This window comes from Xyrauchen texanus, chromosome 1, assembly GCF_025860055.1.
Source record: "Xyrauchen texanus isolate HMW12.3.18 chromosome 1, RBS_HiC_50CHRs, whole genome shotgun sequence".
In the NCBI taxonomy this organism is placed as follows: Eukaryota; Metazoa; Chordata; class Actinopteri; order Cypriniformes; family Catostomidae; genus Xyrauchen; species Xyrauchen texanus.
Window position 1 is genome coordinate 50,301,213 of NC_068276.1, and position 288,006 is coordinate 50,589,218.

Sequence of the window (288,006 nt, forward strand, 5' to 3'; positions counted from 1 at the left end):
CAACCTGTGAAGAGAAAAAACTGAATCTTCCCAATAAGACCCATTTATGAAAATAATAATAATACAATTTTCCATTAATAAAAAATTTATTTGATGTTACTTTTGTTTTTAAAGATACCAAGTATTCCTCGCTGCAGACTGTAGTACGATGACGTAGTGGATTTAATCCTCTGCTTGGTGGATTTTAGTTACGAAGTGGATACTTTAATGCGTAGTCACATTTAAATCTTTTGTGCCATTACTGTATCGTACTTAACTGTCATATATATAAATATATATATATATATATATATATATATATATATATATATATATATATATATATATATATATATATATATATATATACATACACACACACACACGCACACACATACAGGGTTGACATGTAACAGATTACGTATTTAAAATACAAAATATAAGTAACTGTATTAAACTACAGTTAAAATTTAAATCATTGTTAATTAGAATTCAGTTACATTCAAAAAGTATTTTGATAATTTAAGAGATTACTTTGCATTTTGTTGTCATTTGTTTAATTTAATATTTAGTCCTTTGGAGTTTGGAGCAGAAGAAATAGAAATAAACCTTGTGTTAATTGTCAGCTTTATGCTAAGCTAAAATGCTATTTCTAGCCATTTTACATGCACATGTTACCAGGCAGGATCATATTTTTTTATCAAGAAAATTCACATTGGATCATAATATATATATTTTTTTTTGTAGTAAGATCTTTGATATTAGGGCAAAAATCTTATTCTTGATAATAATTTTTGTATTGTTTTCCAGTAAAAATATCTAAAAATCCTTGAAACAAGATCAATTTGATTGATATTGTTTTAGAAACAGCACTGCATAAGATATTTAGGTTTTTCAGAGAATGTATTTTTAACATGTGTATTCACTTTAATCTCACTTTTGCGTACTTCCAAACATGTCTGGCTGCTATATGTTAATATACAAATACAAACAATACACCCCTTGCATGTGTATTTATGTATAGCTGAGAAAATGTTAAAATGAGAAGCACTTTATAGTGAGTAGTACGAATTCATATCTTGCTTAATTTATATAGTGTTTTATGTTGGTGAAGAGGGAAAACTATGTCAAGTAACGTGTCATTGTAATACTTTAATACTAAGTTTAAATCTACTCAGTGTAACGTATAAATCCCAAAACATCCACTACATCATAAAAAAATCACCAAGCAGAGGATTAATTCCACTACGTCATCGCGCTACAGTCTGCAGCGAGGATCTTCTGAAGGAGAGGGGTGACATCCTGTGAAGAAAACACTTTAATTTCAAGACCACAAGGTGGCAGCAGTTATTCATTTTAAACGGATTTCAAAAATGCTGCATGAACAGCATGTAGCCGAAAGCTATGTAGATGGTGGAAAACAAAGGAGTTTCAGAATACAGCTCATAAAACTTAATTTGAACATTCGTTTAATGTAGATTGCAACAGATGAGGAGCCTTGGTCTCAATGATCTGTCAATATATTCTGAACTGGGCTATTTTTCAGATGATTTCATTTGAACTCCTTTTTACTTCTGTTTGTTCTAATTTTAATTTCTCTCTTTGTCTTTTCTTTAGGATGCTCCAGCGTTTGGGAGAGGCCAAGAGGATCCTGGTCATCAGGAGAGTGGGTCTATTCTGTCGTTCTGCCCACTTGTCTCCACAAAGTCTGGAGTACCGACCAATCAAAAAGGTCATGGTGGCAAACAGAGGTAAGACTTGTAATCCTGAGATTAGTAGTTTTTCCAATCCGTGAAAAGACTGTAGATTGAGAGTCTGATCCTTGGATTAGTCTCTGAAAGTCTAAATACACATAGGCCCAGGGGTGAACCTATCATCACATTACAAATTAAATTAAATCATTCAGCATCCACTTAGTACAGCTGATGTCAACCTTTCAATATTTCCTCTCTCGTCCTTCAGGTGAAATTGCCACCCGGGTGTTTCGGGCATGCACAGAGCTGGGAATCCGAACAGTGGCTGTATATTCAGAGCAAGACACAGGACAGATGCACCGGCAGAAAGCAGACGAAGCATACTTGATTGGCAAAGGCCTGTCTCCTGTTGCAGCCTACCTCCATATCCCTGACATTATCAAAGTGGCTAAGGTTAGATGTCTATATGCCTATCAGTCAGACTGATTGTCCCATTATGTGTCACTCTCTGAATGATTATCTGTCTGCATTGTGCAATAAATGCACCTCTTCCAGTGCTTAGTATTCAAAACAGCACTTCACCGTGTGGTTCTCAAATAGATCCATTCCTGCTTTTTGGACTGGTGTCAGAGATGCCAGCCAGACAGGCAGCTCATCTCTCAAACCAGCAGCTTAGCCACAACAATACACTACACACACACACACACACACACCACACCATCACGAAACTGAACAAGCATGCCAGCATCATCGGCTCTAACCTCAGCAGACGGCCTCAGAATAATTAGTCTTTCTCCAATGCAATTACCATGTTGCATACAGTCAGCCAACAGAGAGAGAGGGCTTTCAAATTCTCTCTGATTAGGATTTTAATGAAATTAGTATTTTCCAGCATCAGACTAATTATGGCTGACTGCTGTGCAGTATACACATCCCTGACTAAATGTTTCATTCTTCTCTCATTTCTTTCTCTCTGTTTCTGTCTATCTCTCCCTCTCTGTATTTATATCTATTCCTTTGCTACTCTTTCTCCCTCTCTCAGGAAAATAATGTGGATGCAATCCACCCTGGTTATGGGTTTTTATCAGAGCGTGCAGACTTTGCCCAAGCCTGTGCCGATGCAGGGGTGAGATTCATTGGTCCTTCCCCAGAGGTTGTGCGCAAGATGGGGGATAAAGTGGAAGCCCGTGCCCTGGCCGTACAAGCAGGTGCCTATCTGCACAGTAGTAAACTGTTAAAGGGACAGTTCACCCAAAGAAGAACATTCTGTTATTTCCTCACCCTCATGTTGTTCCAAACCTGTATGAATTTCTCTCTTCCATAGAATACACCAGGAGATGTTAGGAAGAATGTTAGCTTCAGTCACCATTTACTTTCTTTGCATCTTTTTTTTTTCCATACAATGAAAGTGAATGGTGGCTGAGGTTTTTAAAGCGGAAGTATGTAACTTTTTTGTAAAAATACTTCATTAAAATAGCCAATACATTTTCTCAAAAACTGTAAGCACTTAGTCTCTGTGGCACTATTAAAATCCTCTGTTTGTTTTGAACAACCCGTCTATACTAACAGTGAAATTGACTCGACCAATGGTGTGAGTTGGGGGCGGGACTACCTCTTTGTCTGTCCAATGGCAAATGGGTAGTGTTGTCAGAAAGCTGTTTTAAAAAAAAATGGCAATTCCATTTGGTGGCGCTAGTGGCGCAGAAATTACATACTTAAACTTATTTTTTTTCTCCCTTTTTTCTCCCTGTTTGGAATGCCCAATTCCCAATGTGCTCTAAGTCCTCGCGGTGGCGTAGTGGACGGCAGAGTGGCAGAGGACGAATCTCAGTTGCCTCTGCATCTGAGAACGTCAATCTGCGCATTTTATCACGTGGCATGTTGTGCGCGTTAACATGGAGACATTGCAGACATGGAGGCTTCATGCTATTTTTCGTGGCATCCACGTACGACTCACCATGTGCCTCAACAAAAACTAACCAATTTATAACAACCACGAGGAGGTTACCCCATATGCCAATTTGGTTGCTTAGGAGGCTGGAGTCACTCCGCATGCCCTGGATTCAAACTCGCAACTCCAGGGTTGGTAGTCAGCTTCTTTCTCACTGAGCTACCCAGGTCCCATATTTCAACTTTAACATTCTGCTTAATATCTCCTTTTCTGTTATGCGGAGAAAAGAAAGTCATGTGGGTTTGGAACCCCATAAGGGTAAATGAATGATACATTTTCATTATTAGCTAAACGATCCCTCTTGGATTTCATGTTTTCATATGAATTTGGGTGTCTATTTCCTAACTAGAGTGACTTGCATACTGTACCAAACATTGTGCAAATCAATTAATGCATGTGTGTCTGGGTTTGTGTGAAGGTGTCCCAGTGGTTTCAGGGACAAACTCTCCCATCTCCTCTCTGCAAGAGGCTCGGGAGTTTGCTAAAACATACGACTTTCCCATCATCTTCAAAGCTGCATATGGAGGAGGAGGCCGTGGCATGAGGGTGGTCAGAGATTATGAGGTCTGTGTATTTTTTTTATGCATGAAGGCATACAAATAAATGATGAGTGAATGGCACGATCACATTATTGATTATACAGCTCATAACAGGACAGCCATCTAAATAAAAAGGAGCCTATGCAAAAATAAACTGCAGTAAAACTTTGTTATGGAAATAGTGTAATACAGGAAAAACAAACACACCCCTCCCTTTAGTGCTCCTTTGGAAGCCCCCCCCCCTCCAGACACTCACTACTCTCCTGCTACTAAATCTAACACTTGCAACAACAGCTTATATGTGAAACATAGCAACATATATGTTACCCACCTATCGAGAAGAAAAAGAGCAACTTCTGCAACCGCCTTCAAGCCTTTTACCTTTCGGAGGTCTCTCCACTGCTGAAAAGCCTCACCGATGTTGACGCGGCTCCTAGCCCTCGACTTATCGTAATCCTTCTTTTTTAGTTTATATTCGTCTGACCTTTTTCTCTTGGTCTGTTTCTCAGCCATTTGTCCTCCTCAGATTCCTCCCCTACCAACCATCCTGTGCATGCACAAGAACCACCCCCTGTTGCTGACTGGCTGGAGTAGTGTAATGTGGATTGGTCCGATCCACTTTGTTTTTGTCTCATTTACGGAGCCAGGGCTGTGTACAAAAAAACAGATTTTATTTCAGCCCACCTACAGAATGGACAGCTAGCAGACTGTGAGGAGATATTTGCAGAATTGGACAAAAAGCTTATTGGATTAGAATTACTGAGTGCACCTTTAACCACACAAAGATGGCACAATTTTAAAAGATCAAAAACAAAACACTACATAATTAACTGCTCAGTGTTTTATAACTACAGTAGTGAGTTATTAAAATTCCCATTTAACCATTTAGGGTTTGATGCAACATCCAAACCACTAGTAGAGATTTCCTTTGACCTTTACTCTTTCTTTTTCTTTTGAAAATATACATTTAAAATGGCTAAAAAAGTGGTTATGCACCAAGTACCTCTGTATATCTGGTAGGGCTGAAACTATTAGTCGACGTTATAGACATCGTCGACAATAGTCAAGTCAAGTAATTTTTATTTGTATAGTGCCTTTCAGAACACACATTGTTTCAATGCAGCTTTACAGAAGATAAAAATGTAATATCTATAATGTCTTAGAGTCATCATTGTGTAGTTTGATAAAATACAATTGCGAATTGTGTTTAAAAATTAGTAATTAAATAATAATTTAATTTATGACCCCAGTGAGCAAGCCAAAGGCGACTGTGGCAAGGAACACAAAACTCCAGTTCCCTTCTGACTAACATTATGAATATAATGCCAATATTACTTATGTATAGTGCAATTAATAGTTTAAAATTATTAAACTAAGTAAGTGTTAAGAGTCAGTGTTTAAACAAAGATTTTGTATGAATTGTAAGATTAATAACTAATGTCTTTGAAGCTCATCCTAGAATAACTGCAGAAGTTCACATAGATGCAATTGTCCTTGTTAGTTGGCTGATGAAGGGTTTTGTTGGCAGTTAATTGATAGTCGATGTATTCCATTTCAAGAGTGTAGTCCATCAATAGACCGAGGTGATGCAGGCAAAGATCAGTGAGATGCATCGTAGTTCAACCTGGATGGTGTTTGTGGTGGGGTCTGTCCTAAGTCAAAGGTTCAGACAGTGGCCCATGAAGTATCCCATGTCTTATGGTTGGAGCTGGCATCAGTTCATCCTCTGAAATAAAAAATCTGTTGTCAAATAGTCGTATGATCTAATTTAATGTAACATGAGAACACTTTAAACTCTAATGTTGAGAGCAGTACTGCAGTTCGCACCTGACTGCGGAGAGGAAGAATTACACAGCTCACAGTCCAAATGCACTCTAAACTTTCCAAACAGCTTCAGGTGATGTAGATCGCAAAGTATGAGGGAATTATAATGCAAACATACAAAGTAAATACAGAAGCACTCTCGTTGTGGAATAAGTGGAGCTGGAGCTGCCTCTCCACTGAAGCAAAACTTGCGTGTCGAGTTCTTAAAAGGAAACACCCCGACGTTACATCTTTAATGCGTTATAGCTTTATTAAAGTTCAAATAATACGGAAGCATGTAAATAACTACAAACTGGCATATTTCTGTGCGGTTGGCTCGCTACTTATTAAATCATAATATATGTCACTGTGCATTTCTTATCGTGAAGAAAATAGGCAATATGCAGCTTTATTAATAAGAGAGAGTTTGTTTTTGTGTGAGTTAAAGATGGATTGAAGTGAACAGAAAGGTGAAAGAGGGTAGTCTTCACCCCATTATACACTTCAACAAAATTAGTTTTTGTTGCTTCTCAATTAAATGTATCAATTTAAGGATTTTTAGACAATTTTTAAATTGAAAACAAGACAAAAACACTTGATAAAAAGAGGATTGTTTTGCAGTGAAAATTAAAGTTAAACTTTAATAATAATAATAATAATAATAATAATAATATAATTTTAGTCATTTTTAAATGACACGTTGTAATATTACAACAGTGGTCAAGGAGGGCAGCAGAAATCCTGTATTTGTACTTGTCTGAACAAATATACAGAACAACTAAGTGTTCGTTTGCACAGTCGATTGCTTATGCAGCCCCATGACTGTATATATCATGAAAAATAATCTCACAACAGTCACAACAGTCACTAGACTTAGTCCCAAAGTTCAGGTATGGTAGTCCCAAAGACAGTTCTTGTCCTCCGATAAACAAAGATGAACATTGCACTTGTGGCATAGAGTATTTTGAAGAGTCTGCAGCATCCTCTTGATGTCTTCACTGGTACATGTGCAACCATGTTCCTGCACACATCCACCGGGGGATGTGCAGATGGCCTCTTAGCTTAGTTTGGTTCACTCCCATCTGAGGACAGTCTCTTGTGAGCATTCAAAGGGCTCCTTGATGTGTTACTGGATAGCCACCGGCTGAAGATGGTCACCCTCTCTTTGTTTTAATTGGAGTTGCGTTCACCTGAATTGGATTTAAAACAGAATCAATTAAGATGTCAAAAATACATTAAGATACAGATTCAGATATGTTATATATTAACAGTGAAATATAAAAAATATTACAAAGTATTGCTACAAAATACAAAAATATTGCTAGGAGACGTTCCTCAAGGCTCGGGATACTGCTTTTAAATCTGGGGACACAGAGGCCTACAAAAATGCACAGGGTAAACTGAGGAAGGGCATCAGGGATACAAAGCGCAAGTATAAACAGCGCATTGAGGAGCATTTTAACAACAACTTCCGCAGGATGTGGAAAGGGATTAAGGCTATTACTGACTACAAGTGTGACAACAGCTCTATGTCCATCATTGACACTGCTTTCCCTGATGTCCTCAACCAGTTCTTTGCACAGTTTAATAGCGAAAACAATAGCCCTACCACCTTTACTGCACCACCACAGAATGAGCAAGCACTCATCCTACACAACCATCAAGTAAGGTCCACCCTGCACAAAACTGACATCAAGAAAGCTGCTAGACCGGACGGTGTGCAGGGAAAGGTTTTGAAGAAGTGTGCAGAACAGCTGGCGGATATGTTTACCAACATATTCTATAACTCACTTCGACAGGCTACTAACCTTACCTTTTATAAATTTCCTTCCAGTATCCCAGTGCTAAAGAAATCAACAACAAAATGTCTGAATGACAACAATTGCTTTAACCCCCATTAATATGAAGTGCTTCGAAAGACTGATATTTGCACACATTAAGGCAGTCATCCCCCACAACCTTGATCATCTTCAGTTCGCCTACAGAGCCAATAGATCAACAGAGGATGCAGTTTCAGTTGCACTGAAAACATATGTAAGGATGCTTTTTATTGATTTTAGCTCTGCCTCCAATACTATAATACCATATAAATTGGTTACAGAAATCAGCAACCTTGGCCTCAGCCCCTCTCTCTGCACATGGATTTTAAAATCTATAATCTGTTTTCTGTTTTTTTACAAACAGACCACAGAATGTCAGAATCGAAGACTACACTTCCTCTACCATAATCCTTAACACAGGAGCCCTGCAGGGCTGTGTCCTCACTCCAGCTCTCTATTCCCTGTTCACGCATGACTGTACCTCCACCCACTACTCCAACACCATCATTAAATTTGCAGATGACACCACCCTGGTGCGACTGATATTAAACAATGATGAGACAGCGTACAGGGAGGAGGTTTGCCTTCTTGCCCGATGGTGTCGGGTCAACAACTTGATCCTCAACACCACAAAAACAAAAAAGATAATTGTGGACTTTAGAAGGTTCAAGAAAACAGAACAAGCTGCACTCTACATACATGGTGTGGAAGTGGAAAGATTAGAGCACTTCAAGTTCCTTGGAGTCTACATTTCATGTGATCTGACTTGGTCACAGCACACATCTTATCTGGTAAAGTAGGCCCAACAGAGACTATTCTTCCTACGGAAATTGAAAAAGGCACAACTACTTCAACAATTACTCAGGAATTTTTACCATAGCACCATAGAGAGTATACTCTCCTACTGCACCGCAGTGTGGTACGTCAGCTGCACTGCTGTCAACCAGAGGGAACTACAGTGTGTGGTGAAAGCAGCCCAATGGGTCATCTGATCTGAGATCCTGAATCTGGGTGAAGTCTACATCAGTCGGCTGCAAAGGAAAACTAGAAGCATTGCCAGTGATGTAACTCACCCTGGACACTCCCTGTTCGACTCTCTACCATCCAGCAGGCAATACAGGACAATAAAGTCCAGTACAAACAGACTGAGGAACAGCTTTTTTCCAAGAGATGTAGCCTCCACTATCCCTATACAGGAACATTGTGTCTAGACTGTTGGAGCACTTCCCTCATTGGAAATCACTCACACGCTGCTACCAGTATTATTTTAGGTCACCTTATATATTGATATTATCTGTTTACTTATGCACTTTAATGATTCCAACAGTATCTTAACTTGACTTTTATTCTAACTTTTATCTTGTTTATATAGCAATGGATATAAATTATAGATTTTTATTACTTTTATTATGTTTTATATGCTCCTGCCTGGACTGAGCCATATATAATTTCATTGTAATTTTGTTACAATGACAATAAAGAAATCTTAATCTGGTTACAGTCAAACACCTGGTAAGCTAACAGGAGCTTTGCAATTTGTTTCCTTACACATCATCTTCCAAACATCTTGCAATAGAATTCCTTTATGGTTGGAGATTGGAGACATCATGTAGGAATATCTCGCAATCCGACTTCAATGGAACACAGCATAAGTTTACATACATGTATACATGTAAACAGATGTTGCTCATATGTCGCTTTTTCACTTATAACTTTATGGAAAATAAACGGAACATGAAATATCACATACCACTACATATTGCCTTTCAAATGTGCCCACACACAAGGTAATCTGATGCATAGATCATTAAATCATTTAAATGAAGCACAATGTGCATAGTGCACACACCATCTGGCTAAAAACGTATTAACTTTCCCCGATGAGATGATGTCACTGGAAATGCCATAGCATCATGGAGAGCTAAATCAATCGGATTGGGTTCAGATTGCTTAAACCAATGGTGATAAACTTCCATATTTGGGCAGAGTCATGTGATCAATCACTACAATTACATATAGCCACCAGGAGATGGCACCAAGTACCTGGCACAGACTCAATGATGACTCAAATGGTACAGAATGAAACTCATTCTATGAAATTATATCTCATTACTAAAATATGTCTGCATGCTATGCAAACCTATAGTCATTGTTGTGTTTGCATGTGTAATAAGATCTTCTGTACAATTATTATGTTTTATTTGTTTGGAGAGGCTTATGGAAACTTGGATAAGTTTTTGTACTCTAGGATAAATTATTTCTGTAATGCTATAACTTTTGATTGCTTCGTTGAATCAATGAAAAATGGTTTCTGTACTCCATTACAGGTGACATGATTGCGAACAAAACAAAAGCAGTTTTTCATAGCTACCTTCTTTACACCCTTAGGAATTTAATGTGAAATCAGAAAAATTAATGCGTTTTTGGCTCAATGTGTTTGTGAATTTTCAGTAGTTTCTTATGCTGAGAGTCTCAGAATGTATCATAATCTACACTCACCTAAAGAATTATTAGGAACACCTGTTCAATTTCTCATTAATGCAATTATTCACATGGCAGTTGCTTCAATGCATTTAGGGATGTGGTCCTGGTCAAGACAATCTCCTGAACTCCAAACTGAATGTCAGAATGGGAAAGAAAGGTGATTTAAGCAATTTTGAGCGTGGCATGGTTGTTGGTGCCAGACGGGCCGGTCTGAGTATTTCACAATCTGCTCAGTTACTGAGATTTTCACGCACAACCATTTCTAGGGTTTACAAAGAATGGTGTGAAAAGGAAAAACATCCAGTATGCGGCAGTCCTGTGGGCCGAAAATGCCTTGTTGATGCTAGAGGTCAGAGCAGAATGGGCCGACTGATTCAAGCTGATAGAAGAGCAACTTTGCCTGAAATAACCACTCGTTACAACCGAGGTATGCAGCAAAGCATTTGTGAAGCCACAACACGCACAACCTTGAGGCGGATGGGCTACAACAGCAGAAGACCCCAGCGGGTACCACTCATCTCCACTACAAATAGGAAAAAGAGGCTACAATTTGCAAAAGCTCACCAAAATTGGACAGTTGAAGACTGGAAAAATGTTGCCTGGTCAGATGAGTCTCGATTTCTGTTGAGACATTCAGATGGTAGAGTCAGAATTTGGCGTAAACAGAATGAGAACATGGATCCATCATGCCTTGTTACCACTGTGCAGGCTGGTGGTGGTGGTGTAATGGTGTGGGGGATGTTTTCTTGGCACACTTTAGGCTCCTTAGTGCCAATTGGGCATCGTTTAAATGCCACGGCCTACCTGAGCATTGTTTCTGACCATGTCCATCCCTTTATGGCCACCATGTACCCATCCTCTGATGGCTACTTCCAGCAGGATAATGCACCATGTCACAAAGCTCGAATCGTTTCAAATTGGTTTCTTGAACATGACAATGAGTTCACTGTACTAAAATGGCCCCCACCGTCACCAGATCTCAACCCAATAGAGCATCTTTGGGATGTGGTGGAACGGGAGCTTCGTGCCCTGGATGTGCATCCCACAAATCTCCATCAACTGCAAGATGCTATCCTATCAATATGGGCCAACATTTCTAAAGAATGCTTTCAGCACCTTGTTGAATCAATGCCACGAAGAATTAAGGCAGCTCTGAAGGCGAAAGGGGGTCAAACACAGTATTAGTATGGTGTTCCTAATAATCCTTTAGGTGAGTGTATATCATTAAAATAATGCCAAACTCTTGACTATCCTTGTTTCTTTTGTCAAGTTATAAGCCTTTAATTGTTGGTATGCTGAAACAGGACATTTTAAAAACACCCTCAGACTTTAAAGTGTAAAAAATAATAAGGTAATTCCAAAATAATTTCAAAAATAATAGCTAAATTCTTAAAAATACTATCTAATAGTGTTGTCACGGTACAAAAATGTAAGTAGTCAGTACCGATACCAGTGAAAGTAAACGCTTCTCGATACCAATTTCGATACCACAGAAAAAATATGCTAATATGATAATTACAGTTTAGTTATTATTATTTTTTTCAGAACTTTCCAGAACATTTTTTAAAGTTTAATTTAATTTAATCATCAAAGTGGTGTCTAATCAATTCATTCTTAGAACTTTTAATAATAGAACCTTTCAACATGCCATTGCATTTTTATTTGTTTGCCAAACATTTATTCAACAGCTGTCTTGTTTGTGATATTTTGATTCATTAGGTCATTCATTTCAAGTCATGTCTGAAATCTCATCTGTTTACACTGTCCTTTGTGTCTGACAAATGACATTTTTTTTAAGTGTCTGTATTTTAGATTACTGGTGTTTGTGTATGTGGTAATTTTATAAATATAGTTTTAAATTCTATTACTGTGAATTCTATTACGGCCCACCACAGTCTAATTTGTTAATCAGTTTCATTATGAAGTGAAAATATTTTTACACTGCTCATAATAGCATAAAAGTTCTCTAACGTTGTGTTTTGCGCAATTGCTTAGGCAATTCCCAGTCAGTCAAAAAGTTAATATTCTTATTTTGCTGTTGAAAGTAATCAAGAGCACATAATTGTATAATTCGCTAGCGAGTGGTGCCCTGATTGATTGACAAATACATTTCCAAATTCCGCCAAAATGCCCTTCTTGGTGAGGTACTCATCTAAACACTGAATTGTGTTCTGTGTCCACACTGAATTTTCTTACTTTGTATTTTTTGTGCTATTATTTTTAATCTATTTCTATATTTTATTACTGACTGTTTACTAGTCTTGAATAATTACTTAAGAACTTGAAACCAGTCTTCCATAATTAACATATTATTGAGTGATATTATTTGTTGTGGTTTTTAAGCTGGTATTGAGAAACATCAAATTTCACGACCGACTACTGAAATGTTGGCATTGTGATAATGTATAGCCTTTATTGTACATGGTAGATATCGCTGCAATAACATGATGAAAAAGTAGATCTCATTCCATAGAACTATGAGCATCCCTGCTGTTAATGGTGACAATGGAGGCTTTCCTTTATATGACTACCATATGTAAAATAATTATCATGTGACAATATCCTCCTCCACCTACCCAGTACAGATTACATTTCTGTTGCAGAGAATTAAGTTGATTGCATGTGTACACTATTAGGTTGGGCATCGATCGTAATATTAGAAAAATATACAACATAAACTTTGACATGCTACTTGATCATGTAACTTAAATGTCCTTTTTTCTCTCCAGACAAGTAACATTTTACTCTGACAAGTGAATGACCAATTTACTTGTCTGGAGGACAAGCACATGACAATGCTTAATGTTGAGCCCTAGCTCAAATGTATGCTCTTCGATTTAGCATTTTGACCATTTGTGTACTGCGTTAAACTTGTTTATGCTTTGTGGGTGAGATTTTCTGCCTTGTCATCACCATTCATATTTATTTAACCAATTTGTTTATGATTAAATTACTACTACAGCACAACATAAATTACAAGAGCACTTGCTCTCAAAGTGCACCAGAATGATGCATTTAACTTTAAAATGTAAAAAAAATATATTACGAGGGAGTATGCCCCCAGAGATTGCGAGGGCCACTACCACAGTCTCACAAAATACTGTGGGAAACACCGCTAGGACATGTCACTATTTTTATTTGATTAATTGTGCATTTCATTGTACGAGGAGTAACAGTACTTTTGACAATACTACTATCTACTATTATGAGGTAGCAAGCAATTCTGAATTTATCCATTATTTTAGCAATTCCATCGTGTTCCGTGCAATTAGTGGCATAGAAATTACAGACTTTTGCTGCCTTCAAGTGAACCTGGGAAGCTCATACCTCCAAGTTGGGCATTCGTTACTATGACTATGTCATGCATCCAAGTGGGAAACAATATACAGTAGAAACCAAATGTAAACAAATACAAAATGGTAGATGGCAAAATAATATTTTGTGTTGTACCATTGAATAAACAGAAGTGAATAAATCTGCATCACTTATACACAACATATATGAATTATTAATGCATGGCATCTAACAAATAATTAAGAATTAGTAATTAGTTGATTGTCATATTTAACAAATTAAAATGTTTGAAATAAACAACAGAAGTTAAAATAATTTTGCAAAATCATTGCTTCCCATCATCTTTCATGTAGACACACCCCTTCCAAAGCCTTAACTCGGAAACTCGGGTATCATCTAGAATTCCGACTTTCCCACTCGTAAATATGACTTCGCTAGGTCATGCTTGTGCTCGGAATGCTGAATTACGATATATCTGACTCCACTTGAAGGGCATATAAATGCTAATTCCTCAGGAATAAGAAGTTTTGAAGTGCTGCTTACCTCAGTGTCACCTGAGGGCTCAGGAGCATCCTTGCAAAGGCCACAACATTCAACGCATACAGGCATTTTCCACTGGATTTCAGGCTAGTCAACAGCACTGCCTGGCATAATTGCCAGCAGTACCCCGCACCATTTAGTCAAATACCTGCAATGTTTCACAACCCTAGCCCAATAAACCTGTTAACTGCCCCATCCTCAGTAAAGATCAGGATTGTATTTACTGTTTATTTTATGTCTGTGGATACTGTCTTATTTTATGACTGTTTATCCATTGCTTCACAGCACAATAGATACTCACTCTCTTCCACATTCGGACATGCACGTGCGACAGTAACAACTTCAGTGCAATGCTACTGTATATCTTACGGACACTTTGCTATCTGTACATAGTCTTTGCTATCTGTACATTGTCCATTTGCTATATATATTGCCACTTGTGAAAAGTGTTTAGTATATATTGCCTGTGTCTACCAGACATTGAGAGACAACAGTTGTAGTGTTGTAAAGAGGGTGTTAAATGTTCTGCCCCAGGGTTTCTGAAGACACTTAATTTTGTATCTTCACTTACTAAACAAGAGAGAAATTAAAATGAATGCGTCTTGTGCAGAAGTGCTGTTGCTATTCTTAGAATAGGTTGCTTGTCTTTTTATTCTCTGCTATTCTTGATTTCATTTTAGTTCATCGGACATTTAACTCAAAAGACTTCCACTTCCAAACTGGCCAGCTTTAAATGTGTTATCCAGATGGAGAAAAAAGGCTATTTTATTATTTAAATAGCAGGCCTACTGCGAACAGCGACGAACAAAACTAATAGAACTAAATGTGCAATACATGTATACTGTTTTAATAAAAAAAAGTATACATTATATTATTTGTGCTTGTTAATAAGTAATGTTAACCATGAGTATTTTTGCTCACCGTTTTTGTAATACTAAACTGAATTTGTTATTGATTTGCAGGAATTAGAGGAGAATTATCAGAGAGCTTACTCAGAGGCTCTGGCTGCATTTGGCAATGGTGCTCTCTTTGTTGAAAAGTTCATTGAGAAACCACGACATATTGAAGTGCAAATTCTTGGTGAGTATAATTTGTGTGGGATTTTCTTTTATATGTGTTCACCATTACTTTTTAAGATCATTTATCTTAAGTCTTAAGGATGTGTCTGCAGCTTTGCTTACTATGCTTACCATGATCTATAATGTTCTCTCTGGTGTATTGCAGCTATTATTGCTGAGTATTTTGGCTCATTAAATGTGATTTGCTCGTCTGGAACCCAGCGTATTGTCGATAACATACAGCTGGAAATGAATTGAGCTTGTTAACAGAATGATTCTGTGTTTGTCCAGGGAACACCAATCACATGCTGTCTCTTTCTTTCGCTCCCTCATATACACATACTCACACTTTCTTTCTTATTCATGTTGCCTAATTCCTTATCGTCTATGAATCTAATCCCAAACCCATGTAGACGTAGTGACAAACTGTGATATTCTCCCTTCAATTAACTTAAAATTTAAGTAGAGTATCAGAATAGCACTGCATATTTACTAAAAAGAGGTAGCTGGTTCAACGGTAGTAGATAGCTTTAAGACCTTTAAAACCTCATTATCTCCTTCTCTTTATTTATTATTTTATTTTTCTGTCTCTCAGGTGATAAATATGGAAACGTTATTCATCTGTATGAGAGGGACTGCTCTATCCAGAGAAGACATCAGAAAGTTGTGGAGATCGCTCCTGCCGCTCAGCTAGATCCTCAGATCAGAGACAATCTGACCTCTGACTCGGTCACCTTGGCCAAGCAGGTACTCTCACACATTGATATGTATGATATACACATGTACACAAACCCTTGCACACACACATGCACACTTTTTTCTCTTAGCAACATACTTAGCATGGTCTCCTGAACTTGCCTTGAGACAGCATGAAAGTATGAGTCAGTCAACTCAAGGTTATATACCTCTCTTCATTATGCCTGGGCACACACACAACCTCAGGGAATAGCACCCCAGCCCAGAGTTCTCCAACTCCTGTGCAGAATGTGTGTACTGAATGATTAACATAAGCTAGCACTCAGTGCTCAGTCACAGTGAAAGGTTAGCATACTGGCAAGTACAGGCAATAATGAAGGAGTGAAACAAATGATGAGTTAATGTTAGAATATTGCCCATTATTTTATTTTATTTTTTGTCATCATTCAGTGGCAAGAAAACAGTATGTGAACCATGTGGAATTAACAGTTTTTCTGCATTAATTGGTCATAAAATATGATCTCATCTTCATCAAAGTCACAAGCAAATACAAACACAATGGTGCTTAAACTAACAACAAACAAACAATTGTAATCTTTCATGTCTTTGTCATTATCATTTTCTTTGTCTATGTGAGAAGAAACAATCTTTGTATCCATGTAATTATTGAGAAAAAGGGAAAATATAATTTATTTAACACAATATCAGGAAGATAAGACCCTTCCTCTCTGTACATGCCACACAACTGCTCGTTCAGTCACTTGTCATAACTAGACTGGACTACTGTAACGCTCTCATTGCAGGACTTCCTGCATGTGCTATTAGACCTCTCCAAATGATCCAGAATGCAGCAGCACGTCTGGTCTTTAATGAACCTAAGAGAGCACATATTACACCACTCTTTGTCTCTCTCCACTGGCTGCCGGTTCATGCACGTACTAAATTCAAGGCCCTGATGGTGGCATACAAAACAGTCACTGGGTCTGCTCCAGCATACCTAAAAACATTTATGCAGAGCTTCGTTCCCACCAGAAGCCTGCGGTCGGCTAAGGAACGTCGCCTTGTCGTACCAAAACAAAGAGGCACCAAAACACTTTCCCGGACTTTCAGTTTCATCATACCACGGTTGTGGAATGACCTTCCCAACTCAATCCGGGAAGCTAACTCACTCTCTATCTTCAAAAAAACGGCTAAAAACACATCTTTTCCAAAAAAGCACTTAACCGGTAACAAAAAACAAAAACAAAAAAATTATTTACATTTCTTGTTGCGCTTAAATCTGTTTTGTATACTATTCTGATGATAGTGAAACTTTGTAATATGGCACTTTTTGTACCACTGTCTCCCTAAGATGATTCACTGATGTTTTTCCACGTTTGTAAGTCACTTTGGATAAAAGCGTCTGCCAAATGAATAAATGTAATGTAAAATGTAAATAAGATAAATAGAATATTTCTAAAATGATGACCAACACTGTAATATTTTTGGTATACAAATGTAACAATAGCTCTGTTCCAAAGCCATTTTTCTGCTCATAAGATACCTTGTTTTTGATAAATTGGACCCTACATGGATAAGGCAATACCAGAATGTATTGCAACAAGCTCAGAGATATTGAATATGAATATACTTGCATTTCAAATAATGCTGAAAAAAGAAATGATAATAATACATTATTTTAATTCATTTTCTTACTGAGTTGCTATCTGTATAGAGTTTAAGTCAGTCACTTATGTCTAGTTTGGGGGATCAGTTGCTAAAAATGGGCTTATTTCTTTTTATTTGAAGGGAAAAAAATTGCTGCTTCAGTTGAACTGAATACAGTGAAGCGAATACTTTGAATACCACTATGACATTTTGTGGTGACCTGAAAAAAAATGAGAAGAAACACTGAAGTAAGGATGATAAAGAGATACTTTAACTAATACATGGTACACTCAAGGAGAGTTCTTTAATGTCAGAAGTTTCCAGTGAAAAGCCAGTCGTCTGTGACATTTCACTTTTCATAAAGGAAAAAAGAAAGAAGAACACTCCTGGTGCATTCTGGGCAAGCGTTGCTATTTGTAAGGATTAATCTGTGTTGATCTGCCTGCTCTGTCAAAACTGAGTGCAAGCTTACACACACACACTCACACACACACAGTTGTGTTTCCATGTTTTATGGGGACTTTCCATAGACATAATGGTTTTTATACTGTACAAACTTTATATTCTATCCCCTAAACCTAACCCTACCCCTAAACCTAACCCTCACAGAAAACATTCTGCATTTTTACATTTTCAAGAAACATAATTTAGTATGATTTATAAGCTGTTCACAAGGTCAAAAATTTTGGGTTTTACTATCCTTATGGGGACATTTGGTCCCCTCAAAGTGATAAATACACGCTCTCACACACACACACACACACACACACACACACACACACACACACACACACACACACACACACACACACACACACACACACTCTCTCTAGGTATCTCCACTGACCTAGAAGTTAGTGACTGAAGGATTACATATATTAGAGATGGACTCTCCACCCAGTGATTACAGTGCGTGTGTGTGCGCATGCATGTGTGTGTGTGTGTGTGTGTGTGTGTGTACCACATATTGTTACCAATTCCCATCTGTTGATAAACCACATGCTGTCAGTTTTGATAAGTCACTTGCCCCTGCAAGAGTCAAATTTGTATGTATCATCCTTTGAAATGTTATTAGCGATGCTGGCAGGAGCACAGAAAAGGTGAGGAGAGAATGGAAAAGAGACCATGAATGTGAGTGGGAGAGAGAGCATGAGATGACAGAAAAAGATGGAGAGACAGGATAAATCAATATTGGGCAGGTGCAAAAGACAGGATAGATTTATTGTTCTATTCTTTGGCTTGATGAAACCTGGAAGCTGATGTTGCATGTCCACAGTCCCTGTTGTTCTCCTGAACAACTTGCAATATCAATACATTTACAATAGGTGGTGGTATTTCATTAAAACTGCTTTCTACCTTTAAGTATTCATTTAGATTTTTTTTTTAGGAAACCTGGAATCTACCTACATTAAATGGCCCTTTAATTACTTATTTTACTTAATTCTCTGTGGCAAATTAATCAAATTCTCACAGAGTGCTAGCAACACCAGCAGGAATTAAATGTGTTTTGTGCCTACTGAAAATCTTACACAATAAGGACTTGACTGTTTTTGTTTGTTATCTTCATAAGGTGATAAGCCTGCTTTAGCCTCTGATTGTTTTGGTTTAGATAGACTACATTTATGGAAAATGGTCTCCACTTATATAGCACTTTTTTAACCTTAGCGGTTTTCAAATCGCTTTACACTGTGACTCATTCACACACACACACACACTCACTCACCAATGGCGTTAGAGCTACCATTCAAGGCGATAGCATACCATTGGGAGCAACTTGGGGTTCACTGTTTTGCCCAAGGACACTTCGGCATGTGGAGTCATGTGAACCAGTAATCGAACCCTGTAGTTAGTGGCCAACCTGCTCTACCACCTGAGCCATAGCCGCCCCAATGCATATTCATAAGATTCAAACAATAAACCAGATTCTCTGTTAATTTATGCTGCTGCTGTGTCCCTACTGTTGTCATATTATAAGCGCTTTGTGGGCATGTGTAAATCCAATGCATGTGGGTAGTTGACAAATGGACTTTGCCATAAACTCCCCCCTTACTGCATGTAAGTTTGACATGTTTACACTACACAGGTGTTTAAGTGTTTAGTCAAATTCATAAGATTCAAACAACAAACAGATTCTCTGTTATGCCAATCAGAAGACTTTGTGGTTTCTGTGTGGTTTCTGCCCATCAGTTATTTTGCATGCATACAGCACAGCCCACATATGGGAAGCAGGAAGCTGAGGGTGGTGGTTGAAACAGATCATTTAAGTTTTAATTCAGATTCATAAGCAGTTTGTCAGTTGTTAGATTCTTATTTGAGAATGCTATTTTGTGTTGCTTTTGTAATATGTATAATTCAGTGGCTAGCATTGCTTACAAAACCTTTTAATCTAGAGGCAATCTGTTTCATGGTATCAACCCTCAACGGACACGCTGGAGAATTAAACATAATTTGCTATTACATTTTAGTTTTTACTTGACAGACTTTTGACAACATGTAAGCATAATGCAACTGAAATCTAAAAAGATATAAAGGAAACTGAGAAGGGGCATCATCATATACATATATATATATATATATATATATATATATATATATATATATATATATATATATATATATATATATATATATATATACAGGGTAGGGAGGGTTACTTTTGAAATATATTCCACTACAGATTACAGAATACATGTTGTAAAATGTAATTTGAGACATATTCCATTAGATTACTCAAGGTCAGTAATGTATTCGAAATACTTTGGATTACTTCTTCAGCACTGATAGATTTGTTAACTTGTTTTGAATATAAAAACACAAATACACATGTTAAAAATACATTCTCTGAAAAACCTAAATATCTTATGCAGTGTTATTTCTAAAACAAGATCAATTTTATTTATCTTGTTTTAGAAATAACACTGCATAAGATATTAAGAATTTTTTGATATTTTTTACAGGAAAACAATATTATCAAGAATAAACATTTTGCCCTAATATCAAAGGTCTTACTACAAGAAAATTAATTATGATCCAATGTGAATTGTCTTGATAAAAAAATACAACCGTGCCCGGTAACGTGCATGTAAAATGGCTAGAAATAGCATTTTAGCTTAACGTACAGCTGACAGTTTACACAAGGTTTATTTCTATTTCTTCTGCTCCAAACTTACTTTAAACTTACTTCTCTGTCTGCTCGTATGAATGTAAAACATCATAAGAAAGTGTTTCACCGCTGTTCAAATGCACTTTGGATCACATCATTTATATGCATAAATGTTTTCCATCTGAAATCACTAAATATTAAATGAAACAAATTACAATAAAATGAAAATTAATAAAAAATACTTTTTAAATGTAACTATTCTAATTGCCAAACATTTATATTGTAACTGTAGTGAAATACAGTTACTTATATTTTGTATTTTAAATGCGTAATCCCATTATATGTATTCCGTTACTCCCCAACCCTACAGTATATATATATATATATATATATATATATATATATATATATATATATATATATATATATACATATATATATACATATATATACAGGTGAAACTCGAAAAATTTGAATATCGTGCAAAAGTTCATTAATTTCAGTAATTCAACTTAAAAGGTGAAACTAATATATTATATAGACTCATTACAAGCAAAGTAAGATATTTCAAGCCTTTATTTGATATAATTTTGATGATTATGGCTTACAGCTTATGAAAACCCCAAATTCAGAATCTCAGAAAATTAGAATATTGTGAAAAGGTTCAGTATTGTAGGCTCACAGTGTCACACTCTAATCAGCTAAACACCTGCAAAGGGTTTCTGAGCCTTTAAATGGTCTCTCAGTCTGGTTCAGTTGAATTCACAATCATGGTGAAGACTGCTGACCTGACAGTTGTGCAGAAAACCATCATTGACACCCTCCACAAGGAGGGAAAGCCTCAAAAGGTAATTGCAAAAGAAGTCGGATGTTCTCAAAGTGCTGTATCAAAGCACATTAATAGAAAGTTAAGTGGAAGGGAAAAGTGTGGAAGAAAAAGGTGCACAAGCAGCAGGGATGACCGTAGCCTGGAGAGGATTGTCAGGAAAAGGCCATTCAAATGTGTGTGGGGGAGCTTCACAAGGAGTGGACTGAGGCTGGATTTACTGCATCAAGAGCCACCACACACAGACGGGTCCTGGACATGGGCTTCAAATGTCAAACGTCTTACCTGGGCTAAAGAAAAAAAGAACTGGTCTGTTGCTCAGTGGTCCAAAGTCCTCTTTTCTGATGAGAGCAAATTTTGCATCTCATTTGGAAACCAAGGTCCCAGAGTCTGGAGGAAGAATGGAGAGGCACACAATCCAAGATGCTTGAAGTCCAGTGTGAAGTTTCCACAGTCTGTGTTGGTTTGGGGAGCCATGTCATCGGCTGGTGTTGGTCCACTGTGCTTTATTAAGTCCAGAGTCAACGCAGCCGTCTACCGGGACATTTTAGAGCACTTCATGCTTCCTTCAGCAGACAAGCTTTATGGAGATGCTGACTTCATTTTCCAGCAGGACTTGGCACCTGCCCACACTGCCAAAAGTACCAAAACCTGGTTCAATGACCATGGTATTACTGTGCTTGATTGGCCAGCAAACTCGCCTGACCTGAACCCCATAGAGAATCTATGGGGCATTGCTAAGAGAAAGATGAGAGACGTGAGACCAAACAATGCAGAAGAGCTGAAGGCCGCTATTGAAGCATCTTGGTCTTCCATAACACCTCAGCAGTGCCACAGGCTGATAGCATCCATGCCACGCTGCATTGAGGCAGTAATTAATGCAAAAGGGGCCCAAACCAAGTACTGAGTACATATGCATGATTATACTTTTCAGAGGGCCGACATTTCTGTATTTAAAATCCTTTTTTTTTGTTGATTTCATGTAATATTCTAATTTTCTGAGATTCTGAATTTGGGGTTTTCATAAGCTGTAAGACATAATCATAAAAATTATATCAAATAAAGGCTTGAAATATCTTACTTTGCTTGTAATGAGTCTATATAATATATTACTTTCACCTTTTAAGTTGAATTACTGAAATTAATGAACTTTTGCACGATATTCAAATTTTTCGAGTTTCACCTGTGTATATATATATATATATATATATATATATATATATATATATATATATATATATATATATATATATATCATCACTAATATAGTATGCAATTTTGTACATTTTATTTTCATATTTAAGCTTTTAATAATTTTAATTACATTTTAGCTTCTATCAAATTTCAAATTCTATCAATTTATATTATGTCATGAATTTGCTTTTTTAATAATGGTATATATAAGCTGTAGTCACTGTTTGAAATTTCATACAAACTGGAAGGTTGAGGAAAAAAAAAGGAACCTAATGAAAATAGAATTAATAATTATATTATAATATAATATAATAATAATAAGAAGAAGAAGAAGAAGAAGAATTTAAGTGCTACTATATCAAAACTACAATAAGAAATACATTAAAAAAAAATACCAAACACTTGCATAGATTTGTTAACATTTTTATTTTTGAAATTCTTTCATATTTACAGTGTTTTATGAAGTAAAAATATTGACTGTACCTTTGAATAATCATGTATTTTCTCAGAATATTTCACCAATCATGAAGCGTGTCCCGTATTTCTGTTGGCTTTATAAAAGAACTAGCAATGTCCAATTTGCGAATTAATAATTATTTTGAGTCGGTTCTTTTCAGTGAAATTGCCAAACAGGCTTGCAAAATGGTCTGGATCCATTCATGGTTCAGTAAAATTCATTCGGAGGGCTCTCTTACTGAATAATTTGGAGCGGTTTCTCGCACAGTAAAACAGTATTGAGATATTTACGAATACAGCGCTGGATACAGCGTAAATTTACCTACAGTCAACAGAATCAAAAGTCTGTCTTTTTGAGAGGTAACTTTGAGAAACTTCAGCTAGTGCTGTGTCATGTGAACAAGGGGCTGTTCAAACTGTATGTGTTTTTGCATCCACTCTTGTAACATTCCTTGTAAACATTCGCTTAATGGATGTCTTTTGACAACTGCATCACGTTTCACTGTTTTTATCATCGCACACAGGTGCTTTTAGATGCTCTGTCAAGTTAAAATAACTTCATCAACTGATAAAAACGCATCTCGAGACATCTGCGTTCTGCTCTATTCGTTGTGGTGCGTTAAGGCCATGTTTTTTTCCCCTTCTGCTCTAGTGTACTAAATGGGCTGCAATGCCTTGTTGAAACTGTGTAGGTTTACTGTTTCATTACTGTTACAAAAGTTGCCTATATGCTTACATAAAATACAGCTATACCATGAGAAGATACTAGGAGAAAAGAATAGATAGTAAGCGGGTTCGGTCTTAAAATCTGACGTTATCGTTCGTTTCGGGTTGCAAAAACAATAGAAACAAGCAATTCAGACAGAGAACAACAACCATTTAAGTGTTATTTATATTTAAAAATTCATTTCAGGCTCAACTTTTGCAGTTGTTTTGTGTCATAACAACTCAAAGTAATGTCAACGTAACTAACTAACCTTAATTACATCTACATACTCAAGTTAGGCACTGTAAAAATCATCTCGTCTCTGTTAAGTATTGGCACTTTAACCATTTTTTGAAAATGTTTACAAATGTAATACTTTAAACATCACATTACCCGCTTAGAATACACGATGCTTCGCCAATGCAAGCAAAAACACTGCAGACCGGAAATTGAAAACAGGTGAACCGTGGAACACTTCCGCATTCAGGAACAATGCTGATAACAAGTGCTAAATTGATACTGTCTCTTTAAGACAAGTGTTTACAGTTGAATGAGCACAGTGCACATTAATGAAAGAGAAGTTGCACGGTTGTTTTTCCCTCATCTGTGCAATGCATGATTAGAAATAATGATTATTTTTGATCACCAACTGACTGTAAATAAAGAAAGGATATTTAAAAAGACATGACATGAAAATGGGATACATGGGTCTCGTCTTTGGATACAAAATACACCGAACGAAGCAAAAGGAAACTTTGACTTGTACAGTATAATGTGTATGACTTGTTTGTACAAATAGTTACTGAACATGTTCTCAAATTCAAATCTACAAGCTCTCGAGTTTTTTAAGAAATTCAAATCTACAAGCTCTCGGAGTGTTTTGCAACACTTTGCCTGTTGGACGTCTTCTAAATGAAGTCCAACTGGTCTGTAGACTTGCTTTAAAACAGAGACAGTTAAAAATGAACAGTCTGTGGAACAGTTTAACCAAATTCAGAGTTGACGTTGTTATATCAGCGACATTCCAAGGCTCAAATAAAGTGATTGAGACAGCACGGTCACGACAGATTCGGAACCACTGGACCCAAAGAATGTCAATTAATTTCAGGGCGCTTGCTCACAAGACACAACACGCTGTAAAAGAGGAGGCAGAATCCACCTTCCTAATCGCTGGCTTCACTTATTCAGTAAAAGGATTGGGGTGCTCAAGTTCTTCTTCACCACTACACAGCTCAAGCTCTGGCGAGTAAAATCAGAATTTTTTCTCAACAGTGGCTAATTCATATTTTGGTCACATAGCGTGAAATTTGGTCACGTAAGCGAATAATTTACTTGTTATAAAGAGGGCAGTATATTCACTCATTGCTGAAAATAAGAAACATCTCCTTGGCAACATTTTCATATTTGACTATAAAATTGTCTCATGACGCTGGGTAGAATAATCTAATAAAGACCAGGTTTATGTCATGACATGTGATGGATTCAGCAGCCCTCTTCCCATGCTTTCAGATGCACCTCTTTTACTGATAGGGGCATAAGGAGGCTGGGTGGAATTTTAAGAGGGAGAAGTTGGCTGACATACATCACTTCATCCTTGGAAAAACAACTTTGCTTAAGAATCAATGCCTGGCTGGTGGATTTAATATTTAAATCTCTGTGTGATATTTTTTCTGTGGGCCATTCAGTGTATGTGTACATACGGAATCCATTACAGTCTCTGTCTTGGATTGAAGCATTACCAGTATTTCATTGAATAAAGACCATTTTATTCATGTATATAATTTGATAATAAATTGTATACCCACCTAGTCTGTCTCCATTGCCAAGAATGTCAGGTGGTTGTCCCATTAGTGGTTGTGAATGAAATCTATACAACCGCTTTCTAATACAGTTTTGAGTCATATAGTTGTTGGAATCCAGGTCACTTTCTGCACAACATGAATGACACGAGATCTTCTCCAGTCTCTCTCCTCTTGTATAATCATTACCCTTTACCAGATTAGCCTCTGTATGCTCTGCTGCCCTGACGGGGTTCTGGGTTTTAGGCAAAAGACATGCCATTCTTGACATGGTAGAGATTGCAGATCTACACTGGCGGCCAAAAGTTTGGAATAATGTACAGATTTTGCTCTTATGGAAAAAAATTGGTATGTTTATTCACCAAAGTGTCATTCAACTGATCACAATGTATATTCAGGACATTAATAACATTTGTTATTACAATTTGAAAAAAAATATTCAGAAAATCTTGAACAACTTCAAAGAGTTCTCATAAAAATCGGGCAACAAATACAGCTTTGCAGATCAGATTTTTTTATCCCCTTTTTCTCCCAATTTTGAATGCCTAATCCCCAGTGTGTCCTTGTGGTGGGGTGGTTACTCACCTTAATCTGGGTGGTGGAGACAAGTCTCAGTTTCCTCCGCTACTGAGACAGTCAATCCATGCACAATTTACCACACGCCCCATTGAGAGCGAGAGCCCCTAATCTCGACCTCGAGGAGGTTAACCCCATCTAATTCTACCCTCCCTAGCAACCAGGCCAAGTTGGTTGTTTAGGAGATGTGGCTGTGGTCACTCAGCACACCCTGGATTCAAACTCGCAACTCCAGGGGTTGTAGTCAGCGTCAATACTCGCTGAGCTACCCAGGCCCCCACAGATCCTTGGCATTCTAGCTGTCATTTAGTCCAGATACTCAGGTGACATTTCACCCCATGCTTCCTGTAGCACTCGCCATAGAAGTGGCTGTCTTGTCTCAGTGGGGATAAGATCCATAACACTTTTCAAATGATCTGTTGTCCAATGTCTGTGTTTCTTTGCCCACTTTGTTCTGTTCTGTTGAATTTTGTTCTGTTTCAAAAGTGACTTTTTCTTTGCAATTCTTCCCATAAGGCCTGCACCCCTGAGTCTTCATCCCATAAGACCTGCTCCCCTGAGTCTTCATCCCATAAGACCTGCTCCCCTGAGTCTTCTCTTTACTGTTGTACATGAAACTGGTGTTGAGCAGGTAGAATTCAATGAAGCTGTCAGCTGAGGACATGTAAGACATCTATTTCTCAAACTAGAGATTCTGATGTACTTATCCTCTTGTTTAGTTGTACATCTGGCCTTCCACATCTCTTTCTGTCATTGTTAGAGCCAGTTGTCCTTTGTCTTTGAAGACTTTAGTGTACACCTTTGTATAAAATATTCAGTTTTTTGGCAATTTCAAGCATTGTATAGCTTTCATTCCTCAAAACAATGATTGACTGATGAGTTTATAGAGAAAGCTGTTTCTTTTTATATTCTTCTGAGCACATTAGTGTGTGGTCTTGGGTGGAAAGATGAGTGGCGTTATATGTTTTCTTCACTTTGAGCGCTTGTTCGTCCTCTCCATGTCTTCGTGGTTTACTGTCGTGGCTGTACATGATCGATTTCCATTAGCTGCTCACATATGACCTCAGATTTGAGTCGTGGTATAACATACACTATGAGATTTTCTCTATATTCACCTTTAAAATATCGGACTAAGTTCTTTGACTAAATGTCATTATCTGTCCAATTTGCTGACATTTTTTTTTGCTCTTTTTGGACCGAGCTCGCACACGCTCGAACTGTTAATCTTACAACTCTTTTCACACATAGCATCAAAACCAAACTTTACAAGTAATGTTGCAACTTCTCATTCAGGGAAATAGCCAATGCTAAATTTACCGGTATTTTCCAAAGGGTCATGTTTGTAGTGGGAAGGGTTAACTAACCCTAATGGTCATCAATTTCAGTTCATTTCTGGAAAAGGCTATTAATAGGGGAGTAAACACTGGTAGAGGCTGAGTTGAGAAGAGTGGAGACAATCTTTGCTGTACCGACTGGGTTCCAAAATAAAAACACTTTTTTGACACAAACGCTACATACACACACAGGCCTAAGGCTCCCATGTTACACCATATGGAGTTGTGCTCTGCTGTTGATTGTCAGAGCTGTTGAATTGATTTATTACTTCTGGCTGCTGCTGTTGACATGGCTGAAATCTTACTGGCTACAGCCAGCTTGCAATGTAAGCAATTTAAAGGGCACCGTAAGTAATTTATACACTCTCAAACACATTCGCTTTTATATTTTATATTTCAATGGTCTTCTAGTCTGTGTAAAAAACAATTGAATGTTGGGATTTAGTCTGTGGTATCAGAATCTCATTGTGTTTGTTAAAAAGGCCTGTTTTCCCTCCACTTTCCTTCTTTCACTTTCATTCCTTCCTTTCATTCACCTTCCCATCTCTACCTGCATCTCAGCAAACCCCCAATCCTAAATCAAATGTTAAAAACACTTAACCATTAATAACAGTGGAAACCAAGGGATAAACAATAAAATCACACAGCCACCAGCTTGCCATCATCAGCACTCTGCTCAGGATCTGTGGTTGTTGGCTGATATCTCTCACTCCGTTTCTCTTTCTGTCAGGGGCTTGCATGTTTCTAATGTGATTCAAACTAAAATGAGCACATAGTTATGTATGATCTGTGGCCTAGTTTGTAATTCAGACATAGACTGTACTTTTTAAAATTACATTTGAGCTATTTGCATACACTTAGCATGAACATTAAGTTTAAAACCTTGCTTATCTGATGAGAGTGTGCTAGTGTCTGGGTAATCACTGATTCTGCCAATGTAATAGAAAACATGTCCTCCTTTGCTTTCTGTCTATATCACTTTCTCACTCCTGCTTTCTGATTTGAAATGCAAATGGTTATTGGATGACATATGTAGCTAAAAGCCATTAAAACTGAGGTGTTTGGTCATAGCAATCTAAATTTGAGAATAAATCTTCAAAGAAGGATTAAAGATAAAACTTGCTCATCAACTAGCACAGGAGCCTTGCATACTGCACTCTTTCTCTCTGTGTCTCTGCTCTCTCTTCCCTAAGGCTGTGTGGAGTGCTGCAAAGTGGGTGTTGTGCAAATGACTGCCAGATCTCTCTAAAACAGAAGGGCCTTTGGTGTTAGAAACTGGTCTTGCAGAAGCCCTGACCTAGGGGCTCAGAGCTAACGGTTGACCCCACACTCAAACTCACACAAATGGGATCAACTGTTAAGTGGGAAACTTTCATTACAATTGCTTAATAGAGTTAATCCATTTGTGTAGCTTATTCAGTTGATAATTTCTACCCTCATCTTCTGTGTATCTGTACATTTTAATGGCTGTGTGCACACTTACATACAAACATACATGCACTCAAACATCACTTTAACATTCATTCTCTAAGCTCTTAAGCTCTTGTCTGTGTTAGCTGATGGGAGCAGCCTACACATGGTATGGAGCTTGTAATAGTTCCCAGGAAAATGCATGTACCAAACATGTGTATCAATTTTTATACTTTTTTGTTCACATTTTAATTAAGCTGTTCATACAGAAACTTTATGAAGGTCCTCATATTTAATGCACTTTACAGACAGATTATGAGATGTAAATCATCTTCTGCAGAATTTCCTGCAGCTTCAGGACTGCACTACTGTACATCATCTGCTGTACATCATCTCATGTTATGTTCTGAAGATTACTAATCATGAGAAAGTCATCAGGCCAGGGTATGTGCACTAGGTCAGATGTTTGTCTGCCCTTTATCTTACACTGGCCGACTGGTGTGAATATGTTACCATAGTGACAAAAGTCCTTTTCTCATATTTGAGGCAGACACAAGCCAAATCAAGCTATCCATGGGACGTTCTACAAAAAAATGGTGTTGATTAAGCTCCACCCTTTGTATTTCCTGCCAGCAGTTTTGTACAATTCCACTAGACTCTTAGAGGGAAATTTTTGAGGATGTTCACTGTTGGAAAAGACAAGCTTAGACTAGTTTAAATTTCCATGCTTGTCAGGCTGGTTCATGCTGGTTAGTGCTGGTTTGGAGCTGGGATATCTGCTGCACCAGCAAATCTTGTGTGTGGAAGGAGTGGTGTTTGTTTTGCAGTTTTGCATGGATGCCATGATTATATTCACAGAGATTTTGGGGTCTTACTGAGTATAATGGGCCATTAGCCATGGTGCTTATTGTCTGATATGTAGGCCAGTTATATGGGTTCAGCAGAACTTTAGCCCAAAGTTTTTGGAAGGCAAACGAAGGGGAAGGAAATACAAAGGATAGATAGGTCCCAAAACACAGTGTGAAAATACACTTTACTCAATTTCACTGGCTTTGTGCCTGTGTCGTTACAGTTTAGAGAGAGAAAAAGGAGAAAAACTATTTTTCCACTATTAAGGTGATGGGGTAAGAAAAGGTGAGAATAAGGAATTGAGGAAAAAAGATTGAGCCAGAGCTATGTTTCCCAAAAGCATTGTAAGCCTAAGTAGACCATAGAAACCAGTGGTGCCAATGGTCTCTATGATCAACTTAAGCTTAAAATGCTTTTGGGAAACACACCCCTGATCAATAAAAATGAAATTTTTAATTCTTTCATTATCTGTGTTGCCATAACAATTGTTGGCATGCCCCAAGATTCCTTAACTTGTGATTTGGAGCACTCACTCACTCTGGGCCCTATCCTAATTGGCACCCTCAGCCCTTGCGGTCCTCCTCCAGTCTACACTTTGCCACATGGGCTGTTCTGCAATATTCCACTGTAGAATTTGCACCAGTGCAGGCTCTGCAAAATGGTGCATAGAGAGCACAAATAGAGATCAGCACCCCCACCAATACCATGTTTTCTTTTCTTCTTTCTCACTTTGGAGTAAGCTGGTTGAATGGCAGAAGGGGATGACACCCTGTCCCCAGTGATTTTGTGTGTGTGCCTCTCTAATATATTCTAAACAGACAATCTGCCATCTGCTTTATTCTCTGAAACACAAAGATATAAAATCAATAAATAGTCAAATAGACGCTCATGACAAAACATTACAATTTTAACTTGCTTTGTTTATTCTACTTCCTTACACTTAAAGTTTCTTTAGTTCATACCATAAATCATTCTCTAGATGTCACTGAAGCAGTGAGTGATACATTTAATGAATCTAAATGCAACTGGAGCTCTGATAAAACGATGTAACAACGTGTGTTAATAATGACAGTCATTTTGTACTTGTCCTTTTATTCTTCTCATGTGTTCATGTTTGTTAGCTTCTGTCCTTTATCCTCCATCTTTGGTCCTTTTCTCTTTATTATTACCTTATTCAGGGTCATATCTGTGTGTTAGCGGTCACCATAGCAGCCACTTGTCCCTTCACAAGAAGAGGCGATTATAATCATGCATGTCACCGCAAACACATCTGATCAAAAAGACTCTGATTTAGTCTCTCTCCCTCTCTCCCTCACTCTTCTCTTCACCATCTGTCCTTTTTTCAGCCCCTCCTTATAGTATTCTCTATTAGTTATAACCTGTATATCTGAGGCTGCTATATAAAGGTGGAGAGGTGAATAATAAACCTTGTGAAAACAAAGTTTATTGAATTAAACTGAAAGCAAGTAGGGTGAATTCAGGTAAATTTGGTGACTTTTGGAAGAGTGATTAAGATGATTGTCAAAAAGTGGGAAAAAATATCTGAATTCACCCTGTTTCACAGAAACATCTACTTGTAGAAACAAGGCAAAAAGGGGTGAGATGGCGAAATAGAAAGCAAAACCTTTCACAAAACAGAGAGAGAGAGAGAGAGAGAGAGAGAGATAGGAAGGCTTTAATCATTTAAAAAAAATTAAAAATTTTGGCATACCTTCTGGTGGGCTGTCCAATGTGTAATACATCTGTGGATTTTGTGGATCTCGTCTTTGGACACACATCACACGGAAATAGAGAAATGTAACTTTTACTCAGTAACAAGATCTTTGTGCTTAACTTCATAATATGAATTCTTATCCCAAGCTTTCTGGTTTTGTTGTTTTGAGGTAATAAAATTTCAATTCATTTGGTTGGTTCATTCATTCATTCATTCATTCTCCTTTTTCTATCTCTCCTGTATCAGTAGTGATTTAGCTGGTAAGTTTGAACCCTGTCATAATGGTCATGTTTGTCAGTTCAGATTAAAATGAAACAAATCCTCCTGACATGATTGACGTGAAGTGTGGAGAAATGAGGAAAAGCAGGATGAATGGAAAGAGAGATGGTGACGAGAAATAGAGTGAATTAATTTTCATCAGTGTCACTGTCATTTGTAAGTCTTTGTGTTTTGTTTTCTAAAAATGTTGATTTATTGGCCATGTGAATTTAGTATGTTGTAATATGCCATGGCAAATTTCAGAAGCTAGGTCTGAAATGATGTTTGTGTGTGAGAGCGTCTGCTTTTGGCAAGCACATTTCAATGTGGGATTAGTAGGCATCGCTGAATAGTTGGGAGAAATTGGATCAGATTACAGTGAATTTTGGCACTGGATTATCTTCAATCCCTTCTGTGTGTCCAAGAAGCTTGAATGAGTTTTTATGAAAGAGGAGGAGCAGGAGGAGGAGAAAGAAGACTTTAGGCTTTAAAAGAAGGGGATTTATATATCTTCTCCATTTTATCTCCATGTTTTTTTTATCTTATGTTTAGTACATTTTGAGACTGTCTTCATCTCTTTCAGTCTATCTATCTTGATCTCTCTTACTTATCTCTTGCTCCTTGGGTTGAGTTTTGGGCTGGTGTCAAGACTGTAAGTCCTTCTGATATCATGGCTTTTACCAGAAGACTCTTTATTTCCTTCCACTGGCACCATGCTGTTCAGCAGAATTTGCTGATCGCTTGAGGGTTTTTTTCTCTACAAGCCTGAGACATTTAAAAGGAAAAGTTTGGGCTTTTTTTACTAAATCTTTGCTTGTCATATTGGGTTCAAGTCATCATACCATGATACCAGGGAGCTAAAGTAGAAGCCCCTGGGGATACCAAGCTCTTTAAAAAAAAGTTCTATGAACATACTCATGCTCTCAACATTTTCTTGAACAAAACCTTTGTCACCTTTATATTGATGAATTGTCAAAGGTTGAACAGAGGCTCAGGACCCAAACAAAGAGTAAAAAATAAGGGGAATTTATTTAACAAAAAATGTATAAATACCAAAAACAAACATAAACTACCCTGTGGGGGAAAATCACAAAGTCCAGGGCAGAACTAAAGGAAGTAGGGCTGGGGCAGACGTTACTGTTAACCAGGACTGACCGGGACGGACATGAACAAGGGTAACAAACCAGACCGACATGAGACACGAAACAAGACGAACTGGCACTGGACAGCACACATGAAGAGACTAAAATAAGGAGAGAAATCAAACAGGTTAACAGACAGGGCAGGTGTGACTAATAACCTAACTAAAATAAATAAACAAATAATAGGCAAACAAGGAGGCAGGGTTTTATGCAAGACTGAGAGACACGTGGCAATACAGAAACAAAAAAGACATAAACACCCGAATGGCATGAGCGCACATCGCCAAGACAATGAGGCTATAAACGCTCATGCCAACCGACATACAAGATGAGAGAATGCATAGCAATGCCAAACAAAGCGATGCCATGCATTCCCACACTAAACAAAAACTGAGCGTACATCGCAAGGCAAACGCCAGGCGATGCACGCAACAGGCGACCAAATGAAACAGGACACCTGCGAGGTCTGGTCACACATAAACCCGACACCTCAGACCGAAGCGACTGAACCTCAGCACAACGTGAAGACAGCTTACGACCCGGGCGCACGGCACAATGCGAGCACACCACGAGGTGCACCTGTGTTCGCGAGGGACAGACATAAGCTATTGGCGCTAGTGCACGCCACCGAGATGACATAAGCGCAATGCACTCACACAATATCAGACAGAACATGGAGCATGAGTGTCTGGATCCTGACACAGACTGAAACCGAACCAGACAGTAAAGTCAGGATCCAGACACCATGCTCCGGACATGAAACAAGACAGACCGAAGAGATCGATCTGAGTGCATGCAACAAGATGGCGCAATGCACTCACGACAATAACCATCAGAACAAGGAGCATGAGTGTTCTGATCCCGACACCAACCAAAACTGAACCAGACAGGGAAGTCAGGATCCAGACACCATGCTCCGAACATGAAACATGAGACCAACAGAGGAGCACACAGCAGGGAAAATGACAACTGAAACCGTGCGGTCACACAAAGACAGAAAACGAAACACAAGACAGACATAGGACGATGATGTCACGGTCCTGTCACACAAAAACCCAGACTGACAGAGCGACAGGACCGTGACACTAACAGATACATTTCAGTACACTCTAGTGTATTCTGTGACACTGATATGTTGGTTTCTAATGTCATGACTTAACTAACCAATTGTACATTTTACTAGACTCATTCTAAAGCACAATGCAGCTTATCTGACACCTTATTGTAGGGTCCAAAATATCCTGTATTAAAATCTAACATTATATTTATAGAATCTAACTTGATATTATTTTAAGGTGCACCTGTAACAACACATGCTCACATACATAATGTATTTACATACCAAGATGTCAGCTCTACAGTTCTGCAATATTTTTCATAGGTGGGCTATGAGAACGCTGGCACAGTGGAGTTCCTGGTTGACAAACATGGAAAGCACTACTTCATCGAGGTCAACTCCCGCCTACAGGTGGAACATACTGTTACTGAGGAGATAACTGAGTGAGTGGCCATCTATACAATGACATTTAAGCTACAAGGAAAACAACTACAGGAAATAGACTTGTTTAAGCTGTTTTCCAAAATGTTAACATATTTATTATTGACTATTAATGCATTGCAATTCAAAAACACAACATATATAAAAAATTGCTTATTCCTGTTGGTTATTTAAAGTAGAACTGCAAGATGCTAGTAAATATTTTTACTAATCACTCAGCAAATTGTTTTCTCCAATGTCACGCATATGCCATTTTATGTTTTATTGTGCCCTTAAGTCATATTCTAACAAGAGAGAGGTTGTGTGCAGGTTTGTGTGCATACTTGCGCTGGCACACGTATGTGTGTGTGTCTCTGTGTGTATTCTTTCTCTGAATCTGTGTGTCTGAAGAATATAACATTTACATATGCCATCTAGATAGATGCTTTCTCATCAAAGTGACACACAAGAAAACATATATATCATGTACATGTGACATTTGGCAGTTACTTAAATAGTTAGCAAAGCACAAAAGTCAAGCACTGAAACCAGAATTTGTATGCCAAGAAGAACACTTGTGTGGAGATATTCAAATGCTGCAATAATTGCAATTACAGCTCAGATTCAGTATCAGTACATGTTCCATGCTGGATAATTTAGCTAATACCAGCTGTTGTTGGTATTGATTTATACATGGTTTCTAGCTTACCTAAGCTGCTCATCTATGCTCGTTAGTTGGTCTAAGTTGATCTAAATGGTTGACCCAGTTTCACTTTGGACCAGCAACAAACCAGCCACATGTTCCTGCGAGCAAATCTAGTAGTGTTCAAATCAAGTAATATTGGAGCGTTAGTGCTAGTTCAATACAATGTAGTTGTATTGCTGAATGTTAGTTGAGATTGTGAGTTATTTGTTTTAATAATTGTTGAACCAGAATGTGAGTCCCAAAGGAGGTAAAACATTGGCCGCTCTTCCACCATCGGGCCAAACGGTTCTGAGAACACTGAGGAATGATTCCAGTAGCATTTCCACTTGAGCACGGTTCGACACAGCAAAATTACAAACTGTTCTTGGCCTAGATTTTTCGGAACGGTTAGCTAAGGTATAGTTCACACGAAAATGAAAATGATCATTTACTCACCTTCATGCCATTACAGATGTGTATGACTTTCTTTGTTCTGCTGGACACAAACAAAGATTTTAAGGCAAATATCTCAGCTCTGTAGGTCCATACAATGCATGTTAATGGTGACCAAAACTTTGAAGCTCCAAAGAGCATATAAAGGCAGCATAAAAGTAATCTATGCAACTCTATTGGGTTAATCCATGTCTTCTGTAGCAATATAATCTGTTTTGGGTGAGAACAGACCAAAATGTAACTCCTTTTTGACTGTACATCTTACCATTGCAGTCTCTAGGCACTATCATGATTTTAAGCTCCATTACACTAGTGCTTGACACATACGCAGAGCGCTAGATGGTGATATAGGCAGTGTAATCAAGCTTCAAATTATGATCACCAAGGAGACTGTAGACATTAATTGAACCTCTGGACTCTTATAGCTAATGTTTTTGCTGCCTTTATGTGCTTTTTGGAGCTTCAAAGTTTTGGTCACCATTCACTGGCATTGTATGGATTATATAGCAAAAATATTCTACTAAAAATATTTGTTTGTTTTCTGATATTCATCAGGGATTGTATGAGGATGAGTAAATTATGACACCATTTTCATTTGTGGGTTAACTCTTCCTTTAACCCTGCTCAACCATTCTTCTGGAATGGCTTTAGTACATAGTGACTCACAATACAGTTGTATAAAAAAAACTGTGTGTCTTTAGTGTATCCTCATAATTTTGTGATGATGGTTTAACTATTAAGGTACATTATTTTTCGAGATGCCTTTTCGTCAAGGTGGGACATTATGCTAGCAACTCAAAAAGCAGCTATTGGTACCATGATGAGTGATGACTGTTTTAATTGGTTATTTACAGAGGTGGATAGAGTAGACAAAACCTTTACTCAATTAAAAGTACAATACTTTTACTTTACTTAAAAAAATTATTACTCAAGTAGAAGTAAACGTAATAATGTAAAAAATGACTCAAGTAAGAAAAGTATTAGTTACTTTCACATATAACATAATGTTTACTGTCCTATATTCCAGTACATGATATTAGTATGCATTACAGAATGATTAATAATAATAATACTATTATTAATATTATTTTTAATAATGGAAATTGTCATCATTCACCACCATGTTGTTTCAAACCTATATGACTTCTTGCTTGCATGCATCAAATTAAAGGGATTGTTCACCAAATAATTAAAATGCTCTCATTTTCTCACCCTCATGCCATCCCAGATATGTAAGACTTTACTTCTTCTGCATAACACATATGAAGATTTTTTTAGAAGAATGTCTCAGCTCTATTGGTCCATACAATGCAAGTGAATGGTGACCAAAACTTTGAAGCTCCAGCAAACACATTGATGCAGTGAATCCAGTGAATCTGAGAAGCAATAAGATAGTTGTTGGTGAGAAACAGATAAATATCTTTAACTTTACAATATAAAAGTCCTTTTTTTCCTATTAATTCTCCTCCCTGGCCAGTAGGTGGCAAAATGAACAAAGAATTGAATCACCAAAAACACAAGAAGAAGAATGTGAAAGTGGAGATTTATTAGTAAAAAGGATTTAAATATTGATCTGTTTCTCACCCAACTTAGTATATCCCTTCTGAAGACATAGATTGAACCAGTGTCATTTTAATTCCTTTAATGCTGCCTTTATGTGCTTTCTGAGCTTCATAATTTTAGTACCCATTCACTTGCATTCTATGACCCAATAGTGCTGAGATATTCTTCTAAATATTGTGTTCAGCAGAAGAAGAAAAAACATACACATCTGGGATTGCATGAGGGTGAGTAAATGATGCAAGAATTGTACATTTTGTGAAAATTATTCCAATAAGTAGATGTTAGACAGAATGCTAGCCTTAATCATCATTTACTTTCACTGCATGTTACCCTCCATATTTTGAAAGGAAATGGTGGCTGAGACTGCCACTCTGTAACATTCTGTCTCGCATCTTTTGGGTTCCACAGAATACAAAAAGTTTCACAGGGTTGGAAGAACATGGAGGCGGTAAAATTATGATATAATATTAAAGGCTGAACTATCACTTTAAGGATGCTTCTTAGATTTGGACAAATCTGTCAATTAGAAGAGAAGTTTGGAAACCTTTTTCTAGTAATTATTACAGTGAAAACATGAACAATGCGACACAGTCCCAAATGATATACTGTATAATGTTTAATTATACACTGAAGCAAGATCATGCTTTATTCATGCCTTCTGTCATTATTTCGCAGCTTTTATTATTATTAGAACTTTATTAATCCCCACGGGGCAATAAATATAGGGCTACAGCAGTGCTTCACACAACAACACAATAACTAAACAAGAATACAGCATACCAGATCACACATTGAGAAATTTTTTATCGATAAATAAATACATACAAATGCAATAATAATGTTAAGAAACTTAAATATCACCCATATTTACATCCTGCTTGAGTTTAGTTCAGTGACGGTCCAGCATTGTCAGTGTCAAAATAATTTAGATAATTAGTACTGTATACTAAGTTAAATTGCTCCTTATCTCTGTGTTTGGAAGCTTGTTGTTCTTAAGCCACCCGCATCTGTCAAACGCTGTGCACGCGTCAACCTTGCATGTGCAGAAATGCTCACAATTGCAATAGGCAGGGCAAAACATTTGCACTTAATGCAGATGTATACAAGGATTTATAAAGTAGGCACTGATATGTTGCAGTGCTGATGATATAAAAATGTAAATTTCGAAACTGAGGTCATAAGAGCCCATAGTTACAGATTCACGCTGAAATTTAATGAGTATCACCATGACACAGACAAGTCCATATTGTCACAATCTCTAAAAAATACCTCACCATATTTTCTTAAGTTGTAGCTGCATTTATAATATCGAAATATATACTTGTCTTGGTGTAAAATGAAGGCATTGTGTGATGTGAAGAATTTTTTTTTTTTGCACACTTGCTGCTGTTGTGTTGAATGCAACTCGAATGACAGTGTGCGGCGGCTGTGAAGTTCTGCTGTTTTTAAGAGTCCCATTCAAATATCTCAATAAATTATGCATTTATTAACACTTATTAAATTAAACCAGTAATGTATGACAGGAACGCTACCCATTGTAATGAAGTAACATTTTTTCATCAGAATTTTACTTGAGTAATGGTGAGAAATACCCACGATCAAACCATTTAAAAAAAAAAAAAAAAAGTTACTCAAGTAAATGTAACAGAGTAAATGTAGTGCATCACTACCCTGGTCCCCTTTTGACTATTGGTTCCACTATTACCAAGTAATCTGTAGACCGGAGATGTCAAACTCATTTCAGGTTGATAGGACTTAACATCACACTGGGCTTCATTCATGAAAAACAGTTTTTGTATTTAGTTTGTAGAAACGAAATTTACACCTGCTCCCGACCATGTGTAAATAATGCTTAAGACATCTTACTGTTTTGTATCCTTTAGACAAACTACCATGACTACATTTTGATAGATGTGAAATTAAATAAGTAAATTAAACAATTAACAAAATATTAAATGATTAAAATTAACCTTAAAAATAATGTATATTTGTAAAATTATATATATATATATATATTTTTTTTTTTTTTTAAGCCATATATTTAGATTTAATTTGCACTTGCATTTAGTTCTTCAAAATGTAGTTTCTTCCCAGCAGTTTATAAAAATTACAGTATATATTGTTTTTCCAGCAGAGGTGCTTGGCTTTTTCTCAATAAAAAAAATGAATGCCCTCTAATGTCAGTTCTTGGAGGTTTTTTAAAAAAAATGTTTTTATATACACTCACCTAAAGGATTATTAGAAACACCATACTTATACTGTGTTTGACCCCCTTTCGCCTTCAGAACTGCCTTAATTCTACGTGGCATTGATTCAACAAGGTGCTGAAAGCATTCTTTAGAAATGTTGGCCCATATTGATAGGATAGCATCTTGCAGTTGATGGAGATTTGTGGGATGCACATCCAGGGCACGAAGCTCCCGTTCCACCACATCCCAAAGATGCTCTATTGGGTTGAGATCTGGTGACTGTGTGGGCGATTTTAGTACAGTGAACTCATTGTCATGTTCAAGAAACCAATTTGAAATGATTCGAGCTTTGTGACATGGTGCATTATCCTGCTGGAAGTAGCCATCAGAGGATGGGTACATGGTGGCCATAAAGGGATGGACATGGTCAGAAACAATGCTCAGGTAGGCCGTGGCATTTAAACGATGCCCAATTGGCACTAAGGGGCCTAAAGTGTGCCAAGATTACATCCCCCACACCATTACACCACCACCACCAGCCTGCACAGTGGTAACAAGGCATGATGGATCCATGTTCTCATTCTGTTTACGCCAAATTCTGACTCTACCATCTGAATGTCTCAACAGAAATCGAGACTCATCAGACCAGGCAACATTTTTCCAGTCTTCAACTGTCCAATTTTGGTGAGCTCTTGCAAATTGTAGCCTCTTTTTCCTATTTGTAGTGGAGATGAGTGGTACCCGGTGGGGTCTTCTGCTGTTGTAGCCCATCCGCCTCAAGGTTGTGCGTGTTGTGGCTTCACAAATGCTTTGCTGCATACCTCGGTTGTAACGAGTGGTTATTTCAGGCAAAGATGCTCTTCTATCAGCTTGAATCAGTCAGCCCATTCTCCTCTGACCTCTAGCATCAACAAGGCATTTTCAGCCCACAGGACTGCCGCATACTGGATGTTTTTCCTTTTCACACCATTCTTTGTAAACCCTAGAAATGGTTGTGCGTGAAAGTCCCAGTAACTGAGCAGATTGTGAAATACTCAGACCGGCCCGTCTGGCACCAACAACCATGCCACGCTCAAAATTGCTTAAATCACCTTTCTTTCCCATTCTGACATACAGTTTGGAGTTCAGGAGATTGTCTTGACCAGGACCACACCCCTAAATGCATTGAAGCAACTGCCATGTGATTGGTTGATTAGATAATTGCATTAATGAGAAATTGAACAGGTGTTCCTAATAATCCTTTAGGTGAGTGTATATATATACTTGTAACGGTATAAGAACAGCCGAGGAGGAGGCAGGAACTGGCTGAACGGTAAACATAAACTTTAGTGGTAAACTTAAAACCAACATAAACAAAGTGCATCTCTCTCTCTCGAACCGGTGTCTCCGGCCGCCCCTTTATCTTGCTCTCCCGCTGATCAGCTGATTCATCATGGCCCAGCCACACCCTCCTCATCGTCACAGAGCTCTTTAATTTATGTTTCACTAATTCAGTATAGGCCTTGATAAATCGTGTTCAGTTAGTTAAGTTGTGGTCAATGTTAATGCTTTTAAACCTATAAAAAAACACATGTCGCGGGCAGGTACGTACACAATACAACAAGAAAAAATGTAAAACCCCTCACACTGTTGTTTAGTAGTATATCTTTATTAGATCACAGTGTCTCAGTCAAAGACCTTCTTCAGACATTCTATTCATTTCTCTAAAAATCTTCCAGTTGCAAGGGAAGTATGATACTGTTACTATCATAACTTAGCCTACCTGCTGGTGATGCACTCAACTGAACCGGATAAGGTTAATGGTGGATCTCCTCTTGCCGGCATGAATGGAAATGTTTTTACACTAAAGCTTTTTGACCTCTTTGTTTAGTCAATTCACAAAAGAGCCTCCTGTGGTAGCCAGAACATGCAAAGAGAGTAAGTTCCTCACTTTTTTTGTGACCACAGTCAGCCATGATTAATTTAATCCATGAGTGAAAGTGTCTAATAACAGGGCAGTTACTGCAATTAAGTTAGTAGTATTCGGCTGGTCATGTGATCCAAACATGGCAGCCCCCATGAGGGGACATTCTCAATGTACAATACGTTTTTGTATTGTTACTGACATGACTAATATGAATCTATTGTGAGCGGTCATGATTTTCTTCATGTTTTAAAATGACAGTTAATTTATTTTGGAGTAAACCTATTTAATGAAGAAGAAATTGCTGATTGCACCTTTAAACTTTGGTGTACCCATAAAGAGCACCTGCACAACATGCTGCTCTGGAGCTTATAAAATCCAGTATGACCTTTAATAACTACTGCTGCTTAATTAACTAAAAATCGTGTAAAACGTAAGCGAGAACATTGAATTTAGTTTATTCAACTGAAGCCTTTACATAACATTTGAAAAGTGATGGGCAATAGCTTCTCTACAATAGCAAAGCTATTAGCTTAACTACATTTCTGAGTAGTGAAGTGGTAGCTTCACTAGTTTTTAAATCAATTAGCTTTTTAGTAGTGAAGCTATATTTCTGATTAGGTAGAGGTGTAGCTTTTGTCTAAGCATATTGACATTTTCTTTTTACATGCACATACATATTGCACCACACTTTATTGCACTATAATGTACCATGGCTTAGATAAACATCATGTGATTAGTATTTTAGATGCTTTGTCTATGACAGTATGCTCTCTGCATCTGGTTGAAAAAATGTTTTTAAGTAGCTTAAATTTAACAAGCTACCTTTGGCTTGTAGCATGTAGTGTAACTTACATTCTCTGAGGTGTAGCGACTTTTCACTTGATTCAAAATTCTAAACAAACATACGTGTCAAAGAGGGAGCTTAATTTTAAGATTGATTACATTGTGATTTTGAGGGGTACATTGATTGTCAGAGACGTCTCATAGAAACCAAACTGATATAGGATGCTGCAATGCTATCGTTATGATAATCAAAATAGAGTGTATCACCTGTCTCTGCAAAACATTTGCTAAACACGTTATTATCATTTAATGTAAGAATTTTGACTCTTTAATGGATATTATTTAATAAAAGTGAATGTTTGTCACTGACTATAAACCAGTGTTTCCCAACCTTTTTTCTGCTACGGCACACTTCTAATGATTAAAAAAAATTCTACGGCACACCACTATCCCACATAGGCTAACCATCGTCAATATCTTTCCTTTTCAAGAATTTGTCCAAGTTTTCTGTCCGTCTGTTGCTTATTTACTTGTAATGTTTGAAATTTGACTATTAAAAAAAAAAAAAGAAAAATCCAATTTTTTCCAGTAAAACATGACATATGAACAACGCAATATTACAAAAAAACAAATACGATTACAATATGAACAAAACACATACAAATGCGTGGTCCGCATTGATTAAACGTGCTTGCCTGTGCGTAATCAAACGCATCAAGGGACGTTCGAGACTGATGCTGAACCATTCGATTTTGCATCTTTGCCTCGGACAGATGACTTTATCAGTTTGCCACGTAACAAAGCGGGAGATGTGCACGATAAACATTTGAAAACAAAAGCTTGCAGTTGCTTTGATAGCAGAAAGTAATCAAATGAATCGTTTATGTCTAAGCGTATCTTGGTGAATTTCAATTATTTCAATAACTGGGGTCTCTGATATTCTTAAAATATCTTAAAATATTTAATTTAATTAGAGACATTGAATAGACATTCAATGTCTCTTCACAAATTTGGACAGTTTCTAAATATTTCTTGTTGCTTAGTGCTCTCAAAGACATTATTGGTGAAGCAAAAATGTGTGTGTGAAAAACACTTTGGTGTAATGTCACTTCATAGACTTCAATGTATTCTGCAGCACTAACGCGAGTCATGTGAAAGACCCTTAACGTGTATTAATATCACTCACTTTTGCACATTAATCATTGATCTTTGCAATTACAATAGTGACCGATTATGGATTCAAAATGGCAAATTTCTCCGAAAGGTGAAGAGTTTGGATCCCTGAAATGTTTTTATTTTTTCATGAATTTATTTATTTTGTGGAATTTTATAATTTTCCATGGCACACCTGACAATCTTTCAATCTGGTTCAATCTTTCACTAGTGTGCCGCTGCACAGTGGTTGGGAAACACTGCTGTAAACCTCCCTGCCCTGGGTGCCGAAATGTTTGCATGACGTAACACACACCTGCATCTCGACGAAATGGGAGTTGAAGATTTTTGTAAATTTTGTAACAGATTTTATAACAGCATATAAGAATGAATAGACGATACTCTGGAACAACAAGATGCAATGCAGCTACCAAAGACATTTATCAGACATGTTATTATATATACCGTTATGTACATGTCATTACCCCTTGAGTAATTAGTCTCAAGTACTCGAGTTGACAAAATGACATAAATGCCCATCCCTAATATTAACATATATAGTAACATATAAAGTTTAGATTACAAAGACTTAAAAGCTTGGTATAACTGAGGGAATATTAATTAACAGCAATACTGACACACACGTAAAAGACTCACTGCTCTTTGCAAAATAACTTTTGCATTACTAAGCCATCTAAAACATAACATTAACATAGTTATTCTAGTTAAAAAGAAAGAAATTGTACAGCTTTAGGGGCCTGCTTCTCAGTCCAACGACATCAAATCAGTATTAATGTATCATATCTAAAAGCCATTCAGTTGACACTTCAAGGAAGTCACTTTTAACCCCTGATGTTTTTCATGTAACTGTCCATTGCAAAGCAAAATACACATACTTCAAAGTAGGCAAATAATCTGTGCTCTGGAAACGTTGCTATCCACATATCCAGTTTCAGTTAAAAAGTGAGACCATGCATGTGAATTTGCATTGGGGGATGTGTGTGTGTACACTGGTGGCCAAATTTTGGAATAATGTACAGATTTTGCTCTTATGGAAAGAAATTGTTACTTTTATTCACCAAAGTGGCATTCAACTGAGCACAATGTTAACAATTCCTAAACTACTTCAAATAGTTATCATCAAAAAATCCTCTACAGGCAGCAATGATAGCTTTGCAGATCCTTGGCATTCTAGCTGTCAGTTTGTCCAGATACTCAGGTGACATTTCACCCCACACTTCCTGTAACACTAGCCATAGATGTGGCCATCTTGTTGGGCACTTCTCACGCACATTACAGTCTAGCTGATCCCACAAATACTCAAAGGGGTTAAGATCCACAACACTCTTTTCCAATTATCTGTTGTCCAATGTCTGTGTTTCTTTGCCCATTTCTTTTTAATTTCTGTTTCAAAAAGTGGCTCTTTCTTTGTGATTATTCCCATAAGGCCTGTCGTCTCTTTACTGTTGTATATGAAACTGGTGTTGAGCGGGTAGAATTCAATGAAGCTGTCAGCTGAGGACATGTGAGGCATCTAGTTCTGAAACTAGTGACTCTGATGTACTTATCCTCTTGTTTAGTTGTATATCTGGCCTTCCACATATCTTTCTATCCTTGTTAGAGCCAGTTGTCCTTTGTCTTTGAAGACTGTAGTGTACACCTTTGTATGAAATCTTCAGTTTTTTGGCAGTTTCAAACATTGTATAGCCTTCATTCCTCAAAACAATGATTGACTGACGAGTTTCTAGAAAAAGCTGTTTCTTTTTTGCAATATTTGACCTAATATTGACCTTAAGACATGCTATAGCATAATGTGGCAACTAAAAAAAAACACTAAGTCAATGTTAGGCTTCATTTAACAAACCAAATATTTTTCAACTGTGTTTAACATAATGGCAAGTGATGTTCTAGAACCAAATTAGCAATTTAGCATGATTACTTAAGGATAAGGTGTTGGAGTGATGGCTACTGGAAATGGGGCCTGTATATAGTTGATCAAAAAAGATTTTTTTTAAATAGTGATGATGCCGTTTTTTTATATCAGTAATGTCCTGACAATACTTTGTGATCAGTTGAATACCACTTTGGTGAATTAAAGAACCAATTTCCTTCCGAAACCGCAAAATCTGTACATTATTCCAAACCTTTTGCCGCCAGTGTATGTAAGCATGTGAGTGTTTACAGTCTGGCTGGTGCATAGTGTCTAGGATACATGTTAATCTGCCACCCCACCTTGAGAAGTTGGTCAAGGGGAAAGAAAGAGCATATGTGCTAGAGAACAGCATGTGCATGAAATAAAAAATCTGAGAAAGAGAAATGGAAAGAAAAGAAAAGGCCGTTATAAATAGCACTCACCTCCCCTGATAACCTGCTCCATAATGACATAGAGATGAGCCTTATCTCATCACACACACACACACACATACAGATGCTGACAAGTATGCAGACATTAACGTACTGATGAGTCAAGTGATTGATAGCACTCCTTTCACTGTCCCTCTACACACACACACACACACACAACACATACGCACACAAACATATCTGTGTGTTGTCCGGCACAAGTTCCTTATCACAGAAATGGAGACTCATACATTATAAATATCAGACTTGTCAAGTGCCGTTGACAGTGTTTCTCTGAATTGGCTCTCATTGCTTGAGCTGCCATCTTTGATTTGCAGAGGATTTAGTGAAATATATTACAAGAATTACCCAGTCATTGTCATGGATATTATGTATGTCTCTATTGTACATGGAAATACAGTATACATACAAATATACAATATAACATGGCACTTTGTGTGTGCAAAAGATTAGTAGTATTTTACATTTTATACACTAATGTGATCTATTCGGTTTTGTGTGTGTTTAATTTGATTCAAAGGCTGTAATTGCCTCTTCAAGTGCTTATTGTAATAAAAGAATGGAAATGTAATGTCAGTATTAGAAAGTTTATGTAGAAATGTGTCCACTCAATTAGCAGTCCTGTTGTTATTTATGCTTGTTCAGATCAGAAGATCAAATCAGAATCAGATTTATTGTCAAGTATGCTTACACATACAAGGAATTTGTCTTTGTGCAGGAGCTTCCAGTGCACAACAATACAAAAACAATACAAAAACAGCAGCAAGGCATAGATAATAATAATAATAAAAAATACAAAATAATCATACACATACGTACATACATACACACATACATAGTGCAAATCTAATAAAAATCTGTTATCTGTTATGTACAGTGCAAAATAGATTTTTTTTTTTTTTTCTCTCAGAGGATTGAAATGGCAGAAGAGTTTGGATGTGTTGGACAAATATAAAAAAAGACTAAACTGGGAATTGCACATAGTTATTGCTCAATGGGGCAGTTTTAACTGTTCATGAGATGGATAGCCTGAGGGAAAGAACTATTCCTGTGCCTGACGGTTCTGGTGCTCATTGCTCTGAAACGTCGGCCAGAAGGCAACAGTTCAAAAAGGTAATGAGCAGGGTAAGTGGGGTCTAGAGTGATTTCTTTCCAGCCTTTTTCCTCACTCTAGAAGTGTTTAGTTCTTGAAGAACCAATGATCCTCTCAGCAGTCCGAACTATCCTTTGTAGTCTTCTGATGTCTGATTTCGTAGCTGAACCAAACCAGATTTTTGACAAACAGGTTTTTGAAGTGCAGAGGACAGATTCAATAACCTGCTGAGTAGAACTGAATCAGCAGCTCCTGTGGCAGGTTGAACTTACTCAGCTGGCAAAGGAAGTACAACTTCTGCTGGGCCTTTTTCACTGAAGGGGATCTAGAAAGGGTCCAGTTATGTTCTACAGGTGGGCCAACACCAGTCTCTCAAATGATTTCATGACCACAGACGTCAGGGCGACAGGTCTGTAGTCATTAAGTCCTGTGATTTTTGGTTTCTTTGGGACAGGAATAACGATTGAGCATTTGAAGCAGCATGGGACTTCACACTGCTCCAGTGATCTAGTTTAGTTCTGTGTGAAGATGGGGGCCAGCTGGTTAGCACAGGAACAAAGACATGCTGGTGAGAAGCCATCTGGGCCTGAAGCTTTCCTCGTCATTTGTTTCTGAAAGACCTGGCTCACATCATCTTCACAGATCTTAAGTGCAGGTTGAATAGCAGGAGGGGAAAGGAGGGGGGTTGCAGAAGGTGTTTGTGTGAAGTGAAGTGGAGGTCAGAGTGGGTGTGGGGTGTGAGATTGTGCCTTTCAAATCTGCAGTAGAACACAATCAGGTTGTCAGCCAGTTGTTGGTCCACCACAGGGTTGGGGTGGGAGTCCTGTAATTTGTGAGTTGTTTCATGCCACTCCACACTGATGCAGGGTTGTTTGCTGAAAACTTGTTTCCCAGCTTCTCAGAGTATCTCCTTTTAGCCACTATGATGTCCTTATTCAGAGTGTTCCTGACCTGATTGTACAAGACTGTATCCTCACCCCTGTAAGCATCCTCTTTGGCCCGACAAAGCTGCCTGAGATCTGCTGTAAACAGTTTGTCGTGTCCCAGTAGGAATGCACATAACCTCACAGAAACTGATGTATGATGTAACAGTATCTGTGAGTTCGTCCAGGTCTGTGGCTGCAGCCACAAAACCACTCCAGTCCGTGCAATCTAAGCAGGCTTGTAGTTCCCACTCTGCTTCATTGGTCAACCTCTTTACAGTCCTTACTACTGGCTTGGTTTATTTTGGTTACAGCCTGTAGATTAGATGAAGATGAACCAGACATTGATCAGAAAGCCCCAAAGCTGCTCTAGCGACATAGCGATATGCATCCTTTATTGTTGTGTAGCAATGATCCAGTATGTTCCTGTCTCTGGTGGGGCATGTAATGTGCTGTTTGAATTTGGGCAGTTCACTTGTGAGATTTGCTTTGTTTGCTATTATTTGTTTGCTATTATTCCCCAAGAATCCTGTTATTGTTGTTCTGTGTCTGTGATTCGATCAGTCAACTGTTGCAGCACTGTGTTCACACATTTGTTTGCCATTATTATACACACACACCAGAATAAATGAGGAAAACTTCTGAGGCAAGTAGAATGGCTTACAGTTTATAAAGAGTGCTTCCAAATGACAACAGCACATCCTCTTTAACGTTGTTACATCTTTACACCAACTTTCACTGATGTAAAAGCATGTTCCACCGCCTCTCGTTTTCCCCGTTAACCCTGCGATGCAATCTGCTCTGAACAGCTGAAAGCCCGGCAGATGTTGGGCGCTATCTGGAATGGCTTCACCAGTCCAACAGTAATCTGGTTACAGTTGGCTTCTAACAACAACAATTTAACAATACTGAAGTAATATGGGAGTTCTTGACGTGGCAGAGGCTGGCTTCATCACAAATATTCAAACAAACAACGGTAACACTTTATTTTACGTAGTCCTCGATACAGAGTAATTACTTAGTTAATTACTTAGTAATAAACGTTGTAATTACATGTACCAAAATGTAATTAACATGTAACTAAGTTATGGTACAGCCTGTACTTACAGATTGTAATTACACACATGTAATAGGCAGCTACTGTTACACATATGTAACAAGCCGAGTCTGTTACATATGTGTTACAAATATGTAACAAGCCGAGTCTGTTACATACGTGTTACAAACTTGGTACACTGTAATTACGTAAGAAAGTACTTAGTACCACACAATGTAACAAGAAGTACTTAAATATATTAGGCTACTAAGGTCTGCAGTTACATATGGCAAATGTGTACGTTTTGTAGCATTACATGTATGTAACATAAAATAAAGTGTATCAAGATTGTACTTAAGTGGACTTCATGTGTATCTACATACCTTATCCATCTTAAATAACCCACTAGTTCACCGCTAAAATACATGCATTAGCTTCTTTATTACATTAAAATTACAGAAAATTACACAGGTATAAGCTACGTAAAATAAAGTGTATCAAGACTGTACTTAAGTGGACTTCATGTGTATCTACATACCTTGTCCATATGTACCTTAGTTTGAATTAACTCTCTAGTTCACAGCTTAAATACATGCATTAGCTTCCTAATTACTTTGCAACTACAGAAAATTACACAGGTATAAGCTACGTAAAATAAAGTGTATCAAGACTGTACTTAAGTGGACTTCATTTCTATCTTACCTTATTCATATGTGCCTTAGTTTGGGTAAACTCAGTAGTTCACAGCATAAATACATGCATTAGCTTCTTAATTACATTGCAACTACAGAATATTACACAGGTATAAGCTACGTAAAATAAAGTGTATCAAGACTGTACTTAAGTGGACTTCATGTGTATCTACATACCTTGTCCATATGTACCTTAGATTGGGTAAACTCACTAGTTCACAGCATAAATACAAGCAGTAGCTTCCCAACTACATTACAATTACAGAATACTGTATTTTAACTCAATAGTGTAGAGTTGAATTGATGTAGTTACCCTTTCCATCCACCTGCCTGCACACAAAAGGTGACATTATCAAAATGACAAGTCAAATTGTAAATTTATTTTCCCCCTTCAAATACAACATATAATTAGCAATGTAATTAGGAAGCTAATGCATGTATTTAAGCTGTGAACTAGAGAGTTAATTCAAACTAAGGTACATATGGACAAGGTATGTAGATACACATGAAGTCCACTTAAGTACAGTCTTGATACACTTTATTTTACGTAGCTTATACCTGTGTAATTTTCTGTAATTGTAATGTAATAAAGAAGCTAATGCATGTATTTAAGCTGTGAACTAGTGAGTTAATTCAAACTAAGGTACATATGGACAAGGTATGTAGATACACATGAAGTCCACTTAAGTACAGTCTTGATACACTTAATTTTACGTAGCTTATACCTGTGTAATTTTCTGTAATTTTAATGTAATAAAGAAGCTAATTAGGGCTGGGATAAACGATTATTTTTTAAACGATTAATCTAGCGATTATTTTTCCGATGCATCGATTAATCTAACGATTCATTTTTCCAGTCCGATTCGATTTCAATTATCTACCCATGAATTGACTAATAGCAATTTATACATGTTGATTTACATATCTGAATGAAAAAAAACATTAATTCCTTAACATTGCAATATATGTTTATTGCTCTTAAAATTCCAAAATTAAAGACTATACAAGTGCAAAGTAATGCATTCTTAGTCAGAGTTAGCATTCAATAAAACCTTGAAGCCTTGAAAACACATAGGCCTAGCTTACTGAAAAAGTGCATCTTGTAATTCTTCTTTCAGATTAAAATAACAACTTAATGTCTAGCATTCAATGAAAAAATAAAGGTCACCCAAAATACTTGTTTAGAGCAATTGAAAGAATACAGTAACCAATGTAAACTTGAGGGCTTTAAGCTAATACAGAAAGTGCTTTTCCAACAAAAAATAAATAATGAAAATAAACATTCAGAATTCAACATTTATGGGCCTAGCTTACTGAAAAAAGCATCACATGCAAATAACAACTTACACTTTCCTTTCACCTTAAGAATAGTGTGTGTGCGTGTGTGTGTGCGTGTGTGCGTGCGTGCGTGCGTGCGTCGTGCGCGCCGGATGGCGCCTCTTCAGGTGCTGGTGCATTGCTGTGGTGCTAGAATGGAAGGCCATCTCCATTTTGCAAAGACGACATATCACGGAATTGTTTCCTTTTAAATGAAAGAATTCCCATACTTTTGAGGAGCGAGTGCGTGCCGCCTTGCACTTCTGATAGTCTGAGGAGCTACTCGTGTTGCTACTACGCTCGGCGCCGCCATCTTTGTTTTGGGTCTGACGAATCGACGCAGCATATTTTTGCGTCGACGTATTTTTTGCGTCTACGTCATCGCGTTGTCCCAGCCCTAAAGCTAATGCATGTATTTAAGCTGTAAACTAGTGAGTTAATTAAAACTAAGGTACATATGGACAAGGTATGTAGATACACATGAAGTCCACTTAAGTACAGTCTTGATACACTTTATTTTACGTAGCTTATACCTGTGTAATTTTCTGTAATTTTAATGTAATAAAGAAGCTAATGCATGTATTTTAGCGGTGAACTAGTGGGTTATTTAAGATGGATAAGGTATGTAGATACACATGAAGTCCACTTAAGTACAATATTGATACACTTTATTTTATGTTACATACATGTAATGCTACAAAACGTACACATTTGCCATATGTAACTGCAGACCTTAGTAGCCTAATATATTTAAGTACTTCTTGTTACATTGTGTGGTACTAAGTACTTTCTTACATAATTACAATGTACCAAGTTTGTAACACGTATGTAACAGACTCGGCTTGTTACATATTTGTAACACGTATGTAACAGACTCGGCTTGTTACATATGTGTAACAGTAGCTGCCTATTACGTGTGCAATTACAATCTGTAAGTACAGGCTGTACCATAACTTAGTTACATGTTAATTACATTTTGGTACATGTAATTACAACGTTTATTACTAAGTAATTAACTAAGTAATTACTCAGTATCAAGGACTACGTAAAATAAAATGTTACCCAAACGGCTAGGAGAAACAAACAATCTTATTATAATATAACACGATTTATTATAATCAAACAGCACTGAACACCGCCAATAATATATGAATATAACGGAAAAACATAACATGGAAATCCTAACTAAATTGTGGAGCTATATGCTAGTGAATGTATGTGTGTGTGTGTGTGTGTCTAGATTTGGTAACAAAGACACCAAAATTGCGGACTAAACTCCATGTGTGGAACCAGTTTCAAAATGGAGGATCGGTTTCAACGTTGAGAACTAGGTTCAAAATGGCGAACTGAATTCAAAATGAAAACTAGTTTAAAAATGGAGGATTAGAACTTAAAGGGCGGAGCCAATGATTCTTTGACTGTGTAGGGGAAAGCTGGATCAGATCCAGAGCAATGGAGCTAATACCACCTGTGGGTGGTAATGAGCAGACACACAAAGGAACTGAACAAAACAGGCAGGAGAATTTGAAAACACCAGCCTGATTTGGACATAAACCGTGGTGCTGCTTGCTCCGTGAATTTCAGTGAGTGTGAGAGAGAGCGAACAAACAGGGGTTCATGCAATTTAACAGAGGATACACGCTGGTAACAGTGCGATTTAATCGTTAGTTCAGATCACTCAAATAAATAACATTTCACACAAAAATTATGATCTCACAAATCAAAACAGCGATCTTAGTTAAACATACAAATGTAAACAAAACATCAAACATTCAGCATCAAATATATGATTTAGTTTATAAGAAAAGTTACAGATTCTGCTCAGATATCAAGCCTTACTTGGGAATTCCTGAGTGATTTCAGCAGGGTTGTCCGTTTTCATTCCTGTTGCGTTGAGCGGTCAGGAGAAAACGATCTGGATTCGGTCCTTTGTCTTAAGCTGGTCAGCGAAAAGACACGTCTCTGCGTTATTTCTTGGGTCTGGTGATGGAGAGAAATGCAGGGAGGTAGTCAACGTTGATAGAAAACGATTGAGAGGGGAAGTGCTCTGAACTGCACTAGTCTAAATAAATTCACTGTTGTCTCGCAGTGAAAATGAAATGAACCGGTTGTAATAAGTATACTACATGACTGGAACAAAGATAAGTTAAGAGGATGACGTCATCGGCCATAGGCCGCTTTTGACCAATGACGTTTGAGATTGGGTCCATGGGCGGGACTTCCCGTCCGGCTGTGAAGCATTCTGGGAAACCGAGTTCAATGTCTCACCTTTGATCATAGAACAAAGGGCCATGCTGTCTCTGCTGCCATTTTGAGTGGGCCAAGACCCTACATTACTAACCACAGGACAAACAAAAACAAAAAAAAAACTGAAGAACTAGACACCAAGGTGGCCATCTGCAGTGCCATCTTGTTTCTTGTTTGTGTTGCTGTTACCAATACTCACCATGCTTTTAACCGTTCAGCCTATAGTATTGTTTGTAGTATTTTTGTTAGAACTGCAATATTCCTTTAATTATAACTATGCTCGTTAGTTTTTGTGTGTGTAGGGAGGGTTTGGAAAACTATGGCATATGTATGTGCCTCCATTGGCCTATGAAGGGTTCCTCACTGGCAGCGAGAAATAGTGAAAGAGAGGAATATGTTTTTTGTGTAGATGAAGTCCCTCGTAACTGCATGCCAGTCTACTTTATTCCAATCTTCTCTGTAGTCACACAGCCTGTTTCATTGAGTTATGAGCTGAATGGGATGCAAAGCATTATCAAAATATAAAGAAACTGCACTAGTCAACAGAAGAACAAAATGTTGTAGTGCTGAAACTAATGATTATTTTGATAATTGATTAGTCTTTGATTATTTATATGATTTATCAATTAATCGGATAACATTTTTTTATTTCCTGTATTTTCTTGAAATATGATTTAAAAAAACTGATTAACATTACTGAATTCACGATTCTATGCTCTCACAAAACTTTTCACAAAGCCTGAATCATGAAATGTTAACTTTAAGCAGGACATATGCAAAACAGTTCCTTTACTTGTAAAACTTAACAAAACACTCATCATTAAAGAGTAAAATTATCCATGGGGCATGGAGTGCCGGCAGGTCTTCCCCGCCTTCTCGGACCTAGGAGGGAGACGGGTTGATTGTGATTTTCAACACAATCCCTAATATTCCATACACAAACCATTATGACAGTGACTCCCAAAACCACACAGTTAATGGAAAAGAACTCACACAGATATACAAAGTCCGAATCCACAGTTAAAATTAGGGATTCAAAATAGGGATTAGGGATGTCAATTTTCAGACATTTTCATAAATGATCGTCATGGAAATTAACGATCAATTAATTGTTAACGTTAATATCGCATATATACGTGGAGGACTCCAAATAATATGTGCATGTAGCATACTGTTTAAATATAATTTCAATTGTTAGACCTAAGGAATGCAAATATCACTCATAAAATATTCTTAGTTCAGTGTATTTTAACACATTTAGGCTATGTTTAGAACAAATGTGTTAGTTTAATTAGAATAGAATTAGGCTTTTGCTAAAAAAACGTGTATACATATTTGAGTTCATTAAAACTTCACTTTGTGAATTTTGGGATATTTCAGACCTTTGGACTTTATTTTATATTTCATTTGAACAAAATAAGTGTAATCATAATACGCTGCATAAACATAGTACTTATCACACTGTTCATAAAGTAATGGTGAGATATCAACTGAAGGTGCCTTCATGCTTTCCCAACGATCACTGACGTAATTGTAGGTTGGGATGAAACACGGAGATCAACAGTGCTTGTTGTCAGGTTGTACTTTAACAGACTATCACTATAGGGTATTCCAGTTAAACCAGAGACTATTTAACAGAGATGGGTCACATCTATTAAAATGAATGGGACAAATTGGAACATCCATCGGTCAATGGATATAAAAAGAAAGTCCTGTCATACAGTCTGGATGAACTGGTTCTTCAATATAATTATCGATTACAGAATATTTTGGATGCTGTTGCTCCTTTGAGAACGCAGACTGTGTAATTTGTTCATATTGCTGCCTGGTTTAATCAAGAATACATCAATTAAAAGCAAAAGGTAGACAACTGAATTTTTTGCATGTAAAGACTGGTCTTACTGTGCATAAGGATATGTATTATAATCACATCAGACAGTATAAGGAAGCCCTTTCCACGGCAAAATCAAAATATCATGCTGATTTAATTAATGTGGAAGAAGGCAATACAAGAACATTGTTCTCCACAGTGAATAATATTCTAAGACCACCTGATTTTATACCATCACACCTGCACTATGCTGTTTTATGTGATACTTTTATGGCTCATTTTAACGATAAAATCACAACTGATAACACAAAATGATGGGGCATGTAGTGCATTTTTTATTCTGTTCAATTACATTCTTCTTTAATTACTCTCTCTAGTTTCTATCTGCCTACTATGGATGAGATAACTAAGTTTAAATCTACTACCTGTCAGTTAGATCCCATTCCTACACTTTTGGTCAAGTTTAGCTTAAGTTTAAGCAAAAACGTCGGTCAAGTTTACCGTCTTTGTTACCGCTATTAACTCAAATTATACATTCTTCTCTTATTACTGGTACTATTACATCATCTCTTAAAGTAGCTGCTATTACCCCTATACATTACCCCTATACTTAAGAAACATGGTGCAGATTATAATAACCAAGAAAATGTACCTGTCCTTTACAAATTGGTATCGCCCATTTCACAGCACAGAGACTGAATTACAGTTACCAATGATCTATTGATGGCTGCAGATTCTGGACTTCTATCCAAACTTGTTTTTTCTTGATTTTAGTGCTACTTTTGATACAGTTTCACATAGCATTCTTCTGAAGAGATTGACTTCCATTGGTCTTACTGGTATTCCTTTTACTGGTTTCTATCATATCTATCAGGTTGAAAAAAGTTTTTAGATCAATTTATGATACCAGTGTTGTGTCATATTTTTTATTTTTTTTAATCTTTCTCTGTGTCTCAAGTGGCTGGGTGCTCTGACATCGCAATTTTTGAGTGCCTTCTGCCATGCAACGAACACTGCGTGATTGTGGCAACCTTTTTGCTAAATAAAATGACTGTGAGGCATTAAATGCGAATGAAATTTTCTCCCGAACAGATTTTTAAGGTTAATGTTCTATCGAGATTTAAATCAACAAAACCGACCTCCCTGCCCTAAACCTTAAACCTAAACCTAACCGATTGTGTCAGAAAAGGCAAATGTGACATGAAAAAAAAACACTTCCTGAAGCAACCACGTAAATTTGTGGTGCTTCTATGACACTTTCGACTTAAGTGTTGACTCGCCTGCTCTTCAAGACTCTATCATTTCAGCTTCCATGCAATTTGATCACACTTAAACAAGCTTGTAAATGTAGTTGGTTTGTTAAAATGAGTCATTCACTATAGTAAAAGTGTTAAGATGTCATAAGATAGCATTGTTTGAGGAACAGGATGAAAAGTAAGCAAACATTTTAGCGTAGAGCCCTGTTAGTGTGTATTTGTGTCTGTGTTCATGTGGGAAGGTGGATGTTTGTGTTACGTTCAACCCACCACATATTGAGTAATGACTGCACAACAATGCCAATAAATTGCCTTGGTAGATCTTTATTTTGTGGTTGCACTGTTGGAGACAGAGAGGGCACAGAGACAAGGATAAACAGCAAAAGATTCTGTAAGCTAAAAGATATAAGGTTGTAGAAAGGGTAAAGCATGGAGTGAGTGAGGAAAAAGCTATTTCACCTCTCTTTCTGACACAAATACCCTTTTCAATCTCTGTGATTCAGTTCACAACCTTGAAAAAGTGAGGTTAGGGGGAGAGAAAGCCCTTTTCTCTTCTTTCTTTCTCCCTCACCTTTTTATCCCACTTCTTGTTTCCCCATCTCACTCCCACTGATTTCCCCTTTCATCTTTCTCGTAACGTCTTTCTCATTCTCTCTGACTTTTGTTTTGATTTATTTTCATTTTTAGCTGACTGTGAACAAATTTTTGTAGAGCTCCATTGACATCTGTGTGCCGGTCATTGAAATGTTCCTTTATTTATGTACACGCATTCATTGACATGAGTTCACTGCTCTTTGTGCTGCTTGGTTCTGATTGGATGCTTTATTGAGAGTCCTCACATTCAGATTGATCTAAGTATTTCTTTACAGAAACTTTTTGCTTGAACATCATAAATAAAACCACACAAATGACCTTAGTGGTCATCCTCTGACGCTCTAACAATCCTAGTCTAGTTTTACCATCTCTTATACAGCATGGGCAAATAAAATAATTCTTAGAATCAGGATATAAATAAAAATCCTAGTGGGATTATATTTCATTTAAAATCACTTGGTTGGAAGTCGAGCAGTAGCCGGTTGCTTTATGTGCTCTGGGCATTGCAAAAGAAGGATTTCATTAAATGTAATGGCTCCTAGTAGACATAGCCTTGTGCTGGAACTTTTTCTCTGAAAAACGATGTTTGGAAATAAACTGAACTGTTGGAAGAAAACTACTGTGGGGTAAACTTGGTGAATGGTGGTGAATGGCAGATCTCAGCAAATATTACTTTATAATATTACTACTCTACATGTACGTTTCTAGGGCGGTGGATTACAGTAGTCAGAAGAGAGAACTATAGCAAACTTACTGTCACTCCCCTTTTAAAAGAATACCAGGGTATTATAACACAAAGAATAATGTTATATATTTAGATTAAAGGTGCAGTATGTAAGATTCAGGAACCCTTGTTATTAATGATACATGTGGCCGTTAAGTGAACTGCAGCCATCTACCTGCTAACGCTTGTGCACACACTCCATAGGGATGCAAGCATCGACCAAAACAATGATGTAACTTACAAAGAGACTGAACGTGATTCACCGGCATCACACTGACAGATGAGGTAGCATAATTGAAATTACACCGTTATGATTGTTTTACTGCAAACTTTGAGATTGCATATTATATTTGACTCTCCAGTGCTGGAACAGTGCCAAAACAAAGTGTGGATGTAGGTCTGACAATGCGAGACTGTAGTTTGAAGTAATCACTTTTCTTACAAAAATACATTGACTGCATTTATACAATGTTGGCATTAGCTAGCTAGCCAGCTTTATCAATAGCTGTTAGCTAAATTTGGTGGATGATGACAGTAGCGGTTTATAAAATAGATTGTACACAAATATGTTGACACAATTCAGTATTGATGTGATTCCAACACAGCTGTCATTTTGATATATCGATGCGCTATAGTTTTATAATAATAGATTGTATATATTATCTGTATAACCAAGTTACGTTACACGAATGGGTCTTTTTGCATTATCTTGAACATTGTCTAGCATTCATTTCATATGGTATTGTTATTAAATTGCTGAATAATTACAGATTAACTTTGTTTATGTTAGTTACTGTGAGTCAGCATACTTGACTTTTAGTCGACTTCAACGATCTTCTAAAGAGAAGATCCTTGAAATAATTTATAGGTAGCTTGAAATTCGTCAGCATCAGCAGGCAAGATCAAGTTAGCTAAAATTACACAGATAAATCCTTCTGGCACTATATTTCACATGCTTTGCAGTTATGTAAGCTTACCTGTCCAATAAGAAGAATGCCAATTCAGGGTCGGTTTTGATCCTCAAAACCGAACGAAGGTCCCTCCAGGAATCAAATGCCCTGCTGATGTTCACTCTAGTTTTCGCTCGACCTCGATCACGTTCCCGCTTAGCCAGACAGGATTCAGTAGATAAATGTTTGGTTTTTTTTGGCTTAGTTTGTGTAGGAGTCTGTGTTGTGCTGGATTCCATCTCTAAGATAATGTCACCTAGTGTTGCAGTTTGTTGTTGCCGTTAAATCGCGGAAGTGAAGCACTGAGGCAAGGCTCTCGTGAGCACGCATAAACGTCACATCCTTTGGATTTTCCCAGCTAAAGCGACCCGCTCCCTTCACACGAAAATCGGTCTATAGGCAACCTAGGAAGTCTGGGAAGGGTAAATTTTTTTAAGTTGTGGTACAAGCCGTTTACACTTTGGCACAAACAAAGGCGAATATTACATAAACATTTTTACATATTGCACCTTTAAATAATTACAAATTTGGAAAAATAAAAAAAGTTGCTAGATTTAGGCTGCTATGGTGGAAAATCATATGCCATGAAAATGTCCACTGTTTTCAGTACACAGTTTGGATAAATTAGTTAATTAATTGAACATTTTGCTTGTGCAGGCTTTTTTTTTTTTATTAAATACATTTTTTTTTACTGTGATTGCTTTCAATTATATTCATCAGCACAGCATAATGCAAGCAGATTAAATCCAGTACAGTTACTCGAGAATGTCAACAGGCTGCGGCCGCTGCGCCCTCTATGCTCAATCATCAGTGCCTCACAGTACAGCTCAATGCTCAGGCCTATTCACTTTGACCTAAGGTGCTGCATGAGGCCCATAGCAAAGCTCCACTGAGCATCATCGAACAATGTGGATAACATAGGCTGTGAGGAGCCATGCCTGCTTGAATCTGATATAATTGGAATAATGAGCCTTAGGGTGGAGTTCCGTGCTGGGGTCTGCTCTGCGTGATAAAGGCTAGAAATGGGATTTGTTGCAGAGTTGGATGCTGCGTTCTGATAGAGCTTCTGAAGAGCAGGTTTTTTGGACATTTTGAGTTTCTGTCCACTTGATCTCCTTTCTTGTATTACTGTCTTCTAAAGTCTTGTCCAAATACACATACATATACACAAATGCACACATTCAACCATCCACACTTTAACCTGTTAATATTTGAGTTGTGTATATATATATATATATAAACAGTGGTACCCTGTCTAGAGATATTTGAAATGGTCCATTCTTTATAGCTACTGTTCCCTTACTGCATGCATTATTGTTGCTAAATACTAAATAATTGTAATGCTACCCCTAAAAAAAAGAAAGAAAATTACTTTCTTTATTTATGGATCTATTTTCCAACTGAGGACATCCCATTGTGTCTTCTAAGGATGTGTTTCCAAAACACTGTGCCGCGTCACACAAGTGATTGTCAGGTGTGCTGTGGAAAATTATAGAATTCCACAAAATAAATAAATGCCTCAAAAAAAAATTTAATTCAGGGATCCAAACTCCTCACCTTTTGGAGAAATGTTCCATTTTGAAACCATAATCGGTCACTTTTGTGATTGTGAAGAGCAACAATTAATGTGCCAAAAGTGACTGATATTTATTTTACTGGATGATATTTATGATACCGTAGATTTGCTTTGTGTTTATAATTCTTATGAAGTCAGTAGATTTGTAGCTATGCAAGTTTTAAAAAGGAGAAGGTAAGGACATAATTGAAACTCACTATTATTGTTGTCTATTTGGATGAAAAATAATGCTCAGACTGAAGGAAGACTATAGATCTGCTTTGTTCTTTTAATGCTAAAACACTATAAAGTCTCTTGGTAGATTTTGGTCATGAACGACTCAAAATGATTCACTGACTCACTCATAGCAGATAAGATGCTAATTTTTCTCCACCTAGTGACATGTCCAGAAGGGGTCACTGAACTAATCAGTTAATAAAATTGAACAAATTTGTGAAACGGAAGTAAGCCTCACCAAAATACTCTTTATTTTGCAGCTAATTCTGCATAATTATAAAAGTTCTTGAAAAGGAAAAATATTGACGATGGTTAGCCTATGTTGGATAGTGGTGTGAATTGTTTTTGTCTAAAAAGGGTCCCGTGGTAGAAAAAAGGTTGGGAAATACTGATCTAAGGGAGACTTTGTCATGTTTAGTGTGCACACACACACACACACTTCAGATTGTTGGAACTGAATGACTCCTGTAGGAAAATTAAAATTTGATCAGAGGTTGCATCAAAAATGTATCATGCTTTGTGAGAAAACTCCAGTTTCTCCTCATTGCTCATCCATCGTGGCCTTGTTTTATTTCACTCTTTTACCCTATACCCTTCTCCGTCTCTTTATAGTGCATTGAATAAAATAAGGAAAAGAATACACCCTCTATTACTGTAAAGCGTAGGCTGGAAGCCTAGTTTTACCTTGCATATTCTTTAGAATTCAAATTAACTGCAATCTTCAGTTGTTGTCCAGCATCCGCTCTTTGACTTTTATTTGGAAATTATAAGCAACAAATTCAATATTCCAAAAGTCAATATTCCCTGCAAAAGTTCCCCACTCCTCATTAAATCTATATATCTGCCCTTATTGATCTTCTCCTGAGATTTATCTGCCTCCTCCCCCTACTTGATATGTTCTTTGCCCTCCTTTTCTTTTTATCCGGAGAGAAAGAATTGAGTGTTAATGCCAGTGTTTACTCTGCACTGTAAAGTATCAATCAAAATAATCCCAGTCATTTTGATGGACAGCTGTCATTAGGCTTCAAGTCATTCCTAGAATTAACTACTTAACATAATTTGGTATTTATACTTCTAAAGTTTCAGTCAGTGTATGCATGTTATGCCATGTTCTGTGACACTGTTTGTTTACAAACATTTGTTTGTGTTTGTCTGTGAGTATGGTAGAGCTGCTTTGCGTAATTTTTGCACCACTAGTGAAAGATTTGCAGAAATAATGACTTGTCCAAAGCATTTACGTTTTTTCTTAATCTCATTGCTGCTCTTTGGCATCTCTCTCTCTCTCTCTCTCTCTCTCTCTCTCTCTCTCTCTCTCTCTCTCTCTCTCTCTCTCTCTGCTGCCCTCATTGTCTCTTTCATGTTGTATTTATTACTTGAGTTTTTTTTTTTCATTATTATCCTATTATCTCTGAATGTGTTCTCTGACTCATGAGTGTGTGGTGGCAGATAAAAGCGGTAAGCCAATAATTAATGCCTCTGCAATCAGCAGGGTGAGGGTGAAACCGAGATGATATACATGAGCTAGAAACTAGTGTTAATATTAAGACTATGTTTCACTAATAAAATACATGGATTTGCCTCCTCAATACATGTACATATGTTTAGGGCCCTATGATTTCCATGATGCAGAAAACATGGACGGAATACTGGAATCCAATTGTAAAATGCGGAATGTCATGTAATTTGACATTTGGGACAAAATGAATGTATGAATGCACATTTAATCAAAGTAAAATGATGAAATGTCCTATTGTGATGATTAAGCCACAAAAGTTTGAGATTCAGATAAATAAATATATAGGCTGCATGTGCTGCACGCTTCAAAGGGAGTGTGGGAAACCTCATGAGAATCACGCAACCTGGTTGTGTGTAGATTACAGAGCAGAGCCCTCATTAACCTTGAAATGTGCAGAACATGCACACTTCAAAATTACATGCTGTATTACACGTTTGGCTCTAGGTTTCCAGTGAAATATCCAGATGGGGACGCCAAAAGCAAGTAAAATGGTGTCGTATTCAGATGTGGTTTTAAGGTGAAGCTTAGATCTTTTTTAGATATACCTCCATAACCTAAAGTTTTTGCCTGAACCTAACCAATAGTGTTTTAAAATATAAATGAGAAGTTAAAAAAGACAGCTTTACATTATCAGTGCCTAAATCTAAGCATTAGTGTTTTATAATTCAGAAGCTAAATGAAAAAGCAAAATTTTTGAGCAAACCACCTCATTTCGTGCCACTTCTATGACTCTGTCAAATGTCAGCTTGAGTTCATGGCTGGGCTTGAACTGCAGTTCTACGACTTTAAGTCTCACCCTATCAGGTGATCTTCCTCACAAGCTATTAATGTTGGAATAAGTGTATAGATATAGGTGAGTCTGTAATACAAGCATTCAAATGTATTGTTTTTCAAAAGATGTGTTTAAGTAAAATTGTGTGGATATCATAAATAGCATGGACTGAGTAATAGAGAGAAAAATAAGTATATATAAAGTCATAATCAGCCATTAAATTCATGATTTGAGTGAGTCAATAAAACACACAGAAAACATACAAACTGAAAGTTCTTCATTTGGCTTTCAGACTAAATCAAAGCTCAAACAAAAAATCTTAATATTTAAGGAATATCTCACATTAAAGATTGCTGTTGTACAGAATAGAAGTTTTCATCAATGCTTTCATTAATACTGAGATGCTCTGCTGTGCAGCACCTTCTTAGTGTGACCAATGACGTATTGATAGCAGAGGATGTTGGAGAGTGCATCCTCTGAAAATCTTCACTTTAGTGTTGCTTGATTTAACTACAGTATTTGATGCAGTTAATCATTTCGTTTTTAATGGATACACTGAAGAGATGGGTGGAAATATCAGGGGTGGCTTTAGACTGGTTTGTTTCCTACTTGTTGAGTAGGGCTAGATAATTTGTAGTGTCTGTTGGAGATGAGATGTCCTCCTCTTCAAAAATTAATTTTGGTGTTCCACAAGGATCTCACATTTGTAAGTGTTTTTGTTCTTTCATGTCTTTTATTTTGCCATGTCTTTTATTTAGAAGTTTAGTTTCCTTGTCACTTCCTAGTTCCTGTCTCTGTCATGTGATTTTCCCCTGGTTGTGTATTGTTACTATTTTGTCTAGACATGTGTTCTGTGTGTTATGTCTATTCATAGGTCATCTTGTTATGTTGTTATGTTGTATGTATACCCCATGTCTGTATATTTAATGCTGCATTCCGGAAACTCGGAAAGTCAGATTTTCCCACTTCCTACTAGTAAAATTGCAATTGAACTCCATTTGAAGTCGGCATTCCAACTGGGAAACTTGTTTGGAAATTTTCAACTCAAGGTCAGATGAATGACATCACACAAACATGTCGGCACTCAAAAGTTTTACAGATTTACAAAGTTCCTTCACTGTATGATATTAAAGCTTGTTTTTACAAACGCTTGCAGAAACAGGTGTTTAAAACATGGTATATTTGACCCTCTTTTGATAATCGTACACCTGTAGCATAAATGCTAGCGTTGCAGCATTGTTTATCAGTTTGTTTGTTAAGAGACATCTCTGGTTACAGTCAAACTCCTGCTAAGCTAACAGGAGAATAGCAGTTTTGTTTCCTTACACGTCATTTTCCGAGCATCTGGCAATGGAATGCCTTTATGGTCGGAGATCGGAGATATCAAGTTGGAATATACCACGTCCATCTTAAAGGGTTAGTTCACCCAAAAATGAAAAAAAAAAACCTGGCAATTTGCATCAGAAGACTGATCGACTGGAGTCGTGTGGATTACTTTTCTGCTGCATAAATATGCCTTTTGGACAATCAAAAACCAGCAGACTGATGGCTCCCATTTACATGCACTGTTTGGACAAACTGAGCTGAAATCTGTTTATAAAAATCTTCACTTTGGTTTTGCCGAATAAGGAAAGTCATACACATCTGGGATGGCTTAAAGGTAAGTAAATCATGAGAGGATTTTTATTTTTGGGTGAACTAACCCTTTAAATGGAACTTAGCGTAAGCCCTCATGTTTGCCTTTGTTCCTTGTTGTGTATTGTCGATGTAATGTCATCTTCATGGTTGGTTCTTGTTTTCATAGTCGTAGTCATAGCTAAGTAAAATTCAGTTTAGTTAAGTTCATGTCATGTATTCTGTTTTGTTTTGGTTTATTGATACTTTCACATTTGATGAACATTGTAAATAAACTGCATTTGGGTTCCATCACATTACCATCACCTGCATCTCTCCTGCCTGCCTCCTATGTTATAGGATCCCTGTTAGGGCCAACATCAATTTCACTATATACGTTACCGCTTGGTTCTGTGATTCAAAAATACAACTAATACAATTAATTTTCATTACTATGCAGATGAGCTGCAGTTGAATTTGTCATTGAATCCCCAATTATCTGAATAATATAATTCTTAACATTTTGTCATTTAAAATCATGCATCTGTATCATATATAAAAAAATTATAGCATGTCATTTTCTTCAGTTAAATACTGATAGAACAGAGGTTATTATAATCAGTCAAGATTTTAAAAGTCAGATTGTGTCAGCACTTCCCAAATATTCAACAAATAGTGAAAAATGTGGGCGTCTGTTTTGATATGAAGTAAAATTGTGTATATCACCTCAGGAATTTAGTTCAGTCTTGTTTTTATCAGTTAAAGAACATTTCCAAGGTTAGACATGTTTGGAGTTTTAGGGATACAGATTTTTACATGATTTTTTGTCTCGCCTTGATTACTTTAAATCAACACACATAGAAGCACTTCATTTGATGAAAATAATGCAATGGTTTGTTGATAAGTAATTGCTCTGTTTTAATTTGATCATAGTTTTATCAATCTAATTGATTAGACAGTTTGTATGATAAAATTGTATTAAACTCTAAGACACAGAATATTTTTTTTTTTTATAAAAACAGAAAACAGGGAATTTGGGTAAAAAAAAACAAAATGGAATTTGGAAAAAATAAAACGGATTACACAAAAACATATTTGCATTTGTGTTCATGAAATATTATCCAAAAATGCTGCTTCACTGCCTGGGGGTCGCACACTGGACGCGTCTTGCGGACGACATGGCCCTTTCTAAAATCTTAAACCACTGTTTTCATTCAATATACGCACACCGCCACCACATCTCGCCATCTGTCGGTGGCGCCCATCTACGACTCTGCTTGAGGCTGATCGAATTTCTGCCGCACCACGCAGCGCAACTCGCAGAAATTCCATTATTCCCAAATCATTATCAGAGGACATAGATTATATATTCTAGCATTGTTCATTCTTGAAGAAGGGAAAAACCTTGGTAACATTTGCGTGTACTGTCTGCCAATTGAACCATTTATTTTACATTTACATTTATACATTTGGCAGACGCTTTTATCCAAAGTGACTTACAGTGCACTTATTACAGGGACAATCCCCCCGGAGCAACCCGGAGTTAAGTGTCTTGCTCAAGGACACAATGGTGGTGGCTGTGGGGATCAGACCGGCAACCTTCTGTTTACCAGTTCTGTGCTTTAGCCCACTACGCCACCACCACTCCACGCATCGACGTGCCCTGTGTTTGATTTCTGTGCCGTGTCCTAGCCACGACGTGTGTGTGACTGCATTAAGGCAGCATCCTAACCATCATAGAATGTGGAACACTACATAGGCTGAAACATCACACACACAAAAATAAATAAACAAATAAATAAACTGCAAAAATTGAGTAAGGAATCAGAAGGAGCACTGTAGACCCTAATTTGATTTCAAGATAGACACAGTGCTCTAAATTTTAAATACTCTAATAAGCATAAACAAACTTGGCAACCAAAAATATTGTGTGTAGTAATTCTTTTTAACTTACAGTAAAACATTTTTTATTGAAATTGAATATTCATATTCAGTATTCAATATTTACATTTCTTCTGCGTCGTCCGCCATGTTGGTATTTTTTATTTTTTTTCACAAAGCATGTTACAGTGTATTAGTGTATTGCCTTCTCCATGTAGGATACATGCAATGTCCTAAGAATTTGCTAAAATTAGGTATTAAGTTGTCTTCCTTTTAGACAGCCTTTGCATCAGAAGCATGCCTAAGATGCCTTAAAATGCTGCATCTATAGGCAGCTCACTAGGTTTTGGAACAGAGCACTTATGTCCACATTTGCAATTGGATATGCAGAAGAAGCAAGAGAGTGTTTGTGTTTTTGTTTGTGGGAAGGATGTGGCTTTAACCACTCAAGGTCACCCATGTTTAAAAACTCATCAGCACATTCCTGCTGATCTTCGATCAGTATTAAGTGACACTTGTCCTCTGTGACCTTAAGATTTCACAGCATAAGCTTGACCCTGGACCAGTAACCAAGGTCGTCACCACCTATTCTGTCAAAAACATGTGCAATCTTTGCTTATTTCCAATTTCCATCTCACCCTAAAATTGCTTCCTCTTGTCTTCATTTTTTGTTATTTTGTTTGTATTGTGAGGCTTCCATAATTCTCAGCAAATGAATGGCATTATTGTTCTCTTGCCCTTTCTGTGCTGTTAGGAGAAGTAACTCTTTCCTTCTCTCTATGTGTCACACTTCTCCCCTGCCTGGCGTGCGGGACATTAAATATTCTACACATCACTCAGTCTCAACTTCTCACTATGTCTCTCAGCTCAACAGCAGAGGCAGACATTAATTATGAGTCCACTGTTTAAAAATAGAGTGATGCCCAAAGCCAAGAAATGGCATGTGTGTCCTGTCTATATGCAGATCACAGGTGAGAGTGTATGTACTGTAAATATTTAAATGACAGGCATTTTTGGAGCTGCTATCACCAGGTGTGATTGCTGTGTCTTTGTTTTGTCTTTGAACTGTATGGTAGGGCATTCTTGAATTGACATTCATCTTACAGTAATTCTAGGATTTTTGATCTAGACAATATTGGTAAAAATGATCCTATGCAACTATGGTAAGTCTTGACACAGATATATGTGCAGAATATTCACAAGAAATGTTCCATACCTGTTCAATCATGTCTTTCATTACACAAATACAACAAGAGGCAAAGCCCAAGCAGACTGGAATGTGAATTTTAAAGGGTGAGAAGTCAGTATTTAAGATGTCACATCATAAAAAATGATTTTCATGATGCAGAAATGAACCTTTGAGAATGATGTGCTTTATGTTGATCTACAAATAAAGAGAACATCAGGTGTGTGTGTGTGTGTGTGTGTGTGTGTGTGTGTGCGTGCGTGCATGCGCGTGTGCTGGTGGGTGGTTTACGAGGAAATTTGTTTAGGTTATAAACTGGTAATTACAAGGGTATTATGCTATAAATATGGTTTATGGAGACATTCCTAGTGTCCCCACAATTCAAATTAACATACTAAACTATATTTCTTTGAAAATGTAAAAATGCAGAAAGGTTTTTGTTTGAGGGTTAGGTTTAGGGGATATTATCTATAGTCCGTACAGTATAAAAATCAATATGTATATGGAGAGTCATAAGGATAGCTGCACCAACGTGTGTGAGAGAGAGAGAGAGAGAGAGAGAGAGAGAGAGAGAGAGAGAGAGAGAGATGAAAAAGCAAATGCAAAACAGCATGTGTTATTGAGAGCGCTGAAAATCTGACTTGTAAACACAACAACGGGAATTTTTTATTCAAGCCTGCAGTGGAAAGTATTGCCTTTCATTATAAAATGCATTTTGGCAAAGGTCTCTAAAATATATTGTATTCTTTTTTTGAATTTTCATAGAATAATAGAATTAGCTTTATTAATGAGTATCTCATGCTTGTCCTCTCTCACAGTAATTTGTCCTATTTTGTTGCTCATTAAAGAGGAAGCAAAAACAAGAATCACTATTGATGTGGAATGCCTTCAGGGCATTGAATGGAAAAGTATCTCTGGACGCATGCTCACTTTGAAGTTTCACATGCACACGCAACATAAAGAAAATTATTTTAATTTGTTTGGAATAATTGAACAAAATCTAAATATTATAATTAGAGGTACTCCAAAACCACTTTTTCTGTAACCATATGTCATTATAAAATAGAGTAGACAGAAGAATAACATATAAAATGCATATTAAAAAACCTTCATTGTGTACTCTTCTCGATATTGTAGCAGCAAAATCAACAGTAATTCTATTGAAAATCTTCTGTGAACATGAAGCCACATTGTATGTGGACCTGGAATGGATTTTTTAATGGACATCCTTAGGATATCACATTACTCTGTCCATATAAATATTATTGTAATTGAATAATAATAAAGTTACATTGTACAATTACAAAATTTCTATCATAATACATGTTAACAGTAGTGTTTGGAGTCATGCCCGTGCATGTCTTCTTATGAGTGTCAACAAGAGAACAGTACATTATTCACTAAAGTGTGCTGTGCCTGCAGACTATATATTTACTTATTAAATGCATACTTTGCAATTCACAAAACTATTGGATGGCTTCAAGAGACTTTGAATGTAATGCACAAGTCATATGGACTATGTTAATGGTGCCTTCATGCTTATTTTATGTCATTTTGGAGCTTGACAGTGTGGTGATGATAGACAGTAATGCACATAATCGAAGCACTGGAAATTGCTCTTCATAATTGCACTAATAATCATGAGAGCAATCACTTTACTTCTGGGAATGTGGACTTTAATGTGCAACATAAACAATGCCTTTTCTCCATGTGTGTGTTTATGTTACCAGATTTAAACTAATAGTTTCTTGTTACATTTTTCTGCCTTCTTTTCTCTTTCGGCCAAAGAACGAAAATAGACATTTTGGTGCATCCCTAGTCACGTTTCTTTTTGAGGGTATAATCAGTTTGTTTTTATCCAATCCACATCCCATGCTTTTTGGTTGAGATAGCTAGAAAGCTAGCTGCAACACATTACAAGCACTTCAAACGCCACTTCCATAAGTTGTTAAATGGTAAATGTGTCCCTGTAGTAAAAAACTTTAAGTGTTTCATTTGAGACGAGACTACACTTTGAAAATTAATTCAGTTCCCTTACATGCCTCCAAATGATCATTATGTACTGTTAATCTGATCATAGCTTTATGTGCCTCTAGTGAATTTATATGCTAGTGTTGACAAGTGAAAGATCTGTACAGGTGTTTTACTGTAAGCTAAACGCAAGGCAACATGCATTACATACTGTATTATGAGTATTTGCATGCCAAGTTATTAGATCACCACCTGTTTTGCAAATAAATGTCAAAGCAACATCTCAACCACCATATGCTGTACTGCTAACCATGAATTTAAATACATTTTTAAACCTTCATCTATTCCCAACGTGATATCAAGAGAGTTTGGGTATATTTTTTGGTAAGTTTGGTTCTTGCAAACATATATTTTCTAATGTTTGCATGGACACGACACATACAATATTGACTTACCACATCTAAAATGTAATCATTTTACATATTGACACATTTATAAACATACATATGTTTACATACAGTATACAGATTTAATTGATTAATATTGAATTCATGTAATTAATCTGTTAATTTAATTGCATTTATAATCGATGAGATTAGATAAATGTTTAATGCCATCCCATTTATTTTTCTCAGTTGATGCTTGATTTCTGCTGCACTATTCAACGTTTTAAAGGATTATATCACTTAAATCAAGACTAAACTTTAAAATGTTGTAACAAATAAAAATTCTGTAATCATTTAATAATTCGTTAAGCTTTTAATTTTTGGTTTGTTTGCCATGGGACACAGCAGGAGTTTTCACAATATGCCAATAATACCCCAAAAGGTGAGGTCCCCTTGGGCCAGCGGCTGTTTTTATCGGTGTTGTATAGTAATTTCACTGCAGCAAAACATAGATGACGGCATGTATAAACACAAAAATTATAGTTATATATAATTTGAAAAAATATATATAGTTATATTAATATTTATTAAATTAGGTATTTGTTCTGAGTACTCTTCATTAAGGCATTTTAATTCAAAATTTAATCTAATTCTACATGACTTCATGGACTCTGAAGCTAGTCTGATAAAACCTAATTGGATGAATTGCCAAAGGACTGATTTGAATGGTCCACATTAGAAACAGCTCTCTCATCAACAATCAATATGTCTACATCATAATGGATTAGAAAGAATCAAAGTAGATCTTTTGATAATGTTGTGAGTACTAAGTAGGCACATTTTGTTTCATGGATAATCATTTCAAAAAGAAGATCAGCTAATTAATTAAGCAGCTGTAATTGTCTAAGATAAAAGTGAGAGTGGTGTTTCAAGTTTGTGTAATAAATTTCACTCCACTTCAGGGGTTATTCATCTGTTAATGCTGATAATACCTCACTCTCTTTCTCCCTCTCTCAGTGTGGATTTGGTTCATGCCCAGCTGCGTATATGTGAGGGCCGCAGTCTTCCTGAGCTGGGTCTCGAACAGGACAAGATTCGCATCAATGGCTGTGCGATTCAGTGCCGGGTCACCACAGAAGACCCCTCCCGTGGTTTTCAACCAGACACAGGTCGCATAGAGGTATGTCTATTAGATAATTACAGAAACATCACTTGTATCAATAATACAAGTACATGAAACATTATGTAGTAACAGATCGCTTTAGCTATTCAATTAGATATTTATGTATCATTAATGATATTAATAATTTTTCTCTCTAATTTGCTAGTTTTATACCAACTTTTAATGTTTAAGAGTTTTGCTATTGTATGGTAAGTTGTGCTGCATCAACAGTAATGCCTCCTACACACTACACAACTTTCAAAGACGTCGGATCGTGGTACCATTCATATTACACAACTGTCTGTCTTGTCATTGAAGTCGTAGCATTTTCAAATTACATGAGGAATTGGCGACAGGGCTGAACACGTTACAAAACATTTCACTATCTGCCAATGACGTTTCAGAAGAGTACACGCGAGAAGTGACACGAGATACGAAAACAAATGCATGATCATATGTTATGCGTTTCAGAATATGATGTGGATGTTTTTAATCATATATTTTATTGGTTACAATATGAAAAAGGACCTCCTAATGAAAATACCTATATGCTTACCTGACTGGCCAAGAAAATTGGCAATTTCTCTCCAACTCTTCTTTATTGATTTTTCTTGATACCGCAGACATGCTAGTTCAAAACTCCTCCCACTGAAACTTCCCGTGCCCCATTTCTTGCGCTCTCATTGGTTGTAGGTCAACGCTGCATTTGTATTCAGTCAAATTATATTTCACATTGCACAATTTGGAATCGCAGACAGGTCCAGATATTTAACATCCTAGATATCTCGTTGACATCGGCGATGTGTCGGTGCCTCTCTCAAATCGCATCTTTGATAGTTCATACATTGCTTTCGCTCTGATTTGCCTACGATTTCAGGCTTTTGCTGGTGATCTCCACAAAACTGTCAGTGAGCGAAAACCGGGTTTAAAATAGTGTAAACTCGGCATAAGATAATCAAAAGTTTATTACAGTTTTTGTCCAGAACCCTTGTGCTTTAAAGCTACAATCCCATTATTTTACAATATAGCCATTAAAGTGGCCACACTCATTTATCTGGATGTCTCTTTCTCTGCTTTTCTCAGCATAACCCTCAATCAAAAATAAAACTCACAAAGACTCGTTCACACGTTGTTGCACACTCTTTCAGAGAGGCATTATTTTGATGAGTCATCGAGCAGCATTTATTGAAACCGATTTTCAGGGAGTGTACTTATCGAGATGAAAGAGAGGACAACTTAGCTGTCTGTTTGTGCTGAGAAAGTGCACTTAACTCTCTTCTTATGTGTGTTGACATTTGGCTTTGAAGAACAGCATTGCCAGTGTGGATGCACACAACCACATAGCAGTATTCTGTTTGAACTCAGTTTATTAGTAATTGTACTGAGAATTTGTACCTGTGTACTGTTTAAATAAAATAATTGGGCCCTTATACAAATACATTTGCACAGCTAACACTGATCTGAATGAGTTTGTTTTTATATGCAATAATTTCCTGATCATTTCAGTGATTTAAGAGATTAGACAAGTTTGTGACAAACTGGCTTTTGTATTAAGTAATGTATTGCCATATTTCACATCTCATCTTTCATCTTTAAATTAAATATGCTATTTGGCGCATCAAAATACTGTAATGACTCAGGAGAAGGCAGACGTGGGGGTTTGGATCCAAATGCAGTTTATTTGAAGAAAGCAGAGGGAACACAAACACTGGAACAAAATAAAAGGTCCACAATGGGAAAACGAAACTAAAACTCGGAAGAACATACGGGGGTTACACAGGTTGGGAAAGACATCCACGAAGGGCAGGCTAGAAACATAAACGGTAACCTTGAGCACGACGAGAAACATCAACAACGATCGACAAAGACTGAACAAAGAACCAGGGTTTAAATACATCAAGGAACAAACAAGAGAATGAGGGACACCTGGAAGAAATAATCAGGAAAGGAGAAATAATCAAGGGAACACCAATCATAATAACAAACTACAAAGGACTACAAAAACCAAACAGGAAACAGGGGCTAAACTAAACTTCAACATAAAAGCACAAAGACAAAAGACACCAATGAACATGACAGAAACCAAACAGGAAACAGGAACCAGGAAACAGGGGCTAAACTGAACTTCAACATAAGAGCACATCAACAAAAGACACCAATGAACATGACAGAAACCAAACAAGAAACAGGAACCAGGAAACAGGGGCTAAACTGAACTTCAACATAAGAGCACAACAACAAAAGACACCAAAGAACATAACAAATACCACTAGAGTTGTAAACGTTCAGGAAATTAATGACGTTTTAAATGATAAACTACAGTTAAAAATAAAAATTTTGTCATAATTTACTCACTTTCATGTTATTCTGACTCGTAATATTTTTCTATGGACTAATTTTATTATACTTTTGTGGTGGTTTTTGTTATTTTTGGAACTTATCTGTCTGTATAAATCACCATCCACTTTCATTGTAAAGAAAATATCTCTTTATGTGTTTAATGGTAGAAAGAAAATTTTACAGTTTTGGAACAGCATGGGTGTGAGTAAATTATGACAGATTGTTTTATTTTTGCGTAAACTATGTCTTTAATATGTCCTGTCTCTCCAATTCATTCCTTTCCATTTTTTTTTTTTCATTTAACTTTCTCTTTTTTCTCTGTTTTTCTCTCACGGAATGTAGAACAGCTGCCATTCTAAGAGAGCAGTGACAGAGATGTATTTCAGCCGTGAAATGTGTGTACCTAAAAAAATATACTGTTAAAAATGCATAGCTAAAGATAATAAATCCTGGGATAAATGAATAAGTCATAGCTTGAGTGCTCAGTAGAGGTGGAATGGATGCACATAGGGAGGAGAGGGAGAGAAAGCTTGACAAGAAAGTGCTTAAAACGTCTGGCCCAGCAAGCGATCATAGCATTTCAGTTGAGTGAGAGAGGGGAAGAGATAAAGAGGTGATGAAAATGACAGTATGACTCCCTGAGCACAGCAATGCACATAGTCCTTCAGAGAAACAGTGGGACAGACAGACAGATAGACAGAGAGAGAAAAAGAAAGAAAATCATGTTTAGGGACATGTTGATGGAAAGATCAATTAATAAGACACACTGTGAATTGCACACTGTCTTCATGAGACCGTCATATGCGCACACACACACGCACACGCACACTTCCTCCTTGCAATCAGAATAGATCTAATTTCTCAATCACATCACTTTTGGTCTATTCCTCACTCCTCCTCCCCATTCCATCAGCCATTTTCTCTCAGCGGGTATAAAATGCAGCTACCTTACAGTGTGTGTGATATGCAAAAACACATCAGTTTACACTGACACACGCTCACAGTCACATTATTAAAATGATGTGTGGGCGACACGTTCCGGGCTAATTTGTGCATCTTGTGCTTATTACATGTACACGGATAGGGTAAGATGGGAGGAAATTGCCCCCCGGGGTAAGATGACCCCCCTACCTTAACATTTTCTCTTGACCATAGATGGCACTAAATCATTTCTCAACACCTTGATTGAACATCTATTCATTGTATTGCTATTATGACATGCCTTCAATAAAAAATATGGGTGTCTTTTAATTTATATATTCATAGGCTTGCACATTATATATTTCAAAGAGGAATCTCTTTGACTGGGATCCTGTTATTTGATGTTCATTGTTTATTCAATAATTCAACTAAATTGTGAAAATAAAGAATTACATAAAATATTTAATTTTATATTATAGTTTATATTTTCCTTTAAATTTCAAAAATACATTACTAAGAATGATATCAGATGTATTTTATACTTTCTGTAAAAATCAGATGACACCTGGGACACATTGTTCTTAAGGGGGGATTGTTACCCCATCTTACCCTACATATACACAAACTCATTCCATAATTCAACCCAGCCCATGACATGCTTAGAGGGCATAATTTCATGTTTCTAATGTGCAAACACAAAGGTGTTATCCATATTAGCATTCATGCGGTAGATATTTCAAAGAGCTCTCATTGTTACAGGGATCGTGAAAAATATAGAATGAGAGCACTTTATATGATGAACATTTAGTTGCCTCCTAGGCTGCTTCCTGAGGGAAAACATTGTCATTATTGGTTACATTATCATTTTTCTCCTCACCAATGTGACATTAGCATTTGATTATTATCTTGATTAATTTATGGTCTTTATCACCAACATCATTAATATTATTGTGAAATCATGCAGTTTCACTGGTTTAGTAATACACACACACGTGTGCAGTTACATGAAGTGGTACTGGGTTGAGGGTTGGGGTCACACACACACACACACACACACACACACTGGTGTGACTATCCTTATAATTTTATACTGTACAAACTATTGATTATATCCCCTACCCCTAAACCTAACTTTTACAAAAAAGCTTTCTGCATTTTTACAAAAAAACATTGTTTAGTATATTTTTTAAGTGATTTGAATAATGGGGACACTAAAAATTAACTACATTTATAGCATAATACCCTTGTAATTACCAGTTTGTAATCCAAAAAAGTCATTGTAAACCCCCCCCCACCCACACACACAGGTTTGTTTCACTATATAAGTGAGGACATCTCATAGAATTCCACTGATTTCATTGCAGGCTAATGATATTTTCTATCCCCTTATCCAACCCTACCCCTAAACCTGACCTTCACAGAAACCAGTGCACATCAGTAGATTTAAAGCTTAGCATTATTTGGGCGATTTATGAGCCTTTTTTTAATAGGGAGGACCACTTATAATGTCCTCACTAGTGGGTTTTCAACATGTTTCTCAGAATTTTTAAGGACATTTAAAAATATGTGGCACTCACATATAAAGTGAAACATGTACACACACACTCTCTCTCTCTCTCTCTCTCTCTCTCTCTCTCTCTCTTCATCAATGGTGAAAGTTGAATTCAAGATCTACATTGCAGATCTACAATGTTTATTTTACTCATCTCTCCTCTCCACAGTCCACGCATAGTCGTAACACAAAGGAAAGATTATTTATTTTTATGAGGGAGAGCTGGGCAGGAACAGGGCTGAGAAGAGTGGATAGAGATATTGAGATGTATAGAGAGGAGGTGCCTTGATGACTTTACTGTTTAATGTATTCTATTCATTTATGTGTACTGCTTCTTTCCTACAGAGATCAGGAGGTCTTGATCGCTCACACACACTCACTCACAGACCTCCCAATAAATACCACTATGAGACATGCATTAATACTTACATTCTTGGTCCACATTTGGTCCATATTATTGCAGCAAAAATGTGTTTCAATAATATAGAAAAAGAGATCGAGAGATGGAGCTGTCCGATGTGGTTCATCTGTAGAGTGTTTTATTAAAATGTCAGATTGCTGTTTCCATAGCAATGGTTGATTGACAGGTATTTTAGTAAAAGGTTAGTTGTAATATGTCATAATCTTTGACCCTGCAAAGGTCTGATTTTGTGCGTGTGTGTGTGCAGTCTGTGTAATCTGTTGTGTGAGCTCTTTCAGTGTCACCCTTTGAAGGTTATTCCCTCATGGAAACTTTCATCTCTCCATTTTTGCGTCTTTACTTCTCTTTTCCTATTTTCTGTCCTTAGACTTGCTTTTGGTTCCATATTCCCCATTCGCTACCTATTTTCACCTCTGTATTTTCTTGCCTCCCTCATTCTTTCCTATTGTTTTTTATCTTTCCTTTAATCTTTCTAATAATCATCTAACTACCTCTTGTTCTCTCTCTCTCTTACTCTTACACACACTTACTCAGTTGTTGATGTGTTTTCACACATTTGTTTTTCAGTGTATTTTTTCCTCATTCTTTCACATAGTATGTTCACCTCTCCTCTCATACATCACTCTCTTTGCGCCTCTGTGTATAGTTGCATCTGTTTCTTTGCATAGACATATTTGATATTCCTTACGAGGGATATTGTTTTCCTTCCCTCCCTTTCTCATAGCCTATTTTTTTTTTCTCCAGGTTATCTTTCCTATCTTTTTCTCTGTTTCTAGAATGCTATATCCATCTAATTCACCCTCCTTGTGTGCTGCTTGTATTCTATTATTCCTTTTTCAACTACTCATTGTCATCCAGAAAGCATCTCCCATAGCACCTGTGTTTTCATGCAATAGAGTCTAATTCAGGCTAACATACTAAAAAAGGCCCTTTTCCCTGACTCAGCACTCTTCTAAGTTCCTAAGAGTTGTCAATTTCTGTGTTTGTTTCTTTGTGCCCAAGCATGTGTATGTGTCTCAAATGACTGCTTTTTTGTTTTGAACGTATTATAATATATTTGTGTTTGTGTGTGTGTTTGTGTGGATATGTACAGTATGCATTTGTGTATTCTGAGGGATATGTGGCATTGTGCATTGTCATTCCACACTTATGCACTTGTTTGATTATGAATGTGATTATCTTTTTCAGGTCTTTCTAGGTAGTTGTGTTGGCCTCTGCATAGGTCCAGTAGTTTTCTGATATTAGTCTTCCTCAAAAAGGACAAGATACATTGTGTATGTCTGTCATGTGCACATCACTTTTCCCATGTCTGGTAACCTAGCAACGACTGACACTTGGTCTCTTACCAAAGACAAGTGATGGTCAAAAAATGCCTGTCGTGAGTATTGGATGTCTGTATGCAGTGCCTTTTTCAGAGACGAGCACAGCTGCCACTCCAGAGTACATTGCAGACAGCTGGGGACACCTGCTTCTCTCTTATCACATCAGATTGAAGAGAGCGGACAGTGGGAAGGCAGAGAGTGATAGGATCATGCAATGGGTTTACTGTGTGCTTTGGATTTAATATGTAATAGAAAGGAAGGAAGACAACAAGATCCTAATGTACAAGACTTGTTGAAAAGAGATACAAGGACAGAGAGTGAGAGAAGAGTGAAAGAGAGAGAGAGAGAGAGAGAGAGAGAGAGAGAGAGAGAGAGAGAGAGAGAGAGAGAGAAGGCAAGAGATAAGATAGAAAGAACAATGGGAGAGGTGGCCCAAAGGACATTTTGTGACTAGAGAGGGAGTGAGAGGCAGACAGATGAAAAACGTCTCTCAATCATTCGGGTCTTTCTGTTATTAATCATTGTGCTATGCTCAAAAAATACATGCTAGTCTCGATTCTACACTTGCTGTTTATTTATTGCTTGTTGCCATAGTGTCTGGTTAATCACACTTAGCAGCACAACAGAATAATGTTAATCACCAGTAAACCAGTGTGTGTGTACAGGTCACTGTAGTGGCAGTGCCACTCAGACTACTCTGTCCTTGATACAGAAGCAAGAAAAAGCATCATATCTCACAGATGAGTGAGGGTTGTGAGGGAATTAGAAATCAAAAACAGCACTCTTAAATGTAAAGGTTATTCTAGGGGTCTTTGCAGCTGAACTATGGTTCTTATTTAGGAGATAGTTCACTCAAAAATAATTTATTGATCATTTACTCATCCTCATGTTGTTCCAAACCCTTACGACCTACTTTCTTCTGTGGAACATAAAAGGAGATGTTTGGAAGAATAGATTGCAGCAGTGCCCACCTACTTTTTCAACAGTCTTGGTTCTGGAAGTATTTTTCTCATAGATTTTTTACAAAGGCATTTCATAAAATCCTCCATTAAAGAGTTGTAAGCTATGAACCAAACCAACCAGCTCAAAGGTGAATCAAAACATTACACACTTTGTTTTGAGGCCAAAAAGTATTTGAAAATCAGACAAAAGCACAAAGGTGCGATACTATGTACTTAACATCCGCCATGATGACACGAACAACAATACCATTAAGAAAAATTAGGAATGATGTAATTAAAAAAAAGAAATAACTATGGGAATATATAAAACTATTGATTTGAGTTTGCTGATTATAAGCAACAACATATTTAATATTTATTGCTAAATATTCCATTATGTTCAAATAAATAAGTAGTTTAAGAGTGAAGGTAGAATGACCCAATGTCGTGATTCACAGTGTGACGGGGATTGGCGGTTGCTCCTGGGCTAGTTTCGGGGGCCAGGTTGGCCCTGGTTCTCTTCTGCTGACACATGGGTTATGTAGTTGTTCACCAGGAATTCTGCTATGAAAAATAATTTTTTAAACAATGCAGTTGAAATAGCACAGACTGATGGCAGAGGCATATACCATCGATGAACAACGTTGGAGCTAATGCTAGGTCTTTTCTTAAATGGTCATATGTTATCGTTGAAAATCAATTACTCTATGGAAAAAAATTAATATAATTTTTACTTCCTGAACCAGACTGTTGTGCTCTGTAACAGTCTTAGTTTCACTTTCACCAATACGATGCAATGAAAGTAAATTGGTTGACTGAGGCTATGATTAAAATCTCCACAAAAAGGACGAAAGTCAAGTGTTGGGAAAGCTACTTTGAAACTGTAGGGCAGATTCATGCACAATTGGACTAGTTTTGATTTGAATTGTGCGGGGGAAAATGTGCTTGGGCAGATGGACAAAATTTGGGCTGGTTTGGAATGATTTTTGCAGGTTTTAAAAATTACGAATTAAAGCAATTCCATTGCTCAGGCAGCCAAAATAAAGAAAATGTCTCCACACACAATCATTCGATCAAATAGCCAAAACATTGATTGACAGAAAATGTGTTCAATCCTTTACAGAGGAGCTACGAGTTGCCACACCCCAACCAGTATGTTCTAAACGAGCGCACATTCTGCTGGTGTTGCTTGTGGATTTTAGCTATAGAAGGGAATCTAAATGATGACAAAGTGATAAAAAATTGAAGAGAATGTGTAGAAAATGGGGAAATGACTGAGAACCCCAAGTGGTGATTAATAACACTTTATTGTTTTTCTCATGCACATTTGACAACCCAATGGAGAAACTGCACCTGAAATGCCTTTTGACTAGAAGTTTAATTGTGCTGGATGAGAGCAGGTTTTTGCACTTATGGTGATCATATTTCTAACTCTTCCCACATCTAATAATCATTTGGAGAGAGCATTTTTTCGATTAACAATTTTTATTGATTCACACATTTGAAACAGAAAAGCAAAACATATATTCATAGAATCAACTATAACCACGTGTGACAGTACTTTAAAAGCGACTCTTAAACTTTCTGCGCCTCTTTAGACTCATGGATTTGCACACAGGCCTGTACATGGAATGTATGAACATCAGCTATGTTCTGTCCTTTCTGACAGCTTTCTGGGAACTTTGACTCTTCTGTGTATTAGCCAATTCATTTCACTATTAAAATAATTACAGTTATATTTAAGTTAAGAGCTAACAGCATGAAAAAGTTAGTTAGATTACATATAATCTGTACTGTATATTACATATTCATGAAATATTGAATGACAAAAACATAAATTAAATCGTAGCACAATGACAAACTTTCATTTTTTGGCTTCTTGATATGCCAGGGCAGCATTTTGTCTGCAAGTAAACACAATTAGTGATATCATTGTTTTCAATTATGTGCAACCTGTACATATTTTTTACATCTCAAAATGTGTTTGTTACACAATGTAGCTACACTACATGCTACTACATTAACAAAAAAATAGCTAACTACAGTGCATTGAAGCTATTTAAAGAAGAAAACAGTTTTATATATAATAATAATATGATATTGATGATATTGTTTAATTCTGCAATTAGTTCTGATTGTAAAATTCAATACCACCTGATAGTTACTCATTTAATTAAGGTGACATTCCAACATGAAAATTAACCAGGATTTTATATTAACATATTGGTTTTCCAATAGCTTCATGAGAGAGAGAGGACAGTTAGGTGAGCATGTTTGATTAATCCCTTAGCTCCATTACTGCGTTCACAATATGATGTTACAAATGTAGTGTAGTGTAGCTACTATATTGTGAAAATAGCTACTGTCATGCTACTGAAAGATGTAGTAAAGTTATTAGTATCAGTACTTGATGTCAAATTCTCCCCAACACTGAAACAATATGAGGCTGAATAAATGATGATAAGTCTCATTTTTGGGTGAACATTACACGGAACAAACCTTTGGATTTTGATTATGTTATGGACTTTGCATCATGGGCATGAGCTGACAGTAAGGTACCACTGTATCAGCTGTGTTGCAAATATATTTACAGTCTGCAGAAAAGTTATTTGCATTCATAAATATGTTTCTATTAGTCCCAAATGAATATCTCTGCATATATGAAGGTTTGGGAAACTATGGTAACTGAGGCATGGGCAAAAATGAGCGAAGTGTATCCGGTCCGAATATGGACCACAAAGCACTAATTGATGATCGCTGAGTGCTTTTAAACTCTCCGCTGAGTTTTGCACCTAGAGTCCTCTGATGTATCAGGCAGTGAAACTCTTTCATTGAAATCAATCAAATAATGAGATGGAGTTGGCCTATGGGCTGCTGTTTGAGGAACCCTGTCCTATTTCATCAAGCCCTTTTTGGATCTATTTGGAACCATTATTTCTAACATCCTTCCTACACTGGTCACAGCTGATGATGCGGGACAACGGCTTAAGGTTGCCTACACTGGAAAAGTCTAAGCTGCGAATACAATTTTGTAACATAGTTATTGTAATGTTAATATTGCTGCAACTTACTCTACAACATACAGTACTGTAGAGTTAGAAGCAATTGATGATTTAAATAAGTAGACCAGACACCAGAAACATCGCAAGATGGCTTTGATGTATCAGTGTAAAGTTAACACTGATGCATGACATGATAACCACATGATAATAGGTAAGAAAAATCATCTTATTTCAGATGGACTGGAAAATAAAGTGTATGCTGGAGTAGCTCTGCAACACCTAAATAAAAAACAGGGCTTTCGCCGACTGTATCGTGATGCATCATAATGGACGCATGCAGTATACAGAGCTTCATTGGTATTAATGGAAGCAGGCTTAGATTTGAAACGTTATGATACGCAGCTCGCATCCAGTGAAGAAAGGGCGCAAGACTGAAGAGTGGACCTAAGAAAGAAGAGCAGCTACAAAATTGTATTGTCTCTGGTGTCCTGACGTTGTTCATATAGCTGATGTTCTTTCAATGATTCATATAAAAGAAGAAAAACTTGGTAATATTGGTCATGTTTCTAGTGAGCACAGGGACAATGATTAGGATAGATAAGAAATGAAGTAATGAAAATGTGAGGGAAAAGATAATGGATAAAAAGATAACTGTAACTCTCAATGAAAGAATAGGCACACGTTATAAAAGCAGTTGCAAAGACAATAAAAAGTAGGGACAGCAGGTGAGGGAACAAGGGACACACCAAATGCCCAGTGAAAATAAATTCAATTAAACTGGGAATGGATGGAAAAACAACACAGAAAGATAAAGTGGTTCAGTCAGCAAGTTTCATCATGAGGGGAGTGAGACAATTGACAGTGAGGTAGAAAGACAGAACCTTCTTCAAAGATTTACAAATAGTTTTCATGTGCACAAATCTTGGGACTTAAAAAATCCTGAACTGACAAAAAAAAAAAGATGATGTTTGGCAAAGATGAGCAACAGTAGAAAACTGTAGATATTAAATATTCAGAAACACAACCAGATCATGTTATATACAATGAGATGAAAGAATGACCAGTAAAGAAAAAAGTGAGAGAGCATAACTGAGAGAAAGAGTCATCACAACAGTATGAGAGAACTGCTGAGTTGCGATGTAGAACATACTGAGCAGGACAAGAGTGAGTGATAAAGGAGGTGAAAGAGGAAACAAGACAGAAAAAGACATAAAGAAAAAAACAGTGATGAGGTTACACAAGGTACGAAACCCGCCTTGCATGGCAATTGATCAGTCTATGAGGTTGGATCAAAGGATTCTCTCCTTGTAAAAAAAAAAAAAAGACCTGGCTGACGACGACATGTTAATTATACTTTGGAACCAAAAGCGGTGGCTATGAATGTCACCGATTTGCTTGCTGTGTTTAAATGTAGAGCTCAATTTATTATAGTCATGACACATACTATGTAGATAAACACCAACAAACCCCTTTTGCAATTAAATAGGCCTGTACACTATACACAGTACATCACTTAAGTGCAGTTATAGGCCAAAGGGCCTAGTGTGAGTTACAGCTTAATCCCCTCTATGTGGGGTGATTAACTGTGTTTGGTGGCTTGGGAAATGTAGGGAATAAGGGAGGGAAAGAAAGAGAGGAAGGTATGGGAGACTGGATAGGTTGTATAACTGAATGAGAATAGAATGAGACATGGATGGAAAAGAGTAAAACACTGAGTGGTGTAATAATGTCTGTGGAAAAAGAGATAGGAAGGTAGAGGTGGAGAGCGAGCAGAGAGAGAGAGAGAGAGAGAGAGAGAAGGAAAGGAAAGGGATGAAAAGGATAATATGATGGATTTAGGAGGATAAAAATGTACCTGAAGAAGCGGGCAAGAAAGGGTTGAAAGTTGAAAATGGAACAGGAGGCCAAGAGATGTAATGATTGTCTAAAAAAAAAAGAAATGGACCCTCGACTTCATCTCTCCTTTCCTCTCTTGCTCTGTTATGTATTTTTAACTGCTTGGGGGCATGTGTAGCAGTAGTTCAACTTGTCAAGCAAGTAAAGTACTTAAACTTTGACTGCATAGAAAACAAGAGGCAGAGGGGAGTTAAACGAGAATAAAGAGAGGGAAAAAGAGATAGAGAGAAGAGGAGGCTATGGTAACAGAGATGCAAGTATGGAGCTAGAGATAAAGAAAGACTGGTGAGGGATAGAGGAAGCAGCGGAGGTGTAGTGACCTAGTTTTGAAACAGAGGGATGGTGTGTTTATTGGGAGAAAGACGCAGGGAGGGGTGCTTTGGCAGGTGGCCATGTTGGATTGTTTGGTTTCCGTGGAGACCGAGGATGAGAAGAACACACACGTTTGAAGAGATGCGCACACACACTAACACACACACACACTTTCTCAGGCATGCACATGTGTTCACACCTCGAATAAAAATCTCTTTCTGTTTCTTCCTCTCAATCCTATTATTTCAAAAATGCTTAATTAGTGTAAACCTTAAAATAACATTGTTTTAGAAAGTAATTTTTGGGCTTAACATAATAATATTATTTGATGGACACAAATAAGCAAAAAAATGAATAAAAATAGATAATTGAAAAGCAATTATAGATGTTATGTTTTTGATTAGTGGTCTTTGGATTCTGTTTGCAAAGAGCTGTTTGAATATTAGGCTACTATCAAAATACCTAGGTTATTTTGGATGGTTCCACATTGCAGATGGATGAGTTAAATGTATCAATGTTATACATAAAGAACATGCTAAAATATGCTAGTATCATGCTAACACATGTTAGCAACGTCTAATGCAAGCATGTCATTTGACGTTGCAAAGTTAACACTTTGCTAGGTGTTCCCAGCATGACACTGAGTCAAATTAGCCAAATAGGACATTTCTACAGTGTTCTTGTGCAGAGATATGTGTTTTACTACTTGGTTGATAGGGTAAGCCCATGTGGTTGCTAGGAAGTTGCCAGGGTGATACTAAGAAGGCTATGTCTCTATTGTCCTGAGTCATACAAGCCAACAATGAAGTCTCTATGACATTGCTAAGTATTTTTTCAAGTGGATACATGAAGACTGATTGCTCACCCAAGTGAAATAAGCCAACTGTCATGTCTGTAGTATGTTCTGGTCCAAAGATATCCCTCTCAGCCATTTTTAATGTAAGTCAATAGGGCTGGTTGCTAGGGTGCTCTAAATGGTTGCTAGGGCATGGCTAGAAAGTGACCAGAGAGCTTGTTATTGGCTGATTAATAATCTGACTGAAAAGAACCAATCCCCGAATGTCTACTACATTCTGTTCTGAAGATACCCTTCTGAGCCATTTTGAATGGAACTCTATTGGGGTGGATGCTAGGGTGCCGTAAATGGTTGCTAAGGTGTGGCTATGCCATTTCCAAGATGACCCTTAAATACTGATTGGTAGCCCGATTGAAATGAACCTGCCCCCATTATTTTACGACATTCTGATTTGGAGATTAATTTCTTAAGAAATAATTAATATGTTCTTAACAAAATTTTGGAAAACTTCTTAAGGATTTTTCAAGAATTGCAAGAATTGCACTTAGGAACTTACGAACTTCTTGTAATTTATCCTTTGAACTTTAATTAGTCTTTTCTAATTTTCTTAAGAACATGTTGGTGATTCTGGCCTGAAGTTTTTCATAATTTGTCGAGCCCCTTTTATGTTATCAAATTCTGAATGGCTTTTTTAATTTTAAGTTAGTTAGTTTAACAGTCAGTTAGTTTCTTTAACAGTTTCTTTAACATTTCTTCATATGGCTGCTTCGAATACCAAAACATTTAATACATTTTATAGTTTTATTTAGTAGCCTACAGTATTTTTTTATTCAGTTGTACTATTTTAGGTTTTATTGACAGCTCTCTCTCTCTCTCTGCTCTCTCTCTCTCTCTCTCTCTCTCTCACACACACACACACACACACACACACACACACACACACACACACACACACATACACACGCACAGGCTGATGCTTGCAGATTTCATACATATGATGGCAGAATTAGTTCCTGCTGGTTGAGAAGTTTCAGACATGCATGATTAGACCCCTGAGGTGCCCATCTGCATGACCGTGTAAATTACAACCTATTTTCCATTTGCTTCCAGCATGTGTGTGTGTCTGCATGTTAGACACGTTTACATCATTATTCCATTATATCACTGCCACTCACTGTATTCACTCACATATCCCAGCACTGTGGTATGTGCCTGTACAAGATGGAAAGCAACTATGATGTTGTTCACACTTGTTCATTCTTGACAACTCTTGGAATGATTTAGCATGTTAATATGGGTATGACACAATGCAGATCTACTAAGACTTGTGTTCTGCTGCTGCACCGAAGAGCCATGTGTGCCGAGTGTTTATTAGCTAAGTGTGCCTGAGCAGGCTTGACCGAATAGCGTAACCCTAATGAACTAGATCTCTATGTGTTTCTGGGACAGATTGGCTGAATGGCTTAAACAACTAGTGACCTGACTCATTATGTGTATCAGGACCAGGGAAGCCCAGAGTTTATTTAACTAGTGACCAGAGCTGGACTGGGATGAGAAATCGGCCAGGGATTTTGCATAGCAACTTGCCCAAAAGTTCGCTGTCCTTTTCTGCATATCGTTGCGCTGTTTTGTGGTCCGATTTGCATAATGCGGCGGCTCATTTTAGCCTATCGCGGCGCATTTGCCAGGTTTCTCGGCTGACCCACCGGCCCGCTCGTTTCCCAATGTCCAGTCCACCCCTGATCGGCCCCAAAGTGTGTCAGCCCAAAGGGAAAATGCCCGGTATCCCAGATTACCAGTCCAGCCCTGCTAGTGACTTAGCCCAGCTATGTGTGGATTTGACCTAAACTAATGATGAGCTGTGTGTGACAGTGCCAGATTTGCCTTGTTAAAAATGTGCTTCTATTTGTCATGGCCTAAAGCATACCTTATTTTGCAAGCTGATAGAATAAAACATTAGTAACCACAAAAAAGATTTTTCCATAGCTCAGGAGACTTGGTGGTGATTCCCAGCTCATTTTAGTATCAGAAGTTTCTCAGATGTTTCTCCTAAAATTCCTTAGGAGATATAAAATAAGATACAAAGGAGACATGAGAAAGTTCTGAGAAAAAATTTGTAAATACTGAGAATGTGGTGTGAGAAACAATCTCTTTATTGTCTTGTTGTAATTTCTTTCAAGACTCCATTATAGGAACATTTTATTGCTCAGAGCTTGCTCTTTCTAAACTCAGCAACATGAAATTTACATTTTCATTTATACATTTGGCAGATGCTTTTATCCAAAGTACTTACAGTGCACTTATTACATGGACAATCCCCCTGGAGCAACCTGGAGTTAAGTGCCTTGCTCAAGGACACAATGGTGGTGGTTGTGGGGATCGAACTGGCAAACTTCTGATTACCAGTTCTGTGCTTTAGCCCACTATGCCACCACCACTCAAATTCAGAGTTTATGTTAAATTACACTTATTTGTTGACATACATTAAGACAATAAAGCTATACAGTTTATGTGCATAGGGTAGATAATTTGTTCTTGGAAGTAAGTTGATGTACAAAATGCCTTTATCCAAAAGCGACTTAAAGAAGTCTTAATACAGGAACAATCACCCTGGAGCTTTTTTTGCTGAAAGGCACAATGATGATGGCTAATGACTCAATTCTTGAATAATTTGATTGTTAATAAATATGATATGGTAGTATTAAGAAATATTTGAGTTCAAATTGGGACCTTTGACTTGGTTCACTGTTTGTAAAGTTGTTTAGAGCTCTTCTGAAACTTAAGAGAATTCAAATGTGAGAGCACCAGAGTCTTTAGCTAAGGAGAAAAATGTGAGCCCAGTGTGTGATGTTGTTGAGATTCCTTTTGAAACATTAGAGGAGACAAATGTGAGAAGCACTAGACTTAAACAAAATCTTCCATTTGATGTTCAATTAACCTCATTTCTGTCTAGGTGAAACATTTGAGATATTAAAGAGATCTAATTTGTGATTTTACTTGTTTAATTGTGAGCTGATTGGCTTAACACATCACATTTGAGCTTGCTCCATGTACTGTTGAGTTTCATGACTGAAATTCAAGCCATTTAGCATTATAATAAGTGTTTCTACTCAAGGTCTAGACTAGAATCAAAATAATTTCCCCTCTGAATCCTTCATTACCCTTGAATTAAAAGCCCATATGGATTCCAGTTTCCACCTTAAAAAACTGTTGTCTATTGTCCAAACTTCACACATGGACAACAGAATAATTTAATAAAACATGCCAAATTTAATAAATAATGATATTATTTATATAATACCACTATTTTAAATGATAAGGAAACACCTGTGTCCACAACAACCATAGGATTGGTTCTCTCAAAATTGGCAACTGTGCTCAGTTTTTCTTCTTTTCCAATTTGCTTAGACCCTGATGATTGCTGCTGGCGACTATATTATTTGATTGGAATTACTTAAACAAGTTTGTCAATTAGTGTTCTTGTGTGCAGGTGCAATTGTGTAGATGTCATGCTCAGGTTAGTTTGCAGCAGTGTTCTGTTCCAAAGTTTCTGTGCCAATGCAAAAAAGAGCAATAACTGTTAACAAGACTTGCATACACATAACATCTCTAAGCATTTGTAAGTGTAAGGAGGATGTATATCTTGGGATTAAACAAAGTTGAACTTGATATTAAACAACTAGGTTTCTTCATTTTCGAGTGGTACTTGCCCATACTAAATCCACTTCCATGAAGTTAGTGTGTTGTGATATGTTGCCAGAGATATCGATATGCAGTTGCTAGGATCATCTGAGTGCTTTTAAGTGCATTGCTTTGCGGCTGCCAGGGTGTTTTGGAGGGTTGCTAGGTGATTTCTTAATCAACCAAGTCAAATCGCCCATCTTCTCTTGTCTATGATATTCTGGTCCCTTGATATGGCTCTGGGCCCCTCCTTCAATATTGGTCTATGGACATTTATCTCCCATTTTATGGGGAGTTTTATCTCCCATTTTATCATCTGTTAGGTGAAAAGTCTGAACAATAAGAAAAGTAAGAGCACACCTCTCCTCAACAAGCCACACAATTTGAGGTATTATCCATGTCTAGACAATTGGTTGAGCCAATGCTGCTGTGTTAGATTGTTCGGGGTTGGTTTTGGTCACTTTTAACAAGCACCACTGAATATAAACCACAGTCCTATTTTATCCTTTTCCAAATTTTGAATAATATTTGGTTAATTTAACACAGTTAATGTGAGAGTTTTTAAACTGTGAAAGCCATAATTTCACTTCCACTCTCAAGGTGATTTAGGCTACAGTTTGTGAATTTTGGCATGTGTGAAATGTGTGTGCATGTGAGATTGAGAGTATTAAACTCAAAATCACTGCATTAGTGCTTTCTTTAATCAGTTAGATCAATAGTGTCTTTTAAAGATGTCAATAGGCATGGTTCAGAGACTAAAAAGGTAACCGAAATGTGCTTTTAGTGGAGTGTGTGTTTGTCTTTGCTTGTGGGTCCTTTGTGAAGATGTAATTGGCATTAAATTGATAGAAGAATTGAGCCAAGTGGATTCTGCATCCTTTGAGGAGAAGAGACAAGAAAAGTTTCATCAGAGAATGAATGACAGAGATTTTTAATGATGCAGAGGATTGCGAAGGATGAGGGGTGTAAGGGCAATTAATAAATAAAAAGAAGTGAAACTGCTGTTTCAGAATAATGAAATAATGAATATAACTTGCACCATGCTACTCATATGAAAGGTACGATTATTCATAATGGTCAGTCTCCATCCTCTTGCTGAGTTTCTTTTGATTATGAAGAAACAGACTTGTCTGCTGTGGATTTTAGGCATCACTAATTGACTTAAGGGTGATCTAAGTAGCTGGATCTTTGGTAATGGAGAAAGTCTCATCATTGAGCCTTGATTGGAGATCAACCCCCTCCTTGTATAAAAAAGTATACATACATAGTCTGCAGCTTCAGAGCCATCATCAGAATCACCAAATTAAAATGTGAAGTCTCCACCAGTTCTGTTAACTTCACAGATGCCAGTGCCAGAGTCAATTTACAAAAATATTTAGAAATAACTCAATTAATATAATTCAGATATGAGTGCCACATTGTTACACAAAAGTGAAAGCAGTGTTTAAATAAGCATTGCTGCATTTTGTAACATTCCCCCATTTTATTTTATTCTATATTTGTTATTTTCTTTCTGTTTTTACATTCAGATGATTGTCTGAACATGACTGAGAATGACCTTACCAAGACCTGGCATACATGGTTATGTAATTTGATTTTTATGTAGTAATGTGTGCCAGAGCAGGCTGATTACAGCATAAATAATGCAGGCATGCTGAGACTCATAATGCTCTGCAAAGCACAGCACACAGAAGATAAGAACACACCCATCAAATTGAAATTGAAAACATAAAAGCTTCAATCAAGTTTTCCTTTAATTGCAGCTGAAGCTCCTGATGCCCGTGTGTGTGTGTGTGTGTGTGTGTGTGTGTGTGTGTGTGTGTGTGTGTGTGTGTGTGTGTGTGTGTGTGTGTGCATGTACATAGTTTGCAATATGTTTCCTTAACTGCATGCTTATTTGCTGGCATTCAAATACACACTGACATTGTCCTCTTTATTTCTAGCAGTTCTTCTCATGGTCAAATTCTTCCTCTCACCCATCTTTCAACAGGTGTTTCGCAGTGGAGAAGGTATGGGCATTCGTCTGGACAGTGCCTCTGCTTTTCAGGGGGCCGTCATTTCCCCTCACTATGACTCACTGCTGGTTAAAGTCATAGCCAGTGGCAAGGACCTCCCCACCGCTGCAACCAAAATGCACAGGGCGCTCACGGAGTTCAGAGTCCGTGGTGTTAAGGTAGGCCCCCTCAACTGCATTATGTAAAACTGATTGGTTCATTGGGTTCCCATAAAAGGTTATTGGTCTAATGGTTCAGTGTAATCCTTTAAGACCCCATGCTTGTGTAGCATGCAGTACATCAAAGCACTTTTGATCATATATCTTTCTTGAAATGTTGTGTAGGGCACATATATGTAGCCTACATGAAAACATGAAACTTTCACAGTTGTATGGCACTCCTGAAAGCAATCGGCAAAATATGTGATTTGAAATGACTGATTTGTGTTTACCTTGTCGACTGAGAACACATTTCATTTTTGAGGCTTCATGACTTCTAAAAACATCTACCTTCTTTTGTATCCGAGAAAGCCTTTGATTATGTAGCTGTTTCAAAAATCCACAGAAACTCAGGAGATCAGAGGTTTATAAGACATACATGTATTTTTTGCAGAGATCTGACAGTGTCTCAACACAAAGTAGTCAAGGAAAAACATTGCAAGAGAAAAGTATATTTTAAAGGAAAAATAATGAGAGCCATCAATACATGTTTTAATTGATAAGATTTTTTTTTATATAACATGACACACTAATTAGTTATTCAAATTAATTACAGTTAATCACAAATTTCACATGTTTTATAGAAAAGCCCCCAAATGAAGATAATGAAAAAAACATTACATTATTGTGGAAGATGAGAAGCATTAAATAAACATTACAGAAAGTGGCTTTATAAGCCAATATATTGTTTGTTTTATTTCCATATAGTTGAATATAAGCATAAGCCTATCACTGGCCTACAGTCCAAAGCAATATTTTTGCAATTGAGTTTTGAAAACTGAGTCTGTCTCAGGTAGACTTAGGGAACGTTCACACAGAATGCGTCACAATGAATTTCAAGTAGTTTGAAAAATGTGTCTCGAGACCACTGCATTATTTTATGCTGCATCTAGCTGCTTGTGAATAGTTTAGTACTCTTACAGCTTATAGCTTATTGTGAGTTGTGTTAGCTCTGGGCTGACTTTAGGTGTTACTTAAAGCTTGAACTTACATTTACATTTATGCATTTGGCAGACGCTTTTATCCAAAGTGACTTACAGAGCCCTTATTACAGGGACAATCCCCCCAGAGCAACCTGGAGTTAAGTGTCTTGCTCAAGGACACAATGGTGGTGGCTGTGGGGATCGAACCAGCGACCTTCTGATTACCAGTTTACCAGTTATGTGGTTTAGACCACTACACCACCACCACTCCCATGCTCCACTAACTGCTCCAATGGTAGGACAATTCCTTATTACTGAATTTAAGTAAGAGTCAGGGGCATGATTAATTGTGTTAATTCATTTTTGTATAATTAATCACACTAAATTAATGTGTTAAATTGACAACGCTACTTATACTCAATCAGAAAGTAAGTTAGACCTTTAAATTGCCGACTGAATATTTAGGATGTGAAAGGCTTGGTGACCCGGATATTTTATTTTTCACTGTCATGGCTGTTAGTGCAGTCATGCCTATTTATCACATTCCCTATAGCACTTTGTGTAATAGGCGAAATTGTGCTGTCAGTGCACTGTGTATTCCAGCATCATGATCAAAATTAGCCCACTATTAGGGGCTTGTTATCCTCTCAATCTTGCCTCTTAAAATGTTTCTTAATACACAAGTTTAACGATTAAACTGTTATTTTTACTTGCACTGTCCTTGCCCTCTGGCAACTTGCAATATTCCAGTTCCTCTTAATGCCCAAAATGGCCATATTTCAGATCCTCATCAGTCTCTTTTGACATCATACAATTTTTACACTAGTCATATCACACCGGCAGAACAGAGCTCTTTTTTAATCAGAGGCAATCAGACACTATCCAATTAGCCAGAATTCATTCTCCTGCCTGCAATATTTTACCACTGGAATCTCTCCTAACGCTTGTTAGTTTCATAGACGAGATGTTTGAAAACCAGATTGTTCTGACCTGAAAAATGTTGGAACAGATGTAGTGTGAGTGTGTGTGAGTGTGTGTGAGTGTGTGAGAGAGTGTGTGTGTGTGTGTGTGTGTGTGTGTGTGTGTGTGTGTGTGTGTGTGTGTGTGTGTGTGTGTGTGTGTGTGTGTGTGTGCATGTGTGTGTGTGTTAATGGAGGGATAGAATAAGGAGAGGTGGGGGTCGAAGGGAGCATGGGATTGCAGAACAGGCAAAAGAGCAACTCAATGGGTGAAACGGTAACTGTGGATGACGTGTGAGCCGGTAGTGCCCATAGCAACTGTCACCAACAAGCATGTCTCAGTGAGAACATGCACTGGTTGTAGTGTTTTTGCATTTTGGAGTGAAAGAGAAAGATCTGTCGATGCCAAAGCTTAAAACCTCTTCCAGTCTATGCCATATACTGTACCTATTAATTTACCGTTTACTGCACACAACTTAAAACAAAACATTTGCATTTAATATACGTTATAGTGAAATGTATATACACTACATCATCGTGCACTAAGTATTTTGAATGTTTGTCAATAATATGTAAATTTATTCAAACATATTTAATACTAGTTTGTTATCTAGAAAATGTTTGAGAGAGAGAGACTCTTTTACTAACTCCCTTTTAATAAATGTGCTGCTTAGTTATCTCTGCACATTAAACTGTAATAGGATAAAGTATTTTACATTGAAAATATAACCACGTATCACAATAATATGACATTTTAAATCTTCTAATTTTGAGCAGAAAAACACTCTTCCAATGTTCACCACTGATCTGATCTTCTAAACCTAACCAACTTTGCATTTAGGGTTTTCTGTACAAATGTAAGTAGCTGAATGTGTCTTAAGATGAATCCATAAAGCGCAAATTTGATGCAAATTCTTCTCAGTGCTTCATAAAAAGGAGGATAAGAGCTATTGAGAGAGTACAAAAGGCAACATGTAAAGAAGATAAAAAGATGACGTTGTAAAAATGCAGCGAAAGAGATGTTGAAGAAGCAGTCTAATATACTTAAAAGGGTTTCTGTGCTAAAAGCTCCCCTGTTTGTGGCGTCTGTTCCTTTTAGCCATTCCTTGGTTTTGATGTGAATTGTTTGTTTGCAGGCATGTTTTCAGAGATGATGGTCTGGTTGAAACACCATTGTAAGAAACAAGAATATGAGTGGAGGAGAGAGAAAGAGGAATAGAAAGATAAGAAAAAGAGATAAGGGGAAAGAGAAGTGAAGTGGATCTTTGAAGAGAGGGCATTCAGGAAGCATCAAATCAAAGCACTATGGTCCTCTGATGTGCCCCACACCTTCTCCCTCTGTCTCTCTTTAAAACTATCTTTACTTTTTCCTTCTTTCTCTGTCCCGCTTATGCTGTGCTCTTGGATTGCTTTCCATCAATGCATCTAATCATCTTTTTCATTCATTATCTGCCTTCATTCAGTGATGCCTAGAGACACTTTATGAACAGAAGTTTTGGATGCTTATTCAAATCTCCACTCAGCTGTATTGAGAAGACAGGGAATAAGATCAGACTGTTGTAATAATAATAATTCAGACACATTAAAAGTTATAGAGCCTTATCTGTACTTGACATGCTTAGCTATGCTGAGAAAATGAACAGTAGGAAAAACATTCATATGAAATGAATCACTAGCATCACATGAGCTTAAAGGGATAGTCAGAGATGGGAGTAAGTCACTCATGTGCAAGTCACAAGCAAGTCTCAAGTCTTAACCTCCAAGTCTCAAGCAAGTCCCAAGTCACTGTGGTGAGAATCAAGCAAGTCAAGTCGAGTCCCTGCCATAAGTCAAGCAAGTCAAGTCAAGTCATTGCTTAGGTCAAGCAAGTCACAAGTCAAGTCATATGAAATTCTGATGATTTACTGCAATTTCCACATTCCACATCAGTTTAAAGACAGTACATGTAATGTGAAGCTGAGTTTTATTTTCAACATTAACGAACATTGCATTTCTCCTTGACCTTTTAAGGCATCTTAAGTGCTTCTCATATGACACTGTGTCTGTGACACTTCTCATATTGTTTTCCTGTGCAATGTTATAGTGCCCAAATAGTACTACATCAAATACAAACAGAATGGAGTAGAAAATAAAAGTGTATTAATACAAATAAAAAATAAATGAACCTTTTTGACATTACATCAAACCATGAACACATTCAAACAATTCAAGTTTAATTGTTTTAGTATGCCACTAAATGGAATTCTTCAAGCATGCCTGACTTTGACATGAATATCCCCTTTAACTTTGAGATATTAGCTAGTGTGGAAATGTCCAAACCAAACGCACATTACAACACCTATACGCACCTATATTAACAAGACTGCTTAGTTTAGGTCATTCTCTTTTTAACAAAGATTTTATTTTCATTCCAAATTGATGGACTTTGAAGGCATCCTTGTGTAACTTAGTGCATGGAGGTGAGAGAGAGAGAGAAAGAGGTGGAAGAGTGTATGTCCCTATGTGTGAGTGTGGTGGAAAGGATATTACATGTTCTAATGTTAGTAGTATGTATAAAGATATGTGTGCGCGTGTATGCGTGCGTGCGTGTGTGTGTGTGTGTGTGTGTGTGTGTGTGTGGATGCAGGGTGGGGGTAGTGTGCGCATGTGCCTCTGTTTGCAAATGTATATTTTTTTATTGATTGTGTGTGTGTGTGTGTGTGTGTGTGTGTGTGTGTGTGTGTGTGTATTTTTCATTCAAAGACGGACCTTAAAGGACCATTTCTAAAACACAAACTGCAGATAAACAAAATAAGCACATAGTTGAATCAACAGCTCTCTAAATTTGTTTAAACCAATACTGAATATTGAATTTAATTTATTGCAGGACTGGTGTATTAGACTGCGTTGAGCTCTGTGGTCTTAATAAACTAATGTTACTGGTAGCAACTGGGTGTAACGTTAACGCTAGATTTCTAGTTAATGTTCGATCGACCAGCCAGTTAGCTAAAAAGACACAATCACGTAACTTACCTTTCTTTATGGATTTTGTAGTGACGGGTGAAGTTGGATGTTGTGGTGGTCGTGTCACTGATTTTTAAGCTGCAGACCTTGCATACCGCTGGTCTTTTCTTACAGCCTTCATCTACAACGTAATCCTTGAACCCAAACTTTATTATTTTTGTAACGGCCCCTTCCATGATTGCTTCCTCATGCCTTTTCCTCTGCTGGTCTGACGCATCCTGGTTGGTTCAGGTTGCCAGGTCCCCGCGCATTGTAATAGAAATCACCCAATCATGTTCCAAAAACAAATCGTAACCAAAGATTTTACATCGGCTTCTCGATATGAAAAATACAAATATTTAATAATAAAAAAGTCAAGTCCTTTCGAGTCATCTGTCTCAAGTCTAAGTCAAGTCTCAAGTCATGAATACCAAGTCAAAGTCAAGTCGAGTCTTTTATCTGTATTAGTCAAGCAAGTCTCAAGTCCTCAAATTTGCGACTCGAGTCTGACTCAAGTCAAGTCATGTGACTCGAGTCCCCCACCTCTGGGGATAGTTCACCCAAAAATTAAAGGTCAGTTACATTTACATTTATGCATTTGGCAGACGCTTTTATCCAAAGCGACTTATAGAGCACATATTACAGGGACAATCCCCCCAGAACAACCTGGAGTTAAGTGCCTTGCTCAAGGACACAATGGTGGTGGCCGTGGGGTTCGAACCAGCGACCTTCTGATTAACAGCCTTGTGCTTTAGCCACTACACCACCACCACTCTCCAGTCATCATTTACACACACTCCAAAAAACAAATACGGTAATAACACTTTATAATAAATTTCACGAATAAATCATTTACAAACATTAGGCTTTATAATGATTAGCAGATCATTAGTTGATGTATTTTCAAATAGTTAGAAATATGTGATAATGCACTTGTTAATGTTTACTACTGAATTTAACATTAACTGATGATCTGTTAAGCATTATGTAATGTAAATTCATATACTTACAAATGTTATTAAACCTTTATTCCTATATAGCTTTGCATATTTTTTACACTTTTTATTTTATGATTAACAGATAATTTGTTGATGTACATTTGAATGCTTACAAATGTCAAGATACTTTTTCGTAAATGATTCATAAATGAGCTCATGCACTTTTCAACATTAACAATTGTTTTCATGAATTATTGACAATTGCTGTTTGTTTGTTAAGGTAAGTATTCATGCTTTTACTATTTCCAATATCTTTACAAATCATTTATTAATAATTTGTTCATATTTTTGCAGTACTGAATATAAAGTTGAAGCTATTCATACATTTTACATTTTTATAAAGTTAACTTATAAATATTTAGTTCATTTATGGTCATTGGGCTTTGAGCTAATATACCAAAGTTTTTGAAAGGAGATATCACCAACACGTACAGTAATAACAAGAACAGTTTACATTATAATAGATCTATGATATAAAAAAATTACTGAATTTTAACATATCTAAAAAAAAATATATATATATATATATATATATATATATATATATATATACTATATCATATATAGATATCATATGTATATCATCTATATAGATATATAGTACCTGCATAAACTATTCAGCAATAGATTAATTGTTTCATCTAAAGATTTGTGAAGCTGTGAAAATAGTAAATAATAACATTGTTTAAATTTACATTGTGTGTAAACAATGTATGTTCTTACATACTAAAGAACTTGTTTCCCAATTAGCTGGACATTAATTAATAATTCAACAACATGAATAGTTTTTGAAGGTGTGAAAATTAGGAATCATTTCTTAAAACATTTAGAAATGTAAAAGAAAAAAGTGCTCATTTATGAATAAATAATGAAAAAGTTTAATGACATTTGTAAGCATTTAAATTTACATTGACAAATGCGCCTCTATTTTTGTGAGCTATCAAAGAGCAGCGATACACGCAACGACCGTGGGCAACATCTTATCTTATTTTTGTGCCAGGGCAAAGTGCAAGTGGCCATGGGTGGGAGTGTTTGCACTATTGTGTGTGTATGCTCGCAAACTGTGGGTGTGTTTTATGTTAATGAAGTGGCACAAAGCCCTATATGCTATTTTCCTGAGAAATAGGCGCTAAGACATTTGTAAACCATGTCTTATATCAGTGCAAAGTTTAAACTCAGTTCCTGCATTTGCAGTTTGGAGATTCCACTAACAGGTGGTAATAAAGTTAACGTCCAAACTCTGAAAATACAGTAGAACATCAAATTGTGTACCTGAAGATCAGAGTTGTAGCTGTCTTCTATGAAACAAAGATGGATGAGATTTGTGTTATTTATAGGGCATGGTTTATTTTTCAGTTATTATTATTATATTTAAATTTACTATTGCATATTTTTTATCTGATTTCTAGGCCTACATTTATTTTTCCACCTTTTGTCGTAGAATGATTTTTAAGTCATTTTATTTTGTTAATGTTTGAAGTGTAATTTCAATTTAGAAATGTTTTGGTTGAATTTTTTGTGTTTTAATAAATGTACTTTTTCAAACTCGACCGGTAGAAGTGCGTGCCGATACAATCACTGTTAATACTAGCCATTCTTTATGCATCAGTAGATGAAAATGATTCATAATACTTACATTCTCTGTAATTTAATGGAGCCTACATCCAAATTCGGATGAGAATCATTATTTCCAAATTGCATTATGATGCTAAAATAAATTTTAACTGACAATCAAGTTCAGTAGGTCATTAAAAGTTGCTGGATGGCGATGCTTTAGATTAGATGATTGTTCAAAATAGCCTATTAAATATCAGAAATGTATCATATATGTAAACCCTGATATTACACTGTATATATTTTTCTTTAAGAGCTGTGCACAGAGCATATACACATTGATGGATGGTCCTTATACTAAGACTGAAAGTTTTCCCCACTACTTGTTGCAGCTTGCCAGCTTGAACAGGGCCATGATGGTTTGTTTTCGGGTCAGAACTCGTGGCGACCTGCGAGAGGCACAACATCAGGACTAATATTACAGTCATATCAGAAGCGCAACATCTCCCTTTTGACTGCAATTCCGTCTTCTGATTGCATTTATTTGTGAAATTAAAATGACAGTAAGCTGACTAATTTCAAAGGATTGTCTTAAAACTCTCCCCATTTTACCAAAACCTTGGAGGAAATTAAATGAGGGACATCTGGGAGGCAAAAGGTACATGATTAGCGATAAACACACATTTCTATATGGAAATGGCTTAAGGGCAGATTTATTTTGTGATAAACCAAAACATATGCGACAAAGTGTTTTTTGTTTTTTAAGCATGATGTCATCACGCACACAATTTTTATCGATAAAAGGTCATTTGAATGAAAACAGGCAGAAGACGTCAAATTTCGCAAATTTTGTTTATGCATTTTTGCAACAAGTGGATGGAAACTAGGCTACTGTCATAGAAATATGCTCGACATTCAACAAGGGCAAAGTTATTGAAAAGGAACGTAATTTTCAATTCTTCTGATTCACTGCATACAGACCATTTACACTAACAATTTCTAATGAATGTGCTGTCTTGGTTTATATCACTGGTGCTTGAGGGAATGGACTATGTTAGGACACAGACGGTGGAATAATATCCGGAGAAAACCTCAGAATTAAATTGAACTTAATTCAGCATGCTTGCATCAAAATAAAAAAAATCATGGCCATGCCCACTGACTTTGCACTTATGACTTATGGCATAGTGCTGCGATTAATGCTAGTGCTCTTAACATAGGGCTCATGATCGGTTAATCATAATATACAATTGTAGATATTAAAAAGTGCAAGGCCATATATGAATGAAATTGTAAGAATATTTGTAAGTATTTGAATTTACATTAACTAATGATCTGTTAAGCATTATGTAATCATTGTAAAAATTAATTAACAACATGATATACATTTTTTGTCTTCTACCTTTGATGAATTAAGGAATTGCATTTGATATGAACTGAGCCATTGATAATTTATTGTTTTGTTAACTTACGTAAGTCATGTCATTTTTATTTGTATGTTGCTTTTCACAATACCCATCATTTCAAAGCAGCTTCACCTCATTACCTCAGTAATGAACCAATAACTTGACTTGTTTACAAATGTATTCATCCTCTCTCATTCATTCTAAATGAGATATGGTATGACATCATGAAAACATTATAATAGACTTGTCTTAAGTGACACAATTATTACTTGGAAATCTGTTTTTGCCTCTCATCTCCATTTCCATCCGTCTTTGTTTGAATTTACATCAGATGGTGCTTCATACATTTAATTGGATTATGTGGTTCATTCATTTAGTTGATTCTGAGTTAAAGTTGTTACATGGACAATTGTTTGTGTGTATGTGTGTTGTGTGAAAAAGATTTCGAGGTTGATCATTAATGAGAATACTTGCAGTCAAGGAAAGATCAGAAGGATTGTTTAGTAGTACACATATAGTTCAAATCAATAGAACACAAAGAGAGAGAACAGGCAGAGAAGTGGAAGGAAAAGGAAATTGAGAGATAGAGAGTAGGACGAATAAGATAAAGAAAGAATCTGGAGCGAGAGAGAGAGAGAGAGAGAGAGAGAGAGAGAGAGAGAAATACATTTTTTTGGTAGATATATAACATTAAGTGTGTGAGTAATGGTCTTACTTTCTGAACAGATGTTTCCAAAGAATCACTTTAGAAGGGAAGCACACATCTTCGATCTCCATACACCTACACTCACATACACACTCCAAAGTTGTATATACACAAAGATTGAGATAATTTCTCCTTGAGAGAACCCTAACATGCCGTTGACTTTGAGCTAAAATTAACCATTTAATTGAGCTATTAATAAGTAATTAAAAGACTGCTAAGGGTAACGTTTAGTTCTCAACTGTAAGTATGTATGCTAGTTCACCTAGTTTCATGTTTGCAAGTTGTTGGATATCTTCCAGTAAAGCGCTCTAGTACACATATCCACATATGTATATGCACATGTTGAAGGAGGAGTGAACAGAGCTTTGAAGCTTTAATAGGAATTTTGATGTTGGGAATTGCTGTGACCGCCTTTGAAAGAAGCAACAAAAGTCAGGATTGAACGAGAGAACAGAGAGAAATGAGTGGGTAGATAGATAAGGATGAGTGAAAATCTAAAAAGAGGGGAAAAAAATCGTCTTTTTGTAGGTTTGGGCTTTTATGCTGTACTCTGAGAGGTTTCATGGTACTGGACTGGATAAGTGTATTAGGGGAATCTGGACAGCGGTGGTGTTTCAAACATGCAACATCAAAGAGTGTAGGCATCTTTTCCTACTGTCCCTGAAACACATGCACATAGTGAAGCCAACGTGCCAAGAATATGAAAGAAGTCTTGTGGTTTAAATGAGAAAACATGTAGGTCAATGATGCAAGTGACCTCTTGATTGTGGGAGCAGTGCATCTTATGATTTATTTATAAAAAAAAATAAAGGCTATAAGTAGGGCTGCACAATTAATATCACAGTGGAATTGAAAAGATTAGGTCAACATTTCTTAAGCTAAAATGGGTATGCTTACTGAAATGTAAAACACTGCCCCCTGTGGCCAAAGCTATAAGTGTCGTTGGGCATATAGGCACATATCAGCTCCATTTATGTCCTGGAGAGATCACCTTAAGCTAGTTGTGAAGCGAGTTCCTTCCAGCTGTACAGGACGTAATACAGTGAAGAGGAAGGCATATTTTATGGACTCTTCTCCTCAGCTTCAATCCAAACCAAAACCTAAGCATTAGTGGAGGAAAAATGTAAATGTTAGGGGGAAAAATGCAACCTCTGAATCACGCTTGTCGCTGATTAAGTGAGTGCGATTACTTCCTGGTTTCAACGTGGATACGAATCCGGGTCTCTTACACTGCTGACGCAACGTACTGCCGGTTGAGCCACGTGGGAATGTAAACACACTGAAAGTGAATTGTGACTGAGGCTGTCATTCTGTCTGAAATAATTTTTTGTGATCAACGGAGGAAATAAAGTCATACAGGTTTAGAACACCTTGAGGGTTGGCAAATAATGACAGATTTCCCTTTTTGGATGAACTATCCCTTTAACATGTCATATTGCTGTGGCTCAGAGTAAGTCTTTCAGGTTATAGATGGAACAGAACAGTGTGCTGACGCAGTCACTTTGAAACACTATATTTATTTTATATATTTGTTAATGTCATTGCAGCCTTTTGTGATTTAATAGTCACCAAGGTCATATTTTGATTTTGATTTAAATTTGATACGTTTAGCAGCCTTGCCCATTAGGTGTCACAAGTTCTCTGATTACTTAGTTGGCATTTTCAAGAGTGCAACAAGCGCTTCACGCTGAGCTTCTTTGGCCAAATGTCAAATATTTGCCAGCCATATATTTTTGAGGAACTTTTTTTGCACAGGTGTCAAACTAAATGCACCTGCTTATAGACATAGTTCAGTAGCTTATTTTTCTCTTTCCCTGAGAGTAGGCATGATTTTTCCCCACTTAAAACTTACATATGCCACCAAGCATAACATCATGTTGAGGCCCATGTTGTACTGCCACCAGCGACTTGCAGGTGCCCCAGTCGCTAAAGCACTCAAGAGGTGGTCGCTTTTTACAACTGACTCACTTAACATGAAGCAAAGGCAGGTTTGTGTTTTGCAATGAGGTGTCCAGAAAGTTATTGATAAAATTAACTTTTCAATTTGTTGGTTTATATTTCAATATATTTTTCAGAGCTTATGACAACAACATTTTTTTAATTGGTTGGAAAGGAGACCAATAGCATAGACATAAATAACAGTAATCCCACAGCCAAAAGAAAAAGCTGATGTCAACAAAGGTCTCAAGACAATGAGAAGGTAGTAGTAGAAAGCAATGGAGAAAGAATCAAAGGTGAGGGTGAGAAAGTGAGATAGAGGCTTAACTGATCTTCCTTTTGATATCCACACCTCAATTATACGCTCTGTTGCAACATAGGTGAGGTTTAGGTTATCATTACATTGCTCTGCCTTAAAGGTTGACCTTTCACAAAAAAAAAGTACATAAAACCCCCTGGTATCTCGTGTTGTCCACCAGGTATTCTGCTTCTTGGGGTTTTAAGAAAGTAAAAGAGAAAGAGAAAAAGCCAGAACAGATGTAACAATCAAAATAGTGAGAATAAAACATCCCCCGAACATGAGTGTCTTGTCTCTACCATTCATCTTATATCAAGGTTGAATGGCTGAAAAATTCAGCTTTAAAGTATAATCAGTTTGTTTAGATTTGACAAAGGTGAATGCTGAAGATGTTCAGACTAATTAAAAAAAAATTTGAAAAGTGTATGTTCTTCACCATTGAAGCACCTCCACCTGAAAAAAGCCACAAGACCAAAAAAGGTTCAAAGTTCCAACGTGACTTCATGAGAATTTGTATGTATTCTTACATTAAGTTTGGGGTTCATTCTCTTACATTTGCATAGACACCAAAACTTTACATATTAACACCTATAGAAAAGTACAAATGTTTACGTCGTCCGTTTAAATGGATTCATATTGAAAACAGCTGATCTGTAACTGCTGATCTCCTGGGTTTTTCACACACAACAGTCTCTAGAATTTACTCCGAATGGTGCCAGAAACAAAAAACATCCAGTGAGTGGCTGTTCTGTGGATGGAAATGTCTTACTGATGAAGAGGTCAACAGAGAATGGCCAGACTAGTTTGACTTGACAAAGTCTAAAGTAACTCAGATAACCACCCTGTACAATTGTGGTGAGAAGAAAATCACCTCATAATTCTATTCTGAGATGCAGGTTGGCGCTGATTTGCTGGCACGAGGGGGACCTACACAAAATTAGGAAGGTGGTTTTAATATTATGGCTGATCAGTGTCTGTTTAAATATTACAAATATTAACGTACAAATAGTTCAAGTGTAGATTTACTGTTGCATTAGAGCTTAACATCAGCATTGCAGATTTGCTACCTTTTCACTGAAGTTGAACATTCGATACATCAAGTCATGCAACACTCCAGTTAAATAAAATACAGCAGTGACTAACTGCATTTCTTAATAATGCGTCTTATGTATAAAGAAATATCATTGCTACATGAAAATATCACTCTTTTTTACAATTTATTTGAATTATTGTAATTTATTTTATTTTAGTTAGCACCACATTCTTCACCCCATAAAGGAAACAGATGGTAAAGGCAGCCTCAAACAGCTTACAAATCCACACATTTATGTGGAGAATAAGCCAAGTATGTTTTCTATTTAGAGGGTTGTACTTCACCACAGAATGGGCAGTACTCAGCTATTCAGGGATTGGTATGCTGTGCCTTTACTGTCCCTAAGGAAAATCATCTCATTACATATGCAACTGGACTGACATTTAATATTTGTTAAAGTTTGGTTATATATTTGCATATAATAATACTGATATTTGAATTGATATACAGTGTGCTTCAAAAGTCCACATGTGAAAATGCTTCTCTTTTGCATTTTGAATGCAAAAAAATAAAATAAAAAATGCATATCCCCCTTTTTGTTTCTATGACATTATGCACTTGAGCTGGCATGGGTTACTACCACCCTGTTTTACAATATTCTATTATCATTCCTTTCAAACATATTAGCTGATAAAATCCCTCATCTGTTCAAGCTCCATCAGATTAAACAATAAACAAATTCTTATCAGACTTACAGTATCTGATTAACCATTTTTTTTCTGCAAGCCATGAGATCAAGGCATTGCAAACATAGAATGACCTCTTTCTTGATTTTCATTTGTTTATTATATAATAAGTGAGATTTAGACATTTGATTATAACACATAGTACACTGTGATTAGAATGTTTAGACTGTATTGTAAGAAATCAAATCAAAATTAATTGCTGGTTTAAACTGTTATAGATTTCTCATCTGCAGTACAATATCTGCAGTTTTCTAATTTACTTTAAATGTACACCCTCTCTAGGTAGTATCAGATAATAGGAAATATAATCATATAGCAGTTGAAAGTTAATGTCTGTCACAGCATCTGTGATGTAAGTTTGTAACCAATTAACTTTTGTTTTTCATTGCCTTCCCAGATGCATGGGAGTGGTATTGTAGAAAAGGAATGAGTAATTTGTTGTGCACACGCACTTAAATTTGTACACAATTTAAAATGCACATACAAAAGACTGCCACCCACATATCTATTCTGTGTTGTGCTGTTCAGTGGGAAAGAACATGTCGGAGAGGTTATAAGGTTGCCATTGAAACTTAAACATTAAGTGATACAAAGATGAGGCCCCGAATCTGTCTCTTCGCTGATTGTTTGTGCTTTCATTTGGCTATGACTGATTAAATTGATTGCTTTTGATGTCACAATTGTTAATTGTAAAGGCAACAACTCGTGATTGAAATGGAAATTAAACTCTCTTTCACCTGCTTTTTTGTCCTTCGTGTGCTTCCTTCACATAGACTTCTACTCTAATTTGACGCAAACATTTACATAGTTCCATTTATTCCTAATTATTTGTGCCTCCGCTCATTTTTTTTACTGCTCATCTATTTCCCTGTTTTCTCTGCCTCATCTAACTCTTTGTGATCAGCGTTCCTTTTTGTATCCGGTCTCTGCTGTCACCTTTAAATTATGTATTTTCATTGGCCGCATGTTCTTGTTTTTTTTTATTTTAATCTTTTTATTTTATTTAATTATTTATTTTTATGTGGCTGCTAAGTGCCTATCTGTCAAGCCCTAAGTTATTTGCTGTTAACAAATTATGACGAGCCAACCAAAATGCTGAAAGCCAGCATAAACAAACCATTAGCTGAGGATTTGCACAATATGTGTGGACTTGTAGTTAAGCTGAGGGTTTTGATTAAAGCACTCTGTCCAGGGTTTTTCACTGTTATGGCCAAATAACTATGTGCTGTTGGCTATGAAGCTTGTAGAAAGGAGGAAATTCAATATATACAAGGAATGATATTTCCTTCCAAAGTGTGTAAAAAGCTCTATATCTGGGCGTAAATAAATAAGGATAGCAGGTGTTTAAAATTTAGTGCATTACTGGAAAAAAATCCAATGGCTTGGTTGGAAATTTTGAGAAAATGTCCTGATATTTATGGCCTACACATTCAAATCAATATGTTAATGTTACACCAATCAGCCACAACATTAAAACCACCTTCCTAATATTGTGTAGGTCCCCCTCGTGCTGCCAAAAGTGCTCCAACATGCATCTCAGAATAGAATATTCTTTTCGCCAGTACAGAGTGGTTATCTGAGTTACTGTAGACTTTGTCAGTTCGAACCAGTCTGGCCATTCTCTGTTGACCTCTCTCATCAACAAGGCATTTTCATCCACAGAACTGCCCCTCACTGGATGTTATTTGTTTTTGGCACCATTCAGAGTCAATTCTAGAGACTGTTATATGTGAAAATCTTACAACTGATAAAGTCTATGGTAACTCAGATAACCACTCTGTACAATTGTGGTGAGAAGAATAATATCTCAGAATGCTATTCTGAGATGCTTGTTGGCACTGTTTTGGCGGCACAAGGGGGACCTACACAATAGTAGGCAGGTGGTTTTAATGTTGTGGCTGATACATGAATGTTGAACTACACCTCTGATTCCTTTACATTAGTTTGTTATGCAGCTGTTGGAAATCTTACAATTCTATATAGAACATTAAGTGAGCATTAAACAGAACATTAAACATAAGTATGCAGGAAACACAAACATATTTCAAAAGAAACCTCTAGGTTGCACTAAAGCATTCACAGCATGAAGCTGGCCTGTGGTGTGGATTTTTTGTATTAGCACTTGTCTGGCAGCTTCACTGTGATAACCAGTGCAGGCCATGCATCTCTGAAAGAGATCAAGACAAAATTAAGCTGGAAGTAAGGGAATATTATAGAAATTAGGTAGCAGAAACCCCTAGCAGGGGTTGGTTAGTGATTCAAGGAAGTACTGTAGAAAGATAAAGTGGACAGAGAGGGTACATTACGTAAAATGTAGAGGAGGAGCAAAATTTAGACCAGGAAAAATTGCATTACAGAAAGTGAGAACGTCATTCATTTCTTTGCATATGGCAAGCTATCTTGTATGAGCTGGAATTCTTAACCTGCAAGTGGCAAGATAACTAAGGCTTGACTGGCTATTAAGGATGGCCTGGGAGCTGGAACCAGTTGTCTAAATTAGCTTATCACAAAACTGTTCTAATGTGTTTTTATTACGTTCTACTGCATTTGATCGTGTGCATGTGTTTTAAGACGTGCCAACTTAAGAATTTTGTTGAATATTGTTGCAAATTATGTTGGTTTAAATATTTCATTAAAATATTTAAAAATTTGTTGTTAAGCCACATTGTTTAATACAAATTATTTATTAGGTACATAATAGGCCTACATACTTTATTCTCATCATATTTATTATTTAAAAGTAGCCACTGAAACTGTTGGCAGAGCACATGCAAATCTAAACTGTTGATGCAACTGGGCCATCAGAAACAAAATCCTTGTTGTTGAACCCAGCATAGTAAATGCTCTAGAGGAATAGTGGACTACAGGCACCTGTACTACACATACACATACTCCCTTCACTTACTCCCCCAGTCAATTCTGCAACAGTGGTTATGGGTAGTTCATTGGCCAGTGTGGCTGGCAAACTGCCAGATATAGTCTTTGCCAGTATATTTGAAGTTAGTGACCAAATATGACTGATAATAGCTAATGTGGCAGAACATTATACATACCAATTGGGTTGCAAAACAAAAGAAGCTAACTGCTTTTAGCCTTGTAGCATAGTCAGTGACACTGAGAGGTTTTCATTAGCCTTGAAATCCATTTCACGATGTCATCGCCATTCTACTACAAATGGTCCGACCTAATTAGGGCTTAAGCACATCCTGTACTGGCACTTGAAGGCAAAAACTTCAACACAATGACATACATTTGTAAATATAACTTTTTAATGAGTGGTCATGAATGAGTGGTGGATTAAATATGACATTTCATGCCATGATTATTGTGAGGGCTTGTGACTTCTCTACAAAGGCAAAACACAGTAACTATATCAACACTGAAACTGAGAGAAATTGCTTTTTTTAATACTGTTGTTTGCCTTGGCTTTATTGTGAATTTTGTAGTTACTGCAGTTTTCACACTCTATTTTCTCAGCATATTCTACCAGAACATAGTCTAAGAAGTTAGGTTTGTCATAATCTTCAAAAACCTTCTGACAGAAAAGTTTTGGTGGAGGAAAAAGGAAGAACAGGGTTGTTGTGTTAAGGATGAGTCAACACACTCTCATAAGGAAACACTCTCAAACTCTCACTCTCACCGTCAAACACTCCGAGAGGGATATTGGCCCATTGCGGACGGTGGTGCGACAGAGAGAGAAAGTTTACGTGCAGCTGTCCATCCTTTATCCCTCTCGGAGGCTTGATTAGCCTGATAAGGGGCCGGGTGTGTAAAATCACTACCCAGCCCCGCCCTCCTCCGTCACATCCCAAAACGGCACTCTGATGGTTTTATTAACTCATTTCAAAAGGGTTTATTCATTCAAATAATAACAGTTCTTCCCCAATGTCACAGACTGAGTGATTTGGAGCAGTTCCTCATGCCGTTAAACAGTAATGGGAAACTTTACAACACAGAGAACAAGAAGAAAAAAAATTAATAAAGTGGAATATTTACCTATGATGCATTGGCACAAATTCACTGTACCATGGTACTGCTACAGAAGGCTACTTATTTGAAGAGTACTTTACTCTCTTAGAGATTATGCACCTTGGATCTGGTTCCTTTTTTTTTTTTTAAACCTTGCATTTTCTCTCCTCACCACACTTGCACACACAGACCAACTGGCAATTTAGTAAATCTTTTTTTCTCTGTCAAAATCACCTATTTGATTAAATAACACCTAAATATTTGTATACAATTTTAAATGTTTTTTTTATTTCATAAATAAAGTATGTTAAAGTTTGAAGTAGCATCAATAGCAAGCTACTTTTTCCATGTAGCTTGTTTACTAGCTACTCTTTATAAAGGGTAGCTTTCAGCTTAGATTAATTTATCTGTTAAAATGTTTTTTGAGTAGCATGGATGGTGTGCTTAATGCTCGGGTGTGTTGCATTATGTTAGCTTAGTATAGTATGTTGCCTTGTAAAAAATGATCACACTCGTGAGAAGATGGCACCGCGAATGGCTTCCGTGGTTTGTAGCTCTTCAGATTTTGTGTTGTTTTTGTTTGTTTGTCCGGTGTCCAGTTTTACCAGGGATGAACTGCTGAACATTCGGCAGCAAGTCAACCTTTCTCGGTTTCCGAATATTCAGACATTTTGCTGGAAATTCTAGTTGGAGTCGCAGCTGTATTGTTTAAACGCGCTGTGAGACGCAGGCGAGGGAGACGAGCCAGTGCACTGGTGAAGCTCTGCCGGCGCGGCTAACAAACAGCGCTGCTGAGCATTCAATCCATCAAATCTCCACTTTCTTCCTAACAAAACGGATGAACTACATCTCCTCACACGTACAAATAAGGACAAACTCTGCTCCCTTGTAGTTCACAGAAACCTGGCTGAGTGAAGCCATTCTGGACATTTGCCGGGCTTTCAGTTGTTCAGATCGCATCGCGGAGTTAAAGGGGAAAACGAGAGGAAACAACTCATAAATTACAGGACTCCTACCCCCAACCCTGTGGTGGACCAACAACTGGCTGACGACCAAAATGTGTTCTACTGCAGATTTGAAAGGACAAATCCCACACCCAATACCCACTCTGTCCTTCACTTCACTTCACACAAACACCAACACCTCCTGCAACCTCCCTCCTCCCCCTCCTGCTACTCAACCAGCACTTAAGATCTGTGAAGATGATGTGAGCCGGATCTTTCGGAAACAAAAGATGAGGAAGGCTTCATGCCCAGATTTCATCTCACCAGCGTGTCTTTGATCCTGTGCTAACCAACTGGCTCCCATATTCACACAGATATTCAATAGATCACTGGAGCAGTGTGAAGTCCCATGCTGCTTCAAACGCTCAATCATTATCTCTGTCCCAATAAAAAATTAAATCACCGGAATTAATGATAATACCGGTCACTCTGACGTCTGTGGTCATGAAGTCGTTTGAGAGACTGGTGTTGGCCCACCTGAAGAACATCACTGGACCCTTTATAGATCCCCTTCAATTTGCTTATCGAGCAAACAGGTCTGTGGATGATGCAGTCAACATGGGATTGCATCATATCCTGAAACATCTGGACAGACCAGGGATCCTTTTTGTGGACTTCAGTTTGGCTTTCAACACCATCATCCCAGCTATACTCCAGAACAAATTACACCAACTCTCTGTTCCCATGTCTATCTGTCAGTGGATTATCAGCTTTCTGACAGAGATGCAGCAGCTTTTGAGACAGGGAAAATTCACCGGCATCTGTTCAATCAGCACTGGTGGCCCAAGTGATGTGTGCTCTCCCCACTACTCTTCTCCCTCTACACCAATGACTGCATCGCCAAGGACCCCTCTCTCAAGCTCCTGAAGTTTGCAGATGACACCAAGGTCATCGGCCTCATCCGAGATGACGATGAGTCTGCATACAGAAGGGAGGCTGAATGGCTGGCTGTCTGGTGCAGTCAAAACAACCTTGAGCTGAACACGCTCAAAACGGTGGAGATGACTGAGGACTTTAGGAGGAACACCCCAACACTGACCTCCCTCACCATTCTAAACAGCACTTTGGCAGCAGTGGAGTCATTCAGGTTCCTGGGCACTTCCATCTCACAGGGCCTGAAGTGGGAGACACACATTGACTCCATTGTGAAAAAGGCCCAGCAGAGGTTGTACATCCTTCACCAGCTGAGGAAGTTCAACCTACCACAGGTGCTGCTGATACAGTTCTACTCAGCAGTCATTGAGTCTGTCCTCTGCACTTCAATAACTGTCTGGTTTGGTTCAGCTACGAAATCAGACATCAGAAGACAACAAAGGACAGTTCAGACTGCTGAGAGAATTATTGGTTGCCCCCTAACCCCCCCTTCAAGAACTGTACACTTCCAGAGTGAGGAAAAAGGCTATAAAAATCACTCTAGACCCCACTCACCCTGCCCATTACCTTTTTGAACTGTTGCCTTCTGGCCGACGCTTCAGAGCTCTGAGCACCAGAACCGTCAGACACAGGAACAGTTTTTTCCCTCAGGCTATCCATCTCATGTACAGTTAACATTGCCCCATTGAGCAACATTTATGTGCAATACACTGTTTAGTCTTTTTTATATTTATCTAACACATCTACCTCTTCTGCCATTTCATTCCTCAGAGCAAAAAAAAATACATACAATAAATTGCACTGTACATAACAGATTTGTATTTTGCACTGTACATAACAGATACCAGATTTGTATTAGAATTGCATCTATGTATGTGTGTGTCTGTGTGTTTATGTACATATGTGTATAATTATTTTTTATTATTATTTATGTCTTGCTACTGTTTTTGTATTGTTTTTTATTGCTGTGCACTGGAAGCTCCTGTCACTGAAACACATTCCTTGTATGTGTAAGTATACTTGACAGTAATGCTGATTCTGATTCTAACATATGTATTTCATACAGTACTGATGCTAAAAATATCTGCTCATAGGAGAATGGTGCCCCACCTGTTTATGAACCATTTTGTGTGTTTGATTTGGCTGATGTAATAAAATGCAGGAAGATTGTAAGAATAAACTGCATACAAGAGTGTATGGCTGTGAATCAACTGTTGTTAATTAGTCAAGTTGGGACAGAATTTTGCTGCAGGCATGTAAAGTAGAGGGACTCTGTGTGACATTTATTTATGTATTTATTTATTTATGTTTTTATTTATTTATTCATTGCTTTGTTATCATCTTTTCTCTTATCCCTTTTATACACACACTCACACACACACACACACACACACACACACCAAGCACACATTGTCATGGTCACAATAAACACTGAGCCAACTTTAATCTTCTCAAATGATATAGGCCACAGGGATGTAATTATATATCACAGAGCACAAATGTTATGGCCATTCACTCTATTTGTGTCTGTGTTAATGTTTTTATACCAACATGTAAGTGTCATAAAGATAGGATATATAAGACTGTACTGTAGCTCTATTCCAAAATCTAGTGAGCTGCATTGCTGTCTGCTGCTTACATAGGCAGTTACCTTCTTAAGGTGACATCCCATTTGAAATTGAATTGATTACATTTTTAAGAGTTTGATGTTAGTGTTTTGAGGATGTCAGCTAAGAAATGCTATAAAAATATATATATTTTAAATATTTTGTTCATGACATTGAATGCATTAACTAATTTTAACGATTGGAACCTTATTGTAAAGTGTTACCGATTAATAATTGACCTATGCAAAACTTTCAATGAAATATAGCTAGTATTTCTCTTGACTCCATCCACCATCTAAAATTTTATTTTATTTTATTTTTTATTTTTTTTTAGCCCATTACTGTGCCTTCTGAAATGTATTATCTATGAATAATGATGTAATGTTGTTATGAGATGTAAATGAGGCAGCATAATTTTACCTTTTCAAAAAGCCTTTTTCTTCAGGAGCTGACCCTAAAATATGTCAAGTTAGGATGTTCTCTATGTTTTGGAAGCAAAGCTTGCATAATATGTACAACTGCTTGTCTGCATGTTGTAGTATTTGATAGTTTCCTTTAGTGTTTTCTTAAATAACTCTTCTCATGTCATAATCTGTCATTAATTATGCAGATTGATTTCCATTATTCAACATTCATTTGTTTTTTGGGCCAAATTGTGCCTATTGTGCATTCCCAAAACCTGCTGTAAGCCTGTCTGTTGCTATGGGTAAATACAGAAGGCACATATGTACACAGTGTCTGTCTAATCGTGCACATCTATGCACACACACACACAGGACAACTCATCTTTTCCCCCTCATTTCACCTAAGCTATTTTTAAATAGGCTTTGTTAGCAATGTTATATATTTGGGCAAAATACCGCTAACGCACATATTACAGACACAATGTCCTCTCTTTTTTTTTCAAGTTTCTATATTTTTTGCTCCATCTCTTGTTGGTGTCCCGCATCAGCACTCTTGCAGACAGTGCTGTCCTTCCTATCACTCTCCCTCAATCCGTCTCTTTTTCCTCTTTTTATCTAGGCCTCACACGTTAGCCTTCCTCAGCAACTATCTCAAACTGCAGACAGACATGAAGATAATGGGAGAGAAAAAAGAGAGGCAGTAATTTAGCAATCAAGTCCCCTGCCCTTATGTTCTGTCTAAGGCAACAAAAGTATCTATAACAAAAGCTTATCTAACTCATATAGTAGCTCTTTTCATTTCACCTTTACTGAGGTCAACCTGGTCTCATAGATTCATGTTACTATACCTACATTTTTGAGAAATGATTTTTACATGACTCAAGGTACACCACTTAACTAATGAAATTAATACTACAGGTGCTACAACAATAATTCCCTTTATTCCCTTTTACAGAAATTATTAGTAAAATGGCAGATTATCAATTCATAAATACCTTCTTTTGGCCCTGTTCCTCCCACAATGCTATCTTATGACATCTAAACACTTTTACTTTATTACATGACTCGAACCAACTACATTTACAGGTACTTGCACTAATAGAACATCGCATATGTGATGCAAAGGTCCGGGGTGTACCATTTGCTTTATGACACTATCGGTTAGGTTTAGGTTTAAGGTAGAGAGGGTTTGTTGAACCAAAACTCAAAAAAGCATTAACCTTTAAAACCCCAATGAACTCACTTCTAACACAGTGGATATTTTACCTCAGAAGTGCAAAAGAAAGTAATGAACCATTAACACAGTGACGTAATTTGTATAAAATGAGACTGACTTAAGTGCTTAACAGTGCTTCTGATTTTTTTATTTTTTTGTTTTATTTTTTTATGTTTTACTGTTTTATTTTTAAGGACATTAAGTAACACTTTGAAAAAAAACAAGATCAACAGGTATCATCAAAAATATTACTTGTTCCCTTATTTTTTTATCTCCATTTCCATAATCAGTCAAAAAAATTAGAATCTTAACACTTGTTAACATTGACATTGAATTTACTCCAACAAAAATAAAACATCTTTTTTCAGTGCTAGTATCATTCATGAAAAACAAAAAGGAAACTAAATTGTTGAACACTTTCGCTTATTGTTGTCTTTTTCATCCATTTCGCCATTCAAAAGGTGTTTTAAAACATAATTTATTGATTGATTCTATTAACTTGGAATTATAATTTTTTTCAGTCTCTCAGCTTCACAGAACACATTACCCTACTGGACGATGGTGGTCACAGGGAAAGTTGAAAAAAATGACTTTTGATTATTTCTTTGTGCATTTATCCACTCTTTACCCTTCACACAAATACTTACACACTCACACACATACACTCACACACAAAAAACAATGATATACCACCGCCAATGTCCATTAAAGTTCTAAATGTGTCCCAAATCACATTTTCACTGTTCCATTTAAACATTTCCACATCCCTATCTTGTGGTCTGCATCCTGTACATTTCACATTAGCTGTAATACCATTATCGATTAATCTCATCCAATCAATTTTGCATGACTTGGCATGTCCGCTTGCCGTGACTCTTGTCTGTGTAATTCACGTGCAAGCTTATTGATTAGTGCTTGAATGACATCACATTTCCCCAATCTCATGTGAGTTAGCAATTGCTACTTGTCTTTAGGTCTATATCCTAGTTGTTCTTGACTTCATCTCTGTTTTTTAGCTGCTTTTTATCCTGTTTTCTCTCTCTTTCTCTCGATTGATCCAATCAACATTTTATGGGATCTTCAACATTTTCAACGCCTCTCTAAGCTTTACTTTCAAACTTTCCATCTCACCTTCAAACTCCTCTCTTTGATCCTGATGTCCATCTTGAGTTCCTTACAACCTCTCATGCCATTTATCTACTTGTGAGTCTCACCAATCAACATATCTCTCTCCCTACACCACACTCTCTTCCAGTTCTTCCCCTTTGTCTTTGTCCTTTTCTTTATCCTTCAATCGCTGGTTCTTTGCTATCACTGCTGTTGGAGGGTTGAAATTTGAGTTAGTGTTGTTGTAGGCACGGATGTATCCATGCGAATGTTGCACCTGAAAATCTCCACTGCCACTGCTGGTTGTTGAGTTGCTTGTTGCCGAGCTGCACTGGACAAGCATGCCATGTAATGACTGGCTCCGTTTGGTCCAGATTACGTTAAGTCTCTTGGCGTAACTATAGTAGGCTGTTGTGGCGATTTCACCCATATCAAACGATGAACTTCTCTTATAGCGCAGAGCACTGTGAGCAGAACTGTTGCCTGGTAAAATAGGGCTCTGATAGACAAGTGAGGAATTCCATTGGCTATCTTTCCCTCCCCGACGGACCACAATACCCCCCCCTGTGCTGTACCGTCTGTTACTGAGTTGTGCGCTATATGTTGGGGGTGGGGCCCAACTTAAGCTGGCCCGTTTACCTGTGTCCCTGTTGGTAGGGTGGAGTTTTATTTGTGTTGCTCCTGACTGGCTTGACAGACGTGGCAATGTAGATGGGGAATGAATACTGGGTGTGTGATACAAAGACATTTTATCTTTCTCACCTTCTATTCCCACCCTGATCTGCTCCAGATTCACTTTGGGCTTTGGCAGGGTTTTTGGTTTCACTTTCGAAGTTGGTTTAGGTACTGACACCAACCCTCCCTCTAACGCTTTCTGTTTTTGAACAAGCCCATTGGGCAGAACCACCATCATCACATTCCCATTACCATTGCTCTGAGAGAAGACATCAGCTCCCTTAGCAGCAAGAGCTGGGGAGTCTGATCCTGAGCATCCTGCCTCATCTCCTACTTCATGAAGATTGTCATGGTTACTGCACACACTGTGGCGCACCATCAGTGCCACAGTAAACACCAGCAGTGTTACAACAACAACTCCGCCAACCAGAATAGTTAAAGTCCCGCCCAGGTAGTGGGCTTGTAGTGAACGACAGTCAGGGTAATTGTCCTTGGTGCTAAACTGCATGCAACCAAGGACCTTTGTGGCAGCCATAGAAGTAACTGTGTCATCAAAAATGGCTAGCACGCACAAATTGTACTCTGTTCCAGAGACCAGGTTTTTCAGTAGGAAGCTGTCACTAGTGGGGGGCAGAATCCTTAGAGAGAGAGAAAGAGAAAGAAGGGTTAGAACCTGAAGCAATTATGAATCCGTTTATACACACACACACACACACACACACACACACACACACACACATACAGTGCCTTCCCCTCATTCTATCACAATTAAACAGCATTTTGCTTAAGCAATTTTCCTCTAAAGCGAATCTCTTGTTCGTACACTGTCGCCACACAAAAGCATTATTAATGTAATGGAAATGTAGAGGGCTGTTCTGGCACAGTGCTAGCAAAATTCAGGCCTTCCCAAACAATACCTCTAATATTGACTTTCAATCAAATTACAGGCTCTGATCAAGACTTGACACTTGTAGAATACTGCTTTAGTCGTGTTAAATTTATTTTCATTTAGTTATTAAAACCCCATTATCCTGCTATATACAGCTCACTCTTTCTTTCTCTCAAAGATAAAATGCATAGACTGACGCTTACTGTCCACTGGCTCTGAAGAGTTTAATTATGTGTCAGCTAAAAATTAAATGAGATTTCCTATGGCGAATTGCTCCTGGAATATTTAGTTACAAACAAACACATGACTAGATTCTTCAGGTGTTGTCCATTTTTGTTGGGCACATTACACATTGCTTCGTAATTTTGTGTTTATGCTTGAATTGCACCTTGGCATTGGTACTGTTCATTCCATAATTGTTTAATTATGGCCTTAAGTACTCAAAAACACACACGCAAAAACAGAAAGGCAAGGAGTAGGTCCACTTGTGAAGTGCAGTGAACATGGTGTGTATCCATTGCTGCCACTTAAATATCACATTTGATGTATACTGAATGCATGTTATTTTATTTGTAAGGGTTACAATCAGCCTGCTATTATCACAAAATAAAGCTTGACAAGGTCATCGTGAAGTGCTAGGCTCCGGTATCTTCCTGAAGGAGTTTATATAAGAGATATTGCACTGTGAGCCAGTCATTATCACAAAATATAGCTTGATAGCGTAATCGTGAAGCAGAGGGATGTTGTATTACAATCTCGTTGTTTATTTTGTGAATATAACATTCTGATTAGATTATCCGGCTATATTATTACACAGCTACTTAATATACTACAAATAAATACATGGACTTTAAATATTTCAGTTGAGTTGATTTGAGTTGAAATTATTTTATTAGTTTACTTGTAGAGACTGCGGAGAGACAAAACACGAGCAGTTTATTCTTAACCTGTTGATAAGCTATTCCACCGCACGTGGTGGTGACGTCACTCTGCTTACATTTAATATATAATGTACCATCTATAAATGTAATTAATGTTAACAAATTATACATCTTTTCAAAAGGTCTAAGGGTTCAACATTGATATCCGATCTCTGTTTCACGATAGCAATGCTCCAGAATCAGCCATTTAGTTATTTGTGCCAGGAGTACAAATGAAAACATGCAATATCAAAACGGGACTTCATACATTTGTTATGAAAACGCGATAGCCAGATAAATCCAGTTCGCGACACTTGGGTCAATTGTCCATGGCAAGCGTTCATTTAAAAAAATCCAATAGCACTTTTTGTCCATAAAAGTGATAAATCTGAGAAATATTGATATATTCTTCATTGTTTATATGAGATCTCGCCTTTTTACCCTTTGTCATCGTCCTTCAACAAACTATGCAATCTGAGCAGCATTCATGTTGTAAAACTGTAAATTATCTTATAGAGTCTCGTAAACAAAATGAGCCTGTCTCCAAAGTCTATTTTTAAAAATGCGGCATAGTTTTAATCATAATAGTCAAGCAGTGCATTCGGATTTTGTGTCGTCTTGAAAGGCGGAGCCTTAATTTTACTCTGTACACCAGCAGCGATTTTACAGAGAAAAAAGCTTGCAGGAACCACATTTTTTGTTAGATCATCTTCAAATTTGAAACATAACTTCTTTAGACTTGTGTTTTTTTTTGTATTTCTGGGTTGTCTTGGCACTTTTATTATTGTTTTTTTAGATTATAAAAACATGTTCAGCACAAAATATTTCCATTACTATAAACTTCAGCTTCTCTAACTTTAAAAAATAACATATATTAATTCTAAAGCCCAAAGTGTCTTCTTTCAAAAGATAATACAACTGTGTCCATACTCCAATGGTTCCAGTAAATACAGGTTCAGGTATGTGATTTTTATGGTTTGTGCTCAAGAAAGGGGGTGCGTATCAACAGGTTATACAAATGTTTCCCACAAAGTGCATTATTCAGAAATATTTCACCACTGTTTGACCACACTCAGAATTAAGTATTCCAGATGCACATCTACCTAATGCTGTACATTAATGAACATGACATATTAATTTGAGTTGAAGTTATTTTCTAATGTGGAAAGAAAGAGCTGGTATAGTTTATTCAAAATATGGATAGTGAAATGAGAAACATGAAACTAGAACAGCTTTGTTGGAAATCTGTTACCTGGGATAATGGGCAATTGTCCAATTTTGATGAGATTCACATATTTCAAAGAGCTGTGTAGGAAATGTGGTGCTATTGTTGTGAATTTTTTTTGTAGATGAAATATTTGTACTGCTAAGATCTGAAAATCCAACATTTGATTTAAGGTATGATTGTTCTGGCAAATGTTTTTTTTTTTTTATCAAAAGATTAAAAAAAAAAACTCTCCCACTCTTCTCTCTCTCTCACACACACACACACACACTCTGTCTGCCTGAGTTGCTCTGTCATTGGGGTTGGAATCTATTAAGCCTGGCTGTGGTGTAAATTATGAGTTAAAGCTCAAGGTCATTCTGTCTGCCCTCTTATAGCTTTGTATTTATAGACACTGTGTATGTCTGCACGCCCTTGTTTTGCTGTTTCAAGAAATATACTATTAAAATAAGCAAGACACAATGTCTCAGTAGCTGTATGCATGCAGTACACTGGAGATTGCAAGTTGTATTAGTGACTGACTAAGCACTTGTAGGTAAATATCTCAGACATGCCGTTGAAAATATGTTTGTGAACTATACTGTATACTGTAGTATATTTGTAGTTGATTTCCCTTTTCATGCTGCTGTGTAGGTGTACTTAGTATGAATGGCAAAGATATACTGAGATAGCATACATTTTCCATGTATACTTGTAATTTATGTATGTACTCATGGTGAAGTCCAGAGATGTAAAATCACACAATTTGCAGTTGTTAAAGCATTCAAAGACAATTTAAAATAGGCTTATGTTTAATTGTTAGGTTCAGTAATTTGTGTCTATGGTGCTCAATGTATGAAAAGGGCTTTTTTTTTTTAACCTTCATCAAAACACCTGAGAAGTACACACACACAGAACCCAAACCTGCAAAAAAATAAAATAATAATACAGTAATTTTTCCCACATCTTCAGTTATGATTCAATTCTATGTCAGTGTCAAATTGAGTGAAGCATTAATGGCATAAAATATATAGAAATTCAAGTATAATTTGCAAAAAAGTGATAGGTGATCTCTGATTTCTGGGTGACAAATCAGTACTAGCTGAATTGAAAGATCCACATATTGGCAGTCCAGGCAAATCTGTATTGGCTTGTGTACAGCACAGAGTAAGTACATCACCTTCAGTAGACAGAAAAATCAGTAGCACTTTATTTTACAGTACCATTTAATTACTCAGTACTTTCTTAAGTACACTGAAAATATAATGAAAGTGCATGTGCTGGAAAATAGTGCAACTGGAAAATCTACCGAAAATATTGCTGCACCTCACAGATTTTTCTCCAATCATTTGCTCTCTAGAATGAATACTGTATGCCTCTCCTGCTGCAATGCCAAGCTCCATACATTGCTTAAATGAAACATAACTGAAAACACCTCTTGTCTTGTGAGCTATGAAAGAGCAACCTCTGAGCAGAAACATTTTCTGCAAGGTTTAAGCACTCCTGGCTTTGCATTTTCAGAAGTGCAAACTCAACCTTTTCTTCTAGTGCCTTTAATTGTGTGCCTACATGTGTGTGGTGGAACTGCACAAATTCTCATTTTATAACTGTCATACATCAACACTCACACTTATACACACCCATGCTGCAATACAAAACTGACAGGAAAATGTTTTGTGAAACTGGTGACACAGAAACAGGCAATTATTAGAACACTCCAATAATAGAGAGAGTGAAGGAGGGGAGATGGGAGCCTGAGCGAAAGGGAATGAGACAGAAAAGACTTTCATCTTTTGTCTTCACTAACTTAATCTTTATAAACAGACTGCTCTTATTCTCTGAACTCAACCCTGTCTTTCTCTTGTCAGACTCTTTTCTCTCATTATCACCCAGTTAGTGTCAGTCCCTCTATCTCCCTCTTTCTCATTTTGCAAATTCTTTATGTATCCACTGAGGAATTGAAGGCAACTTGTCTGCTTTTTCTTGTTTCTGACAAAGCTACACATCAAGTCACCAAACCTAAGCCAAGATAACCGCTTTCCTAAAACCAGTAGTCTCTCTTTTTCTTGATATCTTACACTCTTCTCCTCTCCCTGTTGTTGTTGTTGTGGTCATTAGCAGGATAGGTTGTGACACACATATTGGCAGTGCAATTTAAGACCATTTAAAGACTTCATTATTCTATCCCTTTAGTGTTCTGTCAAACACTCTATCTCTGTCCCACCCCCTTCTTTATTTCTCCTTCCCTCCCTCTCTCTTTCTCTCTACCAGCCCCTCTGTCGGTTTCAATATCTGGGGTGTCACTATCCTGTTATTCTCATTTCCCACATACACACGTTCACTTTCTCCTGGCCCTTTAAGGACAGACAGAAAGAGGACATGTGTCACTTGCCATAGATAATGTTTTAGAGAGGTGCAAGATGTATTGAAATTATCGGACAGAAACTAGGCTGAAGCCATTACTAGAGCTGCAGACATTGATATCATGAGAAAGTACTAGGTCTGCCTTTGCCTCAGGTTCAACATGGAGCTCATTATTATCACGATTTAATCTGACAAGAATCAGAACATTGCATATTCATTATTGCAGTGCTGTTAAATGTCTCATTAAATGGGTTATATGAGCTGGCTGTGAATGAACATGATTTCTCAACAATTAGCCAGTAATGTGACATGAGATGATATTTTAAAAAGCCTGAACCAAATGGCAGTCTGTCACTTTTATTTTAAAGTTTCAAACAAAAATTATTAAAACGTGAATCTATTCAACATAAGCTTGTGTAGTTAACATACAAAACATTGGGCTCACGACAATGAGGAATGTGACCCATCTGTAGTGACCTCTTATCCTCAGTGACTTGATAAATCTTTAGACACACAAGCACTGTTTTTGCCGTTTTCGTAACAGTCTTGGAGGCTCGCAGGCATATTCCTCCTCAGGAATAGACCAGAAGTAATGTCCCGCTAAATGAATAGGTGTTGCGCAAGTTTCCATATTATCACTGCGTATTAGTCTACTCAACCAATGTATACAAAGCATTGGGCTCATGACACTGAGGGATGCGACCCATCTGTAGTGACCTCTTATCCTCAGTGACTGATAAATCTCTAGACAGCACAAGCACTGTTTTTGCACTTATCATAACAGACATTGTGTACTGTACATCTTTGATCTTTGAGACCTAACTATAATTCTTAAAGATAGTAACCTGTTCTGTTAATTACCATTCACAAGATATGTGAAACTTCGTGTAATTCGCTTAAGTTTTCACCAAAAATTTAAATGTAGTGATAAATTGACACAATTAGCTTTATTAGAGTTTTTAGGTACACAGAAAGGGAAACTTTCACACTATTCAATCGATCAGACATTTAAAAAATATTTATTCTCGACTGAAATCAGCTTGTGATAATGTGGATTTGACCCTAATCCTGAATATTGATGTGATATCGCCATTGATGGTTGCCATGGTTACTCTCTTGCAGTCTTACCTGTAAGTTAGAGTCTCATCCGCAGTGCAGTTATACTGCAATTGATACATCCACACAAGGTTGGCTGCTGTCAAACGACCCGTATCCCATCGCACTTGCGCTGAAGTGGATGTCACTCCCTGGACTCCCACCAATTGTTCCTCAGCACCTTCGCTGTCCCCATCCTCAACCTCCATTTGACCCTCTTCCCGTCCCTCCTCGGGGTCAGTGTTAATGTCCGAACCAGGGCTTTGCCCACTGGAGGACTTCCCTCTGGTAATGTCTGATGATCCTGGGTCACGAGTTAACAATATTGTTCCATTTCCACGGTGTGGGAGAGGGATAACTTTCAGGTCAACTAGGGCAGTGGCCTCGCCTGCAGCATTGATTGCAATGCAAGTGTAGGTACCATCATCACGGGCAACAGTTACAAGCACGTCAAGAGTGCCATTTCGGAAAGATGTGGTACGACTGGAGTTGCCAATGATGCGGTCATCCGGTGAGACCCAATGCACCATTGGCTCTGGATCACCAATTGCACGACATTTGAGCATTGCTCTTTGGCCCTCTAGCACCCAGAGTTTGTGTGTATGTCGGGTAATAAGTGGAGGCTCACATGCAAATTCCTCCTCAGGAATAGACCAGAAGTAACGTCCCGCTAAATTAATAGGTGTTGCGCAAGTTTCCATATCATCACTGCGTATTAGTCTTCTCAACCAAAGCAATTCACAATTACAGTGCAATGGGTTACCCCCAAAATTCAAGTTGATCACCGCATTGTAGGGTGTAGGGCTGATTACCCCTGTCTGTGATCGGGCAAACAATGGATCAGGTGGTAAAGTCTGTAGGCGATTTGAAGTCATGTCCAAACGGGCTAGTTTGTAAAGCTCGCTAAATGACCCCTCAGCAATCTGATTAATGAGATTGTGATCTAGGTTTAATGTATGCAGGCTTGCCATGTTCTGAATGGCATCCCAGGGTACTTTGTGCAGATTGTTGTAGGATAAGTCCAAATCCTCTAGAGTGAGGAGAAAGTCATCAAAGGCCTCTGAAGATATGTTAATGAGTTGGTTATTGTTGAGAATAAGATGCTGCAAGTTTAGCATGCCTAATAAGTCTCGCTGACCCAGCTCAGTCAGTCGGTTGCCATCTAGGTGCAACGAGCGTAGACTTTCCAGATCTGCAAACGCCATTGGCCGGATGTGGCTAATGGTGTTTCGGGATAGCGTCAAATCCACCAGTCCCGTCATGTTTACAAATTCAGCTCCTCCCACCTCTCGGATGAAGTTGTCGGCAAGACGAAGCTCAACAGTTCTGCGGTCTATGTTTGGTGGTACAAAAAGGAGGCCTTTGTCAGCACAGAGTGTACTTAGAGACTCAGAGAGATTCCTGCAGACACAGTGGAAGGGGCATGCCGACACCACGCCCCACGTCTCACCTGCTACTGCTCCTGGAATCGGGCCGATAAGAGCAGGCAGCAAGCAGGCACAAGTGACCAGTGTAAGCCAGTGCAGTAATGGCAATTGCAGTGTTGATGAGAATGTGTCTTGGGGTGAGTATCTGCTGGTGAACTTTGGCCACAGTGAAGTAGAATGTTGACTGAATTCGTCAGAGGGCTTGAGAGTATTCTTTTTGACATGAACAGACAGGTGAGAAGGGAATGAGGAGGAGTGTGTGTTATTGTGAGGATGGCACAGAATGATGGATTGGTGTGATTTTCTGAATGGCTGAAGGGGTGGGAAGTCTTGCATGGTAATAGGGGAATGATCCACAGACCTGGAGAAAAAACAGAAAGCGAAAGAGAATCAGTCATAGTGTCTAATCTTTGTAGTTCCTATTTATATGTTTTATTTACAGTTGAGAAGTGTCTATGCTTGGTCACCCTGTGGTTAACAGCAATTACAATATCACCACACACTCAAACAAACACTGTTAGAAAAATGCACCACCCTATGATATTTGTCTTTTTTTCTTTTTGAAAATTTAGCATGTCAATTCACACTCCCACCATAGTATGTGGCAGGTTTATTTTGGCTGAAGAGCAGTTTGCCTCACTCAGATCAGTGAGAGCCGCAGATCAACTGGACATTTCTCTAGACCTCAGTTTACATGTACAGAAATGCAGGCTGAAATTATCTCTCCTGATAGACAAGCTCTGCTGAAGAATGTTTTATTCTCAATGGTGTGGGAGCTCCAAGCTAAATATGAGGTCAACTGTAGTGTAACATAATCAATACAAATAAAGTCCATCTGCGGATTTCAGTGCACAAGACTTCAGTTACACTGTCCAGCACAACAGGAGATGAATTTATGAGTAAAAACACAGGAATGGGTTTTAACCATTAGATGAAGAGATGGAAATATATTAAATTCTTTCAGAGTTTACATCACACTTTAGTGCTACTTTAGCACATTCAGCAAATGCTCTTAAGCGGTGTCACTTAACACTAACTGCATACTGTATAATCATGCAAGTACAAACCAACAAAAACAGCAATACAAATCAGCTGTTATTGCTCCATCTTCTTAGTCAGAGGACATGGACCACAGCTCAACTGAGATCTGAGTCACAGATTGAATATTCTGCCTTCCGCTTGGCATACTAACAGATGTTTAACAGTGAACTTTAATAACCATTCCTTTGCATTTTTGTCAATGCAATGCTTCACGTACTCATCAACACACCTCATTAGCAGAGCAGGTACTTGCTCACCCATCTCCATATAATACACATTTCTGCACAGAAATTATGCAGATTTAAAAAAGACAAGATAGTAATTTTTGCGATGTCATTAAACTAAAGAAAATTAAATAAATATAACTATATTCTGACCGAGCTCAATTAGGCTTGTTTTTCAGCACACTTCTCATTAAACAGTGGAAGATTCTAATTTTGATATAATGTTGTCTGGAAGAGTCCTTTGGCTTTTGAAAGTGGAGAAATGTGAGGTGTCTTGAACATTTTCAAAAAGAGAAAAAATGCTTGATTTATTGTTACTATATTGATAGGACAAACTATTATAAAATATTCTAAAGGCTTCTTGCACTGTTTAAAGAAGTTGTGTTGATTGTAGTTTTACAATAGTAACAATAAATGTAGTAATTACTGTTGGGTATTTTTGCAGAAACAATGGTTACCATGGTGTTTTTTCAAATTGATGAAATTCAGTGAACACCAGTTGGCATATGAAGAGTGTTGATACCCAATGAATAATAACTAGAGCCTTTTTTTAATTTGAACACAATCATTTATTAGGGGGAGAGTAAAGGGAAGGCAATATTGCCCTAATTCCCAACCACTTATGTGTTATATGTTGGCAGGTTCCAGCTGGGGGTGTGAGAAAAGAATTGGATTTTGCTATGTTAAACTTAAAATGCTTGACTGAAAATAAAAATGACAGATTTTCTGAATTAATGGCGAACTTCATTTGAACAATCTCGAAATTCATTCTTAAAATCCCAAGATTAATCTTTTAATATGCTAAATTCAGTATTGAGATATATTCACTAAGTGTTGAGAAAAGTTTTTTTTAACTCATTCTATTTAATGAGTGTCCAAAGTCAAGTTTCATGCAATCCATTTGTCATTGACAATGTTTTTTTCACATCAATCTACACTCCAAACCCCATAATGACAAAGCCAAAAACTGATTTTTGATAACTTTGCAAATTAAAGGAAAAAACAAATATCACATTGACACGAGTATTCAGACTCTGCTATGACACTTGAACTCAGGTGCATCCCATTTCTCTGGATCATCTTTGAGATGTTTCTACATTTTCCGCTACCTGTGGCAAATTCACTTGATTGGACATGATTTTGAAAGGGACACACCTGTCTATATAAGGTCTCATAGCTGAAAATGCACATCAGAGCAAAAAACAGGACATGAGGTCAAAGGAACTGACTGCAGTGCTATATATATATATATATTACTTATTATATATATGTGTGTGTGTGTGTGTGTGTGTGTGTGTAGAGCTGTTGGAAAAAATCTTTCAGCGATGCATTGCGATTCATACTCAAATGATTCTGAATCGATTCTCAAAAGAATCAGAATCGTTTCTGAGATCAGTTTAAATCACGGCAGAGCAGTGGTGGGCGCCAAAAACAGATGTGGAAACAAAGACATGAGTTAAGTGTATACAATAAAGTAAAGTGCACAAACACAACTGTTTGCAGACTAGCTGTATCAAACACATGACCATTTGTGCCCGAATGAAACTACAATCTTGAAAATTCTATCACAAACCCAAGCACATAGCAACGGGAGAGTTTATTCATGATAAGAAGCCAACAAACAACATGAAAGACGAGCTCACTGTATATATATATGTATATATATATATATATATATATATAGATATATATATAGATATATATAGATATATATATACAGTATCATGATAAAGGTCATGATACTGTATATATATATATACAATGTACAATATACTGTATATAGTTTGGTCTACATGTTTGTTATTTAAACATGTAAATATTGCATTAGTCTAATAAGGCTAATTAGCATTAGTCTATTCTAATTGCACATTTCACGGCTTGCCTAGCCTGGTTTTGTTGATGAATAAACATCATAAATTATATTTATATATGACCTTTAGCCTTTGGTAGGTATCATTGGTTTTGTGTCCATGAAGGGGTACTTGAGCTTTACTGTTGGTGCTGTGGGGGTACTTGAAATGGTTGAGAAAAGTTTGGGAAACACTGCATTACAGCACATGCAACTGAGTGCAATTTCCAACATGACTTTTATTGTCTTGTAACTTTGCAATACTAGAAGTCTTTTAGAGAACGAAAAGTCTGTAGTGTCTCTATGCAAAAGGATCCACTTCATTTGTCTCTTTTTCTTTCCTTTTAATTATTCTTGTCTGTTCCCCTTCTGTCACTCACTCGACGTTGTGTCCAATGAAGTGACACAAGGGGTCTTCGTGGGACACCAAACATACCTCTGAAACTGAGAAAAGGCCAATGTCAAGATGGCAGACAGAATTAGCATGCCCCGCCCCGGACATACGGGTATAAAGGGAAGTGGGGCAGCGAGTGCCAGTCAGAATTTTTCTTCGGAGCCGAACGGTTGTGCAATAGCAAGCTGAGTTCACCACTGTTTCACTCACCTCTACTGGCAATACGCACTGCTGTTGGATCTACGGCGCGTTTCCAGCTGGCGTTTGACAGCGCTTACATTGCCTGAAAGAGTGTTTCTCCTCCTAAAAATAGTTTATTTCCTCTAAAAGATTTTGAGTTCCCTCTCATAAAAGAGTAATACACAACAGGCATTGAACGTCCTTTTCAGGACGCGTCTTTTTAAAGATGTCTATCCACCTCTCTGTAGTTCCTGGATGCGGTTGATTTCTCTCCACTTCTGATGGTCATAAAAGCTGCCTCGCGTGCCTGGGCTGCGATCACACGCAAGCAGCGTTTTATGAAGGGTTCATGTTCTCAGTGCGAGAAGATAGCCATGGCAACATTGCGGTCACGGCTTTCTTTTCTCACGAGAGAAAGCCACTTCAGCCTCCCCACACGTCGTTCCTTCTTCTCACGGGATTGAGGACAACCCGGCTGGCGATGAAGGCGATAACAACAGGCTCATTTCTCCGGGTAAATCCCCACGAACCATCCGCCCCCTGGCATGCTTGCTTGCGTCCGAGCTCGGGGTGAGTGCGGCTCGCCTCGCAGCCAGCCGGCATTCTCCCTTGAGCCCCTGGAATTGGATGACGACATCGCTGCTGCATCAGAGAGCATCACAGCGGCGTCTGATGTTGATGACTCGTCTGGGATGCCACCTTCGGGTCTGCTCACCAGGAAAACTGGAAACCTCCGTCCCCCCTCGGCGCTTGTTCGCAAATTGGTGTTCTTCTCGAGCCGAAGACCCGCAGAAGTGCGCAGTTCGGTCAGTGCTTTCATTTCTGCAGGAGAGGCTGGAGGGGAGGCTGTCCTCCTCCACCTTGAAGGTGTATGTAGCTGCTATCGCAGCCCACCACGACGCAGTAGATGGCAAGTCCCTAGGTAAGCACGACTTAATTATAAGGTTCCTGAAAGGCGCCCGGAGACTGAACCCTCCCTGGCCTAGCCTGTTCCCCTCCTGGGATCTCTCTGTGGTCCTCTCGGTCCTTCAGAGACCCCCCTTCGAGCCGACACAGGTACCTCTAGTATGCAGTAGCCTGCTTGCAACTGTCTCGACAGTCCACGTAACACGGTCAGTGCGTGGCGTTTTTAGATGGGACCCCTCGACACAATGTCGAGTGAGTGACGAAAGGGGAACATCATGGTTACTGTTGTAACCTCCGTTCCCCGAGGGAAGGAATGAGACGTTGTGTCCCTCCTGCCACAGCACTAGACCTACCACTGTAAATGGCCGGACCTTATTTTCGGCTCCTCAGTGCAAACTCCTGACTGGCACTCGCTACCCCGCTTCCCTTTATACCCATATGTCTGGGGCGGGGCATGCAAATTCTGTCTGCCAACTTGACATTGGCCTTTTCTCATGTTCAGAGGTACATTTGGCGTCCCAGGAAGACTCCTTGTGTCACTTAATTCGACACAACGTCTCGTTCCTTCCCTCGGGGAACTGAGGTTACTACAGTAACAATGACATTTTTGTTACTCTTTCCACCCTCCTATGACCTTCCTTCTCCTCTCCATCCCTCCCCTTTCTTCTCCATGCCCCTGTCTTTCAGTTTCCCTCGATAATCCAGTGTTTTGCTCATCACCTGTTCCCACTCTTCCCATCTGCCCTTGAGGTAACTTGAGAGGTGATGCAACCTTAGTTAAAGTACTGGTACCCCTCCCCTTTTTCTCTCTCTCTCTCTTTCGCTGTCGCTGGCCACCTAAGTGTGCACCAGCCGAAAAAGATCATGTCTCTTTTCGCCATCGATCTGGCCGCCCAGTATAGATAGCAGAGCTTCCTCAGTATTATCACTCCTCTTCCTCCTACCATCCTCTCTTTTATTTTCCTCTGCTCTCCATGTCCTCTACTCATTTTCAATTCTGAGTTCAGGACATTTCAGTGCTTGTCTTGCTCTTGTTTTATCTGCTTGAGAAAATAGAAACGTGTGCATGTGTGTGTTAGTAGTGGGTAGATATAATGAATATAAATTTTGGTAATCCTTTTGTAATCTGTGATGTTATTCATGATTCAGACTGAATGAATAACTGCTGGCCTTGCTTTAGTTTGAAATAACCCTGTCCATTAAGTGTGTTTGTGTTTGTCTCACTCAGAACATCTCTCTGCACTTAGCAACTCCCTCAGTACTCTTACTCCAGTGTGCTGTCCTCAACGGACCTTCTCTGTCTTCACTATTCTCAAAGTTATTTTTCCAAATCTCTCGCTGGCTCACATTAAATCATATACACTTACTCTCTGAGCCTTGCTCCTGTTGTCAGTGTCTCTACAACCTCAGTGTCCACAAAGTAGATGAACATTTACTAATGATTACCACATCAGTTATGTTCTGTACCACACAAAACAATTTAAGAGAACACTCAAACACTCACAGTGGCTGAAAGACTAATTGAAGCAGCATTGACCCAGTAAGAATCATTAGCATCTCAGCTCAATTTTACTCTCTTCTCAGCACTTAAGTTGTAGAGCATTATTTTCTTTTTCTCCAGGAAGTCTTTTTTCCAGGACAGCCTGACTCCCTAAACACAGTGCTCACAGAGCTGTCACCAAACCAAATGCCTTTTACTGTGAAATGTCCTTGTATTGTTTCAAATATTTGCTTGTTATTTTTTTCTTGGTAACATTTTTATGATTTTATGACTTTTATATTGTCTACCCATATTTTTTACAGAATTCTTTTTTTGCAGCATGGGACCCCTAATCTTACCTGCCTCCATTTATTTAAAACAAAAAATAATAATAAGAAATATTTATATATATATGTGTGTATAAACTTTTTTGGTGACATATTTTTGTTTTTAAATTAAAATATATTTTTTTAAAAGCTACACTATTTAACTTTTGCAAGTTACTTACGGAGGAACATTGTTTTGTAATTATGTGAGTTGGACTTTGGCTCTGGTCGTCTGCTTGGATTAATCTGATGTCCGGTGTAACCATGGTTACAGGTGATCATCTTATCAGAGTGAATGTCACTAACGACATCAAATAAATAACGAAAGAAAGAAAAAGATGGATATCTGAAAAATATATCTTATGAGCAGGAAAGTTGCATATATTCCGCTGTTGTTTTGACTTAATAAATAACGTTACAAAAGTTTGGCAATGCTAACATTAGACATAACAATTGCTAGTCATATAAGATAATGTCAAACAGTGGAAACTTTTATAACTTTGCTAGCAGGCAAATGGACCAATATAGTAACTGGTTTAGAGATTGGCATTGTTACCAGCATAAAGTTTACATTTTCTACTATCCTTCGTCGAAAATTAAATGAAACACTGCAGTATTCCAATCCATAAAAAATGCCACATTAGAGGGGCTAATGTTATCTAATGAACTACCACGCTAAGAGAGCTACCTGTCTAACTATCGGTCCAATAAATATAAGTGCAGCGTAGTTCTTGCGGGAAGACTCGCAGCTGTAAATCATCGCACCATTAGCTTGGTAACTCCTAGTCAATCATGCATCAGCCATCGCTTTATAAGTCTGCTTACAATCTATCACATTGCTGTTTCAGTGTGCCAACACAGAAACTTCCACCACCACAAGTTGAGTCCTGTCCTGCATGGGATAGGCTCTTCCCACTGCCTCCTATCTCCGGCAGGATCTGACGGTTCCGAGTACAACTTCTTCAGACCGCCAGACGGGGCTTACGCCAAAGAGAGACATTACATTTCTGTTTCATATTCATCAAATAAATGTCATCTTAAACTTGATTCCAGTCTGCGAGTCTTCCTGATAGAAAATATCTTACCTGTCAAGCAAGAAAAAAAGCGATCTCTGGGTCGGCTTTAAATCCTTTCAGATCTAAGAGTTGTCACCACCTCTGAAAAGCCAGTCCAAGTTGATGTTGATTTATGTTTTATTAAGGGCTCTGAAGCTTTCTCGTTTTGCTTGCAGACACTTTTAAGTTTGAGGCTTTTTTATTTTGAAAATTGATAATTTCCCAGAGGGCTGCTTTTTGGAATGATCCATGTTTAATGTCGCTCATTTGATTTGGCTACCAGCTTTCAGCTTCAAACTACTACCAGACCTATCAGCACACATATACACACGCTGTAGGAGCTAGCTGGACCTTCTTTTCTTTATTTATGGACATGATGTAAACACCCATGGATGACTGATGGAAGTATGCAATTTCCTGCCAAATCTGTCCCGACAGCTCTCAAATGTAAGTCATTATTACAGGCTAAACATAGTGAATCGAGGTAAGGCAAAAACATGGTTTGGAAGACAAATTGTTGGTCTACTTGATCCAGGGCTGGACTGGTAATCTGGCATACCTTGCATTTTCCCGGTGGGCCGACACACTTTTGTGCCGATCAGGGCTGGAATGGCCATCGGGAGAACTGAGCGGGCCAGGGGTTCAGCCGTTTGTTTGTTTGTTTATTTTTTCAAGAATTTTGTTGTTTTTCAAAAATAAGCAAGGGACGGGTCATAATAAGTTATTGAGGCAATAAACATTTTGCAATGCCATCGATTGATCTTACTTTATTTTGAAAGAACCAGTTCATAAGAGTTGATGACATCCAGTGACGTCAGTGTAGTAGCGATACATTTTGTCTATTTAAAATATTCATATTATTTTATTTTTATATTACTATCTTAATAATTGGCTTTATTATTATTTTAGTATTATTTTGCAGTACCCAGTTTTTCTCTCTCATAACATTAAATTCAGACTGCAAACTTACAACTATAATGTATTTTGCCATAGTGCTTCTGAATAGCATTGCAGGTAGTGACAACACTAGTTAATGATTTGTTCCAGTATGCAGAACTATAACTTTATATCTCAAAAAAGTACCAGTTCTTGTATGTTTGCGGTACAAAGACATGCACTTATACAAAAAGAGAGGGACTGACAGCATTCTGTTGTTTTATCCACATTTCAAGTCCACAAAGTGTGCTGGCTCTATTATGTGCATGTATTTGTAAACATGAAAGAAGAAAAAGAGAGAGGGGAAAGAAAGTTGAGACAGGTGCCATAGGTCATAGTGAGTTTAAGTCTGTATTATTTTGTTCAGTAGAAATAAAGGATGAGATTCATATCAGCAGATTTCTGGTATTAAATACTTCTATCCTCTAATGAAATATCTTATTGTACTATTGAACCAAGGGTTTTATTATCTGTTCAACAAAGAGGTCAATGATGCCTCCTCCTTTTATAGGAAATTATCTCCTACACACACACACACACACACACACACACACACACACACACACACACACATGCACGTGATGAAACCCACATACACACATTCACTCTTTGACAAATGGCTTTCATCTTTCTTGCTCTCCTCTCACTGTTTTACATCAGCTCTCTTATATCTTCACCCATTTTCTGTTGTTTTCTCTCTCTTTCTGACTGTGAGTGCAGGCAAAATGACTTAATGTCACAAAGTTATTAGAATGTAAAAAGAAGCGAGAGATGTGGAAGGTGTACACAATCTTCCTTATACCCAAACACACACACACTCTGGTGCACTGATATGATAACCTGACAACAGTGATCCATCAAGCATCTGAGAGAAACTCGTAGAAGAGAGAGAAAGAAAAAAGTGAGAAAGGGTGGTTACAAAAAGAGGAGATGAGATGAGCTTGCCCATTCAGAATTTACAGCTATGATGCTAGGGTGTTGGTAGGGGGTTCTGGGTGGTTGCTTACTGGCCCAAGTCAAAAGAGCCCATCTCTATGATATTCTGGTCCATAGATATGTTGCAAGCCCCTCCTTCAGTTTAAGTCTTTTTTAATTAATTAAAAAATTAATTAAAAAAAAGATAGAAATTATGCATCTGATCAAGTTACACCGACAAGTCTGAAATTTTACTCACTGCCAAAGTATACTATGCTGGAACGTCTCGTGCACTAGAGCCGAAATGATTACTTGCCATTATCGACAATGTCGGCAATAAAAAATTGTCGACAAACAATTCGACTAGTCCTTTGATTTCATTTAGCATAACATGAGATCACATTAAACTCTATGGTGAGTTAATGATGACGCGCGAGAGCAGCACTGCAGCTCGGGGCTGACTGCGGAGAGGAAGAATTACACCGCTCACTGTCCAGATGCACTCTAAACTTAACAAACAGCTTCAGGTGATGTAGATTGCAAAGTATGAGGGAATTGTATTGTAGAAATACAAAATAAGTAAATACAGAAGCACACTTTTTGTGGAATAAGTGGAGCTGGAGCTGCCGCTCCGCTGAAGCAAAACTTGCGTGTCGAGCGTCTTTAAAGGAAACACCCCGACTATCTTTAATGCAGTTATATTTAATGCATTATAGCTTTAATAAAGTTCAAATAATACAGAAGCAGGTCATGTAAATAACCACAAACTCCGAAACTGGCATTTCTCTGTGCAGTCAGCACCTCTTCTATGAGTTGCACGAATGACCCGATCTAAGGGGGAGTGATTGAAACTGCACCCGGCTGATGCACCATGGAACAGTGCATCAACCATGTTGTAGGGATGCTCATCCCTCGAGTGCACACACTTAATGCAGCTATATTATAACTCGACTTATTGAATCATAGTATGCTGTACACTACTAGTCAAACATTTTTAAACACTTGACTGAAATGTTTCTCATGATCTTAAAAATCTTTTGATCTGAAGGTGTATGCTTAAATGTTTGAAATTACTTTTGTTGACAAAAGTATAATTGTGCCAACATATTAATTTATTTCATTATAAATCTAAAATGTAATAATTTTTAAGTTATTGAAAGTGATGACTTTGACCAAATAATAAAGAAAGCAGCCAATAAGTGCCCAGCATAGATGGGAACTCCTTCAATACTGTTTAAAAAGCATCCCAGTGTGAAACTCAAGACGTTGGTTGAGAAAGTGTCAAGAGTACATGTCTGCAAATTCTAGGCAAAGGATGGCTACTTTGAAGATGCTAAAATATAACACAGTTTTGATTTATTTGTGATTTTGTTCCCAAAATTTTTCCCATAGTTCAATTAAATTTATTCCATAGTTTTGATGACTTTACTATTATTCTAAAATGTAAAAAAAATAGATAATAAAGAATGAGTGTTTCAAAACATTTGACTGGTATGTCACTGTGCATTTCTTATCATGTAGAAAATTGGCAAAATGCTTTATTAATAAGAGTGAGTTTGTTTTTTAGTGAGTTAAGGAAGTGAACAGAAAGTTGAGAGAGAGTAGTCTTCACCCCATTATACACTGCAACAAAATACATTTTTGATTTGTTTTGCTTTTGGCTTGTTTTTAAATATAAATATTTAAAACTCCTTTAAAACAACAAACATTTTAAATATTTTATAATATCTAAAAATCCTAAAAAAAAAAAAAAAAAGGATGCATTCACCTGAGAAGCAGCATAAGATATTTATACTCGCTTTTAGAGAATAGATCTTGAATATAAGTGTATTTTGTCTTTACTGCACTTGCAGAAGAATAACTAAGTAAAAATACACTTATATACAAAATACTCTTATATTTAAGATACATTCTCTTAAAGCAAGTCTAAATATCTTATTTGTTGCTTCTCAAGTAAATGTATCTTGTTTTAAGGATTTTTAGACAATTTTAAATGGAAAACAAGTCAAAAACACTCGATAACAAAATAATGTTTTGCAGTGAATTTCTTTACTGAATTAAACTTAATAAAAAGTATTTTTTCCCTTTAATTCGGTGAATGTCATTTAGAAGTATGATTAAAAGATGATTTTGTCCTCTTTATTGTTAGTAAGCATGTTTAATACAACCTTTTAAGTCGGTGCACAAGCTGAATAATCGGTTAAGAGCTAATGATTAATCGTTGCAATAATCGCTGAATAGTCAAATAATCATTCTAATAATCTTAGATTAATTGATTATCAAAATATTCATTAGTTGCAGTCCTATCGTGCACAGTGAGCGAGACACACATTTTGTCATTAGCACATGTGAATGTCCCTGTGCAGCCCAGTTTTTCAAGACAAGCAGACGGTCTGCATCTGTGAATGTTATCTGCATATGTGCCAGGTATTGACTGTGCTAAAAGAGTTACACAAAGCAGCCGTAGTAAGCATTTGTTGAACATTAGTGCTAGTTTTCCAAAAAGTACAGTATACTTAGAAAAGCTTAGCACGTGCACGAGAGGTAATGGTAAGCAACTAGGTATACCCCTACCTTTAGCACTACTAATAAGAAAAGGGCAAAGTGTTTGAATGTTAAATGCGTGTTTGTTTGCTTTGTTTGTTTCATTTTGGGGTTTGTTCTGTAACTAGCAGAGGAAGCTTTTTTATACTTTTTAGTAAGTCAGGCAGAGGGGAGAGACTTTGTGACTCCTGGGGATGAAATCTTATTTCAGAAGAGTCTTATTTATATCTGACCCAGGTGTGACCCTCTCAGCACTGCACACTTAAACTTTGTGTATCGATCCATGTAGCCTTTTGACTATTCGTCCAGCAATGCCTTCATATGCCTGTCTGTTTCTCTATTTACTCACTCATCCGTCATTCATCGATCTGCCCATCCATAATTCAGCCTGTAGTATCTGTCTGTCTGTTCATCTGTCTGCCTGTCTGTCTTTCTTTACAAATTGGTTTGAGCTTTGAGCAAGTCTGTCTCAAAATTCTCAGAATTCTTCTTGTACTCTCTCTCTCTCTCTCTCTCTCTCTCTCTCTCACTCTCTCACTCTCCAACATTTAGAGCTATGATTCAGCAGAATATAAGCTCTGATTCTTAAACACTGGAATTTGCTGGTTATTCTGTATAATATGATCTATATATCTGTCACTGAATATATTGTATTTTAACTATTGCATTAACATTCACACAAAAGCCCTATAAAGCCAAAACAGTTTTTAATTGCCATCCAGACAGAATTCAACCTTCAATTCAAGCAGGCTTTGTATGCTTCATTTATTTAGTCTGTAATGTCCAAGAATCTGAGAAGCAGAGCTAATAAATAAAGGAAGAAATAATCGTATTTGGCAATTAATCAATCATTAGTTGATAAGTTGGCAAGAATTTGCTGCTCCCTCATTAGCTTGAACACTAAGACCAGCTTGATTGACCATCTTCACGTGCTGGTCTACCATCTGGACCAGTACCACACCAGCATACACCATTTTGTACCAGCACTGAATTTATGCTGGCCTAAGCCATTTTTTTCAGGGTTGGTGAAACACAAGGATTAGTAATAGAGGGAGGATTTTAGCACAGTGTTAAACGTTCAGTGATCATCTCTCTTCCACATGGTATGCCCTCCTTCATCAAAACCTGCTGTTCTTGCACAGCTACAAGCTAACTGCTAATGAACTCATTCTGTTTATAAAATGCTGCTCCATGAACAGACACAGTAAGAAATAGAAAGTGAGTAAATGGACATGAAAGTAGAAACAAATATTGGAGAAGGGAAGAGAAGAGAAGCATTTAATTTTTGTTGGTGAACTGAATGGTAATGCTCATCTATTTAGCAGCAAAGGAAAGGACAGGACTGCATGCTGCTTTCATGGATGGTCATATAATCATGAAAGTAGGAGGTAAAACAGAACAAATTAGAGACAGGAAAACATCAGGTCCTTTTTTTGAAGGGAAGAGAGGAAAAAGAGAGAACTCAAGTAGATAAACTTAATAGATATACTCCCAATTCGAAAAAGTTGGGACACTATGAAAAATGCTATTTAAAAGAAATGGAGCGATTTGTAAATTATATTCAACCTTTGCTACATTGAAAGCACTACAACAAAACAGTACAGTCGAGTGTTTACCACTGTGAAACATCACCATTTCTTCTAATAACACTTACTATGAATTTGGGTAATTTTCCCCCATTCATCCTTTATGTAGGTCTTCATCTGCACAATTGACTCCTTTTTATTTTTTTTATTAGCATTTTTCATACTGAACCAACTTTTTCGGAATTGGGGTTGAAGATGGTTGTGTGAAACGGTCCTTGAATTTTAGGGTGCAGGCATTGATGTTGGCATGGTGACAGAGAGTACCATGCTACTTTTAGAGCAACCTCTCTCCCAATTAATGACACACACGCAGAGACTACGACAGCATGAGTGAGGCAAATAGATAAAGGGTCCCAGTGTAAAGTGTACTTCATGTGTGCGCATGAATATACATAGAAAAGCGAGTACTCTGAAAAGCGAGGTACTAGAGCACTTCAGCTGTTTGTGTGTACACTCTTGTGTGTGTGTATGCATGCGAGTTGGCTTTCTAACACTGTAAAATCAATCTCTTTTTTTTCTTGTGCCTCTACATGAGCTACTGTTGGGACGTTTGTGCTTGAATATGAGAGAGATGGAAAAATAAATGGCCCACAACATACCGCACCTTGTGGTCTATAAATATCTGTGCGATATACACATCTGTCTCTCAGTGGAGGGAATGAGGTGCGTGTGTGCACGAACAATCATAACCATTTCCAAAAAAATATGGTATTCTCTGAACCAACCAATTCGGCTTGTGTCATTTTATATCACTACAAAAGGTCAATATCTAGTCCAGAAGCTCCTTCCTGCAAAACGCTATACAATACAACCATAACCATCAGGCAGGAGGGGACCCATAAGAAAGAAAAATCACAAATGAGGTCTCTTTTAAAATCTCAAATGTTTCTTATTGAAATTAAATGCAGAGCAAATGGAGATTTTAATGAAGTCTTTAACCATTCCAAAAAATGTGTGTCATTGTGGTGGTGAATGTGTGTTTAGTATTTACCTTTCTTGTCTGTGCGGATCCTAGGTCACAATTAGCTGCTCATTTTCAAGTGTTTGTCTGTGTTTGTTAGTACCAGGGATGTGTGTTAATCCAGACACGTGTGTATCCCTTCTCAAGGTTGAGGTGTGTCTGTTTGTGTTTGCGGGTTTATCCCGTTTCCACATACACACTTGAAACATGAGGATTCTATTTGATTCAATCTCTCAGTTTCACTTGTATCTCCTCCATTTTAGCTTGTGGAAAATACCAAGATGTTGTCTTCCTCTTTTAAAGTGTTACTACTGCGAAACAGGGCCTTTCAGTAGTGTCACCTATCCACTGGACGTATTTTACAATTCTCATAGCATATTCTACTTCTTACTGCATCTATCCAGGTGTTCTCTCAATTTTCCAAGATTCCTGCAGTTTTCCTCTTCCTCTCAACCCTCTTCACCCTCATTTTCACCCAAATGCCATGAGTGTTCATGTGCTCAGTTTCTCCTTCAACACTTCCTCATCTCTCTCTTACTCATTCTCTCTTTCTGTCTCTGTTTATTCCTTATTCCAGGTCTGAGCCTTGTTTTTGTTCTCCTCCGAATGACTTTGTTTTCATGTTTACAGCTTTTCAGTTGTTTGTTCCATTCTTCTTTCAGTGTAGAATTCCAGTGAGTTGCTAATTCCAAGACCTTTATGCCTTATAGCAAAAGATCTTCCCAAGCACAGAGAGAAAGATAGGGATGAAGGGAGGGAGGGATGGCAGAAAGATGTGTTGATGCTCCTAGAGTATGAGGACAAAATGAGAGAAAGGAAAAGGGAATACAAACATTAAAATAATTTCAAGTTGTCATTTTGAATGCACTCATACACAGATATACTTAGAAGGGACAGAGAGAGAAGAAGGGAGAGCCATAAATAGTAAGATAGAGGTTGATACCCAAAGGAAAATGTTATTGATCAGATGTTGCTCTTTTAGAGCTCAAGAGCTTAAATGATGTTCCTCAGTTATGTTTCATTTAGGTATCAGCTTTGTCTCATACAAATAATGCAATTGTTGACATACAGTTAGAATAAAGAGCTATACATGTAAATATTATAGCTTAGATAATTTAAAATGTAATTACAAATGTTTGAGTTCATGTTGAAACCTCTGTCTTTTGATCGTGACTTTGATTCTTGAGATCTCAGAACTTTGTTGGTGCCTGGATTATGCATTGGAATCATATAGTATTTAACAATTCTGATTGCTCTTAACAATTCCAGTTCTTTAATGGTTCCATATTAACAATTCTTTTAGTAGTTTTTAAAGAAGAGATATTTGGAAATAAAAAATGTGATTCTTATTGGATTTACGGCCCTCAGCAGCCTGTTACCAAATGATGAGATCATTTCATATTTTAGCAAAAAGTGTATTAATTTTAACATAGACTTTTCAATAAATATATTTTATTAATGAATATTTTTGTAATAAATACCACTAATTGCAATTACTGTACAACATATAAACTGTATACATATTGGGATTATAACAACCATCCAATAATTACTCTGATTTACGTCTCACAATCATTGGCGTAACTACAGGTAGTGCAGGGTGGGAAGCCTCGTTGGAGCCAGGGGTGAAAGTGGGCCAGAGACATCTGCCCGAAAAGGAATGATAAAAATGACCACAGGCCAGACAGGCAATAAAAAAAAAAACATGGGGGGACCACAACCCTTCCCAGAAGGTGAATACGGCTGAGGGAATCACCCAACCCCACCTGGATAGCAAAAAATCTGCATGTTATGCATATTCGTGTTGCAAAATAGATCGCTTTGTAGTGTCTACAAAACACTTTTACAATTACAGAAAGCTGAAAGAATTGCAAACACAAAAGAGAGTAATCCAGACTTTTAGCTCTGTTAATACTAAGGCAACTGAAGCATCATATCGCATTGCTTTACATATAGGACTAAGTTTCCCCACCTCTCTCGAAAGGCTATGAAAGTCCTCAACCCCTTCACCTCCACTTACTTATGTGAGTGTGGGTTTTCCGCTTTGACCCTGCTTAAAAGCAAATACTGATCAAGGCTGCAGGTGGAAGACGATTTACGTTTATTTACACGCAGCCCCGCATCGGACTCGTTGTTCCCACTGATGTAGAGGTGATGAAAATGATGTGGCAAAATTGGCAATCAGATTTTTTTCTTTTCTTTTTTTTTTTTTTGCTTAACGTAGGCCTATATGGAAGGGATTTTTACACATTTAATACTGTGACAAAACAGCGCTGTCCATCTTGCTGATGTCGTTTGATGTCTGATGTTGATATTTTGAAAGTTGAATTGGTTTAAGTAGCCTAAAATCTCAAAAATAGCTCTATTCAATTGAGATAATGTTAGTAGCCTGTGGCTGTTAATGAACATGTTTCCAGTTTAGTTATTTGACCGTCGATGGTTTGACCGAATTAGAGCTGTCCATCATGCTGATTTTGTTCTATGTCTGATTTTGTTAGCTCTTTGGATATAGGGCTGTTGAGAATACTTCGTTTAGATTTTTGACTGGATTCTGTTCAGAAGGTTAATTTTAACAGTTTCCCAATTGCTTGAATGTCGTAAAAATGTGTTGCAAAGTATATGTTCACAATATGTTTTAAAAAGAAAGACAAACATGGATGAAACGTTTTTTTTTTTAAATATAGCCTATTTCAAAATTAAACTGAATTTAAAATGTTTATCATAATTAAAAAAAATAATGTATGTTGATGAAACTCATTTTGAGTGGAACATAGCCTAAAGCAATAATAATAATAGTATTACTACTACTACTAATAGTAGTAGCCTAGTAGTACCAATAATAATAGCCTAAATAGTGGTTGTGGAGGTGTCGGGGGGGGGGTGCTGGGCTGGGCTGTCTTCAAGTTCTCTAGGGGGAGGCTCACTTTCACCCAATTTGAAAATCCATGGATTATGTTATAGTACATTAGTAGACCCCTTGTCACAGGGCCCAGTACAACGCTCCCAGTTGTCCCCCCGGGCCCAGTCGTCCCCAACAGTCCTGATGTCACCCCTCTGTTTTGCAATTCAAATTTTTTTTCTCAGCGGGTTTAGTCATCTCTCTCTTTCTTGATCTCATTCTCTCACTGTTTTCTCGTGTTATTTCACCTCACTCAATGGCAGAAAACATTGATCCTTCTTGGAAATGTCTTGTCATTTTGACTCATCTTCTTCCTCTTTCTAGCACACATACACACATTATCGTCTCTAGTTATTTTTGTGTCCTCTTCAGTTTGTCATTCATCTTGAGCATGTCCGTCAACCAGCTCTAAGACAGCACAGTAGCGTTCAAATTAAACACCTCCTCTGTGTGTGTGTGCGCATAGAGCATCACAGACAGTGTTTTTTAATCTGTGGGTGCGGTGACAGTGTGTATTGCTTTGTGTTTGAGTCTGGGTCAACTAGTCTGTGTGTGTGTGTGTGTGTGTGTGTGTGTGTGTGTGTGTGTGTGTGTGTGTGTGTGTGTGTGTGTGTGTGTGTGTGTGTGAGAGAGAGAGAGTTAAGCAGCTGTCTTGTGTAATGTCAGATATGTCACCATGTAGACAAGGTTTCATCTAAGCATCATCTCTTTGTCTCGTCAGATTATTTACAGCTTTATTTCTCTCTATCCATTTCTGGGATAAATATATTCATTTCTCTCTATCCATTTCTGGGATAAATACAGAAATATATTCATTTCTATATTCATTTCTCACACTTTTTTACACTTATTCTTCAAATGATGCACTCACACACACACACACACACACAAACCTGCTTTTCCACCATTACCAGTCGAGTAGTCCTGCGGGAAACTGAAATCCAACTCCTTACTTCCTCAGAAGAGAAACAAGACGCGCTTTCTCTCTCTTCCGGATTCTGGTCCTCTCCCTTCTCTTTATTTCTCTCTGTCTCTCTGTGTTCAACACTCCCTCACTCTTACCAGCTGTGCGCCACTGAATCTCTTCATAGGACAAACACCTCTTTTTTCATCCTTTTTTCTTTCTTCCTTGCCACAGATGATTGAAATTTAAGTCATTTTTAATCCCACCATTCAGGTATCCAGAGAATGACAGAAATAATAAAGAAAAACTACAGAGAACAAGAGTGAAAAATATTTTTAGTGGTGGATATTTTTAGCAGTTCCCATCCATACTTCTCTCATTTGCTTCTACTTGCTCCGCTTTTCTCCTTTTTGAATTTCTTTCTTTCTTTTCTTTTTGTTTTCTTTTCCTCTCTTGCAAGCAGGTGATATGTCTGTTTGTGCGAGCCACCAAGCATCTGAGGAGCGAATGTCGGCTACACGCACTGATGCAGCGAGAGAGAGTGTGAGGGAGGGGGCTAAAAGAGACAGAGAGAGAGAGAGAGAGAGAGAAGAGAGAGATGGACAGCCTCCAGCAGTGTTGGCTGAGTGTGTTGGTCGGGGTAGTGAGGGAAAGATAGAGGAAGAGATGATAGAGGAGCAGAAGGAAGAACTAAGTTAGGAGATAGGGTTGGAAGAGAGAGATAGAGAGAGGGAAGAGATAAAAATGTGCATCAAACACAGAGGAGAGGGTTGATACTGCCCACTGTGAGCCGTCAAGTCATTTTTATTTGTATAGCGCTTTTCACAACACACATCATTTCAGCTTTACAGAAAATCATGCATTAACAGAAAATGAGACTGTAATATCTATAATGTCTTAGAGTCATCATTGTGTAGTTTGATTAAATATGATTGTAAATTGTGTATACAAATAAGTAATTAAATAAGAATTTAAATAAGGATTGATAACCCCAGTGAGCAAGCCAAATGCGACATGTGGCAAGGAACATAATCTCCATAAAATGTTGGTTAATGTAGAAAAATAACCTTGGGAGAAACCAGACTCACTGTGGGGGCCAGATCCCCTCTGACTAACATTATTAATATAATGCCAATATTAGTTTTAATTCCAATATTGCTGACTGCACAGTCTTGAATGATATTCTAAGTGTCTGTGCATGTATGAATTTGATTTGCCTCCAAGAGAGAAAGTGAGACAGTCAGTGTATGTGTACTGTACGAGCAGGTGTGTGTCTGTGTGAATTTATCTAGCTGAACCATCATTGGTCTCCTCTCTCCATCTCTGGCTGCTATATTTGTCTTGTCTTATTGGTTATTATTGGAATAGATGAGTTATGAACAGCCTTCAAATTTACCCAGTTAAAGGCAAACACACAGAGTAATGAGAGAAAGAGAGAGTGCGAGAGAGAGAGAGAGAGAGAGAGAGAGAGAGAGAGATGGTGAGAAAATGTAATGCTATTATCTTAACTTATATTAAGGGAGAGTGTCGTTTTTCATTTTAAAAAGCATTTCGCAATATTTTTGGCCAGTTTATTTCCATAATGATATCTAGAATAGTGGCCGCATTCCAGGGAACACAAACCAAAACATCACCACATTCAAACACATTCACATATACACACATACGCCTTACCATACAACAGACAGTAATACTATATAAAGAGAATAGATTGATGAATTTGTCCTAGTAATGTAGTTAGATCTTACGCTTGTGTAGATGTGAATCACAGTTTCAAGGACAGCTTCAAGTGCCTGTATGTGTGTGTGCTTTTGTGTCTGTTGCAGAGGTTGTTCTCAGCACAGTTTATTAGAAATGAGGACTATTCAGATGTGACAGACCTCATTTGTTCAGCTGATTAAAGGCAGCAGTGGTGTATATCTTTAAAACCAGCACCCCTTCCTCATCTCTGGACTTTTACATTTTAATAAATAATGTATAGGCCTATTTCTCTTATAATCCGATAGGGGAGACTGGGGCTTGTTGGCACATTAGGAAGTTATCTCAGTAATGGAGTCAAAAGTCCAATTGCGCAAATTTGTGTTTTCTCAAGCCATTCTCTCAAGGTTTCGTAACACCTAGCTCAAAGTCCTCTTAATTTAAAATAACTTTTCTGTACCCCTCCAAAGTAAACTTTCACTAACATCATATTTTAGTTTTAACTCTTGGGTGAACAACGTATATATTAAGGCAAGTTCAACTATATTGTGAAGCAGCTTTTTTCTTTTTTACCACTATTGGGGCATGTTGTCACAAAAGGTCAATATATGTTCAATGAACTGTATATCTTTTCTGGCAAAACAGTAAAAAAAAGTATTGTTTTGTTTGTTTATTTGTTTGTTTTTTCCTTCTAACCTAAGACTTTAAGGTATGTGGATATGCAGAAATTGATTTTCAACAATAAAACTGCTCTGATAAATATTCACTGGAATGTGTGACATCTAGCTCTGGTCTCCCCTACAGTATATATTAGTCAGGTGGATTAATTAGCTGATATTTGCACACTTGGCTGGTTAACAGAAGGTTTAGCTCTCCCTTGTGTCAGTTCCAAAAACCTACCGTTTTCCAGTTTTTTGGAGTAAATTGATGATTACGTTAACCAACTGGTCCCAAGATAATTTTGCTGAATGTATGAAGTCAGTTCCTCTCAAAATACACATGGTGTAGTTCATCATATTAACTATGGAATCGTTTCCCAATTTAAAAATCAGGCGGCCAAATACTTTTCTAGATTTTAAACAATATGTAAATTGTTTTAGAATTTAGATCCTAAGAAATTTCTAATAGTGAAATGTTTTGCTTGAAATGGTGCTTGTGGTATCATTCTTTAAAATGGTTGTACCTTGCTTTTGTTATTTTGGAAAAACATTTCATTTAAAATACGGCTTTAATTGACCAAATACTTTTTTGGAGCCACTGAAACGTATTAAGACATTGAAAACCCAAGAAATTAGTCAACCACTTTTTTATTTTCACACTATGCAGAAGGGCCTCACACCCCCACCCTACTATAGTCATGTGAGTTTGTGTGAGAACACAATGCATGTTTTGTATATTCCTCTATATTTAGTTCCTCCCCCATCCTCGCACAAATTTAGTCAGAACACATTCACACCATTGCCATAACACATTCAAATTAAATAAAAAAGAAATGAATCACAAAGACAGTGTCACGCTCTCCATCAAAATCTTCCTTGTTTTGTCTAATGCACACAAACTTAAACAGGCATTTACACATAATTTCATAATGTTCAGCACCACGGACAGTGAATGATAGTAACCAGTTAAAGGAATGCTCCAAGTTAAGCTCAATCAGTAGCATTTGTTGCATAATGTTGGTTTCCACAAAAATGTATTTCGACTTGTTCCTCCTTTTCTTAAAAAAAAAGAAGCACAAATCGAGGTTACAGTGAGGCACTTACAATGGAAGTGAATGTGGCCAATTTTTGGAGGGTTTAAAAACAGAAATGTGAAGCTTTTAATTTTATAAAAGCACTTGCATTAATTCCTCTGTTAAAAACGCATGTATTATTTGAGCTATAAAGTTGTTTAAATTGTAATTTTTACAGTCGTTTTAGGGTTTTAGGTTTTGTTGACATTACATCGTCATGAAACCGTATTTTAAACAGTATTAAAAAAAAAATTTTAATTGTAAAACAATTAAAATTTGTAAAATTTAATTTTTTTATTTTAAAATTGTGCTCACTGTAACCTCAATTGTTTTAAGAAAAGGAGGAACAATTCAAAATTATTATTTGTGGTAATCAACATTATGCCACAAATGCTGTCGATTGAGCTTATCTTGTATTGAACCCGGAACATTCCTTTAATCCCTTGTATAAATGCAGAGTTTTCTTTGCTGTGAAAGTTTGTATTTCTTGACTGGAGTGTTATTCTCTGTTTACTATCTCTGCTAACTCGCTTTAGCAGTTTAGTTGAAAGAGGGAGAGAGAGTGTGACAGATGAATAGATGTAGAGACAGATTACTTGACAGACCTTTACTCAAGCACTAATGGCTTCACACTTTCAGGAAGATTGTGTGTGCATGTGTGTTTTTGTTTGGGTATTTTTATTTCTTTATATATTTATTTTCACTGTTCTTGAACAGATGTCAATTACTCTGACAGGACTACACTTTATCACATTCTGCTAGACAAACAAATAAAGGCCATTCCTTAAATTGTCTTAGACCTTTATTTTGCATGGATTTCTTTGTATTTGTGGTCATTTGTTTATTGAGTGTGTGCGTGTGCGTTTGTGTGTGTGGCTCTGTGCTCAAATAAAGATATTGTGGAAATTCACAGACCTATTTGCAAGAGGCACATTTTTGCCACAGGGCTGTTTGAAGTGTTTAGCAAACATTCTGTTTATCTAACATTTGAGAGAGGGAGAGTAATTTTGTGAATTCTGTCAGAAAGGTCAGATCTCTCTTTGATCTCTCAGTCCTGTACTCCTTTTAAAGAGTCTCTCTAACATCAGCTAGTTTTGCTTTCTGATCACAGAACAGATGCACAGCTGGAGATGGACTTCAGCAAGCCAATATCTGATATCCAGAGCTATATCTCTAGAATTCCCTAATTTTCAGGAGATTATAGCATGTGTTCTCATTAAATTTTAATTGTTTTCTGTATTTTTTCTTATTCTTTAATTATGTCTACACAGAACTGTATGATTTCCTTGCATACACTTAGAGTAAGCAAATGCTAAGCCATGCTGCAATTAAATATGGATTTGCCAGTAATTTAACCAAACTGATCTGAATTGAATTGACCCTTCGCTATGCTCCGCCCCCCCTTGGTTACATTTGCTCACTCTGACAAGCTCTGCAGAACTCCCCATAGCAATGAATGGGAGAATGCTGTGAACGCTACTGTTTTTGGCTAAATATTCTCATAAACAGAATGGATAATATTATTAAATGGGCTGGAATGAAGTGTGACTTTTTCTTTTTTAAGAAATTGTTAAATTACACAGTAATTTGATTTAAACAAACCTCGCAACTTTAGTGTAATTGAACAGAACTGCACGTCATCTCATATCACACTCACTTTGATGCTGTGAACTCTTTATGCACATCTAATAAACTTTTAAACGCCATTTAATAATACCTAAAATAATACATCAATCAATTAATGTTAAGTTATTAGCTGTAATTTACCTTAGAGCTTACGTAAGTGTCCTCACTGATGTTATACATGTTCATTTGGGAATGTGGAATGATACAGTTCATACATAATCCATAGCATGCCCTTCTTGAGATATATTTAAAGATTAAAATAAAAAAAAAAACACTGAATGTGTGCTCTCTGGGTACCTTGTGTCACTATTACAAGTGGCCCAGCAACAATGTATTTCAAATATTTTTTTTTTTTATCATTTTCATAAAATGCAGCTAAAAACTACTCAAACACTTATCATTCCCATAGGCTCTCATTGGGAAATGGTGAGAATTGGCGGCCATTAACAGTGACATGATTAGTTAGAAACACTTTTAAGGCTGGGCTTAGTGAAGGGTAAATGTAATGGGGGGAAAAATTGCATTGAATTAAAATTAAATGAATAAAACTGTTCAGTTTGTAGCCGTTAAACCTAGGAGAGAATTATCATTTTTCGAGTCATGGGTTCCTGATGCGATTTCTAACGTGTTTTTATAATAGTCATTTTTGATTCATGTATACAAAAAGAAACATTTCACACAGTAATACCTCAGACATGAATTTAGAAACAGTTTTGTGACTTCACATGCTGTACGAATCGGATAACCATTGTAGTCCTTATTCGGCAACTTGTAAGCAATGTAAACAAATAGTTTTTAAAACTGTTTCAAAATTCATGTTTGAGATATACAGGTAGTATGACTGTTTTTAATGTTGTAATCTATGGAAAATTAGCTCTCCAGGTTGGCCTGCTAATCGATGTCTTGATTGAACAGCGCTGTTGAATTCTTCATTGAATTGATTTGAATTAATCAAGAATAATGAACACCAAAGTATAGAGGAATGAGATGCTTCTCTATGGTAAGACTGTGACGTGATTAAAAAGAAAACGATTGAAGGGAAATAGAGAGAGAAGGCTGCTGTGAAGTCATTTCTGTTAAATGAGCCCCAAAAGTAAAGACAGAGACTGAATTTGACCCTGCAGGGCATCACAGGAGTGACAGACAACCAAATTAGTGCAACAGTGACATTGGGAGAAAAACTCTCCTCTCTATAACACATATGTATAATTGCGGTACAGCTCTATTCCCCATTCCCCCTCTAAATCACAAACTTTCATCCCTCTATCTTTCTCCAACACATCTGTATTCTTTTGGACTGCTATTTTCATAACTGTTCATCATTCCTTATATTAGATTCAAGCAGGAGAAGAATAGGAGGGAAAACTGCATTAAATCCTCAATTTACTCCTCACCTTCCATTGAAATCCTCCAGAGAATCCCCTCTTTTCTCTCAAGTTTTTCTGGGTAATTGAGATTTGATCCCTTTCTATAACAATGTATTACATATGTGAGTTTAGGGCATCCCTTTGTGTGTGTGTGTGTGTGTGTGTGTGTGTGTGTGTGTGTGTGTGAATGTTATCAACATTGAGACAAAGTGATAGTTAGTCAGCACACTCAGCTCTGAAAGGGATTGAATTCAGATCTAACATCATCCACAAGATCCTTTTTATATTCTCACTTTGACACACATATTTTTCTTTCTCTTCTTTGCTCCATTTAAACTGTCACTTTCTGTCTGTCACATAAAACCACACAAATCCTCAAGTGTGTTTTTTCTGTCTTTTTGTTCACACTTTTTTCTTTCTGTCATGGAAGGACCAGTGTTGGAGAAGCTACTTTGAAACTGTAGCTTCCCAAGCTGCAAGCTAGGCTACGCATAATGTAGAGTTACAGTAAACTGCTTTAAGCTACTTTAATAAAGTAGACAATCACACAATTAATTACATTAAAGCTATTTAAGGGGGGCAATATCTTTTTAAATGTATCCTTGTCAGATGGTACAATTTATCTTTTTAATCAGAGCAGTAATTTTCTGGCAAATAAACAATGAGGATCTCAGTTGGGATGACAATATTAAACTTGAACTGATATATTTACATTAAATAAAGCTAATAGCACTAGAAAGCACCATATATGTTATATTTAAGTTATGTCATTTTCACTGGCAGATTACTTAGAGTAATGTTCAGATTTTGCTCTTTTGGAAAGAAATTGAGTCATCTCTTTACTGTTGTACATGAAACTGGTGTTGAGCGGGTAGAATTCAATGAAGCTGTCAGCTGAGGACATGTGAGGCATCTATTTCTCAAACTAGAGATGCTAATGCACTTATCCTCTTGTTTAGTTGTATATCTGGCCTTCCACATCTCTTTCTATCCTTGTTAGAGCCAGTTGTCCTTTGTCTTTGAAGACTGTAGTGCACACCTTAGTATGAAATCTTCAGTTTTTTGGAAATTTCAAGCATTGTATAGCCTTCATTCCTCAACACAATAATTGACTGACGAGTTTCTAGAGAAAGCATTTTCTTTGTTGACATTTTTGACCTAATATTGACCTAAAGACATGCCAGTCTGTTGCACAATGCGACAACTCAAAAACAAACACAAAGACAATGTTAAGCTTCATTTAACAAACCAAATAGCCTTCAACTGTGTTTGATATAACAGCAAGTGATTTTCTAGAACCAAATTACCAATTTTACATGATTACTCAAGGATAAGGTGTTTGAGTGATGACTGCTGGAAATGGGCCCTGTCTAGATTTTCATATAGTGATGGTGCTGTTTGTTACATCAGTAATGTCCTCACTATACTTTGTGATTAGTTGAACGCCACTTTGGTGAATTAAAGTACCAATTTCCTTCCAAAACAGAAAAATCTGTACATTATTACAAATATTTGGCCACCAGTGTATGTATCAAATACATGATGTTGATGAAACAACTGTATTTCACAAAATATTACACTATAGAAAAGAAGATGTAAAATTCTGTCCATTGACTCAAATGAATCTGCTAAATTATTAAATGGATATTCATCTGTATATCTTTCTTTGAACAAGTTTGTTCAAATTAACCAATCAGAATGAACAGAGTTTATTACAATGAATCAGACTTCCCAGTGCTGAATGACAGTAAATTATTCTGGTAAATTGCATTTGATTATTGCCTCTCTGCTTGAGAGTACTATATGACAAATAAATAAAAACGTAGAGCTTTGTCAAGCTATGATGCTACTTTTAAAAAATCAAAAAGTAGCTTGTTGCTGGAAAAGATGCACTATTTGGTAACAGCATAACTACTGTGTTGCTGCTGAAAAATTTATTTAAGTTAGAATGTTGCAACTTTTGTTAGTTACTCCCCAACACTGAAAACGACGAACACAAATCCCAGCCTTACGGTCCTTTGCATACTGTAACAGTGTTTGTTGGTGCAGTAAGTGCTGCTGATAGCTGCAGTCTAGGGGCCTATTCAAGTGCAGGAGCTCCGTTATAGCCTGAACTGCTTCTGTCTAAAATGCTAATGTATTTATTGCAACCATCAGGAAATACTGAGTGTGCTCAGAGAGCACACATTACAATACGTAACCTCCCAAAGCCTGCCAGAGTACTGCACACACTGTCAATGAACTGGAATATTATGGGCCCCCAAATACTTCTATCTACATGTAAGCTTTTCACTACATAGTTTATCAGAAAACTGATATACAGTACAATATAGAACTGGATTGTTGATGACGTCATAACAGTGTCATCCAGTGTGCCTATTGATTTATTCGAAAATATTTTACACCTGAAATCTGCATGTACATCCCAACAACGCAAAAGTCCTACACATGTAGTTATTTGGCAGTTATTTGGCAGTATGTAGGTAGTGGTGGCTCAGTGGTTGAGGCTCAGGGTTACTGACCAGAAGGTCGGGGGTTCAAGCCCCAGCACCACCAAGATGCCACTGTTGGGCCCTTGAGCAAGGCACTTAACTTCAGATTGCTCCGGGGGATTTTCCCTGTAATAAGTGCACTGTAAGTTGCTTTGGATAAAAGCGTCTGCCAAATGCATGAATCTAAATGTAAATGTATTTGTTTAAAGTCAGGAATATTTCCTGTTTCTTGAAAGCCCGAGCAAGTTATGTATATCAAACAGTCAAACTAAATCATCGGCAAACAGATCAGCAAGTTCACTGAAACTGAGGTAAGATACAAACAGACATTTTCAGACTTATTTATTGTGAAAATTAATGTGTTTGTTCAGAGTAGCTTGTTTTATGTTTTCATCAAAAAGTGCCTTTTTCTTGCGGTCACTTGAATAAGAGCACACTTTCTCTCTCCCTGTATCACACGTGCAACAGGCACTGAGATTGAGGGAGAAACGCAAAGCAAACACAAGGTTAAAATTAAACTGATACGCTAGGTTTAAAATGAGCACTTATTTGTGACATGTATCCATGTATGACTACAGTGACCACATCACTATAAAAACCCCAGGAATTTAAGGCAATTGTGAAATCCTGGTCTGAATTTTTTAAAGTCCCTCAGAGGGAAAGAACATGTTGTCACCCTAAAACAAGCAGATCTTACAGATTTTCCTACTTACACTACAACTTGCAGACAGTTTTGCTGCTTCTTTTGGTGAACGTTGTGTTGTACTGAAAAGCTGCACATTAGCTGCAGGTGGATGCTCGAACTTCGCAATTCACATATATCTTCACTCTAGTAACGAAAATTATCCATAACAAGCAAATTAAACATTAAACACTATTGTCACTAGAGGGCAAAATGTTACTTTCGTATCCGCATGTCGGAGACGGTGAAACGGGCGTTCACTTGTCAGTCATTGATGGTCTATGACAGTTTGGGCATACCATGATGGCCGCTCAAACACTTGCGGTGGCTTCAGCTCCTACTGGCAGTTTACCGTTGCATCAGCAATCCAGTTATATATATATATATATATATATATATATATATATATATATATATATATATATATATATATATATATATGTATATATGTAACAATGGTGTACTATTTTACATGAAAATTGTATTTTTATATGACTTTGTAAGGCAAAGTTTTAGGTACTGTATCTGGTCAACATTTCATTATATTTTATTTATATTCATCACCTTTTAGCATTCTTGCAGTACACTTAAATAGTCCTGGAGTATAGCAATGTATTTTTTTAAAAGGACAAACTGTATTTTCCATGTAGTCTCTCAATTATAATTTAAGATCATTAGAACTATGTATACATCTGTAATAGTAGTACAAGTATTAGAAAATGTGTAGTAAAGATTGTACAGATTAAAGTCTCTGCTTGACCTATCATCTTAACTAATCTTGTATATTTTTGTGTAATTTCCAGTGTCTCTTGGAATTTGGGTATGACTTACTCATTCATTCCTTTTTGTGATTATTTGTTATGTGTGACAGTGAAAATTAATTTGAAATGTGCGGTCAGTGTCGTAAACTTTTGTTAACAACTCAATTTCAAGTTCTTTAACATATGTATTTGTATTGATTTATTTAATGAGGAACAATACACATTAAATTACATTATGTAGATGTAAATGTAGCCATGGTATGGTTTTTTTATAGGTATAGTTTTCATCTGCCATCCCTGGTCAGGTTGTAGTCACAGGGAAACAAATACACTAACTAAAACAATCCAACAATACATAACCTTAAACAATAGAGGAGGTGGAAAACATCACCATAAGAATCAAACCAAATTCCAATGGATATTAAACATATGTAACACTAAATACCTAAATACATTTTAGCACATGGTGAGCCTAGGTTTATTATTTCTGCAAATAAATGTTTTTTTTTTTTTTGCATTTTAAGATTATTCCATCTAGTAGGGCATGTCATCCCAATCTAATATGTCTCATATATTCATATGGTGACTGTGTAAAGCGTCTAACATTATTACCTTCGTCATGTGTTCAAACCCCACACATGATGCATAAATGTGCAAGTTATCCTGTGACTGTCAATTGATTATCTGATACTCTCTCTCTCTCTCTCTCTCTCTCTCTTTATTTTTCAGACTAATATCCCCTTCCTACAGAATGTATTGTGTAATAGCCAGTTCCTCTACCGCACAGTAGACACCCAGTTCATTGATGAGAACCAGGAGTTGTTCAACCTCAAACCAACACAGAACAGAGCTCAGAAACTACTGCACTATCTGGGTCAGTGTGTTTGCATTCATCATTGTGTTTGCACCTGTGATGGTCTAATGTGTGTATGAGTGCACTTGTGCTTAAACATATGCTGGTATTCTTCACAGGTCACATAATGGTAAATGGGCCCATGACTCCTATTCCAGTGAAATCCAAACCTTCATCCATTGATCCAGTCGTTCCTCCTGTTCCTCTGAGTATGACACACACATTCACATACACATACACACATTGCTGCACTGACAAACACAGTATCTGCATCTAAAATGTGCTACAACTGTTTTAGTGCAAGCACGGGATTCATATTCTTGTTTAAAGCTTCCCTAAACATTAGCATCACATCTCTTTCTCTCTCTCTCTCTCTCTCTCTCTCTCTCTCTCTTTCTCTGTGTGGACGTAAAAGAGTGTGATAATGCAGCTTTAATCCTTCCCTTCTCTCTGTCTCTCTGCCAAATGAAAGAGGGATCCGGCCACATTAGAAATCTCATTACAGGGGTTTAGGTATGTGTGAGCCGCATACTGCACTCCCTCTGTGTGTGGATGTGTTTGTGTGTGTATGATTCCTGAGGGATAGAGAGTGTGAACGCATATGTGTGTGCAATTAATTTAGCCAATTTTCTCCTATTCTCATTGGCATACCTTTTTTCTCGTTAGCTGTACATTATGTGTTGCAAAATAATGTGTGTGTGACTCCCAAAGGCCCCCTAATTGACAGTGTGCTTATATAGCACTGTTTGGACGGGATTAGTTTTCCAAACGACGTTTGAGTTACAGTTACACAAAGGACAATTTCATGTACTGATTTGGATGGGATTGAGATCTCTGTAGTCATTACTACTCTTATGTCTGGAGTAATAGAAGGCCATGTGCTCTGAACTATAGCTGTACTAAAATAGGTACAGTAATTTACTCCAAAAATGTTTACAGAGTTTGTGTGAATAAAAGACAGACATGTTCGAATTGGACTGGATTCAAATAAAAGTGTGTCTGTGAAATAAGAATTTACCTGACCTTCTGGTAAAACTACTCCAAATCATCAAGGGCTTAGATCACAGTTCTCATCTAAAAGATAGCTCTCATTGGTATTGGTTGTAGTCCACTGAACAATAAATAAAACATACACAAATGCAGCAAATTTGTATTACGTGTGGATATACTGTAGGTGTGTGCCGAATAGGTCTTTCATGGAATATATAATGTGTGTGTCTTTGTAAGTAGGTCACATCTGTGGTAGGTGTATTCCAAGCCTCATGAGATGTCCTTCAGCATTGTGTGTGTTGTGTGTGCATTTCAGACACAATAAGCGATAAATAGGTTTCGGCCTTCATCTCTCCTTTCATATGGCTGCCAGCTTTCCATATAGAGAAATTCCCTCTGCAGCAAGCATACATTTAAACTCACATGTGGGTGTATCAGTGTCTTGAAATATGCAAATCTATGTATCAATGTCTTATTTACTGAATTTCTATAATCTGTCACCCCCATCCTTTTTCGAACACTCTCATCAAGAACTGTGATTTAAACCGTGTTTGTTTTTAGTTTTTGTCTGATTAAGCTAGCGGCCCACTAACCAATTGTTTCCCCTATTCTCAGGCATGTGCATAATTTGCACAAGCATTCAAGAAATGAAGGGAATCGGCATGTGTGAATATAGCCAATCTTATACCCAGAGAACATAACAGTCCCAACAACTCAACTCCCTGCTGAGTTAATGGCTCTTCCAACTCACTTTGTAGCTTCAGAGAACTATAAATAATTTGAACTTTTTTAGTGACTATTGGTGGGAAGACTCTCATGGTCTTGGCCTTGAACAATGAGGGCCATACGGAAGTGCACAGGTTTAATATATATATTTTTTCTAACAAAATTATGTAGTCCACTTTTCAAATTGGGTTAAAGTGAGCCTCCACCTACAGAACTTGAATATACTGGGAACACATACTTTGCAACACATTTTTACCACATTCAAGCAATTGGGAAACTGTTACAATTAACCTTCTAAACAGAATCCTCCACAAGTATTCTCAACAGCCCTATACAAAAAGAGCAACAAAATCAGACATATAACGAAATCAGCATGATGGACAGCTCTATTTTCTGATCACATATTTATCTCATAAACATAAATGACTCAGAGGAATAAAAAAGGAAAAGGGGAAATAAAAGTGTCCAGTAACTGACATTAACTTAATTAAGATTAAAACTGCAGACTTTAATGCTGTGGATGCGCATTAGGTCCCAGTGCAAGATAACTTCAATGAAATTTCTTTTTAGGATAATTGAGAAACGTCTAGGTTAGCCAGAAATGGTCCGGCCACAACAGTGGCTCGGCTCAGCGACGTGGCTGGGAGGACACAAAGTTTCATTCCCTCCATCAGGGAACGGAGGTTACATCCGTAACCTAGACATTCCCCGTCTGTCGCTCACTTCGACATTGTGTCGAAGAAGCTACACTAGGGGTCCAATTTAAATCACGCCCTGCGCTGAGCCGTGTACGTGTACTGCTGACACAGGAGTGGGCAGGTATTTGACGTGCCGAAACAACCAGCTGTATCAGACTGCACACATCCTTCCCCAATGCTCCATAAAGTCATCGGAACCTTTATAGTTACCCTAGACAGGGGAACAAGGCAACGCTTGCCAACCTGGGAACGGGCAGAGCCTAGCCGGGCCTCTTTTTTCTCTATGTTTCTCGCATAGAGAAAAATGGCTGGGGCCCTTACACGCATCGCAGGGCGAAAAGACCCTGTGGAGACCACACCAGCCCAGAGAGGGGGAGGTAAAAGTGACGAAATACACCACATGGGCTTTTAGGTCACATATGGGAAGTTAGGTGGTAGATCCCGCCTCTTCGGAGGGAGGAGTTTCTACAGACACGGCAACCAGGGGCAGTGGGAACTGCCCAAGGGAGATGCGATTCCACTCATAAGGAGGCCGTACCGCGGAAAATACACACAGGCAGAACGTCCATGTAGGAGCCCTAACCTGTGGAGCACCTATTCCAGTACAGGGTAGTCTGCCTCCTCCCGGGGCAGCGCTTGCAGGTTCACTACCTGATCTCTGAAGGGCATGGTCGGAACCTTGGGCACGTAGCCTGGCCGCGGTCTTAGGATCACATGTGTGTCTGCCAGACCGAACTCCAGGCATGTGTCGCTGACAGAGAACGCTTGCAGGTCCCCGACCCTCTTGATGGAGGGGAGAGCGATCAGCAGGGCCGTTTTTAAGGAGAGGGCCCTGAGTCCAACTGATTCTAGCGGCTTGAAGAGGGGACTCTGAAGGCCCGAGAGGACCACTGAGAGATCCCAGGAGGGGAACAGGCTTGGCCTGGAGGAATATAACCTCCGGGCGCCTCTTAGGAACCTGATAATCAAGTCGTGCTTACCCAAAGACTTGCCGTCAACTGCGTCATGGTGGGCTGCGATAGCCGCTACATACACCTTCAAGGTGGACGGGGACAGCCTCCCCTCCAACCTCTCCTGCAGAAATGAGAGCACGGACCTGACTGCGCGCCTTTGTGGGTCTTCATCCCGAGAAGAACACCAATTCCCGGGTGGGCCAATAGGGAGCCACTAGAGTGACTTGTTCCTCGTCCTCCCTGGCCTTGCATAGCACCTGTGCAAGAAGGCTCACTTGGGGAAATGCGTACTTGCGCAGCCCCGTGGGCCAGCTGAGTGCCAGTGCGTCCGCCCCGAGGGGAGCCTCTGTTCAGGCATACCAGAGCGGGCAGTGGGAGGTCTCTCGGGAGGCGAACAGGTCTACCTGAGCCTTGCCGAACTGTTCCCAAATCAGCTGGACCGACTGGGGGTGAAGCCTCCACTCTCCACTGGGCAAGCGTTGTTGCGATAGCGCGTCCGCTACCGCATTGAGGTTGCTGGGGATGTGAGTGGCACGCAGCCCTAGGAGCTTCTGGAAAAGTTTTAAAGGGACCTTTGTGCCTGGCCTGAAGGTGGCGAGGCATTTCAGCACTGACTGCGCGCGCTCGTTGGTGAGGCGCGCTGACATTGAGACTGTGTCTAACTCCATGCCGAGAAAAGAGATGCTTTGAACCGGGGCTTTCCTTCAGGTCTACCGCTGCGAACCAATCTAGGTGCCGGACGCAAGTAAAAATATTTTTCTGCGTGAGCATTTTGAACGGGAGTTTGTGTAAGGTCCAGTTGAAAACTCGCAAGTCCAAGATCGGTCATAAGCCACCACCTTTCTTAGGTACTATGAAGTAAGGGTTGTAGAGACCTTTCTTCATCTCGGTTGGAGGGACAGGCTCTATCGCGTCTTTGAGCAAAAGGGTCGCAATTTCCGTGCGCAGGGACTTGGCATGTTCGCCGTGTACTGCGGAAAAGTGGATTCCCGCGAAGGGGGCAAACTGAATTGCGTAACCAATTCGGATGGTCCTGGCCAGCCAGCGAGATGGGTTGGGAAGTGAAAGCCACTCATCCAAGCTTCGTGCTAGGGGCACTAAAGGGACGAAAGTGCGTTCCGAGGCTCTGGTGCTGAGAAAAGACTCGAAGCACTTAACTTGCTCCGCACACCCAGCTGGGGGCGGGTTATTGACTGAGGAGGAGGTCCATTGACGGCGTCCTCTAGACTCGTCAGGGGGACAGTCGTGGCTTTGCTGGAGGCGGGGGGTCCGTGTCCAGGGGACTGTTGAGATCTGGCGGCAGAGTGCCGTCTTTTATTGAGAATGTGGGTACCACAGCCCCGGAAGGGTGCGGCAAATGAAATAAATTAAAATAAGGATTCTCCTCCTGGCCCTCCACCAGGGGACGGAGTGGTCTGCTTACCAGCTCCGGAACGAACGTCTCGGCCTCTGGATCGATTGTCTCAGGAGCACCTGGGAGCCTTCCGGGTCCTCAAGGTGGTCCGTGAGACGGGGGGTGTGCGCTTCTTGCGGGGTGCTCGACGCTGGGGCTGAGAGCTGGGCCCGGGTTGAGACGGAGCATGTTTTCTAGCCACAGGAGGACGCCCTCGGTGAGCAGACGGGGCTTGGCCCTTGGCGGCAGGGTTGCGGCGGGGCAGGATGTGTGTGATGGCCTCCATCTGCTGTCCTCGATGGTGTCGCCAAAGAGGCCAAACTGGGAGACAGGGGCGTCGAGGAATCGTGTCTTATCCGTCTCGTGCATCTCGAACAAGTTCAGCCACAGATAATGTTCCTGAACCACAAGTGTGGCCATCGTCTGCCCGAGAGACTGCACTGTGGACTTCGTGGCCCTGAGGGCGAGGTCGGTCACTGAGTGCAGTTCCTGCAACACGTCGGGATCAGGACTACCCTCGTGCAGATCTTTAAGTGCCTTGGCCAATGCAGCGGCGAGCTCATCCAGCTCGGGGGGCTCAAGAGGATAGGCAGGCTGGCTCTGCTGTGAGGCGTGCCTCTGTTGCTACCAGCCCAGACGGAAGTCAATGAGCGTGCCGGGGGGTGGGAGGTTCACGGGGACGTACCAGGCAAAACCGTGCCCGCTGCCATCCCCGGATCGCCTCCATCACGAGCCGAGTCATCCACAATCCCGTGGGAAGAAGGAGCAACGCGGGGGGCGGCTGGAGTGGTGTTCCTTCGGTTGAAGGAAAGCCACGACCGCAATGTTGCCATGGTCATGTTCTCGCAGTGAGAACATGAACCATCCACAAACGCTGCCTCGGTGTGATCGCAGCCCAGACACACGAGACAGCGCCTGTGGCCGTCTGAAGCGGAGAGCACTCTACCACATCCAGGAACTTCACAGGCGCGGATGGGCATCTTTATAAAGACGCGTCCTGAAAAGCACGTTCAACGCCGCTGTGTATTGCTCTTTTATAGGAAAATACTCTTTTAGAGAAAATCACTCTTTTAAAACTCTTTTAAGTTTGTGCTGTCGAAGCGCCCAGGGGCAAACTGCACTGTCGTGCAGAGAAGGAGAAAGCCACTGATGTGTGCCAGCAGATCGACCAGAGGTAAGAGGAACAGGTGTGTGTGACTCGCAGCTCGCAGCATGCACGAACATCGGCTCCGAAGAAAATTTCTGAATGAAACACACGCATTTCCCCTGCCTTTATACTCGTTTGTCCGGGGGCGGGACATGCTAATTCTGTCTGCCAACTTCTCATTGGCCTTTTTTCATAGATCAGAGGTATATTCGGCGCTCAAGAAAGACCCCTAGTGTTGCTTCTTCAACACAACATGCGTAACCTAGACGTTTCTCATTTATCCTAAAACATTTTTTTCAATAGAGTTATCTTGCATTGGGACATAACGCACCTCCACAGCGTTAAATTAATTTAATGTCAGTTACTGGACATTTTTATTTCCCTTTTCCTTTTGTCATTTATGTTTATGAAGGCTACACGATGGAGTTCTCAGGGTTTGACACATTATATTATTTATAAACACAATTTCTAAATTTCCATGACATTTCCAGGATTTTCATGACTGTACGAACCCGCGCTGCGCCTCCCCTGGGGCTCTCTGGTGCCCTCCAGGGGAGGCGTGCCTCACCACTTGAAAACCTCTGATCTAGTCTAAACTGTTTGCCACATGTTATTTGTCATTTTTTCCACAGAAAACACAAAGGCACAAGTGTTTGGGAAGCTGCTTTGAAACTACTCTTAATTTTCAACTTTCTTTTTAATTTATGTTTATCAAATAAATGTTCACTAGATACAACTTTTGAAAAGAATGGAAGCACTTTACAATAAGGTTACATGTGTTATCATAAATTAGTTACCAGGAACTAACAATATTGTACAGCATTTATTAATCTTAGTTAATTTTAATTTCAACATATATTGACTACCACCCCTGGAGTCGCCAGTTCGAATCCAGGGTGTGCTGAGTTACTCCAGCCAGGTCTCCTAAGCAACCAAATGACCCAGTTGCTAGGGAGGGTAGAGTCACATGGGGTATCCTCCTCGTGGTTGCTATAATGTGTGGTTCTCACTCTCAGTGGGGCGTGTGGTGAGTTGTGCATGGATGCTGTGGAGAATAGCGTGAAGCCTCCACACGTGCTACGTCGCCACGATAACGCAGAGGCACGTGATAAGATGCGCGGATTGACGGTCTTAGACATGGAGGCAATTGAGATTTGTCCTACACCACCCAGATTGAGGCAAGTCACTTCGTGCACTGGGAATTGGGCATTCCAAATTGGGGAGAAAAAAAACAAAAACATTGTCGGGTTAGTTGGTGTATCCCACAGCATTGGCTCCACGTAGAAGCATATAAAATGGGACGTTGGGAATCATAGCTCTGAGCTCTTGTTTGTTAATGTTTTCCAGACATCCCCATCCATGTTCACACTCATGGCACGGCGGGCGCAGGTGTGGTAGCTATGCTTGTCTTTGCAGAAGCAGGTGCTGATATAGTAGACGTAGCGGCAGTGTTACCAATTCTATAATTGAGCTGAAAACATAGTGATGAACAGAAGCATTTAACTAATATTTGTGAACCATTTGTTGGAAAAAAGCTTGTTACTAGAAAGCTACACTGTTCTAAAAACAGCTGATCCGCTGTCACGCTACTGGAAAATGTAATTAGTAAAAAAAAGTTATTAGCATTGCTACTTTTAGTTAGTTACTCCCTAGTCCCTAACAGTAAAGGCACATATTACAAATGCTACAGCAAGATGCCATTTGTTTTCTATAGAAATCCATGTTCATGGTTGAAATTTCCACTGTGTTCCTGTTCCCGTTGATTGGCTGCCATAATGAGGCGTTGCAATAGTTGACAGGGAATCAGCAAGAAATGTCAAAGGCACTTGTTTAATTGATCACCCTGTTTCCATTCCAAAGCGGTGATTGTGAAAGACCCATAAATGAGCAATGGCAAGATTTCAGAACCAGCAGTAAATGATTGTTCAACAACAGCTAGCTTTATGTGAATGTGTACATATGCTGTATATATGAACACCTTTGTGATTCTTCTGTCCAGGTGAGCCACCCATGGGCTTCCGTGAGGTCCTGTTGAAGGAGGGTCCAGAGGGTTTTGCACGGGCAGCTCGACAGCACAAGGGTCTACTTCTGATGGACACCACCTTCAGAGATGCCCACCAGTCCCTACTGGCCACTCGCGTCAGGACATATGACCTCAAGAAGATCGCTCCCTTCGTGACCCATAACTTCAATAATCTCTTCAGCCTGGAGAACTGGGGAGGCAAGTGTTCTGTTTATTCTATATTCCTCATATTCTGAAGTCTTTATTAATAATACACATTAATCCATCAACTAGTTATGGTATCTCTTCTTATATTCTTCTATCTCATCTTTCTTTACAGTCTCTATGACACTTCAGTATTGATGTTTTGTTGTTGTTGTTGTTGTGGTTGTTTTACTGTGGAGAATCAATGACCTTAAGTTGACCCTTGACCTTTTTAATTAATTTATACATGTTGGATCAGCAGTAATGAAACTCTTGAATGTGTGTGTTTAGCGGCAGTAATGGTTGTCTGTGTTTTCCAAGGCTTTTGAGCTCCTCGTCTCTGTGTGTGTATTTTGGCTTAGTGAGGATCAATTCAGCCTTTGATATCACTGTTATTGCCAGACATGACCTTAATATCTCTCTTTCACTCTGTAGGGGCTACATTTGATGTAGCAATGCGTTTTCTGTGGGAGTGTCCATGGAAGAGACTTCAAGAGCTCAGAGCTCTGATACCCAACGTCCCATTTCAAATGCTTCTACGTGGAGCCAATGCTGTGGGATACACCAACTACCCCGATAATGCTGTGTTTAAGTGAGACACACACACACACACACACACGCACACACACACTATAACAGTGCATGAGCTATTGAGAATTACCTGATACTGTTGCAGCACTACATACAGTTGCTTTGCTCTTCACATTCACTTATTTTATATTGGTTTGAGTATTAAATTAATTCTTAATAACCTGCTGTTTTGACTAATCTCCATGTTAACACAGTATTTCTTTCCTTCTGCAAAGTTTGCTCACAGTGTAACAAATACATTAATAATATCCTTACTGAAATGTTGTACTTTGGTAATGAAGCTCACGTTATTGTTTAAATTAAATACACTGTCAATATATACACTCACCAACCACTTAAGTGTTTTTTGCACCATTCTGAGTATACTCTATAGACTCTTGTGCGTGAAAATCCCAGGAGATTACTGGAATACTCAGACCAGCCCTTCTGGCACCAACAATCATGCCACGATCAAAATCACTGTGAACAAAATGTTTTCCCATTCTGATGGTTGATGTGAACATTATCTGAAGCTCCTGACCAGTATCTGTGTGATTTTATGCATTGCACTACTGACACATGATTGGCTGATTAGATAATTGCATGAATAAGTAGGTGTACTGGTGTACCTAATCAACTGGTCGGTGTGTGTATATCCTATATGTGTTTTCTATATTTGACATAGATGTCAAGTTGTCAATAATCATAGTCATGCGTCCGAAGGCAGGTCAAGGATCTGAACAAACATATCTAACCCTAAGTATTACACTTCAGCTTATAGCATGTGCTTCACCATTTCTGTTACAAACATTAAATGATACCACAAATAATGTACTTTGTAGAAGTAGAGTTGTGCTCTTACTTTTCTAAGCAATCAGACTTGCAATTTCAGTTGGTGGTTGTTAAAACTACAGAAACAGGACTTGGCCATATCTAGGCATGATAACATCATATAATTGGTTAAGGGACTCTTTTCACTTGTAAATACAGTACAGTAACCACCTAGCAATGTTTTAACATCATGGATCAGAAATGTAGGGCGGGCTTGGGGCAAAAATGCTACCAGAAAGTACAAAAATGTTGCCACGTAATGTAAAAGGTAATTTTTGACACTGCATGACACTGTATTCCATTCAGAATACCCTAGCATTTGTTTAAAAACACTATAAAATCAATCAGAGAACCTAGCAACTGCATAGCAATACCCTGACAACCACCCATAGCATCATGGCGGCAAGTTTTGCACTGGCAAACACCACTTACATTTTCTTTAGAAAATCTAAAACTAGTTTTATCTTACAATTTCCACACCTCATAATAAATAAATAAATAACTTCTGTCTGTAACTCTTGAAAAGCACAAAATAGTCTTGTAAATATTAGAGCAAACTGCCTGATCTCAATGGTAACACTTTTTACATTACTGTAAATTTACACAAACATGAACATTAAATTGCACAATTTATACACGTTTAAGGGATTTGTCTGTTGCACCAAACTGGTTGGCTCTGTTGTTCTTAAAACTCAAAGCATATTTTCATTTATCTTCTCTCTCTCTCTCTTTATAGATTCTGTGAGGTAGCCAAAGAGAACGGCATGGATATCTTCCGTGTTTTTGACTCTCTGAATTACATTCCCAACATGCTTTTGGGTATGGAAGCAGCAGGCTCAGCAGGGGGTGTGGTGGAGGCTGCCATTTCTTACACTGGGGATGTATCTGACCCCATGAGACAGAAATACTCACTGGAGTATTATCTGGAGCTGGCCAATGAGCTGGTCAAGGCTGGAACACACATATTGGCCATTAAGGTAAATTGCATGTATGCAGATAAATACACATAATGGCTTGACAAACACACACTAAGTTAGATGTAGAGGATTTGCTGATATAACAACTGTTTTTAGTGTCAAGACTCTTGGCATGTTATTTAAGCTGTGTTTGGCAGTCGCTCAAGAGAGCAATGACATTGACAGTGATACTCATTCTCTTTCCATGTTATTTACATTTTTTCTTCTTTCTCCATATTTTTTGAGCAGCTATAATGATACAGTAATCATCATTAACAAGTTTTTTTAACGAGTTCACTGAGTGTTTAAAACAGCTCTCTTCTATCTCTGTTCAGGATATGGCTGGCCTGCTGAAGCCTGAAGCAAGCCGCATACTGATCGGAGCATTACGGGACCGTTTTCCAGATATCCCCATCCATGTTCACTCTCATGACACGGCTGGCGCAGGCGTGGCAGCTATGCTAACCTGTGCGGAAGCAGGCGCTGATATTGTAGATGTAGCGGTGGACTCAATGGCTGGCATGACCTCACAACCAAGCATGGGTGCCATTGTAGCGTGCACCAAAGGAACCAAACTTGATACTGGTGAGTGGACAATAAACGTGAGAGGCCTAAAACAAACTCTATGCAAGTACGTGGGCACAAATGCTTCTAGCAATGCAAGTTCGATTTGAAACGCTGTTGTATTTAGAAATGGCCACTATAGTGGGCTTTAACATAAACTGTTTTCTACAGTCAGTATTTCCTTTCAGATTGACTTCAGTCATGGTGGAGCAACAGTTTGAAGAGAGTCTTGTTGAGCAAGTTAGTTAAAGTTAGACATCCAGACATTTGAAGGTACAAATGTGTGCACTGTAATTCAGAAGGCTGACCATGATCAGTTTAACATTGTTTAAGTTACAGTAAGGCTCACTTGATTAACGACATCTAATTTGTCAAGTCAGCAAGCTCATTAATCAAGAGACACTGCAGGGGCTGTTGTCATATATCAATACATTTATACATCTATACAGCTGTGTGCTTGTGTGCTGTATTGTCTTAGTGTCCGTGTGTGTATGTGAGATAATTGCCATGTTCTGAGAGACATGTTAAACAAAAGCCTTGCAGTAGCAGAGAGAGTATGTTGACACACATTAAACAAAGACTTATGACAGAGATGAAAGGGAAAAGATGGATAGAAGAATATTTCCTTCCACTCCCCCATTTTGTTTTAACTGTATTTGCACATTTACTTTCCCTGCCTCCACTTCATTACCATCAAAGTAGAGTTACACCTCCCTCTCTCATCCCTCTCTCTCACTTTTCTGTCCCCAGAGTACAATTCCTCTGAGGGAGCATGGTTAGATAATGGCAGTTTTGTTTCAGTTCTAACCCTAACTCAAACTCTCAAGAGCGTAATATCATGTTCTTGAATGATCTGGAATGCAGCCACATCATACACAACTGTCAGTGTCGCATTTTAAACACTGAGTTACCCAATTATTCCTGATGACATAGAGAGGAACATTGACCACATTGAGGAAGGGAAGCTGGAGCAAAAAATTATCAGAAGACATTGTGAGTGGTGCTTGCCTTTGTAAAACTCACTGTCACAACGGTACATATTTTGGATGGTTGTCAAGGATTTGCTAGTTGCTAAGGTGTTCTGAGTGATTGCTAGGCACATCGATAGGGTGTTTGGGGTGGGTTTAGGTGGTTGTTTATTGGCTCAATTCGAAAGAGCTCATGATATTCAACGATATTCTTGTTTCTTAGATATGTGTGATTGCTTAGAAAACAGCGCACCTCTCCTTAGCAAGCTGCATGGTTTGATGTATCATTCATGCCTATAGCACAATGTGTAGAACAAGTTATGAAAATGTTAAGTTACTCAACCCTCTATGGACACATTTGAGAAATAATCACCATTGGCTAATAAATACAATTTTTACTCGTCATAATTTCAACAAAATAATGCATAAATCAACTGAAAACTGTAAATATAAAATCTGGATGTGGGTGTCTTTACACTTAATTATTTAGTGCTTTGGCATTTTATTTACATTTTAGCTTTTAAAAATGGCAGATTCTATTTGCACCCTGGTGCAAATAATGGTATATGCTATTTACACCCAGTACAAATAGTGGTCAATATAATTTGCTCCCAAACCTTGGTGCAAATAATGGTAGATACTAATTGCACCATGGTGCAGATAGTTTCAGATACTATTTGCACCAATATTTAAATACTAACAAACAGTATTGGCATCACCGCAGTGTGTTTATTGTGTTTATTTAAGAGTCCCACAGACAAACCTAACCTTAACGTTACCTTAGAAAAATAACCTTGGTTTTACTACAGTAATTATGGTTTCATGTGGGAATGAGTGCGATCGACAGACCCCCCCTCTAAAACTATTTTAAATAATAGATAAAAATGTAAAGGAAATATTAAGAGTGCAAACATGAAATCGGACAAAATAGAGTGGGACAAAATGCGGATTCGAACCACGGTCACTAGGACAGCAGCACACAATCACACTCTGTCTTTACACCCCACGACACTGCAGCGACTTCTATTGGTTGGTTTGTGTTATTTCTGTGGTTCTACCAGACTATCGGGGTGCAAATAGTTGCTCTGTTTGGCAGATGCTATTCACACCAGGGAGCAAACCGGGTGCTCTCCGTTTATAATTATACAAATGACACATTCTATAAATTTAAATGTCATGAAATGTAATATTTATAATGACACAAGCTGTCACTGTTTTTATTTTTTGTTACATGTTTACATTTCTATGCATAAATTGTACTATTTTCAATTATTTACATTGAGTTCAAATTTAAATGTGTATCAAGAAATAAAATGGTACTGTCTCTTTAAGAATAGCCACAACTGAGTGAAGGTCTCAAAATTGTTTTGGTTGAGCAGATTACCACATCCTTGCTATGTGTGTTTCTTTACTCTTTGAACAACAACTGAATGTAAAGAACAGAAAGGATATTAAAAGAGGCAATATTCAATGAAAATGGTGTGAATCTCATCTTTCGACAGTAAACTTACTCTCATAATGTGTACTAAAATCCACACATTGGTCTGTAGAGCCATATGCAGTTAAATTGAGAATGTTGTTAAAAATTCACTGGTGAGTGAATTTTTTACATTTATTAGCCAGTGCCTAATAACAAACATTTTGTAATCACAGAGCGTGAAATTTGGTTGCATGAGCAAATCTGAGTGGTTCACTCGCATTATAGAGGGTTGAGGTTAGGTGTTTGTTCAATTATCCATATACGAACAAACTATAGTGATGACATTTTTTTTAAAATATGTTAGAAAAAGATATAGATTACAAAATGTATAGAGGAGAGATGTACACAGTATCTGATGTTTGTTCTTTTCTGCTGTCTGTAAAGTGAATAGCAAAACATAAATGTAAGCATGTGTGTTTGTGTTAAGTGTTTGTGTTTGTGTATACATTTTTTATTCATGAGTACTTTTGTTGAGGTAATTGGGCGCCAAAGACTTCTAGCCTCAAAAAAAAAATCCCTCATTCAATCTCACCTCTTGCTCTACCTCTCCCTTTCTTACTGTCACTTGCTTTTTCTCTAGTGTATTGTGCTGGTTAATTTAGTTGCCAGGGTAGCACGCTAGCACAGGTAAAGATTTAGCTTACTGGCTCTTTGTACAAGATTGGGTTGTTTGTTATTAATGTCACACATTTACAGTATTTTTAACAGGTTTTGCATTCATTCTTTCATCTCTCTCTCTCTCTCTCTCTCTCTCTCTCTCTCTCTCTCTCTCTCTCTCTCTCTCTCTCTCTCTCTCTCTCTCCCTTTCTTTTGTTGTTTTTATTATTTTCTCTCTCTGTATCGCCCCTTCCAGCTGCCCTACCATTGATTTGTGTTTTCTGGCAGCGCTCCATATTTAGTGTTTGCAATTTCCACATTTCATATTCTCTTTCCCTCCTCTTCCCTGTCTTTTCTCTCTTAATTTCTAACCTACTTTATCTTTCTCATGGTCTCTCATGGCCCTTCTCATTTCTCCCTTATCTTTTTCTTTTATTTCCTGCTTTCCCCCCATCCTCCTTCCCATACACTAATTTGTGCCTATATGTGTGTTCAACCGATTCCTTCTGTCAGTTTACATATTTATCTCTTTTCCATGTTTTTCCAGTCTTCAAGCTTCCCCTTCCACTAACACTGCTCTCCTGTACTCCACCTGTCACTTATTCTCTTCATCTTTAGATTCTCAGTGGAAAAACAAGTTTGGACTTTCACAATCAAACCTTTTATCCCTGTAAGAGCCTTTATGTTCACTTTTAAAAGGCTCTCTGCATTGTCTTTAGTCTCTCTCTCTCTCTCTCTCTCTCTCTCTCTTTCTCTTACACACACATATTCCTTCTATCTTATCAAAGTGCTTTGTGCACTTCGCTTTGTCTCTATTGATGTTACACTAAAATTCATCATAATATAGACAAACCGTTCTGACCTCAGAGCTGTGCACAAAAAAATGCTTTGTTTAGTTTTGCACTCCTTCATTTTTGCAGTTCTGTGTCAAATAACAATTAAAATTAATTTAATCTTTACAGAAGCTACTCTAAACTGATGGCATTCATTTGGAATGTGACTACTTGTTTGGCCAAACAAGGAAGACTGTGGGAGTATTTGGGAAACTGCTCTGACACAGTTTAAAATTGATAGTTTTAGTCCTGGGAGCTGATTGGCAAGTACAGCATTCCAGCTGGGCTAAAATACGCAATTTAATAAAACGTCTTGTTATCTACGTAACCTCGGTTCCCTGAGATGAAGGGAAAGAGACATTGTGTTCTGCTAATTCATATGGGAAATGTCCTTCTACATGATCTAATTGAAACCGCTCTACAATAATGCCAATATTCTAACATTGGTTATGGTGTTTGAGCCCTGCCCTTTTAGGTGCAAAGCTGTCCTCTATAAAAGAAGGTGCACAAACACCATTCCTCAGAATTTTCTTACTGAGTGCCAAAGAGCACATCGCTTGCACCACAAATAACTCTTGAGATTTGCAGTCCAGCCAGCATTTGCAATGTCTCGTTCCCTTCATCTCAGGGAACCAGGTTACGTACGTAACCAAGGCGTTTCCTTATGATTCAGTACAATTGACATTGCGTTCAGCTAACGCATATGGGAACAGAGTCCCATCACACCGCATTAAACGACATAACCTTCCCAGAGAGGGAACATGATGCCTTAGTCTTGTGGGACGGCGACCAACATGCATATGCCACAAGTGAATGACCCTCATAGTCAGCCAGGAGGGGAACACTCAGAATATATGTATGTACTTTAACACTAAGTGGGCAATACGTACCCTGTGATTTGTAAGCCAGGGTGTCCGTATCAGCAATCCAGTGAGGAAGTATTTGCTTGGAGACGGACACACCTTTCGTACATCTACCATAGCACACAAAGTGTTGGTCTGAAACTCTGAACTAGCATGTGCACTCAACGTATGCATGTTGCATTTGCGAAGGGCATAACAAATGTATGGACTCCTCATCTGAATTAATGGAGGAGGGAAAAAGTCTTGAAGGTGAACCACCTGCACTCTGAAGGGTATGGTTATGACCTTAGGCACATAGCCTTTTCTGGGCTTGACAGTCGTTTTGAAAGGCCCAGACCAAACTCCAGACAACTGACAGTGCTTGCAAATCACCAACCTTTATTACTGAGGCCAAAGCCAGCAGTGATGCGGTCTTAAGAGAAAGCACACGCAATTCAACATAGTCCAGTTCAAGTCAAGTCAAGTCAAGTCAAGTGGTTTTTATTGTCGTTTCAACCATATACAGTTAGTACAGTACACAGCAAAACGAGACAACGTTCCTCCAGGACCATGGTGCTACATAAAAACAACAAAGGACCAACACAGGACCACATGAGACAACACAACGAAATAAAATACCTATATAAAAAAAAAACCTACATATACCTATATAAAGTGCACATGCAAACATGTGCAAAAAGTACAGGACAGTACAACAAATTTCTGACAATGAACAGGACAATAGACAGTGCAGCGCCGACCAGTACTCAGTAGTGCAAAAAGATGACAGTTTCTAAAAATGTAAACATAACATACTATGAGATAATGTTCTATGCACATAGCAGTTATTGAGGTAGCAGACAGTTATAAAGTGACAGTAATTAAAGTGCAACTCAGGACACGTGTGTCAAACCAATCTCTGAGTATTGAGGAGTCTGATGGCTTGGGGGCAGAAGCTGTTACACAGTCTGGCCGTGAGGGCACGAATGCTTCGGTACCTCTTGCCAGACGGGAGGAGGGTGAAGAGTTTGTGTGAGGGGTGTGCTTGTTGCTGTTGCTGGTTACAATGCTGGTTGCTTTGCGGATACAGTGTTTTTTGTAAATGTCTTTGATGGAGGGAAGAGAGACCCCAATGATCTTCTCAGCTGTCCTCACTATCCTCTGCAGGGCTTTGCGGTCCGAAACGGTGCAAGTCCCAAACCAGGCAGTGATGCAGCTGCTCAGGATGCTCTCAATAGTCCCTCTATAGAATGTAGTGAGGATGGGGGTTGGGAGATGTGCTTTCCTCAGCCTTCGAAGAAAGTAGAGACGCTGCTGGGCTTTCTTGGTGATAGAGCTGGTGTTGAGGGACCAGGTGAGGTTCTCCGCCAAGTGAACACCAAGGAATTTGGTGCTTTTGACGATCTCCACAGAGGAGCCGTCGATGTTCAGCGGAGTGTGTTCACCTTGTGCTCTCCTAAAGTCAACAACCATCTCTTTTGTTTTGTCGACATTCAGGGACAGGTTGTTGGCTCTACACCAGTTCGTCAGCCGCTGCACCTCCTCTCTGTATGCTGACTCGTCGTTCTTGCTGATGAGACCCACCACGGTCGTGTCATCGGCGAACTTGATGATGTGATTCGAGCTGTGCATTGCTGCACAGTCGTGAGTCAGCAGAGTGAACAGCAGTGGACTGAGCACACAGCCCTGGGGGCCCCAGTGCTCAGTGTGGTGGTGGTGGAGATGCTGTTCCTGATCCGGACTGACTGAGGTCTCCCAGTCAGGAAGTCCAGGATCCAGTTGCAGAGGGAGGTGTCCAGGCCCAGCAGGTTCAGCTTTCCAATCAGGTGCTGGGGAATGATTGTGTTGAATGCTGAGCTGAAATCTATGGACAGCATTCGAACGTATGAGTCCTTATTGTCTAGGTGGGTGAGGGCCAGATGGAGGGTTGTGGTGATGGCATCGTCCGTTGAACGGTTTGAACGATACGCAAACTGCAGTGGGTCTAGTGAGGGGGTAGCTGGGTCTTAATCTGCCTCATGACGAGCCTCTCGAAGCACTTCATGATGATGGGTGTAAGTGCGACGGGACGGTAGTCGTTGAGGCAGGACACTGAAGACTTCTTTGGCATGGGGACGATGGTGGTGGCCTTGAAGCACGTTGGAACGACGGCGCTGCTCAGAGAGATGTTGAAGATGTCGGTAAGAACATCTGCTAGCTGGTCTGCACATCCTCTGAGCACTCTGCCAGGAATGTTGTCTGGTCCAGCAGCCTTCCGTGGGTTGACTCTACGTAGAGTTTTCCTCACATCTGCCGTGGTAAGACAGAGCACCTGGTCGTTGGGAGGAGGGGTGGACTTCCTCGCCATCACGTCGTTCTGCACTTCAAACCGAGTGTAGAAGTCGTTCAGCGCATCTGGAAGGGAGGCATCTTTGTCACAGGCAACTGATGTTGTCCTGTAGTTGGTGATGGCCTGGATGCCCTGCCACATGCGCCGCGTGTCACCGCTGTCCTGGAAGTGACTGTGGATTCTCTGGGCGTGTGCGTGCTTTGCCTCTCTGATTGCCCGTGACAGTTTGGCCCTAGCTGTTCTTAGGGCTGCCTTATCGCCTCCTCTGAAGGCGGAGTCTCGGGACCTCAGCAGCATGCGCACCTCCGCAGTCATCCACGGCTTCTGGTTGGAGCGTGTGGTGATGGTCTTGGAGAAAGTGACATCATCAATGCACTTGCTGATGTAGCTGGTCACTGATGCTGTGTATTCCTCCAAGTTGGTAGAATCGCCATATGTTGCAGCCTCCCTGAACATGTGCCAGTCAGTACACTCAAAACAGTCCTGAAGAGCAGAGATGGCTCCTGCTGGCCAGGTTTTCACCTGCTTCTGAAGCGGTTTTGTGTGTCTGACGAGCGGTCTGTATGCTGGAATTAACATAACAGAGATGTGGTCTGAGTAGCCGAGGTGGGGGCGGGGTTCCGCCCGGTACACGCCTGGGATGTTTGTGTAAACAAGATCAAGTGCGTTCGCCCCTCTCGTTGCAAAGTCCACATACTGATGGAATTTAGGGAGCACTGTCTTGAGATTTGCATGGTTGAAATCTCCGGCGACAATAAACAGTCCGTCGGAGTGAGCATTCTGCAGTTCGCTCATAGCCCCATACAGTTCACAGAGCGCTTCCTTAGCGTTAGCGCTGGGGGGAATGTAAACTCCGGTTATGCAAACAGTGGTGAATTCCCGTGGTAGATAAAAAGGTCTGCATCTAACAGTCACAAGCTCCAACAGCGATGAACAGTAACTAGAGACTAGCATAGAGTTCTTGCACCATTCCGTGTTGATGTAAACACACAAGCCACCACCGCGAGTCTTACTGCAGAGAGCTGTATTTCTGTCGGCGCGAAACGAGGCGAGCCCATCTAGCTGAATGGCGGCATCCGGAACTCTGTCGCTGAGCCACGTCTCCGTGAAAACAAAGACGCAGCAGTCTCTAAACTCACGCTGCGTAGCCTGCTGGAGTCAGATATAGTCCAGTTTATTGTCCAGGGAGCAAACATTTGAGAGCAGGATAGCCGGGAGAGCCGGCCGGCTAGGGTTTGTTTTTAGCCTAGCATGGACCCCCGCCCTCTTTCCGCGCTTCGCTTTCGCGACACCGCTACGACGTCCTCTCCCCCGGCCACCGGCATCAGTCGACGCTGAGGGCTGGAGGCCTGGTCTCCGCAGCAAGCCGAGTACGCGTAGCGCCTCCTGCAGGTCATCATGCAGCTTGGTTTTTGCATGAGTCTTATATTTCAGTAGTGTCTGGCGATGGTAGACATGAACACCGGTTGCTCTGATGTCCATTTGTTGCAAAAGTCGGGCTTTTTTAACAAAAATAGCACCATTGTGGATCCGGAGTGGCTGCTGCGTGCTACCGCGCCGCCATCTTCTCTAGGACCAAGTTAAATCCCTAGTCAGGGTTATAGCAGGGCGAGGGGGATTTAGCTGCTGCATCCCCTAGGATTTATGATTAAATCATGTTTTCAGTAGAGGTGCCAGTTTCATGTGCGTGATACGCAGATATAATCGGCACATAAACGTTGAGCATAGACAGAGCCCTGCATCTGATCATTCTTAAGAAATCTACGAATTTCAGGTATGGGGCAGTTCACTGAATCTTTGCAGTGTGAAAGGCACCAATAAGTGAACACGTTCCATTTCAGTGCATAAAGGCATCTTGTGTACGGCGCTCTAGCCGGTAATATGGTGTTCATAACCGACCGAGCCAATTCTGGCTCATTCGCTGTGCTCCGTTCAAAGGCCATACATGTAGGCTTCTCAGCTCTGTCTGTGGATGCCAAACCGTGCCTTGAGTTTGAGAGAGAAGATCTTTCTTCAGTGGTATTTCCCATGGAGGCCCGTCCAATATTTGTACCATCTCCAGAAACCAGGACTGATTGGGCCATTTTGGCACAATTAACAGTAATGTTTCCATGTCCACTCAGACTTTGCCGATGACAGAATGAAGGAGGCGCACCAGGGAAAACACATACTTGCGTTTCGCCGGCCATATGTGGGTCAGCGCATCATGGAGGCATATGTACACCACTACTGTTGTGTTGTCCGAACGAATCAGAATGTGGTTGTTTACAATATCAGAATTAAATTCTATCAAAGCTAGAAAGACAACAAGTAGCCCTGGGCGGTTGACATGTCTCGGTCGTTTCGCACCTGTCCAGGTGTCGAAAGTCGGACGTCCATTACACACCACACCCCCAACTGTGTTAGATGCATTTGTGGTCAGCATTTTCCTTCCAAAAACTTGACCCAGCATAAAACCCTGTTGGTAGAAGGCTGGCGCTGTCCATGGTGCTAGGGCAGCCAGACAGTGGCAAGTCACCATGATGCACATGAAAATGAAATTACTTGCCACGCATTTGCGCAGTGGGACATCAGGCTAATTAATTCATATGAAACAATCTCTATTGCGTTCTTTGCAAGAAGATTATGTATATCGGCTCGTAACACTGGTGCGTCTTTTGATGGAACCGTGGAATAGAGAACACCATTGAAACAGTCGACGTGCAGACTGGATCATATAACCACGTTCGATAATTTTTAGCACCCAGTCGGAATGCCGGTAAGAGTTGGCCACTTGTCCGTGAAATGGTTCATAACATGATATAATGCGCATAATGCATGGACTTTGAAGTGGGAATGCTCATTATTGAAAACTGTGTGTGTCTCGTTCATGTGCAACAAGCACTATAACCTTTTTGGAATCTTTTTAATTCATTACAAGATATAATGTGCCGCTCAAGCGTTTGTGCAAAATGTGTGGGCTTTGAAGTGGGAAAGCCCTCTATTGAAAAAGTGTGAGTATCATGTGTAAGCGCTGTACTTTGCAATCTTGGTATGTTCATATATGATATAATGCGCCACTCACCATTGGGAAGCGGTTGAGCATAATATGCAAACTTTATTGCGTGTGATTAATGTGAGACACAGAAAGCAACATATTGAACATTTTGAACAACAATATTCCTTTCCCGACAAACAGCAGTGTGAAAGAGGGGAACGGTATTGTGTGTCAGGAGCACTTCTGCACAGGGGGTTTTTCACATCGGTGCGGGGCTTGCGCACATTTGGCAGTGGGTGTGTTTTTTTTTCCTTGCATAAGAAAATGATTCCGGAATGACATCTTTAAAAAGATGTGTACACATAAGCGGCTCTTTTAGTTATTAGGATATTGGCATTATTGTAGATGTGGAGCGGAGGGGGGCGGGGCCGGGTCGGAATATCGCGCGCCCGGTCCCCAATCGGCCTGATGAGGCGCGCAAGGGATAAAGGCGGCCGGTGACGATGGTTCGAGAGAGAGAGAATTACGGGCATGTCCGTCATGTGTGTTTATGTTTATGTTTGTGCTTTGGGTTTAAGTTTCTCATTAAAATATAATTTATGTTGACAAGCCGGTTCTCGCCTCCTCCTTACCCATCCTTTAACTGTGTTACATTTGTGCCGAAACCCGGTAAGGAGGAGGGATGCCCGTCGCAGAGTCCTCGACACTGCCGTCCACCCAGGGGAGCGCCGCTGCCATCACCGCCCGGATGCGGGGTACGGCCGTCGTCCGCGGGGCAAGTGGGGACTGGATACTCCTCCGCCCCTGGCAGCGGCTCTACCGCTCCGGGCGGTTGGAGAGTTTCTTCCCTCCTCCCCTCGTGGACGGCGGTCTTCCCTCGACCCCTCCGAGTCTCTGGGCACTCCTCCTTTTTGTTTATCTTCATGTGGAATAATGACACATAATCAGTTTTGCTTAATAAAATAATATTTTTATGAAAATAAAAACTCTGTGTATCGTGTCCTTATAACCCCTTTAGCAATAGTCACAATATAGGCTAGCATGACCATGTATGTTATTGGTCAGTTATTTTTTTTTAGCAATTTTCCACTGAAATTTCTTACAGCAACTTAAGATGTTAGGTTGATCCATGCTGCACTGTCATTTATAGCTGATGCTTTGAGTTTTTTCTTGAAAGTGTTTAGCAGGTTTCAGTGATATTTTCTCACTTGTAGAAACACTCATACACACACATACACACTCATTTATGCCTCCAGGCAGGTTTTAGAGGCATTTATCTAATGTAGTGACATTGACATAACATAATGGGCTCGTTACTATTGCAAGGTCGGAGTGATGGAAATCAAATGACACCATAATCATAGCAGAGGACTTAAAACTGATGTCATATGAGTGTGTTAATGCACACGTTTTTGTGTGTGTTGCCTGAAGACTAGAAAGGTGGCTTTTGTGGCATCAGGCTTAATTAAATCAACATTGATTATTACAGGCTGGCATTATGGAGCACCGTTGTTGATGGAGTGATTGTGTGTTTTGAGAAGTGTCAGATCAGGACAGCAAAAGAGTCTGTCAATCAAATGTCCCCAGCAAAAGAGAGACAGACAGTGCTGCTATCATTATCACTTAATGGGATCTGAAGGGACACAGTGATTCATGTGATTAAACTGATACTTTTAGCATTTTTGCTTTTCCTCGGTTTTGAAGACAAATTTAGAGATGATTCTAATTACTAATTACTAATGTGTCTTGTTATACAGATTTGAAATTGCATCTGTGTGTGCATGAGAGTGTGCCAGTGTGTGTAATCAAATTCAAATCATATGATGGATAGTTCTGGGTGTTACCTCTGATTAGAGGAGCCATGTCCTAAGCACACCTGCTACCGTACATGATTTGAATTCTATATTTATGCTGAATTCTATGTCAAGTTGCTATGATTCTTTGCAACCGTAAACAGCCTAGAGTTTGGCTAATAAACTATATTACTTGGCGGAAGACTGGTTTCATTATGAAAATTAATAGTGATGATTAGTAAATACAGGCAGCACGTCAGTGATGACATCATCATTATAATTGAATACTTGTGATTGGTCTTTTATATGATGACTTGTCTTCATTGCATGTGTTTAACCATTTATAGACACGCTGGTAATTCTTGTGTACACCCAACTGAAAACAAGACATGCTCATTGTCATGACAACGGTACAGCGGAAACAATGCAGCATTTCATTTACACCAAACCGAAACTTAAATCAAAGCTTATCTACAGTATATAATTAAAGCCATGCAAACACTGGCATTTCTTTCAGGAAACTGTAAATCTAGCTATTTATTGAACATTGCTACATTTTATTATTCTGATGTTTCCACTGTTCTACAAAAGCAAAAAGCCATTTAGGGCTGTTTGTTACATTGCATTTACTACGATTTAAGGGGTTTGACACCACTTAAACATAGTTCAAATCACTGAAAAGCATGATACACTTGGTTTATTACTTGGTCCAAAAATGACTTGTTGTGCTGTTGTTACTTTAGAGAACTATTTCTTTACTTAAATGTTACCTAGCCAATGTTTTTACTTTGAACTTTTTGAAACTTGACCAACAAGCTATAAAGCATTTGCCACACATCTCTCATCTGTCTCTTCCAGGTGTTTCTCTGGACAAGGTCTTTGAATACAGCGAGTACTGGGAAGTGGCTCGTGGTCTGTATGCACCCTTCGACTGCACTGCCACCATGAAGTCTGGTAATGCAGATGTTTATGAAAATGAGATCCCAGGGGGCCAGTACACCAACCTTCACTTCCAGGCCCACAGCATGGGCCTTGGTAACAAGTTCAAAGAGGTGAAGAAAGCCTATGTTGAAGCCAACAAACTGCTGGGGGATCTCATCAAAGTAAGGCCTCCTAGAATCTAATTTTGGTTCCAAAGTTGTTACATATTCCCTGACTTTCTATTTTCTTCTTTCTTTCTCTGTCCCTTTTTCCTCCTGCCCTGTTCCATATGCTGATATGTGTTGCTGATATGTGTTCTTGCAGGTCTGTGAATAAAGTGATATGATGAGGAAGAGGGCGGGGGCCGGGCACTCACGCCCTGGTCCCACCCTCCTCCTCGTCACACTCCCCCCCCCCCACCGGCAGGCTTTCCCCACCTTTTGAGACCTGGGAGGGAGAAAAGGGGAGGGTTAAGGGGAGAGGGAAATAGTGAGGAAGAGCAACAGAGAGAGAGAGAGAGGAGAGAAAAAAAAAATTGTTCACCGGTTCCCAGACGTGCCGTTGCCTGGTCCTCGGCCACTCCTCCACCCTCTGGCGGATGACAGCCACTCCTCTCCGGGCAGACTGGAGTGAGTCCTCCGACCCCTGGCAGATGGAACACCCCTCCGTATTCTGGCGGCCAGAAGCGAGCCCCTCCGTCCCTGTCAGCAGCTCCACACCCCTCCTCCCCACACGGTTGGCGGCCATTCATCCACATCCAGGCAGCCGATAGCTACTCCTCTGTCCCCCAGCGGACAGCCGCGGCTGCTCCTTTAGGCAGATGGCAGTGGCGAGGACTCCATGATAGCGCATCCCTCCTCCTTCCCGGGTTTCAGCACCAACGTAGCAAGGTAATGTGGGCAAGGAGGAGGCGAGAACCGGCTGAACAGTCAAAATAATGTTTAATGAAAACTTAAAATGACGAACTCTAACGGCAGCTGCGTGTGGCTCTCTCTCTCCCAAACAGCCACATCTGGGTCAGCTTTATCCCTCTCCTCGTCCGATTGGGCTGGCCGTGCACACTCACGGCCCGACCCCACCCTCTTTCTCATCACAAGTGACTTTTGTCTATTTTACTTAATAATAGTCAAAGCTGAATCTGTTTAATAATTTATTTATTTTTCATCCCTATCCTGTTGTTTAAAACCTAACAATTAGCTTAAAATATAAAAAAAGTAGCTACAATCCTATATTTTTAATTTAGAGCTAGTGCTATTGGCATAATTACATTGCAAGTACACTTTGTTCTTTTGTGTGTAATTATTTTAATTTGAACAGATGCTGAAAGGTTTTATTTCTAAACAGAGACCTTACATTTTGCAGACTCTTGAAAGAAATGTCTTAGTCAGCATGCTGGAGGGTGGCAGAATGTCAGAATATCATCGCTCCAACTAATATGAGAAAAACTTCTGCCACTTTCTAACATAGGAACATTGATTAGACCTTGGGGCTACCTGTGTGTATATATGTATGTGTGTGAGTGTGAGTGTGGGTGTATATGTCTGCAAGTCTCAGTGTGATAGTGAGTGCTCTGGTTATCAGATTAGATGTCAGCCACATAGCCCAATACCAGCAGTCAATGTCACCTGTCAGTGCTGGGCTCTGCATTGCTGTCCCTAAGGCCAAATTAACCAATCAAGTGAAATATGTCTGCCATTGCTCGCTTCAGCCTTTCTCTCAATGCAATCAATTACCAATGTTCTCCTAACAGAATGTCCTGTTTACCTCCAGTGCATCTGCATGCCATTGTATTGCAAAGAAAATACGTTTTTCCATTGAATTGTCCTTGTGGGCTTCACACACAGTGACCAGTGTAGATTCATGAGCAAATTACTTTTAACCATTTTTTTAATGAGCTTTTCAAAAGACTCATAAACTCACAAGTTACTGGTTTGAATCAGTCGGAATCTTAATTGAATGACTCAATGGATTAGTCAAGAGCGGTTACAGAATCAACATTTGACTCACGTACTGAACTGAAGTAATTATTACTTACTAATCATTATGAATCTGTTTTGTATGCTTAAGATTTATGAAACCTCAGTCAGTATCGTTACTGACATGTTGTTCAAATTACACAGGGTGTAGTTTAAAAAACATTTGCAACATTTATGGCTCAACGGGGGCTCCCCTGCTGCAAAAGAAATATGTCTAAGACAGTTTTTCTCAAACTAGGGTCAAATTACTAGGGGAAAATCCATGAATTGTGAACAATGTGTTGTAAAGTTGTAATCAAATAAGCAATAAAAACATAACAAAAAAAACAACTACTCTATATAGCTACTGACTGGTATAAAAATACAACATAATAGAAGTTTAAAACCATACATTTAAACAGCTTATGTAAAATAGATGTAGGTTTTGGATCTCAAATTTAAGTGTGGGAAAATCTACTTAGTCCAATGGTAACAGCGACATCTCTGATTGGTGAATGAATCTCGCTTTAACATGACTCGGGGGTAAATAACTTTTTACATGCAATATTTACTAGAGTTTCTGCAGATGACATTGGACAATATCTATCATACATTCAGACACGCAGCTGTTGCTTCATCCAGTAAAAAGAGAAGGGGTTTAATAACATGTATTTCAAGTTATATCAACCACAATGAGTGTCAGTATTCACAAGCCACAGCTGAACAGCACTAGATTAGCAAGGTCCCTGTTTCTGACTGTATACTTATAATTATTTTGGTGAATCAAAATAAGTTAATATAACAAAATAAGTTAGTATAACTAGTATAATTTTGTTAATAAGTTAGTATAACATGACAGTTGAGATCCAGCTTCACGTTAAATGTGATAATATATTTGCTAACACAGTGACCCTTATTTTAACCATCCCATCTGTCTAATAGTGGCCAATATTAGTTAATTTCATTGTAATCATGCAGTAGATATAATTTTCCATTTATATCCTTGTGCGACTCATGTCCCCTTGCATGCATTATGTGTTTTTTCTTCGCTGTAAGCCAAGCATAATTTCATTTCATTTAAACCAACTGATCTCAGTTCTGGAATATCATAGCTGTCAGGAAAGGGTTAAACTTTTGATGTGCCAAGTTATGTGACAAAACAACATGAGCCGATCAATACAATACTACATCTGGAAAGAAACTTCATAAAGTTTTTACATTGAAACTTGTTTAAGTCTCTAGTTTCCTTCGATATGCCATTTAGAACATTTAATCGATGTATCTGGAAACAGCATGCCATTTAACACAATGACCAGACGTGGTCTGTAGGGCCTTATGAATATTGTGGTGTCATAGTTTATATAAATAAAACGAATGAAGCAATGCTCAACTGTTCATTCTTCTTCTGAAGAATTTGGTGCTTTACTCATGTGTAAATTTGTGCTTTGATGGGGGAAATTGTCATTATTTACAAAAATATCTTTGCTGTTTGAGCTGTGTATTATTCTCTGTGATGTTTATTCGCCCTGCGGGTGGCGCTAAAACCAGAAATGAGTAATGGACTGTCTCCCTAACTTCATTTTGTGGTGTTTGTTTGTGATGTCTTTGATATGAATCACTTGTTGTATCACGTGTTGTATTCCTCACTCCTAAAATCCTGGATGAAAACATAATTGAAACACTTATTTTTGTAATGGAAGTCGTTACTGGGATCAATACTTGATTTTATACTTTTAGTAAATAATATCATATTTGTTGTGATGGTGGTGGGGTTTGGCGTCCATAAAGAATTTAAGATTAAGATTCAACTTTATTGTCATTGTGCAGGGCCAATGAAATGCAGTTGTTTTCACATATCCCAACTAAGCTGGGGTCAGAGTGCAGGGTCAGCCATGAAACAGCACCCCTGGAGCAGATAGGGTCTAGGGCCTTGCTCAAGGGCCCAACAGTGGTATCTTGATGGTGCTGGGGCTTGAACCCCCAACCTTTTGGTCAGTAACCAAGAGCCTTAACCACTGAGCTACCACTGCACCACAATTTGGGGTTAACAGGTCCGTGGTTCAAAAAAGTCTGAGAAAACCTTCTCTATGAACCACTGATATACAACCAGCACAGTGCATTTTCAGTATGACGATTGAAACTAAATTGGATTGGATGATAACTTCAGAACGGCAGTAGTAAACATGTTATGAGTTTTCTGTTTCTGCATACTCTTTTACATACTATTTTAAAAATGTAAAGCATTATACTGTGTGTACTGCTTAGTAAGCAGAACACTAGTATTCCATTTTGAACATAGCCTCTGACTCCTTCACTTTCTTGCTGTTTATCCATTGGTTTGCTGAGGCACACACCAACACTAACACACACACTCCACTAATTCTGTCTGCAGCAGCAGATACCACTGACACACACAAACTGTTCTCTTGAGTTCAAAGCACTGGCTGTCCATGCCGATGGCCAAACAGATGTAACCTGTCAGTTAGCAGGAGATACCCAGCACAATAACACAGAAGAGAGTAAACACTTTCAGATCTGTGCGTGTGTGTGTGTGTGTGTGTGTGTGTGTGTGTGTGCTTATGTTTATGTGATTTACGAAGACAATTTTTTAAGTTACAAACTGGTAATTACAAGGTTATTATGCTATAAATGTGATTTATGAGGACATCTCTAGAGTCCCCATAGTTTAAATCGCTTAAAAATCATACTGCAGAAAATGTAAAAATGCAGAAAGTTTTCTGTGAGGATTAGGTTTAGGGGTTGTGTTAGGGTTAGGGGATAAAACCTAAAATTTGTACAGTATAAAATCATTATGTCTATGGAAAGTCCTCATAATGATAGGTAGACCAACGTGTGTGTGTGTGTGTGTGTGTGTGCGTGCGTGCATGTGGGTTTGGGTGGTTTACGAGGAAATGTATTTGTTTACAAACTGGTAATTATAAGGGTATTATGCTATAAATGTGGTTTATGATGACATTTCTAGTGTTCTCATAATTCAAAACGCTTAAAAAACATACTATACAATGTTTTTTTTGAGAACGTAATAAAGCTAAAAGTTTTTGGTGAGGGTTAGGGTAAGGGGATAAAATCTATAGTTTGTACAGTATAAAAATGATTATGTCTATGGAGAGTCCTCATAAGGATAGCCGCACTAGTGTGTGTGTGTGTGTGTGTGTGTGTGTGTGTGTGTGTGTGTGTGTGTGTGTGTGATCCCTTCTTAATCCCATCTCACTCTTATCTTATAACACTTTCCCTGACAGCCTCTATTACTTTTGCTGAGAGAGGCTTGGCCTGAAATAGATTTGCATTGTGTCTGGTTACTTAACAAATTCTCTTCTCAATTAACAACCCATTGATTTCTCCAAGATTTAACTCTGTTCTCACTGAAGGCCAGATTTTGTAGGATTCTACAGGAACTGAAGGCAGCATCCCATGATTTGAATCCTTCTGCAGCAGCACCTTGTTCAACATGCTCTCTTTTAGCTTGAGACAGTCCAGCTCAACTGATTGGAAATGTACTGTATCTTTGACTATGTTCAGATTGGAATACTAGTTTACTTCATACTGAACCAAGAATGTCTACTTCTAACTACTACTACTTCTATCTGTTTAATACTGGGGGTACCAAATGTAAAATTTTAAGAATTGCTAACAAACACATCACATATTGATCAATCACTATTTTGAATATCGGGCGAGACATGTCTTTTTTCCGGCCTTGTTCTGTACTGTACATAATGTATACTGCCTATGCTATTTTTGAAAATTAGTATCTGAGATGCAGTGACAATTTTTTGAACACCTGGCTTGTTTGGAGCATTTGTTTTCGAAACCTGGTGTGGTTTCTTTCTTGGTTCGGTTCGTTTAGCCATATATGAACAAGGCGATATATCACTCGGATCCACAAAAAAACTGTAAGGTCTCAGTCCAATTGCAACAAACTCTGGAGCAGTTTGCTTGTGGTAAGAATGCAGTCTGACCCAATAGACCAATGAAGCAAACAATATCCCTAAATAAACCATGAACATACCTGAAGGATCTGCAGAGAATAAATCTGTGAATCAGCTCGTCACTATAATTCATCATTAAAATGCAGATATAATTTTTTGGCAACTACATTACATATAGTTGTTCATTTAAAATAGGAGTTGTTTAATAATTCCTGAGGTAATTTTAGCATGGTTCCTTCTCTCTTGTGGATAGCAGTAGAACAGACACAGGTAGGACCAACTTTATGACAGAAATAAATGTGTATGTGTGTGTTTGCATGTGTGTGTTTGTGTGGGGGCATGATAGGGAGCAACATACCTCCGTGACCATGAGAAAAGGTACTTTTCAATGCACAAATAATGCAAAAGCAACTAATGACAGAAGAAATTTACCACGATGGAAATGTTATGACCTCTGAATGGAACACATATTCATATTAAGCAAGCTACAGGTCTGAAAATGCACCAAGTCATTGAGCGGAGTACAGTTATCATCTCAGGAATAAAAATTTAGTTTTGAATTTTTATTGCACTTAACTTTTGTTAATCTGATTGAATAATGAGTGAAGTAGGAAATGCTAAAAATGGGTCTTATATATGGCTTTCGTTTGAATACAAAATGGAAGGTTAAGTTTAACACATAGCAGTGGGATACAGTATTCCTTGCAGTGTGATCTGTTGAATACTGCTCATGTTGGCAAATTTAATAGTATTAATTTAGTACTCTAATAGAAAATTTGCATAACAAGTACAGTATATGAAATACAACATACTGCAAGTGAAGTATCATAGCATGCTGCGTATTCCGTGCATGGCCAGTGTCTCTGCTAAAGATAGAGGCATTAGCAAGAGAACTACAGCTCCAGTGACTTGACTACAGAAGACTATGGCAGGATGAAAAGCTTCTTGAAGGGAACTTTAATGCTTAATTTAGTGAAATCATTGTTCATTTCTCAGACAATTATGTATTCAAATGACAGGCAGCAATTTCCCTATGAACACTATTTACTGAGATAAATAAACTTCTGGTTACTAATGTGAGGCTGTAGACACTTATGCAAAAAATGTAGCATTTTATGTAGCAACTGTTTAAATGGCAAGTGTGCAAGTCATTCATGAAAATGTTTGAGATGTGTAATTTATGTGCATCGGTGCACATTAGGAGTTTTACAATTTGTCAAATTAAAAAAAAGATGTAATGTCACACGCTACAGTCCCAGCAGCGCTGGAGTCACTCAGGGACACTGGGATGATTTCAAAATCCTTACTCTCTTAAAGTCAATACATATGGTTTGTCTAAGGCTTTGTATTTAAACGAGGATATTAACTGTGCACAGGGGTGTAAAGTAACAAACTACAAATACTCACGTTACTGTAATTAACTCCTTTTTCCTAAGAATTGTACTTTTTAAGTAGTTTTAAAATTGTATTCTTTTACTTGAGTGCATTTTAAGTGCTGTAACTGTACTTTTACTGTGCTATTTTCCCACCGTCTGTGTTCGCTACTTCCCTGTCCTGATTTTATTTTTATCTACAACATGATTGGCTAGGGAGAGTCTCAAGACTCCCATCAAATCAAATCACACATAAAAAACTTGAACGGCAGCTGCAGATCTGGTGCCAACTGTGGAGAATTAAGCACAGTTTACAGCTGAACATAACCGGCTGCACCTGAAATGGCTTTTCGCAGAGAAAAAGGCCAATTGCATGATCGTGTCATGTAAGTTTAACTTGCTCAAGCCATATATCAGCATTAATCCTGCCTCTAATTTGAAGAAACATATCAAGGAAAATGTTATATTTCTGCTTACAATATTCTGTGTGTCTTTAAAATAGCCTGTAATTTAACTCTAAATAAATATAGCACTGAGATTATTGGGCTGCTGTGAGAGAGTAATGCAATGTTATCAATAGGGCTGGGCAAAAATATTATCTAGATGTTCATTGGAAAAAAGAGAGATGTCCTTGATCAAACTTTTGTGTAGTTTTCTATATTTAGCCTATATTCTACATCTAGAACAGGGGTGTTCATGACATCAATCACGCTGGCAAGAGCACCACTGGTTGGTTGATCTAGATGAAATATAAAAGATTTACTTTTTTATATTCTGACGTCTGTTGCTGCGTGCTGTTTGACTGACAGGCTGCTAATGTTTGAGCGCTAATGCGGGTACGCCTAAATGATCAAATACACCTTATAATTCCACCAACGCCCATCTTGATGAGGATTTAATGTAAACGCAGTCGTTTATGTCTAAAGTGAACTTAAACAATGGGACAAAAAGCGTATTTGCATCAAATTGTCTGACTTGAAGTGTGCATGTAACCGAATTGAGCACTGTAGGACACTGTATGTCAAAAAATGTCTATTAATCAAACAACAATAACAAGGAAATGAGAAAACAACTCACTACTTTTGGCTGAATAACTTGAGTAACTTTAAAAGTATTAATTTAATAGAATAAATCTGTGACATTTTTAATAAACGGGGCTATTAATACAATTATTATTTAATTACTTATTTTTAAACACGATAAACAATCGTATTTTATCTAATTACACAATGATGATTCATCAACATTATAGACATTACAGTTTGATTGTCTGTTAATTCCTGATCTTCTGTAAAGCTGCTTTGAAACGATGTGTGTTGTGAAAGGTGCTATACAAATAAAATGGACTTGACTTGACTTGACTTAATAACAACATTTTATTAAAATATTGTTAGTTTTTTAATAATACAGATCCCTGATATAGAGTGTTAATTGGTATAATAAATTACCAGGAAAGTAGATGATAAAATTATTTATAATTATGCTTAGCCTTTATAAAGATAGAAAAGTGCATTCGAATGAGAACTATTTCTGGGCTTAAACGATACAAGAACTAAATCAATGTGGAACATTGTATCTCTAAAGGAGGACAATACGGCCCCCACATGTGCTACTTAAAATAAATCATTCACACAAAAATGAAAATTCTCTCATCATTTACTCACCCTCATGCCATCTGCCTATGACTTTCTTTCTTCAGAACACAAATTAAGATTTTTATAAGAGTATTTCAGCTCTTTAGGTCCATTCAATATAAGTGAACGGGTGCCAAAATGTTGACGCTCCAAAAAGCACATAAAAGCAGCATAAAAGTAATACTTACAACTCCAGTGGTTTAATCCATGATTCAGAATTGATATGACAGGTGTGGGTGAGAAACAGATCAATATTTTTTCAATATATCAATATTATTTTATTTTTTGGAATCAGATTCATGTAATGTTTATCATAGATAAGTGATATTAAAGTGATTTTAAAAGTTGGCATACAGTGTTCATTATAATGGGGCATATATTTTGCAACTCAGTACTCAATACTCACTACTCATGAGTACTTTTAAATTAGCTACTCTTTTACTCTTACTTGAGTAGTTTTTTGGACAGCTACTTTTACTATACTCACACAACATTGTTTGGGAAGTAACAATACTTCTACTTCTATTATTTTCACCCCTGACAGTGCGTAATGTTTGTCTAGGGCTCTATTACAAAACTTAATCTTGAATGTGTATCACCAAAGTACTTTTTGGAAGGGTATACTTTCAAAACGAATCTTGCCTACACACAGCAATTTGAACATTTGACAGCAGTTTTACAGTGCATGTGGTATTTTGTCATGAAGCGCTGAACTATTTATGTGAAACATTTAACATTTTATTCTTCTCCTTAATGTCATAGTTTTCCCATCTTCAGTCCGTGTGTCTTTTATTCTCTCAAATTTACATTCATACACAATCCTCACCACTCTCTCATACTGTCACTCCCATGTTTATTTATTTATTTTTTAGAGAGTTTCTCGCTCTATCTTGAATCCTCAATTCTTCACACAGTCAGTTTTTATTGTGCAAGTTTGAGTGTCCTTTAAAAAAGATTTTGAAAAGCAAATGTTATATCAAATTATTTGACGTTGTTCACATTTCAGATGACAGAGAAACTCTGTTGTTGTGATCTGGCCTGCCCACATGTCCATTCCTCCTCTGATTTTCTGGATTGTTAGCAATTCTCTATGTTTGTAGAGTCCATGCTTTGTCATTGTTTCTAATGGGCATGAGAGCTCTGCCAACTCTGCCAGGTCGTATTCTCTTGTTTGGGCTTTCTAGCACTGTAATATTTTTGTGTTTTGAGCTGATAATAATGCTTGATTTATTTGTGAACTATCAAGCACATGAAACATTTTGAACAGGAGGAAAGTTTTATAGGAGGAGGGAGGGGACTCAGTGATTAGATTTTCTGTTTACAGTACTTAACATCAAAATATGCTGTGTGAGCCTGATTTGAAAGGTTTTCAGAAGAAAAGAGCTGTTTTAAAAATTGTCTTTCTGTCTCTTTGTCAATCTCTCACTTCCTTTCACCAGGTGACCCCCTCCTCTAAGATTGTGGGTGATCTGGCTCAGTTTATGGTTCAGAACTCGCTTTCTAGGGCCGAAGTGGAAGAGAGAGCAGATGAGCTATCCTTCCCTCTTTCTGTTGTGGAGTTCCTACAAGGACATATTGGAATACCACATGGAGGCTTTCCTGAGCCCTTCAGGTCAAAGGTGAGATAACACCACTTGTGAAACAAAACTCTGTTTCATGGTTTTCTGTCTTAATTCAAGCTCTCTTGTATTTTGCAAGAGTTTTTTCAGACATACAAACTAAACAGAAGTTCTTAAATAGATCAAGGGTGAAGTTTACTGAATGTGTGACTGATATAAATGTGCCACTTTTTTAGAGAGATGAGTTGATTACTGGCGAATTGAGACTTTTTTCCATTACATTTATGATAAGTCATTTAGCAAGCACTTTTATCTAAAGCCCCTTGAAAATGAGGAGAAACATAAGCAATTTATTTTAAATTTTCTTTCCATTGAGAATGACAGTGGCTTTGTTCATGAATAATCCCTTGCTATACAAAAGAAAAGTGTGAAAAGAAAAGGAAAATGAAAAGGTGAGAGGGAGTGAGGGAAAGACAGTTTGAGAGAGAGTTGTGTGCACATCCATCACAAAGTTTGTCTATATGTGTGATAGAGGAAAAGAGAGGGTGAGACAAAGAATTTGAGACAAAAGGTCTAAGTGTGAATAAAGCTTGTCACTTTCCAGTTTCTATCTCAGCAGTGGATGTGGCTTTTCTTTTTGTGTTGAAAGACTTGCTGAGAAAAGAATCCATGCAGAGTCGAAAGCAATAAATCCACAATAATACACAATCACACACAAATACACACAAATCATCTACAGTCATGAGGTCACAGGGGAGACTATCATTTTATTTTTAACATGGTGGTTACTGAGCACAGACTTGCTGCTTCTGCAGTGGCAAATTTACTTTGATTTACTGTTTCGCTGGTACACTCACAAACAGACAGGCAAACCCTTTTGAAGCACCCTGAAGTCCAAGAATGAAAGATCAAATGCTGTTTGTCAGCACTGGCAGTATTTCTTTGTGTGAGCCAACATGTGCCCTCAGAGTAACAGCGAGAGAAAGACAGACAGGAAGACAGAAAAACAGATTTTGAAGACTTGGATCTTTATTACTTAAATATCATGTCTTGGTGAACACTACATGTATCTGTAATTAATATATAAGAATATAACAAGGTCTGTAGTGAAGTATATTCTTAAAATATTTCGCACAGAAGTGAGAGATCATTAGCTCACTGCCGGCTGATATTTTTTGAGTAGGGCTAAAAATATGTCCACCAGGCAACAAGAGTATTTGTCATATTAGTCTCTACTTGAATGTTTCATCAATTACAATCCACCTCATGTACTTCCTTGCTTAAATGACTAAGTAGCTAGAAGTTTTGCTGCAAGTTTATGTAGTTCTCCCAGCTAGTTCCACCACATGTAGTGTAGTATACATTTTAGACTGTCACACCATGTCCTGACCAGGCGTGACATGACAAAGAGACAAGCAATAAAAGCAGCCTGATCTCATTTAAAAATTACATGACTGTGTCAACATTTTTGTTAAGTGACGTATATTACGTGGTTCCTTTAAAAGTAAGTCAAATGTTCTCCCAAAGAGGTAAGGCTTTTCAGATTCATGGTCTGTCCAGTTTTGAGTCAACAAAACCTACCTTCCTACCCTATACCTTAAACCTAAACCTAACCATAGTCTCATAAAAGCAAATGTGAGAAGAAAAATGCAATTGCTGAAGCAACCACGTCATTTTGTGGTGCTTCTATGACATTATGATACACAAGTTGACTAGTATCCCAGTCTTTTGCAGTGCAAGTGCAACGCTCTATCAGTAGAGCTTCCTTAATTGATTGTGCTTGAACAAATTTGTAAATGTAGATGATTAAGTAATGCAAATGTTATAGTTCTTAAAAATCCCCTAGCAAGCTATGTGGTGTTGTAAAAGTGTTTAGATATCTTAAGATAGTGAATTGATATTCTGATGTCTTTCTACTAATTTGTGTAAAAGGGAGTAAAACTCATTGCTTTTGTTGGCCTCTAGTGTTTATTTTTACAGGAAACTACCAAAAACGTACAGCAAACATGTTAAAATCATTTTCAAAAATGCAGGTATAGCAGCCAGGGATAACTCCCTTTCAGTTCATGAGTTGGAATTTGAATTGAATTGGCCACACCCACAGGAAGTTGAATTTGAATTTGAATTGTAATTTTAGGAAGTGGAATTAACGGAATTGCAATTCAGAGAAATTCAACAGTCTCAATACACATTTCATTAGTCAAATTATGTTGTTTTCACTGTGCAGCACCAGAAATGGTCCTGATAACTTTATGTGGCATTGGTAGCATTTTAAACATTGTATCTTTTTTATATTAATGATTGATTATTAAGACTGCTAAAAGTTACAGTATGTGTTTGTAAAACCTTAAAAAATAAGTTTGCATTACTTTTTTTTAATTTGAATTTTAACAATCAACATATATATATATCATTTTATTAGAGAAACAAATTCATGCTGATATCATAAACAAGTTAGCTACCATGAAAACAAAATCTACACCAACAATGTAAATAAAACCATTCAAATTGTCAAACAACACAACCATACTATTTGAGGAACACAGAAAGACATGAGCTTGGAGAGGTTTCTGCAGTGCAACCTTAAAGCCACAGTGACTCTCTTTTAAAACGTGGCTCTATCTCTGCCAATCAGGTCATCCAGATAAACCCAGATAGCCAGACATTCTGCATTTCAAACCAGTGCACAAACACTGATAAGAGTGGGCAATCTTCTCATACAGGCACACACACACAGGCGTACATTGACATGCACAGACACACACAAACAGAAGGAAAACAATATGTGCACAGTCTTACTGATGTGATCAAAACATGTCATGCACCATAACATCAAGCAGTCTTTGCATTGGTTGCCATTTCTTACACACTTACAAAATGGTAATACATTTTACTCAAAAGTTAATGTTAATTGTTTAAGATAAAAAAACATAATATGTGCTTTTATAGATATGTATTTTGTCTGCAAAGTTAACAGCAAAAAAAAAAAAAACACGTCCCTTTTCTTACCTCCCTTTTATACATGCTGCTTAATGACGTTAGCAGACACCTCAATTAAACATTCCCGTTGTCTCAATCCTAAAGGCAATTAAGCCCTCTATCTTTAGAAACCCTTCTTTCCACACACTCTCACATACACACACATATTCCTGGTTTATAAATGGCCTCAAAACATGTCAAATTAATGAAGAGTGACTGAATGAAGCGTGAAGCATCTTTGAACTGCAGCTACTGTGACTGATAGAATTGGTGAGCCCTCTTTTGTGTCTCATGCCTCCGCCAAGGGAAAAGCCTTTAAACCCTTTACTGGCGATCCTCAGGGAGCTCCGCCATACAATAATCAGCATGTTTTATGTATTATTTAAAATGCATTAATGGGGTTGAATGCGCTAATTACTAGAGACACTTCCGCACTTAGTGGGGGGGGGCGATCATGGTTGGGTGTGTCACACTGAGTTAAAAAACTGTGGAGAAGTCTGGAGAGCATTGGCACTACATGTTAATGTCATGAGAAGCTCACAAGTCACGATTGTACTTCATATAATGTAGAATAATTGTTCAGAGTGTGTGTGTGCTTTTAAGTCCAAAGGCTTTTAGTTCCTGTTTCTCATCTACCGATCATCTACTAGCAGGTTAGTGCAAAAGAGTGTGGCAGACATACCAAATGCTGTGTCACCATGTCCTGTATTAAGGATAAACAACCAAATGGACTCTATACCATCACATTTGAGTTACTCACCAGTCTAGACTCATCATACTCATCTGAAGTTTTCCGTTTGTGGTGGATGAGTGATTGATTGATGGATTGACTGAGACAGGGGTTCAGAGGTGCAATTGGTACGCTGCTTTCAGTTCCTTTTAAATCTTTTAAATTACTGTCACAGACCATAGGCTCAGTTCTAATGCCCTAAATGTACACTACAGCTATCTGTCAGGATTTCAGTTTAAAGAGTATTTACAATGGGCTGAAAGGATCAGGGTGGTTCAAGGACAGGTCAGTGACAATAGGGAGGAGGATAGTCCAACATATGCACATATGCTCGTTGATTTTTATGCAGATACAAATACACACATCTGCCTTAGGTAAATAGCTGCTGTATTTTTTTCTTCACATTGCTCATAATGATCTGACACTTATTGCGTAAACATGCTCAAAATTGGAACAATTATGCCACACCCATGGATGAACAACCACAGGAAGATACAGTAAGTTCAGGTCACAGAGCGAAAATCTTGAGTCTGTTTTATGGCTGCATGGGTTCCCATTACAATCCACTACTTTATTGTCTTCTCTCCAGTGGATCCTTCTGAGGAAAGCAATGGATTGTCATGCCTGACGAATTTGATTTGGGCTAGTGAAATGAGTCTCTTTGTTAGCTAAAGTGCATGAGAGCACTCACAAACAGATGGAAAGCCAAAAAACTCCTGGTGGGTTTTTAGACATATAATTAAATGCAAGCTCTTTGTGCCCATTACGATGAAAATTTTCAAGATAATTTGTAGAAATGTCTCTTAAAGGAGAAATCAAGGGGTTATAAATATAGATTGTGTATTAACTGGGATATTTAGTAAAGCAGAGAACTTAATCTGTTTAGAAATACTTTGAATTATAAATGCTCTTTAAGATCACTGGATTTTCATTTTACTTACAGATGTCTGGTGATAAATGGCTACAGAGACTAAAATCTCTCCAATAATATTTTGGTGGACCTTTTTTTATCAAGGCTTTTATTGGTCTTTCTGGGAGAAAGTTTTAACACATGAAATCACCCTGAGCTATATTTTCAGTCTGGCTATAAGTGTACAAAATGACAAACTGCCTAAATTCACACACTTTGATTTGGACAGATGACTCAGACATAAACAAACAAAATCAAAAAACAATAACAACAACAAAAACTATTCGTCTTCTTTCAGTCTTGTCAACAATGTCAAATATTCCCTTTTACCCAGCACAAAAGAACAGTTGTGAGGGAAACAGAAGGTCTCCTAGCAACTTCTCCAGATTCAGTTGTCTGATATTTTAACTACTATTTTTTCAGTTATCAAATTATATAACATGACAAGATTCCATAAACTTCTCAGCAAGTTTCTATGCAAACCTCCTGGTAATTCACAGCTACATTTGAAGCCTTATAGCAGAGATGTCTCTCAATGCAGAGAGTGATGGAAGTGTACATGGCAAGAGTCTCTCTCCGTCTTGTGTAAGATCATAATTGCTCTCATGGTAGTTTATGGTAATGACAGGGTAGATAATTAAGTTTTTTTTTTTTTTTTTAAATAAAGAGTAAGAAAATGTTTAAATTCACAGAATTTATTTCTAAAGAAAAAAATCTTCAGGTTTATACTGTATATCTAATACTACCCTAAAAGTTGTTATAAAAAAGAAAGACACTCTCAATTTGAAACGAGTTAAAGTACATTTTTTAAAACCCTTGCATTATGTTTTCATACTGGAACAAGATGTTTGACTTGAATCATAGCCTTGACATTTAACAATCCTTAAGATGAGGGGCCTGGGTAGCTAGGCGAGTAAAGACGCTGACAACCACCCCTGGAGTCGCGAGTTTGAATCTGGAGCATGCTGAGTGACTTTAGCCAGGTCTCCTAAGCAACAAAATTGGCCCGGTTGCTAGGGAGGGTAGAGTCGCATGGGGTAACCACCTCATGGTCGCTATTATGTGGTTCGCTCTCGGCGAGGCGCGTGGTGAGTTGTGCATGGATGCCGCAGTGGATGGGGTGAAGCCTCCATACACGCTTTGTCTCTGCGGCAATGTGTTTAACAAGCCACACGATAAAATGCATGGGTTGATGGTCTCCGATGTGGAGGCAACTGCGATTCGTCCACTACGCCCACTAGTCACTATGCCACCACGATGATTTAGAGCGCATTGGGAATTGGGCATTCCAAATTGGGGAGGAAAAAATAAATAAATAATGAAATACATAAGATGGTAGCTGTGGAAGATTGAAATATAAGCAGACAATTTCATGAGCACTTACAAGACTTATGCAAAAACACAGACAGGTCTCTGAGATGTTAAGTAGCCTACCCATGCTACTCTATTGTTTGTCTCCATATGTTAATACAAACAACCTCTCAGTTTTGAAGTATTAAAATTGTTATGAATCATCAACTTCACAGGACTGAAAGCATGAAGCAATAAAAGGGGGAACCAAATAAATGCCCCCTGTGGAATATCAAGTGATGGAGTGATGAGAAAAAAGAGGGATAAAAGGAGGGAAGTACTTGTGTGAGCTTTTGAACCCCATAGCTAGCTTTTTCAATAAGCTTCCATACAAATGCTCAAATGGGGTGACTGAGTCACCAAATTGCAAAAACAAACCTATAGGACACATCAACAAAAGGGAGCACATATGCCCTGAAATTATGACTTCAACTGCTATTAAGTGGCAATTTATTCAAAAGGTAGGTGGCTGGGACTGCAGGCAGCCGTTTCAACTTAGAATTTTATCTGAATAACAAAATGGGTTGCTGAGCCTTTCATGAAATAATGTTCTGTTTTTCACTGTCTTTTCCACCTTTTGTGTAGTCTATTCAACTTGCCCCCGTTAGCCGCCGGGCTGTTTCTCAGTGCAAGTCTAAGGACCATTTTTCAATTCATTTCTTTCTGCTGTGAAACAAAAAGGAGAAAATAGTGTCAGTTGACAGTTGATGCCTTGCCAGCACCCAGAAATATTCAAGTTCCTACCCATAATGTATCGAGTAATTTTAGTGGCATATTGATGATGAAACCTCTTCTTTGCAATTGACCTATTTGTCAAAGTGGTTTTTGCCTTTGTTCATTAACACTGACTCTGAAAGCACCAATGATATATTTAGGATGTTAAAGCTTGCAAAGTCAGGCTCTAGCAAGAGGTAGTGGTAAGAGTGCATGGTAATTATTTGCTAATTTTTTATAATAGTTTTATGCTATATCCTAGTAATCTGTGCTGAAAATCCCAGAGTTGACCCATGGACATAAAGAAATTGTCCTCCCTCGTGTTGTTCCAAACCTCTATGACAATCTTTGCTCTGATATGTTAGGCAGTATGTTTGGGAATTACAGCATCAGTCACCTTCAGTTTTATTATAAGGGGAAAAGATGCAATGGAAGTAAAAGGTGAACAAGGCTGTCAGTCTCCTTTTGTGTTTCACAGAAGAAAGAAAATCATGCATGTTTGGATCGACCTGACGGCCAGTAAATTATGACGTAATTAATATTTTTGGGTGAACTAACAGATTCAAATTTACTTGGATTAATCTTTAGCTTTCTTGTTCTTAAACTGTTAGAATCTAAAACCTGAATGAGTTTTAATGAGGAGGCCATTTCCGATAAGACAAATTATCCTCTGTCATTTTTCAGTTTTATTTAGAGTTTGTTCAGGTTTACTTGGCTGGATCTTTGATTACTGTATACAGCCACAGTTATGCTCATTATAAGTGTGAAGTTTACACAAGTTTGATGTTTCTTGAAGGTGTTGAAGTCTTTACCACGAATTGAAGGACGTCCAGGAGCTTCACTTCCACCAATGGATTTCAAGGATCTTGAGTCTAGTCTGCGAACTGCACATGGTAATGACATCACCCCTGAAGATGTGATGTCATCAGCCATGTACCCTAAGGTCTTCCAAGAATTCAAAGAGTTCACATCAAACTTTGGTCCTGTGGACTGCCTTAATACTCGCCTGTTTCTGGATGGCCCCAAAATCGCAGAGGAGTTTCAGGTTAGTTCCTTTTATATTTAGGCAACATACTAAGCAGCTAAATATGGTTGTCGCTCAACCAGTGCAGAATCCCATTCGGGACACAAACAGTTTGATTATTTACAAGAGTGACAGAGAGAACTGCATTCTATAAAGCACTGACAGCACTCTATATTGGACAGCTCATCTGAGGTGTGGTGCTAGAAAATCAGAGATACAACAGGTTTATTGATATATTTGCAAATTTCCATCTCTCTCCACCATAGTTTCTCCAGCCACACCTAGTGTCTATTGGTATATCGACCATTTCAATGATGTAAACAATAACTACGGAATTAAAACTCTTCTGACCTACTGACCTTTAATTGAGGCACTATCCACTGCCACTGTTTTAAAAACATTGACCTGGATTTTTTTTTTTGGGATACTGCTCCTTTAACGTTTCTTTTCACTACAATTGCTTTGGTCAAAAATAAAATTGAACTGATGCCATCCTTGTTTCTTGTTCAAAGCAGTGAGACAATGAAGCGTTGCTATGGTTATCACTCTGTCGTTGCATTTTCAGGAGTGACTCGTTTAAAAACAGTTGTCATTCCCAAAACTCTGCAGCGTGTACAGTTCCTGAGAAATGTAGATGTGCTGCAGAATTACAGCAAATAGCAGTTCTTTCAGTTTCAATTCAATATATCATTGATGTTTAGAACCTAAAATTTCAAGATTTACTTTAATGATGTGGGTGGCCTATCTATTTTCATCACTTATTTCACTGTGCTTCATTTCTTATCATGCAGATGTATGCTAAATGGATTTCACCCAGTTAAATTTGTAACACCATGGAATTTCACCTTCTAAACTTTAGCCAAGAGCCTGACTACTCTCTCTCACTGGGAGATTTTCAAATTGTCCTCAGCTGACCTCCAATTTTAAAAAGTTTAGTAACTGGCTTTTATGCGTCACTGGTTGTAAAATTGATTAGCATAGTAAGATTGAATACTATGCCTCTGTTGTGTTCAAATTCCAAATATACAGGTGAAACTCGAAAAATTAGAATATCGTTCAAAAGTTCATTAATTTCAGTAATTCAACTTAAAAGGTGAAACTAATATATTATATAGACTCATTACAAGCAAAGTAAGATATTTCAAGACTTTATTTGATATAATTTTGATGATTATGCCTTACAGCTTATGAAAACCCCAAATTCAGAATCTCAGAAAATTAGAATATTACATGAAATCAATAAAAAAAAAGATTTTAAATACAGAAATGGCGACCCTCTGAAAAGTATAATCATGCATATGTACTCAGTACTTGGTTTGGGCCCCTTTTGCATTAATTACTGCCTCAATGTGGCGTGGCATGGATGCTATCAGCCTGTGGCACTGCTGAGGTGTTATGGAAGACCAAGATGCTTCAATAGCGGCCTTCAGCTCTTCTGCATTGTTTGGTCTCACGTCTCTCATCTTTCTCTTAGCAATGCCCCATAGATTCTCTATGGGGTTCAGGTCAGGCGAGTTTGCTGGCCAATCAAGCACAGTAATACCATGGTCATTGAACCAGGTTTTGGTACTTTTGGCAGTGTGGGCAGGTGCCAAGTCCTGCTGGAAAATGAAGTCAGCATCTCCATTAAGCTTGTCTGCTGAAGGAAGCATGAAGTGCTCTAAAATGTCCCGGTAGATGGCTGCGTTGACTCTGGACTTAATAAAGCACAGTGGACCAACACCAGCCGATGGCATGGCTCCCCAAACCAACACAGACTGTGGAAACTTCACACTGGACTTCAAGCATCTTGGATTGTGTGCCTCTCCTCTCTTTCTCCAGACTCTGGGACCTTGGTTTCCAAATGAGATGCAAAATTTGCTCTCATCAGAAAAGAGGACTTTGGACCACTGAGCAACCAGTTCTTTTTTTTCTTTAGCCCAGGTAAGACGTTTGACATTTGAAGCCCATGTCCAGGACCCGTCTGTGTGTGGTGGCTCTTGATGCAGTAACCCCAGCCTCAGTCCACTCCTTGTGAAGCTCCCCCACACATTTGAATGGCCTTTTCCTGACAATCCTCTCCAGGCTACGGTCATCCCTGCTGCTTGTGCACCTTTTTCTTCCACACTTTTCCCTTCCACTTAACTTTCTATTAATGTGCTTTGATAAAGCACTTTGAGAACATCCAACGTCTTTTGCAATTACCTTTTGAGGCTTTCCCTTCTTGTGGAGGGTGTCAATGATGGTTTTCTGCACAACTGTCAGGTCAGCAGTCTTCCCCATGATTGTGAATTCAACTGAACCAGACTGAGAGACCATTTAAAGGCTCAGGAACCCTTTGCAGGTGTTTAGCTGATTAGAGTGTGACACTTTGAGCCTACAATACTGAACCTTTTCACAATATTCTAATTTTCTGAGATTCTGAATTTGGGGTTTTCATAAGCTGTAAGCCATAATCATCAAAATTATATCAAATAAAGGCTTGAAATATCTTACTTTGCTTGTAATGAGTCTATATAATATATTAATTTCACCTTTTAAGTTGAATTACTGAAATTAATGAACTTTTGCACGATATTCTAATTTTTCGAGTTTCACCTGTATTGCTTTGAACATCAAGGTTCTTTATGTGAGCATAAAAAGGTGATTTGAATAAACTATAAATTATATTTTTACAGATGTAATTTAACTGAGAGCATGACATTGTAAGTTTGCATGCTTGTACATTTTTTGTTTAATCCACGCTATTTATCAAAATTGTGCAGCTGCATCTATCTGGCTGAGCCCTGAGGTTCTTCTACGTGTGTTGACTGGAGCTTAGCATTGTGTTGGCTCCTAAAACCCCATTATGAGTTAAGTGGGTGTTACCTGGCAGGCGTGAATCTATCCTACTGCAGGCTCCATGAGAGCGAAGGCAGGACTCGCATTGCTGATAACACTCAGAGACAGAGCAATATCAAAAGTGGAAGATAACCTCACTCACCTAAAAAGTCATTTTACTTTAAAAACTAAGCAAACATAAATTAGATTGAAAAGTTTGCTTGCATCTCTTAAACATTATCTGGCCTGATTTATTTTAAACCAGGTCTCTCTGTACCCTTTAGAAATGGACCAAATTGTCCTTGGTTATCACGCTTAATCATACATTTCTCATGGACTGAAGTTGTTTGGCAGTGTGTTTCTCCACCCAGTAGGGCTGTCCAAATGAGATGTTAGTCGTGGCTGATTAGTGTAGATTAGCATGTGCTATATTAAGCTGTCACTGAGGCGCAAGCAAGCACACACCAAAATAACATCATCTCCGCAGCCAAACAGCACGTGGTACAGACCCACAGCCTCCTAGAGACCTGTCCTAATTACTCATCCTTTAATATGCCTTTATTCTGCTCAAGTTTTCCTGTCTATTGTGCACGAATCAGTTTTTTGTTTGTTTGTTCATTTCTTTTTCTCAATCAGTGCATTTTATGTTTCCTATCTACTCACTTTATTTTTGAAATGGGTTAATATCACTATCATTTTTCATCTCTTGTGTCTCTTCTCACAGGTTGAGTTGGAGAGAGGAAAAATATTGCATATCAAAGCCTTGGCTTTGGGTGACTTGAACAAGTCTGGCCAGAGAGAGGTGTTTTTTGAACTCAATGGCCAGCTGCGTTCTGTCTTGGTCAAGGATACAGCTGCAATGAAGGTAACCATTGTTTATTTTCCTCTCTAGATTGGTTTGTTTCATCACTGAAGAGCAATTACCTTGACGCAAACAGTACACTCAATCATTCAGACATGTATTGCAAATGCTCTCTTTACTCTCTTAAGGTGTGGATAATTTCTGTCATAAATTAAAAATGATCTTGCTCATGCTGTCATGGTTGTTTTATCAATTAGAGGGAGGCGTGTTATAAACATGTTTTAATTATCAAGTTGAAGAATGTATATTTTTCTAAAAAAAAAAAATCAATTAAGAGCTGGGTAGGAATTATTTGTCTAACACATAGCAGTTGGAACCGAAGCACGCAATTTATACAAATAAAATGTTTGCAGATTGCAGCATGATTTGACAGAACTGAAGATCTCACATTCTTTACCCACACTTTTTCTCATCTAATACATATCTAATATGATTTGTTAAACTTAAAAGTGTCTACTAAATATAAACCTGACAACAGCTATTCTCTCTAGTACACAATCATTTTCATCTATCCTATTTGGGAATGTGGTTTTCACAGTATTGATATTATTATTGAATATGATTGTCTTGCTTTCTTGAGACCAGAGCAGTAGCAACACAATAGGTTTCAATGACAAATATGAGAGATCACTTACAGCATATGGTAAATAGAGTGCTCTTTCAGTCTGAGCAAAACAAGCAAGATACTTTCTCTTTGAGATGCCAACATGGGCAGATTGCATGACATCCCTTCATCCTTGAAAACCATGAACATTATACAACTACAAAATATTACCCAAACTACATTTAATACAAGTTTGATTGCAACAAGGATAACATAGTTTTAATAACTGCTGAAAGCATGAATCCAATGAAATTCAAGAGACATTTGGAAGCCAAATACTCAAATTGTAAACACAAGCCTGTTGGGGATCAGGACAAATACATTTCAATGTTTGATTTTTGGGACCTTTTTAGCTTACTTTTGCATACTTAAAGGAATAGTTCACCCAAAAATGTTTATTTCGAATATAATGCAAGTGAATGGGTGCTAAATTCTGACTCTACAAAAAGCACATACAGGCATCATAAAAGTAATCCACATGACTCCAGTGTTTTAATCCATATTTTCAGAAGTTATATGATAGGTGTGGGTGAGAAACAGATCAATATTTAAGTACTTTTTTGCTAGAAATTCTTCTCCCTGCCCAGTAGGGGGCGATATGCATGAAGAATGTGAATCACCAAACTCACAAGAAGAATGTGAAATTGAAAGTTAAAGTGGAGATTGACTGAGCAGTGAGGAGACTTTACATTAAAAGAGGACTTAAATATTGATCTGTTTCTCAACCACACCTATCATATCATTTCTAAAGACATGGAATTAACCACTTGAGTCTTTAATGCTGACTGTTTTGGGTTACTAAAGTCCTGAAGCTAAAATATTTGGAAATGAATGACTTATAAAGTATAGTAAGTTTCATATGTATGTAAGTTTGTGTGTATGTTAGTTGCATATACCAGAAGATGGCAGGTAGATTGCAAGTAGTCTGTGAATCTTGAGGGGAAAATTTGAAAAATTGTATAGTTGCCCTCAATCTCCTCTATAACCAATTCATCCAGCTCTCTGCTCTATCAGGAGATGCACTTCCACCCTAAAGCCTTGAAAGACGTTCGGGGACAGGTTGGAGCTCCCATGCCCGGTAAAGTGGTGGAAGTAAAGGTAAAGCAGGGTCAAAAGGTGGAGAGAGGTCAGCCGCTCTGCGTCCTCAGCGCCATGAAGATGGAGACAGTTGTCAACTCGCCTCTCTCAGGCATCATATCCAAGGTGTACGTCAAAACTGACAGCAACTTGGAAGGAGATGATCTTATTCTGGAAATAACTGAGTGACGCTAAAAGGTTAAAGAGGCTAGATGTTGAAGATGAAAGAGAAAGGGAAGGCAGCACTAAGCATAGTAAAGAACAGGTAGGATTTGTTTTGTTTTTATAAATTAGTGATCTTGTATAATTTGGTGGACTGAAGATAATTGCTAAGGTTTTTAGATTATTACATTTTCCAAATCTTTGAGTGTCTTACTGAGCTTAAATATTTCAGTTGTTATTTGATTCGAAGAATAGAAGTTTATATGTGAAGCGGTGATTGCCTGTAACCTGAAAGTACAGAAGCCATTGTGATTCACTCTTTGGTATTCAGTCTTAGATCTGTTAATACACTGAGGACAGTGTTCGACTCCCACAAGTGTCTTATGAATTTAGATCTATGACTTACAGCCTCACATGACAGCTATATACCAAGTCTTTTTAGTATTGTTGTTTTATAATTGAATCAATAATTTATAAAAATGAGCAAGATTCATTATGGATTCTGATGACAATCTGATGAATTTATTTAACAGGGTGTGCCAACGAGTGTGTATATTTGTGTGTTCGAGATAGAGACAATGTTCAGTTTCTGTACAAGGTTTTAAGTGGAACAGCAGTTTCATATTAATGTTATGTTAGTGGAGCGTAAAATCAATTTGAAAAGGTCTAAAATACACTGCCTGGCCCCAAAAAAAGTTGCAGTTTGGATTGAAATAATGTTTTTGATCTGGGGTTGCTTCAATTGGTCAGGTCTAGTCTCAGCAACGTTATGTGGCAATAAAATTAAGTCAGCTGAGTACCTGAATGTACTGAATGACCAGGTCATCCCATCAAATTATTTTTTCTTCCCTTACGGCACGTGCATATTCCAGGATGACAATGCCAAAATGTATTGTGCTCAAATTATGAAAGAGTGGTTCAGTCTTTGGGATGTGCTGGAGAAGACTTTACGGAGTGGTTTGACTCTCCCGTCATCAATACAAGATCTCGGCCAAGAATGAATGCAAGGAGGGAAATAAATGTTGTGACGTTGCATAAGGTTGTCGATGAATTTGCACCGTAAACAAAGCTAAAGGTGGTATTAACGGTATTGAGTCGAACCACTCCGGAAAGTCTTCTCCAGCACATCCCAAAGATTTGCAATGTGGTTAAGCTGAGCCTAGACCTGACTAACTGAAGCAACCCTAAATCATAACCATCATTTAAATCCAAACGGTGATTGGAATTTTTTTTTTTTGGCCAGGTATTTTTTTAATACCAGCATATTTTAGTAGATTAGTAGATGCACATGTACATTAAAGCAGTGTTGTCATGGTAATGTCATTGCACATCTTGACAAAAAGCAATAAAGTTGAGTAATTCTGAACACATAGGATATTCTAATTGTTGGGTCATATCAATGTTTGTTTTAGAATAACAATGTTGTTTGGACATTTTTCTTTTTCAAAACCACACTATTTTTGACAAGCTCATTATAAGGAATGTGACTCTAGCTAATGCACTGTGGCAACTGTGTGTGTAATAATTATGCTTTTGAAAGTTAGTGCACAACAAAATCCTTATTATTTCCTTCCCAATCTCCTCTGCTCCCTCCACCCCACCCTCCTTTTTTAATCACTCTAACGCCTTATTTACACCATGGGAGTGCTCAGGTTCGTGCTGCCACTGTAAGTGAACAGCAAGTCATTACAAAACCGGTAATGCAGTAGAAAAATGTAGCACATGTCCAACAGCGAATAGAAATTTCCTTTTAAAAATACTCCTTCAAGATGTTTTGTAAATGTAGTGCAATATGTTCACATAGATCCAACCTGAAAGCTCAAACAAGATGCTTTTCTCAATAAGCTGAATGCTTTGTAAATCATTTCCTATGCTCAAATTTTATTGTTGTGAAAGATACAGTAATTATAGGTAATTGTTGGTGGACCATTGAGCGTTCAGTCATTTTTTTTTTTTTTTTTCAATTGTTAAATATGCTGCACAAGATATTTAATGCTTCCAACTTTGAAATAAGCCTTGATAAAAGTTACATGGAGAAACCTCACTGTGACATTTCAAGGTGGATCCAAAATTATATTAGTTTTCACAATCGAAAATCAGGATTTTAGCAACATTAGTTCCACAATTGTAAGGGTGAACTGATAAAAAAAATAAAAATTGCAACCTGGAATGACAAGAGGTCAATGGTGATTGTATATTGAGGGCTTGGATGCATTCAGTACCACTGATCGAATCTTTAAAACTGGCTCGCTTATCAACGGCTTAGTGAGGATAGACAGAGTAATCTTTCATTGTGCCAGCATTTCTCAATGGCTTTCATTAAATCATTGGACTTACAAGTGGTTCTTCCACACATTTACATTATTTTATCAGCATCTGTGTGCATGTTTGAGAGAGAGAGAGAGAGAGAGAGAGAGAGAGAGAGAGAGAGAAAAGTGTGTGAATGTGCAGTTTCATTATCTTGCACCCCAAGCCTATGCAAACTGTCTGTGACTGACCGCATGAACGTGTGCTTGAAATAGATTGTGTATGCAAAATAAAGTCAGAGAGCCATGAGTATATCCACTAGCATGCAGACACCCAAATTACCAGGATTATCAAAGGACAATTGCAGAATAGACTAGTGTTCTTTGAAGCTGCTCAGCTAAACATAAAAACTATTGTTTTTTTGTTTGTTTATTTTTTGTTAAAAATAAATAAATAAAGAATCTTTTTATTTTTTTACAATGCCCTGGTGTTTCTAAGAGAACATCTGAACTTATAAGAATATTTTGGGCTGTATCTGGTTTTCATGTGGAACATATCTATTGAACAAGACTAGAATGAGCACTTTTACAAAGGGAACTTCAAAATATGTTCATTACAACTGCTTGCCTATTAAAATATTTTATATTATAATTACTCATTACTGTTCATTTTGGTGCAGTATTTATAGTAAAACAATAAATCAATACCTGGGTGGGGTATCGATGACATTTAGCAAATATTTAAAATTATAATCAAATTAAGTTATTCAGCTGATGAGAATTTCGGTGGATGGCGTTCTTACCGAAGCTGAAAAAGGAAAGCTAAAAATGTTAAAGAATGTTCATTTAGTTTATGTTTGTATCTTTTCCTGACTTTTTCCTAACTTTTTTCAGCTTTGCCCAGATGGTTGTGCTTTGTTGTAATCTTTTAGAGAGATCTTTAATAAAGACTGAAAAAAGTAAAAAAAAAAAAAAAAAAAGAAAGAATAAAAATGTGTATGTGCATCTTTTTCATGTGAGTCTTCCACTTACACACAAATACACACAAACACACACACACACCAGTGGCAGGCCGTGCATTTAAAGTCTAGGCCTTCCGTGTGATTCATGCCATTAAGAAGACACAGTTTCACAATGAATAAGACACCCTATGCCTTTGGGCATCATACATTATGTCGCAGCTAACTAATAATACCAATTGACATTTTAAAATCCACTTGAAATGACGCTTAATGCACAAGTAAGCCTAATTTTAACTGCAGCATGACTGTTTTGTGAAATGAATGTCTCCCGAACAGACATTAAAAATCATAATTTTTCATATGAATCTACCAAGGAGGTCTTTAATACTTGGAAAAATCTACCTAATAATATTTGCGATTTAAATGTTGCTTGCAATAAATTTAGTTTCATCAGGGTACACGGTTATGCTGCGTTCCATTTACATTGGATGAGGGATATTCCAACTTGATATCTCCGACCATAGATGCATTCCATTCCCCGATATTCAGAACTGCAACACTCCCGTTAGCTTAGCAGGGGTTCGACTCTCATTAGAGTTGTCTCCTAGCAACCCAACTGATAAACAATGCTGCAGCGCTAGCATTTGTGCTTTAGGCGTACGATTATCAAAACAGATTATAATGTTTTATATAGCAGTTTCTGCAGGCGTTTGATAAACAATCTTTATTATCATGTAATGTGGAAACAAACTCATTTATCGATATTACTTTATAAAGTGAATGTTTATCACTTACTTTGTATATCTCCCTGAGCGTCGACATGTTTGTGTGACATCATGCACCTGCATCTCGGCTAAATCAGTGTTGAGAATTTCTGCATGAGCCTACAAGTTGTTATTCTGACTTCAAGATGCATTCAATTGCACTTTTCCTAGGAGGAAGTTATAAAATCCGACTTCCCGAGTTGACTGGAACGCAGCACTTCTTTTCAAAACTTGATTTGGAACTGAATGCTCAAGCAGCATAATTTACACTTCAAACAGCACTTACCAATTTACTTGAAGTGAAAATCAGTCTTCCTTTCCTGTTTAATTAATCAATCATACAGTCATGCAGAACATCTTGAGTTTTTAAATCCATAAGGAACTCTTTCTCAAAGGCAATAGTGGCAGTGATGACAGCCAAGTCCTCAGACAGCTTTTTCCTCTTGAATTACATACATCACTTATGACTCAAGGGCTTCTAGAAGGCCTCGACCAGGAAATCTTAAAGATCACACCCACCAAGAACAAATAAATAAATCTGATTGGCTGATAAATCTGACAATCTGTCTTTTGTTGCTCATTCATTTTTACTGTTGAGGGATTCTGTGTAAATTCTGAAGGCCTGAGGGGGTGGAGCTCAGTCTCACATGCTGCTTCGGCTTTGGGCATTCGATTTGTGAAACAGTTATCACACTTTGCTTGTAAGCATCAAGGAATAAATTCTGACTGGATAAACTTTTTGTTTTTCTGTATTTGTTTGTAGATTAATTAAGAGTGGAATAGCGATTAAAAATACATCGGCAAAAAGGTGATTGAGAATGAAAGTAAATAAATATTTATTTATTTGTTATGTTAGGCCAGCAGAGAAGGCTTTGCTGTTCATGAGAATTTGCCACTGACACACACACACACTTTTGTTGAGTGAAACACACTGGAATTCTAATGGTTTGTGATACAGTGCTAGTAAATTTAATGACCTAGTTAACTATAAGCACGTGTAGGCCAGTGGACTGTTTGGATGTGCGTGTGTATATAAAAGTACTTATAAAGTGCAAAATTCCATAATAAAATGTTCTTAAATAAATTACATCAATGAATATACACCGATCAGCCACAACATTAAAACCACATGTCTAATATTGTGTGGGTCCCCTCTTGATGCCAAAACAGCACCAACCCGCATCACAGAATAGCATTCTGAGATGATATTCTTCTCAACACAAATGTACAGAGCAGTTATCCGAGTTACTGTAGACTTTGTCAGTTTTAACCAGTTTGGCCATTCTCTGTTGGCCTCTGTAATCAACAAGGCATTTCCATCCACAAAACTGCCGTTCACTGGATGTTTTTTGTTTTTGCACCATTTGGAGTAAATTCTAGAGAATGTTGTGCATGAAAATCCCAGAAGATCAGCAATTACATAAATACTCAAACCGGCCCATCTGGCACCAACAGTCATGCCATGGTCCAAATCACTGAGATCACATTTTTCCCCTTTCTGATGGTTGATGTGAACACTAACTGAAGCTCCTGACCAACATCTGCATGATTTGATACACTGCACTGCTGCCACACGATTGGCTGATTAGATAATCGCATGGATGATTGTTGGTGCCAGATGGGCTGGTTTGAGTATTTCTGTAACTGCTGATCTCCTGGGATTGTGTGAGTGCTGTAGAGTCCGGCCGGGGTGTCTGTGATGTCTGTATCTAAAAGGTAATTGGCTTCTTTACCTGTAAGGCAGGACTTCCTTTTCTACATCCATTGATGTTCCAATTTCTCCCATTAATTTTAATACCAGTGCTCCATCTTTGCTAAACTGTCTGTGACAGTCGTTAACTGAATATTACTGTATGTGTTTCATAGGACATTTCTGTGACATCACTAATAAATTACAGTAAATTACTTTTTATGTGATTATAACAAGAAACTATTTTATTACAGTAAATGTTTTAGTAAATAATTACTGTCAAAGTCATTCTGTAATTCATGTCATTACAATAACTTATTTTCAACTGTGTCACCAGTTAAATCACTTAAAAGTCTAAAGGTGCCATGTTTCACCCAGGTCAAAGTTCAAATATTGGAATAAAGAGTGGTGTCAGATAAAATAATCAAAACAAGATCCATGGGTGTATTTGGATACATCAAGTTGTGCAACCCAATGTTGAAAGCATAACGTGCCATTCAGAGAAAATGAACGTTCTTTCTGCGATATATCAAAACAAGCCAGGACTTTTATGTGTTATAAGCTGAAATGTATGTTATCTTTTTTTAAGTTTCTTTCACAGTCTATACTTTTTTGGTGCCTTAAAAAATTGCTCTTCCATGATGCTATCTGCAACTCTTTTCATGTGGAGGTCAAAGCAGGACCTGATGCTTGCATTGAGAGGTGTGTTGTAGTGAAAGGGCTTCAGAATAATGACAACATTACTGAATGTGCGCAAAACAAGCTTTTCTCAATCGGACCTTGAATGTGATCTTTTTTTCTTTCTTTTTACAGCATTTATATGGAAGTCTTTCATTGTCAGAACTGATGCATTGATGTGGCTCACACTCTATACACTTGAGTCTGTGTGCTGGCCAGGTCAACCAAGAATAAAGCCCTCCTGAGCCATTATGTAGAGATTTAAAACTTTCTCACTCATCGACTCGCTTGCATTTTTCCAACATGCTCTCAGTTTCTCTGTCTCTTGCATTCCCTACATTGCATGCTCTCCTCTATCTTGTTTGGCAACAATATCAAGAGCGAGGAAGTGATGGAGAGCCGTGGGCTGTACAAAGACAAAGAGAGAACAGAGCAGAGGTGAGAGGAGAGAAGGATCAAAGGACTTGAGAAACAGATCTCCTCTGCAGGCCACATGCTGCAAAGAATCCTTCCTTTCAAAGGTTAAGTTCATTTTACCTTTCCTCACTGTCTCAGACAGCCTGTCTTTCCCCACATCCCCTCTTGTTATTTTTTCTTCCTTTTTCCATAGTATATCTTTTACATTCTCTCAAACTATCATCCATTTGTTTATCATATTGCAATCTCTCTTCCATCTATTCAAATGTATACAATTACATTCAGACAAACACTCACACACAAACAGTATTTTGTTCCAAAGCAGTGATCATCCTAAAACAAAGCCACACTCAGTTACTGGCATATAGAAGTCAACATAGCCATTACAGACTGGTGGAGATGAGAAAACAATACTGCAGAAAATAAACCGACAATCTAAACTCAGGTTCGATCAAAAGCAATGCAAAAATTGTTTGTGCACACAAGAGGCGGAAAAAAATTTGATTTATGTTAATGAATAAATGCATTACTGAATAGAATTGAGAAAGCAAGAGCAGACAGCATTTGGAGGGAAATAAGCACGCTCTTTTAATGGGTGAGAAAAGAAACGTTATCCTTGAAGAAAAAAATAGGTTGTACAAGCAGAATAATGAACAATCAAAATAAAATGACAGAGGGATGTGTAAATGAGTATAAATCAAGGCAGCAGTATAAAGAGTTTTTGGTAAATGTTTTTTTTTTATTATTTAAGTTATCACATGCCAGGATGGATGGATGGATGGGCTGTCGAGATTAATATTACTTCACAATGAAGAGTTATAAAGAAAGATAAAGCACAGGAAGTACAAGGGTTTTAAAATGTGCTGGTCTGAAAATCCTTCTGATTTAAAATTTTGAAAAACCCAATACATACACGCACAAGACCGAACATCAATATTTAGTGACAGAAACGTTTTTGGGTAAAAATTGTCCACCCAATGTGCAGCGTGCATATGCAAGCCAGAATCACGACCAAAACGTCATCATTGGTCCCTATTTTAAATGTCACTCTGGTGCCATATTCAACTCATTTCAGAGATTTCCATTACCCAAAGCAAGATTTTTAAATGAACTGATTTGAAAATCCTGTCATTGTTTTGTCATTTAATTTTTATTTTGTTTGCTGTGGGACACAGAAAAATTTGAAAGGCACCATAAATACTGACATAAAATTCCTCTTTTCGTGCAATGTATTGTGGATCTTGTGTGATGGTTTTGTGAGAGGAACCAAATATAATTTAAGTCTTTACCTATTTATCAGAGTTCCCATCTTGTGTAAAACTCAGATTTCAACTGCACTCATTTAAACAATTAAAAAAAAATGCCTCCAGAAGTGGTTCGTCACATTTTACTTAAGTGATGTCAAATGACATACACCTTATTCATAGTAAAACCATCATGGCTGTGCAGGATAGACTTACCGTCTCTTCTATGACATGTACTAAAGCTATCAAAAAGATCACATCTAATTTACCAAAACTCAAGTTGTCTGTAGTTTTTTGTCTGATTTTTCATCAGCGGAGCACTCCAAAACACATTTAACAACAGTACAACCCATTGAAGAGACTGTATGTCTATCCCTCACAGTGCTGTCCCTTATAGTCATAAAAAAACAACCTTTTTGACTGCATTTGAATTTGCTTGTTATCCCTCACAGCCTCATTGTCATTCCCATAAAAAAATAGAAGAAGGCATTGCTGTGAATAAGGTGTATAGTGTCTCTCGTGTCTTATGACCAATTGCATGTTAATGTTTGGATTTATCTTTTTGAATGAGATGTGACAGACATCACAGAGAGGAAGATTTTCAGCAATTAAAACATTCAGTTATACAAAACAGAGTTATAGTGTGACTTCGGAGGTGTAATTTGGAAAACTTTGATAGTGCTTCTTTGTCTTTTTTTATTATTATTGTGACTGTACTTGCTCATTATGTCCTTTTTAGTATATTTTTACATAGTAAAATGCATGTATACTTAGGTACTTATCAGTAAATAAAGGCAATTAAGGTCACAGTTATAAAAACTTAGGACACTAAAGAGACCTTTCTACTTTGAAAAACACCAAATGAAAGATGCCCAGGGTCCCTGCTCATCTGCGTGAACGTGCCTTAGGCATGCTGTATTTAGGCACGAGGACTGCAGATGTGGCCAGGGAAATAAATTGCATTTTCTGTACTGTGAGATGCCTAAAACAGCGCTAGAGGGGGACAGGAAGGATAGCTGATCGTCCTCGCAGTGGCAGATCATGTGTATCGGTACATCCGAATATCACACCTGCGGGACAGGTTACAGGATGGCAACAACAACTGTGGAGTTACACCAGGAATGCACAATCCCTCCATCAGTGATCAGACTGTCTGCAATAGGCTGAGAGAGGCTGGACTGAGGGCTTGTAGGCCTGTTGTAAGGCAGGTCCTTACCAGACATCACTGGCAACAATGTCGCCTATGGACACAAACCCACCTTCTCTGGACCAGACAGGACTGGAAAAAAGTGCTCTTCACTGACGAGTCACGATTTTGTCTCACCAGGGGTGATGGTTGGACTCGTTTATCGTCGAAGGAATGAGGGTTACACCGAGGCCTGTACTCTGGAGTGGGATTGATTTGGAGGTGGAGGGTCCGCCATGATCTGGTGTGGTGTGACACAGCCTCACCGGACTGAGCTTTTTGTCGTTGCAGGCAATCTCAACGCTGTGTGTTACAGGGAAGACATCCTCCTCTCTCATGTGATACCTTTCCTGCAGGCTCATCCTGACATGACCCTCCAGCATGACAATGCCACCAGCCATGCTTGCGCGTTCTATGCGAGATTTCCTGCAAGCCACACGTCTGTGAAACTATTTATATTTGCATGTGAATTTTGATGAAAATAAAAAGCAGTTGAAAGTGAGAGGACGTATCTTTTTTTGCTGAGTTTAAAACGTTGAGGATATTTTACGACAATTTTTACAATTGAGTGAAATTACATTTTAAATGCACGCAATGTGACTTTAGGAAAGCTGTGACCATTGATAATAATATATTATCTGTTCAATATTCCACACTTTGCACTACATATACTGGAAAATAGCGTAGAAGTATGCAAAACTGGATGCACCTCTGCACTTGTATTCACATCGCTGCTCCTGTGCCCTTCTTTTTTTGTATATTTCCATCTCTCTCTCTTTCTTATCTTATAAATTCAGCCCTTAGGCTGCATAGTAGCAAGGACAGGGTCTGCGACTGTGTTGTGTAGATGACAAGTAGGTGTGTTTCTGTCAGTGTATGTTCACATAGTCACGTGTGAACTTGTGTCATCACAGTGGTGGGTCCTGAGGTTCTCATGGTGTCCTTTCATCACCAGGAATGCTCTGTCATTCTGAGTTTGTTTCAATGGCCCCCCTCATGCTGCCACACAGTGGGGAGGAGAAGGGGACAGAAAGAGAGAGAGAGAGGGTGAGGAAATTGTTTTCCAAGGAAATTGTTTACTTTTGCAACCCCCCACTGAGCAAACACCAAAGCAATCCTCTTCTGTGTGAACTGCCTGAAACTTTTTGGTGGCTCTGGTACAATCCCTAGATGTCATGCACATTTTGATCTCTTTGTCTCAACATTGATGAAGAGAGATATATTGAAAAATGTATTGAAAAACGATCCCTCAAATTTTGGACACATCTAAATTCAAGTTCTTCTAACACACTGCAACACGAAGCCCTTAAAACCCAAGAGCTGAAGCCTACCAAAGCAAACTGGAATGTTATCGGGCCCTAAACAAAAGGCCGACACAGACAAACATGGCTTCCAAATGAAGAACGAGTCTGTGCTCACTGTGACAGTGGTGAGGTCAAGATAGAGACACATTTTCTCCTTCTCTGTGAGAAATTTACAGAGTTGAGAGAGAAATACCTCCACAAACTCTCAAACCTCATGCCACAGTTTTCCAGTTTGGCAGAAACCGATCAGATGCTGGTGTTACTGGGGGAGGACCATCATGCACCAGTTGCATCTAAATTCATTTTTGAGATGCATCTCCTCAGAAACAAATTACTGCCTTAATATACATCATTCACAGTACTTTTATATTATAATGTTGTGTTAAATGCTTATTTTAGTTTATATTGTATAGTGTATATTGTTATTATAGATTTTATTTGATTTGATTCATTATCTGGCACCTTATTTTAATTCTATCTTAATTGCTATTTGATACCATTTTAGTATTATTATTTGTCTTGTCATTATCTGTTTTGTGTATTAATGCTTTGGCAATATTGTTTGTAAACACAATCATGCCAATAAAATACTTTTAAATTGAAATTGAAATTGAGAGAAGGGAAGCCCTTTGTGAGTCAGAGATGCTTATTTAATTGTCTCCACCTCCATGCTGATGTGTATAAATAACATTATCCTCTGGCTCCCTTGTAAAGAGCACGTCGACTTGCTCTTCTCTAAGCACCACCAAACATAGCACCACAACTTGTGTGTTCCTGCTCTCTGACTCATATACACACACAAGCACTTATTTATTCATCCGTGGAACTAATGCTCACTAATTCGGTTACATTCTGTCTGGTCGCCAACAGTTTTAATATTAGAGTGCTAGACCGTGTGGGGGGATTTATTTGCTATTGGCCTGTCTACAACTGATGATATGACGTCTACAAATGCAGATATAAGATTAACTTTAAAGTCACCCTGCAGATTTTCCTTCTCCTAAACCTGTTTTTGATTGTTATTAAAATAGGTATGATAAATCTGTAAATGGCATGGGAATTGACATGGAATTTGCACTTTAAATAAATTGTACTTGTTTGGAATCTGTTTGGTTTATTTTGTTTTAAGGCATGGGTGTGTCTTTTCTATCAGAAAACACCATTTAACCACATTTTAACTCAGATCCATCCATCCGATCCATCCATCCTGCTTGTCTATAGACTGCAATTGTGTAATAAGTGTTTGATTCTGTTTTACCCTGTAAGGAATTAAAGTTCAATATGCATTAACAGGCCTTAAAACCGATGCTGGATTGGATTGTTGTGGCCGGAGGCAAACTGGTCTGTCTCGCCTGGGTTGGACAGCCTGACAACCCTTCTGCCAACTCTTTCTCTCTCTCTCTCTCTCTCTCTCTCTCTCTCTCTCTCTCTCTCTCTCTCTCTCTCTCTCTAACTTCTTCCCTGGCAGTGTTTTCCCCAGAGGCTCTACATGGGTGCTTGGATTGCCAATGAGAGTATGAGCTCTGATTCTTATTTCAGGTGTTGCTTTGAGTGTGCGAGTGTGTTGTTACAGAGGATTAGCAGGTAAACTTGTGTGTTTGAGGCTCTAAAGTGTGTTTGAGTGCAATTACCTTGGGTGTGTGTATTAAACTCAAGGCCATTTGCTGGCGTCATTCGGCGATATACCCACTAATGAATTGTGAGGGCAAGACTGCAAAATAAATTACAAATATGATGAATGAGTCAGAACATGGAAAGAATTACATTAGAGATGAAGCAGGAGAACATGAAGGCAGAGAGCGTAAAATAGAGAGATTGTTGGGGATAAAACGCTTGTTAGGAGTCTACTGGGCAGTCATTGAATTGCAATCCTCTGCTCTTTACTCTAGGAGAATTGGTAGAGGACAATTACTGTATATGTTATATATGTGGCAATCACACATTCACTCACACACGCCTAAGCTAAGTGAAACATATCTATGTATAACACCTATTTTTAGCATGCTGCTTAGATAATAATCTCTCTTTTTCTCCCCTCATATGAAGTTTCATCTAATTTAGTCAATTAGTGTCATCTTGGCTTGTACTATGGATATGGTCATTTACACGCATGCACACCCACATTGGACGCTGCATATGAATGGGTTTTGAACACACAAACACGCATGCTACCTTGACAAATCTCACTCAGATTTATAATGCAGACACTGAACTGAATACTAGGACCACACATATTGTGTTTTAAGCTTTAAAATGTTAACAAATTAAAAAGAAATGTATCTGAATATTAGCCAATTTACATGTCCCCATCAATCACCTTTACTGTACATTTTAATGGGCTATTTAAAATACAATTCTATATAAAATTTTACTATGAAGTTGTATTTTTGTCTCTAAAATGCAACTTCCCTTTAAAAATAATGGTTTGGTCTTTCAGACATCATATTAAGGAGCCTGATCTCATGAAAATAGTGAGTGGTGCTAAAAGTGAATTAATTGACTTTCAAACAGATGAGTTTTTTAATGTTAATGCTCTATCTAGTTTAAAATCAAAACCACCATAAAACTTAAACCTGATCCATAGTGTCATAAAAACAAATGTGACTTCTGTATCGCATATGTAGTGCTTTATCAGTTGAGATACTGCACAATTAGATCACACTCAATCAAGCTTATGTAGTTGGTTATGAAATGCAAACATGTAGCACTTCACAAGTCGTGCACTATAGTAAAAATCAGTCACAACATTAAAATCACCAGCCTAATATTGTGTAGGTCCCCCTCATGCCGCCAAAACAGTGTCAACCCGCAACTCAGAATAGAATTCTGTGATGATATTCTTCTCACCACAATTGTACAGACCTTATTTATTGAAACACCATAATTTATTGGCTATATACAGGCCTATATTCAGAATCAGAATGAGCTTTATTGCCAAGTGTTCTCAAGTGTTCTTTCTAGGAGAAACAAGTGCACACAGAACATTACAGTGAGACACAAAATATAAAACAAGGTAAGAGTATAAATAGACATACAAATAACAGGATATATAACAGAATGGCTTATGTACATGTGTACGTGGAAATGTACCGTAATTTCCGGACTATAAGCCGCAACTTTTTTCCGACGCTTTGAACCTCGCGGCTTATACAATGACGCGGCTAATATATGGATTTTTCCCGCTTTCAGATTTTATAAAAAAAACAAACGTTTTTTGGCGGCGTGAAGCTTTCATTAGACCAATGAAATTGCCGAACGGGTTAAGGTCAAACAACTTTTTTTGTTTACCGTTTAGATTAAATCGAGCGCGCTCAAACTTCCCATTATTCTGATTACGGTAGTCATTTTGTCACCCTCACCATGGCAAAGACATGGAGAAACGCATATGATGCTGCTTTCAAGTTGAAGGCGATTGATCTGGCTGTTGGAAAAGGAAATAGAGCTGCTGCACGGGAGACGTTGGAAACAGCAGCGTGAGGGATTGACTCAGTGCAAAAAGACAACTAAATCTGAGGCTATTCAACTCCGACACCGAAGGAGATGACTTCAGTGGTTTCAGTGCACAGGACGAGGAAGATAGTGACCAATGACTTTCTTGGTAGGCTACTGTTTACTGCAAATGTCTTATTACAAGCCGTGTGTTTCAAGTGCCCTGCTTCACGTGTCCTTCTTGGGAAAACTGTCACACGGGCACCAGTGTGACAGTTTTCAGTAGGGCACTTGACGTTCCAGGTAAGGCTTTTAATGGCCACAGCAATGTTTACAATCAATTTTATAAAGTTTCTCAATTCTTCTATGCGCCAACACTAGACTGACGTGTGTCACTCTCTCAGCTCTGTGGCTGCTGCCTTTTTATGCCGCTCTCCCCATGCTTACTGAAATTAGACACCGGTGTTAGACATAATTTAGCTCAGATGTAAGCTTACCGCTTTTCTCTCCGGACGGACGCTTGACCACGCCCGCTGCCACACCATGTTTCGTTAAAGCCAATTTATTTTTGTTACAAGCCGTGTTTCTTTAAAGCCTGTGTAAAGTTAATTTGTTTCAATGTACCGGTAGGCACCTGCGGCTTATAGACAGGTGCGGCTTATTTATGTTCAAAATAATATTTTTTTTAAAAATCAGTGGGTGCGGCTTATATTCAGGTGCGCTCAATAGTCCGGAAATTACTGTATGTACGTTAGGGGTATGTACAGTTATTGAATTAAATATGTGAAGATATGTATTTACATTATTGCACTATGGGGGAGTCCTGAGGCAGTTTAATTGTTTATGAGGAAAATGGCCTGAGGGTAAAAACTGTTCTTGTGCCTGGATGTCCTGGTGCTGAGTGCTCTGTAGCGCTGGCCAGAGGGCAACAGTTCAAAGAGGGAGTGGTCAGGGTGTGTGGGGTCCAGAGTGATTTTACCTGCACTTTCCTCACTCTGGAGACATACAGGTCTTGGAGGGTGGGTAGGGTGGCACCAATAATCCTCTCAGCAGTCCTGACTGTCCGTTGTAGCTTCCTTCTGTCTGATTTGGTGGCTGGACCAAACCAGTTATAGATACAGAGGACAGACTTAATTACGGTTGAGTAGAACTGTGTCAGCAGCTACAGTGGCAGGTTGAACTTCCTCAGCTGGCGAAGGAAGTACAACCTCTGCTGAGCCTTCTTCACAATGGTGTCTATGTGGGTGTCCCACTTCAGGTCCTGAGAGATGGTAGAGCCCAGGAACCTGAATGACTCCATGGGTCATCTCCACTGTTTTGAGCGTGTTCAGCTCAAGGTTGATGTGACCGCACTAGTCAGCCAGCTGTTCAACCTTCCATCTGTGTGTAGACTCATCACAGTCGTGGATGTGGCAGATGACTGTAGTGTTGTCTGCAAACTTCAGGAGCTTGACAGAGGGGTCCTTTGTAGTGCAATCATTCATGTACAGGGAGAAGAGAAAATTATTTTGTATAAAACAATATGTGAGATTAAACCTGCTCCGATGAAATGCTTGAGTTTCACATGAGACATGGGAAGTTTTGTAATAGTGGTTTGAAATGAAGAGATAAACAGAGCAAAATGCAGGGACCTTTGAAAGGATCTTCCTGACTCCGATGATTCACTTCTGTAACCTTGGCGAACTGGGACAGACTTTGAAACTCACACACCACTTCAACACCTGCCTGGATTAGCGTACACCTCTCTAGCTCACATCTGTTTAGACTCCAACTGGATCATAATACTCCAATCTGTATGCCTGAGTATTTCCCTCTCTCACTCTTTCAAAATAATTTATGTGTGTCTCAGTATATTATAACATATTAAAAAGATTATGAACATGAACCCCCACTATTCCTTCTCAAATGCAGCACACACACACACATCTTTCTCCCTGTGTCTGTCTCCTACTCTTCACACCCACAAGCTGAGATAATCGTGCTGTGTCTGCAGCTTGGCAAGATGGAGAATGTGCGGGGGGACAGAAGAGGAAGCATTAAAAGACTGAGAAAGAGAGAGAGAGGGAGCGAGAGAGAGAGCATCTCCAGTGACGTGGTATTTAGCACAGCCAAAGCTATTATAGAAGAGGTCACAGAATGGGATTTATTAAAGGGATAGATCACCCAAAAATGTAAAATCTGTCAGCATTCATTACTCTTATGACTTTCTGTTTTGCATGGAACACAAAAGGAGATATTTAGCCAAATTTTCAAGCATTTATTTTCCATGAAATGAGAATGTAAGGAACCAGGGACAGCTATGGTCACAATTCACTTCCATTGTAAGAGAGCTTGAAAATTCTGCCAAAAAAATTCAAACTTTCATGAAGGTGAGTAAATGGCAGAATTTTCATTTTTAGATGAACTGTCCTTTTAATAAAAGACATGTGGGAATTATGGGATGGTGTTGGAGGTTGAAATGAGAAGAAGACTGGAACTCTATTTTTTGAGCTGTGCTGTCAAGTGAAACCAAAGAAGCTAGAAAAAAAACACATGGCAAACACAGCATGGGTGAACAGATAATGTTAAAATAGGAGTGAGTGAGATGAAAACTGTGGAGGACATAGAACAAACAGCGACTGAGAGAAAGAAGTGGATATAAACACAGACTCTGACTCGTGTGTTCTTAACGGAATGCTGCCCACGTCCAACACCATCACTCAGGCCTTGTTTTCACCTCAATAAGCCCTGCTTACTGGTGTGTCTCCTTTCTCCTGCCCTCTCTGACTCTCCACCCCAGTGCACATATGAATGGCGGAGAGCTCACAACGAGTGTTAACTAGGCCAAAAGAACTAGAGGATAAACAAAGGGAAATATTATGTTTGAGCTTGTCATTTACCCTTTGTGGCTCTCTTTAGTTTGTTTATTTTGAAGAAAACATGTTTATATATATATATATATATATATATATATATATATATATATATATATATATATATATATATATATATATATATATACACACAATGCAAGCCAACCGGGAACAGTATTTTTAATTAAAAAAACTAAAAGCATGTAAAGGAAGCATAAAATAATCCATCCAATCCGAGTTGTATATTCCACATCTTCTGAAGCAATATGAAGTTTTTGGTGAGAAACTTATAAGTCCTTATAAATCTTTACATCCGACTTAAAGGGATAGTTCAGCCAAAAACAAAAAATTCTCTCATTACTAACCTAGACTGACTTTCTTCTGCAGACCACAAAGAAAGACTCCACTGTCAGCTCTGTAGGTCCATACAATGCAAGTGAAAGGCGGACAGAACTTTGAAGGTCCAAAAAGCAAATAAAGGCAGCATAAAAGTAATCCATAAGAATCCATTGTGTAAATCCATATCTTCAGAAGCAATATTATAGGTGTGGGTGAGAAACGTCTCGGGTTACATGTGTAACCCTTGTTCCCTGAAAAAAGCGGAACGAGATGCTGCGCTGCTAAGCGCTACGGGGAACAACTCTAGCTGTGAACCGAGCTGAAATAGTGTGTGTAACACGTCAATGAACATTGACTGGAATTTATAGCCTCGGCTGATGTAATCATTAGATGCACCTGTGGCCAGGCTATAAATGGATACGTCACCAGGTGTCGTCAGATACTTCTTTTTGAAGAGCAGTCCTGGGACGTCCCAGTACGGCAAAGCAGCGCAGCATCTCGTTCCGCTTTTTTCAGGGAACAAGGGTTACACATGTAACCCGAGACGTTCCCTTTACAAAAAGCTTCACTTTGATGCTGCGCTGCTAAGCGCTACGGGGAACGCAATACCCACGCCGCCGCACTTGGGGCTGTCCGGACCCCTACGGTTGTGCAGTGTACTCACAAAAATGCGAGAGGTCTCAGACATGAGCTTGAGATGTCGACTCAAGGGCATAAGAGCCCGGAGTAGCATAAACATCTAAACCATTCAATTTTGATGAATGTGTGCAGAGAGGACCAGCCTGCCGCATCACAAACTTGTTTAGGCATGGGCTGAGATGTCGACTCAAGGACATAAGAGCCCAGAGTAGCAAAGCATCTAACCCATAAAGTTCGATGAATGTGTGCAAAGAGAACCCGATCACAACACAAACTTGTCATAAAAACTGATGAATGTGAGCAGAAAGGACCAGCCTGCCGCATCACAAACTTGTTCAGGCATGAGCTGAGATGTCGACTCAAGGGCATAAGAGCCTGGAGTGCAGAACATCCAAACTAGAAAAATCCAATGAATGTGTGCAGAGAGGACAACCTGCCACATCACAAACTTGTTTAGGCATGGGCTGAGATGTCGACTCAAGGGCATAAGAGCCCGGAGTAGCAAAGCATCTAGCCCATAAAGTTCGATGAATGTGTGCGAAGAGAAACCTATCGCAACACAAACTAGTCATAAAAACTGATGAATGTGAGCGGAGAGGACCAGCCTGCCGCATCACAAACTTGTTCAGACATGAGTTTGAAATGTCGACTCAAGGGCATAAGAGCCCGGAGTGGCAGAACATCTAGCCCATAAAGTTCGATGAATGTGTGCGAAGAGAAACCTATCGCAACACAAACTAGTCATAAAAATCTAATGAATGTGTGCGGAGAGGACAACCTGCCGCATCACAAACTTGCTGCAGAGGGAGACCTCTAGCCAATGTTTTAGAGGAGGAGAGCCCTCTGGTAGAGTGTGCCCTAAAACCTACTGGCGAAGCTTGACTGCGCGCCTCGTAGGCCCAGGCAATAATGAGGATGCCTCTTTGAGGGCACCCCGCCCACCAAGCCGTGGCAAACCGCAGTGGCCACATAGAACCTTGCAGTGGTGAGGCAAGTGCCCGCTGACAGTTCTTTCTACAGAAAATCCAGAACTGAAGCAAACTGGCAGTTAGCTGGTTCTGTAATAAGAACTTTAGTAGATGGAAACGCATGCAGGTGCATTTGTGCTATGAATGCGTTACTACGATCAGCCCCTCCATGGGGTTGCTGGGCGACTCGGGGAGAAGTAGAGGAGACATTGCACTATCAACAGAGGCGAAGAGGTCCTCTTCTGCCCTGTAAAATCTACCCAGATCAGTTCCAAGTGGAGGGAGCCCTAGCACTTGAAATGGTCTCGATAACCTCAAGAGAAAACCCTGTGAACCCTTAGGGGCCAGACATGAAAGGTTTCACAATTCGGGCCAAGGATGAGAAGGTCCTCCCTGTTCGGAATCGCCCAAGGCGAGCCGTCGGGGAGAGGAATTAACTCTGAGAAACATATCCTGTTCGGCCAGCGCAGCGCCATTAATAGAGGCAAGACCCTTGCTGGTGAACATTGCCAAGACTCCCGGGAGCAGAGAAACTGGGGAAAGAAACGCATACAGATGCATTCTGGGTCATGTATGTGTCTCAACGTCCAGACCCAAGGGGGCTGGGTGATTTCAGGGAGAAGTAGAGGAGACATTGCACTATTCATAGAGGCGAAGAGGTCCTCTTCTGCCCTAAGATCTCACCCAAACTTGTTCCAAGTGGAAAAAGCCCGGCATTTAAAAAGGTCTCGATAACCTCAGGAGAGAGCCCTGTGTCCCTCAGTAGGTACCCTTAGGGGCCAAACATGAAAGATTCCACAATTTGGGGCAGGGATTAAATATTGCCCTGTGCCTGAGATAGAAGATCCTTCCTGTTCGGAATCGCCCAAGGCGAGCCATCGAGGGAAGAGATTAGCTCCGAGAACCAAGCCCTGTTCGGCCAGCGCGGTGCTATCAGTAAGAGTACGCCTTGCTGGCGAACTCTGGGCAACTACTACCTTAGGGTGGAGTTCTTAACTCCCCCATTGGTATTTTCTGTCTGGACCGTAAATCTGCTCCCATATACGGGCATCCAGGGATATAACTGACCTGAGTGAAAGGAGCTTGCCCTGGGCCCTAAGGAGAACCCAACGTGTCAGAAATACAGCTGACAAGAACGTCATGATTGATGATTTATGTAAGAGGCTACCGCTGTATTGTCCACCCGCACTAAGACATGGCAGCCTCAGGAGGAGGTATTTCAGGGCCAGAAATACAGCCATCAACCCGAGACAGTGACTGTGACAACCGAGCTGATGACCCTCCTATCCCCTTAAGCTGGACGACCACTTAAGGCCGCTACTCCGCCCATCAGGGAGGCGTCTGTCGTTAGCAGCCTGCGACAACAAGACGCACCTAGAGTGGGACCCAAGGCAGAAAACCGGGGTCTGAACCACATAGAAAGGGAACGAAGCCTGAGGCGCGTAACCCTATTTAGCCTAGGGGTTTTGGCTCTTGGAAGAAATCCCCTGGCTTTTGGCCACAACAAAAACGGTCTCATGAGCAGAAGGTCCAGAGGGATCACCGTGGACACGGTCGCCATGAGACCTGGAAATCGTTGATACTGATAACAGTGCAACCTTGACCTAGCCTGACTTTGCTCAGGGTGATCTGAATGGACTCAATCCTAGCGGGAGACAGTTGTGCCCGCATTGTGATTGAACTCCATACGATGCCCCGATAGACAGTGTTCTGAGTGGGAGAGAGGATGCTTTTCATGGCGTTGAGCCTCAACCCCAGAGAAACTAGATGAGCTAAGACGATGTCCCTGTGCTGAACTGCCAGTTCCTGGAACTGCAGGAACCTGGATCAGCCAGTTGTCTACATAATTCAGAATGCAGATGCCCCGGAGTCGCAAGGAGCCAGCGCTACATCATGCATTGTGAATGTGCGGGTAAAAAGGGCTAGGCTGAGTGAAAGAACCTGACCCTGGAAGACTTCGCCCCCGGAAGTGAACCTCAGGAACTTTCCATGTTGTGGCAGAACTTCTAAATGAAGTATAGAAGTGCGTCATAAGATCGATGGTGACCAGCAAACGAGTTGTAGGGCTTGAGACACGACCGTCTTGACAGGCATCATCTTGGACTTGAACACCCACAGGTAGTTCAAGCTTTAAGATCTAAGCCAGACGCCACCCCTCACCCTCCATGGGAAACGGGAAGTATTTAGTGTAATAACCTAACTCTCTCTCTGGAAGGGGAACACATACCATGGCCCCTTTAACCAGGAGATTGAGTTTTTTGTTTTTACATAAAAAGAAATCCGGTTTACGGTAGTGAGAACACGCCGTTGAAACACGGAAAAGCGGCGAGTGAATTAAATCCTGACGCCTTATAAGACCCACAGAAAAGAATATATGTGGCAGAAGTTTCCATGCTGCCAGGATCTCTGAGATGGGTATTATATTTTAACACTTCCTGTTGAGGGGTTGTCGGGTGTTTCGCGTCCTGAATAAAATGCAAGAACAGCGAAAACATTTTGAAAAAAAATTTTGACGGAAGCCTCTGCAACCCGAAACACCAAGAGGTGGCGGGAATAGAAGGGCTTCGAGGGGGTACCGGGAGGGGTGAAGTGAAGCACGCGCCTGTCCCGAGGGGAGCTACCCCCTAATCTAGGCGCAAGACGGTCAGGGTTTTCTCTTGGGTCTTGCTTCAGGGGCTGGCCAGGGCGGCGAGACTGTCCCCAATCCCTGGGAGGAGGAGCACGACTCGCCACGCTTTGCTTTTGAGCCTCCCTTCAGTCAGGACCGAGGCGGGTCTGAGGCTTGCTCGTCAAGCGCAGAACCCACACTCAGGTCGTCCAGGAGGTCAGCCTGGTACGCCTGTAAAACAGCATAGTGTGCAGAGCACCACCAGCCTGACCTGCTGCTTGATAAGCCCTTCCCACTTAAGTAGAGGTTGTCCTACAAGGCTTTGAGGGGAGAGAGGGCTTCTTAAGTGACGATGCCGAGCCCGGCAGAGATAGCCATAAGCGTCTCTTCGACCGGCGGCATCACTGAATACCCCGTGCCTCAGCACACACGATAGTCGAATAGAATGACGTTGAGGGTATGTGAACATGGGAAGAAAATATATATATATATTTTTTTTTTTTTTTTTTTTAGGGGTTCTCCATGAGCGAAAAAGCTCTTCATGGAGGTTATCAAAGAAGGGAAGGGACCCATGAGGCGTTCCCTTTCTTCGACTGGAAGATAAAATCTATCCCCTAATTTGGAGCGTTTGGGGGTCTCTTTTTCACGTGGCCAGTCCAATCTGGCAACCGCACGAGTAACAACATCGAGCAATTCCTCCGTAGATTTTCTATCGCGGACGGAAAGCTCGGAGGTGGGAAGAGAATCGCGATCCACCTCATGATCCGAAGAAGCGTCGGAACGCGCTTCGAGATCATGTGAAGGACCAGCTGGGTTTGGGGAGAAAGTGAGAGAAAGGGAACAACCCGTCTCTTGCTCCTCAGCTAAATCCATGCAAGAGCCCCACGAACAATCTTTTTTTAATTTTTTTCTTGAGTGCTGACTCGCGGAACGCACTCTGCCTGTTAAAGCAAATCGCAGTGCTCGCACCTGCCCTGCTGCAACGCGAGAGCAGCGTGCTCTTACCTCCAAACAAACAGCAAAAACTGATGTGTGTCGTCTTCAGCTATAGAGCGAGAAGAGGGGAACACGCACCGTTTGCGGCTTTCAGTCATTCTCTCTTTTTTTCTTTCTTTTTTAGAAATATATATATATATAATATTTTCTAAACAGAAGAGAAAAGAGAACAACGTTCACTGCACACTGCCTAACTGATTCTAACTTCTAACAGAGGAAAGAAAGTTTTGACAGGGTTTGTGAAACACACAGAAACAGAATGGCTCTGAAAAAAGAGTTTCTGACGACACCTGGTGACGTATCCATTTATAGCCTGGCCACAGGTGCATCTAATGATTACATCAGCCGAGGCTATAAATTCCAGTCAATGTTCATTGAGGTGTTACACACACTATTTCAGCTCGGTTCACAGCTAGAGTTGTTCCCCGTAGCGCTTAGCAGCGCAGCATCAAAGTGAAGCTTTTTGTAAAGGGAACAGATCAATATTTAAGCCCTATTTTACTATAAATCTCTTTCACTTGTACATTCTTCTTTTGTTTTTGGTGAGTTGCATTCTTTGTGCATATACTGGGCAGAGAGAGAACTTAAAGTAAAAAAGGACTTAAATATTGATCTGTTTCTCAACCACACCTATATTATCACTTCTGATGAATTGAATCCCTGGAGTAGGGTTGCAGTGGTATACCGGTTGCAGTGGTATACCATGGTATGAAAATTGACAGTTATCATACCGTGTACATTTGCTTATCTACAGTATTGAGAAAAAATGCAACCGGACGGAGAATCTCACCTGTGCACAACACCTTTCCTCCTCGACTGCCTGTCAGACTCATCAACTTGCGCCCCCCACACACACACTCACCCACACACATGCTGTGGTCTGACATAAGTGAGTGTGTGTGTGAGTTAAAGCAGTGTTTCTCAACTGGTGGGTCACGACCCAAAAGTGGGTCGCAGGTCTATTCGGACTGGGTCATGGACAGCAGGGAAAGAACAATGCCATGGTTATCCCTTTGAAGATTATTTGGCGGCCACACTAGTGATAGACTATTTAGGACTGCCAAGGCAGATTTAATGATAATCTCACAATCAGCTAAAGGCTACTCATCTGCACTTTCTAACGAGTTTAACTGAACCAGCTCATGCTAATGATCTGCTCTGCTCTCTAATGCACGCATGCAACAACGGGGCTTCCCTCGATGTTTCGGAGCGCAGACCTCAAAACTGATGTGACCAATTTAAATTCTAGTGAGACTTTTCTAGTTTAAAGCATTATGGAGGAAGTCAAGTCAAACCTCTCAAACAGTAGGCAGCCCTGACATGCCAAACAGCCCTGAGGAGGAAAAGAGCAACACTGTGCTAAGTGATATTTTTTTTATTATACATCATCACTTTACAAAATTGTTTCAAGATTTTACATGAGTAAAAGTAACTGCTATACTTTAATTAAATGTTATAGTTTCATATGAAATAATCTAAAGGTAGAATCTATTAGACCTCATTTTATATCAACAATGGCAGTTGTAGTTAAAGTTTTAAGATGTGTTTCAAATAGTATTTATTAGTATTATCATTTGTTATTATTATTACTATTATTTAAGACTAGCTACACTGACCTAACTATGGTAATGAGGACCTCCTATGTACTATGTGTTCTGTTTGAAATTAGGAAACAGATGGGATAATAATGGGCTCATACAAGTAAATATGATCTTCAGTTTTTAAAAGGGGGGAGAGAAAACTTCCTGTAGATTTCGTTGTTGAGGTCAACAACAAAAATAATGACACTTGATGCATGTCCTTGTACTTGAAAACCATGAACAAAACTATGCGACATAAAAGGAAATGCGACCCAGGATACATTAAATACTGGTTACGTTTTTACTATGATTTCCACTTGGCTTCCAATGTAAAATCTGGGTCTTGAAGCAAAACTAGTTGAAGGTAGGTTTTGAGTTACAGGTACAGACAGGAGCAGTCTGGCTGCACTGTCATGCACCTACAGTATATGTTAATTGTTAATAATCACAGGACATTATTTTAAAAGCTAAATTTTTCATTTAGATGTTAATTTAGCATGCTATGCTAACATGTAAACTAACATGCTTTAGTTATATAACATGTTATAGTTACATGCTATTTTTTATTATGTTTATAATTCGGTTTATTATAATAATTATGTTAGCTTTTTTATTTATTCTATTAATAATTATGTAATACCATATACCATGAAACCATGATATTTTCTGAGATGTTTATCGTACCGTGAAAATCTCAAACCGTTGCAACCCTACACTGGAGTCACATGCATTGCTTTTCTGCTGTCTTTTTGGAGCTTCAAATAGTTCTGTCCACTATTCACATTCATTTAATTTTGTTGTCCAACAGAGCTGAGATATTCATCTAAAAATCTTAATTTGTGTTCAGCAGAAGAAAGTCAGTCATACACACCTGGGTTGGCATGAGGGTGGGTAAATTAATTAGAGAAGGTTCATTTTGGGGTGAACTATCCCTTTAATTGAAACACCATGGAGGCTTCAAAACGGTGATGCTTTGAAACTGTAAATGGTTGCCAGATTCTCAATCTCAGTATAATTTTACATAAATAAGACATTGCATTTTTTATTTTCTTAATGATCAGCCTTTTGGCAACTGCAGTACATTTTAAAACTATCTGCACAAAAATCAAACCACTACTTGATCATTTGAACCAGTGACTGCTTTTATAAAATAGCCCAATTGGGCTATTTTGAACTCAATAAATGTATTATGTTTTATAAAAGCAAAAAGACACTTGAGGCTGTGTCATACTGTGGATATAGCATGGCCTCTTTTGCCTTATTGCTATATTAAAATGCAGGATACAACACTACAACTTTTATACTGTAGATCCCCTGCATGGGGTATTTATTTATCCAGCCCAGTGTGTAAATGTGAGTGAGTAAGCATGCAATTCCCATCGTCCATTTCTTCACAACTGTCCACCTTCAATTGCCCTAAAGAGATGGATTTTCATTTTGCCATTTCCTCTTTAAAATCTGTGTATCCCCTCCTCTTCAAATTCTATAAATCAGAAACCTCTCACACAAACTCTTCGATCATTAGATTCATTAAATCCATAATTGAAAGCAAAGGAGAGTCTGTTTTTGGATTCAGGACAAGAACTGGAGTTTTTCAATTTCACATTAATAAATTAATATAAAAATTCATCCCTGTTGAGCATGAATCAGTTTCGCAGAGAGAAAAACATATATTATTTTTGTTTTCCCTTCATAATATGTCTATTCCTGTTTGGTAAAGTCTTAGTCCCATCTAGTGGTTTAAAGAACTATGGGCAGATGTACTGCTGAGGATTTAGCAGTAAAACTACAACGCCGCCTGCTGGGCACATGTGGTCATTTATGTACATAAACATTGCACGTCTTTGACATATCCCAGCAAGGCTTTATTATGACGATTATGAGTAACAAAACGGCAAATATAATAAAAGATTAGAGTTTAATAATGCTTCTTGTTATAACTATATGATTATTTTGAAAACTTCATTAATAAGTCTTAAAAAGCACCTTCTGTTTTCAGATCAGTGTACAGCCTATAAATACTATAATACAATAACAGTCTCTAAAAATTTACTGAAAAAAATCTATTACATCTCTTTCTTTTTGAAGTGAAATCATGGTTAAAGGTATTTGATTGTGTTTTCTTGTGTTATGTATAGAAGCTGCTCTTTTCACTGATCTTGATCTGTTTCTTCATCTGAAACACAAACCTTTTAACTATTAAACACCTATCTCAGAACAATAAGGAGCATCATTTGGAAACAAAATATCTAAGATATAAAATATTTTTGCCCATGTGGTGTCTTAATGTACAATAATTGGACTTTGATTATATCATCTTTAAATTTCAGTGTATATAGGAATTCATTTACGTTACATATTAAGTAATATGAATGTTTTTGGTGCTGGGAGCTCAAATTTAAGTCATATGGTACAGAAAGTCTGTTAGCATTCAAAGAATTCAAAAGTGTGTGCATGTTGTGTGCGAGTGTTTGTGTTGGTTATTGAACTTCAGCTGCACAGTTTGGAGCAATCAGCGATTGCCGAGAAACACTGTTAATATTCAAACTCAACTGCTAAAACAAACACACCCCTCCCTTCTGTGCTCCTTTGGAAGCTCCACCCACCAAATTCATGCATGCGAGACGGTTGTACACACACCAGCTCCAGACACTCACAACTTTCCTGCTACTAAATCTAACATCACAACAACAGCATATATGTGAAACATAGCAAAATGTATGTTACCCACCTATCGAGAAGAAAAAGAGCAACTTCTGCATCCGTCTTCAAGCCTTTTACTTATCAGAGGTCTCTCCACTGCTGAAAAGCCTCACCGATGTTGGCGCAGCTCTTAGCCCTCAACTTATCGTAATCCTTCTTTTTTAGTTTATATTCGTCTGACCTTTTTCTCTTGGTCTGTTTCTCAGCCATTTGTCCTCTTTAGAATTTAGAAAGTTAGCATCATCCAGATTTGCCGTAACTCTTCGAATCAATTTCCCTCTCACTCTGCCCCCACCCCCCATCCTGTGCACGCACAAGAACCACCCCCTGTTGCTGATTGGCTGGAGTAGTGTTGTGTGGATCGGTCTGATCCACTTTGTTTTTGTTCCAGAGCCAAGGCTGTGTACAAATACTAAATTTTTTCAGCCTACCCACAGAATGAACAGATAGCAGACTGTGAGGAGTTACAGTGCATCTGGAAAGTATTCACAGCGCTTCACTTTTTCCACATTTTGTTATGTTACAGCCTTATTCCAATATTGTTTAAATTCATTATTTTCCTCAAAATTCTACAAACAATACCCCATAATGACAATGTGAAAGAAGTTTGTTTGAAATCTTAGCAAATTTACAAAAAATAAAAAACGAAAAAAAAATCACATGTACATAATTATTCACAGCCTTTGCCATGACACTCAAAATTGAGCTCAGGTGCATTCTGTTTCCACAGTTAACAGTGCATGTCAGAGCACAAACCAAGCCATGAAGTCCAAGCATTTGTCTGTAGACCTCCGAGACAGGATTGTATCGAGGCACAGATCTGGGGAAGGGTACAGAAAATTTTCTGCAGCATTGAAGGTCCCAATGAGCACAGTGACCTCCATCATTTGTAAATGGAAGAAGAATGGAACCACCAGGACTCTTCCTAGAGCTGACCGCCCAGCCAAACTGAGCGATCGGGGGAGAAGGGCCTTAGTCAGGGAGGTGACCAAGAACCCGATGGTCACTCTGACAGAGCACCAGCGTTTCTCTGCTGAGAGAGGAGAACCTTCCAGAAGAAAAGCAATACTATCACCAATCAGACCTGTATGGTAGAGTGGCCAGACGGAAGCCACTCCTCAGTAAAAGGCACATAACAGCCCACCTGGAGATTGCCAACAGGCACCTGAAGGACTCTCAGACTATGCAAAACAAAATTGTCTGGTCTGATGAAACAAAGATTGAACTCTTTGGCCTGAATGGCAAGTGTCATGTCTGGAGGAAACCAGGAACTGCTCATCACCTGGCCAATACCATCCCTACAGTGAAGCATGGTGGTGGCAGCATCATGCTGTGGGGATGTTTTTCAGCGGCAGGAACTGGGAGACTAGTCAGGATCGAGGCAATGTACAGACATCCTTGATGAAAACCTGCTCCAGAGTACTCTGGACCTCAGACTGGGGCGAAGGTTCATCTTCCAACAGGACAACGACCCTAAGCACACAGCCAAGATAACAAAGGAGTGGCTACGGGACAACTCTGTGAATGTCCTTGAGTGGCACAGCCAGAGCCCAGACTTGAACCTGATTGAACATCTCTGGAGAGATCTGAAAATGGCTGTGCACCGACGCTCCCCATCCAACCTGATGGAGCTTGAGAGATCCTGCAAAGATGAATGGGAGAAACTGCTCAAAAATAGGTGTGCCAAGCTTGAAGCATCATACTCAAAAAGAACTGAGGCTGTAATTGGTGCCAAAGGTGCTTCAACAAAGTATTGAGCAAAGGCTGTGAATACTTATGTGCATGTGATTTTTAATTTTTTTATTTTTAATAAATTTGCTAAGATTTCAAACAAACTTCTTTCACATTGTAATTATGGGGTATTGTTTGTAGAATTTTGAGGAAAATTATGAATTTAATCAATTTTGGAATAAGGCTGTAACATAACAAAATGTGGGAAAAGTGAAGCGCTGTGAATACTTTCCCGATGCACTGTATTTGCTGAATTTGACAAAAAGTGTATTGGATTATAATTACTGAGTGCACCTTTATATAATTAAGTGCATCAATAGTACATGTGTTTGTTTGCCATTGAATAACAGTGTTAAACATTGACCTGATCCCACTTATTTGCACATTCATCAATATGTCAAAGCCAAAACTGATCTGAGATCACAAATCTCTGCACATAACATTTATAACAGACCATCTCTTGTCTGATCAATAGTGCATAGCATTGGATTGAATTTCAAAGGTTTTGAAATTTGGTAATTAATAAAGGTTAGGTCCACGCACTCTCTGAGTGTAATATTAATTATCTATGCTTTTTGAATGGTGTATTTGCATTTCTGGAGCTGGGGAGACATACATTTTGGTTTTGGTGCCATCAGTACATTTGATCCAGACCTCTCCTGTACTGATCCCTGTTATTACTGCCCTGAGAGAAACACAGAAGACAGAGATGCTATTCATTTCAATTGATTCATTTTTCCACAGTTCATGTTGATATCAAATCATTGAAATAATTTAGGACATTGTCTAAGTGTGGTTTACATGTTGGGAAGTAACTAACTGAAAGTAATGACGCTACTAACTTAAAGGTGAAGTGTGTAATTTCCACACCAATAAACTACCAAACAGAATTGTTTTCAAACAGCTTTCTAAATACACCTCGTATCTGCTGATGATTGAACAAACAGATAGTTCCATGTCCAAAATCATGCCATTGGTCGATTCATTTACATTTATGCATTTGGCAGACGCTTTTATCCAAAGCGACTTACAGAGCCCTTATTACAGGGACAATCCCCCCAAAGCAACCTGGAGTTAAGTGCCTTGCTCAAGAACACAAAGGTGGTGGCTGTGAGGATCAAACCAACGACCGTCTGATTAACAGTTATGTGCATTAACCCACTACGCCACCACCACTCCACCAATGTTGATTCAATGTTGTTGTGTCGGGCTGGACGGGTTGCAAACGGAGGAGTTTTTATAGGGCCACATAAACACAGTGTTGTCAGTTTTTGAGGACATGAACATACGAAAGGCATACTTACACATTAAGCCGTGATACAAGAAAGTGTTAACACCATGAAAAAGTTACACACTATTAATTAATGCTTCAATTACATTTTTCAGTTGAATTGAAAAACAGCTCAGCTGTTTTGAAAACAAAGCTACTTTTTCCAATGGGTAGTGGAAATAATAACAATTTATCCTTTTGTCATGTGCAAAAAAGTGTCATACCACTACAAGCAATCACAAAGAAGGCTTTTGCACTGGACGTTTAGGCCGAAATAGAGCACAACTCACATGAAAAATTGGTAATATGAAAGCCGTTTTGCAGACAGAAGAGTGGACCGTAATACCGAACTCAAGACTACCTATAGAAGATGGTCTGAGCTAGGCTGCAATGGAACTGTGTCACGGTTCGCATGAGTGAGAAAGCAACCTGTTTTCGGGTCCAAAATTATCCTGGACATGAATATCTGGCATGGCATGCAAAACACAGAGGTGTTTTGAAGTGTTGTTCAATCTGGTTTCCATATTGACTTCAAATTAATAAAGAAAACACACAAATAAAGCAAGCAGCATTGTGTTCTCCATCATGTGCACAATTCTGATGACACAAAAGCACCCGGGTTCGACAAAATTTGTAAGAGTCTGAAACCAGACTATATCTGTGGGGGAAGCCCGGAACAATTGCGCTCAGATTCAGACCGCAGCAAATGCTCCCTGTGTGAAAACCACAAAGACAAAAATATGGACAAACGCAATGGGAGCAAAAACAAGAAAGAGCCTTAGGCTCTACTGACTGTGGTGGACTGTCTTCGTTGACTTCTAGAATGACACTGCTGACTTCGGAGAATCTCTCTCCATCTCAGAATAGAGATCCACCCTCACAGCACACTGACACCTGCCTGTCTGAAAGACAAAGAGAGACACAATCACCATCTTCAGGACATACAGTGGTTTGAAATAATTTTTAACCCCATTTGACTTTTTTTCTTAATTAACACAAAGAGAGAAATTGTGAAAAAGGTTTGTGCTCAGTGATGTCATACAATGGGAATTTATGGTGACCACTTGTTCAAGCTTAAAAAAAAATGAAAAAGTATCATTCAGAATTATTCTATGAGACTCACAATTGTTATGAAAACATACGATTTGGTTTGGTGAGAAACAAACAGAAATCGAATGTGTTATTTAGTGAAACTGTTGACTGACAGTTGATCTCCTCTGCATGTTTATGAGACTGCATGAGAGCAAGTACGTTAAATTGGGCGTTCAAGCGGCTATTTGTTTTATTTACCTAAAAACAAGTCCGACACAGCAACAGACAAAACAGATCACAACACAGCTGCACACAATTATGAACTGGAACCAGTCCAAAACCTTTCTCATAACAGTATATTGAAGCCAGCATAACATGAGCCAGTTAAAAACGACTTGTTTTTGGCCAAGAATGTTAATGTCACTCTCTTCAGCTGGAGGTCTGTCACAAATGCTCACCCTCACCGATTCAGAATGGAGGAGAGGAGATGGACATTCCCGCCTCCTCTTTCTCTCTCTGTTTGATTGAGAACTCTGTTAAAAAAAAATAAGGCTGGGCATAGAAATGCATCTATTCTACAATTATAAACTCATCAGACATGTTTAGAAAGCTCCATTCTCTTGTTTGTGTGCAGCAGTGTTGTATTCTGTTGATTAAATTGCTGTGGTAGACCTGTTTTTAGATTTACAATATGCAATGTCGCTTGAACGAACTATTTTGCGTGCGGAGGCTGCTTGAACTTGCGCAGAGGAGATCAATGGTCGGTCAACAGTAATATATGCGTTAGATTTCGTTTTGTTTCTAAACAAACATCATTGTATGTTTTCATAACAACTGTGGGTCTCATGGAACAACAGACTTCTGAATTATAATTTTGCATATTTTTGAAGCTTGAAGAGGTGGTCACCATAAACTGCCATTATATGACATCACTGAGCACAAAACATTTTCACAATTTCTACCTTTGTGTTAGGAAAAAGAAAGAAAATCAGATGGGTTTATAACAACACAGGGGTGAGTAAACAATGACTGAAAAGTATTTTGTGGGTGAACTATCCCTTTACCGTTCTGCCTATCATATCCTTTTGTGTTCCACTGAAGAAAGAATGTCCTACAGGTTTGGAAAACATGAGGGTGCATTTTATTGTTTGGGTGAACAATCCCTTTAACAGTGCTCTAAATATTTATATAGGTCCTTGGGTCATTAAACCCAAAGAAGAGAGATTTGGGAAGAATAAACGACAAATGAGATGGAGAAGAGTAAAATGTTACATGTCAAGCCATCTTTCTTTCACAAAAATAGATCAGGACTGAGCTAAATGTGACTACTGTCAAAGTACTCTCAGTCGATTCATCTGGAATGACATTAAAAGCAAAATGGCTCTATAAATCAAACGTATGTGGCTAACTTAATCAGACGGCAGACAGAGAGCCTGTGATTGAGGGTCAGGGTTAATGGAATCTACGGTGATGGCAAAACAATGGAGAACATGCTCAAGACTTTGATGCCATTTAACCTAGAGAAAGATAGAAGGACTACACATGATGTGTGTGCCATCTATCCAGTATGTGTGAGAATCGCTTGAAGGCATGTTTTAGTAGGAAGTCTTTTCCTACCAGATAGCTGACACTAATTGGACTCACACACACTCATTGATGCACACTGCATCACATTGAGGTACTTGAAAATTATAATGAGAAGCTTGAATTAAATATGATGGAGATTTTTTGTTTATCTGAATTAGTGATGTGCAAAACTACATACCGGTACTTGCTTACTTTCAAAATCGTTTAGTCTGTGGGTTGTCTGAACAACTAACAAAGTTGGTTTTATCCAAATTTGGACACAAGGTACCCTTATATTATGCTTATATTATGTTTTGTGTTTACCTGATCAGACATGTTTCTTAGGGGGCATTTACATAAGACATAGTGCATATATAGTATAGTAAATTAAAAGTTCTTTTTTTACCTTGGCATATCATTTTTAAAATGCTCAAGGCATTCCGCTCAAACAACAGCTTGTGTAGCCAAAGATGTGTGCCTGAATGTGTATGACTGTAGCATTGGTGCTTTAAATGAAGTGAATTTAAAGACAAGACTTTGTAGAGAGTAGCCTTATAGCTAAAGCATAGTAACATTAAACAGTAACGTTTTTAGAGAGACAGGAAGGAAGGAGAGACAGAACCCTACTTTGCTTCATAAAATCCATTCAGAGCTTGTCATGGGAAAAACATTATTGGTTAAATATATTTGGCCAGAGGCAAGGTCTTTAATGGTCAGTGCATGTGATATTCTACAATAAATTTACAACAAGTTAATTCAAAGATTAAAGAGGTTCACAGAAATACCATGAGGCCCTTGACCTCCCAGTGTAACTGCCAGAAAGAGACAAGAAAAAAGCATTTAAATGAGGCACTTAAATGAACATACTCCCATTTTCATAATTAACTTACTGTCTGCCTTCTTCGTCAGGGGCATCAGTGCTGCTTTGGCCTGAAAGACAGAGAGACAAAAACATGATCCCTCTTATACACTCACTGACAGTAAATAAATACACATCATATGCCTATTAGAGCTGGGTATGGTAAAAAAAAAACATTTGTAAAAATGGTCTGTAATTATATAGCGCCTTTTTAACCTTAGCGGTATCCAAAGTGCTTTACACTGCCTCTCATTCACCAATTCACACATACATTCACACAACAATGATGGCAGAGCTACCATGCAAGGCATTAGCCTGCCATTGGAAGCAACATGGGGTTTAGTGTCTTGCCCAAGGACACTTGTGTGGGCCGGGAATCGAACTTTGTTGAACAATCGAACAACCCGCTCTACCAATTGAGCCACAGCCGCCAACAATTTAACAATATGATATGCATCACGATATTGAGGCTGCGATACATATTGCGATAGATGTTTATTTTTAACTGAATTTCTCCTGAGCATAATCGATCATAACAGTTATTTATAGTAAAAAACAGTAAGGTCCATAAAGATAAGAAAAGCTAAATAAATATTTATTTTACCAAAAAAAAAAACGAATACATTTTATTGGCTCTTTCTACCTGTTTTTTAAAGTGGTTTGTGCTTCCCTTCCTACAGTTGAAAATATTCTATCTCAAAATCAAATACTGTGTGCACAGGTAAGGCAAGGCAAAGCCTCTAGGAGTAAACAGCTTGATCCTTAACACAAGTCAAACATGTCATGTCAACACATTATTCTTCTATTCAAATGAAGAGTTGTATAATAATCATAATATGAAACTGTAATTAGTAAACATAATAGAATATTTTTTACCATTTATAAATACACAGCAAGTATCACAGATTAAAGGCAGTGCATAATATGCTGTGCTAAAATCAAGTGAAAAGACTCATTAGCCTCCAGTTGTGTTTTTTACATAGTTAGTTTAACTTCTTACTCTCGCATGTGATACCCACAAAGCCTCCCCTGCAGATCTTTGGCATTTTCAGCACTTTTGACCCAATTTTACCAGCCACTCCTCTATCCAATTAAAATGTACAGTATAGGCTATTTACAATCCATAAACAGTAAAATGCGAACTGCCGGTTTTAAAATGATTTAAACTCAGAGCAACTCCTGAAATTGCCTGAGATCATTCGCAGTGCTCACATAAAGAACAAAACTTTTTGCTACTGACACACAGATGAAAGAAAACTCTTCATATGCACGTTCCAGTGTTTCCTACAAAATTCTGCTCTTTAGTTGATTGACAGGCGATGTCTGTATCTAAAATATGATTGGCTCTTTTAACTGTAAGGCGAGACTTCCTTTCTACACCCGTTGACAGTTGACAGCTTCTTGGCTGGGTGTTCCAATTTCTCCCATTTATTTTAATAAAGTGGTCCGTCTCTGCTAAATAGTCTCTGTTAGCACACATTAAGGTGAAGTAAAAAAGTTTTAATTATTATTTTTATTATTTAGTGCAGTATGGGATGCAACAAAGTGGTAGCTCATTAAAATAACAACATAATGGCATTATCTGCTTCAAACTGTACTCTTTAATTTCTTTCAAAGATTCAATGCCATAAACTGCAAGCTTTGTCAAATCTAACCTCAAAATCTAATTTTATTTGACTAGTTCTTCCTCATTCTCCAGATGTGCTCATTGTAGCAGCCTGATACATTTTACATTATAATTTTTAATCGCAAATGTGAGCAAAACTGTTGCACTGTACAGCTCTGAATGCAAATACAAGAGCAGCAGAAACTGACAGATGATCTTTTACAATGCAACAGACTTTGAATAAGCACCTCTTTCCAAACATGATCAAATGCTCTCATCTCGTTTTTCTGTAGATTTGTGTCTACAACTTGTCGCTGCAAAATAAAGTGAATTTGGAGCACTGTAAACAACAATCAGCGCACATTACAAATATAACCAAACACAGCACATCTGTTTCCGTGAACACAAGATGAAATTAGTGGCACGAGCACTAAAATGCCTCACGTGTGCTTAGGGCAAAAGCAGCACGTGCAGACAGTTGAATTAAATCTCAGCCCTTGCACAAGGTTATATCTTAATTTTTAAGTTCACACCCATGCAATGCAGTAGAAAAACATGTTTGCTTTGTATAGCATCTCACACACTATTTTCAGACTGCTCATCACATTCATTTCAGACTGTAAGCTCTCAACTTGGAAATCATTATTTTGCAGTGGCACTGGAGATTTAGTAGCAGCGCCTCTGCTAGAAAGCATTGCAGGAAACACTGGCACGTTCTGTTACAAGCTCTCACGCTAGTGTGCATCAGACACATGCAGCAGCCGCTTTTCTTTTGTCTGTTCTTTAAAATCTAATTCAATTGTTTCTACAAGCGAGCATCTTTATGTCTTAGCATCTACATCTCTTGTCAAATGCCATTCCTACACTGTTCAGTCCTGGTATTCACATCCGTCTCAGGAGATCCAATCACAAGGGGACAGTGCTAAATATACGTACAGATCAGCAGGAAGATGAGCTAAATGACCTACTACTGTTCAAAAATGACCCACAGGAGAACATGATGATGTATTGCTGTATCAATATTTTAAACACAGCCCAAATGAATACCTTCTTGACGGCCGTCCAGTCTTCCAGTATATCAGTGTCTCTTAGCATATACACTATGTATGGCCCTGAGAAACAGAGGGACACATAGGAGATTGAGCATGAGAGAAACAGATTTTGAAATGTGGTGTAGGCCTAGTGACTGAATATCTATTCTTGTAACCTTGCATCTTCAAGGTTATAGAATCAAATCCTGCAATGAGCAATCCGTGATCAAAAACCATTGTACCATTGAACAAAGCTCTTATAGACTTCTTAAAATCAAAATTCAGTTTTGTGGCTTTTAGTTAATGTCTGCTTGATTTGAGGTCATCTACATGCTTTTGCAGTGGTCCCAAAATACAGCATTGAGTCATTACTTTGTACTGCAGGTACTTTAAAAATCAGTGTCCAATTAAAGTATTGAACTGAGCATAGAATCCGCACCACCCCAAGCCGGCCATGGTGGCACCCACTTAGGGAACCACTGTGCAAGTGTACTCCTAAAAGTTGGAAAAAATTACTTTTAGCAGGTAATTGCTTTTAAAAATTAAAAAAAATTATCTTATGGAAAATATTTATCATGCATCATATTTTTAGGAGCTTGTACACATTTTTGTCCAACAAAATGCTCTCTAGAAGGAGAATGTCCCCTCCTCCTGAATTAAAACTATCACCTGCTTTCAACGAGCAATACAAAGCCATGGAAATCTTTGTTTCACCAGCCTGTGATGTAAAGGCAACTGGCTATTTACACAAAAAAAGGTTCAAGCCTTTTGATTTATCCTGTCCCAAATTCCTGTTTCTACATGTAATAATAATACAGTATAATAGAAAACTGTATGTCACACATGTCATGTGTGTCATACAATTTCATGTAAACCACAGGTTACTTCAGGGAGACTGTAGCCTACCTGTAATAAGCAGCAAGCTGCTTTGCATCAAAGCATCAGCTAAATGGATGTCTAAAAATGGTGATGAAATTGGTGACCAAACAAGAGCAGAAGAGAAAGAGATGGTTGAATGTGAAGAGAACACTTCATTACCTGACAGAAGAGCTGCCTTCTTCCTATCTGGGCGAATCAGGTTCCTACACTCTTACACTGACTTCTTCATCTGCACTTCATCATTCCACCACTCTGATTAACGAGAGAGAGAGAGAGAGAGAGAGAGAGAGAGAGAGAGAGAGAGAGAGAGAGAGAGAGAGAGAGAGAGAGAGAGAGAGAGAGAGAGAGAGAGAGAGAGAGAGAGAGAGAGAGAGAATGTGGTTGTATATTTATAATGTTTGGGTTCCTCGAAATAAAAGTGGTTCAAAAATAATCATTATTTTTTTAATCATAAAAATGTAAAACAGTGGCCTGGGTAGCACCTTTGGAGTCGTGAGTTCGAACCCAGGGCATGATGAGTGACTCCAGCCAGGTCTCCTAAGCAACCAAATTGGCCCAGTTGCTTGGGAGGCTAGAGTTACATTGGGTAACCTCCTTGTGGTCACGATTAGTGGTTCTCGCTCTCAATGGGGTGCGTGGTAAGCTGTGCATGGAACGCGGAGAGTAGCATGAGCCTCCACATGCTGGGAGTCTCCGCGGATTTGTGCACAACGAGCCACGTGATAAGATGCGCGGATTGACTGTCTCAGAATCGGAGGCAACTGAGACATGTCCTCCACCACCCAGATCGAGGTGAGTAACCTAGTCACCACAAGGACCTACTAAGTACTGGGAATTGGAGATTCCATATTGGGGATTTTAAATAACTTTTTAAATAAAAGTGCTACAGTGCTGTGAAAAGTATTTGCCCCCATCCTGATTTCTTCTGTTTTTGTGTATATCTCATACTAAATTGTTTCAAAAATTAAAACAAAATCTAACAAAAAACAAAGTCAATCTGAGTAAACAAAATATATATTTTAAATGATATTGTTATATATTGAAACAAAAACGTTATCCAATACCAAATGGGCAATTGTGGAAAAATTAGTTCCCCCCTTAGTTACTAAATCCCCAAATCTATGAAACTGCATTCATCATGGGGTTCAGCTGGACTAAACACACCCGGGCCTGATTACTGCCAGCCCTGTTCAATCAAATCAACACGTAAATCAAACTTTTTCATCAGCATGAAGTTGACTACAATGTCTCACCCAGTAGCACACTATGCCAAGGTCAAAGGAAACTCCAGAAAAGATGAGGAAAAAGGTGACTGAAATACATCAGACTGGGAAGGGTTGCAAAGCTATTTCAAAGACTCTGGGACTCACAGTGAGAGCCATTATCTCCAAATGGAGAAAGCTTGGCAAAGTAGTGAACCTTCCCAGAAGTGGCCGACCTTCCAAAATTCCTCCAAAAGCACAGCGACATCTCATCCAATAAGTCACAAAAGGCCAAGGACATCATCCAATGAACTGCAGGCCTCAATCACATCAATAAAGGTCACTATTCATGACACCACTATCTGAAAGACACTGGACAAAAATGACATCCAAGGAAGGCGAAAACCATTGCTAACCCAGAAGAATATAAAGCCTCATCTGAATTTTTGCAAAACACACCTTGATGATCCTCAAACCTTTCGTGATATGTTCAGTGGACTGATGAGTCGAAAGTGGAACTGTTTGGAAAACATTGGTCCCGTTACATCTGGCATAAATCAAACACAGAATTCCGCAAAAAGAACATCATACCTACTACTGTCAAGCATGGTGGTGGTGGTGGTAGTGTGATTTTGTGGGAATGATTTGCTGCTTCAGGGTCAAGGTGACTTGCAATAATTGAGGGAAAAATTTATTCTGCTCTCTACCAGAAAATCCTAAAGGAGAACGTCCGGTCATCAGACCATGAGCTCAAGCTCAAGTGCAGCTAGATTATGCAGCGAGACACAAGGTTCGTACAGATGCTTCAAAGTTAAATTCAAGGAATTTCAAGGACATTTCAAGCACATTTAAATTTGTTTTCAAGGACTATGCTCGAGATGTCAAATTCTTTATTTGTTCATTTTAAATACAAATATTTTATTCATTCAGTTAATTTATTTTTATAAAACAACACTTATTACAAGTACAACATATCACAACGTGCATCTTTAGACACATATTCTCACAGTAACAATTCTTGGTTCATTACTGATGTAATAGATGTGTAATTCTAGTGTGCCACCATAAAACGCACTTTGCTTTCCATCAACAGTAAACAGTAGTCCATATGATTTATGTGCTGTATTCCATGTTTTCTAAAGTCACTCAACAGATATATGTGAGGAACAGTCCGAAACTGCAAATGGGTTACTCTTACAAAATGATGACTTTCCAACTTGTAAAATATTGAAATTTCTTGTTCAGTTCAGTTTTTGCCTATAAACGCTGAGGATAAACATTTTGTAACATTTTGAAAAAAAAATTATTCATAAAGGACAACTTGACTGTTAATCTTTCTTTTATTATTTAATTTTGTTCCACGAACGGCACAAGTTAACACCAAGTTAACACAATCTTTAACACTAATGAGGGTAAAATGGGTTACAAAACCAAATTTTGAGGGTTAAAGAAGCACTGTAACATTGACATCAAGCGTTTAAAATGGGTACTGCAGTCCAAATTCAAAATATTGGAGAGAGTTGTCTACCCCACCCCCTCCTTCCCAGACTCGAAGCTCACACGGGTTGCCAGATTGAGGACACGCAACAGGAACGAGCAAACTGATAATGGCAAGCAAGGTGACAACAAACATTCTTTAAAAATTATTTAAATTATTAATACAAATTTTGTTTTGCTTTTTTCTTTCTTACTCTGGAGAGTAATTTGTTATTAAAACTGATAGTTGCAAGGATTCACACTTGTTATATCCGCCACAGCATTTCCTACAAAATATATATATTTTTTAAATTGATTGTGATTATCCCATTCTGAACAGTGATAACAGTTGCCACTTGACTAGTGACGGGAAGTTCGATTCATTTTTGCAAACCAGTTCTTTCAGACAGTTCGTTCCCATGAACTGGTTCAAAAACTGATACAACAGTTCTTTTATGTCCTTGTGGTTTTCATGCTCAGACATTTAAATAAAGCCATGCAGTTAACTTATAATAGTAATGCCATTTATTGTCATCAGTGTTTCATTCTGTGATCCTGCATGTCAAATATGACTGATATTGATCTTGGATAAGATTCCAACATTAAAGTTTTGAACCTAAAGCAACCAATACATACACTGATGCAAAATTCACGTTCTACATGTCTTAACTTGCATTTAATAAAACTAATCATATGAATATTTCCAGTATGTTTTTCGTTTTATTAAAGAAACGAATAGTTAGCCACAGGCTCATTCATGTCCTCGGTACACGCATACTCATAGGATCCGTAGCTCACTCATCAGACTCATCAATAATCCTCAGCAAACTTCGACAGTTCGTGGGACCAGCTCTTTCTGAATCGGACATGACAAAAGAGCTGACTTAGTGTCATCGTGTTTTTCCGAAAATAAATAAATACATTTAATTTATTAAATTATTTATTCTGCATTTTCTATAATTCAAGCATTTTTTTAAGCACATTTTGGTAGAAATTGCTATTTTCAAGGGTTTTCCAGGACTTCCATTTGAAAAAGCCAAATTCAAGTACTTCAAGCACCTTGTACGAATTCTACCTCTGAATGGCTCAACAGAAGCAAAATTAAAGTTTTGATTTGGGGTGTTGTGCTTAGCTGTATTTAGGGGCACAGTTGGTGTTCAGGTGGATACAACTGGTAATGTTTCACAACCGAGCATGTATGCATTAAAAATTACTACAGAATACATTAACAAAAGTTCCTTCATATATGGCAAAGGGAGTCTTCTCTGATAAACCTTTTTAAAATGATTACATCTTAAATTAACCTTACAGGCAGCACCAAACTACATCAGTACTGACGGATCTCCTTAAGCCGCTAATAAACTAATAATGTATTGGTTACATTTTCTACTTCCATTTGCCATTAACAAATATACACTATAGGTAGGCCTAATTCTTAACAGATTAGTAGCTAGTTAATCAACATTTAAATCTATCAAATCAAACTTTCAGGACATTCATAACTACATTACTGTATTTTCAGTTTCAACTGTCTATTAAGCATTGTATAATGCAATAATGCTAAATGGGTTATTCAATAAAGTTCTACAATGTTAATATATTTTATATAACATAAACTACCACAAAGAAGCAATTCTGCATCTGTATATTCTCATTTTGTATTGTTTTATTATGAAAATATGCACCAGACCAGTGGTTCCCAACCTTTTTACCCTGAAGCCCCCTCTACTTATATATAAGTCTACACATACAGTATATCACTGCCATGGATGCACGCTTGCTCTCCTTGCACGATATGTGTTTGCTTGTGTGTGTACGTGAGAGAGCACTATCATCAATGGCCGTGAAAAATGCAAAATCATGATTATAATACAAGGATTTTCGGGAACGTGCATTGCCACAGATTTTGCATAGCCGTGATAGACATGATACTTGATATATTTCTATCGGTTGACATTTCTACTGGTCCAATACACATTGATGTAAATGTGGTGAACAATCGGACCAGATGATATTCCATGAGCCAGTTTATGGCAGAGCCCCTCCCTAACTCTCAAGGCAAAGAAGAGTCGCTCTATTTTGATTGGATCATGGCAGGACCAACACAAACAAATGTCAAGCACAGCCATCATATAAGCTGCTTGGACAAATGTCAGACACCCCACACAAGTCGGAAAGAGACTTCTCATTGGTTCATGAGTTCTTTCTTTGCAACCACTCAATCCCCCATACTAAGGTTTGCCCGAGTTGAGATAAAGACCATAGAGGTTCTCAAGACCTCTCGAAGCAGCATAAACTTACCATGTGTCAAACTTTCAAACAAAGAAGACACAAAGACAAATCTTTACATACAAACTTTTACTCCTAAAATGAACACCAACTGCAACACATCCACTTCATGTTTGTTCACAGAACTGTTTATGTAAGTTGCAGTTGTTAAATTAGCTCAATAATTCACATAAACTGAATATATATGTGGTATAAATAAATGCATGTGTAATATGTCATCTTTCAATATCATGTTTGGTCTCTATATCTTCAGAAAAATGCCAAGAGTATTTTTGAAGAGGTTTGGAAAAGGAACAGCACATAGATACAATTTTAAAGACATTGTTCTAACTATGTACTTTAAAATCTGCAAATGCTCCACACAGACAAGGGAGGGTGAGACACACTGTGTGAGCCTCCTCATCCAATCATAACCCTGAAACAAGAAGCGCCAAACTGAAATCTCATCAGGAAGGAAACTATCCTCCGGATGACCACACCGTTGTCCTGTATATCTGGCTGTACATCTGCGTGTTCCAGATTGCAAGAACCCTCTCGGTGCTTCCAGGAGATCAGCACTCCTAAGCTCCTTCATGTCCAAGGCAATTTACATATTTCTAATTCACTGAATGGTCCATTTGGATCATTCTTTTACTGTTAAGGTGAAACTCCTTAGCTGGTGCCCCGAGGATGGAGAGAGGGGGTCTGATATTAACAATCACACACACATACACACCTTAAGTGATGTGTGATCAAAAGTCACCACATACATTGGAGTCTTGTGGGAGGCCCAGTTCATTTCAATTGGTGCCAGGGTGATTCTCACTACACAGAGCCATGGTCTCATTATAAAGCATCAACAAGGTATGCCATTTTAAGAGGTTTTTACAGTCTTGCAGTGCGTGGTTATGATGTTATGGACCATTAAATATTTATAGTAAAAGTAAAGTTTTCATGGCCATTAAAGATCCAAGAAAAAGAATCCCACATGCACAGAAGCAGAATACTGTAAATGTGGTGCGTGTCATCCTCACGCTATTGCGCAAAGAGGCTGTTATTTGTAGTGACATTTCATGACTTATTTAATAATTTTTTTATGTTTGAGCTTATCATGTTAGGACAGAGTAAAATACCTCAGGACTGGTTGGTTTGGTTCATGGCTTACAACTCTTTTATGAAGGATTTTATGAAAAGTATATAGAAGAAATGAATGGGGAAAATACTTCTGGAACTGAGATGGCTGAATAAGTGGGAGGGCACTGTTGAACTCTATTATTTATATTATTTTATTTATATTAGTACAATGGTTCTGTTCTGAAAAACTCAGAGGCCAGCGAATAATTTTTTTTTAATGAAGCGTCTGAACTGTATTGGTAGACGACATGATCATATGAGCATCAGCTGATTGCAATCATGACTAACTTCATAATATTTTATTTCATTTTAGTTAGTTTTGAAGCAATGCAGGTTAGTTTCAATTTTATAATTTTTTGGAATTATTTATTATTTATATTATTTCTTTATATTTAATATTATAATTGTTTTGGCTATTTTTGGAGAATTTTCTATAATAAGCTTGATACAACACCACCACATTGTTGCTAAAAACTGCAGATCCAAAGTCATCATTATAGTTATTGTCCATCACTAATGTAAGGATTTGGGTGGCTGGAGCAGACCAGATTACTCTAAAACTGCGATTCGAATATTTAAATTATAAATATTTATACATCAACTTCGTAGTTAATTTAATTAAAACATGTATTTGAAAGATGACTTTCATCCAGTCCCGGCGCCATGGGCGGGCATTGGGGGGCCTGGCCCGCCCTGTGAGTCACTAGTGCCCGCCCTGGACGATCCTGTCTCCCTTCATCAACTCTACGTCACGTCTCACATCTCATTTCATCGCGATCTCACAAAGCTCTTTTATTATGCAGCATGCAGAATTCAGCACTGAACAAAAACTCCAACGTTTTGAGCGCTGAGTGGATTTTATCTGAAATGCATCTGATTGGCCATTGCGTTTTAAAAATCAACACATATGTCTGTGATTGGCTACATTGCACAACGCTGCAAAAACACGTTATAATGAGAACATCTACTTATGCTTGCGACTGTAAATCGTTATTTTGTTTAGATGTTCTTATTGCTTTTGTGCAATAGATGAATAACAATGTATTTGTTTTTGTATGTTTTATTTAGATAGGGAGTCCCACGAATCGTTTTATTCTCCCGCAACCCATTACCGCCCACACTCGACCATCAAATCTAGTCATGAATGTTAGTAGTCCTGCGGGAGTCGACCAACCACCAGTCCTTGCTTGTTTGCACTTTTATTTATATTTTTTTTATCAATAGGCTACTGTAACTTTCGTTACAAGTTGGTAAGTTGTCGTTTTGTATATACATGATGAATAAATTCCTGAATAAAAATAAAAATGTGTTTGGTCTGATTTAAAAAAATAATATTTTTAAATGGATTTGATTAGTTTGTCGATAGTGAGCGCGGGAATGTTTGTTTGTGTCCTAAGCATAGTAGCGCTTAATAACGATAGCTGTTTGTTTTTTTTAAACAACTATGCTGAGATATTTCGTGTGACAGTTACCATGGATATACGGCGTTTCTTTAATCAAAGACCACCAAAGTTGGCAGAAGAGAGCAGCGAGGTAAGGGGAGAAGACCCAGGGTGTAGCAGTTCACAAGAGGTCGATCCAACTCCCAACAGTGCAGAGGCTAACGTTACTTGCCAAAGCCATAGCCTCAAGCAAGGGACGTCACGGTCACAGATGGGTAAGGGATAAGCGGCTGCGGTGTTAAGCGAGTCATTGAGTCATTTGTTCAAACGATTCGTTCAAACAGCTGATTCATCAAGAATAAAGTAGTCGTTCATGAATGGGTCATTGAATCTTTGACTCAACCGATTCGTTTAAAACACTGAATCCTTTAGTAATGAAAACACGGTTGACTGTGAGATGCGTTCTGTTTCTGCTGGGATCTTTGTTTTAAAATAGAACAAAAAGTCAATATTGCATCTAAAATTTAAGTGACTTAATATGAATTACTTGTTTATTGAACTGTCGAAATCAGTGTTACATTTTCAATCGTGATGGTATTCAGCACTTGGTTGTATGGTACGTGTTGCTTCATGTTATAAATATAAAAACTAACTTACACATTTTGAATTTTTTACAGCAGTATGCTAACTGAGTTTCTTTGTGTGAGCTGCAGTTAGGCCTATTTGTTTCATCGAGAGGCTGCGCGAGCTTAAACAGCACAAAATTTTAGCGTCAGTTATGAATTTGATTAGCGTCAGTACATTATGTAACAGGCTACTATCGATCATTATCAGTGTATCATACATATTCAATTCATAATCGGTCATATCATTTAATGTTATTATGCAATTAGGGAATTAGGTTTATCTCAGTTGTGCCCCTCTGAAAAAAATTTAATGCCCGTCCGTGAATTTGTGTCTGGCGCCGGGTCTGCTTTCGTCACTGCATTTCAAAAGATATAAATGAATATAAAGTGATCAATGGAAAGGAGGAGGCGAGAACTGGCTTTTCAACATAAATAATATTTTAATATAAAACTTAAACAGAAGACACAAACACACACATGACGGACATGTCCATTAACGATCTCTCTCTCCCGCACGATCCTCTGCTGTCGACTCTTATCCCTCTCGAAGGCTTGATTAGCCTAATACGGGACTGGGTGTGTAGGATCACGACCCCGCCCCGCCCTCCGCCCTGCCACAACTATATTTTCACACTTGTAATGACAATCCTTTCTTAATATAGTAATGAGAATTTGTGGTGGAAATTGACTTAATTGTCATGACAATAATGTCACAATACAAAAATCTAAATAGTCATAAAACAAAAATATTTTTTATTTTATTTTGGGGTAAAATATACGACCTGGACGTTTCTCTGCAAGATTCACACAACTACTTTTAAAAAAAAGTATTCAAAGCTCTTTACGCTGCGTCTCATTCACCAATTCACACACCAATTACAGCAGGGCTGCCATGCAAGGCACTAGCCTGCCATTGGGAGCAACTTGAGGTTCAGTGTCTTGCCCAAGCACACTTCGGCACATGGAGTCACATGGGCCGGGAATTGAACCACCAACCATGTGATTAGTGGACAACCCGCTCTACAACCAGAGCCTCCGCATCTCCTCCCTCTCTCTTCCGTTCCTCCTCCACCTCACCATTGGTCTGAGGAACCTCAGGGCCTTCCTCCGTTTCCATCTCCTCCTATGATTCTCTTGCAGCAGACTGAGCTGGCATAACTGTTTAATAACACTGCAGTGAAAAGTGTAAGAACAGAACCAAGATTTAATGGTGTCTTGGAACAAAACCTAAAGCACACTTAAAATTCACACTGTTCTTGAGTAAAATTTGGAATTTTGATGTGTATATAAAGGCAACTGACTAAATTAATGACCTCTAGAGGACACTACTATGAACTTACTATTACTTAGAGACTTTTAGACCCTATTCAACTATTAAGTTCAATGACAACACCTGTCGTGTACATCCTCTAAAAGGCCACACAGCACTCAGCATATACATCACACGCTTATTACACATTCTGCAGACCTATGGCTCATGCATTATGAGCTCTAATGCATGCAAGTTAAAATAACCCTTGTACATCAATAAAAAATGTTTAGACTGAGGTCCTTTGAGGACAAAAATGTACACATAAAAAACTGCCAATTTTTTAACCAACATTAGTCCTGCTCATTACTACCAAATATTCATTCATTTCAGGATACCCTTTAAATGCCAGTTTGTTTACATAATGCCACATAAATGTCAGCATCAAAAAACTGCCATTAAAATATTATATATAAACATTATTTTCCACTTTCACTGACTTAGATTTACATAATGCCACTGTTGTTTTTTACACACACATGCACACAAATTTCTCAATACACACATACAAAACACACTCTGACATCAATACCAACACACCCACACAATATCTCCAGAGCCAGAGGATTTTGAATTCTTTGCTATGTTGACTTCAAAGAACAGATATGTAGCAGGGTGTATCGAATCTCACCAGATTATAACATAAAAATAATTAAAAACCAGCAAAGTGTGCAGAGCTCGCCTTTTACACATCTGCTCTTCACATGGCATCACGTGACTCCAGTCAAAATAAAAAACTAATATATTTTGTACAAGATGGCGCCATTTTTCTCATATGGAGCAAATACATGCTTTTTTCCTATTGTCTGTTTAGCTGCATTGTTTATTCAGTTGGCTTGCAGTGCTTTATAATGTTTTAATGTTTTGACTGGAGTCACGTGATGCCATGTGAAGAGCAGACGTGTAAAAGGCGAGCTCTGCACACTTTGCTGGTTTTTAATTATTTTTATGTTATAATCTGGTGAGATTCGATACACCCTGCTACATATCTGTTCTTTGAAGTCAACATAGCAAAGAATTCAAAATCCTCTGGCTCTGGAGATATTAAAAGACACTTACATGCTCAAGCTGAAACCTCTGACAGGGCCGCAGTCCAGGGACTCTGTTTGGATGGTGCAGCAGGAGAAAGTCAGCGGCAACAAGTGAGCATGTCTGTGATGCTGACAAATGTTGTTGCTGACTTGAAGGATCTCGCTGTAATACATCGATCATTTATGGCAATGGAAATGAAATTCTCTGAGTTGGTTACAAGATTGTCAGTGGTCGAGACAAAACAGGGAAGCTTTTGGCTAGATATATAAAGCAGAGATAATCTTTTTCTACCATTCCCAAATCTGCTGGAGGTGAAATTTTTACCTCATGCCTCTGATATTAATAATGCTTTTAAAAATTCTTTCTTAATATTTATACTTCCATGTCTTCATCTATTGATAAAGATTTTAGAAAATTTGCAGAACAATTAGATCTCCCTAAACTGATGACTGAGCAAAATTATCTTGATTCTGAGATAACCTTGGAGGAGCTTGACATGGTAATTAAGGCCCTGCCTATAGGCAAGGCTCTGGGGCCAGATGGTTTTGCTTCTGAATTTTTTAGATCTTATGCTACAGAACTGGCTCCACTTTTGCTAGAAGTTTATACAGAATCATTAAAGAATGGAAGGCTTCCGCCAACCTTGACACAAGCCCGGATCAGTCTGATTCTTAAAAAGGACAAAGATCCAAGTAAGTGTAAGAGTTACCATCCAATTTCCCTGATCCTGCTAGATGTTCAAATTCTGTCAAAAATTAAAGTTATGACATCTCTTATAAATATAGATCTGGTTTATTCTGGGCCATAGGTCTTCTGATAACATTAGGTGTTTCATCAATATTATGTGGTCAGTGGTGAATGATCAGACTCCGGTCGCTGCCATCTTACTTTTACGATTTTGGAAAGAATACTTTTAGTGAATGGATTAAGTTACTTTATAGACACCCGGTAGCGGCAGTACAAACAAATTGATTAATTTCAGATAATGTTACTCTGGATAGGGGCACCCAGCAGGGTTCCCCTCTTTCCCCATTATTGTTTTGTCTTGCCTTGGAACTATTAGCAGCCATGATAAGAAAGGAGGATGATTTTGAGGTGATGGCAGAAGGTGTGGAGCATAAGCTTTTGCTTTACGTGGATGGTATTTTTAGGGCTGCCCCGATCCAAAGATTTTCCTAGGCGACTAGTAGTCGTAGTCATTAGTTTAAGCAAATTGTTTAAGCATGTTTATGATATTAATTTAATTACTTAAATATATATTATTTAGGGGTACCAGAAAATGGTTTGACTTCCAGGGCTGCGAAAGAATGTTATTAGGCTAACATGGTCCTACATTACAGAGGAATACAAAACCGTAATAATGAGCCTTTAAAATATACATTTTACAATGCACACACGAAGCAAGCCACAGCTCTGTATTGTTTTTGGGAGTAGCACACACCACCCTAAAGTGGCAGATACTTTGAGAGAGGTGATTACTGCTTTAGGAAAAGGTCATTAGGCTTCAGTGTATTACTCCCTGCTAATTCAGAGTTTGGGGGCCAGAGCGTTAACTTCTATCAAGAGATTATGGGAGAAAGCTTTAAATGGTATAGTATATTGTAATTGAGATATCTCTTTGTCTGGGATTCTGTTATTTGATGTGTCCATCATTATTTAATTATTCAACTAATTGACAAAATGCATAATTTTCCATAAAATATTTTATGTAGTAATATACATTAAGGACATATGTAAAAAAAAAAAAAAAATTATATAACATAATCATAATCTACCAAAAAATTTTAAGTAGATGATTCTTACATAACAATTTGCATTCACATACAAATAATTCCCAAGAATATTTAATAAATGAACAATGTACTGAATCTGGTGTGTTGTAATAAAGAGGGTGTGTTGTAATAAAGAAAAATAATATTAAAGGTATTAATGTATATTTTAGGAGTCGGAGTACAACATACCAGTGTGTTTAACAACTCGCAAGGTTACCCTAAAAATAGAAGTCACTCACTCTCTTTCAAAGGGCATATTTGAAATATTACAGATGGAGAGAGCAGGTAAACAATTATAAATACAAGTATGTAGTGGTGGTGGCATAGTGGCTAAAGCACAGGGCTGTTAATTAGAAGGTCACAGGTTCTGCCACCACCATTGTGTCCTTGAGCAAGGCACTTAACTCCAGGTTGTTCAGGGGATTGTCCCTGTAATAAGGGCACTGTAAGTCGCTTTGGATAAAAGCGTCTGCCAAATGCATAAATGTAAATATGCTAATTATTAAACAAAATGTTCCTTAAACACAGTCCTGCCACTGGGTTTACTAATTTAAAAAATTGCAAAAAAAATTCTGTCACACAATAAATGTAATTAAACATATTTTTATTAAAGTTGCATAAAAGTGTAAGAAAATTGGGCAAAAACAAAGACAGTTTAGTATTGCTACAAGATTTTTTTTCTCCAAAAAGATATGACCATGAACACAGTCTTACACAATTGCTTAAATGTTTCCTATTTCTTAAATTTAAAAGTTCAGTTCATTCTTTCAATCCTCCCATCTCCCAATGGACATGGAAAATAGGAATCAGCTGCACTACAAGGTTGACACAATGCTAAAAATGGACTGTTTAATTATGTCATCTATAAAATGCCCTGTCTGATATTGTCAACTACCTTTAAAAAAAAAAAAAGCATCATTGAAAGTACAAGAACATTTTGCATCCTAAAGCTGCAAAAGGATTTCCATTTGTATCCAAGTGTTTTGTATTCGTCAAATGTACAAAATTTTGGTTTTCATAACATAAACATAACCTAAGGCAACATCTGAAGGTATTGAGGGTGACTCTCATTTTAAAAGAAATGTGTGAAGAGCAGGTAAAAGAAAGAATATGAATAGTGAGGGCCAAAAAGAATAAGTGAGCAGATGGAGGAAAGATTGTGGGAAAAAAGGAGCTATATGGGGGATAGTTTTGCACCTGCTTTTATGTAATCCACACCTGAACTCAGTAGGGATATAGAGGGACTTTAATAAATAATGTAGAAGCCTATGTGTGTGTGCATCATAAATATCAGTGATAACAGTGCATGCGATGGAAATAGCTCTTCCAATATTGAAATGATGCATGTTAAGAGCACCAAGTGTGACTATTGGCCCTCTTATTACAGCATTTGGTTTGCTGAGACAAAAGAGCAGATGGCTTTCTAGTGAAGATGATTTAACGGAGTCATGTGAGAGGATTAAGTCTAAATGAACACTTGGCAGTGTCCATGACATGCTGTATAGTTTGTCTACCATGCTCTTATCCTTTCATTCTCTCCCTATTCCTCTTTCTGTCTCTGGAGGAGCCAGCATACACATCTGTAGATCCACAGCTGTGGTTTGTGATGTGTGTGTAGTTATTTATCCAAATCCCTTAGGGTGGTGTGGCATTTGACAGTGTGTGGTGTGTGTTTAAGAAAATAAATCATAGCCGCATTTTTTAACACAAAGTTCCCTCCATCCGTAAAAATAATGACACCGAAGTAACTCTCTCCACTTTACACAGCTTCAATCTCTTTATTAGGTCTTCTTTAATAAACATTATCCATAACTGCTCCTGATTTAAGCCCTTAAATGCACAATTATAGAACAAAGATGAGGATCAAAAACAGAAAGAAATAATAATTCTGGAAGGCCACTTCTTTAGGATCTCCTCAGACATTGTTATGTACAAATGATCGTCACAGTTTCACAAACAACAGACAGTACCGAGAGTTTTGAAAATAAATGAAAACCAAATTATAACAAAAATCCAAAACCATGCATAGAAACAAAACTAAATTTATAACAATTAAAACATTTCAAAAACAAATCTTTCCTCCTTTACAAAAAAAATGAAATTGATTAAAATAACATTAAGGTTAACAAAATGAGAAAACAATAAGCCCTGCTTCTAAGGATCTGATTGGCTAGACACTCCTATAACCCTTCCTCCATCTCCTTCACAACTGATGCAAAGGAGTCATGGGATTGGATGAGCACCAGCTCAGGGCTGAATAGTCACACCCCTAAAATTGGGACTAGAGGGATTGGATCGGTTGAGGAGCGGTGGAAGTGGGAGGAGCTTCATTTCTTCTGAGGAGTGCTGAGCTTCTGCATGCCACGGATCCTGTCCAGCAATTCAGCTACAAACTCCTGCAGACGTGAAAAGGAGCACAATTATATATATATATATATATATATATATATATATATATATATATATATATATATATATATATATATATATTATACAGTTTAACACAAGTATATACACATTTAAATTTTATGATGCAAGTAGGCCTGCACAGAATCTGTACTCACAGAATTCCACAGAAAGCTGAATGTATTCATTCTCCTCTCCTTACATCATTTATTTGTTGTTTACCTCATTATAAATGCATTTTGGGAGTTTTAAATGTAGTAGTAAGTAGTAGGCTAGAAATGTTTTGTCTAATATAAGCTAGCATTAAGCATTAATAATATTCCTCACAGGTTTATACATAAGAATATGTACTCACTTCAGTAGGTTTATAACAGTCGACCAGCAGCTCCTGTTGGGATATAAAAGAAAGAAAATGTCACACAAATGAATTGTCTGTTAAAAACTAAAGCTGAAGTAGTAATAAAATGGAGGACAATTTGTATTCTGTGCAGGGTTCCCACATACATGGAAAACCTGTAAATATCAGGCAATTTTATTTTTGTTAGTGAATCTTTGAGATCAGAAACAAAACTAATAAAATCTTTAAAAGTCATGAAAATTGCCCATATGAATATACTTCTTTCTAGTCATGTTCTGCATTAAAATGTTATCGGGTAGATAATACTCTTAGAAGACTTGCTCGCAAGTCATAGTGATGTCTGATTGAATCATTCATTGAGTAAGTTCTTTCAATGACTCAGTCAAACCGGTTCACAAATGGGTCTGAAAGATATATTTTCTAAATCTGTATTAATTTAATTTAATTTTTTAAATCATTATCCATTTATCACTGGAAAGGTCATGGAAAAGACATCCAAATTTATTGGTCAAAAAGATACCTTGACCCTAGCGGCACGGTCTACATCATTCTCCATATCCAACAGTTCATCCACATCAATCTCTAGCTCTGGAATTGCTTCCTCCTGTAACACATATTTACACATCATGAAACAACAGGAAAAGATCAGTTAAGATCATGGATATGTCTATATTGAAATACCCCTGAGATGTAACAGCTAATTGGAAATTACTTGACTACACTCAGTAATCCCCTACAGCTCTTGGAAAACTGGGCAGTGTTCCCAGAGGACAACGCAACCTTCTGAGGAAAAAGTATCTAGGCAGAGACAATGGAAACACAGCGACATTGGTTTACATGGGTGACTTGGGAATGCTTATGTGTGAGTGGGAGGATGAGTAAGTAATTTTGAGTTAAGACTGGGCATCTGTTTTAAAGACAGTTAGCATATATACAGCATATTTAGAGCAGTTCCTTGTTAAGTCACCGCCAGGGTTGATGCCAGTGTAGTACTACCTCCTCACCACAAGAGGTATCTCTTGTGTCACAAACACTCACTGGGGCCCAATTTAATTGGAAACTCTTAGTTTTGTTTAGTTTTTGCACTTCTCCATCTTTTTTTTTAAATTTTTTTAGCACAGATGTTTCAAGATGTTTTCACAGTTTCATTTAAGCATGTCTCCATTTGTTTCACTTCCCACTCATCCATTATGGAGGAATATTTGAATCTTTCCAGTCTGAGCAATGTTAGTCTTGTAGAACACTAGTGTGGTGTTGATATCTGTGTCACCTCGCTCTACATTACACACATGGTTAAGCCTTCACAAAGGCAGGAAGGAAAAAACAAACTACTAAAATGATTCATCGGACTTTACACATAAATCCTAGCCAGTACTTGCCACACGCTATTTAACAGAAAAATGTTCAATTGCTTATGTCTGACAGAAAAAAAACAGGACAGAAAATGAGAACTTATGGCTTGAGGATATCAGTAAGGCACTGATTGTACACATATATACCTTGGGACCAAACGATATGATAAGCATGTTTGTTTTGAGAAATACTGCCGTATTTGGCTATTTTTATCAGTCCAGCACACATATATGGCCTTGGGGGACTAACAAGGCGCTGGACATGAAACAGATCTGTCTGCTTTCTTTCCTTAGTGTGACCTGAATGTCAGATGTCTTTGTCTTTATGTCCTTCACAACCAGCTTCCTTAAGGCCATGTCCACAATAGTACGTTTTCATATGAAAATGCAATAAATTTGCTAAGTATTTTGTAAAACACCCTCAAACCTTTCAAACAAAAAAGGATTAGTGTGGCCTAGGAGTTCTAATTCAAATTTGAGTTCAAACCAAAATTCTAATTTAAACCCATTCTGTCTCTCTTTATGACCTGTCAATTCTGTACTTGACTAAAAATAGGTCCTAGTCAGTTGTGTCTCCAAACCTCAATTATACAACTGCTGTATTTTTCTCGTTTCATCGCATTAGTCTGCCAATTCAGTTTCTTTGTATAAAGTTGTCTCTTTCAATACAGACTGGGTAATGCTTCTCTCTCTCTCTGCCCACAATCCTCCCCCTCTCAACTTGACTCTCTCTAAAATGGCCTTTTTTTCCATGCTCACGTTCCCGCTATCCTTCTTCTACATACATTCACTCCCTTGGATCCTTTTCCAAAACACACTTCACACTCTTGCACTCACACACACGAACGAGACTTATGTACATGCACAAGCTCATTGTGGTTATGATGCAGTGACTCATGCGCCATATTAAAATATAGTCTGTCTAGATTAACAAGCAGTGGCACATTAAAACTGCTCAATGTTTCACAATGGAAAATCAAAAGAGTCCATGCAAAGAATCTATTTCTAGAATTGATGCTCTTGTTCATTCAAACGCTCTTTCTCTTTTTCTGCCACTTCATCTTTTCACTACTCTTGTCCTCCCCCTTGGTTTGAGCTGCCCAGACCAGCTGTCATTGCACCTGCCTGACTGCCCCTTGCCCAAATCTCTCTCTACACAACACAAGCCCCCCCCCCCACCACACACACACACCCTTTCATTCAGGAACAGGCAGGCACACTGATACTGCCATGGCACTGTCACTTATGAATAGAACCTTTAATTGCTCTTTTAAAATGGCAAACCTTCAGTTTGTGACTGAGCAGTGCATGTATGACTAAATTGTGTTTGTGTGTGTAAACAGGGAAACAAATGAGCAGTAAAGACCATTTGAGTTGACTGTTAGGCACTGGAATGTGAGATAGTGTAAGTGGGTAGGTTTAAGTGGTTTAGGTTACAAACTGATGTTTTATTGAAAATGTAAAAATGCAGATAGTTTTTTATGAGGGGTAGGTTTAGGGGTTGTGTTAGGTTTAGGGGATAGAATCTATAGTTCGTACAGTATAAAAATCATTATGTCTATAGAGAGTCTTCATAATGATAGCTGCACCAACATGTGTGTGTGTGTGTGTGTGTGTGTGTGTGTGTGTGTGTGTGTACACTGAGACAAAGAATGCAAGGCACAGCATATGGGCACCATGAGATACTAGTCACTCACAGAGACCAGGAGAAAGATAAAGCAAAACAGACAGAGATAAAAACAGAAAACCATGAAAAAAAAAAAAAGAGAAGTTCAGTACTATATATAATTAAAAAGCCTCTCAAATGATTTTGAGACCCGATATCGATAACTGGTTATTTGTCATTTAGAAAATGCTTTTATCCAAATCAACTTGCAGTATAAACTTATTACAGGGTTTAAATGCATTGCTCTAGACCACAATGATTATGGGGAAACCTTCGAAAATATCCAGTTTATGAAACCTTTCACTCCTCACAGAGTTTGAACCGGGTGACCTTTCTATGGCCAACCTTAGTTTCTAAACCACTATATTCACAACAGCCTGAAAACTGGACTTGACCAAACATTGTCATATAATTTTGAGATGTGAAATTCAAATAAGTTTAAATTAGCCCTCAGTTACGTTTTCATAATCCTAAACCAAACAGTGCTGTCAGCAGCACACACACATGAGAATACAATATTATTCTACCCACTTACAGAGGTATGTGTTCAGTCAGCGACCAAGGCCACATAAATGCACAAGTCATTCACTGGACTCATCTGACTAACTTGAGTGTGACTTTGTAATCTTACAGGCAGAGCCAGACTTTTGACTATAAGCTAAACTGTAAAGTTGGAAACACTGCACCTTCTTTAGGCCAAGAACCACCCAATTATTCAGAAACAAACCATCTGATTGACATGTAAAGCTACCAGTCAGTTCTTTTTGATCATTTTTAAATAAATGATACCACAGCATAAAAAAACTTTCATGTAATTGCACAGCAGTCTATGTAATTGTTGCATTTCATGATGATTTTTTTTTTTTCCAAACGTAAAAAGTACCAATTATTTAACAGACATTCAGAAGTAGGGCTGGGTATTGATACAAATGTCCTGATTCGATTCTGATTCACAAGTTCTCGATTTGATTCAGATTAATTTGGGTAGATTTCAGTTATAATGTCCATTTTGTTTTCATATGAAAGAAGTTCTCTCTCATCTAATGATTTTATTTATGCAGTAGACCTAATTTGGTGCATTACAAAAATATAAACATATCAGAGCTGGGAAATTTAACGCATTAATTTCTGCGATCAGCATTTTAAACTTTGTTTATCTTCTGCATGCCAGGAACAAACCCAGGCACTTTTATGCAATTGACCAATTCACCAATGTTTTTCCGCACTTTCTGTGGCTAACATTGACATATATACATTTTCAGGAGGTACTCGCTTGACTAAACTGCATATCCACGCACAGAAACTGATTGTGTGAAGCAGTGCAAGCTTATTCACTGCACGTGACGTATGCCCCGGGCATAATAGACACAGGAGAGCATTTACTGTATGGAGAATGGACGACTTCATCCTCAAGCTGGCAAGTGATACGGGCAAGCTGCTATATCTCTTCGCATTGCGTGAAAACTCTCACTACCTTTTATCTGAACCTGTTTCAAAAGCAGAACCGCCTGAGTAAGACCCAACGTGTGCGCAATAGAGACTGAAAAGGACATGGCCATTCAGCAAGCTGCAGACAGGTACACTTGGACATAGACACTTAACAAATTAAACATTTTTAGATTTTAAATTCATCTTATTAAACTTCAGCATTCAATATGTTTTATATCTGTATGTATAGTGTCTAATAATGATTTGGCAATTTACACTTTAGTTTCTCTTACCAATAAAGTTTGAAATGTATTGAATTTGCCCATTTAGTCCTATTTAAAAAAAAAAAAGTCCTCTGGAAAATGCCAGAAGATTTTGCCCAAATTGTAATGTCCACTGATTTTATGGCACGTATACATATACTTGTATCAAAGATTAATATATGATTATATTTTGTATGAACATGACTAACCAATTTCTTGCAAGTTTTTGAGATAGAGTATAAAGTGATTTATTTATATATATTTTATATTCAATTTAATGTGATTAATCGCAATTAAATTATGGTTCATGATTCAATACAACATGCATCATGAACCATAATTTAATCGTGATTAATCACAAAAAAATTTGTGATTAGTTAAAAATATTTAATCAATTTGCAGCCCTAATATAAATATATATATATATATATATATATACACTACAATATTTACAGTGATCTGTAGAATAAGTGCTAAAATTGTACTGTCTCTTTAAGAATAGTGGCAGTTCAGCGAGCATCTCACAGAAGTGTTTTGGTTAAGCGCATATCAACGAGAGTTGACTTGTATGGCTTCTTCATCACATCTGTGAAAGATTATCGGTGCTGAACTTCTTCTCCTTTATACTAATCAATAAACAGGCGAGTGAAATCTGAAAATGTACCACCCAGTGGTAAATTGCAGACATTTTTAGTTGCGTTCAATTTTGTCGCATATGCAAGTGATTTAGTCACACTGAAGAGGGTTGCATGTAAAGTAAAAGATCGATCTTGGGATATAAAAAATCAAAGTCAAGATCATTCAAATTAAGATGGTGATTAATCTGAAAATCTAGATTTTTACCCAGTCCTACTCAGAAAACAAAGTGCTCATGAAAATCAAGTTTACTTGCTATGAATTGCCTCAGACAAAACAAACCTTTTTCTCAAATCTTGCAAACTTTAGCAAATCCAATGATCAGTTACTCCTCAGAAGTGCTCATTGTAGCAGTGTAATGCTTGTCAACACAACTCTGTTTCCATGGATTCCGACCATTTTTGTGTGCAACATGCACTGTCAGTGAACAAACTGTGTGGTTTGTGGGTGAAAAATATGGTCATGTGACTAGTACTATGTGTCTGAGCAAGTCAATGTTCAGGTGTGTTAGTTTGCCTTAGTAAAGGAGGACATGTCATCCCTGGATTTCTGGATGACTGCATTAATGTCTGGTCTGGTAATGTGTGTGTCAGTGTGTTAATGCAAGTGAGCGTGACCTTTTTAATACACCATATATGTGTATATGAGCGTCTACACGCTTGTGTGTGTGTGTTGCAGCACTACTGGTCTTTTGAATCAGCATGAATCTAATGTGACAATGTGAGAGCAGCATGATCATGACCTCAATGTTGGTTTGACCCACATAACACAGCTTCCTTCCTCATTGAGGATGGCGATGGAGGCTCCTCATCCCCTGACAGGGCCCTTGAGGTGCCAGATATATCCATAACTCAAAAAGTCTTAGTTCCTATACAACCTTTCCCAAAACAATACCAGCTGAATTAGACTATAACATTTCCAAAGCACAGTATAGATGCAGTAATATAATACTATAGCAGTGTAAATGCTGTTTGAGTTCATGCAGCCTTTAAGCTTCACATAATAAATGAGAAGGACAGAGATTGACGTCATGTTATCAAGGGCAAAACATCATTCAGCAGCCAGCAATCACAGAGAGATTTACACCTCATTTATCTCACAGATGAAACAAATCCCAATTATGCTTAGAACATTGTCTGGGTAAACAAAACTTCTATTCAATTTTAACAAAATACAGAAGTTGTTGATGCGGCTGATTTCAGTGTGTTTTTGGTTTAGGTAAGATTCTCATGAAGTGTTTTGTCTCTAAAAGCATGTATTGTTCAGTACTCCTTATGGTCTGCTGCATGTGCATATTTGCTCAGCGCTGACAGAGTAATTTATGTCTGATATCTGATCAAATATTTAAGTGCCAGCACTTCTACCTGTGGCTGATAGCTGGGGGGGTTTCTGCATGGGTTAATCGCTGATGCTAAAATGAGATCAAGGAGATAAATAGAAAAGAAATGAGGATGACAGACAAGAGAGAGGACCGAGACAGGACAGGAAGAAGGAAATGAGCAGATAACAGGCATTGGGCATCAAAAATGCAAACCACTTGGAAGTCATTTATCAATAGATCCAAGAGCCTTTACACCCACATACTCTCTCAATCTCTATCGATCTTACTCTCTTAGGGTTACAAGGCTTAAGCCACATTCACGGCAACAACTTGCAGCAACTAAGGCCCTGTTAATATAACCCCCACTTACACCTTTCTTTAGCATTGTCCCATTTCAAACGGATTACCCAAAACACATCTTAATACAAGGTGCAAATGGGGCCTAAGCAACCGGAACTCATTTTCAAGGAGAACTGACAACTTCCTGGGACATGATGAGTGATAGCAACTATTAGGACTAGACAAAGCAACACATTTTCACATTATGCAAATAAAAAGCAACGAGATGCATCAACTGCCAATGGGAGTAAAGACAGTGGAGCACACTGTCAGGAAGGTGGATAAGTTAATCCTTACATTAACAATTTTCCCAATTGTATATGATATTTCTCTGACCACGTACAGGAAAAAAGGAAAACAATTATGCATACAGTATATAAAAAAAAAAAATCTGTGTGTACCACGATAGGCCAGAGTTGGTGCTTTCAGTGCAGATAGATGGCTGCAATTGCACACACTGATTCTCGTTTAACTTTATAAAAAAAAAATATATACATTTTTAGCGAAATAAGAAAATTCTTTGATGTTAAAATGAAACACCATCTTAGTGGTACTGACCTTCATAAACTTTACTAGGACAACCACAATTTGGAATGCCTTTAGCAATGGTGTGAACGGGGCTTTAGGCTTGTGAAGACAGCACCATGAATAGTTGCTTAATATTAGGGGCAAATTACGTATGAGCCCAGGTGTGCTGATTCAACAGCTTTCATCATTGCTAAACAACAAGCAACCTAACTGGTAGAGTAATTCAGGTATTTCCAACTTCAGATACATTCATCCGTTTGTGAAACCCACATCCTGGGTAAAATAAAATAATTTCATGATAGTGAGTAATTGTGCTTTAAATAAACTCACAGGAAATGATTTGGCACTTGGGTGTCCTGATGACTTACTGATTATGAGTAGCCATATGTGAGTAAATGCATGAGTAGGGGCTAGAAGACATTTCAGGCAAATTGTTAGGAAACGTCTGTAACTGAGAACAGAGAAGTGATGGTGAACATAGCTGATGTCTTAGCTGTCTGAAACCAAAGGAACAAGGCACAGCTGACTCTCTTGAAGAGCATACATGCATAGCAAGAGTTGGCTAATCTGAAGCTAGGAAACGTTTATCTTGACAGGTGTGGGAAATTTAACACAGAACAGGTCTTGCATAACAAACATGGAGAAATGTTGGGGGAAGGAAAGATAAAACTAGTGAAAAAAAAGCTAAAGATTGTAACATTGTCAGTGTTAATATACTCTCTCCTATACCAAAATAATATTCAGAGACAACTATAAATAAGTTATTCGAAAGTTAATTCTCTTGAAAGTTATGAACACAGTGTTTCTGTGGCACATATTGCACTTATTGTTTTGAGTGGCCCGTCTAGCCCTACACAACTTTGACTTGACCAGTGGTGCGAGTTTGGGGTGGGACTATCGGTTTGTTTGATCAATATCAGACGGGGGAAGTATTTGAAAAGCTATTTAAAAACAATAGCTTTAATAGTTTTAGCAATTCCATTATGTGGCACAGAAATCACACACTTTGGCTTTAACATTTAGGCATTGAGCCATAAATCAGAATTTTAACGTTTTCTAATTGGAAACATTTTTAAATGTTTTTTTTTATTTTTTATCTTTGATTTATGATTTATCTAATGATTTATTTAATCCATCTCTGAACATATTAATTTAAATGTAAAATTTTCAACCAGACACTTTCTTGACATTTTTAAAGACCCCATGAAATCAAAAGTGGAGTTTTGGGGCCTGTATATGAATTTTAACGTTTGTTGTAAAAAAATTAAAAAATAAAAAAAATCTCCCCTTTTACCCCCAATTCCCAATACCGATTCTTGTGATGGCGTAGTGACTTACCTCAATTCGGGTGGCGGAGGACGAATTTCAGTTGCCCTCGCATCTGAGACGTCAATCCGTGCATCTTATCATGTGGCTTGTTGAGCGAATTATCGCTGAGATGTACATTTTAATTTACGCATTTGGCAGATGCTTTTATCCAAAGCGACTTACAGTGCAATTATTCAGGGACAATCCCCCCGGAGCAACCTGCAGTTAAGTGCCTTGCTCAAGGACACAATGGTGGTTGCTGTGGGGATCGAACCAGCAACCTTCTGATTAACAGTTATGTGCTTTAGCCCACTGCCCCTCCCCCCTCTGCACCACCACCCCTCCTCCTATATGTAGCACACATGGAAGCTTCATGCTATATTATCCACGGCATCCACTTAAAACTCACCATGCGCCCCACCGAGAGCGAGAACCACGCTTTATAGCATGAGAAGGTAACTCTATCCACTATCCTAAATTTGGTTGCTTAGGAGACCTGGCTGGAGTCACTCAGCATGCCCTGGATTCGAAATTGCGAGTCCAGGGTTGGTAGTCAGCATCAATCCTCACTTACCCAGGCCCCCCAATGAAGATTCCTCTTGAATGAAGTGGCATGTATTTTTGTCAAATAAAATGCACTCTAGAATGACAACGTCCCCTCCCAAAATGTTAAATACCATCTGCTTCTGATAAACAACAGCATCATTCTTCATCTGTGTTGTAGATTGCACTACAGCTCATACTACCCTTTCCAAACCATCAGTTGGATAAGAAGGAAGTGACAGGAGTTTATTCATTTTGAAAGTGTCTTCATTGCTTTCGCCCATGGTACAAAACCTTCAGTAGGAACTGGGTATTGATCCAGATTTCCTGATTCAATACGATTCTGAATGTGATTCACAAGCTCTCGATTACATAAGATTCTGATTTCAATTTGATATCACGATTAACAGCATATACTAGATTTTGTTACATGTTTATTGTTTAATTGTATAATTTGTACTAGTATTTACATTGATTTGTTGAACACTTGCTAAAAACTGGTATTGTCTACTGTGCTATTTCTCCAAGAACTGACTAAAGAATAGAAAGGGTTTTAAAAGAGACATTATTCAATGACAAAACTTTTACTTTCAACTAGGGCTGTAAATTAATGATAATCAATTAATCTAAAGATTATTAGAATGATAAGCAACATATAAGATATTTAGACTTGCTTTAAGAGAATGTATCTTAAATATAAGAGTATTTTGTATATAAGTGTATTTTTACTTAGTTATTCTTCTGCAAGTGCAATAAAGACAAAATATACTTATATTCAAGATCTATTCTTTAAAAGCAAGTATAAATATCTTATATGCTGCTTCTCAGGTGAATGTATCTTTTTAAAGGGTTTTTAGATATTTTAAAATATTTTTATTTGTAATATTATATTCAACATTCTCAGATAACATTTTTGTCTTCTGCAGTATAGCTGCTTAAGAAAATATATGTTGTTTTAAAAGAGTTTTAGATATTTATATTTGAAAACAAGCCAAAACAAAAACAAATCAAAAACCTATTTTGTTGCAGTGTATAATGGGGTTGTTACGGTTCGCGTCTTGTGTTTTCCTCTACTTGTGATGACGTCATGACTCTGTGTTTCTTTTTGTGTGTCTGAGTTTACTGATGGGTCTGCACCTGTGTATCATTATACACCTGCGCCTCGTTGGAGTCGTTTCTGATCCACTATAATAAGGACGCTGAAGCGGAGTATGGCAGAGGAGAGAGAACCAGCAAACAAGCCTTTTTTTTTGTTTTTTCATTTCTTTTATTTAAATTACTTTTTGGTCGTCATGTTAATATTTGTTACCGTCATCTTATTTGAAGTTCGTTATTTCTCTTTATTTGTGATACGTGTTTTTTCAGTTCTTGGATGTTTGTGACTAATAAATGTCATCGCAGCGTACTCGAGTCTCATGTGTCCTTCTTTATGTTGTGAAACCCTTACGTAGCCACTTTTAACAAAAGGGTTCGTAACATAAATTGGGGGCTCATCCAGGATTTCGGATTAATTTAATTTTGTTTGATGAGCAGGTAAAGATAGTGGTGCTGGGCGATCTCCGGGTAGGTAGAGTAAACCAGGGGGGCCGTGCTTTGTGCCGGTTCTCACTACGGTTTACTATTAATTGTTTTCTTTATTATTTTAGTTTGTTGTGTTTGGAGGTACTCCGGGGGAGAAGCTTGCCTCTCAACTGGTACCCTCTGAAGACTAGAGAGGTTTTAGTTAGTTTCGGTTAGGTAGGTTTAGGTCCGGAGTCGTTCGGAGCCTACTAATTTATTATGTTTGTGTTTTTGCTCATCAATTTATTATGGCGACGTTTGATTTGGGGCAGTTTATAAGTCAACCTAGTGTTGCAGTTTTAGAAACATGTAGAAAGGACGATTTGTTCCTTATTGCTCGACACTTTGAAATACCTGTTTCTAAAACGTGGCTTAAGAAAGACGTGAAAGCTTGTTTGTTAACTGGTTTAATTAATGTTGGGGTGTTGTCTTCGTTGGTGGATGTTCCAGAAGCAGTTGCAGCTGGTATGGATGAGGAACAACTCCCACTGCATTCTTCGACCTCACTGTGTTCTCTCGCTGGCAATCCAGTAACGCCGGGTGCCGGTGGTGGGGCGAAGGTAGGACCTCAACCTTTTTCTTTGCCTAAATTTGAGCCTTTATCCCTCTCTTCCGAAGAATCACCTGTACATCAGGGAGGTTTGCGGTTAAAAGTACGATTATCTGGTTCAACATGGTTTTGCCAAAAAGAGTAATAACCCGTGGAGTTCACCCTGCATTTTAGTACCTAAAGTTGACGGTTCCTTCCGTTTTTGTACTGATTTTCGCAAGGTGAATTCTGTTACTGTGCCGGATGCATTTCCGTTGCCTCGAGTAGAGGATTGTATTGACAATCTTGGCACTGCTCGGTACATTACGAAATTAGATCTTTTAAAAAGGCTATTGGCAGGTGCCATTAACTGAACGTGCTTCTGAGGTCTCCGCATTTGTGACTCCCGATTCTTTATTTCAATATACGCGTATGGCGTTTGGTCTTCGAAACGCACCTGCTACCTTTCTGCAGCTGCTTTCTGTTAATGTCTGCAGTTTTAGGTGATGTTCCGAACTGTAATATTTATCTTGATGATATCGTTATTTTTTCTTCTACGTGGACAGATCACATCTCTACTTTGCACAATGTTTTTAGCCGATTAGCCGCCGTCTCTTTAACTTTAAATGTGACTAAATGCGATTTTGCGAAAGCCTCCGTTACATACTTGGGGAAACAGGTTGGAAACGGTCAAGTACGTCCGGTTGATGCAAAAGTGACTGCTATTCTTGCATACCCTGTGCCCACTACTAGGAGAGAGTTGCGACGATTTTTTAGGCATGGCTGGCTATTACAGGTGTTTTTGTAAAAATTTCTCGACTGTAGTTGCTCCTTTAACGAAGATGTGTAGCTCTAAAGTTGTTTTTACTTGGACTGTGGAATGTCAAAGTGCATTTTTGTGTGCAAAGTCTCTCCTTTGCAGTGCTCCGGTGTTGTCTGCTCCTGACCTGGCTCGTCCGTTCAAGCTCGAGGTAGACGCCAGCGCGATCGGAGTTGGAGCTGTCCTGCTTCAGAGTGGTGCTGATGGCATATCCCATCCAGTCTCTTATTTCTCAGCTAAATTTAATTGTCATCAGTTGAATTATTCTACTATCGAAAAAGAGACTCTAGCTATGTTGCTTGCTTTGCAGCACTTCGATGTGTATGTTGGATACAGCTCTACTCCCGTCATCGTCTACACGGACCATAATCCCTTGGTTTTTTAAATAGAATGTACAATCATAACCAACGGTTGATGCGCTGAAGCTAATGGCTCAATGTTATAAACTTGAGATCCACCACAAGAAAGGAACTGACAACGTCGTGGCAGATGCCCTTTCTCGGGGCTAGGTAAATGTATAATTTAATTTATATGTAGCCTATGTGTAATGTTACTTTTATTATGGTGTTCTTGTTTGCTTCTACTGGTCGCTTCGTCCAGAACCTGTCTAAAAAGAAGACTGGTTCTTTCTTTAAGTGGGGGAGTGTTACGGTTCGCGTCTTGTGTTTTCCTCTACTTGTGATGACGTCATGACTCTGTGTTTCTTTTTGTGTGTCTGAGTTTACTGGTAGGTCTGCACCTGTGTATCATTATACACCTGCGCCTCGTTGGAGTCGTTTCTGATCCACTATAATAAGGACGCTGAAGCGGAGTATGGCAGAGGAGAGAGAACCAGCAAACAAGCCTTTTTTTTGTTTTTTCGTTTCTTTTATTTAAATTATTTTTTGGTCGTCATGTTAATATTTGTTACCGTCATCTTATTTGAAGTTCGTTATTTCTCTTTATTTGTGATACGTGTTTTTTGAGTTCTTGGATGTTTGTGAGTAATAAATGTCATCGCAGCGTACTCGAGTCTCACGTGTCCTTCTTTATGTTGTGAAACCCTTACGTAGCCACTTTTAACAAAAGGGTTCGTAACAGGGGTGAAGACTACCCTTTCTGTTCACTTCAATACATCCTTAACTCACAAAAAAACAAACTCTCTCTTATTAAACTCACTAAAAAACAAACTCTCTCTTATTAATAAATCAGCATATTTCCAATTTTCATCACGATAAGAAATGCAAAGTGACGCATATATTCTGATTCAATAAGTCGTGAGCCAACAAGTTATAATCTTGCTGAAGCAAGCTTGTGTCAGTTTCAATCACAAATTTGGTTGCAAATGAAAGTGATTTCCTTACACTGTAGTGGAGGGTTGCGCATAGAGTTTAAAATTGATCTTTGGATTTAAGAGTCGATATCGAGATCATTCAAATGAAAATCGTGATTCATCTGAAAATCTATATTTCTACCCAGTCCTACTGCCCAGCCCTAGCTTCCTGTTTAAATAGTAAATCCATCAACACAGGAAAGAAAACTGAACTTCAAACATTTTCATAGGGGTCTCTACTAGGCGTGTAATGGTTCACTCATCTGACGGTTCGGTTCAGTTCAGTTTACAATTCTTTAGCCTAAACTAAGCCTGAATCAAGAAAAGTTTAGATTGAAAGTTTTATTATAATTTTACTATTATTATTATTACTTTAAAGGCATATGCAAAATATTTAAAATTTAGCACTGTTATTAAAAGTGCTATATGATCCATCAGAGATGTACGGTGTTTAAAAATCAGTCTAGAACAGGGAAAAGGTACAATGCACTATCATTAAACCTCTGTAAACTTTCATTTTCTATCAAGCAGTCAGAACAGATCACTAAGAGATGCCAAAAATCTTGTGTCCTAACTTTAGGACAGGCCCACTTGCATCCTAACTGAAAACTTATTTGACAGCCAACGGTTACAGTCACATTACAATACTATGAAAGATAACTATAGCACTGTCCGAGAATAAAAATACATTTATTAGTGATACAAAATGCAGAAAAGCATTGTTTGATGATGGAAACACTTTTGGAAGACACAGATGATGTGCTGCGCTTTGATGACAAAACACTCTAAATAATTACAGACTCCCACGAAATATGATAATGCAGTTATCCATAACTTTATTTCTGCAGCCTTGAAATTAAAAGCATGTCGGTTTTGTTTCTCCATTTTTGTCTAATGTTTAATTCACAGCAGCCATTTGTGCGTCATTGGTTGCTTGGTAACAGACATGAGATTTGATTATCAAACTAAATGGAGAGGTTTAGGACTTCTTAACTAAAGATAAGATATGATTTTGTAAGATAAGATAAGAATCTTAAATCAAGGTCAAGAAGTTTTCTGTAATATACGCTCTCAGATCCCTCATGGCTAAAAAGGCCCTTCTCTCTCCTGCTCACTGTATTGCATTTGCTTACACGGTTTCACTTTCAGTTCTCACAGATTCAGCTAGTAATCACATTTTAGAGCTCCTTGTGTGCACTGAAGTGATTTCCATGAGTATGCCAGCATTACGTAGCCTTAGGGCATCGCACATATTTGATTCAGATGCTTGTAAAATAATTAAAAAACAAACAAACAAAAACCATCCAAACTCCACGATGCGCATTGCCACATATTTTAACCGCAATGCATTATGCCACGATACACTGTTACACCCCTAGTCTATACTATAATACTATAGTATTATAAAATCAAAATGAACCCTATTTAACTAAAAGGGGGGATGAGGCCTACATTCAAGCACACGACCACAGTAAAACACAGCTTAGGAACCTCTTCGTACTTCAGAAAATGTTCTAAATCACTTACTATCCATTCTCTCTGTTCACTATAACACTTCATCTCATCTATAAGCATCTATCTTCATGTACACACAGACAGTGCTCCATTATTGATTCCCCCACCCACAGTGCTGGCTACAGACTGACAGACAGCAGTGGTGGTGACAGAGAGCTAGGAGATGGGGACCAGGGACACATGCTGCCCCGGGGGAGTCCTCTGACTGGGTTGAAGTGGGCCAATGAGGGGTGGGGGTGTATCACCACATACCCACTGTCTCTCATCACACACACAAGCTTATCAGCTGTCAGCACACTGAAGAATAACAAACAAAACACACACACACAGTGAGGGAATGTTTTCCCCCATTAAACAGCAGCAAGGGTGTGTGTGAGAGAAAGGTTTAGATCTTGTTTTGATTGGCAAAACAAGTTTTAACTCTGTTTAAACTCAATATTGAGTGGTAAGGACCTTATAGCTAAGAGCTTGCAGAGAGTATTGAATTTTGAGGAGGATATAAATACATGACAAACACTCAAAAAGAGCCAAATAAATTGTGTATGTTCATATTAGTAGCAAATCCCATGTCCACAGGGAGTAAGTGCAGGCTTCATAAAAGAGATCAGATCATATGGGAGCTGTTACCATAGCGACAGCTGATCATAACATGTGTGTGTGTGCGTAAATACACAATCGACAGGTCACTACATGGTTAACCTCCCACTTCCCCCTTGACAAACAGTGTAAAAACAAAGGGAGTAAGATTGTAAGACAAGGCGAGTTAAACAGCCTTAAACACCCTTTAAAAAGAATCCAGAACAACCTGAATAACCAGAAACAAACTGTGATGTTGAAAGAACAGTAGTGATTGGATGGACTGTTAGAACAGAGTTAACAGTAAGGCCTAATTAAGATAAGTGATAATGACTTCCCACAAAGAAATGTTCTACAGTCAGTCTGTAAGCTTATAGACAAGAAAACCCCACTATTGTCAGTGATTTAAGATAGAGGCAGAGTGAGTAATATATTTTGGTTCAAGCTGAATTAATCTGAAGATAGGCCCTAAATGCGTAAATCATGATTTTTATGATGTACGCATACTAAAGTAAATTCCTGTTTATTTTGCATCGTAATGCAGGGTTAATAGGCAACATCCATGTTTATAACAAAATGTATACATATATATATTTCCTAATATTATGCATTTTCTAGAAGTATGCACATATTTTAAAGGGGTCATTTGATCTTTGATCTTTTGAGATAAAAAAAAAAGTTATACTGTATGTAGAACAAAAACATGCTGTTACTTAAGGAATTTCCTGCCTAGTCCAAAAATACTTGTTTATTAAAACTACCGCTAAGCAGCAAAAACAACATATTCTGATGTTACAATCTGAAACCCTGACTATATGCACTTAAGAAAACAGTTTATTTCAGGATTTTGCAGAAAGTGACATATTGAAACGTCATGTAAATGAGAACTCTGTTTAAGGGATTAAGAGAAAGAAGTTTAACACAAGGTGGCTTATGTGGCCGTGTAAACGCATAAGCGGTGTTCTTACAGGTTTCTAAAGAGTGTGCATGTGCCTGGAACAGACCGCATAACTAACGTCATCAATTCAACAGTCAGCATTTGATGAAAAATAGAAAAATATCTTAGCTCAGAACGTCCTTAAAATACAAGTGAATGGAGATTTCGCTTTTGAAGCTCCAAACATCAGACAGTCAGCATCCATATCATCCATAAAACACCAGCTGTTAAATTAATGTTATAAATCCTAAAGTCACATGATCGCTTTTGGTTCAACAAAGATAAATATTTAAGTATTTTTTTTACTCTAAATTCTTCAAAAGAGAAATCTCCATTCACTTGCATTTTAAGGACCTTCTGAGCCAAGATATTTTTCAATTTTTTCCTCAAATGTGTTCTGGTGAAGAAAGAAAGACTTACATACCTGGGATATCATGAGGTTGAGTAAATAATTAGATCTTTTTAATTTTTGGGTGAACTATCCCTTTAAGCTGCTTTCTCAACAGCTTTTTCCATGTAAACAAGCTCAAAAACATATTGTCCACATTTACATGTCACCAATGTCTATGCAGTGTCTAGTGAAGTAATAGTAAGAGGAAGTAGGATAGATAGACCCTTTTATTAAAGGGGCATATTTCAGTACAGATTGTTTTGTGAACCTGTTAAGACATAATGCAGCCTTCGGAAAAAGGTTGTTTTTAAAGAATGGGGCAGTAAAGAATTCTGTTGGATCTGACAGCAAACCTACAGTTCACATCAACATATAAAGAGGGCATTTACGCTGAAATTTTAAGGCAGCAAAAACATCCCGTTTAAGTGGGTGGAAACTGGTAAACTAAATGATAAATTAACTAACTATATTTGGTGCTAAAACTTTATCATTATAATGGGAGAAAACTGTATTTAATAAAGAATTTGCATTTACATTCTAAAAGTGGATTATGATTTAAGATTAAGAGTAGGTTCCCCATTTATAAATCATATTTATTTGTCTAGACAAAAAAAAGAAATCCATCTCTGATAAATAAATATGCACACTCAGTCAATACCAGTCAAATCTGCAGTTGTGTCTTTAATCAGAACCAGGTATAAAGAAGAGATGTGACACCAATGCCAGGCTTAAGCACTAAATTGATTTGTGATGGCCAGGCATAACAAAACATAATGGGTATCTGAGAAATAATCCAATCAATACACTATCAGAGGTGTTCTGACTGTATGTCCTCTAGTCTTTCAAAGCCTGGCTCTGGGAGTCATTCTTTCTTAACACAGGACATTTTGAAGGGGGGAAGAGACAAATCAGAGGTGAAAAAGAGAATCAGCCACGTGCTCGCTCTCTCGCTCGCTCTCTCTCTCTCTCGCGCCGCGCGCGCGTTCGTCTGCCATTACTGGAGCGGAATAAACAGACAAGCGTTCATTATATTCCCTAGATTAGAGCACTTGAGGATATTCATTCTGGCTACATGCAAGTGTGTGTATATGTGTTTCTATTTGAACTTTACATAAAATTCTTTACATAAGAGTCTAAATTACACAAAATCCCACCAATCCATCAATTACTTTCAAAACCAGGCACTCTCATTTCACAAGGGTCTTCAATAAAAGGGAGCATGACTCAAAAAAGTCATTGTTCACATTTCTTTTAATCCATCCAGAACATCAAGCTAGAAATCGAAGAGGGAAGTGGCAAATGGCAAATCGCTGCTCCTCTGCTCTAGTTTCTGTAATTACAGGTTTTCTAGCAGTAATTACCACAAAGCCCTTACTGAAAGAGTTTCACAATCATTAAAGGACAGAAGGGTATATATTGCAGTGACTACATCCATTGACCTATGGCTGGTGATGTCACAGGTGGAGCCCAGGCTCTGCAGATGTGTTTTTAATTGATGTGATTTGTCTGAATAGATTTGGGAGAGGAAGTAAGTGGGGAAAGTCTGACAAAATTATGTCAATAAAATAATAGAAGTTGTGTACTTTAACGGGCTTCACTTTACACAGTATTAATCAGGGTTAAAAATGGTGCGAATCACCTTTCAAAAGTATCCCAGGGTTAAAAGTGGCCTTCACCCAGGGTTTAAAAAGATGTTGGCCCAGGGTTAACTGTAGTGTAAAAAGCCTACGACTTGCAATTAGGAGGTCCTACACAAGAGTTACAGACAAGCAATGACACACACACACCTTAGATCAGGGGTGGAAAGAGTTCTGAAAAATAATACCCAAGTGAAAGTACTGTTAATTCTTAAAAAATTTAGTTTGAGTAGAGTAAAAGTAACTGTCCTAAAAACTACTCAATTAAGAGTAAAAGAGTAGCTCATTTAAAAGTACTCATGAGTATCGAGTACTGAGTTGCAAAAGCTATGCCCCTTTATAATAAAAAATCTATGCTGCAATTTAAAAATGTAGTACACATACCATCATTTACATTCCCTTTTATGGCTGTTTGAATAGGTATTTTATGGGTGTTTGTGATTGACAACTTATAAAATACATCACTTATCTATGATACTGTAAACACTACATGAATCTGATTTAAAACAAATAAAAATAAGTAAAAGGGCGACATGATTACAGAAATGAAAAGATGAAAAAGTTTTTTTCAATATCATAATGTATGAAACAATTACATTAAAATCAGTTTATGTGTAGGGTCTATATTTTCCTTAATGCCGACTGAGAATGTTATTCTTATAGTTATAGAAATGCGCATAAAACATGTTCAAAACAAAGCAAGGTATGCAAAAGAAAAAAAACACAAAAAAAGCAGGGTCACTTGGAGCACCATGTCCTGCACAATTGAGGCGGTAGAGCAGTTGTTTGGTACAGGGTTCACTTTGGGCTTTAAAGGAATAATTCACACAAAAATGAAAATTCCCTCATCATTTAGTCACCCTTATGCCATCCCGGATTTGCATGACTTTCTTCAGCAGAACACAAATTAAGATTTTTAGAAGAGCATCTCAGCTCTTTTGGTCCATACAATACAGGCGAATGGGTGCCAAAATTGTAATCACATAAATCAGCATAAAAGTAGTCTAATCCATGTGACTCCAGTATTTATGTCTTCAGAAGAGATAAGATAGGTTGGGTGAGAAACAGTTCAATATTTAAGTCCATTTTTACTATAAATTCTCCTCCCTGCTCAGACAATCTCCAATTTAACTTTCACTTTCTTCTACTTTTGTTTTTGGTGATTCACATTCTTCATGCATATCGCCATCTACTGGGCAGGGAGAATAATTTCTAGCAAAAATGTATCTGTTTCTCACCCACATCTATCATATGACTTCTGAAGTCATGGATTTAACCACTGGAGTCATATGGATTACTTTTATGCTGCCTTTATGTGCTTTTTGGAGAGTCAAAATGCTAGCATCAATTCTCTTGCATTGTATGGACCTACAGAGCTGAAATATTCTTCTGAAATACTCTTACTGAAAGTCATACACATCTGGGATGGCATGAGTGCGAGTAAATGAGTTTCAGTTTTGAGTGAAATATTTCTTTAAGTAGCACACAGGGGATTGTGCTACTTAAAGAAATTGATTTAGTTCTTGTATCTTTTAAGCCCAGAAATTGTTGTGTTCTCATTCTAATGCATGATGCACAATTTTCTGAAGTTTGTTACTGGTGGAATATTCTGCCTGAAATATTGCTCTACAAAGATTGATACTTGATCAGGCATTAGAAAAAACATAGCCGCCTGTCAATCAAACAGCACGCAGCAACAGATGTCAGGAAATAAAAAAAAAGTTCATCTTTTATATATTATCTAGATCAACCAACCAGTGATTGCCTTGCTATCACAATTAGTTTAATGAACACCCCTGTTCTAGATGTAGAAAATTACAAAAAAGTCTTCTCTTTTTTTTCAGATAAACATTCATATTGTTTTATTGCCCAGCCCTATTGATAACATTGCCTTAATCTCTCACATCAACCCAATAATCTCAGTGATAGAAAGCTAATTTACAGGCTACATTATAGACACAGAATATGAAATTTACCTTGATATGTTTCTTCAAATTAGAGGGAGGATTAATGCTGATATCTTGATTAAGCAAGTTAAACACACGTAACAGTCAAACAACTGGCCTTTTTCACTGCGAAAAGCCCTTTTAGGTGTGGCCGTGATGTTCAGGTGTTGAAATGTGTTTGAGCATCCTCCACATCCATAACAGTTGGCGCCAGATCTACAGCTGCAGTTCAAGTTTTTTTACGTGTGATTTGATGGGAGTCACGAGACTCTCCCTTGCCAATCATGTTGATAGATAAAAAGTAAATCAGGACAGGGAAGTAGCGAACACAGATGGTGGGAAAACAGCGCATTAAAAGTACAGTTACAGCAAATGTACTAAAGTAAAAGTGTGCAATTTTAAAACTACTTAAAGTACCATTTCTGGGAAAAACTACTTAATTACAGTAATTCATTATTTGTAATTCATTACTTTACACTCCTGCTGTAGATTAAATTACATTTAGTACCAGTCTTCTATGCCCATTCCAGTTCTCTTACACACATATGCATGCCACATGTACAATCACAAACTCATAAGAAAGCACAGACATTAGCAACAGGACTCTGTCTATCTGTAAACATATTTCCCATTAAAAGTACACTACAGTACATAATTTGTTTAGCAGCAGTTGTCCTTAGTCTACAGCAGTGTTTCCCCAACCTTTTTCTGCCATGGCACACTTCTTACGACTAAAAAATTCTAATGTACACCACTATCCAACATAGGCTAACCATCGTTAATATTTTTCCTTTTCAAGAACTTGTCCGTTTTCTGTCCGTCTTAGTAGCGTGTTTACTTGTAATGTTTGAAATTCGGCTATGAAAAGAAAAAAAAACAAGTCACATGGGTAGGCTACGCTGTTTGAGATCACAGGTGGCAAGAGAAAAAAACAACAAATTTACAACTTTTCTAATTTGTAGATTTGTTCTTGCAATGCCACAACAAAATACAATGATGCAAACTCTTGAGGGGTGAAAAAGGAAACACAATCACTGGTCCACGAAACATTTTTCTGGGAATATTTTTTTTAAGAATAAGCTAAAAGCATCAATTCCAGCTATTTTAGTGATTCAAGTTTATTCAAGTTTACAATTATGCAGAAATAGCAGCAAAATAAAGAGTACTTTGGTGAGGCTTACTTCCGTTTCACAAATTTGTTCAATTTTATTAACTGATTAGTTCAGTGACCCCTTCTGGAAATGTCAACGGTATCATTTTCAACAGTAGAGCATTTAAACTGCTGAGCATGACTTTTATCAGAAATACCACAATAATAGTCAAATAATAATAATTTTGAATTTCATTGTAAAGCGCATTTCACATGAGTTGAGTCGAGGCATCAACGCTCCGTTCAACGTCAGCGCCAAGCGCCGCATTGCCTTCCACATGACAAGAGTTGCAGAAAGCGTCACAGAGGGGCGATTTTACAAGTTTGCACAATAAACATTGAAAACATGTATTTGGAAGCACTCAAGATGCTTTTCCTGAATCACTTGAAGCTTTGGCTTCCAAATTTGCAGTAAGTGTGGCTGTATATGTCTGCATGTAAAGGCCCTTGTACATTTCTTACAAAATTAAAGAATGAAAGGTGGTCATTTAAAACTAAATCTGGCCAAAACAGTGGTGTTTTTGTGCTTTTTTTGTTTTGTGTTGTGTGACTCCAGGGGTGGTAGTCAGCATCAATACTAGCTGAGCTACCCAGGCCCCCCTTTGAGTTTGTTTTGGTGCTTCACAACAGCTCTAAAGGGCGAACTTTCAGGAAAACTTTGTTTCGGCTGCTAAATACATTTTTACTGCTACTGGTTCACATCATCGTTAAGTGTTACCTGGTGGTCCACCTACTTTGAGGCTGACAACTAATTCTGTTTACATTCATCAGTCAGTCAAGATCAGGCAACATGAACACACCAGTGTGCAGAGTTATTAGCGAGCCGGTGCAAATTTACCCACATCTGTACGATCGTTCTCGTTTTTGTTTCATTTGTTGACAAAAGGAATAAAATCAGAAGAATAAGTTTCCATTCACTATGCTGCTTCACTTATGTGCCATCTGTAGCCAAAAGCCAACGGCACATCTGCCCAAAGTAAGATATGCCTTTCATGTACTTTTGTCTGTATTCTACCCATTAACACTCTTTTTATATACCCATCGTGATAGTAGTATTGTCATTATAAATTAAAATAACAGTGTAATTGATGCATATTATGCCCACATATGGCCTATTTGCGCATTAATGCCATGAATGCAAAAGGTAAACATTACAAATTGCACATTATGTACTGTCTACATATTACTATATATTATCATAAAGTAGTTAAAACAGCTCCTTTTGCGGAGTTCTACTCCATATGAGGCATGAAGTCATTGATAACACATTTGAATGTCATATTAGATGATGCTATACATGTAGTCTTGTCGAACTACAAATTTGAATCTGGCATATAAGAATTTTAAAATTGAAAAATAACACATATCAGCTTACACTAAATAAAAAGAATATAATATATATGCATTCAAATTTAATTACGTTTAATTAGATTTAGATGCTTTTCAGGCACAGGGAGCTGACTCACAATATGTTTACTCTAGCATATTGTGTGTTTGCCTCTCTCTAACGGACATGCAAAGCTGACTATTCAAATATTTATTCTGACTATGTTGTCAAAAGTATGGTATATGCACTGGGATAGGATGGACATGTCTAAACCTGTTTTCCCCTGCACATAAAATGCACATGCATGCACAAACACACAGCCAAACAAACACACTCAGACAGGTGCAAGCAGAAGGGGGTCTTCTTGACAGTCTCTGGCAGTTGAGGAATAGGGGAAGAAGATAAGAAAATGCAGCTCAAAGCAAATATAGAACCACTTTATAGAATGGATCAACATCCTGACACGGTTTATGAATGCATACACACAGAGAAGGCTCCAAAGCTGAGGTCACGAGACTGTTGTGACCTTCACTGCCTTCTTAAAACATCAGACATTCACAACATATGCACACACTTCCTGTAGTTTCTCCTGTCACAGGCATTTCCTCTGGTCATGACTCTTAGCTCTAGTAATCTGCATTATGCAGTATCAACCCGATGATCCCAGAAACTGCAATTATGCCATTACACCCTCTTGCTGTCTTCCTGAACCTGTCAGGCGATCCACCAGTCCTTCTTTCTCACCTTCATTCTTGCTTCTTTTTTTGTGTTTACAGAAGAATTTTGCTGATTCATTCCAAAGTGAACAAACTGGATGTGAACATGCATGGTGGGAAAACATTGTTACTTTAACAAGGTCAGTGTTCACATGTGAACAGTTAGATGATCACACTATTGTCATTTAAACCTAGGGTCCAAATATTACACTTATTTTGTGCATATACAATGGCTCCAAAATGTATTTGTATGCTTAAGCCATGCTTATGGTTTAAATGGATTTATTATACCATTTGGTGTGACTACATGTGTTACGGCATGCATTAAGAAACACAGTCGTGAGTAGCAAAATGCAACACTGTGTGAGTGTTAATGAGAGGAAGGGGAAAAAACTCAACGCCATCCTTGTACTTCTGGCCAAAGCCACAGCTGTCCCCCTCTATACCTCCCTCCCTCCCTCAATCTCTTTTCAAGACCGTCTGTTCGTCTACATCAATGATTGTCTGTTTACTTCCCCTTGATTTTTTGCATCCTCTTTTTAACTTCATTTAACACTGCCATTAGTTCTCTATTTTAAACTACTCCACAACATGAACTGATGATGTCTTGCCTCAGCTCAGTCACTCATTATTCCCTGAACACTTGCAAAGACTCATCCCGTAGTTTACAATCCTTAATGAGCTTAAAAATGCTTTTCCCTCATGCTTTACCCTAAAGTTTTAACGCGTTCCTCTCCTTTTTATTATCCTTACCAATTTTCCTTTACCGCCATGCCACATCTGTAACGTTGTTACGCAAGTGATTCTGACTGACCCGTCATAATACAACACTCTTTATATCCAGGGAAACCAAACAACTGGCGTGTGAGTGTGCATGAGAGAGTGAGATTAAGGCTTGCTTGCCCTCCTCTATGGCACTATGCCACTCTGGTTCCTTACATGCCAATAATGGTATCTAGCATCCAGACAATTTAAGTAGTTTTAAATTAATAGAATTAAAACTCTCAAAGGAACTGCCACATCATGAATTATTGTTTACTAAAACCTAGGAAATTTGGAAAAGCTGATTTAACGTGCTGAGATGAGTTTGGATAAGCAAGTGGGTACATTAGCTTCTGGCCATGCAGTTTATACACTGGGGGAGGGTTCAAGACACAAGGAACATGCCAAGCCACATGTTCATCTCTTTTGTCATGTCCTGCAGGTTCTCTTCAGATGCATTTTCACAGGGAATCTTACAATATAGGGCTGCAACAGTGCATGTATCTGCGCCGAACCGAACAGATACAGGGCTCTACATGCAGTCACACAAATGATTGCACAACAATAGTGCAGTCATGTATAAAAGAGCCTTCACAATAAGAATCAGCAACTGTTTTCAAAACAAATAAGTTAAAGAAAGATTCTTTGTTTTCCCTGCTGTACCGAAACCGTACCGAACCGCGACCCTAAAACCGAGGTACCCACCGAGCCGTGAATTTTTTATACCATTGCAGCCCTATTACGATGTGTTCAAGTCATGTCGGATTATCGTATTTACAAGTTGAGCACAAATGAACGCCACCACAATGTCAGAATTACTAGAGGGAATCTCTTAAATTTCTTTGAGCCCTGATTTTATGAGTTGCGGGCATGTCAATTAAAGAATCATGGTGAAAGAAATTGATATCGGTAATCTGTTTAACTTGTGGATTTTAGTTTAATGATGCCTTAAAGTTTAAATGTGTACCGAGTAATTTTCCTCATTCAAAAACATTTATTAATTCTAAAGAAATTAATTGTAATTTTGAAACTTATATATAAAATCATGATCATTCACAAGAGATGAAGACTGTCACATCAATAACCTTATAAAAGCTGTTTTATTCTACATAGAGAGGGTCCTCTCAAGGAGGCTGCCATGTTAAGATCACATGGCCAGCCGAATTCTAGAATACTACTCACTTATACTGCCATCATGTGCTTTCGGAATGATCCAAGTGGTAGTTACGAGTATGACATGTTCAAGTGCTTTGTTGTCGGAAAGAACAGGAAACAAGGTTGACGTGGTTCATTCATCCAGTACATTATTCCTTGAGGAATTTTTATTTTGACACTATAAAATATATAATTTAGTTAGCTTGCTGACGATAATGGAAATTTTGGTATATACAAGCTATTTACAGTGTGTAAAAACTTACAACATGCAGAGAAAGCTGGCTGTTATACATAAATTAATATGACCAAAATGGCAAGGGCTACAATTAGCTGTATTTAGGAAAATGAACAAAACCTGTCATTCCCCCCTCCCATCTTGGAAAGTTTTTCTGTAATAATTATGACTTGGGGTCATTCATGTGCAACTTCCAAGTGGGAAACTCGTATTTCTGATAGCACGTGAAGGCAGCATTAATCACAGTAACCTCAAACAACTCAACACTCATTAATGAATCATTATGGCTGACTGTGAATAGTTAATTTCTACAATTGTTTACAGATAGATTGTTTCACTTTTAATTGACTAGGCCTATATCACAATTCCAGTGGGTCAAAAGATTAACTGTGCCTTTAAGCAGCTTGGAAAATTACAGAAAATAATGTCAAGCCTTTAAACGATTAGCCAATTAGCTTCTGATATGAGGTGTAGTGAATTGGAGGTGTACCTTTGGATGTATTTTAAGGCCTACCTTCATACTCAGTGCCTCTTTGTTTGACATCATAGGAAAATCAAATGAAATCAGCCAAGACCTCAGAAAAAAAGATTGTGGACCTCCACATGTATACTTCATACTTGGGAGCAATTTTCAAACAACTGAAGGTACCACGTTCATCTGTACAATCAATAGTACGCAAGTATAAACACCATGGGACCACGCAGACATCAAATCAGGAAGGTGACACATTCTGTCTCCTAGAGATGACTGTAGTTTGGTGCGAAAAGTTCAAATCAATCCCAGAACAACGGCAAAGGACCTTGTGAAGATGCTGGAGGAAACAGACAGACAAGTATCTATATCCACAATAAAACGATTCCTATATCAAAATAACCTGAAAGGCTGCTCAGCAAGGAAGAAGCCACTGCTCAAAAACCACCATATAAAAGCCAGACTACAGTTTGCAAGTGCACATGGGGACAAAGATCTTACTCTTTGGAGAGATGCCCTCTGGTCTGATGAAACAAACATGTAACTGTATATTCGGACATAATACTGATAACTGCTGATCAGTGAGCAGCTGATAAGCATGCGTGAACTGAGGAATTGAATAGGGGCAAAACATTTCAGTTGTAATTGTAAACAATTTTTACTATTGAGTATTGTGCATGCAGATTATATCTGAAGTTGTGATGAGCTGCATCATGGTTTGTGTAAAACTAGTTAAATCACTTTTTATGCTTTAAACATGTGTAGAAGTTTGTATATCAGTGTCAGTATTGGGTGCTTTAGGTGCAAAACTTTAATGTAAGATGTATTGCAAGATCACTGAATGAAACAATGATGACAATAAACACACTTATTATTATAACTTAATTAAATAAGATGTTATAATCAGCAATATGCCATTACAAATGGCTTTATTTAATGTGTTTGTATTCTCAGTGGTTGAGGCTCTGAGTTACTGACCAGAAGGTTGGGGGTACAGCCCCAGTTTAGCTGGGATAGGCCCTATGTGAAAACAAATACATTTCACTGTATATATGCAAACATTGATATATATAATGTGTGACCAAAATAAAGGCTTCTTCTACATCACTAGAGGAGATTAAACTCAAAGCAAAATGAACATACTAAATATAATATAACCAAATGAATCAGATTCGAATCAAATCGCATTGAAATCAGAATTGATTCCAGTTGAGTGCATGTTAATCAAAAATCAAAATCAAAACGGGAAATTTGTAACGATCCTAGTCCTATGCATCCATGCCCCTTGTCAGTGTGAAAAACACATGCATACACCAAAATGAGACATTATTCTAAATGCATGAATGAGTAAACCTTCTTGGTATAAATTTGAACAAGGGTTAATCTTCTGAGCAACAAACAACATCTCTGCACAAAGGCCCATGAGTGCTGATTTAATGCGCTAATTATCGAACGCGTTTGTGACGTCACAGCGTATTACGACGGAATAAAGAGCAGGTAAACGAAGATTTCGAAATTCAGTAAACGTATGTCCACGCACTCTCCGTTCAGCGTTTTAAGTCTATGGGAATAGAATGTGGATCAAAGCCAGATTGAAGTTTAAACACGCGTGCTTACTCTGCCCGCTGGCTAGTAGTAAATTTAACGGTGAATGTGAAATATTACCTGAGCACAGTTTTCGCTGTTAATGTACGATTGGGTTCTTGACCTGCTGATGAATTTATTCTAATTTGCCATACAGCAATTTCAAAATATAAAACATGGATTTTTAAACTGAATTAATAGACACGATTATTTGTTATTTAGTTCCACAAGTCTTACCTCACAGTTGTAGAGATACGTTAGTTGGTCAATAATCCACTCTTCCAAATTAAGTCTCTTTCTCAGTTCTTTCCGGTCGTATTTCACTGTGACCCGACCTTGTTTTCGGACCGGAATCTCCGCTTCTTCGGTTGAGCCGGTGGGGGTCTGGAAGTAAACTCGAGCTTGTTGGCTCGGTTCTGTGCTTGTAACGGCCGCCATAGTCCGCAGATATCCTGTGAATTACCGGCTGATATAGTAGATACCGGGTGGTTCCCCCACCGTTTGCTAAGCAGCGTGATTTAAAGTGCCACTTCTAGATCTATTATTGTCTCCTTCTCGCAAAACTGAATGGCATTTGGGAACTTGATAATATTTCTATATAACTCATATAAGGTTGCTTCTATATTTGATTACTTGCTTCGCTTGCTCTTCTTGTCACTACAAATAAAGCACTTACAGGACTGCAACCCTTTTTAGAAAGTAAACCACAAACGCTCAAATCACTTTAAACTCGCGAGTCCACCTCGTGGCCAACTGTTTTCCTTCAACTAAAGATAGAAACCGTTTGCGTAAGATTTATCCGTGCATTGAAGAGAAAGACTTTCTGCTGTTATTCACTGCAATAAAAACGAAAACAGACAGTGCAATGTTCCCTTTCTTTCCTTCTACCCAGTCTTTTTTGTCCCTCCTCCTCTTTCTTTCTACGCTGCTTCCCTCATTAGTTGTGTGTGTATGTGTGTGTCCTTTCTCTCCCTTCCTCTTCCTTTCCCTCATTGTCTCTAACGCTGATTAATAAATTCACCAACTCTCACTCCAGGCTAAATGCAACCAGATAATCCGGTAATTCCAAGTGCATTTTCTAAGAGAAGTGAGGAATAAAACAGAATGTTTTGTTCATTACGGCATGTATACATGCAACATTTGAACTCTGTTAAACATTTCTGTCCTTTTAATTTTGTGGCTCATCAGTACCTTGTATTTCTAATAGGAATGAACTTGTACTATTATTAGGAAACTGAAGTTCATAAAATACATTTATGCATTTGGCAGACACTTTTATCCAAAGCGACTCACAGAACCCTTATTACAGGGACAATCCCCCTGGAGCAACCTGGAGTTAAGTGCCTTGCTCAAGGACACAATGGTGGTGGCTGTGGGGTTTGAACCAGTGTCCTTCTGATTACCAGATTACCAGTTATGTGCTTAGACCACTACACCACCGTCACATAATAAGTAATGAATTGGAATAAGTAAGCCTCATATAGTTTAATGAAACTAGGTGGAATGTAGCAAGAATGTTGTAGTCTGATTATAGAGGTCACAGAACACTGCTACCTTTGCTATGTTTTGCAAGTGGCAAGAGGACGATGAATTATTCAAAATACTATGTCTGGATCTTACAGTCCAGTAAACCCAATAGCATGCTGTGACACAGTTTGCCACTTAAATGCATTCATAAACTCAGTCATGCACACATTTGCAAATATTTTAATATTTCCTTTTTAAGACAGTTATTGTGGATTATCGGCTTGCAGCTCTGGTAAAGGGTGTGAATTGTATTATACAGTGTGTGACAATAGATCTAGAGCAGATGTGTATGTGTTGTCTTGCACCCCTGTTCTGCTACGGTCTTACATAGCATTTAATGATCCCTTGGTATGCAAAGGTTAAGTTTACAGCTTAATGAACTGCATTTGTAATAAATCTCTTAAACAGGCTATGTTTAATACACTCAATATAAAAGTGGATACACTCAACCTGGTAAAACCCATCTGAAAAGTAAATCATATGACTCTAGTGGTTAAATCCATGTCTTCAGAGGTGATATAGCAAGTGTGGTTGAGAAATAGATACATTTTAAGACCTTTTTTTACTATAAATATCCACTTTCACTTTCAGTTCCACATTCTTTTTTGTTTTTTTTGGTGATTTGCATTATTCATGCATATTGTCTACTGATCGGGGCTGGCCAAAGGTGAAGATAGTAAAAAATACTTAAATATTGATCTCTTTCTCACCCACACCTATCATATATCTTCTGAATATATGGATTTATACACTGGAGTCTTATGCAATACTTTTATGCTGCCTTTATAAGCTTTTTGGAGCTTAAAAGTTCTGGCCACATTTACTTGCATTGTATGGACCTACAGAGCAAAGATATTCCTCTAAAAAATCTGGGATGCATGGATGTGAGTAAATGATGAGAGAATTTTTATTTTTGGGTTAGCTATTCCTTTAATCTGCCCAAACATTCTTAATATTTTAAGAATAACATTCTTCTTAACTACTATTTTCTTAAAAAAATAAAAAACAATATAATATTTTGCAGACTTCTTAAGAACTTTATCTTTTTTATTTTCTTAAACCATCAAGGTGTATAGCTAGATACCTTCTTAAAAACCTCTAATCATTTCTTAATTTTTTTCTTAAGATGATTTTTGTGAATTTCATCAGAAGTTTTACTTCACTCTGCTGCAGTCACCCATGCAGAAGCTCAAGGAGAAAGTTCAGGTATTGAGAGTCCTGGTTAATCCAAAAAATATCAGCAGTTCAAGGCTGTGAAATATTTGGTTTTCAGGCAGGAGTCAGTTTCGGTCATTTTATTTAAATTTTAAGTATTTAAAATTTTACACTGTACACATTTTACACATATTTACTGAATAGATTCTCAAAGTATTTTGCAAAGAAATGTTTTTATCTTTGACATCCAACTGGATGGAAGGAGGAGTCAAACTCCTCCTTCCAGTCATAGAAAGGTGTGTTTCTGAAATTTCACATGATTCATGGCCTCCATGACTGACCTGGAATCAAGTGACAACCTCAAAATAAATTCTGACCAATACTTATCAAATTACACAACCAACACATAGAAAGACGGTATACTTGGTGTGAATTAGGAATAGTTCACCCCAAAATAAAAAAATATATATATTTTTCCAGTGGAACACAAAAGATGTTAGGACTGACAGTCTCAGTCATGAATCTTTCATTGTGTCTTTTGTTCCCCCTCTAATGACAGTGAATGATGGTGGCTGACAATCTCTCTAATATGACAGAATTTTCATTTTTGTGTGAACTAACCCTTTAACCATTCCTCTCAGTGGACATGTGGTGCTAATGCTGCCACCTGGCTGAATTGAAAGAAGATTTCACAGCAAACAACAGAGAATGAGTTTTGGCAGCAGAGTGTGTTTTGCTAAATTAAAACGAAATAAGGGTATAACAACACAACAGCAAGACAGTGACGGAGAGAGAGAGGGACAACAGGTGCAGAGTTAAAATTGGCAATAAAATAATATAATTCTTCATTCAAGGGCGTGGAGGGAGAAAGGGTTGCGGTTTCTTCTTCTTCTTCTTCTTGTCGATCACTCAGATGGACAAGCCAGTTCTCTCCACAAAGGTTGCTGTGTGCTGCAGGTCCTCCAGATTGCCAAAGAGCTTTCTTTGCACCGTGGCCTCCTCCGCCCAGATCTGGCGTCTGAGGCCGTCATGTAGTGGGCAGGACACTGGTCTGTCTGGCCAATTCTGAACTTGGTGAATAGGTGGTGGTTCATTCGGTTGTGGCCTGTCCTCAGCCTGAATATGAGAACCTGCTCTGCCCTTGAAAGCAGGTGGTAGGGGTCATTTTGTTTGTATAGTGGGTGCTGCTGCAGCCACTTGTTGTGTTGCTTTGCCTTGAAGATGGTCTTGGCTTCTTTGTAGGTGGTTGACCTGTCACTCTGTTCCTTTGTAGTGCTAATGTAGTGTCTGTGGCGTCTTTGCCTAGTATGTTGCAGTGAGAGGGAACCCATTGCAGCACGACTGTATGGCTCTGCACAGGTCGGTCATGGCAGACGACAGGTCATTCAGTTCTTTGTCTCTGGCAGTATCTAAGGCCTGTAGGACTGACTTTGCATCGCTGAAGACCCGTCAATGAAAACATGCAGTTTGAGTCCAACTCTGTTCAACAATTGGCAATGCCTGGTCTTACTCTAAATAATTCTGAAGTTAAATTTCTTCTCTATGTAGATGATCTGGTGCTGCTGTCAGCTACTGCACAATGACTACAGCAGCATCTGGACCTGCTGGAGAACTACTGTCAGAATTAAATAAAAAAAAATACAAAAATAATTATGATCTTCCAGAAAAAAAAAACTGATTACAGGAACCAGATACACATTCACTCTGAGAAACACTGCAATAGAACACTCCCTACGAATACCTTTGCCTAAAAATAAGTGCTTCAGGGGGGTTTGGGCTGGCAGTGAATGCACTAAAAGATAAAGCTAGAAGAGCATTCTATGCTATTAAGTGCAAATTTACCCAAATAGACATTCCTGTAACAACTTGGTCTAAAATCTTTGATAATATTATTATGCCTATTGCTCTGTATGGATGTGAGGTTTGGGGTCCACTCTGTTTATTCTAGATGGGACAAACACCCCATAAAATCTCTGCATGCAGAATTCTGTAGAAACATTCTAAGAGTTCAGAGAAGAACACCTACTAATGCATGCCGGGCCGAACTAGGCAGATGCTCCCTAATTATACATATTGGAAAAACGATCCATCAAATTTTGGACACACCTAAATTCAAGTTCCTCTAACACACTGCAACATGAAGCCCTTAAAACCCAAGAGTTGATGCCTAAAACTAGTGCCCTTTGTCAGCTGGCACTGAAACTCACAAACCCACTAACAACTAACAAACCAGACCAGCACTGCTGAACAAAACCAGATCAGAATAAACCAAATCATAAAAGAAAGCAAAAATGTATATGTGGACCATTGGAAAAATGAAAGTAAAAACCAAAGCAAACTGGAATGTTATCTCGTCCTAAACAGAACATATAATAGCAGAATGCCTCCACATTGTAAGAGATGCAAAACAGAGACGTATACTCACCAAATACAGACTCAGTGATCATTGTCTGGCCATAGAAAAAGGCCGACACAGACAAACATGGCTTCCAAAGGAAGAACGAATCTGTGCTGACTGTGACTGGTGAGGTCGAGATAGTGAGATATTTACAGAGGTAAGAGAGAAATACCTTGACAAACTCTCAAACCTCATGCCACAGTTTTTCAGTTCAGCAGAAACAGATCAAATGCAGATGTTACGGGGGGAGGACCATCATGCATCAGTTGCAGCAAAATTCATTTTTACGTGCACACCCTCAGAAACCAATTACCTAATGTACTTAATTCACAGAATTTTTTTTAATGTTAATAATGTCTTGTTAAAATCTTATTTTATTTTATATTGTATATTGTATATTGTTATTATAGTTTTTTTATTTGATTAATTACCTGGCACCTTAATTAATTAATGTACTTCTATTTTATTGCAATTTGCAAGCATTTGTATTACATGTGAAACATCAAACTCACAAAAGGCATAAAATATCAACAGCATTCTTTAATTGTATAACAATATATAATAACATGCCGTTTCTGTACTTTAATCCAGCTCTTATGAACTATCCTGACAGGCCTTTCCTTCTTACTTTCAAGAGTGCTATACTGTTTCCAATACATTTTGAATGCTAATTTAACAGTGATGTTTATGTAGCACCACTAGATGGCAAAATTAGACTGTTTGACTGTTGGCAAGCCCTTGAGCTATAGTGCTGCCTGTGGTTTTAACAAAGAAGCTTTTGAGGAGGTTTCTGAGCTTTTGGCAAACATTTCTGCAATCTAAAAAGTAATGTGATCAGCCTTTGTTGCTACTGTAGACTGTCAGGGATTTCTCATTAAGGAGGAGGGAGTAGGGAACTGTAAAAAATTCAGATGAAATCTGCAAAAGTACTTACTTTTTAATCAAATGTGTTCTGGATATGGCTGTTTGTCTGTTCAGTACTGTATGTCTGTGATAAATACAGTATGTCTTTGTAAGTGCTTGGCTTTCACTCAGAAATATTCTCTGATTAGAGTGGCTGGGAGAGAGACCTCTCAGTTATCTCAGTTTCAGTCAGCTCTCTTCTCCTGACCTCTTATATTCTCATCTTTCTCTCTCTGTAGTCCATTGCAGTGATCATTATTCTTCATCAACCTTTCTGTTCTTTTTTCCCACTTTCTGTTCCAGCCTTACAAAAGCAGAGTCCACAAATCTCATTCTTCACAGCCACGACTCTCAGTGCACAGAATGAGAGGCCCAGCTGGGCTTGACATTGAAAGTGTGTGTGTGTGTGTGTGTGTGTGTGTGTGTGTGTGTGTGTGTGTGTGTGTGTGTGTGTGTGTGTGTGTGCACGTGTGTCCCAAAATGTAATAACATTTGAGTGCATTTGCAAGGTGCACCTTTGAGGGGTGCCTGTATAACTACCTTTCTGTTTTCTTGCTCTACCCAGAGAGTTATTCTATATTGTATTTTCATGTGGGAAGAGTACACCTGTTCAGGAATGTGGAGAAAGGGGGCCAGTATTAAAGGGTGCTGACAAGCTGGAAACTTCCAGCACTGTACATAGCCAAGAGAAACACAGAAAGTCTTTCTGTGTCTCAAACATCAGCCATTTCGCTGGCTCCATTTAACTTGTTTGCATTATCAAAACATTTAAACTCTATTGTTTTTTTGTATTATTTGTTTACCTAGGTTGATGCAAAAGAGACTTGACTGAAGTGTCAATATACCTCAAGTTTCTGACAATGGACAGCAAATATATGTTGGGATTATTCTTGAAAAGGTGAAAAGTTAAGAGGTAAGAGGTTGGGCTATGGCATAATTTTTTAAGGAATGTTTTGGGTTCAATACAAGTTAGGCTTAATCAACAGTCAAAATCAAAATATATAAAAAAGATAAAAAAGAAGAAGAAAAAAAGAAAAAAAAACTAAAAAAGTGAATGGGGCCAAACCATAATCATCTAAATACATACTGTTTCAAAAGTATAGCCACAAGACATAAGCAGTATATGTGTAAACATTATTTTAGTGTGATAAAATCACTTACTAATATTATTTGTGTGAAGTTATAGGTCTATCTAATATCAGGTAGACCTTTGTTGTCATGGCGACATAATGCCAGAAAACCCTGTAACCTGGTAAATGCTGGTAAATCCCCAATTTTATCATACTAAAATCATGTTAACAAATACAATGTTTACATTTTTTGGCTATATTTTTGAAATAGTGTGTATTGGCCCCATTCAGTTCCAGTTTGTAATTGTCTTTTTAATGTAACAATTTTTGCATTTTGTTTTTTAATAAGCGAGAAACGAGTTGGAATTCTTTTTGGTGGCAATCAAAATTATGCCTTAAATTCTGTCAATTGATCTTAACTAATGACTAAGGAAGCTGTTACATGCCTTTAAATTCATATAAATAATTCTTTGAACAACACTGTTTTATATGCCCAATATTGACTCTTGTTAATATTCCTCCTGGTTTTGGATGGCCTGTACTAAAATGTAAACACCAAAGCCTATGTTTGGGATTAATATGGAAAACAAAGACAATGATTATAATATAAAATGCATAATTATACTGGCTAAATTCTTGACACACAAAGCTACATTTGTGAAGACCCAACCTTTTGTTTTGCAATATTTGTTTGAATTAAGTAGCCTACATATTTATTTATTTATTTTTTAATTTATTAGATATAGCATTTGGAATGACCTTACTTTGTTATACACTCACCTAAAGGATTATTAGGAACACCTGTTCAATTTCTCATTAATGCAATTATCTAATCAAGCAATCACATGGCAGTTGCTTCAATGCATTTAGGGGTGTGGTCCTGGTCAAGACAATCTCCTGAACTCCAAACTGAATGTCAGAATGGGAAAGAAAGGTGATTTAAGCAATTTTGAGCGTGGCATGGTTGTTGGTGCCAGACGGGCCGGTCTGAGTATTTCACAATCTGCTCAGTTACTGGGATTTTCACGCACAACCATTTCTAGGGTTTACAAAGAATGGTGTGAAAAGGGAAAAACATCCAGTATGCGGCAGTCCTGTGGGCGAAAATGCCTTGTTGATGCTAGAGGTCAGAGGTGAATGGGCTGACTGATTCAAGCTGATAGAAGAGCAACTTTGCCTGAAATAACCACTCGTTACAACCGAGGTATGCAGCAAAGCATTTGTGAAGCCACAACACGCACAACCTTGAGGCGGATGGGCTACAACAGCAGAAGACCCCACCAGGTACCACTCATCTCCACTACAAATAGGAAAAAGAGGCAACAATTTGCAAGAGCTCACCAAAATTGAACAGTTGAAGACTGGAAAAATGTTGCCTGGTCTGATGAGTCTCGATTTATGTTGAGACATTCAGATGGTAGAGTCAGAATTTGGCGTAAACAGAATGAGAACATGGATCCATCATGCCTTGTTACCACTGTGCAGGCTGGTGGTGGTGGTGTAATGGTGTGGGGGATGTTTTCTTGGCACACTTTAGGCCCCTTAGTGCCAATTGGGCATCGTTTAAATGCCACGGCCTACCTGAGCATTGTTTCTGACCATGTCCATCCCTTTATGGCCACCATGTACCCATCCTCTGATGGCTACTTCCAGCAGGATAATGCACCATGTCACAAAGCTCGAATCATTTCAAATTGGTTTCTTGAACATGACAATGAGTTCACTGTACTAAAATGGCCCCCACCGTCACCAGATCTCAACCCAATAGAGCATCTTTGGGATGTGGTGGAACGGGAGCTTCGTGCCCTGGATGTGCATCCCACAAATCTCCATCAACTGCAAGATGCTATCCTATCAATATGGGCCAACATTTCTAAAGAATGCTTTCAGCACCTTGTTGAATCAATGCCACGTAGAATTAAGGCAGTTCTGAAGGCGAAAGGGGGTCAAACACAGTATTAGTATGGTGTTCCTAATGATCCTTTAGGTGAGTGTAAGACATGGGATAATTCATATGCCATTGTCTGAACCTTGATTTAGGATGAACCACACCGAACCGCACCAAAATTACCAGCCAGGTTGAACTGCGCTGCACCTCACTGATCTCTGCCTGCATCACCTCGGTCTAATGATAGACTACACTCTTGAAATGGAATACATAGACTATCAATTGCCAACAAAACCCTTTATCAGCCAACTAACAAGGACAACTGCATGTGAATTTCTGCAGTTAATTCAGGATGGACTTCAAAGACATTAGATTTTGTATGAGCTGTAAGATTAATAACTGTGTTTAAACACTGTCCCTTAACACTTATTTTAGTTTAATACATTTTAAACCATGACATCATTATACATAAGTAATATTGACATTATATTCATGATGTTAGTCAGAGGGGAACTAGCCCCCACAGTGAGTCTGGTTTCTCCCAAGGTTATTTTATTAACCAACAT

At 38.2% G+C, this 288,006-nt stretch overlaps 3 protein-coding genes across 3 annotated transcripts; 1 reads left to right on the forward strand and 2 right to left on the reverse strand.

Moving 5' to 3' along the window:
• Positions 1–1,597: 1,597 nt before the first annotated feature.
• Positions 1,598–200,586, forward strand: LOC127651876 (pyruvate carboxylase, mitochondrial-like). Its single transcript, XM_052137919.1, has 20 exons — positions 1,598–1,730; positions 1,942–2,126; positions 2,716–2,881; positions 4,043–4,188; positions 15,067–15,184; positions 15,758–15,909; positions 34,254–34,372; positions 70,243–70,405; positions 89,562–89,744; positions 151,368–151,512; positions 151,611–151,700; positions 159,398–159,619; positions 160,040–160,196; positions 161,742–161,982; positions 162,297–162,546; positions 175,203–175,447; positions 185,617–185,796; positions 193,216–193,464; positions 196,967–197,107; positions 198,723–200,586. The coding sequence occupies exons 1-20, from the start codon at positions 1,598–1,600 to the stop codon at positions 198,972–198,974; spliced, it is 3,537 nt and encodes a 1,178-aa protein (XP_051993879.1). The 3' UTR covers positions 198,975–200,586.
• LOC127651884 (leucine-rich repeat and fibronectin type-III domain-containing protein 4-like) lies at positions 112,774–140,755 on the reverse strand. The gene is made up of 4 exons (XM_052137931.1): positions 140,270–140,755; positions 136,508–137,264; positions 120,687–122,441; positions 112,774–114,819 (listed from the first exon to the last, which is right to left on the reverse strand). Exons 3-4 carry the CDS (start codon positions 122,414–122,416, stop codon positions 113,634–113,636), a joined length of 2,916 nt encoding a protein of 971 aa, XP_051993891.1. The 5' UTR covers positions 122,417–122,441; positions 136,508–137,264; positions 140,270–140,755; the 3' UTR covers positions 112,774–113,633.
• Positions 200,587–248,314: 47,728 nt separating the features above from the next.
• LOC127646269 (protein phosphatase 1 regulatory subunit 14B-like) lies at positions 248,315–279,422 on the reverse strand. The gene is made up of 4 exons (XM_052129778.1): positions 278,737–279,422; positions 251,012–251,095; positions 250,489–250,521; positions 248,315–250,123 (listed from the first exon to the last, which is right to left on the reverse strand). Exons 1-4 carry the CDS (start codon positions 278,935–278,937, stop codon positions 250,055–250,057), a joined length of 387 nt encoding a protein of 128 aa, XP_051985738.1. The 5' UTR covers positions 278,938–279,422; the 3' UTR covers positions 248,315–250,054.
• Positions 279,423–288,006: the final 8,584 nt, after the last annotated feature.

Excerpts from the sequence above, each read along its gene's own strand:
- LOC127651876 (XM_052137919.1), top strand. The coding sequence starts at position 1,598 with ATGCTCCAGCGTTTGGGAGAGGCCAAGAGGATCCTGGTCATCAGGAGA. Across the intron at positions 15,910-34,253 it reads CGGTCACCTTGGCCAAGCAG|GTGGGCTATGAGAACGCTGG; the intron begins GTACTCTCACAC and ends TATTTTTCATAG. Across the intron at positions 175,448-185,616 it reads TGCTGGGGGATCTCATCAAA|GTGACCCCCTCCTCTAAGAT; the intron begins GTAAGGCCTCCT and ends TCCTTTCACCAG.
- LOC127651884 (XM_052137931.1), bottom strand. The coding sequence starts at position 122,416 with ATGCAAGACTTCCCACCCCTTCAGCCATTCAGAAAATCACACCAATCC. Across the intron at positions 114,820-120,686 it reads GATGAGACTCTAACTTACAG|GATTCTGCCCCCCACTAGTG; the intron begins GTAAGACTGCAA and ends TCTCTCTCTAAG.
- LOC127646269 (XM_052129778.1), bottom strand. The coding sequence starts at position 278,937 with ATGGCGGCCGTTACAAGCACAGAACCGAGCCAACAAGCTCGAGTTTAC. Across the intron at positions 250,522-251,011 it reads ACCGTGCCGCTAGGGTCAAG|GAGCTGCTGGTCGACTGTTA; the intron begins GTATCTTTTTGA and ends ATATCCCAACAG. Across the intron at positions 250,124-250,488 it reads ACTGTTATAAACCTACTGAA|GAGTTTGTAGCTGAATTGCT; the intron begins GTGAGTACATAT and ends TCACGTCTGCAG.